At 38.3% G+C, this 274,488-nt stretch overlaps 6 protein-coding genes and 1 long non-coding RNA gene across 9 annotated transcripts; 5 read left to right on the top strand and 2 right to left on the bottom strand.

The window, feature by feature from the left end:
• Positions 1-3,984: 3,984 nt before the first annotated feature.
• On the top strand, positions 3,985-146,419 carry cacna1ia (calcium voltage-gated channel subunit alpha1 Ia). Its single transcript, XM_073813941.1, has 35 exons — positions 3,985-4,091; positions 15,082-15,215; positions 37,212-37,309; positions 40,385-40,544; positions 46,840-47,182; positions 47,263-47,355; positions 65,866-66,214; positions 66,557-66,927; positions 68,876-69,027; positions 69,204-69,389; positions 73,745-73,862; positions 76,965-77,120; positions 77,719-77,806; positions 79,072-79,232; positions 80,149-80,616; positions 81,085-81,185; positions 83,996-84,119; positions 84,478-84,546; positions 88,129-88,307; positions 88,432-88,558; positions 88,868-88,993; positions 89,341-89,430; positions 91,192-91,384; positions 91,947-92,098; positions 92,319-92,428; positions 96,592-96,725; positions 99,880-99,950; positions 103,078-103,156; positions 103,299-103,420; positions 106,447-106,836; positions 134,696-134,842; positions 135,476-135,613; positions 141,912-142,086; positions 142,209-142,444; positions 143,713-146,419. Exons 1-35 carry the CDS (start codon positions 4,002-4,004, stop codon positions 144,343-144,345), a joined length of 6,363 nt encoding a protein of 2,120 aa, XP_073670042.1. The 5' UTR covers positions 3,985-4,001; the 3' UTR covers positions 144,346-146,419.
• Positions 115,368-116,958, bottom strand: LOC135769340 (uncharacterized). Its single transcript, XR_010542424.2, has 3 exons — positions 116,735-116,958; positions 116,386-116,447; positions 115,368-116,226 (listed from the first exon to the last, which is right to left on the bottom strand). It is a non-coding gene; the product is annotated as an uncharacterized lncRNA (long non-coding RNA).
• A 35,293-nt stretch (positions 146,420-181,712) lies between the features above and the next one.
• grap2a (GRB2 related adaptor protein 2a) lies at positions 181,713-193,119 on the top strand. Of its 3 annotated transcripts, none has more exons than XM_065278654.2 (9): positions 181,713-181,984; positions 187,303-187,380; positions 187,762-187,884; positions 188,192-188,283; positions 188,432-188,551; positions 191,469-191,652; positions 191,895-191,999; positions 192,172-192,270; positions 192,390-193,119. In XM_065278654.2, the coding sequence occupies exons 3-9, from the start codon at positions 187,807-187,809 to the stop codon at positions 192,564-192,566; spliced, it is 855 nt and encodes a 284-aa protein (XP_065134726.1). In that variant the 5' UTR covers positions 181,713-181,984; positions 187,303-187,380; positions 187,762-187,806; the 3' UTR covers positions 192,567-193,119. The 3 variants fall into 3 exon arrangements, with proteins under 3 accessions (XP_065134726.1, XP_065134730.1, XP_065134722.1); XM_065278658.1 differs by lacking the exon at positions 181,713-181,984 and adding an exon at positions 184,605-184,736; XM_065278650.2 differs by lacking the exon at positions 181,713-181,984 and adding an exon at positions 184,819-185,002.
• Positions 193,120-193,281: 162 nt separating this feature from the next.
• Positions 193,282-200,966, top strand: fam83fa (family with sequence similarity 83 member Fa). Its single transcript, XM_065278613.2, has 5 exons — positions 193,282-193,874; positions 198,089-198,256; positions 199,022-199,143; positions 199,258-200,075; positions 200,161-200,966. Exons 1-5 carry the CDS (start codon positions 193,413-193,415, stop codon positions 200,208-200,210), a joined length of 1,620 nt encoding a protein of 539 aa, XP_065134685.1. The 5' UTR covers positions 193,282-193,412; the 3' UTR covers positions 200,211-200,966.
• Positions 200,967-203,441: 2,475 nt separating this feature from the next.
• On the bottom strand, positions 203,442-214,328 carry cyth4a (cytohesin 4a). Its single transcript, XM_065273826.2, has 14 exons — positions 214,226-214,328; positions 213,767-213,827; positions 213,167-213,249; positions 212,877-212,941; positions 212,018-212,084; positions 211,416-211,534; positions 211,249-211,329; positions 211,033-211,145; positions 205,326-205,474; positions 205,126-205,237; positions 204,916-204,992; positions 204,755-204,826; positions 204,266-204,420; positions 203,442-203,997 (listed from the first exon to the last, which is right to left on the bottom strand). The coding sequence occupies exons 1-14, from the start codon at positions 214,229-214,231 to the stop codon at positions 203,913-203,915; spliced, it is 1,245 nt and encodes a 414-aa protein (XP_065129898.2). The 5' UTR covers positions 214,232-214,328; the 3' UTR covers positions 203,442-203,912.
• A 754-nt stretch (positions 214,329-215,082) lies between these two features.
• On the top strand, positions 215,083-228,551 carry rac2 (Rac family small GTPase 2). Its single transcript, XM_065278669.2, has 7 exons — positions 215,083-215,274; positions 221,201-221,272; positions 221,357-221,474; positions 221,551-221,613; positions 226,926-227,085; positions 227,662-227,808; positions 228,083-228,551. Exons 1-6 carry the CDS (start codon positions 215,240-215,242, stop codon positions 227,790-227,792), a joined length of 579 nt encoding a protein of 192 aa, XP_065134741.1. The 5' UTR covers positions 215,083-215,239; the 3' UTR covers positions 227,793-227,808; positions 228,083-228,551.
• Positions 228,552-238,105: 9,554 nt separating this feature from the next.
• sstr3 (somatostatin receptor 3) lies at positions 238,106-263,704 on the top strand. The gene is made up of 2 exons (XM_065278620.2): positions 238,106-238,476; positions 260,364-263,704. The coding sequence occupies exon 2, from the start codon at positions 260,379-260,381 to the stop codon at positions 261,840-261,842; it is 1,464 nt and encodes a 487-aa protein (XP_065134692.1). The 5' UTR covers positions 238,106-238,476; positions 260,364-260,378; the 3' UTR covers positions 261,843-263,704.
• Positions 263,705-274,488: the final 10,784 nt, after the last annotated feature.

The raw sequence follows: 274,488 nt of genomic DNA on the forward strand, positions 1-274,488 counted from the left end.
TTTCGGATATTTTATAAAATGTTTTAGATCTTTCAGTTGATTAAATGTGATGTTACGGGGTCCACCCATATAGTTCACGACCTTCAAGTCCAAAAAAAGTGCGTCCATCCTTCACAAATTAAATCCAAACGGCTCCAGGATGATAAACAAAGGTCTTCTGAGGGTAATCCGCGCGGTGTTGTTGTAGAAATATCCATATTTAAAACTTTATTAACGTAAATAAATACCTTCCGGTAGCGCCGCCATCTTAGACTCCTCTGTATTCAGGAGAGAGTATTAGTGTAGTGTATGCACTTTTCTTAGTGACGTATGACAAATTCGGAGGGCGGGGGCACAGAGCAGCAGCAGAGTAGCCTCCATAGGCTGCGTAAGCTCTCATCCTGAATGCGGACGCGATTAAGATGGCGGCGCTACCGGAAGGTATTTATTTACGTTAATAAAGTTTTAAATATGGATATTTCTACGACAACACCGCGCGGATTACCCTCAAAAGACCTTTGTTTATCATCCTGGAGCCGTTTGGATTTAATTTGTGAAGGATGGACGCACTTTTTTTGGACTTGAAGGTCGTGGATTATGGGTGGACCCCGTAACATTACATTTAATCAACTGAAAGATCTAAAATATTTTATAAAATATCCGAAAATGTGTTTGTCTGAAAAACGATGGACATATGCAACTCGGACAGCTTGGGGGTGAGTAAATCATGGGTTTAATATCATTTTTGGCCGAACTATCCCTTTAAGTCATCCTTGTCATGAAATGTAATGAGTAATTATTATCTTTGTGTCACATTTCTGATATTAAAAGTAAATGTTTTATTGTTACTGAATAAGATTTTTAATCTTGCTTGTAATATTTTGACAAACTGCATTGGTAATCTAATTGTATTTTTTTTTAAGTACTACTGTACACCATTGGTGAATTCTGGCTGTAGTGATATAAGCCGAAAAATGGTTTTCAGATGTTTACAGTTTCACTTTGTTATATGTAAAGATTGGAGGCATTTTTAATACACAATGAAGGGTAAGCTAATTGATATTGATTTTATTCGGCATTGTGGTAATCCCAAAATAATTAAATTCAGTCAGATATTTTGATATTTTGGTGTTTGGATTACTGTAGGTTATTGATTATATGTTATTATTTAATTTGTAATGCTCTTTCTCTCTCTTTCTATCAGTTCCTTGTTTCGTTGCTGTGGTTCTGATGGCATACATGTTGGCAGTACCAGTGGGTCCTGTGGTTTAAGTGCTGTGCTGTATGTTTGATGTGATGTGGGATTCGGGGTCTATTCGTGAGTCTATGTAATTGCTTGTTAATACTCTGCTTATAACCGTCCCCTGTGAGGTTGACCCAGCCTTTTTTTATGATTTTTTTAATACAGCATAATGCATGATCATTAAGTCATTTTGTATACCTGCCACAGGTGCACCTGTATTTCAGTATAAAATGGCCACATGTCTGAATCACATGACAGATCGATGCAACAACAAAGTATAAGCTACATTTTCATGTTTTAGCGGCACAAGTGTGAGCACAGTGACATTAACTGTGTGTCGTGATACATTTTTAATTATATCAACGTTTAGTTACAACGTTATTGTATCAAACTTGTCGATATTACACAGCAGATCATATGTGTGAATCTGCTCTAAAACAATAGGTACATTTACATGCAACGAAACAATCTGTTTGTAATTTTATTGATGCCTCCATCGTATTGTAAACAACTCAATCAATATGATTGGGGTCGATCGGATGCAAATTTTTATTGTATTAAAGGGGGTGGTGTTCTCTGATTTGTGATCTGAGATAAGGACGCACATGCGCAGAACTTTTGTGTTCAAGTTCATGTCTTACAATTACCTTATATTTACGAATCACACGATTCTTGTCACAGAAACATGCAATATCAAGGCAATGGCACCACGCATTATTAAGCTAATGGACACACACGCTGTACATCATGCAGTGTTCATGTGTACTCTCATTACAAAATACTACATACTACAAAAGCTTCATGCCTTTTGAAAATTGTGTTTTCATTGCCTATATCTGAAAAACTTCTCAAGAAGAACTTTTTCCAACTCAACTTTGTACATTACCCAGAGATAAAGCGTGAACTCAACAAGAGATGATGTGCACTTGTTGACGTTGCCAGGTCCTCTGCTTTTTTCGAGTTTACATTTGGGCTACTGTTTAAACTGTCTCCACGGGTTGGTTTTTTGTGGGTTAAATTATTTAGTTTTTTAGTTCTTGGTATTTGAGTACGGCTGGGTATCGATTCAGATTTTCCAGATCGATTCAATTTCGATTCACAAGCTGTCAAATCGATTCGATTTCGATTCTCGATTCAATTTTCGATTCCGGTTCTTGGGGCAGTTTTTATACTTGATTCTCGATTCAACTCAATAAAATTTTGATTAAATACAAATACTATACTACTAAAAAAGAACAGTGAACAGCAGGTTTCAAGTGGGTAATTAATTATTAAAATCGATGAAGCACCTGAAACCGGCATTTTAAGCATTGAATGAATGAATGACAGGCTTGCCTCTTGCTCCTTGGTAACCTTGCGCAAAGCAAAAAATAGGGTGACATCTAGTGAAGAAGACTAGTAATTCGATTAACGTTAATCTTTCGTTCAATGTTTGCAGAAATAAATATGAAAGAAAAAAACCGATTCTGCTCTTTGAGAATCGATTCTGAATCGACCACATTTTAAAAAACGATTAATCGAAAAATCAATTTTTTTGCCCAGCCCTATATTTGAGCTGTGAATAGTCATTGGAATGTTTTTGTGCTAGTTTTGAAAGTCAATTGGCATGGTTTTGATACGCAAGCTGGCAACCCTGGCTCCGCGCTCGTGCTCAGTTCGTATTGTACATGTAAATTAAAAATTTTAATCAGATTGCAATGTTTAGTATGCCTGTAAACTGTATTGTCGTAAACTTTCCACCAGTAATAGTGAGCAATTTGCTGCATGATGCGGGTGTTTGCATTGTCCACTCTAATGATACCTGTAAAAGCAGGGCTATTGCACACACACACAAGTTCAAAGTGTGGCCAATGCAGTGGCTAATGATTTAGTCTGATAGCAGATGTAAAATTAAATGTGTGTTTTGCATTGAAAGTTTGGATAAAACCAATTTTGGCCAATACAGTTCAAAAGAAATTTGCCATGAAACAGGAAAAACAAGATAAGCGTTGAAGATGAGATGCAAGATGGAAGGAGAAAGTTTCGAAAATAAGAGCAGACGGTATGTGCACACAGAAAAATTGGCCGCTAAAAGGTTGACCAAGCTGGAGGAAAAGAGAGAGTTGAGTAAATTGAAAAAGAAATGGCCCATAAAGGTGAAGAGATGAGGCTTGTCGAGATTTAGTGGAGAGGCTTGAAGATTTCACTTCAGCTAACAGACTTGAAGAGGTTGCGGTAAAAAAACTGAATGTTTGGGATTTGCTGGTTTTAATGGACTTCTAAGCTTGGTTTGGTCTGATTCATTTAATGTTTATCAATTGAAGGTCACAAATGCCTATTTAATTGAAACTGTCTGAGATGCATTTAAATTTCTTTTCATTTCACTTCGTTTTTTTACCTGTTATCCATTATGCTATTGCACATACTTTGTGATAGCAATGAATTAACCACAAACCCTGTTAAATTTTATGTGAACCCCATCCAGGCATAAAAATTCTGCTTGTTGAGAAGAGCTTTACTTTTACTTTTCCAAGCGATTATACTGGCGATTTTTACATTGCAGATGAGAAAAATCCCATTGACTGTGAAAGAGTGCCAGGAGGCCAATTATACAACATAAACAAATGAAAACAACCCAGAACTAGCTAGCAGTCATCTAGCATTGTGGCGACATGGGAAAGAACCTATAACAGTTGCTGAATAAAATGTCAAAGTTTTGTGTTTTATTGTACTGTGACTGCAATGTTGAAAAATTGACCTTAACTCTACCGTCCTCACGTGGTTTGAGCGCATCAGTATCATGGTAATCCTGCTGAACTGCGTCACTCTTGGGATGTACCAGCCCTGCGAGAACATCGACTGCACTTCAGAGCGCTGTCAGATTCTACAGGTCAGTGTGGACACACAAACACACAATATAGCTCTAATCCAAAACCTATGTAAGTAGATAGGTAGATCTTAGAAAAGCATCTTAAGCATACAGTACATAAATGTATGAACATTAGAAAAGTCTGCATTGCCAGAAAAGCTGTGTGGCCCACAATTTCCAAATTCATCCGATTGTGATGTATTTTTGAATTGTTTTTGAATTCTTTTCTAAGTGTGCATTACTGTTTTTTATTTAAGAAATATATACAATTAATTAAGAGACCCATTGTGCTTTGAGGGTACAGCTTTATGACTTAAAAGGCAATAATACACCCTGTTTTATAATAATAGTTATTGAACAACATTATTGTATAACGTCATATCTTTAACTTTAATTGCACTTGCCTTACACAATGTATATATTGCCAGTACATATTGTAATTTACCTTGCAAAATGTACTGTACACTCACAAAAATGGTGCTAAATAGCACTAAAAGTTCGTAATCATAGGGGAACCATTTTAGTGCTATATAGCACCTATAAATCACCTATGTTTCCACATTTAGTCCTTGAATTTGAGGGTATTGGACCTGAAAAGTCCTTGAAAGGTCCTTGAATTTGAAGTTAACTAAGGTGTGGGAACCCTGCATTATGGATACTATGCACTTCTTTCCTTATGCAGTGTTTCATATTGATCTGCAAACTTTGTACTCTACATATGTGACCCTGGATAACAAAACCATTTCAAACCATTCCTTTTTTTTTGACATACATAACATAATATACACATACGTAGATATCTGAAAGTTAAATAAATAAGCTAACCATTGACGTATGGTTTGTCAGGATAACTGTAGGACACCATTTAAAAATCTGGGGCCTCATTTATAAAACTGTGCGTAGGATCCTTACTATAAGTCTACGTACGCACAAAAGCCAAAAATGGCATACGCCAAAAAATATTACGACTTTTAAAACAAAGCAATGTTCCCTTTATAAATCACAGATAACCTGCAAGTGTGCATACTTGAATCCTCATATCCCACCCTGCAAGCCCATTTTCCCTTTAAGTTTGTTTTTTTATAGATCACAACCTTTGCGTGGGAACTGGCGCTTTATAAATGAGGCCCCTGGAATCTGAGGGTGCAAAAAATTCTAATTGAATTTAAAGTTGTCTAAATAAAGTCCTTAGCAATTGCATCAACTCACAAAAAATGAAGATATTTTGTACATTTCATACAGTAACAGGGCTCAATGCAAAAAAACAATACTGGCCCAGTCGGGCTAGTGGTTCAGGTTTTCACTTGCCCTGCCCAAATTTTCCATGGCCCCACTAAAAAAAGATTTCAGTGTCTGTCACATTTCAAAATAATAATTCCAAAGTCAACTATAATTGTAAACATGTACAACAGATATGTTCCAATGAAAAATGTTCCCGACTTGTCTGCTTTACCTGTAAACTGACTTCAGACTGTGCAAAACATTGCATTGTTTCTTTCGTCGTGTTTTACCCAAGTAAATGTCTGCTTCCAAGATGTTAAATAATTATGTTTTTGTCCGGCGCCCCACCATCTCACTGTCACTTTGCTCTACCAGCTGACGTATAACACATGTTGATGTTCACAACAATCAATAAGGTGAAATCCTATGACATTGCTGAGAAGTAAACGTTTACAGCGCTTAAAATGTGTTGCAATGATAGCATTGTATAAGCATACATACTGACATACGCCACAGGCAGAAAATATATTTTAGTGACTGAGGGTGAAGCACTGGCCCGATCGGGCACACAATACTGTTTACTGGCCCAAACGTCTCTTACGCTGACCCCGGGTCACCCTGTCCTGCTGTGTATGGTAGTGCATGTGACCAATGAAACTTGAATCTTAAGATACCTATGATTTTGCTGTAAAGAATTACCTATATAGACAGTCTGCCCGGATTTGAAACAGATCTGTCTTATTCTCCTCTCAGATATCTGAATTAACCTGATTCCAAAAAATAGCCCAGAACATGATGTTTCTTAAAATGCTAATTTGTCATGTGGTGAAAATTGAAGGTAGAGCTACTGATTCCCAGCCAGTTTTCTGACAGCACACAGGCGTCCTCTTTTCTCTCTCTCTCTCTCTCTCTCTCTCTCTCTCTCTCTCTCTCTCTCTCTCTCTCTCTCTCTCTCTCTCTCTCTCTCTCTCTCTCTCTCTCTCTCTCTCTCCTTTTATTAATTTCACCCCTCTGGTCTCTCTGTGGGTAATGAGCCTCTAACTCTGTGAGAGGTTGACGAAGCGGACAAAACTCGAGGGGATTGTGTTGACAGAGGAATGGCCTTTAAATGTTCATGTCTTCTTTTGAGAGCATTTGGGACTTTTTCATGTGTCCTCTAAACTGTCTGTCCCAGGGGCCTTGCTGCGTTCATTAGCTTGCCTGTATGTGACGGCTGGGTCCAATAAATCTGCGTAGAGAGAAACCTCACGAAAAACGTACAAAATTGTACCTGTTTCAGTTCACCAAACAAACCAATTTTTTTTTGCTGGATTGATGCTCTGATATCATGTATAGTATCATGTATCAGTATTGCTTTCCCTTCTTCCACAGACTTTTTATAATCCTCGTAAATGTATCCAATCATGTGTTCATAAATAAAACAAGACTCTTGTGGGCTGCCCAAAGCCACAACACATCAATATGAGATGAAATTGAACATCTGTATGCTGCTGAATGCTGTTTAACATTATCATCAGGGATGATTGTAGTTTGGTTATTTCGATGCAAACGATCGGTAGCAGTGTGTGACATCCACCGATAGCGCTGTTTATTTGCATACTGTTTATATCAATACAAGCTCACTTGCCATATGTTCCTCTGCCCACATTTCTGCATAACCTTAAATAGTGGACACTCCAACCGAAAGGTGCAGCAATATATACCACTTCAAATGAGTCTGTGTAGGTTTATGTTACGGTGCATTGTTTGAGCATCTGATTGGCTAAAGAAATGATCGGATCTGGTTCATCCAAGAATATGTTCTGAACTCAGTTTGTGAAAACTTAAGGTTGAAGTGTAGTTAAGTTTCTAATCGTATGCGAGTGTCTGCGTACAGTATGCGCAACGCAAGTTTTTTTTTAATGTACACGTAAAAACAAACTATTCTCCGGGCTTTACAGTTCTCTTAAATGATATTTCACTTTCTGTTGGCAGTAATAGCGCCCAATGTTAATTGCACCAGTTCGGCATGATAACAACATAGAAAGAACGTGTGTTTGTGCTAAAAATAATAACCAAGCTATTTATTAGCTACACTGTTTAGTGAATATATCCCTCTGTATCCTATAAATAAACCAAGCCCCGAAACAAATTAATCAGATGTATTGTTAAACATTGTTGTCATCATGATAGTAGCTTAGGGGTTTTAACTTAGAGTTTGTGTTCACAATAATAAGGGTGCAAAGAGAGAACGATTTAGATGATTTAAAAGCTTATAGCTTAAGTTTTACAAGGATGGAATAATATAGGCAAAGCACTACGTTATCTTACAGGCTTTAGTCCAGGAGATGAGAAGTTATCAAGATTTTCTCCTAATGACTGGGCTCTCTGCCAAATGAAAAAGGGTTTTATTGCAATTCCCAATTTGTTTTTGAAATGCATAGCCCAATTAAGAGATAATGCTGACTGTGGGCTGAGCTCATATCTCAGGCTTACCTGTGTGAATGTGCCATATAGCATGTTAAGAGTGGGCCAGAAACAGATTTACCTTAGAGGCTAAGCGGAGATATGATAGACAATGGTCTTATATTGTATTGTGTTTTTTTAACAGCATCTAGCAGTGAGGGAGCAAATTGCAACCAACCTCAATTTCGAAACGCAATGAGAAGCTACGGTAGCTGCCAAAGGACAAACATGTAGTCGTCTAATGAAACCTGCTCTGTAGAACAGTTTCTCAGTTTAACATTGCACCCTTAAGAACTTTTGCAGTACAATGATTATACTTTTATTACATTTCTTTCTTGATTTGTTCCCCCCACAGTCCAATAACATGCAGGTTAGTTCCCAGCTTGTGTATGTAGTCGATTGCTTGAGTACTCGAACGTGTCGTCAACAATCATTCAAGAAAACGATGATCGGGTGGGTTTTTTTTGTGTGGTTATGATGGCTTTTGTAGGTAAGGTTAGTGTTAGGCCCTGTCCCAAATGGCCACTTGATATAGACTTTCGGTCTTGTGGTCTTAAATTGTGTGCACTCGCTTAATGTACGGGTCCGTAGGGTGTCCCATCTGTCACTTTTACACTCTGAAGTGTGCTCATCAGCGACTGCTTTGCACCCTTGATACGGTCTTATGCAGCAGGCTTCGTTCACTTTACCAACCCAGAAGTCCTTGCAAAAGACAATCAAACCAATTAGACGACAGAAGGGAGTTCACCCTGATGGGCAACTTCTCTTCCTATTTCCGGTGTGACGCTCAAGTCTGTCCCAAAATACGACTCCGGTACGCCATCTTGGACTCGTGTCAAGGGTCTCTAAGGTCTGCACTACATTACTTTGAGGAGGTCCACAAGTCTGGAGTGTGCCATTCGAGACAAGGCCTTACAAGCGCCTGACTAAGTGCGTGTTTGACGTTGTGTTGAGCTGCGCAGACTGGTGTATGACATCAGTTCTATGCATAATTCAAAAGCAAACAGATAAGTCAGATAGTCCTACGTGCATCCGCGCATGGCAACCCCGCCGATCCACGCAACACTGTGAAGCAGAACACACCTCACATCACTGTCACTGAGGCACTATGAGTTAAAATGATGCCGTGATTTTTGGATTAACTTTGGTAAAATGAAAATACAGTCAGTCAGGTGCCAAATGTACAGCGCCGTCACAAGTTCAATGGGTTATCATCTCATAATTAAATACAATAGAGCCATATGAACATAACATCTTGACTGAGAACAGGTGAGAGGAAGACATGACACAACTAATGGCTAAAATGATAGCAAAAGACTTCAAGCTGCTTAATGTTATGAAGCTTGTGCTTTGACTGGATGTGTTTAAAAGTGCGCTGTTATGGTGCACATCCACAATGGGAGTTATCATCTTAGTTTAAGTCTTGCATTTTGTGCAGATAGATGCACGTTGTATAATAAATGTATGTTTTATCAAGGCTTAATATTATGAAGAGTGCATCATATAGAAAGCGCATCAGTTTGTGTTTATTAATCCTTTAGTTTCACATCATCACGCAGTTATTCCTGTTAGAGGTTTCTGTTAAAAAACATTTAATTAATTAATAATCGAATGTGTGTTCATTTTTCTGTCATTGTTTTTCAAAATTAAGTATTTTTTGAGTGTTTTTAATAAAAATATTTTCATTTTCACAATGACACGTACGCCCCACCCTCTTGATTGCCCCACCCCCAGTTAATCGAGTACTCGTTTCCTATGGATTAATCGAAATAAAAAAATTAAAGACATGCATGCACATCCCTAATAGATGCTGGATTGGCGTAAATAAATAAATAAATAAATACATGATTTGTCTACAAAACCCAAAAAAATGTGGGCTGGAATGAGAGCCTGTCTCTTTCCTACTTGCTGTGTGTACAGCCCCGTGTAGAGAGCCATATGTCAGGTATGGTGTGTGGAAGAAGGTAACATCAGAGAAAGCGTTCTCTTGGATCCAATTTTTTGTACCCTTTGGTCCCACGGGGAGCTTAAACCAGTGCAGCTTCACTTGCCGACACCGAGCAGTTTCAAATTTTTGACGGGCAGCCGTCCAAACTGGCGACACACATGTACACGAGCTCTGCTTGACGGTGGTGTGAAACAAAACCTGTATTAACAATAGTTGCCAATTGCAGACATGGAAAGTGACTAAGACTTATGGGCAGTTCGTAGCACAGTGTAACACACATATTTGTGTGTCGAAAAATACACCACTCACATCTTTATAATTATCCCCCCAGGGTAGAACAAAAAAAGTACAGAAATGCAAAAAAAAAACAACATAAGAGAAGGGATAAAGTGATGAGGGCGATTACAGTCCGTGTCTTACTGGTCCATGTAATCAATCACTCAAACCCCAGCTATCGGTGCCGTAAGGAGGGGGGCTGTGACAGCTGAAATCACACTTCTGAAGAACTTAAAAAAGCTAATTAACAACCCTTTTAAAATCAAGGTGTACTATATTTTCAATTGTTTCTAAAAGAAACCCTTTCTTCTCATCATATGGTCTAATGTAGATTTGAGTCAGATGTTGTCAGCCTCCCAAAATCCAACATGGGTTGCCCAGGGTCAGATAAGTGAGAGACCATTAAGACACAACACAGAATCTACCACTGGGCTGTGGGTTCACTGTATTGAAATAAAACCATTATTCACTTTCACAAGGATTTGTATGGGAGCTTTAATATCACAGCTATCAGACTCCTATAGTTTGAGTTCTGGACTCCTCTGAGGAACTCACTAGCTCTTATTGGCAGTCAGATATTGTGTACCGGTATTAGAAAAGTGAGACCATGCCACACATTGCTAAGTATTTCTGTCTCTTTGCTCTACGTGAGCAAATATAATTGCTAAAGGTTCCTCTGTCGGAGGTTGAAGGAGAGCAGAGGTCCCTAATTAAAGAAGCAAACAGCAGATTTGGTCCCAAGACAACTATACTGCACCTGGCCTGCTAATCCTTTCTTTAAATTTCATATAAGTTGAAAGTACACAGTTGTCATTTAATGCTGCATATGTTCTAACTTCTTTGGGATCTATGCTGGACAAAACACTTGCTTTAGGAGAAACTGTGACTTTTAGCAATTTGATGATTGTAGCTGCTAAATAGAAATGTTACCCCTAAAATATACAAAACGTAACCTCTTAAACAGTGTAAGATTGATTGTGCTGACCTATGCTTGGAATATAATTTAGAAAGTTCCTCTAGGACTTTTAATTGACTACTGCTATAGAGTTGCTGCAGAATTTTAGTGGATAGCATTGCCTAGAGATCTACATTATATAGCCAGACATTTGTCCTAGACATCTAACCCAGATTGCAAATTAACTCTGGATTGGAATATAAGTGTAAATGCAATCTGACCCAACAAACAGGCTATCTTATTGCTTAATTAACCATGAACACACCTAATAGCTCTTTGGTGACGATTGTGAACACATCAGCGCCATTCAAAAAACCAAAGCGTGCCTTTTTCTTTTAAAATGTCATCTTACTGCTCTTCTGATCAATAGGTATGGTAAGAATTTTGATTCCTGCTCAAAATAATGAAGTAATATAACAGGCGTTACAAAAAGCCACAATAATCCCGCAAAGCTGCTATCTGTCCACCCTGACGGACAACCTTGTGTTGAATTCTTGAAAATAATCAGATGCACTCTGACCAATAAAATGAGGTTTTTATTCGCAAATGACTTGTGTTAACAAAGTTTGGTCTGTTTGGGAATATTGCCTTGTGAATGTAAACCAAACCAATATGAAATTGCAACATTGTAGCCATTTAACCCCCAGTTTTGGAACAAAACAATCAATCTGCAGGTTGGAAAACACCCTTAGGGGTCAATCACACCAAACGCCTTTTTTGATCACTTTAAAAAAGAGCAGTACCGCCACTGATTTATATAAATGACTGGATTGCACATGACGTCACAATTGTAAAGCCACCGCACGCCATGTTGGTATGCCCAAACATTCTATTAAATCAATGGACGTTATCAGATTTTAATGATAAAACATCACTTTACTACTCTTCGTTTTTATATCTGAAGTTACCCAACGCAAATGTTTTTTTAAACAGTTATTATACATTCATCTTCATTACAGTATCAGATCAGCGGACAGACCGCACCATATAGCATTAATGACAAACGTGCTCATTCTAAAATCTAAATAAATAATCATGCTTTGTACCGTATGTGCATGCAATAATTTGCTGGTTTTGTAACTATGTTATCTAAACTTACAAGTTACCTAAACCAGAGAAATAACCCTGACCGTGTGGCTGAATGTCAAAAAATTACTTTATTTATATCCACCGATACCACTTTTTTGGAATACGAGTACTTGCATTTCAGTACTTGCCGATACCGAGTACTTAATAAAAAAACATGATTTAAATTTACAGTTAACAGCTTTAGTCATATAATTTAACAAAAAAACAAAGGACTAGTTTTCCAGTTTGTTGTAAACTCTGCCTCTTTAGACAACACAAGAGTCATTAACCCCTTACACGCTGCTCAAACATAGACATTTCTCAGACCGTGGTATCGATTCCAGGTATCGGGGGACTTTTAACGAGTACGAGTACTTTAAAAAATGAGGTATTGAGGCCGATACCCGATACCAGTATCGGTATCGGTGCATCCCTAATTTATACCCATGTCATTAACAGAATGCAGCAGACACGCTCACCTCAACGTTTTTTTATAAATCCATTATCCTGCCCGATTAAAACATAAACATTGCATATCTTAAAAATTAATCTTGTGTGACTGATACGCTGTAAAGCAGGTGAATTAAAGGGATAGTTCGGTCAAAAATGATATTAAACCCATGATTTACTCACCACCAAGCTGTCCGAGTTGCATATGTCCATAGTTTTACAGACAAACACGGATATTTTAGAAAATGTTTTAGATCTTTCAGTTGATTTAATGTAATGTTACGGGGTCCACGACCTTCAAGTCCAAAAAAAGTGCGTCCATCCTTCAAAAATTAAATCCAAACGGCTCCAGGATGATAAACAAAGGTCTTCTGAGGGTAATCCGCGCGGTGTTGTTGTAGAAATATCCATATTTAAAACTTTATTAACGAAAATAAATACCTTCCGGTAGCGCCGCCATCTTAATCGCGTCCGCATTCAGGATGAGAGCTTACGCAGCCTACGAAGGCTACTCTGCTGCTGCTCTGTGCCCCTGCCCTCCAAATTTGTCATACGTCACTAAGAAAAGTGCGTACACTACGCTAATACTCTCTCCTGAATACAGAGGAGTCTAAGATGGCGGCGCTACCGGAAGATATTTATTTCCGTTAATAAAGTTTTACATATGGATATTTCTACAACAACACCGCGCGGATTACCCTCAGAAGACCTTTGTTTGTCAACCTGGAGCCGTTTGGATTTAATTTGTGAAGGATGGATGCACTTTTTTTGGACTTGAAGGTTGTGGACCCCGTAACATTACATTTAATCAACTGAAAGATCTAAAACATTTTCTAAAATATCAGAAAATGTGTTTGTCTGAAAAACGATGGACATATGCAACTCGGACAGCTTGGGGGTGAGTAAATCATGGGTTTAATATCATTTTTGGCTGAACTATTCCTTTAAGATCATGATTTTGAATAAAAGTCAATGACACCCTCTGCCAGTTGTGTATACCAAGGTAGCCGCTCATACTCTGCGCTGGTTTCACCTCACGCTATTACGTTAAGCATTCTATGTGCAATACAGTCATTTATATAGATCAGTGAGTACCGCGCAGCTTTTTATATTGCTAGGCAACCACAGAGGCAGCTGTTCTGTCAATCAAATATTGAAGTGTGAGCGGTCTTTTGCTGTTAACTGTCATATTAGCAGAAACTTTAAAAAGTGCTCTGACCTTGATCGAGTGGTGCAGTCCGGTTGTTTCATGCTATTTTAAACATCCGTCACCACATTGAAAAGCTCGCCTCTCCCCTCATTTGATTGGTCAATGAAAAACGTTTCCGCTTTGAGCACTCCTTCAAAAAGGAGTGGTGCAGCAGGCGGCAAAATCGCAAGCCGCTTGGCGCTCTTTGACCATAGCAAATCATTAAAAAAAGCCGCCTGCAACTGCCATAAACGTGTTTGGTGTGATCGGTCCCTTAGACTATATTATGCTTTATAAATTAGTCCCAATTATCTTTTCATTTGCTCACAAAGAAAATCCCATGAAATACCTTATAAAATAAAAATTGTAGTTTTGTATTTAATTTTAATTAGATTTAAGGCTATTTATATTGAGTGTAATTCTAAACAGTGATAATTCCATTCCATTTTAGCACTACATGTATATTTATATTTTCCAAAAATATTGGTGACTCATCCTACACTACAGACTATTGTCCAATCAAATACTACAGTATGTTTAATTAGAATGTCCCTTCCACTAATACAACTAACCAGTGGCGACCGGTGACTTCTTTTTTCGAGGGCGCTCGATGCAAAGTTTGTCACAACATGTATGTAGCCCGTCATGTGTGTGGTTTCTTTTTTCAAAGTATGTGTTCTGCGCTTTGAGAGATCGTGTGTGCATCACGTGTCTTGTCAAAATAAGTGCCTGCTGCAAATGTGCTAAAGGGTTTATGATAAAAGAGACGCTCGCGTTTGATTACTCACATAATCTCATGCATAATCAAAGTTTACTGTTAAGGGAGTGTCTTGCGTGTATTTTGTGAACGTGAGCTCTCTTTTGTCATAAACGGTTTTGACGCGTGTGCAGCAGGCACTTATTTTGACAAAACACGTGATGCGTATGGTTCCCATGACGCAAAACATAAGCAAAACACATGACACTCCGAATACATATTCGAATTAGTGCCCCTCAGATGAGCGGTCACAAGCCGCCACTGCAACTAACTACTAAGAAACTATTCAATTAAATTAATAAACTGACACTACCTGTGAATTCTAGGCTAAAGTCTTTTAATGTAATTACAAGATTTATCTAAGTTTGATTTCAACCATTAATTTCACAAAATGATTTAAATCTTAGACATGATCCTACTGTACTCAGTCAATATTACAGATATCTAGGTTATATTTTCACAGAACCGTCTTTATATTTTATGTAGAAAACAGTAAATCACAAAAAAATGACTTTAGCTGAATTTTCACACACTGGGTCCCAAATGCCCTTCAGTAAGTCCCACCCAAGGAAACTGTTTTAAAAGTAAATACATCAACTTGGGTAAAGTTGTCAGGGGATTTTGTGGGTCTTATTAAGGCTGCTCTAAAGTGTTTCTTTCTAATTTAATCTTCTTTCTTTCTCATTTTTCTTTCTCTCTCAGGCCTTCGATGCATTTATCTATATTTTCTTTGCATTGGAGATGGTTGTGAAGATGGTGGCTCTGGGGATCTTTGGCCGTCGCTGTTACCTTGGCGATACTTGGAACAGATTGGACTTTTTTATCGTCATGGCAGGGTAAGGGCTGTTTACTTTTAACCTTTCCAGATACACAGCCATTCTGGCTTTAGGTTGAACGCGGACCAGAGTGAGCTTTTTCCCAGAGGACACATGTGCACTGTGTGACCTGTAGTAATGGACGTTCCATTGCTGTTTTGAAAACTGTGAAATTGGACTGAACTTTTATGAAGTAGACCTCTAAAGCAGTTATGCTTCATATTTACCTCCACCATGCTGTCTGTAGTTGAAATCCTAAGTGTGTTGTGAGTGAAAGTATCTCGCCTTTTCATAGGATGCTGTTTTACGGACAGGTGTTAGTGCTGGAAATTAACAGAAAATTGTGAAATGTGATAATAATAGTTTGTCAAACTGAGCAATATGCATGTGAGAGCAGATCGCTCATTTTTTATGGAAGTTATATTGACATTGATCTCAAAGCAGACAAGCATAAGATCAACATTACAAACCTGCTAAAGGAAAATAAAACATTTTAATTGCTTACACGCACATACTTTCCACACCAACAAACACTCATCAAAAGTAAAGCAGCTGAACAAATTGAAACAGAAGTGTTTGATACGGCCTGTTAATACTTTATTATATGCTACATTAATTGGCTTTGCTTTCTTGTTACAGTATTTCTTCCTCTTTATTAACCTGTTCATACCTTATTGTCTACCTGTGCATGCAAATTTGGTCACCTGCTCAGGTGGTGCTCCGTAGTACAGGGTTAAACTGTTGAACATCTTCATGCAGGGTTCATCTCAGGATTTGGTGAGGGTTACATCAGACTCATTAAAACTTGATTGGCGATAATGTGACCATGTGTGATGACAGACATGTGTGATGCTGTAAGCTCGGTCCACGTCTGCCCTCCTAGTACGAAAACAGATTTGTGCTATTTACACTGTTTATCAATGTGGTAGATTCTGAAATGTATTTGATGATAATTTAAATATAATGAAGCATAATGGATGTTTGATGGGACAGTCAAAGGACACATACTATAGTTTTCCCCTGCTTCACTATAACTAAACTCAAGACAAATTACAAAATAGCTTTAATGTAGATTAACTGGGTTCTACATGAATAAAAAGTGTACATGTAGGCCTCGAGGGAAGGGATTGCAGATAGCAGCTGTGATTTTATCTTATGAGCCTTCTGAATAAAAATAGATATGCATGTGTTATAATTTAAGGATTTTTAACAAAGTGTTTATCAGACTTTTAGTAGCATGCATTTGTTTGCAGATGCATGCTACTTAACATTGCAGATGTTTATTTGAGTGCAAAGGGAACCAACAAAGGGACTCCAGCAGTGCAACACTACTGCAGTGAAAGTGTGCTTCATGAATAAATTGTGCAGTGCAATGCAGCCTATTGTATAATGCAAGGTGGATGTTCGTTTGAGTACGTTTTAGCAGTATGTTTGTATTGTATGGTAAGAAGCACAGCATTGCAGAAAATGTACAGTGCCCTCCCTTAAGTATTGGCAACAATAAAGACAGCTTCTTTTTGTAGCTGTGGAGTCAAGAAATGTCTAAATGTTAAAATGTGAAAATGAGACAAAAGTAGAGAATATCACATTTTATTTTTCATCTATTTTAACATACACAATTCACCCACAAAAAAGGCAGACTTCTCTCAGGCGGACCCCAGGCTGTGAGAGTGGGCCAGGCCACCTCCAGCATCATCACTCTGAGTACAGGAGCACCACAGGGATGCGTGTTAAGTCGTCTGCTTTACTCTCTTTACACATAATGACTGTGTGTCCTCTCATAGCTCCACTTCTGTTGTCAAGTTCGACCACGACACAGCGGTGTTGGGCCTTATCTCCAAAAACAACGAGGAGAAATTGAAAAAAAGTTAGGGATTCTTTTCCTAAAAGTCAGCAAAATCAAGAAACTTGTGATAGACTTCAGGAGAAGGCAACTCGAGATTGGACTTGAGACACCGGTAGAGAGAGAGTAAGCAGCTTCAGGTACCTTGGAGACACATTTCTAAGGTTGAAAAACCTGAGACAGCTGTGGAAATTCAGGATCTTACTAGCGAAGCTGGAAACTTTCTATATCAGTGATATAGAAAGTGTTTTGACTCTCATCGTGGTATCTCACCATGGTATGGGAACTGTTCAGCCCAGGACCGCAAAGCCCTGCAGAGAGTGGTGGGCTTAGGTGAGCGCATCTCTGGGTTTTCTCTTCTTTCTCTGCAGGATATCTACATCAGGCAGTGCAAAGTCAGGGCAGACAAGATTATTAAGGACTTTACTCACCATGTGAATGCACTTTTCTGCAATCTGGCAAACGCTTCTGCAGTCTGATGGCCTAAACAGAAAGGCTCAGGAAGAGCTTCTTCCCTCAGGCCATCTGACTCTGTAATAAGGACACAGCCTTCACTTTAAGGACTCTGCTGGTGTAATGTTATTCACTGGTTCAATTCACCTGCACTTTACTGTTTGTTTTGCATTATATGTATAACACATTTCCAGTAACTTAAGTTAACTTACAGTCCTACCTCAGTCTCTGTTCTCTTAATTCAATTAAATTTTTTAAATTAATAAAAAAAAGTCTTTAATTTAATTTCTGATTCTCTTTTATATTTTAAACTTTTAACAAAATGTTTAGTTGCACAGTTTGCAAAGTATGTCAGATCTACATTTAACTGTCTGACATGTGTTAAGGGATGAACAGTGTCCTTACGCATTAGTTGTTCACACATGAAAAACAGATAATGGGCTCTATCTTGCACCCAGCGCAATTGACTTTGTCAGTGACGCATGTATCATTCGTATTTTGCACCGGCGCACAGCGGGTTTTTCCCTCCACAGACGCACGTCGGCAAACTAGGGAATGAACTTGCTCTCCCTGGGCGGTTCAGCGCAAAAAAAGAGGCGTGTTCCGGCACAAACCATCCCTGATGCTATTTTGCAGTTTCAAAAAACAATTGCGCCACGTTGCGCGTTGTTCATTATGCTATTTTAAGAGCGCATGCTTGACCATAATGTAAAGCGTGCACAACGCGCATACACTTTGCATCTAATCTACACAGATGCAACAGTTATTTTTGCAAATCATAAATTGTTACACTTAAAAATATTAATACACAAATAAGGGGAATCATTGTGGTGAGCATTGTGGTGATAGTTTTTATTTATTGTGTGGTTGCGTTAAAAAATTCTCATGCAAATAAAGATTAAAATATTTTCATAAGTTGTCATAAACGGCTGTATTACGTTTATTTTATGTAAATAATAATTAAAATGTTTTCATAAGAAACCTTAATGTATATTAACTTGATTTGTAAGAGTACTTTGGGGTTGGACCTTGCTTGCGTTTCTTGTGTCCGATTTCAAAGCCCCCAAACCCTTTCAGCGGTGAGGGTGGACGCAGCGATGTCCTCTGCTGGCGTCTGTGTAGAGGCAGATCCACCTCCGGTTACACGGCGTGCCCGATTTATGCTGACAAGCTTGGGATTCCCCCGTCTTCTGACATCATTGTAGCGCTTGGCGCAATGACGGGGATGCCAGCTGATGAGACTGTGGCTATTTCCTCTCACGCCTGTTTAACCTACGCTGATTTGGGCCGGTTTCTTCCATCACCATACAAAACAACTTCTCTGTCTTTGACTGCTCTTACAAGAATGTCGGTCTCCTCGGCTGTAAACCGTTCCTGGCGTACGCCTGGTAAATCCGTCATAATAATAGCAACCCGCCATGGAACTTGCACCCTTGCGTTTAAAGGGAATGTTGGATAGCGGTCTGATTGGCTTATTTGACGTTACGCCCAAACCACACCTATGAATAATGAACCTACTTCAGACCAACCCCTTATTGATTTGCGCCCGGCGCAAGAGTTATTTCTCACGCCGGGAAAATAGCAACAGCGCCCAAGATCCGCCCACAAACTCACTTGTGTGTTGCGCTTCGCACTTGCGTTTCAGATCGTTAAAATAGGGCCCAATGTGTGTTGCAGTATCAGTTTGCTACCGACGTATTGTAAGTCTCGCATTTGGTGACAACACATAGCCTATATGTCAGGATGAAAGATTGTTGTTCTTTATTGGTAAACATGCATTTGTTAAAATATAATCAAATGTTAATAAAATGTGACATTCTGTACTTTTGCCTTATATTCATCTTACCAATGTCTTGTCTCCACAACAAACAGAGCAAGTTTGCACTGCACTGTCTAGTGGGCTAAACTGTTATCGTAGTATTGATCACAGAGTTTTAAGTGTTGCTGTGATGTGTTTAGGAATAATGTACAGATACAAAGGCTTTTGCTTTATCCTACGGGGCTTTATTTTCCTATAATAACTGTCTGGCTGTACATTATTATGCTTATTACAAGGCTGATTAGAAAGCAAATAAATACACACACATTAAATATTGATTCGAGTTGAAATGACTGTATTATCTGGTGAATTACCTTGACGCTTTCACCAAGAAAAACAGTCAATTACAGGGTAGAAAACAATTGACCTGACAACAACGTGAACACAGCCACAATATTACAAAATTAATCAGAATCATGAATTCTAGAGAACTCTGCAATATGCAATCACAACCTTGTTTATCTGGCACTGAAACAACAAGGATCCCAATTAGAGTAACAACATTCAGGTCAATTTACACCATATAACAACATCATTTATATTATATGGAAATATAGTGATTAACAATAGCAATTAGGTTTGATTTTATTTTATTGTTAAACAATAAACAGTTAATTCTCCCGGCTGAGTGTTTTTAGTGATGAATTGTGCCATGTGTTTCTATCTGAATGTAAGAGATGTTTTCATGCCGCCTCTTGGCTAATCGTGTTGTGTTAAGGTCTTTGGGGCTATCTTCAACTACACACCCAGATTACATCTCTCTCTCTCTCTCTCTCTCTCTCTCTCTCTCTCTCTCTCTCTCTCTCTCTCTCTCTCTCTCTCTCTCTCTCTCTCTCTCTCGCTCATATTCAGAGTTTTGTTATTGGTTATAGGTATTCAGCTGAAAAAAGAGTAAAATGTCAACTTTTAAATTTTACAGTTTTTTTCGATTGCTAAACGCCAGTGGGCACAACTGGAGTCACATGTGCAAAACTCTAACTACAGTCTGCACAGCAGCAGTTCATGTGGACCAAACTCTAGTTCGTTTTTCATTGCTTGAACACAGTTTTCAAAACTTTACACACTTATTCCATGACTTTAATCACAACCTGCACAACACTGTGGATTTACAGCACTTTGTTCAAATGCTAACACACTGCTGTCAAAACTGTGAATCACACATTCAAAACACAATTGATTTCAGCATTGTGCCTTTCAAACACTGCTGATTGCAATTTCATATAAATATAAATTCCAATTTCATATATATATGTCATTTATATATAATATTACCTTTCATGTACTTTAAGTTTCTACCTTTTTTCTCATTACTGTAATTCCGTAAATTACTACAGACAACTGAAGCAAACTGCTAATTTTCATTTACCCTAAAAAATTATGATGTTCTAAAAAAAATATTGTGATAAATCAATAAATAAATCATTCTTTAAAGAAAACATTACTTGGTGTGACATCACTGAAATTGTTAAAACTGTAAAGATATAAAGTTAGTATTTTGTGTATTGGTGTTTGATGTTAGTGTTTTTCCTCTCAGTGTGTTGTGAGTGACAGTGTGTGTTATCTCAGTGAGGGTTGTGTTTAGTGTTTGGCTGCACGGAGCTGTTTTGAGCCATATGTTAAGAGTTGTGCTCAGGTGACTTTTGGTAGTGCAGACTGTAGTTAGAGTTTTGCACATGTAGCTCCAGTTGTGCCCACTGTCGTTTAGCAATCGAAAAAAACTGTATTGTTGGTGTCGCAAAAATGGCAATATATATTAACAGAAAGAAGGAAATTGAGGGGACTGGAAGTAATGGAGTTGTTTTTGTTTTTAAAAATATGTTAAAAGCAAGAGTATGGGTTGATTTTAAATTCTATAAAATGATGAATGATTTGATGTCCTTTTCATCACAGTGGTGCTATGATGATGCAATTTGTTCAGTTGTTGATGATTCTTTATTTTTTCGCATGTATTGCTTTAATGATTATTAATATGATGTGAACTGTTGGGGTTGTTATAACTTTTGGATTTCTATGTGAGTGTATAAGGATTGTATAATAAAATATTGTTAAAATTCAAAATTCTCTCTCTCTCTCTCTCTCTCTCTCTCTCTCTCTCTCTCTCTCTCTCTCTCTCTCTCTCTCTCTCTCTCTCTCTCCCCCTCACACACATAATCTTAAAGTTTTTAGTCTCAAGCTCAGACTGCCTTCCTGCCTTTTTAGTTGCTATCTCTCTCTCTTCCGTCCCCACACCCACACACGAGTCATCATTTTTGCAGTCTCATTTCACAAGATGCACACAACGACACACACAGAGAGTCACCCGCACATTAACACTGTAGAAGACTGCCGCTGCATGAAAGTGAGGGAGATGAAGGGAGAGCACGAGAAAGAGGATGCAGAGAAGCAGAGAACAATTAGAGAGAGGCTGCCTGTCGGCAGGTAGCTAATTACTCTCAGACACACAGTCTGATTGATGTGTGCTAAAACAGCTCTCTCTCTCTCTCTCTCTCTCTCTCTCTCTCTCTCTCTCTCTCTCTCTCTCTCTCTCTCTCTCTCTCTCTCTCTCTCTCTCTATTTCTATTTATCTATCTATCTCTCTCTTTCTGTGACACACTCATTCTCTTATTCTATTCATTTCTGTTCTAGATTTGCCTGTGTTTGTCTCTCTGCACAATAGCTCATATGCTGTGACTTTTTATGTTTCTCATGTATTCTTGGCTCTCTTTTTGTTTTTCCTTTTTACACTGGCACACTGCATTGCTGTTTGGCACAGCCTGGTTGATTTGTAATTCAATTATATTGTTGAAAATATAGTACACTCACCTGGGGGGTCTGAGATAAAGCAACGACTTACAGTCATGACTATACAGTACTATCTTTCTGTCTTTCATACATGGACTTAATTTGCATGCACCATTTATTGGTTTTAAATGCAGGGGTACGATAACACATTTGTCTTGTTAGATGTTTTTTGTCTTTGCAGCTCTGTACCTGTAGTTTGTGTGTGTTCACATTTACATTTGTATGACTGTGTGGTTTGATGGTGTGTTTGTTTACAGCACTTTATGTGTAGCTATAGACTACTTTCGTGTTTGCAAACAGATATTACTTTTTTGTGGGCGGAGCCTAACTGGTTGCAGAAAGTGACAACTCCGCTGTAGCTGTGAGAAGTGTTTTTAGCATTAAACCGTGATTTTTATGGATCTGGTGTTTTGTCGAATTCCCCTATGTTTCCCTTTAGTGCAATGTTTCTTATAGCGTTTTAATCACGTTACGTTTATTTTTTTAAATAAATAAAAAGTTTAAATGGCTTGGCTACTGATATGCATGTATGTAATGTATATGTATTGTTCTTTTTTGGTAAATCAATTATTTTTACAGTCTGAATCGCTAAAGTACATAAAAAGCATTAGTATCAATTATTATATATAATAACGTTTATTAAATATTTAATAATTTCTTCCTTAAATTTATACCTTTGTGTTTGTTTTAAAACTATTATAAAAGTATTATGTTTACACTTAAAAAGGCCTGTTTCTTTATTAGTAACACTTTACATCATGTGTGTGTGTGTGTGTGTGTGTGTGTGTGTGTGTGTGTGTGTGTGCGTGCGTGCGTGCGTGCGTGCGTGCGTGCGTGCGTGCGTGCGTGCGTGCGTGCGTGCGTGCGTGCGTGCGTGCGTGCGTGCGTGCGTGCGTGCGTGCGTGCGTGCGTGTGTGTGCTATATTTATATATTTATTAAGTATGTAAACATAATAATTTTAGAACAAACAGGAAGAAGACATAAGCTAAGATATAAGGAAATAAAAAGAAATAATAGAGAACGAAAAAGAAGTATGAAATATTTCAGAGAAATTGTGATATTATTGCTTTTTCAGTATAAAAAACATTTATTCTGAATAAATTTTAAATGTAAAGTGATAAAAACGCTATAAGAAACACATAGAGGGAACAGACTTCGACAGAACACCGGACATCTTCTCTACTTAATTTCTATTCTAATTATTTAATAGATTTCCAGATGATTACATTGCTCCAGTCTGTCCGTTTAAAGGCTTATTGCAAACATAAAAACCTACGTTTATCTTCAAATGGTGTCTTCGACGATGGTATTCTATAAAAATGAAAGCCGTCTTTTTTGGCATTAGTATTCTGACACTCAACAGCACAACAGGACATTTTCTAGTGAGTTATCTTGCTTGTTTCACTCGCGCGCAGCTTGCAGTGACGTAACTGTGACGTCTACTCCAAAATGGTCTATATGAAGACAACATTTTCAAAAACACCAAAGCTCAAAATTCATCTCAGGACTAGACAGAGCAGACATTCCCATTTACAAAGACTGTAAATCCGCTTGAAGATTGAGAAAGTTATGATATTTTTAATATTAGAAATCAGAGGAAAAAGTTATATATGGATGTTAATGGAAATTGTGTGAAGAAAATGCTGCTTATTTACATGTTTTTGCTTGTAACTTTCTCATTTCATCAGATATTTGCATGACATTTTAACAGAAGGTAGATTTTTGTTAGCTCTTTCAAAATTAAATCATGAACATTTACTGTTTTAGTCAGAATGGGCATCAGACTTTAGTTGGAATGGGCATCAGACTAGTGGTAACCATGGTTTTTAAAACCTTCTGACAGGACGTTCACTGTAGTCTATTTACCAGAAACATAATATGCAAATTTCCACAATTTATTTAAATACAATCTCCTCCATAGATTTAGATTACCATGTTTCAGTACCAAGAAAAAGATATATATTTTGATCCACCTACCTTTCATTATTGTCCAGAGTTTAGTGGATGCACACCGACCAGTTGACCAAATTTTTAAACAGTTGCTGTGAACTAAAAACACCTAAGCGCTGAAAGCTCAAAATATCAAACGCTTCCGGTGGTCGGAATTACATTTAAATTTAGCTGACGCTTTTATCCATAATACAATTGCTATATGTCAGAGGTCGCATGCCTCTTGAGCAACTGTCACAGTGGACTCGAACCCGGGTCTCTCACACCAAAGGCGAGTGTCTTATCCACTGCGCCATCACCATCCCACACTTGACGTATGTATTGTCGTATTTAGTGAAAACATACTACAACCATGCCACGAGAATTTGGATATTGCATTAGACGTAGTGTAAAAGTCCCGTGCAGGCTTAAACAAATTTTATGCCTAAGAATTTGATGCTCGTGCCCGCGATGTCAGAATTGCTAGTAGCTACAGTAGTTTGCTTGTGTATGTCCTCTTATCTCACTGGGCTAAGGATATACAGTACTATATATAAAATCATGATGTCTTTATGGGTCGAGCCACGTGATTTTATACCCCTACTTGAGCATGCACTTATGGCTCAAAGGAATATTTCTTGCCAAAAGTCACGAGTCAAAAATGTTAATTGTTCGACAACTTTGATGCATCTGATTGTCAGTACTGTATGTGACCCTGTTTATGAAATACAGTCTCATAATCTAATGATGAGATTAAGAGCAAAATTTCACTCACTGATTTCATTTTATTTCAATCTTTGACATGGTCATACACAATATTAAAGATTTTAAGGTTATATTTTCACAGAATGTTCTTTAGATTATGTAATATGATTTTTTGTAGAAAACAGTAGCTTTTTCACAGACTGGGTCACATATGGCAATTTTCTATTGAATAATACCCCACGGTTTGGTTTGGATCAGGTCGGGTCAGCTTACTTTTGGGGGCTTTTCCACTAGGTGCAGTACATAGTACGCAATACTTTTTTAGTACCACCTCGGTTGAGGTTCCAAGCGACCCGAGCTGATACCAAACCGTGACATGAAAACACTGTAGATCCCCTTTGGCAACTGAATGGGGCGTGTTCAGTCGCGTGACAAAGTTGAGAAATGTTTAACTTATGAGCAAATTATGAGCAACTTTTGGGAGCGACTACCAATGAGAACGAAGCAGTGGATTTCACATCATCTGTCTCTCGTCAGTTACTGCAGTGGACGTTACTCGTTTTTTTATGACAACCAGATATAGAAATGCTTCTTTTAAAGAGACAAGTGACACACAATGACAATGTCGCTTATAATGTGAATGTTCCTTGAGACAGAGGTAGTGATAAACGTGATGTGTAAACATCTATTTGTGGTGGCCAATTTTTATTTTGTTGGCGGACTGAGAAATAACGTTAAATGAATGTATGGGGATGTATTCCAACAACGCTCTCACTAGTATGATGTCACAGCAGTAGGCAGCACAAATATAACAACACGCCTATAACCCATCCCACTCCGAAGTGTTACTAAACTTGATGGAAAAGCTAACCAGGCCAAAATGAGATGAGCTGAACCCACCTGACCCAAACCAAACCGTGGGGTACTATGGAATGGAAAAGCGCCAATATCTCCTGTGCTATGGTCTCCAACTGACAGAATAATGTTACAAATAACTGTAGCAAATGTAAAGGACAGGTCACATAATCATTAATTATTTTGGAAGCTAAGTTGAAAGACCCCATTTGTGTAAATTGTGTTAATGTCAGTGTGTTTGGCAAGCGCTCTCTCCAGCTCTTCCAGGTGATCTTCTTATATGACATTTCAATCGCTGCTTTGACATTTTTACTGATTCTGCACCACAAAAAAAGAAAAAAGCACTGCTGATATTTTTGGATGTGGTCAGTTTGACTTCTGCCAGAATGTTTGCCTTGAGTGTAAGTGTGTGTTTGTGTACGTCCACATTTTCAACCAGTTTTTTTTATTGTAATCAGGAACAATGAAGAACTCAAAGTTCTACCATGTTGTCCGATTATACACCTGTATCATTGGCTTCACCCTGAAACAAAATAACTCATCAGACAGTGTTCTTCACTTAGCTCTCCAATCCCCTCTCTGATCCTCTATTCTAATCAGCTTTTTTTGCATTAATGAATAATGTATGTATGCTAATGAGCGAGCCAGCTGCTGTATGTGATTAGCAGGTGTTTATTCAGTGATGGACAGCGTGCTGCAGGCTCAGCCTCCCTCGGCAGGCCCAGGCGTGAATAAGTAAAGATGTTGTGGAAATTCCAAATGAAAGAGGAAAGGAAATATTTTTCTACAGAGCAGATTGAGATTGAATAAGCAGGGACGAAAGAGGAAGTATGGAATGGGTTGATGCAGTCACAGGCTGTGTGTCAAACCAAAGGCAGGTGCCGAGTCAGCCAGTGAATTTACAGCGCATGATGGGAGGCCTAGTACACGGGAAAGAGAGTTTTGTGCTTCCAGCGCACCATAACATCACATCTAATGATCATTCACAAAGTCAGTTTAACTTTGCTAATAGCATATATTTAATTGACGTCATTGCTTATTTCAGGAATGTAAATTGCTGTGTTGTTGCATGGTTTTGTAAAATACAAACAAACTTAAAAAATGTCCAGACTGGTTTTGTCCATATTTTACCCAGCCATGGGTTATTTTTTAAGGGCTGGGGAAAACTTTTGGCCGTACGTCTGCGCAGCTTCCAAAAGTATACTTAATGCGGTTAAAGTGCGGATGGCCGAGTTTGGCACATGCGCAATACAAATGTTTCGTTATACCCCTCCTGACCATCAGAGGGCAGCCCCCTAATAAATCTAACACAAAAGCATTGCTTTATGCAGGTTTGCTTTGAATAGTCCAACAGAAAAAAAGCGAGTGTACAAATAATGTCTTTTGCAACGTGCAAATGTATATATAGGCAGACAGTGAAACCACAGCTTGAGGTTGAGCAAATGTTACATTCATGTTCTGGTGCATTTACATACAAAAATACATGCATTGTCTGCAATCTTCTTTGATAATTGTACTTTACTGTGTGTATTGCCAAACAATTATTTACTTGCTCATGCGCTGTTGTACGCGTACTGTCTGTGCGGCCTCAAATTTTGGGCAGTATGCGGATGGTGCGCGGATGACCACCGACCCTCCTGATGATGAAAATGCGGACGGCACGCGTACATGGACGGCCCTAGTATACCTTCAGCTTTAGAGTAGGGCTGTGACGATTAATCGTGCAAATGCCCTATTTCTCAATGAATGAATTAAGGTGAAATGCGCAATTTTTGCCATCAGAAGACGTACTGTATGTGCACCGCTGCATTTTTGAAACCCCCACTTACATTGTATGCGTAGGTCCCATATGCGCCAACAGGAGAATGTAGGATGTAGCCCAGGAGATGCATTGCATTTTGTCGCAGTGCACATGTGTCGAACATCTGTGTACAAGTACGAGTCAAATAAACTACACTTTGCAAGGCTGTATTCTAAACACTTAAAAACAGACTGTACTCTGGGCTTTAGCAGCTAGGATGCGGCATATTGTCCTACCTGGCACTTTAGGTTTTAGACACACAGAGGGAATATAAAGTGAATGAATAGGATAAAAGAAGAATGAAGAGTTTGTGAGTTTGAGGGAGAGAATAGAGGAGGAATCAGAATAAAAGAAGCAGAGAGAGAAGGGAGAGCCAGACAGTGAAGAGTTCATATCAAACTTTGGAGATTTCCTAAAGCCATGCTGGTCTGCAGCATTTCAATAATTCATGATAGACAAAAAGGTAAGCTGAGAAAAAGAGAAAAAAAGAAATATATAAAATAAATAAATAGTTTTTACATTAGTGGGAGAAGTATATTTCAACTTGGTATCTTAACATAGACCTGGCCGTGTCTGAAATATTAAGATGTTGCCTTCCAGTATAGGGATTTAGGAAGCCTATTATTCATCCTTTCGACAAAGATACCTCCATTTGGCCCATTTTTGAAAGTAACATAAATGCATTCCTCTGTAATTCATCAGTTAATGTTAATTAAAAAAAAACAGCTGCTCAGTTGTGCTAGTAATATAATTTGAGTAGTAGGGCTGTGACAATGGCAGTATTTTACCACCATAATGGTAATGCACCAATTCACGGCGGTGGTTATATAATGTGTGTGCGTGCATGTACGCATTGATGCATATAGGCTTATATATAATGCATACATATATTTTAAAATTTAAAAATGTAAACGAGTATCATATGTTTCTTAACAAACATGCTTGTTCATATAGGCGCAGATTTCTTTTTCTGCCGGTGGGTGCTTGAGTAACCAAGAGAGATCTCTTGCCTCATTGTTCTGCCCCCAAACCAGTGGGCCATCTGATATCAGTTGTCTCACCTTGCATAGTGCATTAACTCTGCTAGCCATTTGTGTTCACACAAACTTAAAGAGATATCTCGCTGGCCCTAAACAGCCCTAAATTTGGGTTTGACAAAAGAAAAGTAGCTGTGGATCAGACCTGCACATTATTGAGGAGGAATTTTAGCCCATTTTTCCTGGCAGACCTGTTTTAGCTCCATCATGTCCTTTGGTCGTCTCATGTGTATGGCCCTCTTCAAGTCAATCCATAGCTTCTCTATTGGGTTAAGGTCTGGGCTCTGACTTGGCCACTCCAAAAGGGCAGATTCTGTTGTGGATTTGCTCTGGTGTTTTGGGTCGTTGCCCTGTTGCATCACCCACCTTCTACACAGTTTCAGCTGACGTACAGACATTCTCACATTATCCTGAAGAATTGTCTTGGGAATTTTCCCATCAATCACTGCAAGCTGGCCAGGCCCTGATGCAGCAAAGAGGGCCCAAATCATGATGTTTCCTCCACTATACTTTACAGTTGGGATTATGTTTTCATAATGATATGCCATGACATTTCTACGCCAGATGTAGCGCTGTGTGTTTTTTCGAAATAGTTCAATCGTAGTTTTATCAGCCCACAAAACATTTTGCCAATACCCCTGTGGAGTGTCAATGTGTGCTAACTTCAGTTGTGCAGCAATGTTTTTTTTAGCAAGCAGTGGCTTTCTTCGTGGTGTCCTGGCGTGGATACCCTGCTTGTTCAGTGTTTTATCTATGGTAGACTCATGAACAGAGATGTTAGCAAGTTCCAATGATGCCTTTAAAGCTTTGGCTGTCATTCAGGGTTTCTTTACTTCATTGATGAGTCTTCGTTGTGTTCTTGGTGTCATTTTGACTGGGTGCCCACTTCTTGATAGAGTTTTAACAGTCCCAAAGCCTCTCCATTTGTAGCTTGTTTGGGAACAGTAGACTGGTGAATTTCTAAAGTCTTAGAAAAATCTTTGTAACCCTTTCCAGCTTAGCAACAATCTCTGAAAGCTCTTTTTGGCGAGGCATGGCTCACATTCTTCTTGTGCAGAGCTCCAAACGTTTGAGGGTTTTTTATCAGTCAAAGTAGCTGTAGTCCACAGCTCCAAACATATTATCTTAACCATATTCCAGGTGTGCTGAAACCTGACTCCAATTAGCTTTTTGAGGTCTTTAACTCAAGGATTTACATACTTTTTCCACAAGCACCATAGGTTTTTGTGTTATTATTTTTAGACACATTGGGCCCTATTTTAATGTTCTGAAACGCAAGTGCGAAGCGCAAGTGAGTTTGTGGGCGGATCTTGGGCACTGTTGCTATTTTCCCGGCGTGAGAAATAACTCTTGCGCCGGGCGCAAATCAATAAGGAGTTGGTCTGAAGTAGGTTCATTATTCATAGGTGTGGTTTGGGCGTAACATCAAATAAACCAATCAGAACGCTATCCAACATTCCCTTTAAACGCAAGGGCGCAAGTTCCATTGCGGGTTGCTATTATTATGACGGATTTACCAGGCGCACGCCAGGAGTGGTTCACAGCCAAGGAGACCCAAGTTCTTGTAAGAGCAGTCAAAGACAGAGAAGTTGTTTTGTATAGGAGAAACCCGCCCAAATCAGCGTCGGTTAAACAGGCGTGAGAGGAAATAGCCACAGTCTCATCAGCTGGCATCCCCATCGTTGCGCCAAGCGCTACAATGATGTCAGGAGACGGGGGAATCCCAAGCTTGCCAGCATAAATCGGGCACGCCGTGTAACGGGAGGTGGATCTGCCTCAGGACCTGACGCCAGCAGAGGACATCGCTGCGTCCACCCTCACCGCTGAAAGGGTTTGGGGGCTTTGAAATCGGACCCAAGAAACGCAAGCAGTCCAACCCCAAAGTGCACTTACAAATCCAGTTCACATACATTAAGGTTTCCTATGAAAACATTTTAATTATTATTTACATAAAATAAACATAATACAGCCACACAACAAACTTATGAAAATATTTTAATTGTTATTTGCATGAGAATTTTTTAACGCAGCCACACAATAAATAAAAACTATCACCACAATGCTCACCACTATGATTTCCCTTATCTCGTGTATTAATATTTTTAAGTGTAACAATTTATGATTTGAAAAAATAACTGTTGCATCTGTGTAGATTAGAAAAGCAAAGTGTGCGCGCGTTGTGCACGCTATACATTATGGTCAAGCATGCACCCTTAAAATAGCATAATGAACAACGTCCAACGCGCCACTGACTTTAAACTTTTTTTTCTGGTCAGTGGTGCAATTGTTTTTTGAAACTGGAAAATAGCATCAGGGATGGTTTGCGCCGCAACACGCCTCCTTTTTTGCGCTGAACCGCCCAGGGAGCACAAGTTAATTCCCTAGTTTGCCGACGTGCGTCTGTGGAGGGAAAAACCCGCTGTGCGCCAGTGCAAAATATGAATGATACATGCGTCACTGACAAATTTAATTGCGCTGGGTGCAAGATAGGGCCCATTATGTTTGTCAATACCCTTGACTTAGATGAAGATTAGATCACATTTTATGACAAATTTATTCAGAAACTAAGCAATTCTTAAAGGTTAACATACTTTTTCTTGCCATTGTATGTATAGATTTGGTACCAATATGTACATTTGAGGTACTAATGTGCACTTTTTGGTACCAATATGTACTTCTGTGGCACTAATATGAACTCTTTATGTGCAAAGATGTACTTTTTGAAATTGTACAGCCCCAATGACAGCTAGGGACAATTTTTTGACAATTTTTTCCAACAGTGTAGAGATGTTATAGCACCTTTCTTGCCACAATAGTGTATTTACTTTTAGCTTCTATTGTTTGTTATGTTTTTTTTTTATGAGAAAATGTCTGCTTGATATTGTAAGGATGGTTATTATGAAGCAAAAAATTCCTAATCCTCTTTCTGTCCTAGTATTTATAACTGTTATTATCGTAGTATATCTGTCAGCGCAAGCTTGAACCACACTTGTGTTTGAGCCACATAAGCAGTCACAATGGTCTCTGTGTATGTGTGTGTAGTAGCTTCTCACTGCTTTGCCAGTGCTGACACTTCTGTCACTCAGGCAGTAATTGACATAATGGGATTGTCAAGAGCAACAACTGATCTGGAGTCACTCATTCGTATGTGGTAGTACTATGAAGGAATACAGCAAATGTCCTGGTTTTCTCTCGTACACACTTTTTTTCTGGCCTGTTTCCAATTGCTAAGTCTGTTCCCCTCAGCCAAGTTATTTGGACAAATCCTTGCCAAAGGGTTGACAAATTTCCCATAGGCTCCTTTTACAACTTTTGTTAACATCTAGTCTCACTGGTCCAGTTATACTGATTGGTTACTTTTCCAATCAAGGCACAGCATGTCCGCACCTGCCCACTGAAGTGCAGCGCTTGAAACCAGATATTTTCTCCCTGGTATATTTTAATTAGCTCATTGTTTCTACTTGTTGGTGTACTGTATGCTGTAAGTAAAAAGGGAACAAAAACTACCCGTCAGGATTTCAACCGTCCAATCAAATGCAAGCGTAGATTGGATGCAAGCACCTCTTGAACTGTCCAATCACATAACTGCCTCTTCTATTTAATTCAGCCTCCCTGCTGTGTACTTTATGAGCCTTTCAGGAGAGAGTATGGATGAAAACGTTGTTTCTCTTTTTCTACAAGATAAGCAGGCCTACAAGAAATTGGTTATATATCAGCTGCACCTTTTATGTTTATTTATTAATTTGATTATTTCAGGTACCAGTAAAATTGTCATAGCTTTACATATTTTGGATTAATAAATATTTACCATACTGTAGGATTTCTGCTGTTTTTTATTCTGTGTTCGGTCTTTGATCCTACAAATCAACTTGTTAAACATGTCGGTGTACTGTATGTTGTGTTTTGGATACTGGTGCCCAGTATAAGATGCTGGAATCATATGAAGGAACTCGTGGGTTAAGCTAGTTAAGTAGTTTTGTCAGCATTTTTTCTGGTTAACAACATAATGAGCACCTTAGTACCTCAACTGTATTTTTGCCCTAGGCCCACTTTATACATCTCACAAAAATGGATAGTTAATTTCCTTTTGCTCCACTGATATATTTTTTTTACTTTTAGAATATTTCCTTTATTTTATTTTTGCGGGGGTTCTTAAATGTTTTTGCCAGCCAAACCACTTTGATCAAAATGATTTACTTGAAGTACCCCCTGACATTTTAATGCAATATTTAAATCAATTAATAGCACATTTGCATAGTTAAACTTCAAAACATATTTTTTTATACTCCAAAAAAAAAACGGTGCTATATAGCACCAAAAGTGGTTCTTTGCTCGTAATCATAGAAGAACCGTTTTTAGTGCCATATAGCACCTGTGAAGCACCTGTGTAGAACCACATAGTGCCATGTAGAACCATATTTGGTGCTATAGTGGTGCTATATGGCCCCCATATGGTTCTACACAGGTGCTTCACCGGTGCTATATGGCACTAAAAACGGTTCTTCTATGATTACGAGCAAAGAACCACTTTTGGTGCTATATAGCACCGTTTGTTTTTAGAGTGAAGTAGTATTTATTTAGTAATATTTTACCTAGTTATTGTTGCTATTAACTGTTACTAGTTATTTTATGTAGTAATATTTTATTCGTACATAAAACATAATCAGTTCATTCTCAGAGCTTGCAAAAACGCTATCCCGACGTCCCGGGGCTATTGTGAATTCCTGTCGGGCAACCAAAATGTATCTCCACCCTGCCCGTCGTGCTAATATAGGGAGGAAAATCTAAAATATATTTAAATGTTTTTGCATTCTCTCAGATTTGGTTAGATAATTATATTGTATGTAATTCGGACATTGAAATTGGGTTTGAATGTGCTCTCTCGTTTACGTTCACTTTCCTCTACTTTCACTTTCTGATCGTATTTTTCTGATAAATAATCCAGTCTATGACTGGAAAACCATTATATGATTCAAACTGTGTATTGTAATCCATTGAATCACTTTTAAATGGTGATTAGATCCAAGTGTGGAAATAGGCAGGAACAGTTTGCTTGCATCAATATTCTACATTAAAAATAATTTATTTTTTATATTCATTTCAGGCTACCAAAAATTGAAGAGTACCTGCCCGAACGGCTAACAGGGATTTTGAAATTTTGCAAGCCCTGATTTTGCATGAGCTCCTCAGTTTTCTGATATAGTGTAAAACCAGATTAAACCAATAGAATATATATATTTTGTGTAAGTAAGTGTTTTATTTAGATTTTTTATTTCAAAATTATTTATTTACACAAACTCCATTTTGGGAATCCCTGATTTATTGTACAGAATTATACTTGTTACTGTCACCAATACATCAAGATAAATTCCTTGTACCTGTAAACTCGCAGTACTTGGCAAGAAAGGAGATTCGGATTCTGATGGGCTTCCTGGCACACCATCTTGACCAGCACACTAACCGTTTTGGAACGACGTGAAAATTTATGCTCATCTAAGCAGTTTCTTTTAACAATGCAGTCTTTTAAAAGGTTTAATTGTATCTATGTGGGAAGGTTTTTTGGCAGTATAGCGACTCTGGAGAGCTGTGTAGTATTTCTCGCCGTGTGGTTGTGCAGACATGTTGAAACAGTGTGACTCCCTGTGCTGCGGCTCTAAGATTTTGTCATTATATTCTCAGTGATCGTTGACTCATGTGTTTCATTCTGTGACTCAGCTCTCAGCTCGGATGCATCACCATTGAAAAACACCTCGCGGAGCCGGGGGTCAAAAACAGGCTGTCCAGATTGGTGTCATCATGGGAAATCTGTCTGCTTACGGATGGCCCTGCATGGGTGGGAATAAATCGTGTTTGTGCTTGTATATTTATGTGTTTATCTGCTGTTTGTGGTGTCTAGATGTGTTCTTGATGATGAACCACGGAGATTAAAGCGGCGATCAGCAGTAGATAATGTCTTTTTCTGTCTGGGGAAAGAAACCTTCTGGCCTCTATTTTTAAAAGCGTTCAAGCATGCGGCCCCTCGGGGCGTTTTGACGCCGATAGCAATTGGTAACAGTCGCAAAGAGAGCGGCTCTCAGAGTCTAGAGAGGCAAAACTTCACCACTTCAGTTTCTGACATACAGTAGCACAGACGGTCAGACGATGAGCAACGCTGTGCTTCAGGCTGCATTGGACCACTGATCTCTCCATAGGGGTATGTGCGTGTGTGTGAGGGGCAGAGTGTTAAATCGAGGTGTCGTCTGTGGTATATACACTGTAAAAAATTTCACTGTTAAATTACAGTAATATACTGGCAGCTAGATTTGCCAGCATATAGTTGTAATTTTACAGATTACCTACTGTAATTTACAACAACAGTTTTTTACTGTACAAATATTACGAGACAGTACTGTAAAAAAAGGGAGCTGCACAGTATAATACTGTCAGATGTTTGGATGCATTATACTGTTATTTTAGGGTTCCTGCTGTTATTTATACTGTAGAATGTGATTTTCTAGCATTGTTAAAATGTAATTTTAAAATAAACACTTAAAATTGCTTGCAAAAAAATTCTCAAACAAAGGATGATGATAAAACACTGTTTTTATTAAATATAACAAAATTCAGTGCATTCTTAAATGTCAGTTTCTGCCTCACTAATGAGACTGGGCTGAATAAAACATAATGCTGTGATGTCACATAAATATCACAACACTGCAGAATACAATGTGAAAGCCCCACTCAAAGTCCATGAAGTTTTTGATGAGGGTGGTCACATGGGGATTAACAGTTGCTGCGTTTTTCTGGACAAGCTTTCCTGTCTTCTCGGACACCTTCACCTGCCTGGCTTTTGTTCACCTCTTAGGGTTCACACCAATTAAGCATCTACAAAGTACAATGAGAAAAGTAAAGATTAATTGCAATGAAGACAGATAAAACCAACTGCATTCACAGTATAAATATTCTAGGTTGTTGCCATTCTGGCATTAATGAGAGAGAAATACTTTATTCAAAAACATGTAGCATGATATCAAATTTGGCCTAAACCCATGTCTATATCTTAAACTTCAACTCACTATTTAAAAGACCTAATGCAATCAAAGTCAATTTACAAAAAAGAAAGAGACACTAATTTAACGCAATGTGACATTCTTGAACAGCTAGTAGAGGATTTACCTTTGAACAAACTCCAGTGTCCTCGCAGCTTCATCTTGCCTTCACAGATGATGATGTTTTCACTGCTGATCATCCAACCTCCAAATGTTACTTCATCACCAGCAACTGATGCAGACAACAATTATAGTTAATGTCCCAAAAAACTATCAGATATTATACTGCTACAAATCCATTACTTAGAAAAGCTCATGATATTAATTACAGAAAGAGATTTTTTAGACAGACTGAAAGACTTTTCTATAGGCCTACTGTTGTATTGTTCTATACTCCACACTTTCCCAGCAGTATCAGCCTTGGACTAGCCATTTTCAATATTTTACTATGTTCTTACCTCAACTTAGACGAATTAATACAGCCCTATCTTTTTTCAAAGCATGCACTTCATCTTTGTACAGTGCCTCGTGAATGTAGCGTTTAGCCTAGCCCCATTCATTCCAATGGCTCCAAACAAAAGTATTATTTTGTGCCAAACTTACTTGTGTAACTACTCATGTAACAGTCTTTAAATAGGGAAAACATGCAAGTGTTTGGTGGCTTCTAAATTCATCCCTGTTTGGAGCCATAGGAATGAATGGGGCTAGGCTAAATGCTAACACATTCACGAGGCACTGTACAAAGATTAAAAGTGCACACATTGAAAAAAGATACAAACAAATGGTGAAACAGAGCCCAATCCCTCATGTAGATTTAAAAAAAATATCAATAGATAATCGCACATCAGTCAGACATTTGATTAGATTGCAAATTAACATTAGCATCTTTATTTGTATTTAACCTATATAGCTAGTTGCCAATTCGTTTAACAATCTGCCCTAAATATGTCAAAATCAAATAAATCGTTTTTAGAAATATTTCAAAAATAAGCAAATATATATAACATTTTGTCAGTTATTTTACTTAGAAACACAGACTCTGTTCAGTTTGTGCTTACCTTGATATACAGGCGAGGAGTAAAAAACAAGACAATTCGTCGTCCGTCTCAGTGCTGGTAGGGTCACAATCGGAGTGAAAATGGATAGATAGTCTTTAATTCTGCTTCCTTCTCGTATAATAAAATGCAGAAAAACAGTGTAGTTAAATCAGTTTTACTCATGGTTGAAGATGAGCTCGTCACATGTCTGACATGCCTGACCAAACCAAAAAATACTGTATTATCCCGTAAGACTGAACAGGAGCTTGCTGTTATTATTTTGTTTGTCATATTAATGTTTATTTACAGTATTCAACTGTATTTATGAGAAACGGTAAATTACTGTCCAAAATTCCCCGTTTTTTTACAGCAATTTTTTACAGTGTAGGGTTGGATTGTGTGAAACTGCTTCAACGCCTACAAGGTAAATAGATGTGATCCTGGACTGGAGATGAAAGCTTATACTGCAGCAAAGCCAAATTCCTATGAATTACCAATGAGGCATGGGACATAAAAACACAAAGCATGGAATAGGAGATCTGATGGCATACAAACAGTTTAGTACATGCTAACACGTTTGGTTAAACAAAGCTGCAAAAACACTGTATGCAATCCTTATGTATGGTTATGATGACACAATGTGAGACATTAACCTATCAATGTTAACATAGTTTAGTGATGTAAACCCTTTTGTCTACATGTGACTGATTTTCTTTGTTTTTTCCTAGGATGGTTGAATACTCCCTTGATCTCCAGAACATCAACTTCTCGGCCATCAGAACAGTGCGAGTACTCAGACCCCTGAAAGCCATCAACAGAGTACCCAGTAAGTACACACTCCTCCATTAACTGTGATCACCGACTGCGGACCTTAGGAGAAAAAACATGCCCGAATTCGGCGCGTGTGGGATTTTTCTGTATTAGTGCCAAGCACTGAAAACACACTCATCTGTCAGCTCCAAACCCTGGCCTATCAAATCCACAGCAGCGTGTGCGGTGTGGCTTTGCGTTTGGCATGCAGATCGTCCAGAACAAAAGAGCTGGAATGAAGCAAATAACAGTTTGAGAGCCATTACTTCTGCCACTGCCATTAGCAGAGCCAGATTAATTTCCTCTGTAATTGGGGAAAAGGCAGTTTGAGCAAATGCTATAAGTCTCGTGTTGGTGGCCCTCCAAACATTGTAGCCTTTCTTTCAGATTCTATAGGAAGCCCAGAATTGATCAATATTTCAGTGCCAGTGGCCGTGATGTAACCCATTAAATATGAATGTTAACTGAAATAGCTTGCGTTTGATACGCCGCTTGAAGATTTGATGAAAAGATCGGACTTATCCTAGGGGAGTGTTTTAGTATTTGTTATGGAAAGTTTAAGAAAGTGTTTGTTAAATGTAAGTCTTTGCGTGTCATCTACAGTACAGGCCTATACAGTACAGTATATATTTTTTCCAAATATATAAAGCATTCATACATATTTTGGAAACATAAACACACACAGCGCGTACACTGTCATCCATACACTGTAGTGGCCAAAGGTGATGTCTATTTTTTCTTTTTATATATATTTTATTAAAGATGCATTAAACATTTATGATGCATGTTACATATGTGTTTTCAAGTTTAAACTAAAATATAGCTTTGAGAAGAATTTAAGAAAGATAAAAAAAATTACACATAGCAAATGTGGAAAGTTTATGTAAACATAAATAGCCTAGGACAATGACTACAATGCACCACCACAAAGAGGATTAACAAATATTAACTCTTTCACCACCAGAGTTTTTTAAAGAAGTTGCCAGCCAGCGCCACCATTTTTTATGTTTTTCACAAAAGTTTCATGGCTTCCAGAAAATGTTCTTATTTAAAGGAACAGTATGTAGGATTGTGGCCAAAACTGGTATTGCAATCACAAAACTTGTGGCTAAAACTGGTACTGCAATCACACAACTGGTGGCCAATACACAAAATGACAACATAAACATCAGTTGAGGGCTGCAACTCCACTTTTTAAATGACAATATCCTGGATTTGAACCACTGTTGTCAGTGATATAAGTATTTGAAATGAAAATTATTTCTTAATGTCTAGTGACATATCAGGGCCATTTTATGAGTAATTGATATACATTTATTACATACTGTTCCTTTAAATATATAAACATACAATATATCAAATGAAATAACAAACCCTCTGCTTTCAAAAAAAAATACATAAATTGTTTAATCCTACCTTTATGTGTTCTCTTTTTATAACCTCTTCAATATGGGTAGGTTTCTTCAAAAAAAAAAAACAGTGAAAAAAAGCTGAGATAATTGCGTTTTTGACTTAGAGATCAGATTTAGGTTTTATAAGTTGGGTAAGAGTACCACCTGGTGGATAGTAGCAGAAACATGGATTGCCGGAAAAACTCTTCATTGGCAGGGGGAAGCTTTTTTCCTTAATTGATGAGTTAACTCTTCAATAGCGGGGAAAGAGTTAATAGAGGATAAAGTTCTGGTGAGTGTATGCTTTATTACCTGCTTTTTTCTATGCATAATTGTGTATTTGAATAATACCCAGATTCCCTGATATGCCAAATTATTTTGTCTAAAAATAGATTGAAAGTTTACTGTTTTGTCCATTGTGTATGTCTCTCCAAACTTTCCAAAATAAGATTTTTATGGCCATGGTGCCCTTGTCAAGCTCAAAATAATAAAAAAGACTATAAATGGTCCCATATAATACTACTGTGATTTACTAAACTAACAGGTTTCAAAAAGTATGATGCATTTTGTCATTTTGGGGAGCATGAAAGTATGAATAATTGTCAACTTTTGAGGGGTGTTGTACCAGAAAGCATTTGAATTATCAACTATAATGGTTACTATTAACACCTATTCCCTGTGATAGTCAGTGTGTCTCACAATTTTTCTCTTCTTCTCTATTCCCCTCATCTCCTACTCAGTTACAAGAATGCAATTGTTTCTCAATGGGCAGCCCAAGACAGAAATTTTAGTTTTTGTGGTCCAGATATTCAGAAGTTAACAAAACATTTTTAACTCTGTTCATGGTCATTGCTTGTATGTTAGAAACACAAACGCACCCTGTTCTGTGTGTTGATGTCTTCCATTTGTGTTGTGTTAGCTTCCTGTTGTGTTTCCTATAACCACACACACACAGTACTGTAATCATACACCGCTGTTCTCCAATCAGAGTGGACACACACCCTTCATTCAATCCCAGCAGTGCTTCACAAACATGCACGAACACTCGCTCGCTCACACGCATGCATTTGCATTCCCACTGATGCAGAAGTAAATACACAAATTAGGTTTTTGACAAGCTGGCTCGTGGTGGTCTGTCATAGTGACTCAAGTCTTTCCCTCAGCACCAGCATAAATGGATATGGGCTACATGCAAATAAAAGATCAGTGAGGGAAAAATTACTTGGATGGTCTAAAAATACACCTGAGACTGGTAATGCATGTAGATTCTGTAATGTGACAGTTTTAAAGTAATACAGAATACTCAGTGGGAATTAAAATATGATTGGTACAACAACCAAGCAACAAAAATAAAATACATAAAATGTTGGGGGAAAAGGTGGGACGGTTATTTTAATAACTGAAAGATTATGAAAACATCAGTTTATTTACATTAATGCTTTAGGCAGACAATTTTATCCAAAGTGACTGTATTTAAGCTTTACATTTGATAAGAATCTGTGTTTCCAATTAATTGAATTTATGAACAAACAAAATGCTCTAGCACTTGAGCGGCAGGAACGCTCCAAAACATATAGCATAGAGTACCATTTTACATGAACATCGCCAATGAATTAAACAATAACCAGGAGCAATTATCAAGAAAGGTGATTTTGATTTCCTGTTGTCTTAAGAATAATTTTGTGTTTTTCTGTGTGCAGGTATGCGAATTCTAGTTAACCTGCTCCTGGACACTCTGCCCATGTTGGGAAACGTGCTCCTACTCTGTTTCTTTGTCTTCTTCATTTTTGGCATCATTGGAGTACAGTTGTGGGCTGGACTACTGAGGAATCGCTGTTACCCAGAGGAAAACTTCACCCTGTGAGTACAGGCGGCAGATGGGGTCAAGAGTGTAACACATAAACCTTTTAAATTGTAATTTAGTTTCAGGCTCTGATAGGTTGTGCACGGGCCACCCACGCTTTTGCATAGGCTAAAAGCACGTTTCAACTTGATCTAAAACTATAATCTGATGATTGGCTTGTTTTTCATGCACATTCTGAAAGGTTAGTTGCTTCATAACAGTCTGCAACACTTGATTTGCCAAAATTTACCTTCATTTCATTGCAAGTTGTATAATGTGTATAATTGTATGTGACATATAAACGCATATTAACTTGTTTACTGTCATCAGATTTTTGCCAAAAGATATAGGGACGGTTTCTCAGACAGGGCCCAGACTAAAATGCATGTTTGAGCTACAGTACTTGTATGTCCTTGTACCTTGTACTGACATATTTTATCATATATCAGTGCCATTGTTCGTCTCAAGATGCACACCAGCATAGTTTTTTGTCATTGAAATGCCACTGAAAATGCTCAGACTCCTCTGTTCTTGCGCCTAGACCGTGAAACATCAAGAAGCGTCTGATTGGACGACCTCAATAATCTAACCTGAGTATGGACATGTAGCATGTAGTCATTAAGTGTTAATACTAATTGTTAATAACAGAAGAGACTTATCATTTTCAGTGGCATTTCAATGATGCCTAAAAAATTTATAACAAGTTATGTTGTCTTGGTAATGTCGAGTTGTCATGACAAAAACTTATGATCTCAAACAATGTCATCTTTGCATTAAAAATGACATAATCGAGCAAATGACATTTGAAGGATTAGTCAATTTTTCTTAAAAAATATTTCAGATAATTTACTCACCACCATGTCATCCAAAATGTTGACGTCTTTCTTTGTGTAGTCGAGAAGAAATTATGTTTTTTGAGGAAAACATTCCAGGATTTTTATCATTTTAATGGACTTTAATGGACCCCAACACTTAACAGAGTTTCAAAGGACTCTAAACGATCCCAAACGAGGGATAAGGGTCTTATCTAGCGAAACGATTGTCCTTTCTGACAAGAATTTTTTTTGATAAAAAACTTCTCGTCTATCTCGCCAGCGCGATCTCACGTAATGCATCATCACGTCAAAAGGTCACAGATGACGTATGCGAAACTATGCCCCAGTGTTTACAAGTGTGGAGAAAGAGGACCGTTCCGACGTTGTTGTATGTCGAATGATAATAATTAATGTCTTTGTGTCAGTTTATTGTTTAAAATGGTCAGCAAATGTGCGTTTCGTATATTTAACATGTGACCTTTCTACGTCACTACGCAATTACGTGAGGTTGCGCTGGCTTGTCACAGGACCGGATCTAGACGAAAAGTTGTGGTTTAAAAGTGCATATTTTTTTATTTTTCTTGTCACAAATGACAATCGTTTTGCTAAATGAGACCCTTATGCCTCGTTTGGGATCGTTTAGAGTCCTTTGAAACTCCATTGAAACTGCAATTTAAAACTGTTACGTGTTGGGGTCCATTGAAGTCCGTTAAAATGAGAAAAATCCTGGAATGGTTTCCTTAAAAAAATAATTTCTTCTCGACTGAACAAAGAAAGACATCAACATTTTGGATGACATGGTGGTGAGTAAATTATCTGGATTTTTTTAAGAAAATGGACTAATCCTTAAATGACAGTTGTCATAAATGTGCATAAAATCTCCTTTGTGTTCATGACACTGACATAACATGATTATGGAGGTGTTATGTCAGTCTTATGAACACCAATGTTACCAACCTTTGTCATCCATTACTTTCCCTCAAGTTGTCCCAAGCCTGTATAAATGGATTTGTTCAGTGAACACAAGTTAAGATATTTTGAAAAATCTAATTAACCAAACAGATCTGGGGCACCATTCACTTCCACAGTATTGTTTTTCCTACTAGTATGGAAGAGAGTTATCATATCTGCTTGATTTTTTTCAAAATATCTTTCTTTGTATTCAGCAGAGCAAATAAATGTATACAGATTTGAAACAACTTGAGGATAAGTAAATGACAGATCAGGTTTACAAGGTTAAAGCGATTGAATTTAAAAGATGGATCTTGTGTATATTTCAGTGTATCGGATCCCAGTCATTTAATCATCAAATTGGACTTTTACTGTATTTCAAACGTCCTCTCTTCTCAGAAAAGGGGTTCCGGTGCCACATTGGTGCCACATGTGATCAATAAACAAATTACGCATTCAACTCCATGTAATGCATCCTGGAGAAAATTTGCCTTTCTCTGTTTTACTCCGCTCTAGTTTTAAAGATTAAATGTGAACTAGCCATTCCTCCAGTCATCCTCTCACTCGCATCACTCCTCTGCATCCTTTCTGCGTAATCTCGTCTTGTTTTTACTATCTACCTGCCACTAAAAATGCAAATGTGCTTCTATCCAGTCGTTGGCTCCAGTTGATTAAAACTCAGATTGGCGTACATATTCATGAGTGGGTGTCTGCCTGAGGTTACCGTGCCAACCGTGGTCTGCCTGCCTCTCATTGCTGTGTGATTGGATTTGAAAGCACTCACGGTGCATGGCGGTGTGTGAAACAGCCGTGTGTCTGTTTTATGTGTGTGTGATAAAGAAGCAAGTTATGACTGTGTCCCGAGGTTTGATTGTCATATATTGTCTCGTGGCTGTATATTTGCAGACTGGCACTACTGTCAGAGAATAATGAAGTGTGTTTTGAAAGGAGAGTCTGTCTCTGGAGAAAGCATTTGATGTTATGCATTGATATTGGCTTTGACCTCTATATTTAAAGTAATAATACATTTTTTATTTTGTTTGTTTCTTTTTGACCCCAACACAAAAAGCATGGCGTATTTCAATAAATACACTCAGTTCAGAGATCAATTCAGACTGATGGGCAAAATACACTTTATTAGTTTAATGTACATGTATGCATTTGACAGACATTTTTATCCAAAATGACTTACAGTACAGTGCAATATGTGTGATCCCTGGGTATCAAACCTATTACCTTTAGTGCTGTGAAATGCAATTACAAAAAAACTAACAGTTTCTCAATGGGTCTGCAGTTTGTATTAGTGTTTTGTTTGGCAGAAATGATGATGACATAGATTTAGATATAAAAATTCAGTCATGGTGACCACCACATGCAGTTTTGGGAGTAGGTTAGACCCAGAACTATATAAAACTGTGCTGGGTTGCACTATAAATAAAGTCACACTACAATTCCCACATTGCCCTTTTTATATCGCGCATTCCTTAACACCTACCCACCTACGGTGACCCCACAAACAGCTTGTCCATCATTGGTCTATTATCTCCATGTGTAAGAGCGCTCTTATTGGCAGTAGAATGGCATTTTGTGCAGCAGCGGGTGTGAGCAGTGTGCCCTGCTGGGCTGTGCATCTTAGTGTGTTGCCATGCTGTGCCCAAGCCTTGGCAGGGCACAAACATCATTCACACTCCAGTACGCCTTACAGAGCCCTGACAGACTTACTGATTCTCTCTCTATTTTCTTCTCCCCCCAACCCTCCCAGTGGTTGCGGTACTGCTGAGATCTTTCGGAAAGGCAGTGCCGTGTGGTCCGGTCTGACTGTCATGTTGAAAATGAGGTTTGACGTTTATGGCAGAGATCTCAGCGTGTGCAGTACAGTCCCCATGGGGGATTTCATACATCTCTATGATGGTTTGATGCATTGGCTCGATTTACCATATAGCACAATGGCTTTGATTAGTTTTGCACATTGAAATGTGCACACATGTGTCCTTGTGTATAACCATGCACGAGTGAGGCTTCTGGCGCAGTCCAATTGTCTGACGCTTGTTACAGGTAGCACGGATTTGTTTGAATTTTGGGTCGCTGGGTGTGTTAAAGGGCACAGGAGAAACGTCCTCCAAGACAGCAGAAGCATTTTTAGACTTTATCGAATCGTGAGGTTGCAGAGAAGTCCTCCATCCAAATGGGGAGAATTACACCCTGGGGATGATGGACCAATCCTTTCTTGGCTTCCAATTCTTCCGACATGGCTGTCTTGGGAGATTTCTGCGTGGGTTTTCTGTGTGCGTGCATTTAGATTAACTGTCTAGACCGCAAAGCAGAGGGGACATTGATTGGTCAGTGCGACTATGGCTCGCACGCTCGTGTGTGTGTGTGGGGTGAAAAATATACGGCTGCACATAAATTGTAAAAGTAGGTAGGTAGGTGGTATGTGACAAATGGGTTCATGTTTGTGAACACATGGATGCGTGTGGTTATGTGTCGGAGAAACAGGATAGGCGGAAGAAGGGAGAGAAGAAAATAGAGGGTAAATAGTCATTGTGACCCTGTTATATGTATGAGAGGATGAGTGGCTAATGGAAACGGCTATTTCTGGGCAGTAAAACACTATGATTAAGAGGCAGGATGCCCTCAATGGGTCACTCCCAGAAAAATGGGCTCCGTATACCAATTTACACACACATTGCTCAATTTGTCGGTTTTAGATGCCTCTCCAGTCTACCTAGAGATGCTTCAGCTGTCGTACACAGACAAACAGTAAAGGATTTTTGTCTTCGGATTGTATGACTGGAAACTTTCCAACATTATCATTGTCTTAATGTTCTGGATGTTCCAGTTTTCCTTTCCAAAAATGGATCCATATGTTGCCATGGTTGCAAATAAGATGAGAGATATAGGTAGAGCAGAAATGGCATACTTGTAGAGAAGGGGAGCAATTGTTTTTCCATGGTGACTTCAACTGGATGTCCATCTATGGGGCCCGAATAGAAACATAAAAGATAAGGTCTTTATATTTCACTTTAAACAATATAGTGACAACAAATCACACATAAATTTACTAGTTACTAGTGAATTACTAGTGAATTGAATATCAGTCAAAATGTTTTATGCAGTATTGAAGAGTGCAGTCGTGAGAGTGAGCATTTGTTAATGGGATGGAGGATTTGTGTACTAATTTTGTGAGTTTGTTTATCCTGATAATTTTTGTCGTGTTTTGTGAAGTCGGGTGAAACTCCAGTCAATGCAACTCTGTTGTCTGATGTTCTTTTTAAATCAGTGTGATTGTTAAGCTTTGTGTGTGTGTTTGTATATTTAAAAAGGTATTTGTAAACAACAATATTTTTGTTTTATTACTAGTAAATATTGCATTCTTAAAACATGGTAAAATGGAGAAATTGTGACGCAGTGTGCGCTGTGTTGCGCTATGAAATCCATTTATTTCAATGGCATGTGCCACGCGAGGACGTTTTGTGGTTGTGTCAATCAAAGCGCGAGTTCCAAGGTCAAAGTTCAAAATAGTTTCACTTTTGCACTGCGCTCTGTGACAATTACGGGGCAACGGGGATTCAAACAAGCGCAAAATGGACAAAAAGCTTGTAAATTACTGTTTGTGTCAGAATTCTGTATAATACAAGTTTACGCTTCTATAGAGACATCAGAAGAAAAGCTGTGTCAAAACACATATCAATTCAAGTTGGCATGTCAGGTGTGTTTTAAGTCAGGTAGCTTGTTGTAGGTAGGCAGCTTAAAGGTGATAGAGAATGAAAAAAAACATTTTTACCTTGTCCTAGTTAAATAACGGTAGTCTACCCGCATTCACGAACATACGAAAAGTGCTAGACATTCTGAACATCTCTGTTTCATAGAAATCCCTCCTTTAGAAATGCCCGCCAGAAAATGTCCCAATCTGAACAACGGATACATATTACGTAAAATGCATCTCACTCCTCCCACTCTCAAAGGCAGCCAATCAGCGTCAAGTGCTTGCATTTCACAATGAGGTTGCCAGTTAAGCCCAAAGAGATGCCAAATAGGTGCAAAACCACGCGTTTAAAATCCCCCACCCTAATATAGCTTTCTGAGAGAGGTTTTTAGGAAGCTTTTAAAGCATTATAGACCAAAATTTTGTTGTCTATATTTAACATCACAGAATGGATAAATACTCTGTTTAATCATTCTATGTCACCTTAAAGTAACGTGAAATGGAGACAGGCAACAGCAGCGTCTGTATTCCTCTTCCACTACGTAATCCAATTAAAAATACTGTAGTAATTTATAGTAATCCCGCTGAAAGTTTAAAAAACTCTGCCTACTTTGGTCTGGCCAGCATACTGCAAATCGCTTGGCTGCGCTGAACCAAGTTCTGTGTGAAAGCCCCATAAGACATGATCATTATTTTTACAAAATAGCCATTCTGTTACACTTTCTGTTTAATGGAATGTTCAATGATTTAGACATTTTGTTATGATAAATAACTGATATTAGGATTTGTCCAATCCTAAACACACAATCTAACACAAAATGCTTGACTATTCTCCTCCAGCAAATCTGGCCTTACCCTTCCCACCCCATATTATCAGCCTGAGGAGGATGATGAGCGACCCTTCATCTGCTCGCTGGCTCAAGATAATGGCATCATGTCTTGCGGTGACGTGCCTGCTCGGCGAGAGGGCGGTCGGGAATGCTGTCTGGATAAAGAGGACGCGCTGCACCGTCAAGCCCTGGGCCTCAGCGCAGAGCCGCTGGTCAATGGCAGTGCCTCTGCCATGGGTCTCTGTGTCAACTGGAATCAGTATTACACCCGCTGTCACACCGGGCACACCAATCCTCATAAAGGTGCAATTAACTTCGACAACATCGGTTATGCCTGGATTGTCATTTTTCAGGTATGCTGTGGAATCACGAGGCATTTGTATAAACACCTTTTCATGAATCTGAATGTGGTCTGATGTGGTTGTTTCTGCAGGTCATCACTCTGGAGGGCTGGGTAGAGATCATGTACTACGTCATGGATGCTCATTCTTTCTACAACTTCATCTACTTTATATTCCTCATCATCGTAAGTCTTTGTGTGTGTTTACAGACATCGTAGCTGAATGCAACTTCTAAATTTTTTGAGCTCTGTTTGACTCTCTCTCTGATGTTCATCTTTTTTAATCTTTTGTCAAATTTTCAGGCAAGGTTTGTCATGTTTTTCTAGTTGTGTATTGAGTGTTTATAGTCTATGTTTTATACGTCATGAAGACATGAAGTTTTGTGACCTTTAACAGGGCCAGAGGGTAAACTGAGTGTTTGGTCTCTCTTGTAAGAACACAAAGGTCATCTCTCTCCCCAGGACACAAAAATGTATCTTTACAGATCAAAACACTAAACTTTCAAGCATACAGCCTAAGAATTATTTATTTTGTCTTTTCTGAAAAATAAAAAAACAGGGTGAAATGGAGATTTACACGCATGTAGTGTTTGGAGTGCCATCTGTAAGCTCAAACATAATGCAATTGATTTAATGAAGGACACGAAACAGGAAATAGATTATCATTTTGATTAGTTTCACCATATGGTACACTGCAACCAAAAGTCATGGCTGTGATTTTCAATATATTCAGATATTTTTGATATCTTTGATAATTTAGTTAAAGGGACACTTCACTTTTTTTGAAAATATGCTAATTTTTTTCCAGCTCCCCTAGAGTTAAACATTTGATTCTTACCGTTTTGGAATCCATTCAGCTAATCTCTGGGTCTGGCGGTACCTCTTTTAGCATAGCTTAGCATAATCCATAGAATCTGATTAGACCATTAGCATCGCACTCAAAAATGACCAAAGAGTTTTGATATTTTTCCTATTAAAAACTGGACTCTGCCGTAACATGGCTGAAGGAGGCGCAATGATATTACGCAGCAGCTGAAAATAGTCCCCTTACGATCTTTCAATAGCAGGGGACTATTTTTGGGCACTACGTAATATCATTGCGCCTCCTGCAGTCATGTTACGGCAGCAAAGTCCTTGATTATTACGGCAGTTTGAGAGTATAGTTCCTAGACATATCTGCCTAGAAAATCACAACTTTAAATTTTCCGTTGGTCTTAGTACACGATGTTACTACAGAAGAGTCAAATTTTAAATAGGAAAAATATAACATATATTTTTTAATGCACAATGCTAAATGGTCTAATCAGATTCAATGGATTATGCTAAGCTATACTAAAAGTGGTACCGCCAGACCCGGAGATCAGCTGAATGGATTCCAAAATGGTAAGAATCAAATGTTTAACTCCACAGGAGCTGGAAAATGAGCATCTTTTCAAAAACAGTGATAGGTTTCCATTTAATTTGCTTAGTCCAGTCCAATTAATTCACACCTTCCACAGACTTGACTACAATTTTACAAACATTTTACACTTCAAAGAAGTATCACTACTATGTTGAAAGCGGTTGTATATTCGGCCTGAGTGCAGCTGGATGTTAAAATTGTAGCTTGGTTGAAACTAGATTAACTTTGCAAGCGTTTCCTGCATATGCATGTGTTTTATAAAGCTTTTATTGACAGTCCAGACTGTACTGAATGTGTATTAGTCTTGTTGATACCCTGAACCTTTAAAGATGCAAATATTAGCTTATTTAATAGAAGACGGGCCGCGGAGATCAATTAGGCAATGAACAACATAGTGGAGAATCAATAGGAGGACAGTATGATGTAGATTTATCTTTGTGACGTGAAGTCTAGTGTTGCTGTGATGAAGACGGTCCCTGCTCTGTTATTTGACTGGTAAGAACAGCAGTGAACGAGACAGGCCTGCCGTGAGATGTGCTTTGGATAATATTTCATTCCGAGATTAAAGAAGAGAGGGAGCGGAGGAAAATGCCCTGAGGATAAGTCGGAAAAGGATCTAAGGCCAAACGACAGCAGGAGACTGAGGGAATGAAAGAGGAACTGAACAGATTTAGGATTGGAGATGCTGAGGTTTGATAGAGGAGATGCCTGCTGATTTTTGTTGTAGTCGGTTTTGGTTTTCTTCACCTTTTCAGCAATTGAGCGTTTGTTACACATCACACAGATACCTGGCGGTTCTCCTTGAGTCACCGAAAGCCGTTTTAGACAAACCAATAGCAAATATAGGAAGTAGTGTGTGTTTATGTGGTTGTGTGATGCTAATCCTGTGTAGGTCATTGGAGTGAAAGCATTTGCATTTAATTAGAGCCCTTCATACTTGCAGACCCCTGCTGTCATCTCAGCAGTCTCACACAATTCCTGACTGAGACCCTGCCACCCAGACACACACCCCACTAGGCTGTCATGAGATCTTTCCCAGCATGCACCAGTACACATCTTGTACAGTGGCTGCTGATTTATTCACTGGTGGAATGTGACACTAAGGTTGGGGATGAAATATCCACAGCTTCATTTTACATTCTTGTCCTGATTCGTCTGTCTTTATGAAACTTATTAAAGGTCTTGTGAGGGTATCCACAGTTTACTATGATAATCATATGATAATTCATCACTGTAAACTTCTGGCATATGGCTGATGAAATAAAAATGAGATAAGGAGTTTTTTTTACTTTAACTGTGGGTCCGTTTACATGACAGTGATGTACTAAAAACAGAAGTTTTCTTTTGAGTTTTTGGAGACTATGAAATGCTATATTACAGTATACATGTCAGGCCAGTAGTTGGCAATGTAATACGATGTCTGAACACGTAATTCACTTGTGTGACATCACTGTTTTCATGAATTCATGTTTCTTTGTAGTTTACATGGAGACAATAATGTTAATGACCCTAAAATGCCATTGTTGTGTAAATAAACAAAATATTTTACATTTTTAGTTAAAAATTGAACTGTTTAAATGGCCCCTGATAGTAAAAGTTTGTTACTTTGTGTTTCTTAAATGTGACCCCGTCTGTAAAAAACCCATCTAAAGTTTTTTTTTGTGATTAACTGTTTTCTACTGTACATATTGTAAAGACTTTTCAATAACACTTTACTTGAAGAGGTGTTCATAAGACTGACATGACATCTTCATAAACATGACATGACACGTTTCATGAACTTGAAGGAGATTTAATGCAGGTATATGACAACTCATTAAGGGTCATTCGCTCAATAATGTCATTTTTAATGCAAAAGATGACATTGTTTGAGATGTCTTTGTTATGACAACTTGCCATTAACAAGACAACATAACTTTTCATAAATCTGTCATAAACATGACATAGCAGATAAATGATCAAACTTAAGAAACTACCTTGTGTCTGACCACTTTGATACAAATTTTTAACTTGTCATTAAAATGTCATTAAGTGTTAATACACTGTCAAGTAGTTTTATAACGGCGTCATTAATATTTTTCTTGACCTCAACTACAGTATTACAAATTAAATGTTTTCATTAAAATGTCATTAAGTGTTAATACTCTGTCAAATAGTTTTAGAACAACATCATGAATATTCTTCAGTTCATTTTTTTTTTTGTTTCCACCAGGTGTTAGAGAAATAAAACCAATCATCCAATAATACTAATTCAAATTGATAAAATTATGTTTTGTTGCATTTGGAGACAGATTCACCTAAAATTAAATGAAAACAGTACAATGGTGGGTTAAGCCATGCAGCGTTTGGTCCATATCACTGCAAAAACGTTAATTTAATGTTAATTCATTTAAATGAATTACATTATTTAGTTTTTTCTTCTACGTCAGAAAATTTCAGAACCCTTTGTCTGAGGACGAACAAGTTCCCTTTCAGTCGGTCACTACGACGTCACGTCGTGACCGACGAATTGGGAACTCGCTTAGAGAGACCAATCTGCTTCGAATACTACTAAAACGCCAATGAACTTGGCATTGAGATATTTGCATAATGCTGGCGCCGCCCCGCCAGGTGCGTATATAAGCAGCAGGTGCAAATAGGGAAATTAGCTTTTTATCGCTTCGAAAGCCGGCAGTATCTGCTACTGAGAAGCTACTTTACTCTGTTGGGATTCGATTGCTGAAGTTGGTTGGACTAGCAGTACCACAGCGGACGCTTCGCTTAATTCCACGACTCTTCATCTGTTTGTTGTTTTGAGTTTAGTGTGTGCGTTGCCTTTCCCTGTGCGCATCATCAACTGAGCATCTGAGTGAATTTCCCTAAAAGAGTGATACGAGAGAGCTTTGTGCCTTGTTAAAGGCAGCCACTCTCTCGTATATCCGGACATCAGCGTCCTTTTCAGGATGGCTTTTCGTCCGTGCGATCTTGGGTGCGGCAAATACATGGGTCCGAAGGACGGTCACGAGCGTTGTCTTTCGTGCTTGGGCATCGAGCACGCAGAGGCAGCGTTCGCTGGGGGTAAATGTTCTCACTGCGAGATCATGTCCCTTGTGGATTTGCGGAGACGGTTGTCTTTCCTCCGGGAAAAGCGCAACCCTCATCATGCGAGTGCTGAACGCCGCCACGGTGCGGCTGTGAAGCTCTCTAAGGACGACCTCCGCATCACTGTGCTAAGCCGGTCGGGGGATTCGTCCTCCAGCTCTCAGCCTCCTCATCCACAGCCGGTTGATGTGCCGATGGAGACTTCAGCGTCGTGTTCTACGATGACTCTAGAATCCATCGTGCCGCCCTCCGGGTCCACCGACGCCGCAGCATCCGAGGGTGGGCCTCCTCCCCCTGACGTGGACCCCGACGCCCTTCCTCCCTCTGGTCGGGTTGGGACGCCGGAGTTCGATCCAGAGATGGTGGCCGTGCTCGCTCGAGCGGCGGAGACCGTCGGGTTAGAGTGGGTTCCCCCCCTCTCAGCCCGAGCCGTCCCGCCTGGATGATTGGTTCTTTGGAGCTGCCCGGGTTCCACCGGTGCCTTTCCGGTGCCCTCTCCACCGGTGCCTTTCTTCCCCGAGGTGCACGAGGAGCTGACTAGAACCTGGAAGTCGCCGTTTTCTACGAGATTACGGCCGTTTCAGCCCTCCCCCCTCACCTCCCTCACCAGCGGAGCCGCTAAGGGTTATACGGGGATCCCTCCTGTGGAGCGCGCGGTCGCGATGCAGCTGTGTCCGGCTAACGCTCCCTCTTGGAAGGACCGCCCAACCCTCCCCTCTCGTGCCTGCAGACAGTCCTCCGGTTTAACGGGCGCTGCCCACCAGGCATGTGGAGAGGCGGCTTCAGCCCTGCACGCTATGGCGTTGCTGCAGGTTCACCAAGCGAAGGCCTTGAGGGATCTGCACGAGGGAGGACACGACTCGCCTGTCCTTTCGGAGCTCCGGGCTGCCACTGATCTGGCTCTTCGCGCTACGAAGGTGACAGCGCAGGCAATTGGTCGTGCCATGTCCACGATGGTGGTCCAGGAACGCCACTTATGGCTATGTCTGGCGGACATGTCGGATGCGGAGAAGAACAAGTTCTTGGACGCTCCAGTGTCCCAGGCTGGCCTCTTCGGTGAGTCGGTGGAGTCTTTTGCCCAGCAGTTCTCCGCCGCCCAGAAGCAGACAGAGGCGATCGCTCAGATCATGCCCCGGCGCAAGCGACCTGCATCTCGCCCTCCAGCGCCGGCGGCCCCGTCTGCTCCTCGCCGAGGGCGCCCTGCGGCGGCTGCCTCCACCCCCCACTAGAACATCTTCCAGGCCACGGAGGGGGAACAGCCGTCGGCAGCCCGCCCCGCCCGCCCCACCCGCTTCCCGTGGTAAACGGAAATCGAAGCGGCCCTGAGACGGGCGCCCTGGATTTGGATGGGATCACTCTACGGGAGACGGTGATGGCATCGCTCCCTCCACCGGTAGAGGTCCGGGTGGAGAATCTTTGGTTTCGTTTTGTTTCTGTTCCGCCGGCTTCTCAGCCGGCACCCACAAAACCACAAAAAGAGTGCATTCCTATTCCTTCTCCAGGTCTCCAGAGGATCGAGAGAGATGTGAGCGGGCATTCACATGCTCTTCCTCCCTCTCCTCTATCGCCAGCGGGTGTCCTGAGGAGTCCCAGCTCTCCGCTGAGGAGACGGGACCACCAGCACCCTCAGCGGGCTCAGGTCAGTCTCACACACACACATACTGTAGATACTTATGCTGTCACAGCAGACGTACCGGCAGTTCCGCCTGTCCCGCCTCGCCGCCCCACCGCGGGTACACCGGTAGTGCCGTTAATTCCTCTCGTACGGTCCCTGGGGGCTTGGCTTCAGCTTCCCAACCCGTCTCGTTGGGTTTTACGCACTGTCCGCCTCGGTTATGAAATACAATTCAACCGGCACACACCCAAATTCTCGGGCATTCGTTTCACCACGGTGAAAGCGTCCGATGCACATGTACTGCGTGCAGAGGTCGGAGTCCTGCTGGCGAAGGACGCGATCGAACCGGTCCCTCCAACCGAGATGAGGGCGGGTTTCTACAGCCCGTATTTCATAGTACCCAAAAAAGGCGGTGGGTTGCGACCGATCTTGGATTTGCGCGTTCTGAACAAATCTCTGCAGAGGAGGTCTTTCAGGATGATAACACCGAAGCAAATATTCAATTCAATTCGCCCCCAAGATTGGTTTGCGGCAATAGACCTGAAAGACGCGTACTTCCATGTGTCCATTCTCCCTCGTCACAGACCGTTTCTCTGGTTTGCATTCGAGGGTCGGGCATACCAGTACAAAGTTTTACCGTTCGGGCTATCCCTCTCTCCCCGTGTGTTCACGAAAGTAATAGAGGCGGCGTTAAAACCCCTCCGAGAGAGCGGCGTTCGCATATTGGCTTACCTCGACGATTGGCTTATAATAGCGCATTCTCGACGGACGCTTTGCGAACACAGAGACTTAACGCTTCGGCATCTCGCCCGTTTGGGTCTTCGGGTCAACTGGGAAAAGAGCAAACTCTGCCCCACGCAGAGGATCTCTTTTCTCGGTATGGAACTGGACTCGATCGATTTATCGGCGCGTTTAACAGAAGAGCGCGTCCAGTCAATTCTGACTTGCCTCGGTTCATTTCGAGGGAAGAATGCGGTCCCGCTGAAACAATTTCAGAAGCTCCTGGGGCATATGGCAGCAGCAGCGGCCGTGACACCGCTCGGACTGCTCCATATGAGACCGCTTCAGCGTTGGCTTCACGATCGAGTCCCGAGGAGAGCGTGGCACGCCGGCATCCATCGTGTAGCTATTACACCTGCGTGTCGCCTAACATTCCCCCCGTGGTCGGACCCCGCGTTTCTCCGGTCCGGTGTGTCCATGAGACAAATCTCCCGGCATGCTGTTGTACACACAGACGCGTCCGACACGGGCTGGGGTGCCACGTACGACGAGCTTACAGCTTCAGGGGTGTGGACAGCACCCCAGTTGCACTGGCATATCAATTGCCGAGAGTTGTGGGCAGTATATCTGGGACTTGTACGCTTCGCTACGGAGCTGCGAGGGAAGGATGTACTAGTACGCACCGACAACACTGCGACCGTTGCGTATATCAACCTTCAAGGCGGTTTGCGCTCCCGTCACCTGTCGCATCTCGCTCGTCATCTCCTCCTTTGGAGTCAGAAGCATCTGAGGTCCCTTCGTGCCATTCACATTCCGGGCTCGCTCAATACAGCGGCGGACGCGCTTTCTCGAGCTGCGCGCCCCGGCGAATGGCGACTCCACCCCCAGACGGTCCAGCTAATTTGGAAGAAGTTCGGTCGTGCGCAGATAGACCTGTTTGCGTCGCCGGACGATACCCACTGTCGCCTATTTTATTCACTAACCGAGGGCAGCCTCGGCGTGGACGCATTGGCACACAGCTGGCCTCGGGGGATGCGCAAATACGCATTCCCCCCAGTGAGCTTAATCGCACAGACACTGTGCAAAGTCAGGCAGGACGAGGAGAGCCTTTTACTGATCGCCCCGTATTGGACGAGCAGGAATTGGTTTCCAGAGCTAATGCTCCTCGCGACAGCCCCTCCCTGGCGGATTCCCCTGAGGAAGGACCTTCTTTCTCAAGGAGGGGGCACATTATGGCACCCGCGCCCCGACCTGTGGGATCTCCATGTGTGGTCGTTGAGCGCGCAAGGTTTAGGTGATTTACCACAAACGGTATCTAACACAATCGACGCGGCTCGAGCTCCGTCCACAAGACGGGCTTACGCGTTTAAATGGAACCTTTTCGTCACCTGGTGCTCTTCGCAACGCGAAGACCCCAGAGAATGCTCTGTTAACATCGTGCTTCTATATCTTCAACATAGGTTAGACGGTAGGCTGTCACCCTCCACCATTAAAGTTGATATCGCTGCTATTTCTGCTCATCACTCACTTATCAACGGCAGAACAGTTGGCCAGCATGATTTGGTTATTAGATTTTTAAGAGGCGCTCGTAGGCTAAACCCCTCGCGCCCTCCTTCTATTCCTCCCTGGGACCTGTCCATGGTGCTGAAAGCCCTTCAGGCCCCCCCGTTCGAGCCTTAGCATTCTGCGAGTGTGAAGCTTTTATCAATGAAAGCTCTGACCCCGCTAGCATTGGCCTCAGTAAAGAGAGTAGGGGATTTACATGCATTCTCTGTTGACGACTCGTGCCTTCAGTTTGGTCCTGCCGCCTCGAGTGTAACATTGAGGCCCAGACCAGGCTACGTGCCCAAAGTTCCCACCACTCCTTTCAGAGACCAGGTGGTGAGCTTGCAAGCGCTGCCTCCGGAGGACGCAGACCCAACCATGGCTTTGTTGTGCCCCGTACGCGCACTGCGACTCTACGTGGATCGCACGCAAAGCCTCAGGACCTCAGACCAGCTCTTTGTTTGTTATGGTGGCCAGCAGAAAGGGAAAGCTGTCACTAAGCAGAGGATGTCTCATTGGATAGTTGATACTATCATCACCCTGGCTTATAATCTTCAGGGTATTCCTTGCCCCTTTAATTTGAGAGCGCACTCCACACGGAGTGTTGCCTCATCTTGGACTCTAGCTCGTGGTTCCTCGCTAACAGACATCTGTAGAGCTGCTGGTTGGGCGACACATAATACGTTCATTAGATTTTACAGTGTTCGTATTGAGCCTGTATCCTCTCGTGTTCTTTCCTCACCAGGGAGGACATGGAGAACAGACTCGCAGGTCGGCTTGCAGCCTCCAACTGATGCTTCATAACTGTGTCAGTATGGAAGGCCTTCAGAACAAAAATGCGTAATGGTTTGAATTGTTCTTCCTCCGCTGCCTTGGCAGCCTTTGTTGCGGAGCATTGGCTGTCAGCCTTCACTAGCTGTATCCTCGCGAACCTACGTGTTGGCTCGGGCTCCACATTGTGTCCCATCGGGTTCCTTTGTGAGTATTTTTCCGTGGGGTTAATCCTACCAGCCCACGTTTCCCTTAGCAGAGCACTCCTTTGCTTACACAGCCACGGCTGTCTTTATTTCTTATCGTCCACCATTAGCCCTTAAGAGGGGCGGTGGCTTCCGCAGCGTTCCTATCCCGCTCAGGTAGGGCGCTTCCCAGTCGCTGGCACTTCTGTGGGTTAAAGGAACATCTAGTGCCCGGCCTTTCTGCCCTATCTTATTTCTCCAATTTCCCCGAGGGGATTTTGGAGGATTTTCTGCAGACACTGGAAGAGGTCAGCCCCTAGTGGCGTTTTGGTAGGGATTCCCAATTCGTCGGTCACGACGTGACGTCGTAGTGACCGACTGAAAGGGAACGTCTCGGTTACGGATGTAACCCTCGTTCCCTGAAGGAGGGAACGGAGACGTCACGTCCCGTCGCCACAGGTGCTGCCACCTGCTGTTACGGCCGGTCACACTTTCCGGCTTTCTCAGCGAAAAAGAAGCTAATTTCCCTATTTGCACCTGCTGCTTATATACGCACCTGGCGGGGCGGCGCCAGCATTATGCAAATATCTCAATGCCAAGTTCATTGGCGTTTTAGTAGTATTCGAAGCAGATTGGTCTCTCTAAGCGAGTTCCCAATTCGTCGGTCACGACGTGACGTCTCCGTTCCCTCCTTCAGGGAACGAGGGTTACATCCGTAACCGAGACGTTCTATTAGCATAGACTGTAAAAAAAGATGGACGACGCCTGTCGCTCTCTTCCATTGGTGAAAAGTGAAGCCTCCAGTGTCCCGATATGGCGCTGACATCTTGGGTCTTGAGTCTGCGCAATAGCGATTTTGGGACCAGTCATGCGCAGTAGTGAGCAGGAAGGGAAGCCGCGAAGTCAAAACCCCGCCCTCGCTCTCGTAGAATGCGCATATCACACGATATCACAGCTGTCAATCATGACGTGACACCACTGTTTTTATATCATTAAAGAACTAACTAAACACAAACCTGTTTTAAAAACAAACATTTGAATTTACATCAGCGTGATAAGAACTACAGTAAATGACAGAAACCAGCTTCAGAAAAAAGATAATTGAAGTGTAATTAATTTTTTTTGTTGGTCTCAAGTCCCATTGAATAACATGGGGAGGCGGGGTTTATGACCTTTACTGGGACCAGTCACTGGGGGGGGGGGCGATCGAGACGTTTTGGCTTCACTTTTCAGGGCTTGTGCGGCACGCTTGTCTATTAGTTGTCAGTTTTTTATGTATTGGGCCGGCGTCAAGGGGGGGTCATTTGCGGGCCGTGCCCCCTACAGTTTTTTATTAATTTAATATATATCAAGAATATTTAAAATAAATTAAACATTGAATGTTTCATGACTTTTAATGTAATCAAATGAGAAAAATAAAGTTGATATGTTTTTTTATTAAAATAGACCAGTTTCTCTGATTCCTTTTATTGCGGCGTCTCATGCGTCTTTGCGTCTTTAGCATATTAATGTGACTTTATACTAACAACGTGTTTTTTCGCGGCATTTTATGGACCTTGTAAAATATGGATATTAGAAAATTTAGAGCGAACCAGCACCGCCTGCTCCATCTGACTTCAGGCAAACACAGATTGGCTCAAACTCTGAGATTAGAGGTCGAGGTGGAATTTTCAAATCTACAGGACACTGTTTTAAGAAAGTTTAATGTTCGCACACGCCGCCTTCAGCTTTTTTTAAAGGTAAGTTAGCGTTGTTTTAATTTACGTAAGCCTAAATGTGTAAAAGTGTGGCTATAGAACGTTAACAGCATTGCGAAGTGATTATGGTAATACTGATTAGTTTATGATCTTCTGCACTTTATATGGAAAATGAGCTGACAGTCTGTACCAGTTGTATGAGTGTGTGCTTCTTGCACTGTATTTGTTGTTTTAATGCCTTGTTTTTGCAAGTTATTGTTGCTAATTGCGTGCCCCCATTGGAAGCCGCATGCCCCCCTGTTGGTTATGGTCTGGCACATACATAAAGCTAAATATATATTTTTTGACGTGTCTGTTTATTAACAATTAGTATTAACACTTAATGACTACATGCTACATGTCCATACTCAGGCTAGATCATTGAGGTCATCCAATCAGATGCTTCTCGATGTTCCATGGCCTAGGCGTAAGAACGGAGGAGACCAAGCGTTTTCAGCGCCTAAATCATGATGCCTAAAAAAATCAGTTTAAATTTAAAAATGTCAGTCTTATGAACACTTGTGAAAATACAACCTTCAGTTCAGTTCAGCAAATTTATTTCAAGCATACAATGCAAAATGTACAATATGTACAACACAACAACAATTAAAAACAAAAAACAAAAAACAAAACAAAAACAAAACAAAACAAAACAAAAAAACTACTGATAAGTCAAGATTCATTGCATGCTTGAAAAGGAGTGGGCTGAAGTTTAGCACTTATTAATTCCCACCCCTCCTTCAAACTCTTGATACCTTACATTTCCTTACACAACTTATAAGTTACATTTCTTACACAACACAAACCCGTAATCTTCATGCATTTATACAATATGTTAGCAACAGGCATTCGGGCTTAACCAACTCATATTCCTATTTCATATTTTTATAACATTCAAAAATCATTTCTTTAAATCTTTTCCTAAATTGTTTTATATTTAGACATTTCTTAAGCTTCTCATTTAGGTTATTCCACAGTTTTACCCCTTGTATGGAAACACAAAAACTTTTCTTCCTACTATGTACCATTGGTAATATGAAATTTAATTTTCCTCTCAACACATACCCTCCTTCTCTCCAAGTAAATAATTTCTGTACGTTTTGAGGTAAATCATTACACTTTGCCCTAAAAAGAATTTGCACAGTCTGTAACTGCACCAAATCTTTAAATTTTAATAATTTAGACTCCATAAAAAATATATTAGTATGTTCCCTATAACCCGCCCCATGAATGATCCGTAAAACTCTCTTCTGTAAAATAACAAGTGGCTGAAGTGTTGCTATATAATTATTTCCCCATATTTCCACACCATAAATAAAGTATGGCAAAACTAATGAACAATAAAGCATACGTAAAGACTTCTTATTTAAAAATGGTCTTGCTCTACCAATTATTGCTATACTCCTTGAAACCTTACTCCTAACATAACTAATATGTGGTTTCCAGTTCACTTTATTGTCAATAATAACTCCTAAAAATTTTATTTCATTGACCTTTTCAATGACCACTCCATTCATCTTGATTTCAATTTGCAAATAATTTCGACCATTTCCGAACATCATTAGTTTAGTTTTCTTTAAGTTTAGCGATAATTTGTTTGTATCAAACCATAATTTAATCTTCTCTAATTCCTTATTTGTCTCCTGCACTAGCAACTGTAGATCATTTCCTGAACAAAAAATATTAGTATCATCAGCAAACAGCACTAATTTCAATACTTCTGACACTTGACATAAATCATTAATGTAAATAAGAAACAATTTTGGGCCTAACACCGCCCCCTGTGGAACTCCACAAGAAATTTCCAAGCATTCAGAACAATAATCTCCCAACTTCACAAACTGCTTTCGCTGAGTCAAATAACTTCTTATCCAATTTAATACCTTTCCTCTTATCCCATATCTCTCTAATTTTCTCAACAAAATTTCATGATTGATGGTATCAAACGCCTTCTGTAAATCAACAAATATTCCAATAGTATGCATTTTGTTGTCTACCGAACTTGATATTTCTTCTATAAAATCTAACAATGCCAGTGATGTTGCCCTTTTTGCTCTAAATCCATACTGACATTCATTAAATATACTATGTTTTTCCAAAAAGTTGTCAAGACGAGTGATAAAAAGTTTTTCCAGAATTTTTGAAAATTGTGGAAGCAGAGAAACCGGTCTATAATTTGTAAATTGATGTTTATCTCCTGATTTATAAAGTGGAATGACCTTAGCTATTTTCATTTGATTAGGAAATTTACCAGATTGAAATGATAAATTATAAATATAGGTAAGAGGTTTTGAAATGGCATCAATAACATTTTTCACCACTACCATATCAACATTATTACAATCATTTGAGGTTTTGTTCTTACATTTTGAAACGATTTGAATTATTTCACTTTCCTCCACCGGCGAAAGGAACATGGAATTTACATTTCTTTCAATAGAACAATAACCATATTGATTACTTCTGGGGTCAGGAACATTCTCTGCCAACTCTTTCCCAATATTGACAAAAAATGTATTGAATGTATTTGCCACCTCTATCATATTATAATTGTCTTTGTCTCCTATATTAAAATATTTAGGATAACTTAACTGGCCAGAAGATTTTTTTATTACTTTATTCAATATTTTCCACATTTCCCTCACATCAGATTTCTTAGTTTCTATTAATTTATTGTAGTAATCTTTCTTAGTTTTCCTCAAGATATTAGTTAATTTATTTTTGTATTTCTTGTACTTATTTTCCGCCTCTTTGGTTCTTTGTTTAAAAAACTCCTTATAAAGCAAGTTCTTCTTTTTGATTGCATTTTTCAATCCCTTCGTGATCCAGGGATAACCTTTTTTATTCGACATTGTACACATTTCCTTCAATGGACAATTTTTGTTATATAGTTGTTTAAATATTCTCATAAACTCATCATAAGCATCATGTACATTACTCTTGTCATATATACCATCCCAATTTTGTTCAAATAAATCGTTCTTAAAAACATTCAAGGACTCTTCTGATCTTAATCTTTTGAATTTACTTAGTGGTTTCTGATGAGGCTTACAATCACTCTCAAACACTGTAAATACGGGCAAATGATCACTGATGTCACTTATTAATATTCCACTTATTGCATCATTAAAGATTTCATTTGTTAGAATATTATCGATTAGTGTAGCGCTATGGGTCGTTATCCTCGTAGGTCTAGTGATTTTGTGAACCTTTATATCATTAATATTGACAAAGGTCATATCAAAGATTGAAATGAATGTGAAACTTATGATTGAAAAAAAATGTTGATTTTGTAACATAATCTTGTAACATTATGAGACTTTCACCTGCATTTCACAGACAGGGTCACAAATAGTCTGATAGGAATAAGTCAGTATGATATCTTGAATCCTTAGACCATTTCCTTTAACAGAAGCACCATCTAGAATCTAACAAACGTGGTATTTTCTTCTGGAGTCAATCAAATGCTTAGCTTTAGTTATGTAGTTGGCAGTCTTTTGTGGTTTTGACGCATTATGCCCATTCTCTCAAGACCCTTTCTGGCACTCCCTCACAGCTGGAAACAACAGCCTTCAAATCCTGTGTCACCAGCAGTGTTTAAGAGCATAAGACGTGCCTTTTCACTGTATGTGTGTCCCTAGGCACTTTTACTTACTTTCTTGACGCTCTGCTCTGCCTGTAACCTGGCAACCACGCAGCCAGTCAACGCTACCCTGTAGAGAGCGGGCCATAGTCTGCCGACAGACCCTACGCCCCACTGATGCACCTCTATTCACTTGTATTCACTTCTATTGAACGTCTGAGCAATTAATTCAGGCTCGGCTTTTCTGCGCCCAGTTTTTCCTCTTCATGCGTTCACTGATGGATCTCTTTGAATGAACCGAGGGAACAGAAATAATTAGATTAAATACATTGTCTGTGGCAACACAGGCAACAAATATGAATAAACTTTGTTGCATATTTGCCTTCCTGCTTTTTTTACACAGAGGAATATGATTCATGAACTGGCACCATGGGAGGATGGCTACTTCATTGGTTTTTCACAGTCGGCTTGTTGCATTATTGATGTATTTAGCAACATGTTATGTTGGCATAATTTAGAAGAAGGTACAAATTTAGGCAAAGTGAGGATTTGTTCTTACTTCTTTTACAAACTGATGGCAAAATAATGAAATGTCAGACTCTGCCTACTGTTCTTTTTTTGGACAGGCAGTCTTAAGGTCACCATGCGGTCAGGCCCCTTCATTATAAGAATAGCATTAAATGAGAGTATAAATCATCAGCTGTCATTTCTTATATAACTGTAACAGAGATTTAAAATATTAATTCTTTCATTCTTTCCATTTTCTTGATTTTATTGGGTAATTTATATCCTCATAACATTACTGGCAGTAAGTCACTGTCAATGTTAAGCTGTTATTTGTACAGGTCTGTTAGCCTGGGAAAACCCAGACAACTTCTGGCAAATTTAGATTTACTCTGCAAGTAGTCTGGCAAAGAGGCCGTTCAAGCCTATTTCTAATGCAGAGAAATCGCGGCACCAATCAGAAACATTGGGGCGGTCTTTACACGATGACGACCGTGCAGCACCAATGTTAAAGCAGATTTTGTACACAGATGGATGCCGCTGTCAAACATCACTCGTTCGAATCAGCTATCGCGTCTGTTTTAAGAAATTTAAACTTTTCCTTTTCATTAAAACCCGAGCAAAGAACAACACTCGAAGCCTTCATATCTAAAAAAAAGATGTTATCGCTGTCTTATCGACTGGATTGAGCAAAAGTCTGATATACCAGCTTGCAACTTTGGTGGCCGCTGTGAAACATCAATCGTTCGAATCAGCTATCGCGTCTTTTTTAAGCAATTTAAACTTTTCCTTCTCGTTTAAACCTGAGCAAAGAACAACACTCGAAGCCTTCATATCTAAAAGAAGATGTTATCGCTATCTTACCGACTGGATTCAGCAAAAGTCGGATATACCAGCTTGAAACTTTGGTGGCTAAATGAATGGGTCTAGCGAGAGCGGCGAGCCCTCTGGTAGTGGTGCATACATCATCCCCTTCATCGGTCTGATTGGTTTTAGGTCAGCCTGATCTCACAAAATATGAGAAATAGTCACGCATTATTTTGCTCAGTTTTGCGTGACATTGTCACGTATTTCCACCATATTACGTGCCCCTGCCACGACTTTCTTTTCCATGACAGTTTCACGTATTGTTTACTCAACTGTTTTTCCTATTTTTAAACAATTGACGCTTTGGTTGTTTTTAACTAATGTGTTGTTTTTAACACATTCGTTCTAAAGGGGATCGCATACCGGATGCACAGATCAGCGCGTACCGTTCTAAAAAAATCTAACTATGAGTTATTTTCTATGAGTATATGCACACCGGCGCCACCAGGTTTGACTCAGGAAGTTGCTCAAATCCCTGTCGCGCCACACAGCGCCACTCACATAGTTTAACATTACATAGCATCATATTTATCCCAAATCATTAACAATTAACATTGGCTGCTAACGTATATTTAGCATTTTGAAGTAGACGCTATCTGACGAAGCTCGCGCTATTTAATGTGCACTTCCGGTTTACGATACCACCGAGTTGTCCTAGACTGAGCTGCTCAGCCAGTGTGCGACCCCCTTAAGAGTGTACCTCAACTTAGACAAATTAGTGCATACCTATCTTTTTTCAATGCGTGCACAAGATATATTTTTAAAATTTTGTACAGCGCGTCATGAATGTGTTATCATTTAGCCTAGCCGCATTCATTCCTTAGAATCCAAACAGGGATGAATTTAGAAGCCACCAAACACTTCCATGTTTTCTCTATTTAATGGCTGTTACATGAGTAGTTACACGAGTAAGTATGGTGGCACAAAATAAAACTTGGTGATTTTTTAAGCGGATAAAAAATGAGAACTATATTGTATGGCGGAAGACCACTTAGTTTGACCTCGGCACCCAGTAACATCATGCATCATACTTACTTGTGTAACTACTCATGTAACAGTCTTAAAATAGGAAAAACATGGAAGTGTTTGGTGGCTTCTAAATTCATCCCTGTTTGGATCCTAAGGAATGAATGGGGCTAGGCTAAATGCTAACACATTCACGACGCGCTGTACAAAGATTAAGTGCATGCATTGAAAAAAGACAGGTATGTATTAATTAATCTAAGTTGAGGTAAGAACATAGTAAACTTTTAAAAACGGTTTTGTTATACTTTAAATGACCAAACATAACCAAAATCAAATACAAAATATAGAAGCTCTCTCTTTCTATTAGTATGCATGTATGTATAAAACAATTCAGCAGAGCTTATAGGATGAGACAGGACCGCAGGGAAAGAAAGTGTATCCATGCATAAATCAGTGTTAAATCCAGGTGAGCATAGCAGGTCCAGCTGTTTATTAGAAGTCCAGTCCTACATCAGAGTCTAAAATCAGGCGAACAGATGTGGAGGCAGGACACACACCTGTACAGCTTCCCTACACACATGCAACACTCCAGTGCTTCCAGTGCAACACTCCACATCCTCTATCCGCTCATCCACCCTCTCTGATCCCTACTTCAGATGTGGCTTTATTTTCATTAAGACCTAACAACCGAGGCCCACTCATGTGTATGTAGGTTGCACGGTTTTGTGCGTTGACAAATGGCACGCATGTGAAGGGCGGATGATATAAGAGCAGCCTTTCTGTTCTAATGAGACTTGAACTGGCACGCTCTCAATCTTTAAAATGATTGGATCCCGATTCTAATCCGTTTCGCATTGGCAGAGGTATCTAGCCGTTCCCTGTGAAGACTAGGAGATATTTGGAGGTTTTGCTCTTATAAAAGAGCCTGATAATTATAGCATATGGAAGCCAGAGAGGTACAGGCACATATACATGACAAAACAGGCTCTTGTTTGGGCGTCTACTGACTTCTTCAAACACAGGGTCCGTTTATAGCAGCTCATCTAGACAGCTACGTTTGTTGATGGTGCCAAACACTGTACAGAGCGCATTAGAAAGCACAAAGGGTTGTGATATCATAGTCACAGTATTGGGTAAAATCTGTAATAATCTGTGGGGTGGGAACAGAATGTAATGTAATGGCAGGGAAATGTATGTTAAGCTCTCTCTCTCTTTTTCTCTCTGGCGTGTTCACAGAGGAAGCTTGTGGCACTTTTGCACACTACATCTCTACATAAAAACCTGCTCATTCACCAAGCGTATGCAATCTAGTTTAACCAAGCGCTAAATGTGCTGAAGTAGCACTGTGCCGTGATTGTTTAAATGAATCCATTATCATTCTGTTCGGCGCAAACACGCCACCTTTCTATGTAAATTAGGCTCACAAAACACCAAGACCATTTGCCTGGCACAATTAACGCTGCACTATTATTGCCGTTAAATGGATTTTATTTTAAAATAGACATTTGTGTACATTTTTATGAGATCGTGGCAGTAGTAATCGATCAAATGATGGAGATGGGCATAATAATCATTCGCTTTCGGGTGCTTATGTGCCGTTACTTCATTTGTGTAATTTAATTAGTGAACAAAGCCGTAAAACAACAACACAGACGTTTTCGAACAAATTACGCTGTCGATGGTAACAATTCACTCTCATTATTTTCTCCTTCCTTTTCTAGATTGGATCTTTCTTCATGATTAATCTGTGCCTGGTCGTCATTGCCACACAGTTTTCAGAGACCAAGCAACGGGAACATCAGCTAATGCAGGAGCAACGCGCTCGCTACCTGTCCTCTAGCACGCTGGCGTCACTCGCCGAGCCCGGCGATTGCTACGAAGAGCTTTTCCAGCTGGTCTGCCACATCCTGCGCAAGGCCCGACGCCGCTCAGCCGCCCTTTACTACATGTTACGTGGCAAAGCCCCTCCCCCTGGAGGTGGGAGGGGGCGTGGCAGGGGAGGAAAAGGCTCGACAGGTGGAGGTGCTAATGTTAATGGAAGAGAAAGACACCACTGCCACTTAGCTCACGGTGAGTTTGAAGAGCGAAAGTAAAATAAGTAATATGTAAGTTATATCATAGAGCAGGTTGCAATAGAACCATGATGAGCAAATTCATCCAAATGTTTGCTTTAATCGCCCTTTGGCATTTCGATCCTTGGCACTGACATGGCAGTTGACCAAGAAGCTGACTGGCAAACATCTGTGAAAACCCAATTAAAGTCATTTTTTGTCAATATAAAGTCAATATAACCTTTATATCTTTATTTTTGACTGAGTAAGGTGTGAAATGAAGGTGAAATCAAATCGCATAAACGTTCATGCTTAAAACTGAAATGGTTGTATTTTTAAATTTTTGAAATCTGTCTTGTAGTGGCTCACTGTATTCACGAAAGTAAGTTGGACCGCGGCTCCCATACCCTAGAGAACGCCATCTCCCTCTCTGTCACTCCGAACCCAGGGGAATGCCCACATTGTGCCGCAGCCCTGTCAATCAAAGAGGGGACGGGGTCGATGGATCACTCAGCCAATGGGGAGGAAGAGGAGAGCGACAGGGATGAGAGAGAGGAAGAGACAGAGGAAATGCAAAAGAGGAAAAGCACCTGTTTCGCAAAATGCACGGAGCTCTGGAAAGAAATGACGGTGAAGCTATGGGGTATTGTGGAGAGCAAGTACTTCAACAGAGGAATCATGATCGCCATTCTTATCAATACTATCAGCATGGGCATCGAGCACCACAACCAGGTAATTTCAGCCACTGAACAGTCGGTTCAGATAATGAACCCACTCTAAAGACTTGTTCAACCTCATCATGTCAGATATTACTGTAATAGGTCTTTCTGCCACGCTGATATAGTCTTTGTAGGGCCTGCCATTCAAACTAATGAGAGCATGTGGAAAGGCCTTTGGAGTCTTGTTCATTTTTGCCATGAAAGTGCACTTAATTATCTTCTGAAGATTTAGATATCTCATATAGCTACTACTACACTTGCACACTGCCTTTTCTCTCTTTCTCTCTCTCTCTTCCCGTGCTCACTCTACCTTTCTCATCCACCCCCTCATGTCTTCGCTGCCTTGCCTGCAGCGAGGCCTGCCTTCTCTGTGGACGCTAAAAATAACAACAAGCACAGAGAGTCACCATTGGCTTTCATTACACAGCATTTTTAACTCCCTTAGCATTCAGACTGCGAGACATCTTGTAAATGCGGCCCACACAAGCGCACAGAGACCCTGTAAACACATACGTACATATAAACAGCATATGTGCGACTAGTCCTTATGGCTTTTCTCACGGGAAATAAGGTGGAGTTGGTTCTGATCGGCCTGATGTGGTTTTTGTAATGACTGTTATGAGATCATACTGCATAAATCACAATCAGTATGTTAAAGGGGACATTTCACAAGACTTTTTTATAATGTATAATAAATCTTTGGTGTTCCCAGAGTACATATGTGAAGTTTTAGCTAAAAATACCATATAGATAATTTATTATAGCATGTTAAAATTGCCACTTTGTAGGTGTGAATAAAAATGTGCCGTTTTTGGGCGTGTTCTTTTAAATGCAAATGAGCTGATCTATGTACTAAATGGCAGTGACGTGGTTGGATAGTGCAGATTAAGGGGCAGTATTGTCCCCTTCTGACATCACAAGGGGAGCCAAATTTCAATGACCTATTTTTTCACATGCTTGCAGAGAATGGTTTACCACAACTAAGTTACTGGGTTGTCCTTTTTCACATGTTCTAGGTTGATATAAGCACTGGGGACCCAATTATAGCACTTAAACATAGAAAAAGTCAGATTTTCATGATATGCCGATAGTGCCGTTTCAGGTGCATTCACTGCTTAAATCACATTGTTACATACTGTATTACAATATTTAATTTAGATTTCAAAAGTTTTCATGTGTTGACTAGGTTGTACCTTCAGTTGCAAGCTTAGATTTCAGAGCATTTTGATTGGCTGAACAATAGCGAAAACAAACAGGTGAGATAAAGAATTAAGAGCAGTTGACAGCGTAGCCGGGAAAAAACTGAAGAGAAAATGAGAAAAGCTATGGGTGTTTTCTTCCCAGATTGTTTTGCGATTATTACTCCCGATTGCTGTGTCAATATTCAATTTCTCTAAATGGCATCTCCCTGGAGCTGCCAGCAGTTTGGTTTTCATTCGCCCTTCAGTTGTGTTTTCTCGGTCTTAACGCGTCAATGGAAAGATATCGATCGGAAGAACGGCAGGGGGGTTGGATAGTCTGCAAGGGAACAAAGGGCACAATGAAGGAAGTGTTCTCGAGTCAGATCTCTCTTCTCTGGAATTCTGCTTATTCGCTCTTGCTATCAGTGCAGAGTGTTATCAGTTCAGATAAGATGTTGGATTTACGTGATGTCAGATAACATCAAAGCTTGGACATGAGCGGCTTCAAATTCTGATCAGGGTGCTCGGTTGATTTCTTTCTTGAGCTGTGTGGATCATGCCCCTGCTTACAGAGAGGATTCAGATGCCTGGATCAACAGTGGTGGAGTGAGGCTGTACGGTCCTTGTAAAGTGTGCAAGTGATAGCTGCCACATCAACAAGATCAGGAATTGAAGTAGCCTTTGCCATTATTCTTAATGAATTGTCCCTTATAGCAATGTACTGTATTTAACAGATATTTCCCAAGTCTCTTTACCTTCTCTCCCTTTCTCTTTGTACAGCCAGATGAGCTGACTAATGTCCTGGAGATTTGTAACATAGTATTTACCAGCATGTTTACCCTGGAGATGATCCTGAAGCTCACTGCATTTGGCTGTTTTGCATATTTGAGAAACCCCTATAACATCTTTGATGGCATCATTGTGATCATCAGGTCAGTGCATTCAAATCTAGGATGTAAAATGTTTCAACATTAGTTGTATACTTCTTTTTATATATTGGATCTTATAAATAATTATTGAATCAACACAATATGAGTTTTGTAATTGTACCAACAGGTCTGAAATGTATTTAAAGTGCTAATGTACACTTCTCTTTATGTATGTCTAGTGTTTGTGAGATCATCGGTCAGTCTGATGGAGGTCTGTCTGTCCTGAGGACGTTCAGACTGCTGAGAGTCATAAAGCTAGTGCGGTTTATGCCAGCTCTACGCAGACAGCTAGTGGTCCTCATGAAGACTATGGACAATGTGGCCACCTTCTGCATGTTACTAATGTTATTCATCTTTATATTCAGGTAGGTTTGTGTACTGAATGTTATACTGGTAAATTAGTTTGACTTTTTTTATAATAAATTCTGTGTGGTTTAAAAGTACTTTATTGCGGAAATCTAAGTTCAACTTACACTGTAAAAAATAAATAGTTGGCTCAATGAATAATTTTTTAGTAACTAGTTCCACAGAAATTTTACGTTCACTCAATTTCTGACTCCAAAGTGTTACCTGGATTGATGTTTTTTAGTTGGCCCAAACTTGACTCAAATATAAAAAATTATGTTTGCTCAACTAGCTTTATAGTTCACTCAACTAAAATGTTTTAATCAGTTGAATCTTTAAAAACTTACAGTAAAGACTCTGTCAATTAAAATTTAAGTATTTAATCAATGTTTTATGTGTTACTTCAATTAATAGTTATTATTTGGAAATTTTTAATAAACTTTTTACAATTATTTATCAAATAATTTATGCTGGTGTTGTTAACAAATAATTAACTTCATTCACATAAAAACAAAAGCTTTATTCACTTATCATACAGACTAAACATACAGAATTATATCTTCTCTAAATAGAAGGCATAAAACAGTCCAAAAGCACTCCAAAGTCACTCAGAACATCTGAAGGGCCATTTAACTTTTTTCGCCATGCATCCCTCCTGTCTGCCTCTCTCCACATCATCTCTGGTTTGATAAACAGAGGAATATAAATACACAAACACATACATAGATGTTTAATATAATAAAGCTTGACGGTGAAAAACTTTATACCCTAAAATTGCCAAATTTCCCTCAGACATCACACGTAATTGAATTAAACACTATTGGGCGGTTTTCTCGGACAGGACTTATCACTGACTAAAATACTGACATCTCTTAACATATGAGTGCTATTGTTTTGTCTCAAAATGCACGCCAGTATTGTATTTTATAAGGTTTGTTTGTAAAAATGTCCCAATTATAATTAAGACGGAGTAATAAACCCTGTCCGGTAATCTTAACTAAAATAGCTCCACATTTATTTACAAACACTTAACTGACGTGAACTTGAGGAAATGGCTGATGACTTGTGTCATGTGAATCAGAAAGTGATTCAGGCTGTTAGGTGCGGATTGATCTCAGATGAAATGACCTGTGTTCCAGATCCTTCCGAGTTAAGACATTTTAAATTAAAAACTCACGCACATACTGTACATACACACACGCGCGCGAGCAGGTCGCGCGGATGCGCGCGCGCACACGGGTACACGCACGGGTATATTTAGAAGTTTTATTTAAGATTTATGATATTGGGACTATTTCTCCACCCGCTCCTTCAGCTCTGAAGTTCAAATTCGCATGCAGTCCGGTTATAACAAATGTAAAAGATATGAAACATCACTCAACAGCGATATCTTAAGTGCAATCCTAAAATATGATTTAAAACATAACCCTTTCATTGTTAAGTATGAGAAATTAAAATGAATTAAATCAGTTTAAACGCCACAGAGATATCAGAGCCAGCAGTCGATTTCTGATGCGCTTGCGAGGCTGCGCTGGGCGGGGTGTGAGCGCTTAAGCGCCGGTGATTTTCTGGAGCTCATATGGAGCTAATCTCCGTCCGAAAGTGTCGGAGCACACTTTTAAATAGACGCTACACTCTAAAAAAACAAACGGTGCTATATAGCACCAAAACAATTGCTTTGGATCGTAACGATAGAAGAACCATTTTAGTGCCATATAGCACCAGTGAAGCACCAGTGAAGCACCAGTGTAGAACCATATAGGGGCCATATAGCACCACATATGGTTCTACATAGCACTATATGGTTCTACACAGGTGCTTCACTGGTGCTTCGCTGGTTCTTCACCGGTGCTATATGGCACTAAAAATGGTTCTTCTATCGTTACGATCCAAAGCAACTGTTTTGGTGCTATATAGCACCGTTTGTTTTTTAGAGTGTATTAACCGACCGCATATTTAAACTTTAAGCACATACATTCACGCCTGAACAACTCTTACAATTACATTTTGTGACCAAATAACAGTAATATTAGGAGCATTTTGTTGTCAGGAAACAAAGCTGTCATAAGTCCACATATTTACCTGATATGTCTTAATTAGTTCAGTCAACATTAGCCATTCTGAATGTTGACTGGATTTGAAAATAACCATTCATTTAATGTTTTAAACACAGATTTATCTAGACTTAAAATAATATGTCTTCTCAACTAGCTCAAACAAAAAAAATGGTTAAACTTATATATTTTTGCCCGTCCAACATTTCATTAATTGGATTTTTTACAGTGTAGGTTAACTAAAACTGAAATTTTAATTTATAATTTTTTTTGCCAGTTTTGCACAGTTTTTCCCTGTTTTTCTTAAGATGTTTCCTGTCAAGTCCTAAAGCATTTTTGCTTTATTTTCTACTTTAATTCTATATTTAAAGGTGCAGTGTGTAGATTTTAGCAGCATTTAGTGGTGACGTTAGGTATTGCACCCCTCCCTTTGAAGCACATAGAGAAGCTACAGTAGCCGTCACAGGACAAACATGTCACTGTTTGAGACAACATAGTGATGCACTTTGTGGAGCAGCTTGTCTGTTTAGGGCTACTGTAGAAACAAAATGGTGGCTTTCATGTAAGGGGACCTGCGGCTTATGTAGATAAAAACGGCTCATTCTAAGGTAATAAAAACAATACAGTTCATTTTGTCAGGTCTTTAAAGACCACTGAAAACATAGTTATCTATTTTGTATTGCATTGCTGTTAAAATATCCTTCTAAAATGTACACACTGCACCTTTAACCAAGCGCCAATATTTTCAGCAAAAAATGTAAGGTTTATACCTACAACCAGAAATAAAGTATTAACTTTTTACATGTTATTTTATTCTTTCACTGTAAGAGTTTGAAACGAATTACTGAAATAAGCTTACCAACTAAGCAGCCTTTGTAACAAAAATTGAATTCACTGATGCTATTAAACATTTATGTCTTAAGGCTCATAGGTGTATTGTAAAATGAATTTAACGACACAATCCTCAGTAAACTTAATGACCAAATATAAAGCGCATTAAAATATCACAATGTTCTTTAATTTTATATTGTCCTCACAAAAAGCACCTAGGGTTTTTTAATTCACACACCTGAACACCCCACTCCCCCAGCAACTGGATCACGCTGGGCTCCGCATGACTGAGCGACTCCCCTGTGCGGGGGGCTAAGAGCACATCTACGCTTCGGCTACAAGTGTCAGGCCCATAAGGATCACTGTGAGATTGATGGAGAGCAGTACAATAACACTCGGGCCCCTGGTGCCCACTGACTCGCTCTCTTCCACCTGCAGCGTTGCAATTCTAGCAGAGTGCTGTAAGACAGATCGAGGCTACGGGAGAATTGAGTGCATAAACCAATCCCGATGATCCGTCTTTCCCACTCACGTTCAGCTTTCAGCATCTTCCCCCACCTCAAGCATCTCAATTTATAACCCCTCATCTGAAAACAATGTCCTGATTTATGTCTCTCAAATGGATGGAGTTGTCCTCGGTACAGGCCGCAGGCTTTCGCAAGGTATAGTTGGATGAAATTGAGAGAATTAATCAGCTGTGCGGGCTGAAAGCTATAGCTGCGCCGATTATTAATCCTTCGATCGGCTTTGTCAACTCTCTGATGCATAAAAGTGTTTCCCGGACCTTTTTTAATGGTACCTTGGAGTGGAGCCCAAGCGGTCCTTCATCAGCACCAAACCAGAATATTTATTAATTTTAACTCGTATTATGAATGTAATTTATCACAGTTATAAATTCTAGTAAATGGGCATTATTGAGATCCACTTGTATACAGTTAATACGGTACATGAAAACAGATTTGCCCGATAGTTTTCTGTCACACTAAAGCTGCCTGAAGAATTTACCTTAAATAAACTTGAAAACAGAGTGAATGATGACTTTTTTGAAATACTAATTAATTTTCCGCTTCATATTTACTGTTTTATAGGTTTAGCAAAACAAAGCAGCTTTTTGGGTGAACCTGTGCAAAGACACACACCTTTATTTGAGAAACATTTACTTACACAGATGTGTTTTTAGAAATAATTTCCTTATATCTGTCATCTTTCACTGGGTGGTTTGTACGTAATATCACCGCTGTCTCATCTGTCTCTCTTGTGGAGTATTGCATTCTGAGTTCTGTGATCTGTGATTGGTCACATCCCTGGCAGCTGTCCTTACATAAGACCGATAACATTTTTATAGGCTTATCTCCGGCGTACTCATTCGTCTTTGCGTTTCACGTTCTATTGAGGTTGACTGCAAACATACGGTATCAGAATAGCTGAATGTGATCGTAACACTCATGGTTTTCTGTTATTTTTTGCTCTCTCTCTCTCTCATTCTGCAGTATTCTTGGAATGCACATCTTTGGCTGTAAGTTTAGCCTGAAGACAGAAGCTGGGGACACGGTACCCGATAGAAAAAATTTCGACTCTTTGCTTTGGGCCATTGTCACGGTGTTTCAGGTGGGTACAATCTCAAAACTCATCTTATTTTTGAAAGTGTTGCTTCGGGTAACAGGGGAAATGGGGTGACTGGGAGCCTTGTGAAAACATTTAATCACATACAACTTTTCTCCGAGGAGTTTAACTGTTTGGACTGTTATCCTAATGGATGTGGAAAAACTGAGAAGAGTTCCAAAACTTTTCTACCTTCTTTCGGTGCAGATCCAAAGTCCCTTTAGGGAAGCCTTCACACTTGGCGGACATGTTTGCAGTGCCTCGGAGCAGTGATTTCAGCCACACAAGACCACATCCAATCTGTGAACACTAATATCTGACTTTACACAGACTTTAAATCACTGGCTGAGGTCACAACTTAACAACAGATAGATTTTCACCAACAATTAAACTTGACATTATATAATGTAAATGCTAAACATGTTATAAATGTTAAAAAAATCCATATCACCCCAGCTACTGTGTATGTTCAAAGACGGGAAAGTACTTCACAAGACTCTGTAAAAAGCCCCTCCTCCAGAGAATCATCAGTCATTGATCATTGTCTCTTTTTATTGAAGGGCGGAGCTTTCATTACTATATTGAGTGGCCATATTGAGTCTTTTCCTCATTCATACAGTAGTAACAGAACTGTGGCATCTTGTTGATATCTACCATTTGTGACAGGTCCAAGTTCTACTGGTGCTAGTTTGAAAAATGCATCCGAACGAGCACTTGTGGCTTGGATTATTTCTGAGATGTTACTGGAGAAATGAAGAAGGACTTTTGTGAGATAGAGAATGGCAGACAGTGACTGAGTGTGTGTGATTTCCTGCATATACTGAAGAAATCTATAACATTATCGTAGTATTATTTCAGTAGTTCCTGTGACATATTAATTCAAGACAGTAAAACATTCCCACTGTTTGTGATGCTAAATCAACCATGTCATCTTGAAACTTCTTGTGTCAATCAGATTTGAGCATCTGAACTAACTCCATGTGTACTAAGAGCACAGATGAAAAAGTCGCTAACAGGATCTCTGTCAAAAAATAGATAATGACATTAACCAAATGCTCTCAGCACGCATTTTACGTTTATCAAATACTTTCGCTCTAAATCCGCTTAATCCCAGCCTCAAGCCATTAGGAAAACCATTTTGTTGGCAGAATCCATTAATTTTTCAGCAAAGTCCTCTAAGTGCACGGTAGAAGAATTGAATGAACAGTGGCACACATATGTCAAGTTGCAAAAGTTTTTTTTTTACCTGGTTAAAGTAGGTTTACTGAATATATTAGCATATTGACACAATTTCTGAGCCTTTTCCCTTTATTCAAAAAGGACAGTGAAAAGTGAGTCTTATTTAGTGGAGATTTTTGCATGTATGTAGAGGGTTTTGCCACGAAAGACAAAAGAGTAATAGACAAAGAATCAAATTTGTTAAATACCATATATGTAATATAATTTACTCCAGTTACAGTCATATAATGCATATAAGCATATACAGTGCACACTCTCAGCTTTACTTAGAGGGTATTTACATCCAAATTGGATGAAAGATTTAGGAATTACAGCCTCTGTATTTAGCTCCTCATTTTTAAAGGGGTCAAAAGTAATGGGACAGTTGACTTTAAAGCTGTTTTATGGACAGGTATTGGCTATTTGTTTTAATAATTTCCTCATAAATGAAGGATGTTAAATGTCTGGAGTTAATTTTAAGTGTGACATTTGCATTTGGGAGCTGTGGCTGTGAAACCACATCATGGGGTTCAGGGAGATCTCCATTTATGTGATAAAGACCATATTTAGGTTTCAAAAACAAAACAAATCCGTCAGAGAGATAGCAGGAAAATTAAGAGATTGGCCAGATCAACAATTTGGACTAAAAAATAACACCCTGGTGAGCTCAGCAACATAAAAATCCTGAATGTCTATTTAGGATAACAGTGGTGGATGATCGCATTATCCTCTCCATGATAAAGAAAAACCCCTTTACAATTTCCAGATAAATGAAGAGCACTCTACAGGAGGTAAATATGTCATTGTCAATCAAAACAATAAAGAGAAGATATTACAAGGAGAAATACAGAGGGTTTACCACAGGATATAAAAACCTCAAGAATAGGAAGGGGAGATTAGACTCCTAAAAAGTCAGACAAGCTCTAATAAAAGAGGTCTGGTTTTGTTGTGTTATTGAAACTTAAATATGGTCTGTATTACTTGAATGGAGATCAATTGTGGAAAACAGCTAAAATAACACAAAATGTGCCTCTGTCCAAATATTTATGGACCTAATGTAACTTGCGTAATGTCCTTAAAGGCGGGGTCCATGATCTCTGAAAGTTAATGTTGATATCTGAAATCACCTAAACAAACACGCCCCTACCCCAATAGAATCTGGACCTTCTTTTGATAGACCCGCCCCACATATATGCATCCCAGGCAACGATTTCGGTTAGTAGACATGCCCCTTACCCCTGATTGGCTACAATTGTGCTTTGGCCCGACCACCTTCTTCAAATCATTTTTCAAAAACCATGCACCGCGCCTTTAAACCTTTGACCTCACATCACGAAAGTGCCAAGCAGCTCCAACCGCCAGTCACAACAACAAAACAAACTGAGAATTAAAAATGGATATTGAAGATGAGGGAAAATTAAGGTTGGGAATTTACATCATTAAAAAGAGAAAAAAAGGTCAAACTGCTAAATCTAATGTAGAATTATTTAAAGTTCTTTTATAAAAATGAATTCAAAATCTGCTTTGTAAATGTTGAAAATGTGTATCATTATCCTATCTTGTTATTAACATATATGAACATGTTGGTTTCTATGGTTCAGAAGTCTATGTTGTTGCCAGTTTACATGGCGATGTTATCTAACTTCCTAGTTTTCACTTACATTACAATGTCTAGTATGTCTATTTAATGGTCGCGGGCGGGTTGTTAAAATAGATACAGTGGTGCGGGGTGGGCTGGAGCGGGCCAAATAATTTTATAAATGCGGGACCTGGAGGTTGGAAAAAAACCCTACCCACGCATCACTAATATCAAGCCAAAAATTATTTTTTGTCTAGCACCTTTATTTTTTAAAGTAGGCATTAAATGATCTTCCATGTGTTTGTGTGCAGATCTTAACTCAGGAGGATTGGAACATGGTTCTCTATAATGGCATGGCCTCTACTTCCCCCCTGGCAGCCCTGTATTTTGTCGCCCTCATGACCTTTGGGAACTATGTTCTCTTCAATCTGCTTGTGGCCATCTTAGTGGAAGGATTTCAGGCTGAGGTAAAATGCACAAAACATTTTACCACATAACAGGGGCAATAACATTTGGGTTTATTTGCCGAATTAAAATTCACACACAGAGTTCATTTAAATAAGCCTCTGTAATGCTGTTCATACAGGGGTCAATGTTTTCCCAGTGTTTAGCAATAAAATGGCAGAAAGAACATGCAGAGGCTTTGATAGCTTACAGTGCCTTTTATAACAGACTCTCAAGAGACTTTTGTTAAGGTTTTGCTGTTCTTTGGGGGTGGATTTATTTTCAGTGCATGGCATCTAAATAGGGCTTTACCGGCAGGTAGGTAGACTACAAGAGTAGGTTATCTCTCCAGAGACGTGCAGAAGTGGGCCTTCAGGTTATAGTCTATATCTGAGACACAGAGTGCTACATGAGGGTGAGTAGGGAACTAGAACAGGCACGGATGACTTTCAGAGGGAGGGCAGAGAGATTGACATGTCTATTAAAAAATGCTCATGGCTGTTTAGTCATTTCACAAAAGCATTTGTGTTGCAAACTCTGTTGTCTCCTTACTGTTTCACCCTTTCTGTCAATCTTGTTTTGTGTGTCTTGTTGACCTTGTTTTTTTTGTGTCTGGGCCAGGGCGATGCTAATCGTTCCTACTCGGATGATGACAGATCCTCCTGTAACTTAGAAGAATCAGAGAAGAAAGATTCACTTCAGCTCTCAGGTACAGAGCTGCACACGTGACCCTGTCGTAAAAGTAGTCAGGAACATTCATTTCAATCTTTGACATGGTCTAACTCAGTCAGTATTAAAGGGGACTTTTTTAAGATGTAACATCACTCTTAAGTGTTCTCAGAGTATGTATGTGAAGTTTTAGCTCAAAATACCATATAGATAATTTATAATAACATGTTAAAATTGCCCCTTTGTAGGTGTGAGCAACAATGAGCAGTTTTTAGGTGTGTCCTTTTAAATGCAAATGAGCTGATCTCTGCACTAAATGGCAGTGCCATGGTTGGATAGTGCAGATTAAGGGGCAGTATTTTCCCCTTCTGACATCACAAGGGGAGCCAAATTTCAATTACCTATTTTTTCACATGTTTGCAGAGAATGGTTTACCCAAACAAAGTTTTTCACGTTTTCGAAGCACCGGGGACCCATTTATAGCACTTAAACATGAAAGATGTCAGATTTTCATGATATGTCCCCTTTAAAGATATCAAGGTTATATTTTCACTAAATATTCTTAACATTATATAGGATGATTTTATGTAGAAAGTAAATCACGATGACTTTAGCTGGGTTTTCTTTTACTTTCTTTTATAACAAATTTTCTTTTATACAGTAACTGGGTCACAAATATCAACAGGTTAAAATAAATATATGCTTACATGATGGTATTCCAGAAATCTTACAAAACTATCAATGTGCTCAATTTATATTAATTTATTCGTTATCCTACAAGCCTATACAAATATCACCAATACAGTAAAACAACTGGAAATGTTACATTTTTGTCATTTTAATATTTAGGGTATATTTTATAATATATTTTTTGGTCATTTGGCAATAATTGGCTTATTTTTTACATTTTATAAAATCACTTTAAAACTGACGAGACCTGAGACTTTATAACATGAGATGTGAGGATATAATGTGATGTATAATTCATGTACACACTGAAACCTTCAGTTGCTCCCCACAGACAGAAGACAGACTTACAGTACATGATCCCATCAGTGTCTCCTGGCACGAGAAGATGCTTTAGATGCACCAGAAATCGCAGCAGCTTGAAACTTTAATAGGCTTGGCTGCAAATACTTGTTTTTAATTCACCACAACAAACGCAAAACAAGTTGTTTTCTCTCATTGTGCCTCGCGATAAGCCAACTGGTCTTTCTCAGAGCTTAAATGTTTTGTGCCGCATCAGTGACTTAAGGAGAGTGAAAGTGTGTATTTGTGATCTAATCAGTTTCGACTTGTGTGCAGATCCAAAGATTTCAACGTTGACCCCTAATGGGCATCTGGACTTGTCCCCTGCGCTCAACGCCAGAGGCCTGTACCCATCAGAAAGGCTGAGCTTTGCCCTGGGTTCTCGCAAGAGCAGCGTAAGCTCTCTGGGCAGGGCAAGCCTGGAACAGACGACTCTGGTAAGCCGTTTTACCTGCCAAAGTCAACCTGCCATTTATTAGAGACTTTTCAAGAGGGCACGTATCATGCTATCCTAGCAATTCAAACAGCCTTTATAAAAACACAAAGAACACAATAATTATCTATCAGCTCTGCATGTATTAGCATTTAGTGAGCCATTAATAAGACACTTACTCAGCACTTAGAGTCTCACAACTGCTCGTCTAGCCTGTGCTGTATTTGCATACATGCGGAGGGTCGTTGAGCAGGCACTTGAAAAGCTGAGAGCAACTCATAAGCTTGATAATTATTTTTACAATGGTTTAAATAATAACAGCCCTCGCGAGGAGGTTGGTTTTTTACAAGTGTTTTCGATGGTTAAGAGGAAATAGACTGCTGATAGTGTGGTTTATTTGCACACACTGTCTGTGTTGTTTTAGTGACCGATTAATTTAAGGAATTACGCAGATTAGGCAACGGTGCAGACACCCTATAATGCTAAAACCATTGTGAAAGATGGAGTTCCCCATTTTGGTGGTAGGAGATGAAGCAAGCTGTTTCGATCTGGCTTATGCCATGGTCACACTACTTTCACCATGCAGAATCTCTGCGTATACATGCTTGCAGCGTTATTGTTGCTTTAGTTGTTGTTGAGCAGTGGGATTGTGCAAAACTGTTATTTCTCTCCACCTAAAAAGGTCACAGGTGATGTATTGATCATCTATTGGTCAGATATCTTCAGTTGATACCAATTTGCAGGGTCAGAGTTCTCCACAGTTCACCACAGACAAGCTTGCATTTCCAGTCTGCCACATTTGCATGCTTATGAATAAAAATCATTGAAATAAAAAAAAGAGATTTTTTTATGAAAACTGGTTGATTCCATTTGGTGAAGAGGCATGACTGTTTGGTAAAAGTTGCATCTGTGCCCATCAGTGCCCCGGACGAGCCTCTCTGTACCACAACTGGGGGCGGCCCGCTCAACAAGGTGTGTGGAGTCGCAGGTCAAGTTGGAACAGCTTGGGCCGATCCTCTAGATACCTGGGGATGGGCGGAGGCGGAAGTTTAAGGGTCCGCAGCCCCCACTCCCACCCTGCCGAGCAAGAGTCCCTGCTCTCTCCCCCTCCACCCCCCCTGCATCCGCCTCTCCTCTCCAGACACTTTGTACCGTGCAGAGAACGGCGGGCCCTCTCTCTGGAGCTTCCAGAGCTGCTGCAGGTTCCCGGACCTGCCTTGCCTCCCCTGCATCCCCGTCAGCGTAAGAAGAGCATCTCCGGTGGGGTAGGAGAGCACCAGGACTGTAATGGGAAGACACCTTCAGTCCAACCTCAGATCATTAATGAAGTCTACCCTCAGGTCAACACACGCAAGGAGAGGGAGGATCTGGATGATGAGCTGGACTATGTGAGTTTCATCTGGATTGTGAATAAAGTATATTTGAGTAAATGCTCTCATCATTGTTATTTCATGGAAAACAAAGGAAAACTTCTAGATTTGGGAAAAAATAAGAGCAGGTCTTCTTTAAGCAAAGCCAAGTTTCCGTACTATGAGCCAATAAACAAATTAATGAAAATGGCCCATTTAATATCTGCTGACCAGGAACAGAACAGATGGCAGTATGTTTTCTTTTTAATGTACAGCCAGACTCTTGTTTTCTAAGCAATTAAGAGTAACACAATGCCAGGACCAATGGGACTTGAATTATTGGAAAGATCTGTTTTATAACCGCTTCAACCATCAAACTCATTTCCAAAAATGTACTCCCATCCTTATTACTGCAGAATTCCTCCCCGCCCTCATTTTGCGAGCACATTGTCGCAGTGCCACTATTGTAAGCTCAAATGCTAAATGATATTTTATTTTTGTCTGCAGAGTTTATGTTTCCGGCTCCAGAAGATGATAGAGGTGTACAGACCAGACTGGTGTGAGACCAGGGAGGATTGGTCCGTCTTCCTCTTTTCTCCGCAAAACAAGTCAGTCCTTGAATGTTTTCAGTACATTACAGTCATTAGCATTCCCTGTATGGGCTGTGGGATATTTTGTCCTGTTCACCTTGTTCACACACAATTTATTAAAGAGGCTGTCAATTGAATCACTGAAAAATTTCGGCAAATGAAAAATGGAATGGACGTTACAAAAAGTTGCTTTAGAGGTCAATCTATTGTTTGTTTTTTTCCATCTCATTTAACATAAGGCTTGCCCACACTAAATAGCAAAGTGTTTTGCGAACATGTTTTCAGTCTGTCCAAGTTAGACCAAGGGTCATTCACGCAGGACGCTTTCTTGTGGTTCAGCTATTTTTAATCGTATGCAGATTGACGTTTTTGGCACTGCTTTTTAGCTTGTCAAGCGACAAGTGGTGCGTTTTCAAGACAGTGTGTCATTGTAGTTTAACCTTGAAGAACTTGTCCTGATGCATTTTCTCATGTTCTGCCTAGCATTGTGAAACGCTAGTTTGGTGAGATGCATTACCATTACTGACAGATAGGGTGGCACTGACTCTGACATTTCTTATTATAACATTTATGTAGGATACAAAGAGCACATGTGCGTACCCGCACAGTCAAATGCACAGCCTTGGAAAGTATACTTAATTTGACTCGTATGTGTGAAATAAGTGTTCGATGCATGCACGTTGTGTTTGCGTCGTGCATAATGCTGGGTTCCCACGGGTACTTGAATTCCTTGAAAGTTTGTGAATCTGGGGAAAAAATTAAAAGCCCTTGGAAAATATACATACATAGATACAGGTATTAAAAGTTCTTGGATCTATTTTATGCAAGAAGTTTTCTGGAAAATCCATATTATTCCCTGGGTAGTGTAGGATACTATCATAAAAATTCTAGACTTTTTAAGCACACGTGCTAAAGTGTTTGCTTTAAATGCTTTTATCTTTTGTATGTAAATGTTGATTCATACCAAAATGCTTTTTGCATAGTTGTGTTTGACACATGAAAACGTCTCGGGTTACGTATGTAACCGTTTTTCCCTGAGAAGGGAACGCGTCTCCCTTGTTATACTTCCTGCATCCCTGTAACACTGTCTTTGGCAATATTTCAGATAGCGATATACTTCCTGGCTCCCGCACAGTGTTGGGTAAGTTACTCAAAAAAAGTAATTAATTACTAGTTACTAATTACATCTTCAATCATGTAATTAGATTACTTTACAAATTACCCTCTTCAAAAAGTATTTAATTACTTATTACTAATTACTTTCTAAATCCTATTAGTACATGATACAAGGATAGGCTTGAAATGGCTCGCAGAAATAATAAATGAAAGTATATCAGTTATTCTGGGCCCCCATTTAGGGTCCAATTTTCTCTATTAACTAACTATTAACTACTTTTGCTTCAATATACTCCAACTACTGCTTATTAATACTAAAGTAGTTGTTAATTTTAAGTATTGGTAGAGATGGGGAGGGTTAAGGATATAGAATAAGGTTTTGCAGAATCAGGCATTAATATGTGCTATTAAGTATTAATAAACAGCCAACATCTCATTAATATGAATCAACCAGTTAATAGTGAGAATTGTAAACTAAAACCATGTTAAATCCACTATTGTATTTTAGCATACATAATTGTTTTACAGTCCATACACAGTATTAAGTTACATCAGAAGTAACTGTAATTAGATTACAATAAAAATAAGAGTAATCCCTTACTTTACTTTTTCAAGGGAAAAGTAATTAAATTACAGTAACTAATTACTTAGTAACTAGTTACACCCAACACTGCTCCCGCATCACCCTGTCTTTGTTGTAAAGCCTCACCATTGGTAGAATTTGATATACACATTCAGACGCACTTACCTATGGAGGCGTCCCCAAATTGTCACTGCAGTGACGCAGCTTAAGTTCCCTCGAAAGGGAACTTTAACAATGTATCTTAAAAGGTAACACGATGTAACCTTGCTCTCACTTGAAATGTGTCCCCACATTTAGTCCTTGAATTTGAGGGTATTGAACCTGAAAAGTCCTTAAAAGGTCCTTGAATTTGAAGTTAACTAAGGTGTGGGGACCCTGATACTGTACATTGACCCTTGTCAACGTTTATGTTTAAAAAGCGAAGTATACCCAGGCCTAAGCAAAACCTGAGAGTGCAGTTAAAAATGTCTTTGACAGCACTTTACCTCAGTACAACACACAAGACAGACCAGTAGTTATGCCTCAGTTTGCATGACATAGTGGCACTGATTCCTATCTCAATGCAACAGTGAGGTAAAGATACCAACAGTGAAGTTAAGATACCAACACACTTCGTGTCTTATCCTGATGGTAACCCAGCCAGCAGTTATTCTGCCTGATCAATAGCACCGATGGGCTGCCAGCTCTTTAGAAAGTGGCTTGATTAGGATATTGATCTGTGTCAGTGAGATAGGAACGGATTATTCCCACACTCTGTGTGTGTTGGTCTGGTTTTTCCAATGGCTTAGTGCTTAAGTTTGAGCTGCAAAAAATGTGAGGTTTCCGGTTACCATTTTATTTTACTCTTTTTTTTATGTGCGTATAAATGTGGGGCAGCTGTGGCCTAAAGGTTAGGGAGTTGTAACCCAAAGGTTGCCTGTTCAGCTGTCAGGTCTGCCAGGTTGCGACTCAGGTGCCCTTGAGCAAGGCACGTTTCCTGCCAAATGCTCTCTGAGTGCTGCTGTTATAGCTGCCCACTGCTCCGGGTGTGTGTGTGTGTGTTTACAACTTGCAGTGCATGTGTTCACTACTCTCTGGGATGGGTTAAATGCAGAGATCACATTTTGAGTATCTCTTTGTATATCTTCAGGTTTAGGTTGATGTGTCAGTCCATCATAGCTCATAAGCTGTTTGACTATGTGGTCCTGGCCTTCATCTTCTCAAACTGCATCACTGTGGCTTTGGAGAGACCCAAGATACTTCAGGGTAGTCTGGTAAGTCAAAAATTAATTTTTATTGATTATTTGGCTTACTGTGTACATACAGCACATATAGAGAACATTTAGGTTTTTCAAAATGTGTAAAATGTTACAGACCCAACCCAATTTTAAACATCTTCTTTTTAAAGCTGCATAAATGTATTAGTTTAAGCGTTAAAAATATAGTTTTGTTAATATAAACACATTCAACATTTTCATTTTTGAAAAAAAAAACAAGTTACGGATTTTCTATTGCCCATTTGACCTTCATTGATTTTTGTTTTGTTGGTAAGAAGATATTAACTGACAGCATTCCAAATATACACTGTTCTTTAATCTTACCCTGTCTCCCTTTTTCCTCCATCTTCTGTAGGAGAGGCTTTTCCTCACCGTGTCCAATTACATTTTCACAGCCATATTTGTGGGAGAAATGACACTCAAGGTAAATATTTACATACACTGTAAGTCACGTTTTGCTGATTTAATGACTATCATGTAGAGATTGCTGTTACACTGTATTTTCTGCGGTCCATACAGTACAGTACTGTATGAGCTATGGTGAGGAATCGTCAGAAAATGAACATTATTTTGACAACAGATGCAGATAGATTCAGTATAAATATAAAGTAATGTTTTCTCATGATGGTTTAAGTTTTACAATCTAATTATGACATAAAATACAGTAGGGTGCCAACGTCTGAGATCCATTAGTAAAAAAAGCGTCTGCCCTTTTCTAATTTAAAACACATTTTGCATTACAAATTATATTTTCTGCATAATATTATTAGTGATTTGAGTGTAAAGGTTGATCCTGATGATCCCAAAATGTTCCAAAGAGCGAAAATTTAAAGGAAATCTGACATTTTGAACAATGTCACCAATTTGCTTATTTGATTCATGAAACTGATATGTGGTGTAGAGCTGAAGATGTCCTTTTGTAACTTAGTTTTCAGTTTTTGTTTTCATTCCATTTAGTCTAAAACTTTTTGAATATTTTATCCATAAGAAAAATGTCTCTGAGTTTTGGACCCCACTGCTTCTGTAAGGAATATTATATAACACATCATTATATCACATGAAAAAGTGATATAAAAGAAACGAAGTATTATGATTCCAAGCAAAATCATGCGCACACATTTATCCTTTGATGATGATATTGTTTAAAGACTGTGGCTGTTAGAATGAATAATAATCTAAACCTCTTCCAGAAGATTTTGTGTGTGTGTGTGTGTGTGTGTCTATTTCTGATCCGTCTCTTATTACATCATTTCCCTCTTGCACTTTCATTTTACTTTCTCGTCCGAATCTCTTGAGGGTGCGGGATTGGGTTTGCCGGCTCTCTCATGACGAGCAATTAGACAATGATATTAATTAGATCCGGTTTCAGACGCAGACAGTCTTACAGCCAGGCCCATCTTTTCAGCTGTGAGCACTTGGCACGTGTGGGTCATAAATTATGTAACCTAATAAATCATTAACCAATGGAAAGTACGCATGATGGACCTGTCACAAGCACCACTACGTGCCCATTTATTCAAACTTCTGTATGTAAGCTGGTCTGAGTGGATGTGTATGCGCGTTTTTGTAAAATCTTCAGGATCTTTTAATAAACAAGTATAACAGACTTTCCGGAATATGCTTTGATCATGCAGTTTATGGGCATTTTCATCATAAAATGAATATTATGGCAATGCCATAAAAAATTGCATGATGCCTAAAAGGGTGAAAATAATGTTAAGTTTAGCATTTTCTCTTTGAGTGATTGACAGTCAGCTTACATGAGGGAGTCATTTTGAATTTGTGATATTTTGCTGATTACTTTAAATTAGATGCAGTATACCACAAAACCTCATAGCATTAAACATTATTTTTTAAAGGATTTAGTTTTAGTTTAAGATGAAGTTCTGGTGTCATTATGCATAAAATGACTTAAATGGATATTACAAAACACATGCAACATTTCAAAAAAAAAAAAATAGCATATTGTGCAAAGCATATTTTTGACTCTGGACCTTTTTAAAAGCACCGGTGGGATGCGGTGGGAGTCACAAGTCAAACTATGATTCTACCTTCCTCTTGCTGACCAGAAAGTCAACAATTACAGTTCGTCCTTAGGGAGTGAGATTCTGCACCTGCGGCAGAAATATGCCTGCCGGTATGACATCGCCTGAGGGACAAAGACAGATTCTTCTGTCCCCGACCCACCTACACTCCACTAATAGGAGCTCTGCAAGCAGATCTGCTCTCACTCCAAAATCATCCCTTTAAATTGCTAGTGTGTTAGAGTCACATTACTGTGCCGCCTTGCTGTGCATCACTGATCTATTATTGGATTTTTTAGCAATATTGTAAAGAAACTGTCAGGCTGATACATTCCAAATTGATCCCAAGAAAGAGCAGACGCAGATAAGAGATCTTATTTCTTAATCATACATCATTCTTTCTTTCTATCTCCGATTTCCTCTTCTCTGTTTTTGTGCTTACTTTTTGACCCCAACTGGTGCTGACATACTGCGTTTTTGTGTGTACATAACTATATTTTGGGGACAAATTTATACCCAAAAGTGAGCAGAACCTGACAAACCTAAGTAGACCTCCCTTTGGGGACCTCCTCGTTTGCAGCCCAGTGTTTATAATTGCAGATGTTTCTTTAAGGGTATAATGTAGGTAATAAAAAACTAGGGCTGTCAAAAGATTATTCACGATTAATCACTTACAAAATAAAAGTTTGTGTTTGCATAATATATGTGTGTGCACTGTTTGTAATTATTTTGTATATATAAATAAACACACATGGATACAATTTCAGAAACATTTCAATGTATAATTGATATTATATAAACATATATATATATATACACAATTTTTTTTCTTAAATGTATATATGTGTGTGTGTATTCATATATACATAATAATCACACACAACACACACAAATATATTATGCAAACACAAACTTTTATTTTGTATGCGATTAATCGTGATTAATCGTTTGACAGCCCTATAAAAACATTTTTTTAATAAAACTAAAGATGTCAAAGGAAAGTCTCTGCCAAGATGCAAAATCAGATGTGTGTGTGTGTGTGTGCCTGCGCGCGCGCGCACGCCTGTGTGTCTGTTTCTTTTATGTCTTGTTAGTGTCACAAGAATCTGCTTCAGAGGGCTAAGATTTGAGTCACCTTGAAGCATCATTGTATTTTGTATTCTTTACTCTTACACTTTATTTTTTATTTTATTACTTTTTTATCTCTTGTTTTAAAAGTCTCCTCACAGCCATTCGTTTTTCTAATCTAAAAAATGCTTTATGTGATAAACATCTAAAGGTAAAACTTTACTCGACTGGGTTTTAGGGTCATATCAGGTAGAAATAGGTCATTAGGGCAAATATCCTTGTGCACAATTTTTTTTATTAAGTCAGCTAAAGGAACTTGACTTTACAGCATAAATCCCAGACCTGATCCTTACCAAAGCCTTTGGGGTGAATGTTGATAGCTAGCCAATCACCAAACATCAATGTCTGATCTCACGATGCTCCTCTGTCAGAATGGGAACACATCCCTGCCGCCGTGTTTCAAGATCATGTGGTATTTCAGGTCATGTATTCATCATTTTAGGGATGACGTCGCATCCGCATCATACAGAATGCACAGCAGTGTCTGAATTCACTGACGTACACCCACATGCTGTGTTCACTACAGTGAACGATTCCAGCAAAACACAGAAGCAAGACACCGTGATAGACGTGAGCAATAGCTAGATTTTGAGTTTCCATCCTCTCTTTCCACAACCACAGCTACTCCAAGTCTCTTAGTGTGGCGCTGACACTTTAAGTCATTACTATGGCAAACATAGATCACCGTCTAAATCTCATTTCATAGCTCTATAAGGTCCTTCCTATATAATTTGATCGCTCTCCTTCAGGTGTATGAAGTTGTATTGAGAACAGTTCATCTAATCTACTCTGAGTTTGCAACTACTGACTATATTCTGGTGCTTTCTATATCTCTGTTTCTCTACAAACTATAGGTGGTGTCCATGGGTTTGTATATTGGTGAGCAGGCGTACTTGCGTAGCAGCTGGAACATTTTGGACGGTTTTCTGGTGTTCGTTTCTTTGATTGACATCGTTGTGTCTATGGCGGGCGGGGCAAAGATCCTGGGCGTGCTCAGGGTTCTGAGGCTTCTGCGCACGCTGCGCCCCCTCAGGTACACATCAGCAGTTGTAAGCGTGCATGTGGCGTCTTTCAGCACATGCTGGCTTTTCCCGCATCGAGCTCTTTTTGGATTTTGGTGCAGCGAAGAATGCTAAACGCATCTTTCCTTCCGACAGGGTTATCAGTCGAGCTCCTGGCCTCAAGCTGGTTGTGGAGACTTTGATCACTTCTCTGAAGCCTATAGGAAACATAGTTCTCATCTGCTGTGCCTTTTTCATCATTTTTGGCATCCTAGGAGTCCAGGTAAAGCCTTTGTGCCTCAGCATTTATTTTCTCAAGTTATTTTCGGGGGGGGGGCAGTATCAGAACCCGACCATCTTTCTTTCTGCTCCTGTTTCTTTTTTATGTTGTGACCCTTATTAGATCTTCTGTTTTTGGTGCTACCTCTCACTTTATATAAAGAAATGCTTTCTTATTCTCTCCTGGTTTTGTTTCATAACACTCTTATTCTTCCGAATATCCCACAGTGCTCTGACAGTTTTATTAAAGTGATGCTTGAGATGTGTGCCGCTGAGTGACATGAAGTGTGTGTCGTGTCTTTTGCCTGAGCAGCTTTTCAAAGGCAAGTTCTACCACTGCTTAGGCCTGGATGTCAAAAACATCACCAACAAGTCTGACTGCCTTTCGGCCAATTACAAGTGGGTCCATCACAAGTACAACTTTGACAACTTGGGGCAGGTGAGTTTGTTCTCCAACCGGGCCGTCATTTTACATGAGATCCATGAAATATATACAGAATTACTCAATTTGTTTGAATGTGTTTGAAACACTATTATTTGCATTTGGATTTTTGTGAATTTTTGACTTTTATATAACAAATATACCTCTCTTGCTCCTCCACTGGTAGAGTTTGGTGCTAACCTTGTGAAGGTCATGCGTTTGAAACCCCGGAAAAGAATATAATGATAAAATGTATTGCTTGAATGCACTGGATAAGAGCGTGTCCCAAATGCATAAATGTTATATTACCCGTCATAAATATTTGCATCACGTGTGGATGTGTGTGTGTGTGTGTGTTTCTACAGGCTTTGATGTCCCTGTTTGTCTTGGCGTCCAAGGACGGTTGGGTCAATATCATGTATCACGGTCTAGATGCAGTAGGAGTTGACCAGCAGGTATTGTCTCCCTCATTTAACATGTCTGCTATTTTTGCCATCCTTACATCCATCATGTGATAGCTGCAATAGTACAGTATAAACCATGGCTATATTGCAGTTTGCATACTTCTACTAAGGGATTGCAGATAAAATTATGTAATACTACTCCCCTATAGGTACTACAGATTAACATACACAGAAACAGCTTGTGTTATGGATGCTTTAAAAGACTTACTATAAGCAACGAACGAAAGATGTATAATTACAGTAATTGGTCTTACTTTATAATAAATGTCTTAATTAAAGGGGACAGAGAATGAAAAACCATTTTTACCTTGTCTTTGTTGAATAATGGTAGTCTACCCACATTCACAAACATACAAAAAGTGTTAAAGATGCTAAACATCTCAGTCTCATAGAAATTCCTCTTTTAGAAATGTCAGCCAGAAAACGTCCCAATCTGAAAAACTGATGCTTATGACATCACAGGCATCTAACTGCCCCTCCACTTTAAAATAATTGGCTAAATGTTTTGAGTGGCAGCAAAGTCAGCCAATCAGTAATGAGATTGCAAGTTAAGCCAGTAGGGGGAGCCAAATAGGTGCAAAACCACTTGTTTAAAATCCCCCACCCTAATAGAGCTATCTGAGAGAGGTTTTTAGGAAGCTTCTAAGGCATTACAGACCCAAACAAAAACATTTTTGTCTACATGTCACATCACAGAACAAGGATAAATACTCCGTTCAATCATTCTATGTCACCTTTAAAAAATTTACACATTGTACTTATTGTGTAAACTTACTGTGTTCAAGGAAGACTTAGGGTTGGGGGTGGGTATAGGGTTACGAATCGAGTCAAAGTATAATACATGCAAATACTTTAAATATAAGTTATTTATTATTTGCATTGTGGTTCATATTTTTAATTGTAGCACTTTGAGATTCTCTGGAATGAAAAGCGCTTTATAAATAAAATCTATTATTAATATAATATTATTATTAAGTAATAATTATCAACACATATAGTTACAATACATAATTTTTTAATGTAAAGTACAAGACAGCTACAGTATATAAAGTGGGGCCAATTTATTTTCTTTATTACCTTTTTTCTTAGTTTTTAAAGGTCTTTGAAAAAAAATAAACTCTCTTTGTTTTCTTTTGTCATTAAACTGAAATGAAAAGCTTTATGGAAAAAGCACTAAACAGTGAATATTTAATCCTTAACACAAATAATCAGCCTCATGAATGCTAATAGACTTTTGGCTTCAAAGCTGAAAAGCAATAACTTTTAAGAGGCTTGGTTCGAAAGAGCGGCAAGCTTGCATCCGTAAGCAGCCGACACATACTGATTAAGCGTAGGCCTTCAGCCAGACCTCATCCCATAGGAAGAACCCACCGTTTCCAGGGAGTCAGGGATGAAAATTGTGGATTTAATGGCATGTGTAATTTCCTTTCCGCATCATCTCTGTCACACGGCTGGATCTACTGTACTGTATGTGTGGAAGCAGATGGAAATGTCCTGCGTACCGTGTGCTTTCTCATCCCTTGATTTACAATGAGCTAATTTAGACAAGGCGTCTTTGTTTCACATCACTCCGCTGCTTAGCAACCATGCAAAAGCTGCAGCGAAGTTCACTTTACCATAATTTGACCAATTTCCTTCAAGCTTATGAGTGACTGTGTGTTGATTTTTAAACAGGGCTGGGTTGATTTGTGTGGAATTACATTTAAGGCCGGTCTCCCTTCTGACAATTTCTTGTGTTGTTTCATTTATCAGCCCACAATCAATAACAACCCGTGGATGCTGCTGTACTTCATCTCCTTCCTCCTCATCGTCAGTTTCTTCGTGCTGAATATGTTTGTGGGCGTGGTGGTGGAGAACTTCCACAAGTGCAGACAGCACCAGGAGGTGGAGGAGGCCAAGAGGAGGGAGGAGAAGAGACTAAGGCGCATGGAGAAGAAAAGAAGGAGTAAGGATGGGGAAAGAGATGAAATAATGAGATGCAAAATTGTAGAGGTCTCGACAGTGTTTAGATACCAATTTTCTATAACATTATGTAGACCAGATCTTATTATTTATTCAGAAAAGGCTTCTACTCTCCAGGGCAGTACTGTGTTCTTTGTGCAGGGACTAGATTTAAGCTAATGCTGTTACAGTACATTTATTGGGATTTGTCCTTGTATATATATATAAATAAACAAGTAGAGGGAGGGAGGGAGGAAGAGAGGGAGGGAAGGAATGCAGTGACACCTAATAATAAGAGATGATTTGATTTGCACATGATTTGCTAAACAAACACTTTAATTCTCCAGGCATGTTGTAATAGTGTTAGCCAGATGGAGCGGCCGCACAGGTGTTCTGTGATCAGTGGTTCATTTAAACATTGGGTTATGTGCCCTGTAAACTAAAACATTTATGACAATTTGTTCTGTATTCATCATGTGTGACATTGCATACACCAGCCTACATATGGTGAAAAGATGGGTGGGCAATTTGCTTTAAAAATCCGACATTCTACTTATTTCTCTCAGAGGCCCAGAAGTTGCCCTACTATGCCAGTTACAGTCATGTGCGGTTGATGATCCACACCCTCTGCACCAGTCACTACCTGGATATCTTCATTACCTTCATCATCTGTGTGAACGTTGTGACTATGTCACTAGAGCACTACAGCCAGCCTCATGTAAGTCATCCTACCGCCGGACACGTTACACACCAAAGCAATTGCCACTGAATTGACTTTACCCGAAAATTGATAGAATAAATGATATTATTGTATTACTAATGTCTGAGTGGCTGGTATGACTGATTTTATGCACCGGAGGCAGAAGTCTTTTAATCTTTTTTGTTCTTTTCCTCTGTTTCTCTGGCTTCCTCTTTGGCTGTGTCTTTCCTTCCCCCAGTCTCTGGAGATTGCGCTCAAATACTGTAATTATTTCTTCACCAGCACCTTTGTGCTGGAGGCTGTCCTAAAGCTCATCGCGTTCGGCTTCCGACGTTTCTTCAAAGACAGGTATTTACGTCATTTCCCTCCCATCCCCTCTGATACTCTAATCACGTCTTGTCCCCACTCCTTACCTCTCCATATGTGTCCTTTCTTCACCTCATGTCTCTGCTCCTCTCTGCCTGCCTGCCTGTCTTGTCTCCTCATGTTTTAGCTTCTCTTTTCAACTCTCCTCTCTTTATGTCTCTGATTCTCTTTACAAGTTTTTGCCCCTGTCCTCACGTCTCTGCTGCTCCCCACATGTCTCTTTTCTCATGTTTCTACTCATCTCTGCCTGTCTCCTCTTCCCATGTCTGTGGTCCTGTCCTCATGTCTTCTCTCCTCATGATTTTTCTTCCCTCCTCATATCTCTGCTAGTCTACCCATGTCTCTGCTCCTCTTTACAATTTGCTCTTCTCCCCTTATGTATGTGCATCTCTCCTTATGTCTGTGCTCCTCTTCTCATGTTTCCTTTCTTCATGTCTCTGCTTCTCTCCTTATGTCTTTGATTCTCCCTAAATATCTTCACTCCTATCCTCACGTCTCCTTTCTACAATTTTCTCTTCTCCTCATGTCTGTGCTCCTCTCCTTATGTTTCCTCTTTTTATGTCTTCTTATATCTCTTCATGCCTCTGCTTCTCTCCTCATGTCTGTGGTCCTCTCCTCATGTTTCTTTGCTTCATGTCTCTGCTTCTCTCCCCATGTCTCATTTTCTTATGTTTCTGCTCATCGCTAAAGTTTGCTCTTGTCATATCTCTGCTCGTCTCCTCATGTCTCTGCTCCTCTCTACAATTTTCTCTTCTCCTCATGTCTGTGCTGCTCTTCTCATGTCTGTGGTCCTCTCCTGATGCCTGTGGTCCTCTCCTCATGTTTCCTCTATTCATGTCTTTGTTTGGTCTCCTCAAATCTCCTCTCCTCATGTCTCAGCTCCTCTTCCCATGTCTCCTCTACTCATGTCTCTGCTTCTCCCCTTTTGTCCCTGATTCTCTCTACATATCTTTGCTCCTTTCCTCATGTCTATGCTTCACTCCCCATGTCTCCTTTTCTCATGTTTCCGCTCATTTCTAAAGTTTGCTCTTGTCATATCTCTGCTCATCTCCTCATATCTCTGCTCCTCTCTAAATTTTGCTCTTGTCATATCTCTGCTCGTCTCCTCATGTCTCTCCTCCTCTCTACAATTTTCTCTTCTCCTCATGTCTGTGCTGCTCTCCTCATGTTTCCTCTTTTTATGTCTTCTCATATCTCTTCATGCTTCTGCTTCTCTCCTCATGTTTGTGGTCCTCTCCTGATGCCTGTGGTCCTCTCCTCATGTTTCCTCTATTCATGTCTTTGTTCGGTCTCCTCATATCTCCTCTCCTCATGTCTCAGCTCCTCTTCCCATGTCTCCTCTACTTATGTCTCTGCTTCTCCCCTTTTTTCCCTGATTCTCTCTACATATCTTTGCTCCTCTCCTCATGTCTGTGCTTCACTCCCCATGTCTCCTTTTCTCATCTTTATGCTCCTCTCTGCCTGACTCCTCTGCTCATGTCTCTCGTGCTCTCCTAATGTCCCCTCTCCTCATGCCTCTTCTCTCCCAATATCTCTGCTTGTCTCCTCATGTCTCTTCTCCACTGTACAATTTGCTCTTCTCCTCATGTCTGTACCTCACTCCTCGTGATTGTTCTCCTTTCCTCATGTTTCCTCTTTTCATGTCTCCTCATATCTCCTCATGCCTTTGCTTCTCTTCTCATATCTCTGCTCATCTCCTCATGTCTGTGCCTCCCTCCTCATGTCTGTGTTCCTCTCCTCCCTTCCTTTCCTCCCTTTATGTCTCTGTTCGTCTCCTCATATATCCTCTCTTCAAGTCTCCCATTTTTAATTCTCCATATGCCTCTGCCTCTTTCCTTATGTCTGTGGTCCTCTCCTCATGTTTCCTCTATTCATGTCTTTGTTTGGTCTCCTCATGTCTTCTCTCCTCATGTCTTAGCATTATGTGTCCTTTACTCATGTCTCTGCTCCTCCTCTTTTGTCTCTGATTCTCTCTACATATCTTTGCTCTTCTCCTCATGTCTGTGCTCCACTCCTCATGTCTGTGCTCCACTCCTCATGTCTGTGCTCCACTCCTCATGTCTGTGCTCCACTCCTCATGTCTGTGCTCCACTCCTCATGTCGATGCTCCTCTCGTCATGTTTCCTCTTTTCATGTCTCCTCACATCTCCTCATGTATCTGCCTCTCTCCTCATGTCTCTGCTCCTCTCTACAATTTTCTCTTCTCCTCATGTCTGTGCTGCTCTCCTCATGTTTCCTCTTGTTATGTCTTCTCATATCTCTTCATGCCTCTGCTTCTTTCCTCATGTTTGTGGTCCTCTCCTGATGCCTGTGGTCCTCTCCTCATGTTTCCTCTAATTATGTCTTTGTTGGTCTCCTCATATCTCCTCTCCTCATGTCTCAGCTCCTCTTCCCATGTCTCCTCTACTCATGTCTCTGCTTCTCTCCTTTTGTCCCTGATTCTCTCTACATATCTTTTCTTCTCTCCTCATGTCCATGCTTCACTCCCCATGTCTACTTTTCTCATGTTTATGCTCCACTCTGCCTGACTCCTCTGCTCATGTCTCTCGTCCTCTCCTAATGTCTCCTCTCCACTGTACAGTTTGCTCTTCTCCTCATGTCTGTGCCTCACTCCTCATGTCTGTTCTCCTCTCCTCACGTTTCCTCTTTTCATGTCTCTTCATATCTCCTCATGTCTTTGCTTCTTTTCTCATATCTCTGCTCATCTCTTCCTGTCTGTGCCTCCCTCGTCATGTATGTGTTCCTCTCCTCATGTTTCATCCCTTTATGTCTCTGTTCGTCTCCTCATATATCCTCTCTTAAAGTCTCCCATTTTTAATTCTCCTCTCCATAGGCCTCTGCCTCTTTCCTTATGTCTGTGGTCCTCTCCTCATGTTTCCTCTATTCATGTCTTTGTTTGGTCTCCTCATATCTTCTCTCCTCATGTCTTAGCATATTTTTTCTCCTCATGTCCCTGCTCCTCTTCTGTTTCTACTCCTCTTTGCATGTTTCCTTTTGCACTTATCATGACATTTCTCCTATCCTCCTGTTTCAGCTCATCTTCTCATGTTTCCTCTCCAATCCTTGCTTCTCCTCTCTGCTCCTTTCCACAATGTTTACCCTTTCTCTCCTCTCTTTTCCTCACACCTCCTCTTCTTTGTGTCTCCCCCATTTCCTTTCATGTCTCTTTTCCCTCTCTTTTTCATTTCCTCTCATTTCTTTATGTTGTTTTTGTTTTTGCTCTTAAAATTGATTGAATCATTCCTAACCGAATCCCATTTACAGTGTTTTCCTCAGTCACTAGAAGGTACATTATTGACAAAAATGTTGGTTCTTCTCTTGCATTTATGTCTGCAGATAGAAACGAAATTAGCCCTGTGTGGTGTTAATAGACTAGAATACACCTGACTGCAGTGGGAGTGAGAGAGGGGAAGAGACAACAGGGTTATTTGTCTCGGGGGTTTAATGAAATCTCTCTCCTGTGTCTGTTTCCCTAATAGAACCCCTGCTTATCATTAGCCAGACTACTGGAGCAGTTTCTCCAGGCTGTCATAAACGAATACTGGCACGTAACAATGCTCATCGAGCAAGCACTGATTCAAGCCTGGTCACAGATGTCCTGCTGCTTTTTAACTTTATGAGAATATTCACCATTGACCCATTTAAAAAGGAAAAATAAGCTGGCTTGCATTGCACTTTGTCTTTTTATTCACGTGTATTCAGGTCTGACACCAGAAAGCTTTCAACAGCCATTATTTATTATTGGAGCTCTCTGTGCCTCTTAACTAGGTCACAATTACGAGCGCCGTAGCAGAGGTATGTGTCCAGACAGGTGTGGTGTCGTAAGCGCCAGCACTGTAGATGTGGACCGCTGTGATTTGTGCTGCCGTGTAAAACGAGTCGTTCCTTGTCCTGCATTAGCAAATGAGGTCACCTGTGCTGGACTTGGTCCTTAATTCATCTTAATTGGGTGTTACTAAGTGGGCCTTAGCAACAATCCAGGTCCCAAGCCACCTGTTTGGCCAGCCTAAGCTTCAAATGTTAATATGTTTTGAACCACTTCTCTGGATAAATACATCAGTGTAGTGAAATTAAACTAAAGGAAAGGAGTGCATAAAAGTCGATTTTTGCATAACCAATCAAATATGTCCCTTGTGTGCGTGCAGGTGGAATCAGCTGGATCTGGCTATAGTTCTCCTGTCAGTCATGGGCATCACGCTGGAGGAGATTGAGATCAGTGCTGCTCTTCCCATCAACCCCACCATTATACGCATCATGAGGGTCCTACGCATCGCCCGTGGTTAGTCACACAACACACAACACGTCATAGGCATTGCTAGACTCTGTTTAAGAGGCTTTGGTCCCCTGTCTTTCATCTTAGCTCCCCTAAAGATCTGTGATTAAGCTGTCAGCCCACTTGAAAATCTGTGATTATGATAACAGAGGGTACAGTAGGCTATCTGAGGTTAGTCTAAAATCTGGCCCTTACCAGTTGGATGCGTCATACATCCAACAGCAGTTGATAAGTGATGTTGACTGATTCATATGTACTGTATTATTTAGGTTTTGTAAAGGTGTCTCTCAGAAAAGTCAAATTTAATATGCATCTGTTACTGATACACAGTTGTGCTCAAAATGATTCATACCCAGGTAAACATTTTAATTATGGTGATTTTTATCTGGTAAATGGGAAACGTCTGACTGGAAATGACATAAAGTGGGCAAAGACTGTAAGACATTTTGTTTGTGATATTAATGAAAACTATTAGCTGTTGTTTCTTCTTTGACAAAATGTCCCATGCCCAAAATTACTCCTACACCAGATCTTATCGCACAATTCTTGGTAAAAGCAATGTGCAGTGCTTCCCAATTCTTGAGGACCCCGTCCCAAAAAGTTTTAGATATCTCCTTCATTTCTCCTGATTCAACTTATCAGTCTCCTTCCAAAATGGTAAACATGTCTTCATAACAAGCTGATGAGTTAAATCAGGTGGGTTAAATAAGGAGACATCTAAAACTTTTTGGGAGGGGGGTCCTCGAGGACCAGGATTGGGAAGCACTGTTCTAGGGCATTCTAATCAACTATAAATTCAGAACAGCTAATACACCTGTTTGCTAGTTAGTTTCTGGTCAATTGCAAGTTATGGATAAAATCAAGGAGCTTATAGCGTGGACCTTTGGTTGTGCATGGATGCTCCCAACAAGGGGAAAGGCTACAAAATTATTTCCAAACATTTTCAAGTACTGGTGGCCAATGTGCAATGCATTATTAAAAAGTTCCAGGAGTTTTACACCATAAAAATTTAAAATGACATGCTAGGAAGCCTATAGTGACCCCTCCACTGGCAAGACTGGTAGTGTGGGAGGCTTAGAAGAATCCAAGCGTCACAATCAAAGCCATCTTGAATAATTTAAATGATGCTGGTAACAACATTTCAAGCCAGACACTTCAGAGGACACTGCACAAGGCTGGCCTCCATGGACACCAAAAGTTTGTCTAGACTTTGCAAAAGCTCCCCTGGACAAGGAAGAAGACTTTTGTCATCAATTATATGGTCTGAAGGGACAAAATTGAGTGGTTTGGACATAGGGATGTTGCTTTGGTTTGGAGAAAAAATGGGAAACATTCAACGCCAAGAACACCATCCTCATGGTCAAGCATGGTGGTGGGAACATGATGCTTTGCGGTTGTTGTTCAGCCAATGGGTCAGGCAACCTTGTAAAAGTAGACCTTCCAACAAGATAATGGTCCAAAGCACAAAATGTAAATAAACAAAAATAGCTAATATTTTTCATTAATATCTCTACCACAATGTCTCACAGTCTTGGCCCACTTTTTGTGTCATTTTCAGCCAGAAGATGCCTATTTGTCATAAAAAATACATCATAATTGAACATTTGGCACAACTGTACATCTACTCTACTGATGCAATGTTGGTTGTTATAAGAAAGATTCAAAATCAGGAACACTCAAATCTCAAAGTCTTCTAAAATGAAACATGGCTCATGTTCACATGCATGTAAGACTAAAATCCTACAATCGCCTTGCAACACATTATTCTTGTGAAATTTCTGAAACATACCTAATGGTCAGTGGCGGCTCGTGACTCCTCATCTGAGGGGCGCTAATTTAAAATAAGTGTTCCTATCATGTGTGTGGTTCCCTTTTCCAAAATATGTGTCCTGCGTGTCGAGAGATCCTGTGTGCATCACGTGTTTTGTCAAAATAAGTGCCTGCTGCCCATGCGTCAAAACAGTTTATGATAAAAGAGACTTAAGACACTCCCTTAACATTAAACTTTGATTACGCATGAGATAATGGGAGTATCTGGCAAATGCGAGTGTCTCTTTTATTATAAACCCTTTAGACGCGTCTGCAGCAGGCACTTATTTTGGCAGGACACGTGATGCACACACGATCTCTCTAGTGTCTTGCATGTACTTTGTGAATGTGAAAGTCTCTTTTATCATAAACGGTTTTGACGCATGTGCAGCAGGCACTTATTTTGACAAACACGTGATCTAACGTAAAAAAAACACATATTGAAAACACGAAAGACACACATGACACTTTGAACACATATTTTGAATTTGCAACCCTCGGAAGAGCAGTCACGAGCCGCCGCTGGTCATTACTCTTTCATTTTTGTTTAGCTTTATATGACTAACTGAGTAGAGAGGAAATAGTTGGAGGGATGGAGAATCGGACCGCAAGCCAGATTCAAGTGTGTGCTGCCTTCATAAACGCCACAGCTTAATGCGTCTTGCATGTGCACTAGGGCAGGCTTCCAACGTCTGCATTCTGCTCATCTAAACCTCATCACTACAATCCCCCCCATTTCCGCTCTCAGAGCGCTGTTTACCTACTTTAAAGCAACCAGCCTGAAATCACTCTGTAAACACAAACCAGCTTTCTTTATATACAGAATATTGTTACAAAACATCTCACTGCTTATCTCCACAAATTCCTCTCATTCTCTCCTCACCATTTCACACTATTAGCTGATCAGTGGCCCATGTGTTAGGCTTACAATAGCTGAAGAGATTTACGGTATGTGTGCCACATTACCCAGTATGAGCCTTAGAAATGACATCACCAGGTGCTGTGTTATTTAGATTGATGTGTTTTCTAGAATTTAATCTGGTGTTCAATCACACTTTGTCAGTGTGCCATCACTTCTTGTAGCCTGCTTCCTATGGACAGTAGGTAACAATGTGAAGGTTTAATTTTAGTCCTGACCTTTACTATCTTTCCTCATTAGCCGTTAACACTGGAATTACACCAGGGACGGGTTGGGGTCTTGCACGCTACTGTCAGTTAATGGACTTTTTCTCCTTCTGAAATTATCAACCGTTCATAGACAAGCACACTCTGATTGGTCTCGTTTAACACCCTGTAACTCACTCTTACTCATCTCCCTCTCCCTCTCTCTCTTTCTATCTTCCTCTGTCAGTGTTAAAGCTGTTGAAGATGGCCACAGGAATGAGAGCCCTGCTGGATACGGTAGTTCAAGCGCTGCCACAGGTAATAATACATCAACAAACCTCAACATCTGTTGAACCGTGGCATTGTCACCCCACATCTCCTTTTAGTCACGTTTTGGCTATGCTCAAAGAGACGAGGAAGGGGAAGTCATCCAAGCAGACTTTGCAACAGGAACAGGCTGCTCATCGGCCCATGAAAATTGGTGATTCAGAGAAGCCACAAACTCGCTTTTGAAGGGCAGATAAGAACATAACACGAATTCGAACACTCACTTTCATACACACACACACATCTTGTTCATATTATTAAATATTCAATATAGCACAAGTTTCTCAAGGTGCTTTACAGAGTGAAATAAAACAATCCTACAAAAAAAACCTTTAAGAAAGGACACATTAGCATATACAACTAAAAACTATATAGATAACTATATAGGGTTAAATGTTAGACAAGTCAAACAAAAGCACAAAAGAAGATTTGTTTCCATTTTTGGGGGCATAATAGGCAATTGTACCATCGCCTATACAACTCCTGTAGCTTAATTTGCATTTGCAGTACAATGGTTGTGGGCTTGATCCCAGGAAACACACTATTAATACAAGATATGGCTTTAATGCACTGTACTGTAAGTCGCTTTGGATCGAAGCATCTGCACAATCCATAACAGATAAGTTAAATAAAAAGTTTCCAAATTTCTCTCATATTCACATATACCTACACAGGTATGTCAGTCACAAAGTACAGCGTAGTTGTAGGTTGTCACCGAATTGTACAGTACAGTAAGTGCCTTCGGAGAAAAGTGCTGGCTAGACATCTCAAGGGTGGAGTTAAGAGTTACTCCTCTGTGGATATTGATCCCTTGTTCATTACTGCCGGGCCCAATGGCTTATCCCCATGGCATCAGTGAAGTAATTAACACTGCAGCTGATTAAAGAGTCACTCAGGCACACCAGCTCACCACACACAATTCCCATAGATGGACCACACGTGCATTACATTCTCCCGAAAGCTCCTTTTAGGTTTTTTATATTATATGGGGATTGATACCCAAGAAACATGTTTTAACCAATGCCATGTTTTACAGAGATTTATGTATTTGGCAGATGCTTTTATACAAAGGGGCTTACATTTTCATCATGTGTGTTCCCTGGAAATGAAACCCACAGCAGTTGCACTGCTAACACAATTCCCTACCAACTGAGCTACAGGTATACAACTGAGACACAGTCCCATACCGCAATACAGCAACCGTGATACAGAAATTTGGAATTAGATGAAACAGTATTATGGTACATTTGTAACTACCAATGCAGCATGTTACAGCCAGGTGGTGTATTTTTTATGAGTTGTAAGCATCATCAGAACATAAAAAATAGCAAGGTGCTCACCTTGAGAGCGATGCACCATAAAATGACATTTTTGTAGATATTTTACATGCATCCAAGTTGTGTTACAGTAGTTCATAATCTTTCTAATGTTCATAATGTATCTACCCTTTCTGGTAGATCGGTGCTGCCAATTTACCAGTAAGAGAGATTGTAAGATTATCAGTAATTTACTGGTAAGCGTTACGTGTGAATGGAGAACAAGGATTAGCGGCATTACCGACATCAGAATGAGACAGCTTCCGAACAATACTAACGTTTTGATACAGACTACAGGTTTACCCCTGCACTTTTTTTAACGTCTGAATTTCTTCACCAAAACAGCTTACCATATATTTGCTGAATTGTCCATGTCCTTAGCACATCCTCTGTGAAGCCTAATGTTGTAACACAATACTGGTGTTTAAGACGCAGGTTCCCCAGTTCAGTTCCGTTTGAAGTCGTCTAATGCAGTGTTGTTTGGTCACGACCCGTCATTGTTTACAAATACAACACTGAGTGTGCAGCGCGGCAGTTTAGAGGTAACTTCCGCTTTCTCACGAAGTTTAACAGTATTTTTGGTATTGGTGTGCGAGTGATACCTTACTGGTAAAAAGACGGAACGGGACCGTCACTGTGTGTGTGAACAACACAACATTTTTGTATTTACTGGTAAATTAATTCTGGTAAATTCATGGTAATTTACTGAAATTACCGTGTGAAAGAGGCTAATGTGCCTACGACTGGTGCTACAGAGTTGTTTTTGTCCTGTTCTTAAAAGATAGGCTATTATTTAGCATTAAATGGTAATAAAGCTCAGCTGTTGTTTTATCATACCCACAGGCACGGCCTATAAAACAACACGACCGGCAGCATCGCCTAACTGTACAAATTAAGTTAATGCGATCGAAGCTGATTGTTTTATTCACCATTTTACACATTCAGAGCTCTTTCACACTGTTTGCATAATTACTGGCACTTTGGCTTCGCTGTTGTGCGTTATTGTTAAGCTCCCTCAGTTTTATCCTAGCTCTTGCAACATCTGTCTGGTTGTAAATGCAGCCTACACTCATATGCACGTTGGCAGCTTTGAACCTTTCGAGCGTTCACACTCCGTGTGGTTTGGCTGCATTAGGACACAGGTCATTTCATCCCATCAAGAAGGTTAATTCTGTTCCCAGAGCAGCGCCTCTGACATGACCGCTACTTTTATCAATCATTTATGCACTTTCTGTAAAATCACAAATTTGTTCTGCTTCAGTTAGCTAAAGGGAAACAGGTGTAACAGTGGCCAATATGACTGCAAAACCACACACACTGCAAGAGCAAAGACAACAAAAGATGTACATTGCATTGTATTTTGTCTTTTTGGTTAATGTTATGTCTGTTCCAGACGCTTATCCCATCTGTGCTGAGCCCCAGGGTAACATTTCTTCTTTGGAAAATAAGGAATTTCTACTTTGAGAGTTTAGAGAGTTCAGATTAGAACTACTTTGTATAGATTCTTAAATAAAAGCTCAGTTTTGTTTGCTTATCTTTTGCATCTGTGCATTTTGGTAAACGCTTTGACATGAAAAGCATCCAGGCCATGCATTTTATCAGTATGTGTGTTCCCTGAGAATTAAACCCATGAATGCTAATGCAATGCTACATCAGCTACACTTTTAGTAACTCTTTGTCCTTACCTAGGTCAGGCGCTTTGGTTAAAGCCTGTGCTAAATGATTTAATGTAATACTTGCTTCCTCTATATTGTGCCTTTTATGTTTGTGTGAATCAAGTATCTTGATTTTTTTCATTTCAGGTGGGGAATCTTGGCCTGCTCTTCATGCTTCTGTTCTTTATTTATGCCGCTCTTGGGGTGGAGTTGTTTGGAGAGCTGGGTAAATACATTAGACTGTTCCTTGTGTCTTCAAGTTTTGATATTATAACATTAAGGCTAAACCTATCAGAAAATGACATACAACAGTTCTGAAGCACTTGATAGTATGCAGCAATCTGAATGGCTCTGTCTGTTTCCGTCAGTGTGTAATGAGGATTACCCGTGTGAAGGCATGAGTCGTCACGCTACCTTTGAGAACTTCGGCATGGCGTTCCTCACTCTCTTCCAGGTTTCCACTGGTGATAACTGGAACGGTATAATGAAGGTACAGTACAGTATCTGCAATTTGAACGATTACAAAGTCATGCAAGAGATATGAGAATATACAGTTTTTATCTTATCTTCACACAACGGATGTTGAATTTAATACACAACACACTGATAACAGAATTTAGAAACAAACCAAAAAACAATTTAAAGGTTTGTAAACGCATGATTTTTTAATGCAGTGCAATGTTAACTGTTTTGAAGTTTTGTTAAAGTTTTTGATTCCACATGATAAATGAACCGTAGTGGCCAAAAGTGATGTCTGGTTGGGAAATTTGCACAATATTTGCTTTTATTGCCCCAAACATATATGGCGGTTTCCCGGACAGGGTTAAGGTTAATCTAGGACTAGGCCTTATTAATAATATTAGGACTTTTAAGAAGTTTTTACAAACATACCCTATAAAAAACACCACAGGTGTGCATCTTAAGACAAAACAATGTCAACGAAATATGTTAAAGTTAAACAGTAGAAGGTGTGTTTAAATAAAAGCATCTCAAACATGCATTTTAGACTGGGACTAGGATAAGCCCTGTCCGGGAAACTGCCCCATAGGGTGTATGGTACAAAATAGACAAAATAAGGCAGTGGTTCTCAAACTTTTTCTGCGTGCGGCCCCCCTTGTATACGGTCCATTCCTTCGCGGCCCCCCCAAAGAAAATTTATGACAAAAACAGTTCTAAAATGTAACATTTTAATAAAACAAAACATATTAAATTATACAAAGCAGTGATGTTGGTTAGTAGGCTTATTTTTCTTTTTGGTTTAATTACACAAAATGTATGATAAATTAATGTATTTTATAAAATGTCATAAAACTGGGGCCCCCCTGGGGGCTCCGGACCCCAGTTTGAGAACCACTAAAATAAGGTATTTAAGGTGTTTATTGAAAAAAAACAAAGTTTTAAAAAAGACAAACAGTATATTATAAACTTATAAACTTTGCATGTGTTAAGGTCTCGTTAATTTTTTAGTTTAGCTTTGGTTTTCACTCCAAACACACCAAAGCAACATTTATACAAAATGTTTAATACCGTATTTTCTGGAATATAAGTCAAACTTTTTTCATAGGTTGGCGGGTCCTGGAATTTATAGTCAAGTGCGACTTTTACATCAAAATTATTTCATATGAACCAAGAGAAACCATTACCGTCTACAGCCGTGATAGTCTGCTCTGCTCCTATATTTATGTAATTCAGTGGATTCAGTGATGCGGAATGACTTCGGGACCTTTTTGAACTTAATTTGGCTTGTCGTGTTAGTTTATCCTATTCAGCCTTCCAGGTATGTTCTGTATGCTATTGTGTATCGTGTAAATAACTGTTCATGTTACTTTAACATGTACGGACACCTATTTATCCTGCTGTTCTGTGCTATTGTTTAGTTGAATAATTTGCCTTTCCAGGCTAAATGTCTGTTATTCAACTTGGATTTTGTGAAATCTTTTTCTAAATAAACGCGACGTATAGTCCAGTGCAACTTATATATGTTTTTTCCTCTTCAAAACGCATTTTTGACTAATGCGACTTATACTCTGGAGCGATTTATAGTCCAGAAAATACGGTACATTATTCATAAATTATGAACTTCTGTTTATGTGTGTGTACATAACATATTCAACATTATATTGCTTGATTAAGACTTTTCTCACCATTTTTTTGTAATTTCCTTATTCTTTATTTTTCTTTACACAGTATTTGATCACATCTGTCATTTCTCGTTTTGTTTTTCTCATCCTCTGTAATACAAATCAATAAGAATAAGTCTATAAACAGTGTTTTTTTATCAGCCTGTGTGAAGAGAATCTTTCCTACCTAGTTTCACATTCTCTCCCCAGCCAGGCTTTTATATGACAGCAAATGATTGATAAATGACCCGCTCAGCGTATTCAGCACAGTGGTAATGCGCACCTGAGGAAATGAGGACGTATTGGTGCGATATAGATGCAGAACGCCCCTCCACCCCACACACCAGGGAGGGTGTTTTTGATGAAGGGTGACAAGCTCCCCCATTAGGTACACACAAGGAAGTTTATGGGTGATGGAAGCATGCAGCGCATTCCTGGCAGCTAAAGCACCATAATCAGAGCTCTAAATTACAACATGAGCTCCTGCGTACCTGCAGTGAGCCACCAAGCTCTCCAGCCTGGGCCGTACACATGAGTGGCACTGAAAATTACAGGGAGAGTTCGCACCCATCTGCCACTCAGCCATTGCATCTTTGGATGTAGGATATACAGAGAGAGAGTTGATATTACATCAGAATAATTTAGAACGAAAGTGGCATACTGGGATTTGTTCCTATTGTTTGAAACAGCAGCACGCATGCTAATTAACCTGCATATGATATAAGGAGAAGAGAGGGTTGTCAGCTGTCACACTAAGTACAGTTTACCAGCTAGATCTAGGCCCGTAGCAAATGTTTTTGTTTTAATGATGTAATTTTGCAATCTTGTGTAATGTTTTAAAATTTCATGTCAAGTGATCAGTATTCATCTACTGGAGTTGCAGCAGTAATATGTTAACATGCCAGAGGAGAACTTGCCAGAGGAGTCCTACTCATATCTTAAAGGCACCACTTTTGTTTGTATTTGCCTTATGTCTGTGTGTTTCTGTACAGCTTCCTTGCAATGTATATCTTCTTTGCAATGTACAGTAAAACACAGACGAGCAGTGTGACGCAAACCCATCAAATTTAGTGGACTGGAACCAACAGTATAGATTCAATAGTAAATTGCGTTGTTCCAGTGCTGTATTCTGATTGGCCACTGGCTGTGCATAACATTTTCTTAAAGCATAGCTGTGACCTTTTTGCATGGCCATAGATAAATGTTTTACCTACCTGCGTAACTTTATTATACGGTAACAGTTGTGCACTTGAGGATTTGCCATATTGCGAATACAGTCCTTGCTGGTCTTTTCACTTCACTATGCACCCTTCAGCCATGCCTTTATTTTTCAATATAGCACAGGTTCTCATGCCTTATTAATGAAATATTATGACTTTCTATCTTTCTCCTGTAGGACACTCTTCGTGAATGCCCGCCAGGCGAATACACCTGTAATCCCAGCCTGCAATTCATCTCGCCGCTGTACTTTGTGAGCTTTGTGCTGACAGCCCAGTTTGTTCTCATCAATGTGGTCGTGGCAGTGCTGATGAAACACCTGGACGACTCGAACAAAGAAGCCCAGGAAGAGGCTGAGATGGATGCGGAGATTGAACTGGAGCTGGCCCAGGGAACGCTCTGCTGCATCGGAGGAGTGGGAGGAGGTGGAGGAGGCGGAGGGGTGGAGAGGACTGGAGGGGGGATTCAGGCAGCTGGCCCAAGCTCTGCTATTCAACCTCACTCCCCAAATACACTCCCGGGGACCTGTGAGCCCAACAGTGCCAGGAAACTCTACTCCCCGGCCCAGGTAGGACACTGACGCTGACGGATTGAATGATAAACAGATTGTTGATGGAGGAAATTGCATGGATAGATTGATGGGTGGTTAATGTTGAATAAGTATTGGATTGAATTTACGGTTTGTTTGAAAGGATGAATGGATGGGTGGTCACACTGATAATAGATGGATGGAAAGATGGATTAACAGTGATTAACTCATTTTTAATGGAAGAAAAGATAGATTGAAAGGATTTAGTGGACAGAGGACTTATGGATGGATGTTCACATTGATGTCAAGGAGACAGAAGAGATTATTGATTGAATGATAGATGGATAACTGGAGAGATTGTTGATGGAGGGATGGATTAAGATATGGTTTGCTTAGACAGATGGTCACTTTAATAATATATATATGGATTGATGATTAAAGGATGAATGGATGATTGATGTTGATGGAGAAATTAATTATTGATTAAATACTTTGGTTGAATGGATGAATGAGTAGATATCAACTGGATAGTGAAAGCAAGCGTCCATAGTGTTTATGTTAACAATCATTTCGTATCTTTATGCTTAGGAAAATGTTAGTGGCCTTTGCTCGTGAAGTTGGGGTATGATTTGGATCTGCTAAAAAGGGCAGAAGAAGCATAATGAGGGGAAAGAGAAGGCGCATAGCGAGACATTCTCATTACAAAGCCTCGGGACTCGCCTCAGCTTGGGTACCGTCGCTACGGCAACACGTTTATGTCAGTCTGCGACGCCCCGAGCCATGTAAACACTGAACTATAATTAATCACTATTTTTTTATAAAATTCAGGATCAAATTATTAACTAGTGAATTAGATCCATCGATACAAATCAGAAGACTCTTGCATGCCCACAGAACCAAACTGTTAAACACCAAACTGCTAAAAATTGAGTAGTGATATTATGGTGCGGTGGTGTAGACACTTACACAAACGCAGTGATGACTCACCATCAGGCAGCTTTTGTGGAGCTATTATTGTCTTTACCTGTCCATTTTTAGCTTCTGCAGCAAATTATGTAACTGCTGAGAGAAGAGGAAAAGCGAGTAGGATGACAGAGAGAGAGAGAGAGAGAGGAATGGAGTGCTACTGTAATTAAAGGTTGGAATTCATTGCCGTGTTAAGCACATGGGTTCGGTAGTGAAGCTACATGTGTCTGTCTATGTATCTTATTGCAGGTGTTTGCAGTTTTTACATGCTTTTGCATTCAGGTATACAGCCCTGAACATTAGTCATGCTAGTTTTCCAGAATGGACCTTTATCCACCACATTTGTTATGGGGGTTATGTATTTGCTTATCTAAACATGTGATGCTATAACAGTGTTTGATAAGCACAGATGCAAAACCTTGCATCTGACATGTTTTATTAAGCATTTATTACCAGGTCCTTTTGTTCAGGTTCAGCAATGGCAATGAAAAGGTTATTAGGCAGGCAAAAATGCCACTTTAGTCATTTGATTGGTATGTAACAAATTACATTTTGCTGCAAAACCCTCTAAGTGCATGCAAGCTTTTGCAAAAGCATCAACTTCTAAAAAAGTCTCCAGTCAGCTCCTGTGCTTTCTTAATAAAGGTAAAAGGCTCCAAAATTTGGACAAAATCCTAAGTATATTTGGTAAACCTCCTTTAACCGGGTAAAAAACTTGAATCTTCATGAAGTTCTTTTACTGTGGACTTAAAGGACTTTGCTTAAAAATCATTGTAGTGTTTAAAGGATTCTGCCTACAAACCGGTATTTCAGAATGACCTAAAGGCCAGGATTAAGCGAATTTGAAGAAAAAGTATTTGATGAGTGTATTGTATAATATGTGCCGCATTTGGTTAATATCATTATCTCATTTTTAATGGAGGTGGTGTTTAGTGACTTTTTAATCTGAGCTCTTCACTGGTTATACAGTACAGTACAATAGCTATTATTTCAGTAGTCATAAATCACTCTCAAAAGCCTTGTTGTTATTTGTAATAGTAATAGCATGAAGTGTATTTCATGGGAAAAATAACAGTATATAGGTTACAACGTTAGAGAGAATAAATGTTGACAGAATTTGGGGCTTTTGGGCAAACAATTCCTACACTTTGTAAAAAGGTTCAGACAGTTAAAAAAAACATTTCACACTTATTTCTCTGCAGTCTAGTTTAAAATCTAGCATTGTCCAAAAACTTTTTCAAAAGCTGTTGTTTATCTTCAGTGAAACTTTGTTTGTCTTTAAATTTAACCCCAGTAGATTTTACCCCACCCTATTGAAAATACCAGCTAAACCAGCCTAATCACAAAACAGAGGCATTGTCTTTTATTACAGTATATGCAATTACATTTTTCACAGTCATTTTTGTACATGCAAAATACCTTACCTTGCTATGCTAATTTATTGTGTTTGGATTTATTTAATCTATTTATATAAATTGAATCCCTAGTATAACCAATAATACACCTCATTACATTGATAGTTTAAGCTTTAACCAGAGTGTAACAAATGAGGGCCTGTGACCCTAATATGTCTCGGGAGTATATTTGCAGTATATTAGCACATAAAAGCACTGTAAAAATTGAAAAGTTGTGTATATATATATATATATATATATATATATATATATATATATATATATATATATATATATATATATATATATATATATATATATATATATATATATACAGTCTTGTTCAAAATAATAGCAGTACAATGTGACTAACCAGAATAATCAAGGTTTTTAGTATATTTTTTATTGCTACGTGGCAAACAAGTTACCAGTAGGTTCAGTAGATTCTCAGAAAACAAACAAGACCCAGCATTCATGATATGCACGCTCTTAAGGCTGTGCAATTGGGCAATTAGTTGAAAGGGGTGTGTTCAAAAAAATAGCAGTGTCTACCTTTGACTGTACAAACTCAAAACTATTTTGTACAAACATTTTTTTTTCTGAGATTTAGCAATCCTGTGAATCACTAAACTAATATTTAGTTGTATGACCACAGTTTTTTAAAACTGCTTGACATCTGTGTGGCATGGAGTCAACCAACTTATGGCACCTCTCAGCTGTTATTCCACTCCATGATTCTTTAACAACATTCCACAATTCATTCACATTTCTTGGTTTTGCTTCAGAAACAGCATTTTTGATATCACCCCACAAGTTCTCAATTGGATTAAGGTCTGGAGATTGGGCTGGCCACTCCATAACATTATTTTTGTTGGTTTGGAACCAAGACTTTGCCCGTTTACTAGTGTGTTTTGGGTCATTGTCTTGTTGAAACAACCATTTCAAGGGCATGTCCTCTTCAGCATAGGGCAACATGACCTCTTCAAGTATTTTAACATATGCAAACTGATCCATGATCCCTGGTATGCGATAAATAGGCCCAACACCATAGTAGGAAAAACATGCCCATATCATGATGCTTGCACCTCCATGCTTCACTGTGTACTGTGGCTTGAATTCAGAGTTTGGGGGTCGTCTCACAAACTGCCTGTGGCTCTTTGACCCAAAAAGAACAATTTTACTCTCATCAGTCCACAAAATGTTCCTCCATTTCTCTTTAGGCCAGTTGATGTGTTCTTTGGCAAATTGTAACCTCTTCTGCACATGCCTTTTTTTACCAGAGGGACTTTGCGGGGGATTCTTGAAAATAGATTAGCTTCACACAGACGTCTTCTAACTGTCACAGTACTTACAGGTAACTCCAGACTGTCTTTGATCATCCTGGAGGTGATCATTGGCTGAGCCTTTGCCATTCTGGTTATTCTTCTATCCATTTTGATGGTTGTCTTCCGTTTTCTTCCACGTCTCTCTGGTTTTGCTCTCCATTTTAAAGGCGCTCTAAGCGAATAATGTGCGACGTCACTTCCTGTTGATGTTTGAACTGTTTTCAAACAGACAGAGCGTAGCTAACTCCTCCCCCTCCCCCTCCCTTCCGTGCTTTCATGAACGCGCCCAACCCCCACCCCCAAATCCTTCTTGCCGTTTATTGGCTGGAATACTTTGTTTTGTTTTGTGCTGGCTAGGTTTGGCCATTTGTTGATATTGCCGTTTGTGAAGCCTGGGCTATCTACAGAGATCGCGTTTTTTTACAGTTTGATCAGCGGACAGGCAGCAAGCAGATAGTGAGGAGATGTTTCCGGTATGTAACAAAAAATGTTTTATGGTCTAAAACGCTTCAATTCGCTTAGAGCACCTTTAAGGCATTGGAGATCATTTTAGCTGAACAGCCTATCATTTTTTGCATCTCTTTATAGGTTTTCCCCTCTCCAATCAACTTTTTAATCAAAGTACGCTGTTCTTCTGAACAATGTCTTGAACGACCCATTTTCCTCAGCTTTCAAATGCATGTTCAACAAGTATTGGCTTCATCCTTAAATAGGGGCCACCTGATTCACACCTGTTTCTTCACAAAATTGATGACCTCAATGATTGAATGCCACACGGCTATTTTTTGGAACACACCCCTTTCAACTAATTGCCCAATTGCACAGCCTTAAGAGCGTGCATATCATTAATGCTGGGTCTCATTTGTATTCTGAGAATCTACTGAACCTACTGGTAACTTGTTTGCCACGTAGCAATTGATTATTCTGGTTAGTCACATTGTACTGCTATTATTTTGAACAATACTGTATATATATATATATATATATATATATATATATATATATATATATATATATATATATATATATATTTTTTTTTTTTTTTTTTTATGTGGTTCTTGTATATTTTTTTCAGTGAGCAGGGATGGGAATCTGTTAGATGATCAGCCTTTTTTACCCCTCATTTAATTTCTTTAAGTAATTGCTTTAACCTCCTAAGACCTGGTGTGTCCACATACGTGGACATCACATTTTTGTTGTTTGCACCATAATACTTAATTCTGTGCAACTGGAACCTGTTGTACACAAGCGTGGGCAATTACACTGCTTCAAAAATATTGGGTTTATATATTTATTGGTTCTTCCTAACCCCAAATAGCTGGAAGAAATCTGAAAAATAAAGACAAACCAAAGCTGCAGGTCTTAGGAGGTTAAGTATTAAGATTTTGTAGGCATTTATTGTGGTAGTATTTAACGTTGCTTTATTTATTTTGCACTTTCATCTCTGGCTAAGTAATACCTGCTTCCCTGTGCTTTGGCTATTCAAACATATCGTTCTTTGTTATGATTTGTGAGAGAGATTAAGATCATGGGTTCAACCACAGTTCAGTGTGTATTTATTAAAGGACATATTTTAAATGCAGTCTAAAGTCACCTCCCACTTCAAACATGTCTTGTGAATTGTGCCTTGCACACTGACACACTGACTGCAGCATTTCTGCCGAACAGCTCTTCTCATTCTCAAAGCACTTTAGCGTCTGCTCACGCTGTGTGCCATGGTCAAGAAAAGTAAGGTGATTTTCTGAGTCACATGGCACTGTCAAGTACTGTATGCGTATCGTGACTATTTACCGTATTTATAAAAGAAAGGAGTAAGAGAACTTGTTTATCTTGTTGTGAAGTGATTTTTCTTTATACCTTTCGTTACTGAAAATAATAACATGTTTTCTAATAACTAGGGATGCACTGATATGGAAATTTTGGCCGATACCGATAACCTATAACTCTTTGTATTTGGGGGGCGATAACCAATATACAACCCCAAAACAGAAAAAGTTGGGACACAGTAGAAATTGTGAGTAAAAAAGGAATGGACTAATTTACAAATCTCATAAACTTATATTTTATTCACAGTAGAATATAGATAACATATCAAATGTTGAAAGTAAGACATTTTGAAAAGTCATGCCAAATATTGGCTCATTTTGGATTTCATGAGAGCTACACATTCCAAAAAAAGTTGGGACAGGTAGCAATAAGAGGCCAGAAAATTTAAATGTACATATAAGGAACAGTTGAAAGACCAATTTGCAACTTATTAGGTCAATTGGCAACATGATTGGGTATAAAAAGAGCCTCTCAGATTGGCAGTGTCTCTCAGAGGTCAAGATGGGCAGAGAATCACCAATTCTCCCAATGCTGCGGCGAAAAATAGTTTTCTGAGTTTCTCAGAGAAAAATTGCAATGAGATTGAAGTTATCATCATCTACAGTGCATAATATCATCCAAAGATTCAGAGAATCTGGAACAATCTCTGTGCGTAAGGGTCAAGACCGGAAAACCATACCGGATGCCTGTGATCTTCGGGCTCTTAGATGCCACTGCATCACATACAGGAATGCTACTGTAATGGAAATCACAACATGGGCTCTGGAATACTTCCAGAATACATTGTCAGTGAACACAATCCACCGTGTCATTCGCTGTTGCCAGCTAAAACTCTGTAGGTCAAAAAAGAAGCCATATCTAAACATGATCCAGAAGCACAGGCGTTTTCCCTGGGCAAGGCTCATTTAAAATGGACTTTGGCAAAGTGGAAAACTGTTCTGTGGTCCAACGAATCAAAATTTGAAGTTCTTTTTGAAAAACTGGGATGCCATTTCATCAGGACTAAAGAGGACAATGACAACCCAAGTTGTTATTAGCGCTCATTTCAGAAACCTGCATCTCTGATGGTTTGGGGTTGCATGAGTGCGTGTGGCATGGGCAGCTTACACATCTGGAAAGGCACCATCAATGCTGAAAGGTTTATCCAAGTTCTAGATACATATGATCCCATTCAGACGTCGTCTCTTTCAGGGAAGACCTTGCATTTTCCAACATGACAAATGCCAGACCACATACTGCATCAATTACAACATCAAGACTGCTTAGAAGAAGAATCTGAGTACTGAAATGGCCAGCCTGCAGTCCAGATCTGTCACCCACAGAAAACATTTGGTGCATCACAAAGAGGAAGATGCGACAAAGAAGACCTTAGACAGTTGAGCAACTAGAAGCCTGTTTTAGACAAGAATGGGACAACGTTCCTATTCCTAAACATTGGTCCTCCTCCAGCTGTTCCTTGTATGTACATTTAACTTTTATGGCTTCTTATTGCTACCTGTCCCAACTTTTTTTGGAATGTGTAACTCTCATCAAATCATAAATGAGCCAATATTTGGCATGACATTTCAAAATATCTCACTTTCAACATTTGATATGTTATCTATATACTACTGTGAATAAAATATATGTTTATGAGATTTGTAAATTATTCCATTCCTTTTTTACTCACAATTTCTACTGTGTCCCAACTTTTTCTGTTTTGGGGTTGTATATAGGCCGATAAATATTCATATTAATTTCACAATGAAAAACTCCCAGACCGCGGACATCTTGTCTTTGCGCTAGACTAGCATACTCTTCTTAAGCCCACAACACGTGTCATCTTCGTGCTATGTCACAGAAAGCACCAATCAAAACTCCACTTGGCCAGCAATGAGCAAGTGAAGTGGTTCAACAAACCGAAATAATCCATCATTTATCGGCTTTCATTTATCGGTCTAATTTTGCTATCAGACCGATAACCGATAATATTAAAAATAAGCAGTTATCGGCCGATAACGATATGTCGGCCGATATTTCGTGCATCCCTACTAATAACAGATATTTAACCAAAACTAATTAATAATAAATACTGTATGTGACCAAGTTTTTGATTTACTGTTTACTACATAAAATCATCCTACATAGTGTAAAGACCATTCTGTGAAAAAATAACCTTGATATCTTTAATACATGAAATGTGAATAACGCACATTGCTCTGTTGTGTATTATTATAAAAGTTTATTTCAATACAATACATCATCCATAAACATTATTTGTGAGTCATGTCGTATTGATTCTATTTTATGCCTTTAATACACAACAATAACGATCCTGTTAAAACTGTTTTGCCTCAGAAGACATACTGGAGTCATCTGTATTACTTTAATGATGGATGCTTGTGCAATATGATTTTGGACAAAAACTAAGGTTTTTGTGCATGGTTGCTGAATGAGACCCGGTGTGTGTAAACATGCTGGTCTGTGTAAAAACAGTGTGTACTGATTAGATACTGCACGCTCCCCGAAGGCACATCATTATTGCTCATGATCAGCATTGTGCAAACCACAGCTGAAGCCAGCAGAGGAAAAACAGACAGAGAGAATGAGAAAGACAGGACCACAGAGAGATGCTCGCCATGTCTTTCATCAATTTTTTTGCAAAAGTGCAAAGCTGGCAAAGAAATGCTGCTTTTCCGCAGGTTCACACCTGTTTGCACCCTGTGCGGAGTAATCTGCCGCTGGGAAGCTGACAGAATGCTCATTAAAAAGCACACAAATGCTATGTTTGTATTCAACCTTGCGTGCACGCTTCAGGATTATGGAGAGCCAGGTAAATTCCGCCTGTGATTTTAAGAGCTCTAAAGTACCGTTTGCTGTGATGCTGATGAGCTCTGTGCCTCCCGTTTGCCAAAAATCATTAAATCTCCATCCATGCCAATTATGCAACACTTTCCTGCTCCATGTGCCTGCTACGGTTTATAAGCCACGCTGGTGCTGGTAAAACCATATCACCTACATACGACTTGTGCTTGGGGCCAGGTTGAAAATGATTGTTCTTCCACTGCAGGCTGCACTGTTAACGATTTCCCTGTATTTTTACAGTACGGTACTGGCAGCACGGTTGCCAGTAAGTTACTGTATTTTGGGTTTACAGTACTGTACTGTAATACCATTTTACAGTACACAAACTAGTACTGTATAGTTACAAAGCAGTACTGTACTGTAATTTTACAATATTTTATTACAGTAGTCTATTTTTACAGTAATTTACTGTAATGTCTATATTGACCCATAAATACTATTTATTACTTATTACAGTTAATACAATAATATTATATAAAATAGATAGAGATTTAGGTTTAAATCTATAGTTATTAATATGGTAAAAATGCTATCCTTGACATGACATAATGAATTAAAAGGCAATCCAAGCAATGTTTGTATCAAAATTTTATTTAAAAAAACATTTAATTGAAACAAAACATTTAAAACAAGATTTTAAACAATAATAAACATATAATCAAGTAACATAAAATAAAATCAACAAGTATAAACAAGTTTGGAGACCCCTGCTGTAACATATTTAACTCTGGCAAATAGAACACTGTTCCATAGTTTGAAGTTTTCAGTTTAAAGTCCATCATCGACTAAAAGGTAACATTTCACTGTGGTAAAAAGAACACTGGCCCATAGTTTTAAATATTCTACTTGAATTTCATTTAACACTAAAAATAAATGCATTAAACTGGCAGACAGACCACAGTGGCCTTTACTTTGAAGTCGTCCATTCGAACTCAATCAGGGACTGCATGAAGCTGTTCACATGGGGGTTAATGGCCACAGCTTTTCTCTGCACCAAGTTCCTTGTCTTTTTGCTTGCTCCTTGTCTGGATGTGCATTTTTTCCCATCTTTGGAATTAATTCTATCCAGAAACCTGTTAGAAATATCATAAACATTAAGTCAACAAATATAAGATAGAAAAAGATTCTTAAAAAATTTAACTCAGCCTTGAATTTACCCCTATTCTGAAACCTTTTGCTCTTATTCTACTGTTCCACACCTAATTACATTAAAATACAGAAGATTCACTTACCTCGGAACAAACTCTTTCCTCAATGGACAGCATCCACATGGATCATGTCATGATTGAATGTCCTGAACAGAAAGTAAAATTGTTACTGATTTGGACACAACTTTTTATTCTGAAAACAAAATCTTTTGTCAATAAAGTCCAGGGACACCTCTGCTAAATAAATACAATTATTAAATTAAATTTCTTATAACCAAAGTCTGAATATTTCTGTTTGTATATTTCTACATGGCAAACTAAGACAATTGTGTACATGTTGTGTATGGTCGTGTTACAGTGTTGTGTGTGGGAATTGTGAATGAGTGTATACATGGGTATTTAAAGAAACTGTAGTGGTAAAGTGCAAACTTACCGAACATAATGTGCTTGGTGTGTGTCTGGTGTCACCCATTGTGCCTCCACATCTGCCTTAACTCCTGAAAAGTGCAATGACACTCATGTAAACTACAAATAAAAAGTGATCAGCACATTCCTGTGTACTTTTACATGTGACGTGAAAGCATTTAATATTGCAGTCGAAAAAATACATGACTTGTAACTGTACATCATGTACTTGCCTGGTGCCTTTAAAGATGATCCATCTAACCCAATCCAGCTTACAAGCAATGGTAAGACTGTAAAAAAGACAAATGTTACAAAATCTGTTAGCCATAGAAATAAGTAGACATTGTGAAGGAAATGGTAAAAGAAAATTTAGTAACACTTTACTATAAGAGTTTATTCCTTAACATTTGGTAATGCCTTAGCTAATATGAACTAACAATGAACAATATATTTTACAACATTAATAATATTTGATAATGTTCATTGTGCAGAGACAAAGTGATTGATTTAAAAATGTATTAAGTGTTTAAATCTAATATCATGCTATGCTAACAAATAAAACATTACTGTAAGTGTTAAGTCAGTTGTAAAACAAATATATATATATATATATTAGTTGTTATATTATATATTATATATAAATATCTAAATAAGTCTTTTTTAAATTATTATTCTATAACATCTTGTCTACAGAAAATCTCTGAAAATGTCTCGTTTAGTGCAGAAAATAGCGATTTATAGTGACAAGGTAAAAAGACTGTCCCTTTAATGTTTTACCCGGACGGCTGCGGTGTAACACGCTATTTCACGCAAAGTTTTTTAACAAGTTAGTAGCTAGCTGCTCACTTTAAAGATAAACATGATCGCCTAAATCTGAGCAATCCTGGTGATGCCAGTTTCCTACACGATGTTATAATGGACTATTTTTACATCAAGAGATGAAGGATCAGATGACAGAGACGAGAAGACAAAGGTACGTAAATGCGGAGCCCATTCTCTTTTCGTGCATTGATTTGATGTGTTTTGGAAACTTATATATACAGCGTGTAATGCATCTGAAGTGGTGGAAACAATATGCCATAAAAATGTATTGGACAACTTACTGGGCGTGTAAAACGCTTAAGAGAAGATATTCTCTGCTTTTGCTGATATAAGTTACCGTAATATAATAACAACAACAATAAGCGCGGCAATCCCTTTCGTTCATCCGATATTAAGATGAGCCCAGGTCTGAATGATATTTGGTCGAAGTTAAAGCTGCGATGAGTTCGATGCATGTATCCAGTTAAATATGAGGTTTCTTGTTTTCACTTCTGTGGAGGAGTTCGGTACTACAGTATGCTGTGTACGGCGTGTCAAGTCCTGTCTGTTTACAACCACAGCCTTACCAAACAGTCGAACTTCATACTTTTCTCTGACGCTAACTGAACGGATGAAACGCCGTCAACGACCGTTATGCTGGGACCGCAAGACCGCGCTGGCGGGTTGTCTTTGTCCATTTCGTTAAAAATAGTTTCATTGTCACCACACTTTCAACACAATATAAACTCACCAAACCGTCATAATTTAGTTAAAACAACCCTATATTCATTTAAAAAGGTGTAAAGCGAGTTAAAGCAGCGGTAGACATCTGTGTGTAACGTTTACGTTAGCTTACTTTCTGAGGGAGATTGAAACTTTGTTGGCGACCGTTTTTCTCTCTCATTGCACGTTTAAAACAATATTGTGACAAACTATTGACAACATTCTTAAACTAAAAATTAAGTTTTCATGAAACAGAAATATTTCAAACTTACCGAACTGACAGAAATCAATCGTCCTCCTTCAGCTGCAGCCAAGAGTTGTGCTCTCCCTCTGTCTGTGTGATTTGACGTTGGCGCACTTTCACTGATTATTGCAAGTACACCTGGCACATTACAGCAATGGCTACAGCAAGGTTACATCAAGACCAAAATATACTGTAAAATTTTCCCGCTCAAACAAATTTACCCAGAATGCATTATGAACTGCAGTACTGTACTGTAATGTACACATACAGTATAGTACTGTGGATTTTTACAGTACAGTGCTGCTAAATCTACAGCGACATCTAACAGTGTGACCACAACCAGACCCGAGCAGCCCATTATCTCGGTGGGTCATGGTTGGAACCATAAAGTGGTTACATAAGGCCCTTCACCATATCTTTAACTAGAGGTGTGTGTTTGATCTCTTAACACTATACATTGCTTGATGCTAATCTTTAATGGTTAATACCAGCCTGTGACTGCGAATCAGGCTACAGATCTCTATTACAATTCTACTCTCATAAGTGTTGCTGAGGTGGATGTTGGGACTTTGCCACAGGGTTTGGATTGTATCCTACATACAGTAATGCTTGCTCTGATCAATTTTTATGTAGCTCTAATTAGCGTAAAAAAAGCATTTTGACTCGTAATGAACCGACATTGACGCAAAATGTAAAATAAGCTGTGGGAATAAATGCTTGCTATTAGAAACAGTGCATGTGATTGTGTAAGATTGATCCATCACTTGACTGCTGCCAGTGTTGCCCTGCAGAATAAATTAAATACCGAGCTCTCATAGAAAGGCGGCTGTCAGATCTTTATTTTGATAGTTTGATCTAAACATTGAGTGACGTGCCATTTACGAGGTACGGTAAAGAAGACTTTTTTGAGTTTTTGAGTGACGTGTGTAGCGCCCTTAAGATTTTATTCAATCAAAACTTTTGATGCGTTTCTTGTATTTGTTTGTTTATAGAAATTTATTGTTGGAAATACATGTCGTCCACAAAGAATTTTGCAAAAAATATTGGTATAATAAGATTAAACCCTCCTATTAGTAAAAGAAAATGTAAAAATTTTTATGTTATAGATTTTCTTCTCACAAACATTCAGATATTAAAATAAAAAACACATAGCACAAATAATAATACTACTAATAACAATTACAAGCTACGATAGCAGATACCGGCAACCGACCCAGTTTTCCGGTTTGGTCACATGACGTTCGACGTACCGTACATGGCTGCTGAAGGTGGCGACGGAAGTCCCGCCTTCCAGATAAAAAACCAATTATCAGTCGATAAAGATGAATAATTCTCCGGGGCAGGGGCTCTATACAAAGTCATACAAAGTGCTTGCCAACATGTGTGCTTGTGCAGTAGCTGAAACAACCTTGAAAAAGGGTGCTTATCACAATTTAAGCTTAAAGGGATAGTTCGGCCAAAAATGATATTAAACCCATGATTTACTCACCCCCAAGCTGTCCGAGTTGCATAAGTCCATCGTTTTTCAGACAAACACATTTTCGGATATTTTAGAAAATGTTTTAGATCTTTCAGTTGATTAAATGTAATGTTACGGGGTCCACCCATAGTCCACGACCTTCAAGTCCGAAAAAAGTGCGTCCATCCTTCACAAATTAAATCCAAACGGCTCCAGGATGATAAACAAAGGTCTTCTGAGGGTAATCCGCGTGGTGTTGTTGTAGAAATATCCATATTTAAAACTTTATTAACGAAAATAAATACCTATCGGTAGCGCCGCCATCTTAGACTCCTCTGTATTCAGGAGAGAGTATTAGCATAGTGTACGCACTTTTCTTAGTGACGTATGACAAATTCGGAGTGCGGGGGCACAGAGCAGCAGCAGAGTAGCCTCCGTAGGCTGCGTAAGCTCTCATCCTGAATGCGGACGCGACTAAGATGGTGGCGCTACCGGAAGTTATTTTATGTCCATAAGAAAGATGCCATGTATGGAAATTGCTAAATTGAGGTGTATCTATTAGACAAGAAACCCTGATTTGTGCAGCAAGGGCATAATATAGGATGAAAGGAAAAGTTATATACAAAATTAATGTTGGTTATTAAAATTACTGTGTTTTGGAATTGGTAAAAGGTTTTAAAAAAAAAGTGATCAAAATATTCTGCACACACTAAAATGGGACTCGTGGCTCTGCCGCAAGACTGCGACTTCATTGTAACATTTATCAGGTCCCAGTGTTATCATATGGTGTTCAGAATGGTTAGTTTAAACATTGTGCACTTCCTGGCTAACACTATTATTTTTAAAACCTGCAAAGTCTTTTACAGCGCTTACATTTTTGTAATGTCACGTGTCAGCTCTTATACTTTTCTACTTTAGCATTATATGGAGTTGGTAGTCAAGGTTTCACAAAGATTTGTGATCCTATGTAGTGGGCTGGTCAGGGCCAAAATGCCAGGGCCAATTTTTTGTCCCAGTCCGGCCCTGGATGTGAGTAAATCATGGGTTTAATATAATTTTTGGCCGAACTATCCCTTTATGAACCAAACATTATGGTACAGTTGATGTCAGGTTTAATTGTTGGCCAGAAATGTATTGTTTATTTGTGATTTTAGAGATACCTGTCTTTCATCATTTAAGTATACTGTATAGGACTGTAGTCTTGCATGTCTGAAATAACTGCCCAGAGACGTTGGAGTCATGGAAAAAAAAGGCATGACTTCCCTAAAGGGACTTTGGCTTAGTATGTGTGGAGTTTGTGTGAATTGTCTTAAAGTGTGTGTATGGGAGGGTGTGTATGATTGTGGATTATGTATTAAATATGTGTTTGTATGAGTGTATGAATTTTTGAAAGATTGTGTATAAAAGTGTGTGGTGGATTGGAGTTATGATGCGGTCACACTAGACCAGGGGTTTTCAAACTGGGGTCAGGCAACCCCCAGGGGTCCCGCAAAGGTTCTAAGGGGTCCCCAGAAAATTTCAAGAGTTAACAGACAAAGCAAAAGTTGTGAAAGTTCAATGGGTGGCAAAATATTTAAGTTTGTAAACAAAAAAGTCTTTAAATCATCAAATGTACCTTATCAACAAAATATGGATATACACTCTTAAAACGGTTTTGTTAGTTCACTAAACACATCTCTGTGTTATTTTTGGAACAACACATTTTGTGTTGTTTTAACATATCTTGTGTTGTCCCTTTTATTTATTTGAACACAAAATCAACACATAATGTGTTAAATAGCATAACACAAAACAATGTGTAAAAATGAGTGTACTGTATATTTTAGATCAGGGGACCCTCGCTAAATGTTTATAATATGTGGGGGTCCCCGCCATCAAAGTTTGAAAACCCCTGCACTAGACTTTCAACATGCAAAACACACACTGTTCACTCCTATACACACAGATGGTCTTTAACTCCACTGATGTAAAACTCAACAAGCTCTGTCATTAAAATCTTAAAAACATAAAGTATATATACACAAACCAAGTTGAAAACTTTTTGCAGTGTTTCCCAACAGGGGGTCGGGCCCACACGGAGGCCTCAGCAGATTTCCAAGGGGGCCTCAAGATGACATAAAATGATAAAAAATTGGACAAAACAAGCATTAAAATAAGCTAAAACAAGCAGAGGGCCTTGAAGTAAAAAAGGTTGCCACTGTCTTGCAGCGTAGACCCCAACTTGAAGGGGACAAAGAACCCAGTTGCCCCCCAATCAATAATCCTGCACTTACAGGCACACACAGTGAGCTAGTCGTAATAATGCAGTGAAGTAGTTATAGCGGTACGGCATTCGTCAAACTTTTATGACCCCCTCCCCCACCCGGTGACAGTTGCTGTCTGACAGGTCGTTTTTATGACCCTTTGACAGGGGGGCGGGACCATCAATCAAAATCTGTACAAGTTGTCAACTTTAGACAGAAAGTATTTAATGGTTTTATTGCCGGCCATTTAGAGTGATTGTTTTTCCTGAGTGTGTTTTATGTCAAGCGTATGGTGTCATGTTTAATGACGGCTCGTGTTTCGACATTTGCTGTTTATTGACATTTGATGTCAGATCTCAACCATCCTCCCACCTTTGCTCGCCCCGTGCGCTTCTCAATACTGACTTTCACACCGCGGGTGTGTTGTTGAATCTAAAGGTTTGCAACAGCATAAGTTTATTTAAAGGCAATCACTAATCATATATATATATATATATTAGATGTACCTGGCTACGCTTAAAGCCGATGTTTTCTATCGAGCTATAGTTTCTGATCAGACACAAAGTCTGAACTAAATAAAATTTTAAACGGTTCACGAAGTCCGGGAATCTTTTCATGACCTGGTCTACAGTTTCACGCGTATTAAAGATCCGTCGGTGTCTGACAAAGCGTCGGGTGATTGTTCATATCTGTCATTTAAAATAAAGTTAATAAATGTAATTCTGTCCACTATGGCAAAATAGGAATTTATTTTAGATTTAGGGGAATCTTTAACCATGTCTCTGATTAAAACTTTTGATTGTAACATCACAAGTTATTTAATTAAATATTCCGTATACGGGTATAGTTTAAGAAATGACCTGAGCCATTACCTTCGGAGCCGTCAATACTACAATCTTTAGACGATAGTCTAAACTAAATAAATTTTTTAAATGGTTCAGGAATTCCGTGAATCTTTTCATAACCTGCACTATAGTTTCACGCTTATTAAAGATCCGGCGGTGCCTGACAAAGTGCCGGGTGAGCGTTCATATCTGCCATTTTAAAATAATGTTAATAAATGTAATTCTGTCCACTATGGCAAAATAGGCTTTTATTTTAGATTTAGGGGAATCTTTAACCAAGTCTCTGATTAAGACATGTGTATACGTGCACAGATGGTGACAGAGAAACTTATATATGACGTTAATAAACTTTTAAATGTTTTTAAGAAGTATTCACCCCATTTTGGGGTTTTATTTTTAATTAAAGGCTTCTTAAAACATGTGTGAATATGTGTATATTATACAAAGAGTCTTATATTGTCTGCTCTGACAAAAATAAAGTATTTTTTAGATTTAGGGGAATTGACTGCGTGTGTCTTATAAATACAACTTGATAATACGTTTGTTTTGTAAAGAGACTTCTTTAAAGTCACGCAAGAATAAAATATTTTAGTTGTAACTGGTTAAACTTAAATCTGTTATTATCTATTTAACTATAAGCTGTATTTTTCTGATAAGACACAAAGTTTTTGATGATGAACTTATGACCGTGTGTGATAGATATTTCACAGCAGGGTCGGTTTGTAATCTAGGTAGAGTCTTTTAAAACTCTAATGGTAAAATGTAATATGGACACTCTGTCAAAAATAAAGCATTTGTTTGTAACAAATTATTTAATGAAATATTCAGCAGTGGTATAGCGATGAACAGTGCCAAAACCACCGGGGACCCCAATAACACATTCTTTAGACTAAAGGTTATTTATTTTAAACTATATAAAAGTTTAATCTTTTCAGACATAGTATTCTGATCACACCATTAGATAGCGCTCCGGCGTTTACAAACATACGCGGATGAATGTTCATATCCACCGTTAAGAAACTTTTAAACGATTAAAAACACTTTCATATCATCTTCTGGGTTTTGTTTTAAATTAATGATATCTTAAAACCAACTGGGAATATGTGTTTATTACACAATAAAATGTAATTATGGCCGCTCCGGTATAATAGGGGTTTTATTTTAGATTTGGGACTTTCTTTAACCAAGTCTCTGATTAAAACATGTGAATGCGTGCACCAAAGTTGTCAGATAACGTAGACTGATGCGCACATATATCTGGTGTTAAGAGCCTTTTAAACGTTTTAAGACATTTCACACCCTATTTTGAGTTTAATTCATTAATGTCATCTAATATCGAAGTGTGTACATGTCTATTTACGATAAATGTAACACGGTACGTATTGTCAAAATAAAAGGTTTCTTGAACATGTTATTCCAGTGTGTGGTTCTTGTCTTGCGAGTGTTCGACATATTTAGTGATGTGGAAAAAGTTTGTTGTTTGGACGAACAGTTTCAGTCTCTCTCTCTCTCTCTCTCTCTCTCTCTCTCTCTCTCTCTCTCTCTCTCTCTTTCTCTCTCTCTCTCTCTCTCTCTCTCTCTATCACCAGTCCGCTATCAACCAGCAGACAACCCCCCAGATGTCTGGACAGAGGGAGTGTTGGTAAAATAAAAGAAACTCAGCCCCCATTGACAAAAAGTAATAGGTTTATATTAGATTTCAGGCTTCATTACTCAGATACAGATTAAAGCATGTTATTTCTTATTCGTAATTTAAAGAAACTTAGAAGTTTTAAGACATTTCATCACACATCCTATGATGACATAAACCCTTGTGTTAGCCCTTAGAGGACAACAAAACGGGTGCAAATATTATTTATCAACGTTTGATGTTGTTATAAACCAGGTTGTCACATACGTGACAACAATCATTGCTTTAAAGACAAAACATTTAACAAATTTGACATTTTGTTAAACATGGTTGTGTGCGTCCACAAACACAACATCAGTTAGGACATGGTTCTACATAATATTAAAATCACGGGCTTACGTTAAATAGGTAAACCTTAATTTTTACTAAATAAAATAAAAATAAACTATTTTAACATATTATCTGATATTAGGTTAGGTTTAAGATGAATTAGTGTCTATAGCTTTACGAATTACATCGTAAAACCCCCAGCGGATATGGTGTGTGCGTGTGCGCGCGTGCAATGGCTGTTATCACGTGGTGCGGACCGAACGACCAACGCTGCGGGGGTTGTGAAGCGAAGAATGAGTTCAGATGAGAAGTTTTTCCTTCTGAACACAGAACCTTTACCAAAAACGTAACCCCGGATTAACACATCACAGAACAATTTGAACAACCGTGTCGGATTCGTACACACCAGAGGTCTGTTTTATGTTTTGCAGAAACTGTGGAAGCTTTTGATGCTGCCAAGGTGTCCGAATTCGCAAACAAACTATCAAACGCAACGCGGCGGAAACATGGGGACACGATCCTTTTGTTGCTGAGAAAGCGATTGAACTCAGAAACAAACAAGCAAGCAAAGTTGTCTACGAAACTACAGATTCTTGAAAAAGATGGCACAAAGATCATTCGAACGACTACGCAATGGCCAGATGGGGTATGTGTACGGGACCGACCTTTTTAAAGATATGCTTAAAAAGAACTACAAGCGTGAGATGTCCAATCTACTATGTACTGTGATATACAAAGAGGCCAATGTGTGCATGCCTCCAAACTATTGCGAATCTAACGCCGGTCGTGTAACCAGACTCAAGGAAACAGATGTTGTGAAAAGTATAGATGACACGCTGAATAGCATGGTGCAGACGGTGGTACAGGCCCAAGAGGAACCCAGTGTGATTATTAGAAAGGCCCTAGAGATATTTTATGAATGTGACGAGGCCTAGTTCTACATCATCAATATCATACTTATGTCGGCCTTTGTAATTGATGTATGCATTGATATGCTTGTAAAGAAACGAGAAATTAATGTGTGGGAAATCATAGAAAATGCCGTAGATTTCATGTTTGAAAAGGGTCTTGGATCATGCATGCACTATCTATGGTATCTAGATAATATCATAACGGTTAATGATGACTAAAAAACCAATCGTGTGAGCCAGTGGCATATCTTACGCAAGTTTTTACAGTTGTTTTTTAGTTTTACCAAAAGTTTTAATCTGATTTTATTTTTTACTCAACATTATGATTGATAATCCATGTCCGTCAACAAATGTATACTTTAACAAAAACTACGTTCTAGTAGTTTCAATGTATGGTAACTGTTGTTTTTTCATCATTGATTTTGTATACTGCTTATGTTTTTGTATGTTTTGCTGTACCGGTTTCATAAAAACAAAATATACAAGGATTTTTTGGTCTTAATGTCTGTTGCTACCATAAGATACAAACATTAGAACATTTAGACATCTTGTTCAGACAACGTTTGACATTGCTCATTCTTCATATGTTATTGCAACACCACACAGAGAAACGTGAAAGATTAATAGAAAATTACATGTGACTACATCACATGTCTTTCAGAGGCGTAAAATAAAAGTCACCATTGTTAGTATGGGATGCTAAAACAGCACAGGCACAAGCTGATCCTAATTTTGATACCTGACGTCTGTCACATAGTCAAAGCTCATATACTTCATGTCTCTACGAATCCTGACAGAGTTTTAGTTTCATATACACAACACATCAAATGTAAACCACGGTAAACTAAAGACATTTGACAGCAAAGATCTCTAATTTTCTGACAACCCCCAAAAAGATGATGGGGTCATCATCAAACATCACTCACTTTTTAGGTAGCGAAAGGTTTTTGTTTATTTTAGTTTAACTCAACACTGAAATTTTAGTTAAGCACACAGAAATGCACAGATTTTACGTTTTAAGTATACATGTGTACATCACATTGCGATTTCAGTCTCAACTAGATCGATGATCTATCAATATTAGCTACAAATGTTGTTAGTATGCTTGCTCTGATTTCACAAAACATCCATATACATTCAAAACCTAGGGGTTCAACGCCTTAAAGTCATCAATTTTATTTCGTACACATCAACCACACCAAAATTTTTAGAATGTGCAAACTGTTTTACTTCGTTTTAAACATGTTTGTGCGGTTTCGGTCTAGATTTTATAGAAAACTTCAGAACATGACACCGTTTTAACATTTACAAAATGAAACATTTTACTTTTAAATGGCTCCCATGAGTATGTGTTGCTGTGACAAATACTTTTGATTGTTTGGAAATTATATGAATGCAGAGAAACAACGCAAAAGTTTTGAACTTTAACATAATTTTATATGGGTCCTGATTTTAAAAACAGTAAGATGTAATGTTTCTTACACACAGATCTAAACACATCACAAGTCTGAATGTTTAATAGTATGCAAAGGTTTGATGGCGTATTTTAAACATAAGCTGTTTATCTTAATCTTTAAACAAATGTGTATGACAAAAGTTGTTCTGCCTGAAATGACACTAAGGATCGATGCCGAAATGTTAAATCTAAGTATTTGCAAAACAACCTTGACCACCATATAGATGTTTTCAATCTAATGGTACCGGTTTTAAATGTGACCAAACTATTTCAAACATTACCAAGTTGTAGTTGGTTGCGATTTAATTTACAAGGTTTTAACACACATTACTGTTTAGTCACGGTGTGTTTCATCGCATTGCTGCTGCATACAACAGACTCTCTAGTTTATGGTAAAAGGCTTACTAAATAAAAAACCTAAGCACTCTGTATTATGTTGCCACTGATGATTTTACAAGTTTACAGTTTCAAACATTTTTGCTATCTTAGCTGTGAAAGATTTAGTAAATAAATCTAAAACATAAACAGTGTTGAAGCATTCCCTTAATCTTCTAGCAACGATTTTCAAGAGATTACCAACATGTATGATGTACTAACTGTCAAGGGGTCTGTGATATTATTTTTTGAAGTAATTAGCTATTTAATGGCTACTGCACAATAACTTAAGCGATAAAGAGGTTGCCAAATGTTACATAACCTATAGAAACGAAACAAGATCAATTACAAAGTCACTGGCATAAGGTTTACACTTAAACAAATCACGCAGATGTTTAAAGTGAAGTTGTTACGCCCAGAGAGGGGTGTCCCTAACTCCAGGACTCCTATCTCCGCCTATCCGTTACAGTCATTAAAACGGCACCAGTATGATTCATTCAAACACATTCGCTTAACAAGTTTCAAGAAACTATGGACTCCTACTGCTACACCGACACATTTGCGCTACCCACCCCAGAGCAATATGAAGATGCGAGAACCTACAGTTGGACCTGTGCACTCAATAAGTCCTCCACAGTATCTGATGGCGGACCATCAACCTACAACAACACCACCCTTTGTACGGCTCAAGTAATGTCTGATGATGTTCCAATGGACCTGTGTCCCCAAGAAGGATCCGACAATGCCTGTATCGATTCCACAGACTGTTTGGTTTCAAGATCATGAAACAGGCTTCGTGATACATCTGTTACAAACTTGATGACAAAAAGCTAATGGTATTCTGTAGTATCTTTAGAGACTATTACTGTGTGTTTGTGTTGTTTACAATATCAAATAATGATCAAATTGCTGTTTGTGAAATTATTGAACCGATGGATGATCACATTCTTGTGAAAAACGTTGTGATATTTCTACACTACAATGATAACATATGATGTATTTCTTTTACTTGATGAGAAATAAAAAAACATGTACCACTTTAAACATCTGCGTGATTTGTTTAAGTGTAAACCTTATGCCAGTGACTTTGTAATTGATCTTGTTTCGTTTCTATAGGTTATGTAACATTTGGCAACCTCTTTATCGCTTAAGTTATTGTGCAGTAGCCATTAAATAGCTAATTACTTCAAAAAATAATATCACAGACCCCTTGACAGTTAGTACATCATACATGTTGGTAATCTCTTGAAAATCGTTGCTAGAAGATTAAGGGAATGCTTCAACACTGTTTATGTTTTAGATTTATTTACTAAATCTTTCACAGCTAAGATAGCAAAAATGTTTGAAACTGTAAACTTGTAAAATCATCAGTGGCAACATAATACAGAGTGCTTAGGTTTTTTATTTAGTAAGCCTTTTACCATAAACTAGAGAGTCTGTTGTATGCAGCAGCAATGCGATGAAACACACCGTGACTAAACAGTAATGTGTGTTAAAACCTTGTAAATTAAATCGCAACCAACTACAACTTGGTAATGTTTGAAATAGTTTGGTCACATTTAAAACCGGTACCATTAGATTGAAAACATCTATATGGTGGTCAAGGTTGTTTTGCAAATACTTAGATTTAACATTTCGGCATCGATCCTTAGTGTCATTTCAGGCAGAACAACTTTTGTCATACACATTTGTTTAAAGATTAAGATAAACAGCTTATGTTTAAAATACGCCATCAAACCTTTGCATACTATTAAACATTCAGACTTGTGATGTGTTTAGATCTGTGTGTAAGAAACATTACATCTTACTGTTTTTAAAATCAGGACCCATATAAAATTATGTTAAAGTTCAAAACTTTTGCGTTGTTTCTCTGCATTCATATAATTTCCAAACAATCAAAAGTATTTGTCACAGCAACACATACTCATGGGAGCCATTTAAAAGTAAAATGTTTCATTTTGTAAATGTTAAAACGGTGTCATGTTCTGAAGTTTTCTATAAAATCTAGACCGAAACCGCACAAACATGTTTAAAACGAAGTAAAACAGTTTGCACATTCTAAAAATTTTGGTGTGGTTGATGTGTACGAAATAAAATTGATGACTTTAAGGCGTTGAACCCCTAGGTTTTGAATGTATATGGATGTTTTGTGAAATCAGAGCAAGCATACTAACAACATTTGTAGCTAATATTGATAGATCATCGATCTAGTTGAGACTGAAATCGCAATGTGATGTACACATGTATACTTAAAACGTAAAATCTGTGCATTTCTGTGTGCTTAACTAAAATTTCAGTGTTGAGTTAAACTAAAATAAACAAAAACCTTTCGCTACCTAAAAAGTGAGTGATGTTTGATGATGACCCCATCATCTTTTTGGGGGTTGTCAGAAAATTAGAGATCTTTGCTGTCAAATGTCTTTAGTTTACCGTGGTTTACATTTGATGTGTTGTGTATATGAAACTAAAACTCTGTCAGGATTCGTAGAGACATGAAGTATATGAGCTTTGACTATGTGACAGACGTCAGGTATCAAAATTAGGATCAGCTTGTGCCTGTGCTGTTTTAGCATCCCATACTAACAATGGTGACTTTTATTTTACGCCTCTGAAAGACATGTGATGTAGTCACATGTAATTTTCTATTAATCTTTCACGTTTCTCTGTGTGGTGTTGCAATAACATATGAAGAATGAGCAATGTCAAACGTTGTCTGAACAAGATGTCTAAATGTTCTAATGTTTGTATCTTATGGTAGCAACAGACATTAAGACCAAAAAATCCTTGTATATTTTGTTTTTATGAAACCGGTACAGCAAAACATACAAAAACATAAGCAGTATACAAAATCAATGATGAAAAAACAACAGTTACCATACATTGAAACTACTAGAACGTAGTTTTTGTTAAAGTATACATTTGTTGACGGACATGGATTATCAATCATAATGTTGAGTAAAAAATAAAATCAGATTAAAACTTTTGGTAAAACTAAAAAACAACTGTAAAAACTTGCGTAAGATATGCCACTGGCTCACACGATTGGTTTTTTAGTCATCATTAACCGTTATGATATTATCTAGATACCATAGATAGTGCATGCATGATCCAAGACCCTTTTCAAACATGAAATCTACGGCATTTTCTATGATTTCCCACACATTAATTTCTCGTTTCTTTACAAGCATATCAATGCATACATCAATTACAAAGGCCGACATAAGTATGATATTGATGATGTAGAACTAGGCCTCGTCACATTCATAAAATATCTCTAGGGCCTTTCTAATAATCACACTGGGTTCCTCTTGGGCCTGTACCACCGTCTGCACCATGCTATTCAGCGTGTCATCTATACTTTTCACAACATCTGTTTCCTTGAGTCTGGTTACACGACCGGCGTTAGATTCGCAATAGTTTGGAGGCATGCACACATTGGCCTCTTTGTATATCACAGTACATAGTAGATTGGACATCTCACGCTTGTAGTTCTTTTTAAGCATATCTTTAAAAAGGTCGGTCCCGTACACATACCCCATCTGGCCATTGCGTAGTCGTTCGAATGATCTTTGTGCCATCTTTTTCAAGAATCTGTAGTTTCGTAGACAACTTTGCTTGCTTGTTTGTTTCTGAGTTCAATCGCTTTCTCAGCAACAAAAGGATCGTGTCCCCATGTTTCCGCCGCGTTGCGTTTGATAGTTTGTTTGCGAATTCGGACACCTTGGCAGCATCAAAAGCTTCCACAGTTTCTGCAAAACATAAAACAGACCTCTGGTGTGTACGAATCCGACACGGTTGTTCAAATTGTTCTGTGATGTGTTAATCCGGGGTTACGTTTTTGGTAAAGGTTCTGTGTTCAGAAGGAAAAACTTCTCATCTGAACTCATTCTTCGCTTCACAACCCCCGCAGCGTTGGTCGTTCGGTCCGCACCACGTGATAACAGCCATTGCACGCGCGCACACGCACACACCATATCCGCTGGGGGTTTTACGATGTAATTCGTAAAGCTATAGACACTAATTCATCTTAAACCTAACCTAATATCAGATAATATGTTAAAATAGTTTATTTTTATTTTATTTAGTAAAAATTAAGGTTTACCTATTTAACGTAAGCCCGTGATTTTAATATTATGTAGAACCATGTCCTAACTGATGTTGTGTTTGTGGACGCACACAACCATGTTTAACAAAATGTCAAATTTGTTAAATGTTTTGTCTTTAAAGCAATGATTGTTGTCACGTATGTGACAACCTGGTTTATAACAACATCAAACGTTGATAAATAATATTTGCACCCGTTTTGTTGTCCTCTAAGGGCTAACACAAGGGTTTATGTCATCATAGGATGTGTGATGAAATGTCTTAAAACTTCTAAGTTTCTTTAAATTACGAATAAGAAATAACATGCTTTAATCTGTATCTGAGTAATGAAGCCTGAAATCTAATATAAACCTATTACTTTTTGTCAATGGGGGCTGAGTTTCTTTTATTTTACCAACACTCCCTCTGTCCAGACATCTGGGGGGTTGTCTGCTGGTTGATAGCGGACTGGTGATAGAGAGAGAGAGAGAGAGAGAGAGAGAGAAAGAGAGAGAGAGAGAGAGAGAGAGAGAGAGAGAGAGAGAGAGAGAGAGACTGAAACTGTTCGTCCAAACAACAAACTTTTTCCACATCACTAAATATGTCGAACACTCGCAAGACAAGAACCACACACTGGAATAACATGTTCAAGAAACCTTTTATTTTGACAATACGTACCGTGTTACATTTATCGTAAATAGACATGTACACACTTCGATAGATGACATTAATGAATTAAACTCAAAATAGGGTGTGAAATGTCTTAAAACGTTTAAAAGGCTCTTAACACCAGATATATGTGCGCATCAGTCTACGTTATCTGACAACTTTGGTGCACGCATTCACATGTTTTAATCAGAGACTTGGTTAAAGAAAGTCCCAAATCTAAAATAAAACCCCTATTATACCGGAGCGGCCATAATTACATTTTATTGTGTAATAAACACATATTCCCAGTTGGTTTTAAGATATCATTAATTTAAAACAAAACCCAGAAGATGATATGAAAGTGTTTTTAATCGTATTTTTTAATCGTAAATTTAATAAATTAAGTTTCTTAACGGTGGATATGAACATTCATCCGCGTATGTTTGTAAACGCCGGAGCGCTATCTAATGGTGTGATCAGAATACTATGTCTGAAAAGATTAAACTTTTATATAGTTTAAAATAAATAACCTTTAGTCTAAAGAATGTGTTATTGGGGTCCCCGGTGGTTTTGGCACTGTTCATCGCTATACCACTGCTGAATATTTCATTAAATAATTTGTTACAAACAAATGCTTTATTTTTGACAGAGTGTCCATATTACATTTTACCATTAGAGTTTTAAAAGACTCTACCTAGATTACAAACCGACCCTGCTGTGAAATATCTATCACACACGGTCATAAGTTCATCATCAAAAACTTTGTGTCTTATCAGAAAAATACAGCTTATAGTTAAATAGATAATAACAGATTTAAGTTTAACCAGTTACAACTAAAATATTTTATTCTTGCGTGACTTTAAAGAAGTCTCTTTACAAAACAAACGTATTATCAAGTTGTATTTATAAGACACACGCAGTCAATTCCCCTAAATCTAAAAAATACTTTATTTTTGTCAGAGCAGACAATATAAGACTCTTTGTATAATATACACATATTCACACATGTTTTAAGAAGCCTTTAATTAAAAATAAAACCCCAAAATGGGGTGAATACTTCTTAAAAACATTTAAAAGTTTATTAACGTCATATATAAGTTTCTCTGTCACCATCTGTGCACGTATACACATGTCTTAATCAGAGACTTGGTTAAAGATTCCCCTAAATCTAAAATAAAAGCCTATTTTGCCATAGTGGACAGAATTACATTTATTAACATTATTTTAAAATGGCAGATATGAACGCTCACCCGGCACTTTGTCAGGCACCGCCGGATCTTTAATACGCGTGAAACTATAGTGCAGGTTATGAAAAGATTCACGGAATTCCTGAACCGTTTAAAAATTTATTTAGTTTAGACTATCGTCTAAAGATTGTAGTATTGACGGCTCCGAAGGTAATGGCTCAGGTCATTTCTTAAACTATACCCGTATACGGAATATTTAATTAAATAACTTGTGATGTTACAATCAAAAGTTTTAATCAGAGACATGGTTAAAGATTCCCCTAAATCTAAAATAAATTCCTATTTTGCCATAGTGGACAGAATTACATTTATTAACTTTATTTTAAATGACAGATATGAACAATCACCCGACGCTTTGTCAGACACCGACGGATCTTTAATACGCGTGAAACTGTAGACCAGGTCATGAAAAGATTCCCGGACTTCGTGAACCGTTTAAAATTTTATTTAGTTCAGACTTTGTGTCTGATCAGAAACTATAGCTCGATAGAAAACATCGGCTTTAAGCGTAGCCAGGTACATCTAATATATATATATATATATGATTAGTGATTGCCTTTAAATAAACTTATGCTGTTGCAAACCTTTAGATTCAACAACACACCCGCGGTGTGAAAGTCAGTATTGAGAAGCGCACGGGGCGAGCAAAGGTGGGAGGATGGTTGAGATCTGACATCAAATGTCAATAAACAGCAAATGTCGAAACACGAGCCGTCATTAAACATGACACCATACGCTTGACATAAAACACACTCAGGAAAAACAATCACTCTAAATGGCCGGCAATAAAACCATTAAATACTTTCTGTCTAAAGTTGACAACTTGTACAGATTTTGATTGATGGTCCCGCCCCCCTGTCAAAGGGTCATAAAAACGACCTGTCAGACAGCAACTGTCACCGGGTGGGGGAGGGGGTCATAAAAGTTTGACGAATGCCGTACCGCTATAACTACTCAGTGATATTAAATCTGCTAATGTGTGTTTGTATCCCAGGAAAACCTGTGGCTGGACAGTGTCTCTTTGCTCATCAAAGACTCATTTGAAGGAGAGATGCTGATGATTGACAACCTCTCAGGCTCAGTCTTCCATCATTATTCCTCCCCACCCATCTGCAAAGACTGCAGGACTCACCCACAAGAGGTACCGCCTCAGAATGAAACAGTGAATGAGTGTCACAGTATATAGCATACTTTAGATAATTGGTCTTGAATGAATATGATAAGAAATGTTTGAGTTCATATTAAAATTATGATTCCAGATTAGGAGAAACCATTCTTAGTTGGCTGTCCATGTGCTGTGTAGGGAAAACCAACAATATGAAAGATACCACATTTACAGTATGATGTTTCTTTTTAATAGGCAATTTTGGAAAAACAATTTTATTATATTATGCTACTATATCATATCACTAAACGCAAAGAAATTGATGTACACATGCAATCTCCAGATAGTTGTATTCATCTCGGTGACGGACAGGGACAGGGTAGTTCAGTGAAGGAGTAATTCAAGCAGTAACCTCCACGCCTGTCATTCTTTCATTGTGCCCGACTGTCAGCTTATCAGTCTGTTTTCCTCTCCCCTGTCTCTCCTTTTCATCCATCTATGATTCTCGTGTGTCTATTTCACTCTTTCTGTTTGCCTTTAACATCCCTCCGCTTGAATTACCCACATTCAACTCCAATTCGTGTCTTGACACTTAAAGCCATTAAACAGGCAGACAGTGAAAGAAAAGAATGCAAATATTGAGGAAGATTTTTCTCTCGTGAACCACAGCAGATCCACATGGCTGAACTGGAGCAGGCATCTTTACGGTCAGAGCAGCTCTCAGATAAGTCATCTTCACCAGCGCTACCCGATGACCTCAGTCTGGATGAACAGAGCGTCTACCAGATGGCTACTAAGGATGGCAAGGTGAACTCTCCCCCCAATAAAGTCGACTGTGTAATTTCTGAATGCTTTTTAATTGGTTAAACTGAAATCGAGTAAATCACTTGATCAAAGTCAATCCCTTGAAAGGTCATGTAAGTTCTTTAAATGACATCCTTATGGTAAAGGTCATATTGTAAGGAATGCTCAGGAATACTGGGATCCATTATGCGGTGTTTATTTAAAACAAACCAATCAAGCGAACAAATCAAAACGTGAGGCAGAAGAGTAGTCAGGTATACAGGCAGGCAGATCAAAACACAGATAGACAGTCCAATCCAGGCAAACTAAGCAAAGGGGCAAATCCAAAAAACAGATAGGCAGACAAAAGGTCACAACGATAGGCAGTCAGAAATCACAATCAGAATAACGCTCGGTACGCAGGTAAACTGGCAATACTTCGCGCTAGCCTGAGGCTAGCTTGAAACTTAAATAGGGACAAACAGGAAACAGTCAGAGAAGCAGAGAGCGGCGCCACGTCAGTACTCCGGCGAGGGCTCCCTCTGGCGGCGTGGCTGTATGGACGTTACAGAATCCCCCCCTCTAGGAGCGCCTCCTGGCGCTCTACGGGGCCTTCCTCTAGGGCGTGGTGCAGGACGGTCAGGTCTGGCTCGATGGAACTCCTCGATGAGGTTGGGATCCAGAATGTCGTCCGAGGCTACCCAGGACCTTTCCTCAGGGCCATAGCCCTCCCAATCGACCAGATACTGGAGACAACCCCCGCGCCGCCTCGAGTCCAACAACTCCCTCACGGCGTATGCCGGTTCCCCGGCAACGTCGAGAGGGGGAGGTGGCTCAGGAGGCTCGGCGTTGGGGTCGTACTCAGCATGGTAAGGTTTTAGCAGGGAAACATGAAAAGAGGGAGAAATACGATAATTAACAGGCAGCTCTAACTGGTAAGTAACATCATTGATTTGTCTTATTATTCGGAAAGGTCCTACGTACCTCGGACTTAGTTTCTTAGACGGGAGCTGGAGTTTCAGATCCCGGGTGGAGAGCCAGACCCTCTGACCAGGCTGGTACGGGGGATGAGGACGTCTGTGACGGTTGGCATGGAATTCTTGGTTGCGGATCGCCCTCTGGAGTCTAACATGAGCGCTTTCCCAAACTTCTCCACTCCTCCTCATCCAGTCGTCAACGGCTGGAACATCCGAAGGCTCTCCTGACCAAGGGAACATGGGGGGTTGATAGCCGAGTACGCACTGGAAGGGGGTGAGATTGGTGGAGGAGTGTCTCAATGAGTTCTGTGCATACTCGGCCCAGGGAAGGAATTCTGACCAGCGGTGTTGTTCTCGGGTACAATAGGACCTTAGGTAGCGTCCAATCTCTTGATTTAACCTTTCAACTTGGCCATTAGACTGGGGATGATAACCAGATGTTAAGCTTACATTTATGTCCAGATTATTACAAAATGCTTTCCAAACCTGTGAGGTGAACTGGGTCCCACGGTCAGAGACGATGTCTTCGGGTATTCCATAGTTCCTGAACACATGGTGAAACATAGCTTCGGCGGTCTCCATGGCAGTGGGTAAGCCTTTGAGGGGTATAAGGCGGCAGGATTTAGAAAATCTATCAATAATGACTAGGATGGCTGTATAATTATTAGAACGTGGCAGATCAGTGATGAAGTCAATGCTGAGATGGGACCAGGGGCGTTGAGGTATGGGTAAGGGTTTAAGAAGACCGGAGGGCAAATCTTTAGGAGTTTTGGATTGAGCACACACTCTACAGGATTTTACAAATTGGGCTACATCATGATTCAGGGTGGGCCACCAGAAGGATGTTTGGACTAAAGCTGTGGTGCGGGTAATACCTGGGTGTCCTGAGCTGAGTGAGGTGTGTACCCATTGCATAATTCGGGGCCGCAGTGTTAGGGGAACGTAAGTTCTCTCAGGTGGGCATTCAGGTGGAACAGGGTCATTCAAGTGTTCTTGGGTGATTTCTTGCATGATGTCCCACGCTATAGGAGCAATGATAAGAGAAGGTGGTATGATAGGGACAGGTGAACGGTCAACAGGAGTGGGTTCATGGTATCTGGACAGAGCATCAGCTTTACCATTCTTGTGTCCGGGTCTGTAGGTGATTGAAAAATTGAAACGGGTAAAGAAAAGTGACCATCTTGCCTGGCGTGCATTCAATCTCTGAGCTCCCTTCACGTACTCGAGGTTTTTATGATCCGTCAGAATGACAATATGATGCTTCGCACCCTCAAGCCAATGCCTCCATTCCTCCAGGGCTGCCTTTATCGAAAGAAGTTCCTTGTTGCCTATATCGTAGTTTCTCTCTGCCTGGGTGAGTTTTCTGGAATAGTAAGCACAAGGGTATACCTTATTTTCTGGACCGTGACGTTGTGACAGAACAGCTCCTACTCCAGTATCCGACGCGTCGACCTCCACGATGAACTGTTTTTCAGGGTCAGGATGTTTCAGGATCGGGGCGGTGGTGAAACAGGTTTTTAGTTTCTGAAAGGCTTGCTCAGCTTGTGAGTTCCACAGAAGTTTTTTGGGTTTACCTCTCAGTAGGGATGTCAGGGGAGCTGCTACAGTACTGTAGTTGCGGATGAATCGACGGTAGAAGTTTGCAAATCCAAGGAAACGCTGCAAATCCTTAACAGTGCGGGGTGGAGGCCATTCGGTGACTGCCTTGACTTTGGTGGTGTCCATCTCAACACCCTGGGAACTAATATTATAGCCCAGGAAGTTAGTTTTCATGACATGAAACTCACATTTTTCTGCTTTGACGTATAACTTGTTCTGGAGGAGACGAGACAGGACTTCTTTAACATGGCAGACATGGTCTTCCATATTATTGGAATAAATTAAGATATCGTCAATGTAAGCAATAACATACTGGTTCAGGAGGTCCCGGAACACTTCATTGATGAATGACTGGAAGACGGCGGGAGAGTTAGATAGACCATACGGCATCACGAGGTATTCATAGTGCCCTCTAGTGGTGTGGAATGCAGTCTTCCATTCATCACCTTCACGGATACGAACCAGATTGTAGGCACTACGTAAGTCCAGTTTGGTATAGATTTTTGCTTCCCTCAATTGTTCTAGGGCAGAAGGTACAAGAGGTAAAGGGTAGGGAAATTTTACAGTGATATTGTTCAAACCTCTATAGTCGATGCAAGGTCTCAGGCCACCATCCTTCTTCTCTACGAAAAAGAAGCCAGCTGCAGCAGGGGATGTGGAGATCCGAATAAAGCCGTTTTGTAGTGCTTCAGTGATGTAGTCCTCCATGGCTCGGGTTTCAGGTTGAGACAGGGGATAAACTTTACATTTGGGAGGCATAGCATTAGGTAGAAGTTCAATAGCACAATCCCAAGGTCTATGTGGTGGTAATTCGGTTGCTTTGACTTTGCTAAACACTTCTGCATATTCAGAGTAGACATCAGGAATCATAACATTCTTACCAGTAGGGCTTTCAACATTGGTAGACAGACAGGGTTTGTGCTTCATATGGTTAATGCAGGTTTTCATACAACGAGATGACCATTGTAGAATCTCTCCTGTTCTCCAGTTTATCTTAGGATCGTGTGCGACTAGCCAGGGGTGTCCCAATATGATGTCATAACGAGGTGAAGAGATCACATACAAGGTAATAGTTTCAAGATGAAGTAGACCAACTTGAAGAGTGAGGGGAACAGTCTGGTGAGTAATACCTTTGCCGATGGGTACGTTGTTGACGGCAGAAATGCTTAATGGAGGTTGGCATGGGATGACAGGAATGAGAAATTTATTGACAACATCTTCATTAATGAAGTTTAGTGCAGAGCCAGAGTCAATTAATGCTGTGAATGACATGGTTATATTATCGTGGATGATTGTTACTGGTTGTAAACACATATCATAACAAGAAGGGAGGTTAAAGAATTGGTTTACCGTGTTGGTGTTGCGAGGTTTCTTGGATGGGCAGTTATCGATACGATGTCCAGGTTTCCCACAATAGAAACATAAGTTGTGCTCACGACGTCGTTGTCGTTCTGCCATGGTCAAAGGAGCGAACCCCATCTGCATTGGTTCTACAATGTCGTCATTATTTACAGCGGTATGGAACACTTTACTGGTGGCATATACAGGCCTAGTGGACGTTCTCAGTTTCGTTCTAGCAGGCACATTTCTCATCAGGTTATCAATGTGCACAGACAAAGTCACAAATTCAGAGAATGAGAGGTTCTCACCTTTACATGCCAGTTCTGCTTGAAGATCAACGTCCAGACTGTTCTGAAAAATATCCTTTAGCGATTTATCATTCCAACCGCTTTGTGCTGCAAGCGTGCGAAATTCAATGGCATACTCTGCGACAGGACGATGGTTCTGGGACATATTAATGATCTGCGATGAAGCACTTCTTCCCTCCGCTGGATATTCAAACACTTCTTTAATTTGCTGTACAAAATAGGAGTAAGATGTGCGGATACGAGGATCGGTGTCCCAAACAGCGGAGGCCCACTCGACCGCTTTGCCAGTCAACAAAGAGAAAACTTTAGAACACATCGCATTATCAGATAACTTATCACTCACATGATCTTGAAAATAAATATCCAGCTGACGAAGGAAGCCTCTCACGTGTTCCGCTGTACCATCAAACTTATCAGGTTCCGAAACGCTCATTCGTTTCACAGAGGTAGATGGTAATGCTTGAATATAGCCAGTGAGGTGTTCGTTGACGGCTTGAAGCCGTGTAAGCTGTTCCTGGTAGCCCTGCAGAAGCGTGCTTTGTTGTTTGTAAGCAGCCATTAGATTGGTAACTTCCGCTGGATCGATGGTAGGCGAAGTATTCTGTAAGGAATGCTCAGGAATACTGGGATCCATTATGCGGTGTTTATTTAAAACAAACCAATCAAGCGAACAAATCAAAACGTGAGGCAGAAGAGTAGTCAGGTATACAGGCAGGCAGATCAAAACACAGATAGACAGTCCAATCCAGGCAAACTAAGCAAAGGGGCAAATCCAAAAAACAGATAGGCAGACAAAAGGTCACAACGATAGGCAGTCAGAAATCACAATCAGAATAACGCTCGGTACGCAGGTAAACTGGCAATACTTCGCGCTAGCCTGAGGCTAGCTTGAAACTTAAATAGGGACAAACAGGAAACAGTCAGAGAAGCAGAGAGCGGCGCCACGTCAGTACTCCGGCGAGGGCTCCCTCTGGCGGCGTGGCTGTATGGACGTTACACATATATGGTTTAAGATAAACCCTGATAAACCCTTAAAATTTACACTGCTTTGAATTTTCATAACAACTTTCCTATCTTATTTTATAAGCACATAAAAACTTTGTTTTTAGTCTGACTTTGTGAGAAAAGGCCTGAAGGTGGTTGTCGAAATGGAAAACTTATACATTTTTCTTGCTGTCTATGATCACATATACTCAATCACAAATGAAAAACCTGCCCCTGGAAGTGTTTACATTGGATCCTCTGATCTTCCTCTATCTGCTCTGTCGTAATCTTTTAAATCTCAGACAATGAGGCTTTAATGAACTCTGAACAGTGAGAATGACCACAGACTTACACTAATTAGAAGAAATCAAATAACTATGCAAGCAGTTAGACTACATCCCGCAGTCTCATGGGACATGTACGTCTTCAGAAAGAGGGGATGTAGCTTTGCTTCTCAACCAGCCGAATATTTCTGAAGTCTTCAAACATCTCTGGCTATTTAAAATATGGCACTCAGTTGATCTAACACAGTCTCACCCCATGTCGTCAATATTTGACGACACTTGACCATGCGTCAATATGTTGACGCGGAGGGTATACCTTTCGCGTCATTTTTTGACGAACTGGGGACTTCAATACTATTACGTCCGTTGCATTCTCTTTCCTATTTTCTTACCATTTTCGCGTCGGTTTAGGGTTAGATTACGCAAAATTAAACATTCTACGCGAAATTAAACAGTTGTCACCTGGCGTTGGGGTTAGAGTTAGGTACGCGAAATGAAACAGTTGTCACCTGGCGTTGGGGTTAGAGTTAGGTTTGGGTAGGGATGTCATTATGTAAATCTAACCCTAAACCGACGCGGAAATGGTAAGAAAATAGGAAAGAGAATGCAACGAACGTAATAGTATTGAAGTCCCCAGTTCGTCAAAAAATGACGCGAAAGGTATACCCTTCGCGTCAACATATGACGAATGGTCAAGTGTCGTCAAATATTGACGACATGTGGTGAGACTGGGTTGGTTGATCCTAATCATCCCTTAATCTCTTTACTGTAGCTTCGAATAAGTTTCCATGTGATCCTGAAAATGTTAGCATCTTATTTCTCTACTCAGGAAAGGAGCTGTGATGAATGTCTGACCTCAGAAGAACCAGGAGGGAAAGATCACAGCAGGTTGCAAAGACCCTGTCGAGTTTACAGCTCCGGGGCCGAGGAAGGGGCGGCGGGACCCGGCACTGGTTTTCAAAGTCCTCATCAATGTCACAACACGCCTGCTCGTCACAGCATCGGTACTGTGGCCCTTTCACAGCACTGCTGGCACTGTGCTGGAGGAAAATTAGTGACTTATTCAGTGAAATGTAGACTTACTTCATCATAGGCTGTAATGTTGTTTACTTGTCTTACTGTGAAGGTGGAGTACCCTGTAGCAGTAGTAATCAAGAGTCCACCGATGTCTCTGGAGGTTCGAGTGGCTCCAACACTCCCATTCATCTCCCCGCTGAATTCTTCCACCCGGCAGCCGCGGCCCTCCCTGCTCCCCCCAGGGGCCGACTGGGACACAAACCAAGAGGGCTTCGGCTGACTTCACCGGCCTCGTGGGCTTCTCTGCGCTCTCCTGGAGCCAATACCAGACTGCTTACCACACAAGTATGAGCTCATGCTGATATACAGCGCATGCATTTGTTTAGCCCCCTTTATGATGTGATGCAATACAGATTAAATATACAGAAATAATTTTAGATAAAAGCATTTGTGTATAAAAGTAAACACATGCATGGTTGTATGAATATTTTGGTAATGTTTTACTTGAAGGGGTGTTTATAAGACTGACATGACACATTCATAATCATGACATGACACGTGCTATGAACATGAAGGAAATTTTATGCATGTTTATGACAACTGTCATTCATTTAATTATGTCATTTTTAATGCAAAGATTACATTGTTTGAGATGTCTTTGTTATGACAACTTGACATTACGAAGACAACAACTGACCGCTTTTTACCCGTGATACAAATTGAATTTATCATTAAAATGTCATTAAGTGATAATACTCTGTCATATAGTTTTATAACAGCCTCATGAATATTTTTCTTGACCTCAACTACAGTGGTACAAATATAATTAGTTATTAAAATGTCAATAAGTAGTAATACTCTGTCAAATAGTTGTATAACAACATCATGAATATTCTTCAGTTCATAATGTTTTTTTTAAGTTTCAACCATGTGTTTAACAAATAAAATCAATCATTTAATAATAGTTAATAATAATAATAATTTAAATTGATAAAATTATATTTTATTGCATTTGGAGACCAATTTACCTAAAATTAATTGAAAACAGTACAATACTTAGTTAACCCATGCAGAGTTGGGTCCATAGCGCACATTGTGCACATACACAAAGTTAAGTATAATCTTTAGACATGTCTGTTGCATTTTGTTAAGATATTTAAAATTATTTGACAGTGTATTAACACTTTAATGTAATGTTAACCCATAAAGCTAGGTAGTTTCTCAAGTTTGATAATTCTTTTGTTATGTCATGTTTATGACAGATTTATGACAAGTTATGATGTATTGGTTTATGTAAAGTTGTCATAACAAAGACATCTCAAACAATGTCATCTTTGCATTAAAAATGACATAATTGAACAAATGACACTTAATGACAGTTGTCATAAATTTGCATAAAATCTCCTTCATGTTCATGACACGCATGATTATGAAGGTGTCATGTCAGTCTTATGAACACCCCTTCAAGTAAAATGTTACCAATATTTTTTACTGTTTAGAATACATTTTGCAAACAATTGTCCTTAAATTTTAAAAATGACCAAAAATTACATTCTTGATTTAGCCAAACGCTAATAATTTCCTGCTAAATGTCTTCCTCTCTCTCCCTTTAGTATCCATCTCACAGTGACTCCTCTTTGGCTACGGGCAGCTCAGAAGGCAGCCTACCCACCACCATGGAAGAAGCGCTTAGTTTCATTGTGTCCGCCCCTCAAAATCCAGAGCTCCCTTTGCCCCTGATAGACACGCTCCTTGACGAGGGCACTAGCCTCTCCACAGAGACCCTCAGACCCAGCCCACCAGCTGGCCAAAACCTCCACACCACCAGGGGGCACCAGCGTAGCAAGAGCAACTGCGGAGTCAACACAAGTGCAGGAAGCACAAGGCAAGGCTCCATCGATCCCTCTGATGAGGATTTTGGGATGGTACGGTGCAGCTCTAACCAGACTTGTGACAGCCAGCAACTCTCTGAGACCCCGAGTAGCCTTTCTCTCACGTCGTTGCTTCTGCCGAGCTCTCTAGTGCCGACGTCTGCGAAAAAGTGCAACAGCACCGGCAGTTTGGACCTTGCATCCCAAGAAACGGAAGGAAAGCATGTTTTTGCAAAAGAGCCGCAGGGTAATCTCACCAGCCCCTGGAAAGAGAGGAAGGAAGGGGGAAGAGAGAGGCAGTCTGAAGCAACGCAGGGCAAGGACGGGGAAAGTACAAGCCAAATAACAATCGTAGGCTCTAGTAAAAATAGATGAAACTCTACCTAGTGTTAGTTTTTTCTGAGGCCAACTAACCTGTCTCTGTTTTTTCAGAGAGTGGTATGACTTGTGGCTCTCCATCAAAAAAAAATCTCTCTATCTCCCTGTTTTCATTTGTGACCTGTTACCATTTTGTATTTGCTTGGACTGGTTTCAGTAAGCGTCCGACAGGGCTGTAGAGTCACCGGGTGGAGGGATTTGAGAGAAGCGGATCAATCCTTCAGTGCATGACTAGACACAGAAGGGATTGTGCACGCAGCTGTCTGTACAACCTGAGCGATCATTTCAGGGAGACAATAAGCAGTACAGGCAAAGCATGCCATATGCAGGATCGTGTGAGGAATTGGGTTGGTTAAAAAGATAAATCAAATGAATATAAACATATAGAGAGAGAGAGAGAGAGAGAAAGAGAGCAACCAGAGATGAATAGAGTAAGGAAGTTTTCTTCTGGATTTAGGATTAAATTTGGTGATAATATTTACAACGATTTAAGGACATTACACATTTTTTGCAGTTTATGCATTTATTTGTCAGTTTGTTTTTATGTAGTTGAGGTGAGAGAAAGGCCTTCCACCTTAAGGATATGTCTGTCGCATGCTGTGTGTCTTGCCTGTCTGTCCTAGTATTTATTTATTATTTATTTATTATTATTATTATTTATTTATTTATTGTTTTTATTATTATTATTAGTTATATATTTAATTAAAAGGGCAAATGTAGAAATGTTCTACCTTTTGCATTGGGAGGTAAGGAAAATATCGACAAAAGAACAACGAACAGTCCACTGCATGATGGAGTCTCTCCAACCGAACAAATACGAAACAACACCAAGATGTCAATTCTGGACAAAAGCAGCAAGGTTTTTACTCAGATATTTTTTATGAATATGCTCTGGATTAAAAAAACAGGTGACATACGTCAGTTTGTCACTTTGTCCTCTCCACAACCCCGAAACATTTCTCTATGTGACTTTATTCCCTGCAAGTGGCTTCCATTTTTATAATTGTGGTTAAGTGGAGGGGACTTTTTGTATGCTTGAGTGCAAAGGACCAAAGGATTAAACAAAAAAAAAAGAGAGAAAAAAACATGGATGTTGGACTGCGGATTACTATTAACTCTTGGATATTTGAAGGTTGAAAACAGCCAGACAAAGGATGGTGAACAGGCCATGGGATCTAAACGCTTGGAGCTTCTACTGTATGTTGTCCCTTGGATGGCATGTCAGATGAGTACAACTTAAGACTTAGTGATATTTCATTTGGATAAAACAGTAATTAGGTTAATTGGATTTGCAACAGAATCAATGATTTATATGTGAATTTTCTTTAGCATGGTTACTGGATTTCAATAGGGCACCTCTTACTTATTATTCCTCCTCTCATTTGATCTTTACTCCATGTAGCTCCAGTAGATTTAATTGGTCACTGTATTCATGTGCAAATGGAGAATTTTTTGAAACCATTAGTATGACACTACAAATACCCATTGTTGAACCTGTTTAGTACCCCTGTTTTATTTTTTTTTTCTTGCATTTTACACAATCCAGGTGAATTTCAAAATGAGGCTTGACCTGTTGATGAACTTCATGTCATTTGATTGGTTGTGATTGTCTATACATGATTTCTGTACATTACATTAGTTGTGTTGTGGTTAAATCAGGAGCAAGTGCAGGATTGTCGTAAGCTTGCCTGTTCCGTTCATGGTGTTGCCGCTGTATTAAATGTTTTTCAGCAGAACACGATAACAAAGGGCTTACTCACTTTTCGAGGTGTTCTTGGATCAATTTTGCTATTAGTGTGCATGACTTCAAAGGTTAGTCTGACACTACAGCAATAAAAAGTAGCTATGTGTGCCCCAAATATACATAATGATGTCAAAGTGATTCTTTTTTATATTTCTAGTATATAACCTTCGTAATTAGATGCACCGTGACCTAAACAGTCAGTTTTATCGCTTGCTTTTTTGTCGCACCCGGACAGGGGACGGTGTCATACTGTACCTGCATGATGTGAGGGCTGATGAAATCGCATTATAAATGTCCAATCATTTGAAATAAACTGGCTGTAAATGATTCAGATGAGCAAATTAAGTTATTTCGAACTCAGGGCCTTGGAAAATACCACTACTAACTGCTCTGTTGCCAAGTCCAGAAGGACTGTGTGTTTAATTTTAACATTGATTTATTTTGAGATTATGACAGATCAGTATCGGTGGCCAGTTTTACATTACACTCTCAGGAAATGTACAAACGCTGTCATTGGCATGGTAGCTACCCTTTAAAAACATCCCAATATGTACCATTTAAGTAGAGATATGCAGGGTTCCCAGTTCCCACATGTCCTTATAATCCTTGAAAGTTTGTGAATCTGGAGGGAAAATTCAAGGCCCTGGGAAGTTTTTGAAAATGTATAGATACAGGTCATTGAAATTGTTTGAATCTATTTTATTCAAGAAGTTTAAATCCCTGTGTAGTGTAGGATAATATCATAAAAATTCTACACTTTTTAAGCACACATGCTAAACTGTTCGCTTTAAATGCTTATATCTTCTGTATGCGAATGTTGATTCATACCAAAACGCTTTTTTGCATAGTTGTGATTGGCACATGAAAACGTCTCGGGTTACGTATGTAACTGTTGTTCCCTGAGAAGGGAATGAGACGCTGCGTCTCCCCTGCCATACTTCCTGCGTCCCTGTAACGCCGTCTTTGGCAATATTTCAGATAGCGATATACTTCCTGGCTCCCTCGTCACCATGTCTTTGTCGTTAAGCCTCACCATTGGTTGAATTTGATATACACATTCAGACGCACTTACCTCTGGAGGCGTCCCCAAAGTGTCACTGTTAGTCCTTGAATTTGAGGGTTTTGTACCTGGAAAGTCCTTGAAAGGCCCTTGAATTTTAAGTTAACTAAGGTGTGGGAACCCTGTATGTATACATTTGGTACCAATATGTCTTTTAGGTACTAATATGCACCCTTTAGGTACAAAGGTGTGCTTTCTGAAAGGGTACCATTCATGTGACAGCGTTTGTGCGTTTTTCTGAGAGTTTAGGAATGTGCTTAGCTATTGGTGACGGTGTAACTTGTTACTGTATGTAGCTTAATATGGATGCACTTAAGAATGGATTTATTTGTTAAGCGTCATTTCATATTCATGAAATGTTTATGTGCGTTGATCTTCATTAACAGTATAGAGTGATGGGTGAGGTTTTATACAAAATTTGATGTGTTTGGTCAACGGGCTGAACATATGTAGATCCTTTTATATATTGAATTGCATGTGTGCTATGATGACCAATGCCAATGATACTGTACATGCATTTTAAAGGTGTCCAAAGCTCCCATAGCTTTGATTATTTTTCCCACCCCTAAGATCTTCCATTAGAAGTTGAATCTGTATTGAAGTAAACCCACATTTCCCCGCAACCATGTTTTATTGATAAAACTACTTTACCCATGAGACAGCTGCGGTCACAGTTTGAGCTGGAACAGTTGACTGAATTTCTCCATAGGCACCAGTCAAAGCACTGCAGTAGCTTAGATCAGTTTCTTTTTTGTTGCATAATACCCCATGGGTTGGGTCGGGTTAGCAAACTTTTGGGTAAGGTGAGCTGACCTGACCCGTGGGGTACCTAGCAACGCCATTATATGCCAGAAGAGAGATTTACAATTCTTGGATTTGCCGCTTTCCCCATGTAGCATGGTCCTTGTGAAAATTTAAAGACGATAGGTTCTGACAGTAAGCCTGCTTGGGAATGACCTTGTGGTGGGTCAGAAAGCTCTGAAGTGTTGTTTCTCCACCTAAACATCTCTGCCCTCCAGCTAACTGTCCTTTAAATGTCAGCCGCTCCGAATCACATCTGCACACTTACAGGGCCATGGTGTCACCAGCCTAGGGATCTTCAGAAACGTGCTGTTTACGGATCATATCTGAATCTTTAATGTTAACATTTGAAAAAAAAATGTTTTGCACCCAAATGGTGAGGTGCATACAGATGGCATTTCTGTAACTGCAGTTTTTGTTTCTTTTGGAAAGTTATGGAGGTCGTATCCTTTTTATTTGACTCAAATAAGCTCCGGATCGTCCTTATCTAATCATTACAGCACTGGGTGAGAGTCTGTGAGATGTATGGAGAACCTCTGACACCATGGCTGCATCGTTTTTTATCTCGAGGTTGAGTAATTACCCCGTCTGCCTGGAATAAAGCAAGCGCTAATCGCTAAGAAAAGTCATACGGGTAAAATAAAAATGATCCTCCTACTTAAAGACCAAAAAATTATTTTAAATAATGACCAGGGCACCCCTGAGAGGACAATGAGAGATATACACATATGGTGTACCGTATAGCCTTTCATGTGTCTCTATTGTCTGTACACTTCTGTATTTGAAGGAAAAAAGAAATGGTACGATTGATTTGTGGGTGTTGTATTTTTGGACCAAATTGCAGCTTGGTGTACTCAAGTGCAGCCCTGAGTAGGTGTGTTTGAGGTCTCTCTCTCTCTCTCTCTCTCTCTCATTTGGTTTGTTTGGCAGTTACTAAATCAAGGCACTAGCACTCCGTCATCAGTAAGCACATCAATTCACACACCTAAAATATGATGTTCTGCTCACACACACACATACCAGTTTCGTCAATGTGACACAAAACAAATCGCTCTTGACATGCCGCTCAAGCTCCATTACTGCAGCTTCAGCGCATTTATTGAAGATAAGAAAAAGATGAGATAAAAGACAAAACAAAAACACGACCCATAAACAGAGGACCGAATGTAATCTTCTATGCCTGTCAATCTTCCCCAGTTGATGCATTGTTGATACAAACCTGCGCTGATGTGAGTAATGTAAGCCTGACCTTACAGACAGCATCGCAGACGATAGCAAAAAAATCTAAATGAAAAAAAATATTAAAACATTCTAAATAACAATCAAAATTAAAAGGCATGTCATGTTGCTTTTATCAAAATAAAAACAGGTGTCCAGTTAACAGGTGTCCTCTGCTGTGTTTTGGCAGAAATGTATTGCATGTCAGTGGTGAAAGCTGGCCACCATTAGCTGCCAAAAAATATTACAATGTAATAGACATTTTAAAAAAGGCTAAATAGGAAAAATGTGACCCTGTCTTTGAAATCCAAGTTAAATTCTCAGTCTAATTATGAGATTTGAAGCATCAAAGTTTTATTTTAATCATTGATTTCAATCTTTGACATGACCTTACTCAGTCAGTAGGCCTATTAAACATATCAAGTTTATATTTTCACAGAATGGTCTTTACATTATGTAGTTTTCACAGGCAGGGTCACAAATACTTTTTGACTATGTTATTTTAATAATTTTGATAAGGATTGGGCCTGTGCAGTTAATAGTAATATCAAAATAATTTTATATATGCCAAGCAATTGCTATATATATTCATTTGGTGTAAGAGTCTGATCCCTGAAACAAAGCCAGTTGACATCCACTGTCATCTGTGTTTGTAGATCACCCAGCTTTGGCCTTGATGTCCATTCCATAGACAGCTGTGTGTTAGGATTTTAAAGCAACACTATGTAGTTTCCATGTAAAAATTACTTACAGCTCCCCCATGTGGTTGAAAAGCGCAACAGTGCCTGGTATCAGACACTCTTCTGCAGGCAGGGGGAGGGGCGGGGCTGTGTTTCCTACCCTCCACCACCACTTTCAGAGTGTGCTTGTAGCAGCTAGGAGGTTGCTCAGGTTGCAGCAACAGTAAAAATTTGTCCAGTTAAAAGTTGTTCTATCACTGAAATAATTTTAGAGACATTATTTAAAGGTAGAAAAACTACATAGTGTTGCTTTAATTGAGATAAGATAGGCTGATAGTCTTGTCATGCACATATTGCTTCACAAGTGCTTTGAGTCAGGTGTTATTAAGAGATGAGGTCTGAATTTGGAGCTTGTTTTGTTTTATTCCCACCGGGGGTACAAGGACTGAATGAGTCAGATAGAGATCTGTTTCCCTGTGGACCATCTTTTCATCGCTATGCAGGTTTTTTGGATATAACATAATTATGCTTGTGTTAAATTAACCTTGCCAGGCCCGAATGACAATTTTCTGTTAAAAAGCTTTGTATGCATGGTAGTGTTCATCAATATTCATGTTTTGCAAAGCTTGTTAATGCAAGTTCAATTTCAGTTAATCAAATTCACACTTTGACTCGCATCTGTTACGTGTATGTTTAATGACCTCCTTTTGCTAATGAATATGGATCCATTTTTTCTTACCTTAAAACAAACTGTTACGATTTTTACCTCATCAGACTTGTAGAAACCTTCAGCAATGTGAAATGAGACAGCAGGAGTTTTAGGTCCCAGAACCCTACTTGGCAACAAAAGAGATGATCTTTCTTAGGCGTGAAACATTACAAGTTATTGTTTGTAATGACGGGATCATAATTTTTGTTTGGATGAGACAACGCTGTGGCTGTCTAGGCTTGTCAGTGATCACTGCAGCTGCATCATAAAGTGTCAAATCTAGTTATTAGGTTTGCACAGACTCACCTTGCCTTTGATTGAATTACGGCAGCATAGTAAGAATCTAAACTAGAGAAGCACTACAAAATGCACCATTTATTGTTCGGTTGGATGAACTGAACAACTGAAATAAATATTTAAACGTCCAGAGCTTTCAGATCATAGTGTTTGCTAGTTTTGTTTTAAAGCTCACATAACACACACGTTAACAGAATAGTATTACATCCTTCGTATATTCAAAGCGTCTTTAGTTTTATCAGATTTATAAAAGACAGATCAGCTCTACCAATTGTTTCAGATTAAACCTCAGCTCCTGGGGGCACGAGCAAGCAACACAAACAAAATTTAATCCCACTATCTCTAAATAACTTATTATTTAACAGTGCCTCCAGAAAAACGCGATTATGCGATCGCATGATTCAACGCATAATTAGCCAAAGTCTGCATATTTATGCGGGGCCACATTTTTTCAAATACGCCGCACTTTCGCAGCATAAATTGCAGATGTCTGTGCACAAAATATGCGGGGCTTGCATGACTTCATAATCCCCGCATTTTGGTAGCAAAAATCACATATATCATAGCAGAAAGTTGAAAAATGTTACATTTACTTCACACAAGCGCAGCCATGTCCCCTGTTGCCATGGGAACGTTATGAAGTGACGTGATTATGTGACGTGACCATCATTCAAAAGCTGCAAACAGTTTTTGCAAGTTCCCCCAGTTTTTGCTAGTTCCCGCAATTTCATCGCATAAAATTGCATAAATATCCCACATATCCCATCGCATTTTTTAAGAAAACGTGCCGCAAGATCAAGGATTTTTACCCGCAACAATTCTGGAAGGACTGATTTACTACATGTTCATATTATTTACATTATATGCACTTGCACGCCAATTGTCAACAAATCACAGACATTTGATTCTGTTTTACTTACCGCCTGCAACTCATGAACTTGGTTGGGACCGCCCCATTTCAACAAAATAAATTAATTAGAATAAATAAACTATATCCATTGTTTCTATAATGCCAGGTTCATTGGGAAGCTGAACAAGCTTAAATTTACCTCACAAACAACAACACACTTCTTTGGTGACGTTGATTTCCTAACAGCTCTTGGTTGTTGTGTGCCTGCCTATTCTGGTTAAAGTGCCCATATAAGGACTTCCACTGTACTTCCTGCACTGAAATTACCCATTAAAGAAATAAAGCAAGATTGTTATGTATGAATCTTCATGTTCGGAAAAAAAATTGAGAAACTAATACGAACCGTGGCGAAGTGCATTCGGTATGTCACACATCCACCTGGTTTTTTGACACTTTGGATATGTTTAGCATAAGGAATCCAACTGTAAAATGATGTTAATAAGTCAGAATGAATGAACTAGCTTGCAAATGAGGTAGTTAAATACAAATACTGTTACAGTGGCAAATGAAACGCCATCTGAAAACACTAACCAGATAAAAATTCTCTCTCAGGGCTGCTGTGTAAAGCCGAGGACAATAATCTGAAATCAGAGCCTTTTCTTTCCAGAAAACACCATTGTAAAAGTAGTTTCAAGCAATAGACGATGCTTGATGCAACAATTTATGTCAGCTTATTTGTAGAGAATAGTGTTTTCAACCAAAACAAGAAATAACCTCAAAAACATATTTCAGAAAAACAAGCACACTAGCATTTATTTCTAAGCTTTAATGTTTTCATTAGTTCATTGATGTCTGCTTAGTTGCTGCACAGGAGCTCAGTGCAAGAACAAATCATAATGTTTATTTCAAGCATGTCAAATCTGTTTGTCTGTTTATGCTACACTGACAATAATTAAGCGAGTAGCGTGTGTACCCCGAAGACAGTTAGTTTTCATCTCTTCATGCACTTGATTATTTACAGGTATAATTCATACATTTCAAAGACTTGAGTCATTACTCACTGTCACTGTGACAAGCGTCTTTTTGTTTCTATTTAATTTGAATTTTTGCAAATGGGTTAAGCATATTGGCTATCCTGATTTCCAGGGCAAGACCGTCGTTGCACTTGGCACATTCTGTTAAAATGTTGCAGTAAATATTATTAATTGTGCTGTATGGAAGTACCACACACAAAAATGCATTATACATACAGGGCTTTCAGTAAATTTGCTGAGCTGCAAATTCTTACGCTTGGTCACTCATGGTTTTTTAGTTGTCTGTGCCAAAGCCTCACAGAGCAGCCGCTCATATTGGCTTGTGTTTATATGGTCGTCTTTCCTTACTGTTTGCTAAATGCCTCCCTAATGTTGTGACATAAAACATCAATATCGTCACGCGAGATTGCATTCATGATTATGTTTGATGTGAGTTCGGGGGTCGTTCATTCGTCTGCTTGAATGTTATTTGCAGCTTTAAAGCTGCATGTGGATCACAATTAAATCCTTTGCTTTTTTCCTTGATGTTATGTAGTGTCGCAGATTAACTCAATGACAATCTCATCTGTTTCCATTAGCAAGTCAAGTATTCATATACTGCATATAAGAGATTCTACCAACACTGTTTTGCCTGGGCTGACATTAATGCAAACAAAAAATCGCTAGCAGTTTATTCCCAATGTGTCATGTAATAATGATTCTGGCCTATTGTGAGAGAAAGAAAAGAGACGCAATGATAGAATTTGTCTGTTTTCATAAACTGATGCACAGCTACTGAGCTGTCACAACAAAATGCTCTCACCCGCTCTCTCTCGTGGAAATGTTTAGCAGCGCGTGGCTGTGTTGTGCGCATTTCGAGTTGACTCTGACTGCTGGTTCACCCTAGGCAAGGGCCCTCGGGAGTCTATTACATATTTATCATGACAATTAGGAAGTCTGCGAGCCAAGGGCCTTTCAATTTAAAATGGCCGCGTGCATTGCTGCAGTCTCTGTACTGCGTGAGCCACATATTTTCAAAGCTGCTTATCTCCAGTGTTGCTTTTGTTGCATGCTTCGTGAATGCACGAGAGATACTCGAACCCTCCATTACAGCTACAAGCTCAGTGTTCTGTACGTCTTCAACAAGAGCTCAGCCACTCCTTTTCACTGTACAACTCTGCTTTTGTTGAAAATTTCTGCTCACGGGGCGCATGAGAGAGGGTATTTGGTCTGAAAAGCAGTGATAAGGGAGCACACATGCAGAATGCAAGCACACAAACATCAGACATCTACAAACCAAGGATGAAAATAGCTCTTGTTTGTCTGGGTGACATATGCTGTATAGCCCCAGGTTACAGGATGCCAGTGTAAAGCCAGCACCTTCTGCACAGGATGTTATTGTAGTATTACTAAATGATACAACGTGCACTTAGCCATTCATGAAGAGCATAAGAAATTACAGTTGAAAAATAAAATCTATTCGCTAACGTTTATATTGTGGACGTGTACACTGCTCGCTTTTGTTTGTAAAAAAATATATATCAACCAGGGGCGTCATGCACCAATTTTTTAAAGGGGGCACAGTGTGCACAGCTCACAGAAATTTGTGCATACACAGACATCAAACAAAATATTATAGAGCTTTCAGTCTTTTTCATGGCACTTACATTTCTAACAATCTAAACATCCCTGCTTTCATGCAAAAACCTCCAAAATAAACGCGTTGACTAACTTTTATATCAAATACTATGTAATTGGAATAATGTTCAGTTCAGTTCATCTTTATTTATTTCCCGAAGGCAATTTGGTTGCAGCAAACAGGCATACACATAAAACACTGTCACACATACATACACAAGAAATGACATATTGGTATCATATTGACATCTGAAACAGAATGTTTTGTTTATTTAAGTTTTAATAAATGACTTGTTTAATTGTGTCATTAATGCATTTTGCACAACAACTGCATTATCCTATAAAATTAATGTAATTTTAAATCCATAAAGTATATAAACAACGAAAATGAGATAAGATATACCCATGTGATCTACAAAAATGTATAGACAAAATTATTAGAGGAATGCATTATTGCATCTTATACCTTGGGTCTGTTGAAAGCTGTATTCTGATTGGCTGAGAAATGTTCCGTGGGTATGCATTAATTTCTGATAACTGCACACCTAACTTGTCAAATGTCTTAAAAATAGGCACCAGAGCAATGTTTGTTGTAACCGTGGTATAAGAGGAATAATTGACTCCTCTTCGCGTCGTCCCGCATTGCCGTGGGGGTGTGCATCATTTTCTTCTAATTCAATGGCCCGTCGTCAATTATTCCTTACAAATTTTACTTCATATGTGAGCATGTGTGATTCTGCGCCCTTGTGAACTCTGGCGAACTTGGGCGTTGCACCAAGATGAATCTAGAAATCTACTAAAATAATGTCGAGACGGTCACATTTTAAACCATACAGGAGGTTAACTGCACATTAAAGTACTGGGGATTGGAAATGTTGTGAGTGTTTCTTACACGTTTTAATTCCTCAGATAGCAAAATGCAGCAGCACAGATACAGCACAGAATTGATAATATTGTGCATATTAAACAGATTAAAGGTCAAATAACAGATTAATGGACGCTTCTTTGATTTTGAGGTTGCATGCAAAATCCATTTGGCTCAAAAAAATAACCCACAGTTTGAATGGGCATGACGCCTCTGATATCAGCATTTTTATGTTGCTGTAACTTAGAAAAGGTCTTTACAAAGTGATTGAATACATAAAAAAGTGCACAACCTGGCAGGCCCCTAAAATATCTGAGCCAGTATTGTAAGGGTCCTAGTCACTTTCTACAGTAGCATTAGGTTATGTACCAACGGTCCATGCATGACTAAATGGGTAGTTACATGAGCATCTTGTATTAGCACTCTGATGTCTGCTTACTTTGATGTTTGGGAAGATAGACAGAAAGGATGGATGGATAGCGAGAAAGATAAGTGAGAGAGGTAATAGAGGAAGGAGAAAAATATGAGAGAGCAAGATGAAAGCGATTCTGACTTTTAAGGTTTCTGTTTGCATGTTTTTTATGTAGCATAATCTATAATGTGAATCATGATGTGTGGAAATATTGAGAAGTGTGAAACAGATTCTTTAAGTATATGGACACAAACTCAACCATTCAGTCCCATCTAAGGTGCAATTGAATATCAATGTTATTGTCTACTGTCTATTGCACCTGCACATAGCCTAGGCCTGAACCCCATTATAAACCTTTAGGATTTGATTTGAACGCCGTGTCCCATTAACCAACTTCCCTGATTGACCTCAGTGATGCTCTGAATGAGAGTAAATCCCCACAGCAATGTTCAGACATCTAGTGGAATTGCAAGCTATTACAGCAAGAAAAGGAGGATTTGCTATTTACTGTAGTAACACAAATAGTTTTTAAATGTGTGTGGTGTGTGGTTTGTTTGGTCATGTGGTATAGTTGAGTTGCATCAGATTAGAGATCAAGATGGAGATGATTATTACTTTTTAACTGTAAGAAGCACAGGCTTTATATTTCACATTCATTAACAGTTGTTAAAACAATCTCACGTATATCACGAGTCCAACGCTTACAAAAAATGTGCTCAAGGTGTTTTTCAAAATGTTTTAGTGTGAATTTTGTGTGAATTCCATGTAAATTCAAATGTGAAATGATTTGGATTACATTTCCCTTTGGAAAACGCCACCATATGAACATCACAACACTATATGTTACACCATATGTCTTAACATTAACATAGAAATCCAAGTGTTTTCTCTGTAAGAGAATGCAATGATTGATTCATTAGATATATCAATTAGAAGTCGAGGTAATATAGATAGATTACATGGGTCATGAGACCGCAAATGTCATACTTTCTTGTCATACTTTCATACCCGGGTAGCACACAGACCATTAGCTGCCTCATAGTGTTTACACAGCAGCCAATGGAGTGAGAAATCAAATGAAAGTTTGAATGTGTGAGCTGTTTTATTAAAGAGACACAGAAAGGGGGGAGATTGACTGTTTGGAGCCAAACAGACACCTTACAGTCAAAAAAACAGTATTTCAAGTGTATTATGGGTTTGTGGAATAGATTTTTTTGACGTATGTAACGTTTTGAAAATTGAGAGCACAGAAAACAACTAAAGAGATGTAGATTTGTGCATGACCATGCATCGTGTGGTTATGATATTTAAGGGTGCTTTTATCTCACAAACCACAAGTAGGAGGTACTTCCTATGAGTAAGCCCGTTCAGGAGAGCTGTCACTCAAAATCATCGGGGGCGTGGCATTTCTCACCGCCTCTTCTCTGGCTTTCTGCTGCAGTTTCACTGATTTTATCATGTTTGAGAGGCTGTTTATATCAGAGACTTTATGAATATACAGTATATATACAGTATAAATATATATATTGATATGTAAACATAACACTTTATTTTTGCTTTCTTTGTACTATATTGTCCAAATGAATCAATTGCTTTATTTTGTTGATTCTGTTCATATTAAAACCAAACAAAAAGTTGTGCAATAATGAACAATGGGGGAAAATACAAGTTGTAAATTAGTGTATATATTCAGCCTGGTGGCAATAAAGAGGTGACTTCCAAAACGTTTGGAATGATTTGACGGAGAACAGAGACTGAGGCGTCCTGTCCTCTTTCACCTTTGTACATGTACCACCGGTCCTGCTTAAGATTTCATTGTAAAATGTATTGTATGAAATAAAATTTAAGATATTGAGACTTTACGAAAAAACGTTGCCATGTATTGTTAGTTTATTTATTTATCACTGGGAATTGTTTATGAAAATTGTTTTATGTTGTGAAGGGTTTGTGCATCAGTAACTGTGAATTTGATGCTTTATTCAGCTTTAGTGATGTTGATGAAGGAAATTGTCCATTCATTGAGACCTCTTTTTAATATAACCTCATGGCCACATCAATACACAGTGACCTATGCAGTGCTTACATGGGAAATAGAGCCAGCAGTTTGTGTGTGTGGGGTGGGGGGTGTTTTGTAGGTGTTTTGTATAAGATGCCATCATTTTGAATAATTTTCTTGCAACAGATGTTTGCTTGTATACATGCCAGTTCATTCACTCAGTTATTTGCCCAAAGCAACACTATTCAACATCCATCTTACCGATCAGACTATAAATTGTGTGTTAGCAGTAAAATAACATCTTGGGCTTTAAGACATACACAGTTTACAATGTCTTTCAACAGTTTTATTGGTCAGTGCTATTGAGTCTTCTTTTCTCTTTGGATAAGACTGCAAATCTTTACAAGTTGAAAATAATTACATGTTTGTGCCTAGAAGCCTGGTTTTGGTCTTAATGGCTTTGAAAGAAAAGTAATGATCAATAATCTTCTGAAGGGTGAGTTGGTCTACGTGTGGTGTTTTATTTTGTGACCTTTAGCTGAATTGCTGTCACTATGTATATACTAGGGCTGTCAAAATTAATGCAAATTCATTTTAACGCCACTAATTTTATTAGTGAACGCAATGTGCAATTTCTATTTGACCCTTGGTCCAGTCCATAGTTGAATTAATTGATGCAGCCTTAGACAGTAAATGTGACCCATGCTGTCTAAATGAGTCAGAGGTTTTCATAAAAATAAGAACATTAAGCTCTCATCTAGCGAATCCAATGCTCTTAATGGTTGTTGAACAACTAAAATGATCTTTATTAGTAGGTTCTCTGAGAGGTGTACCGTCCTAAATGCTTAACTAACACACAAAGGAAGCATGTCATTGGTTTCGATTTTAATACATTCAGGAATTAGAAAATAGAGTGCATGACTTGCTTGATGTTAAAATAATAAGAGAGATAAAGTTTGGGACTTGATTAATGTTAAAAAGAGTGACAAGGCTCAAAAACAATCTTCCTCACCCTGACTGACAGATCTGAACAACCTGATCTCACAAATTTCCGTGGCATAGTCACGGAAGGTTTTGCCAATTTTTCTGTGGCATTCTCACAAATCTCTGCGTTTTTCCCTGTCCCTGCCACGGACTTTCTTCGCCGTTGCATTCTCACGGATTGGTTACTCAACTGTTTTGTCCTTTTTTTTTACCATTGTCGCTTCGGTTTAGGGTTAGATTTACATAAAATTACATCCCTACACAAACCAAACTCTAACCCCAACGCCAGGCGACAATTGTTTAAAGTTTAGAAAATAAAAGTGAATACATCAGAAAAAATAGTATAAACCAATACTTAATGTGACATACTAACGCATTTTTGTCGTAATTTTGGATTTTTTTCTCAAAATTAACCTCAAACAGCTCTGTCATTCTTTTGTCAGTTTCCAACAAATCATGCATTGTTTTGGATGTCAAAATATAAATAACTCATGAAAATTTGCTCATTCCAACTCAATTTGCCAGCACGGATCACAAATGATGCAGCATCAAACAGAAATTGGGAAAGAAATTGGTCTTCTGAAAGGAAAATTCATATACAAAACTATGGCTGATGGTTCTGTTGAAACTGTAAATGGGCTGGTGTAAACATACATTTGCATAAAGCATCTAAATAACACTCATGTTGATTAGAGTATTAAAAACTTGAATAGTGTTAAATTAGGGTACATTTAGAACAGATAAAAATGTGATCAATTTGCGATTAATTGCAAGTTAATTTATGATTATCATGAGATTAATCTAGATTAAATATTGTAATTGATTGACTGCCTTAATATATACGCATTTGAAGGGTTCACACATATGAAGACACCAGCACACACAAATGCTTCAATACAATATATGAAATATTTACAGGTGAAAATAAATATTAACTTAAGTCTTTCATTTCCCATGGAAACACAGAACTTTCAGAGTACAAACTTTATTAGCAGTAAGTCACCAGGAGCTTTTTAATAAATGTAAATTAAATCTGCTTTTATGGAGAAATAAACAAGCATAAAGTATATCTGCTTGTTTAAAATGTCATCTCTTTCGTGTAATAGCCGAATATACAAATTTAGGATCGAAGCAGGAAACCAAATAAACACGAACATTAATTCACGCAGGGGCGAAAATCTCATCTAAATGTTGGGGGGGACAATAAACATAAAATTTTTCAAGAACAATTTTTGAAGGGGACACCAATAATACAGGCAAAATTGTACTTGCAAGGAAATGGGTACAGATAGAAAACGTTTCTCTTTCTCTATGAACGGACGCAAATTTAATTTTAATACATATGAATGCAGAGGTGAAAAGAGTAATACAATTTTCTACTTAAGTAATAGTAAAGTTACTTTAATAATATTTTACTTAAGTAAAAGTAAAGTTACTGGTCTAAAAATCTACTCAAGTAAAAAGTCATTTTAATTTTAAGAGTTACTTTTTTACAGCGGGGAGAGGTTTCTAGTATAGTTCACAAAGGAAGGATATATACATCTCAAACTATGTTTTTAATTGTAAACATCTCTACAATTAAAGTGCAATAACAAATGTTAATAAAATAAAAAGCTTTTTATAACTAAGAAACATTTATGGAATTATTTAATGATTTTTACAGGTGAGTTATGCACTTTTGAAGCAAAAATAATATGAGGTCAGCAGCTAGTAAATACAATCATTATATGAAGGTTGTAATTGATGTATTGCTGGTAACATACATTGTTATTAAACTATATACATAAATGAACATATAATGAGATGAGTGCCATGGCTATACACTATACATCCTTTACACGTTTATTAGCTCCCAGACCTGTGTACCTGATGTCTTTCAATCTATCTCTCTCGCGCTCTCTCTCTCTCTGCAATGTCTAATGATCTGCGCATTCTCGAGGACGTTCTCAAGTTGTTTGACTTGACGCGAAGCTGCTAGACCTCGGAAGATAATGCGCATGTATTAAAAATGCATCGTGCAAATTAGCGGTTAAACACGGTCGGCAATTCTCAAACTCCGTACTCAAGAGCATGAACCCTACCTGAATGAAACAATCGCTTTGCGTCAATGGCCAGGGGTTTCTTTCGTAAGAATTGAATTGAGGGTCTGCATTAGCCTGCGCCTGTCTCGTCCCTCTCCATGGTTCTTTTTGCGCGTTCCCCCGCCCATCAATCAATCATCCGACCGTGGCGCGTCTTTATCACCTTACTTTTTTATTTATTTTTACTCAGTAACGGATATGATTTAACATGTAGCGAAGTAACCAACAATACTTTAAACATACTTAAGTAAAAGTAAAGTACAGATTTTAAAAACTACTCAAAGTAAAAGTACACAAAAAACTCAGTTACAGCAAGGTGAGTAAATGTAATTTGTTACTTTCAGCTCTGCCTCACCTCTGCATGAATGCATAAAAATGTTTTCTTGATCGTTTATCTGCTTCTGTTCTCAGAAAACGAAATATGTTCATGTTTATATGTCAAAATAGTCCAGTTTTAAAACATATGAGGATAAACTGATAAGTGATGGGAAACGTTGTATTGTATATAGCTTATTAACGCGTCGGCTCCGTACACTTCTCTACCACCGGAATGTGTGGTGGTGAGGTAAAAGGGGCGTGGGCAGTGGACCAAACCACTGTGAGGCAAGGGAGGGGGAATCCAAATATTTAAAACGTTTTTTTGTTGTTGCTCCGTTTGCATTTGTATTGTTTCACTTCTTACACAACTAGTTTAAGTATTATAAATCATTAAATTATTTTCAATACACATATTCTAATGATAATTTAGGGGGGACAACCCTCAGATAGGGGGGGTCCTGTCCCCCCCGACCCCCCCGGGATTTCCGCCCATGAATTCACGTAATCTACCCGCAGCATGTTTGTATCTCTGTCTCGCTTTAACATCTTATGATCGGCTCATTAGCGCTAAATGCTTTTAAAGATACGGTATCATGGACATTTATGTGCCCATAAAAGCTGCATAATTTAAAGTTTCGTCTAGACTAGAATAAACATTAGCATTAATGTCTTTTTTTTGCTTTAAAGACATTGTGTACTTAAAGAGTTATGCAAGCCTGATTATTTATGTTATCCCATTATAATTTGTTTCTAAAAAGCATCTGGCGACTTCAGTGGAAAAAAAGGAAATATCACCTTTTGTACAAAGAAGTTGAAATGGACAAAAAAGTTTACATTTTATTAGCAAAATAGAAACAGTGCAGATTCCTATATTTACTATGTTATGTCAAAACGTTTGTATGTTTACATATTCTCATTTCTCAGTGCACATCTTGCTCCCTATCACTGTAAAAAAAAATGTTTGCACTTATATTTTAAAACAACTAGAATTTACAAGTTATTTCAACTATCTTGACAAGTGATGAGTTGCTGTAACTTAATAAATCATGTTGAATTTGCTTTAGTTATGTCAACTTTATTTTATAAGTTACAGCAACTCATCAGTCCGAGAATGCCAAGACTCAAACTCGGGTTGCCGAAAGTGCGTATGTGCTACTCATCGGACACTGCCCACTACACCAGCTGCTTCAACAGTAATGACATCTTCAAGATGGTAGCCGGACCATTACAAGAAAAGCTACAGCATATTAACAGAATTTACCAAACGCTAAGCTATTACTCCTGGGCTTAAATCCATAACCACTAAAGCCCTAAAGAATGAATGCTTTGACACTGTGCAGCATTATTCCATTTTGCCCCAAACAGCAACATCTGATCCCTTTGTGGAGTAAAACACACCTGCAGCCAGATCATCAGTCACTCTATGTGCATCAGATTTTCCAGCTGGAACAAGTTGCTTTTTTAATTATTTAATCTTAGATCTTCACTTGCATGCTTCACTCTACATGCACCATTAATTTTCTAACTTGTATTTCCCCCAAGCTCTCATCATCTGCTTTGCTCTGGCTTACAAGACTTTGCCCCTAAGGTATATGTGTTGATTGGAGGATTTCTAGTATGTTAAAATGCAGTTGGTGTGGAACAGCGAGATAAGGCAGACCTGCAGCCAAGTGCACATGAGTATCATTACAGCTGGGTGTTTAGAGCCAAAACACACTGCCAAAACATCACTTATCTATATCTAAAAAAAAAGCTTATATCTATTTTTTCTAAACATAAAGTATACAGAAATATTGTGAAAGAAAATAGTTTTGTTTCAAGCTTTAATATCACTACTTTTTGTTAAATATACTGTGCAAAAGTCCTACGGTTACATTCACATGGGGCAAAACCGTTAACGCTTGACAGAACGCTTGTCTGAAGCCAACAGCCAATCACAGTGGCTGCAACACCAGTCTTGCATAAACGTAATTGGCTGACTCGCACGGTTATTTGCATAAGGTGATCTGATTGGCTGACGCATGCGTTTGCGCTTGAAAAGTTGAGAAACTCATGTCGTGAGCAATGGCAGTGATGCAACGTTGATGGATCCACAAATCAGTTTGGATATGATGACGTCACCCCTTAAAAGTAAGTGAGAAGGGTTAATGCTTTTGCCCTGTGTGAATGTACCGTTAGCCCACCATACAACCACTACATCTAGCGGCAGCAGTGGCTCAGTGGTTCATATAGGTTGTCTACAAACCGGAAGGTTGGTGGTTGACCATTTGTTGAGCAAGACACCTAACCCCAACTGTAAAGCGCTTTGGATGGCCATTGGTCTATGAAAGCGCTATATAAATGCAGTCCATTTACTAGATTTGTTGTTTTTACAATAGTAAAGTGAGCTTATTTTTATTTATGAGCATAGAATTATTTATCAGTCTCTCAGAATAAAAAATTAAAAGTTAATATGTCAAATATTTAGTGTGGCATCTCCTTATACTTAGCAGGAACCTGCATGCTCTCTTTAACCTAAATAAAACCCTTATTATTCATTCTAATTTAATTACTTCTAGTCTTTAGAGAGGTCTAATGAGAGAGGTCTAATGGCAAGAGAGGTCACTCTACATACTGCATACTTGAAGAAACCATTTTGTTCTGAAAATTGTTCTGTTTTTTACATAAACAACAAAGCTGGTGGTGGTTTAACACTTTTGTACAATATTGTAGGCTTACAACAAAAAATACCATTTGAATTATTCATGAAATAAATCACGAAATTTGGAACTTGACAATGAAGCCCTGCAATTTAAATTCTCATTTAATTTCCATAAAAAAAATACTCTTCCACTCATAATAAGTCTTATTTATATTCTCTCTTTTAATGACAACATCATTCCAATATTTGACACTGATACAAATAAAAAGGGCACAAGCCTACAGAAAGATTTTATTGTTATGTATCATTAAACACTGGCCTCTAGAATGATGTTGATCAGCATTTTATGGTTCATAGCAAAGGTTTTCTCAACTTATAACTTAAACTTATATTTTACACTTTGTCAATTGATAAGATCGTATAAACTTTGCATACTGTACACACCACACCCCGCCGCCATACCAAATTCCCAATTTAACCTGTGACTCCACAGGAATAGTTCTCTTGTATCAGGTTATCTCCTCACTAGCACTACGTTCAGAAAATGAACGTGGAAAAAAATTAAATCACTTTTAAAAAGGCAGGATTTTTCTACCACCTGGTAAAAGACAGCCTGCTGCTCTACTCCTCACTGGAATTTATGTGAGAGGCTGAGCTCTAGACACAATGCTCAATTATTTAATGATGCATACCGTGGAGAGCAGGTATGCATGTTACAAGCTCAAATATACTGAGGCTGTCCAGAAACTAATGCTAAGACCACCTAGGGGGATTTGGTATCTGCTTTAACAACAGTGCGCACTTAATTTGGCTTGAATTCCACACATGCAAAACCTGATGATTATATGTAGAGCTCAAATGCAAATCCCTTTAAGTTTGTCTGACATATTTTCTTTCTTATCAGACTCTTAATAAATTCTGGCAACAAACTGGTATATATGAATGACATGATGCCAGGATTAAGCGGATTTAAAGTGAAAGTATTCGATGAACGTATAATAGGTGCAGAAACTTATCTTATTTTTGACAGAGGTGGCGTTTAGAGGTTTCTGCATCTGAGTGATACAAGAATGTTTCAAACATAGACTGTAAAAAATGGTGTCCGTGATGCCACCCATAGGTTTGTGAAGAGCTTTTCTGAAGCCAGTAGTTGGTGGGGCTTGACGTCACCATCTTGCCATTGTGTCACAACATATCACTTGCGGATAACCGAAAATGTGTAAAGAGGCGGGACGTGGGTGAAGCTGAAGTGGCTAGTTGCTGAAACCACGCCTGCCTAGCTCGACTCTATTGACCGGAGTGCCAGTGGCCACGCCCTTAATTATGCAGAACTTTAAGGCTTAATATAATTTAAACGGATTAGTTACACAATTTATCCCCTCACAGTTGTCATGAAGGGCAAAATTGGCCAGGCTGTAAACATATTATTTCTGCTGTAAAGTTGGGCATTTTACCATGGGGATCTATGGGAATTGACTCGTCTCTAGTGGCCAGTCGATTAAGTTTTATTAAGTAACTTCCATGTTGGTTTCACGGTATGATCAGAAGGTTGCCCCTTGGTCCAAAGAGCATCTTGTGTGCTTGTTTAATGGACACAATGAAATCTGACATTTCGTTCACAGGTGTCAATTTTGCTTGCGCTGGATTAGTGACCTGCAGTATAAGAAGTGCAAGAACTTAAATATTTAATGTTTTCTTGTTTCTCTCTATTCTGTTTAGTTTCATGTTAAAGTTTACATAATACACACTGTTTCTGTATATCTCATGTTAATCTTGAGTACCTATAGAGTAGTATTACATCCTTAATATATCCAAAGAGTTTTATCAGATTTTTAAAAGAGAGATCAGCATGAACCGAGTCTTTCCGAATAAACCCGGCCCTCTCGAGGCATACCGCGGGCGGAGTGAGTCACAACACAAAACATTATCCCACTATCTCTGGATAACTTATGATTCACTACATGTTCGTGTTGTTTACATTTTACGCACTTACGTGTCGATTGCCAGCAAAACACAAACATTTGATGCAGTTTAACTTACCATCTGTGACTCATGACCCGGTTGGGACCGCCTCATTTCAACAAAATCCAGCATTAAACAAACCCACACGCACAACTGCGCTGCTATCCTGGATAAACAAACTATATATTGTTTCCATAGTTTTTTGAGAAGATGCACAAGCTTAAATTTAGCTCACAAACAAAAACACAATTCTTTGGAGACATTGATTTTTTATCAGCTCTTGGTTGGTGTGTGTGTGTGCGCTATTCTGATTAAAGTGCACATATAAGGACTTCCAATGTACTTCTTGAAATAGCCCATAAAAGAAATAAAGCAAGATACTCTGTCATATGTCCAATTGTTTTGACACTTTGCCTATGTTTAGCATGATAACTGGATGGTTGTTCATCGCTTTTCCTGTAGCTCAAGTATTGTGTTTGCAATGCAGAGGTCATGGGTTTAACTCATGGGAACACACATATTAATAGCATATAGCTTCACGTTGCAAGAAATGCAGAAATGTAAATGTAAAGAGATATTAGTTTTGATTAATTTGCTGATGATCATAGCTATGGCCATTTATAAAGATTCTATGGACTGTTGGATAATAGGAATGAAACAAAGAATAGAGGAGTAACCTATATCACACAAGAGTCTGACTCCATTAGTCTTCCTGGCATGTCAATTATCAAAGGTCACGGATAGGACTTCTGCCCTCAGTGACAGTTAATGCTCTGACCCCAGGTCAGATCTGAAAGATTTGTGATGAGCTGTACACCCACAGCCCTCAGTCAATCATTACCTTATTCCCTCTGTCTGTTCTCTTTTTTCCATCTCTTTGTTTCCTTATGTTGTGACTGCATGCAGTGATGTATTTAGCTGTCTACCTGTGCAGCCTGAACTTTGACACTTTCACGGGCAGCATCATTGATCAGTTCGAGTGTATGGCGGTCATATACTGAGAGTCAGTGATCCATTGACACTCTAGACTGACAATACTGATTACACTTCTCTGAATAAGTTTCCCATTTGGAAACAGTTAACCTCAAGGGTGATTTATAGTTCTGGGTCGGACCTACGCCGTATACGTTGTAGGCTACGCGTCAGTTTTCATTTATACTTCTGGGTGGATGTTCCATTACACATACAGATCAATAGTAGGCAATGTCCATGGGTATTGTTGCTGAGTATTGTTGCCCTGTCTATCCCTTTTTGACCACAGTGTAACCATCTATTTCCAGCAGGATAATGCACCATGTCACAAAGCTCAAATCATCTCAAACTGGTTTCTTTTGTTTTAATTTAGCAGCTTGCTTTATTTAGATTTTTACTTTATTGCACTTAAGATAGATAAACAAAAACAATGCATTAAACCAAACATTGTCTGCATTTTTTCAAACTGGTTTCTGAAACATGACAATGAGTTCACTGTGCTAGAATGGCCTCCACAGTCACCGGATTGTAATCCAATATAGGGCACTTTTGAGATGTGGATGGAACAGGAGATTTGCATCATAGATGTGCAGCAGACAAATCTGCACTAACTGCGTGCCGTCACCATGGACCATACAATCTAAGGAATGTTTCCAACACCTTGAATCTCTGCCAATGAAGAATTAAGGCAGTTCTGAAGGCAAAAGGTGATCCCAGCTGGTACTTGCAAGGTGTATCTATTTTTTGAGTGGTTTTGTGTTCATACAGTGGAAGTCAATGTTGCTTGTTTACAAATATTCTTTGAAATCCTCTCTTGTGTTTTGCAGAAGAAAGAAAGTCACACAGGTTTGTAATGACTTGGGTGAGCAAATGATAAAAGAATTTTCAATTGGGGTGAATGATTGAAATCAGAAAGGTAAAATTGCAATTGTACTCTACACGTCCCAACACCCTTGTAGGGAGTGATATGTCTGTGAGTCTGTATCAAAATATCTTGCATTTCAGGACAAAAATATAGTTGTACAGACTAGAGACTGAGTCCTTTGGTTTCAAATACAGTCGAGTCTGAGTCAAGACCGAGTCTTTGAGGAAGCAAATCTGAGTCGAGACAGAGTCCTTTAGGAGTCGAGACCAAGACCATAAAAACATGTCAGTTTTCATATTCATGATTTAATATCACCCCAGTTAATAATCAACAGTTAAGCCCACAGACTAAGCTTGATTGGGAAATGTTTAGAGAAGCAGTCTTAATGTCTTAATATGGATTATGTTTTATCATTAAAAAATTTGATTCCACATGCATCTTCTTCTGTCTATTTTTCTAGAGATAAATAAACTGCTCTGATGCCATTATCTTTGCATTGCACCATGGGATGTCATTTTCAAATTATGCCGTCAACATTGCATTTTACTATTATTGTTATGTGTTGTGTGGTTTTTATATGAACGTAAAAAAATTCTTTGGTCTCGAGGACTCGGTCTGAAATTACGAGTCCTTCTCCTCTCACTGTGGTCTGAGACAGAGTCAAGACCGAGTCTTTGAAGGAACAAGTCTGAGACAAGTCCGAGAAAGCAGAAATCGGTCTCGAGACCGGACTCAAGCACTATATCACTATTAATAGGTTATATGTTTGTAGAATATAAATATTATAGCAAAATCTGTTACATGTAGCATAAAAAAAACACTGTTGCCAAAACTAAATCTATTACAACACTCTTCAGTCTCCTTTATCATCTGCTGTATGTGGCATTTTGAGAATAATCAGTTTGTATATTTTCAGCCTCTCTCTTTCTGCCAGTAGCTCTCTGTGGTGTCTGTCAGTATTAAAATTAATGGCTGAGTTTAAGATACTGATTCAGTCGGAGAGTATTAGACTCCCTTACTACCTCCCTGTCAACTCCTGCTTCTAATCCACTGATCTGATGAGCATCTTATGTACATTATTATTATAGCCGCACAGGTTTTGTATCTTTCTCTCTTGCTCTCTCTCTCTCTCTCTCTCTCTCTCTCTCTCTCTCTATCTCTCTCTCTCTCTCTCTCTCTTTCCCTCACACATTACTTCCACATGTCTGACAGTATTGTGTGTGACCTTGCAGTCATGAGACAGTGGCCTGAAGCTCAATCAACACACACACACACCACAAAAAGACGGGGCTACAACCTCACCTCACGCTCCACCATCTTCCTATTACAGCTCTCGCACGCACACCTTACTTTCCCTCCTCCACTGCTCTTTTTGTGCAACAAAATCGGCCGCTCCTGTACTACTGTGCTTCTCTCTTCTTCTCCTCCTCCTCTCTCCTATTGAAGTTTGAGTGGGTCTTTTTATAGGGATCTGTTTAAACATAGCAAGGTTTAGAATAGTAACACGATTTCGTATAACAGTCAGGGGCTATAGGGATGTGCATCTCCATAACTGAATCCGATGTCATTCAATGCAGCATGATGCAATGAAAAAATATGATTAATATGGTACAAATAGTTTCCACACATTGGATTTGTACATGATTGTCGGAACCATTATAAGACCACTTAAGACTAATGATATACCACTAGAGGAATGCCCTAATAAATTAAACTCCGTTCCGCATTTTAGCTACAGCCTTAACTTGCTGCTTCCTCAAATCTATTCCACTCATTTAGAGTCCATATCATTTAAAGAGCACCAATTGTCTGATTCACGATTGAACATTTCCTTTGGTGTGTCAGAGATGCTCACAAGTCTCTGAGCTCGAGTCCGAGTCAAGTCTGAAGTCTTTGAGCTTGAGTCCAAGTCAAGTCTCAAGTAAGCAAAGCTTTTATGCAACAAAAGCAATGTTTTAAAGGCACTAGAATACAAGAAAATGGGGTAACACTTTATTTTACGACCCGCAAAGTACCGCGTAATTAAACCGAATTTACAGCGTACCTATTTGTAACAACAGAGTACCTCTACAGTACGTACTTGTAGTTATAAGGGAATAATATTTTAAGTTTGGGGTAATAAGGGGGTAAGAATATATGGAAAATTATTCTCTAAGTATTTCATAACTACAGGGTACATATTGTAATATTACGTGGTATGTATGACTTACGTCTATGGGTAATATGGTCTATGTGTAATATGTTTTTTTTTTCATATTTGCTACTTACCTGATGAAGTGTTTTGTATAGCCTACAGTTGATGTCTACAAGCCACATCGGCAAATAAAATATAACACACAATAAAAATAATAGCAACTTGTACCTCTTTGATCTGTATATGTATACAGGAGTTACCAGGTAACTCACATATTTACGGGCTGTAAACTAAAGTGGGGCTTATTCCCCGATTGTTCTGTGTATGTACCAGGTAACTCTCATATTTGCGGGCTGTAAACTAAAGTGGTGCTTTGTTCACCTCTTGTTATAGGGTAAATACCATAAACATACAGAATATTGTTATTTTTATTTTAAAACAACTTATTTCAAAACATCTTTAAAACACTATAATTAAGCCAACACTTAATGTTTATTATCACATAACTTTTATTTAAAATAAAAAGTCATGACAATTTTTCATTGTTTTTGCGGCTTGGCTTCCTCTGTTGGTGTTCTTGTCCACTCGGATGATGAGTTGATGTCGTCTCACAAATGCTGTTCTGCATTACATATAAAAAACATAAATGAAAGCCTTCAGTAAATGTTTCTTCACTGTGCCTTGACAGAAACAGAGTTTTCTAAGCCAGTTACGTTTATAAATTTTAGGCTTACTTATGTGCTAGCTAACCGGCTACCGTTAGCTAGCAACTTTCTTGAAAAACATTGTTTGAAATGCGTGAGTCATGTATTAACAAAACCAGTCACCTTATCCAGCATGCGGATCCTGCTAACATCACTCGCAGCCGTACTCCACAGTGTAGAACGTTTTTAAAACCTCTTAAAGAAATTTCACCTCAGGATCGCGTTCCAGCAAACCTCCTGCAAACAGCCGCGTGCTCTACACCTGCGCACTAACCTACGCATGTAGTCGTCTTTTGCTTTAGCGGGAGCTGATATCTGCTGTTGTTTCATTCTGGTTTGCCATTTCATAAATTATATTTGGCTAAAATACTTGTGTTTACAGTAAATAAATTGCAAAGCACCACTTCAAATATGTCCGCAAATGTAGGAGTTTCCTGGTAAATAGGGAATAAGTTGCTATTTGTATTGTACTTACCTTAAAAAAAAGATAACCACATTAAATCAGCTGGACTTTTGTTATTAAAAGCAAGTAATATAGGCTACTAAAATAAAAGTGATATGCTGTTATATTTATTTGCCGATGTGGCTCGTAGACATTGACTGTATACAACATTCAGTAGTCAATATGAAAAATTCACACTAAAAAATAAATAAAACATAATTTCCCCATAGACTTGACTAAGTCATACATACCACGTAATATTACAATAGGTACCCTGTTGTTATAAAATACTTAGAGTATAAATAATTTATAATTCTTCATATTCTTACCCCCTTATTACCCCAAACTTAAAATATTATTCCCTTATACCTACAGGTTACCTACCCTGTTGTTACAAATAGGTACGCTGTAAATTCGGTTTAATTACGCGGTACTTTGCGGGTCGTAAAATAAAGTGTTACCGAAAATGGCATCTATTACCAATAAATGATTTGGATCTACACACATTTTTTGCTTTCGATGCCCATGGATTTGTAATTACTTTTTAATTACTTTAATTAATTTTACTCTGCTATGTTATGCTCAACGTGACATTCATGACACGCTTTGGTTTCCCTAGTGTTGTGATACGCAAGCAGGTGATAAGTCAGCAGGACGTAGCAACAGTTTAGAGAGGAGGAAGCAATGTTAAAATATTGGTCCCTTTCTAAATAGTAAAAGTATAGGGCATCTACTAATAATTATATTATATTATAATTATAAATTAATCTGTTTTTATGCTGCAAAATATTTTAGAAACGATGAAAATGCTAGTTTGAATCTGATGCACAATTTTTAAACCGATGCATCACATCATTACCTTTTTATGCCGATGCACCAAGCGAATTAATCTTCCCATACCTTATTTAGGTGGTATTTGAAGTTGGGACATTTTCATTCCAGAGAGGATTTGATTGGACACAAATCTTTGTAGTGCAGTCATTAGTGTTTTAGTTCTATCGTCCCCAATATTAAAGGAACAGTATGTAAGAAATTTATATCAATTAATCATAAAATGGCCCTGATATGTCACTAGACATTACGAAATCATTTTCATTTCAAATACTTATATCACTGACAACAGTGGTCTGGTCAGGATATTGTCATTTAAAAAGTGGAGTTGCAGCCCTCAACTGATGTTTATGTTGTAATTTTGTGTATTGGCCACCAGCTGTGTGATTGTTTCAGCCACAAGTTTTGTGATTGCAATACCAGTTTTGGCCACAATCCTACATACTGTTCCTTTAAAGACAAAATTTAGCCAAAAAGGTTGTTTTGGTTAATGTTTAAGAGTGCACCAGACAATATATAGATTTTTATTTTTTCAGGGAAATAGCAGGCATGGCTTGTTTTTTCCACTATAAAATGACTGAATATAGAAAAGTAGGCGCTTCGTTCAGAAATGAAACTCGCTGCAAACTGATAGTTGAAGGGGGCGGGGTTAATAGATGCTCCACATAAGCAATCAAACTGATGTCATCAAAAAAGAAGGACGTACATTTTTAGATTTTGATTTAAGTTTATGAAAGTTTATCAGTTTTTCTTTTTAAGTAATGATTGACACGGATATTTTTTTATCATGAACACCTCAATATTCCATTAAAAATAATTATTAGATATTGATTTCATGAAGACTTTAAAACTAATACACACTGACTAAAAATCTTAAACTTTGGTGTTTTTAAAGGATTACGTTACAGATGAAAGTAAGACTACATGACCCAGAAAACAAACAAAGCATTTCTCTCCTACACAGAGGTTGTGTTGTTTCCAACCTGTTGCCTCCGATTGTGTCACAAAGATTACTCTGGCGACCATAAAAAGAGCTTCAGCAGGTGTGTGGATAGAGAAAAGAAATATACTGCCTTTAATATCCTTCAGTTCAGGAAACAATGCTGGATTACCATAAGCATTAGGTCTACACTAAGCTTCTGTGCACTAAAGTGCCATGCTGTTTTTCGCTGTGCAGTCATTTCCAGCCCCACTGCGGATATTGTTAGACGAAACAATAACATACCAGAATGTGTTTTGCATTACGTGCTGGTCTGCAAGCTTTATTGTAAAACCAAAACCTGCAGTGTATTTTTCTTCTAAAGAAGCATCATAAAAATGAAATGCCATAAAGTGATGCACAGAGATACGCTAAAAAATGTGCCTTTAAGCTTTGCACGGCCATTTCTCATGCTGGAATATTGAGGTTTTTATTCACGGTTCCACAGAGGTACCAAAGCCAGCGCTGGTATCGCAGGTGATTGTGACCCTGGTGCAGACACACACAAGCGGCGGTCAGACACAGAAGCGAAAGATCTTATCTTCTCAAACCCAGGGGGTCTTGTTAGAGGCTAGCTGTGGTGACACAGCAGACCGTGTTACTGTAAAAGTCATCAGTCACTGCGCTGTGTGGGTGCTGGAGAAAATATGTCGCTACATGCAGAAGCCATTTCCCCAAGTCATATTCCAAATGATCATTTGTGCCTCTTTTCGTATTTCCTGATGCTTTTCTTTTCCATTTCCAATTTTATTTTTGTGTGCGCGTGCATGCATGCGCGTGATAAGTGGTGAGCAGTCTGCAATCATCATTATGATGATCAAAATAATTAGTATCTTCAGTAATGCAGTGTGAGCGGGTGCAGTGAGTCAGAAGATAAACCTTCTGTTTGGACTGAGCTGGAGGCAATTTAACATTACACATATCTGAACAACTCATGCTTTTGAAATTGCTCAGCTTTGCACTTTTGACCAGCTTGTTGTGTATGTGAATTAAACTACTTAGGATCAGATAAGATGTATGGTACTGTATGAATTGTTTTGCAAAAATAGCTGCTTTTTGTGGGACCAACATGGCCACCTTTGCAAAATCTGCAGCTAGGTGCAATAGTTTTTGGTGTTATTATTAGTGACTAAGCAAACAGTAACTACAGGATGATGATGTGTTTGCTTATTAGTTCAGTTGTCTGCATAAATTGTGTAAATGAGTCATGCAAGATTTCTAATTGTAATATATTAACTTTCAACGGACATCCAACCAAATCAATGTTTATGTGCGCCGAAAGGAAAAATTATGTGTGTGTGTGTGTCCAAAGCATTTACTGGAGTAGATGCCATTTTCTTGTGCCTTTTAATTAAATGGATAGATCACCCAAATATAAAAATTTTGTCATCATTTACTCACTCTCATGTTGTTACAAACCTGTATGAATTTCTTTGTTCTGATGAAGACGAAGGAAGCTATATTGTGAGGAATGTTTATAACCAAACTGATCATGAGCCCCATTCACTTCCATAGTAGGATAAAAGAATACAATGGAAGTGAATGGGGCTTGTGAACAATGAAATTTAAATTTAAATGAGAAGCATATCAAACTGCAATAACTTCCATGCTAAAGTTAATGACGGCCGATGTGGCAAAGTTTTATTTCACCATGTAAATTTTTTAACCATATGATATTCTGCTTGCTAGTACAGTGAGCATTTATTTAGACATAAATTTGTGTAATGCAAGATGTTTCATGAATAATTTCTGTCTGTTTTCTAGGAAGAGAAGGACTGTTTGTTTAAATGTGTATAGCTGCTAGTGAATTTTGCATGCATATGGCCTACATATCGATATAGAAGCTAGCACACATGAACTAAAAGCCACAAAAAGCCAGCATATGATATGTTAACATTGTATAGACTCATTGTACACTATAATTTATGGAAGAAAAATAATGACAAAAGTTTTTGAATTAAAATAGCCTGTTGAATTGTACTACCTGAAAAAAATGCATTGTATTAACCGTACTTGAATTTTAATGCATTGTATTTTTATGTTTTTGAATTAAAACAGCCTGTTGAATTGTACTACCTGAAAAAAATGCATTGTATTAACCATGCTTGAATTTTAATGCATTGTATTTTTAGGTTTTGCATTTTTAAGGGCTGAAATTCAGCATGCGTGTATATTTTCTGTATTAAATATTCAATAGTCCACATTCACCTTTTAGATTTCACTTTAAAATATTCGGTCTGTTTAAAAATACAACGTAAAATATTCAGCAGGCAATTTTCAGTCCATTTAAATTCGCGTCCAAAAATTCAAGTCCAAAAATTCAGTCGTACAGATTTCAACATTTAACATCCGGGAACCGCAGGAAAAGCAGTAGAGTATCGAGTATAAACTCATCTGCTGTTAATCGATCTGACCAGCAGGTGGTGCACGTGTTCGCCAAGACTTTGTACATGCAAAATTATTTATCCACTGCAGCAGTGATGAATGTTGGCTTTTATGTTCAGTTTTAGTAAAACAACTGTAATACACTCATACAGAGAGTGTGTTGTTTGGTTATGTTATTGACAGGATACTAAACGGGTTTTAAATGCCATATAAATTAAATAGGGCCTTTCTGCCTGCTATTGGCTTCGTTTCTCAAAAGCTAAGTTGATTGTAGATTTTATTGGTGGCAATCTACCTTCTTCTTATGCCTACGAGAAACGAACACGGTTTTCTAATTCGTCACCTCAGTTTATAAACCATACTCAGATTATTAAACTGTTCAATTTACAAATCGTGCGCGCGGATTAATAAACCATACGCACAATTAAACAATCAGTGCTCTCATTTGCAATCCGTATCCACAAATTCATAAACAATTAATAAACAGTGCACACGCTTTCGCAATGGTTTTGAAAACTGAGTCCACTAATCCAGAGGTCCCCAACCACCGGGTCGTGGACAAGTTGCCACCGGTCACAAGAACATCCTGAAAAAAATGTGTATAATAGCTACGTTATAGTTTAATCAGGTGTTTTGTCCTTTACGAGCCAACTTCAAATAACATATCAATCCACTTCAATACAGGGTCGCGCTCCCTCTTTTTCTTTCTCTCTCTCTCTCTCTCTCTCTCTCTCTCTCTCTCTCTCTCTCTCTCTCTCTCTCTCTCTCTCTACCAGCGCATTGGCGATCATATTGCTGTCATTAGAGTTCAAGCATACAGTACTTCTAAAACACAATCGATCAAAGAATTGCAAAGGTATGACTTAATGAATAAATAAAGACGTTCATTTGATATCGCAAATGAAACTAATTGCAGGCTTTTGAAAAACTTAAAAATTACCCTTAAACTCTTAATTAATTATACTTAAACTCTTTTACTGCCGTAATAATATTTTAACAGATACACTTTTAATGTAGGTTTGAGAGGAACCTAAACAGTCATGTGTCAAACATCAAAAAGCATAAACGCGAGTCCCGTGCCTCCGCGCCCAACCGCAATTTTTCTGGCATCTCTCCTCCTCATCTTCTCCTTCACTGCACATTGTTTTCCTTCTGTTCTGTTACTTGAACTTGGGGCTCGAGCCAGACCAAGATTCGAGCTGCCTTCAAGAACAGCAAGTTCATTTACCGTTATTTATTAAGACTAAATGGGCAGGCAAACTCGTGAAAAAATGAAAGTAAAGAACAGTGGCGGATGCAGAACGGGACATATGGGTGGGCATGGATTAAGTCCGGGTGGGGCTGAATCTATGGGTGGCACTTTTGAATAAGAAACTAGCCTATAACAAGTCTATAAAATTTGTCAAAACTTCAGGAATCACAAGCGTATTGGTGAGAACACTAATTTAAACAGCATACACACACACCCGAACTGCACATCACATTTTTGACATTATTGATATACTTTAAATTGTAATGCAACATGACATTAATTAAGCCTTTTTTGTAAAAAAAAAAATATTGGACTGTCATAGCCTACAAAAAAAGAACCTGCACACAGTGACAAGAAATATAAATGAACAAAAAAAAAACTAATACTTTTTAAAATAGCATATTAAAACTGTTTAAATAAATTAAGCTACTAAATGCTTAAAATGGAGCTTCTAACATCATATTCTCTTCATGCAAATCACTAAAAATATATTTTCGTTCTCACATATTTAATTTAACTTACTAAATTGCTAGAATAATGTTAGACTCTGAAGTTAAACGAAATGACATATACTTTTTGATGAGCATAAGAGCAAGCGGGTAACCTACTCGTGAAGAGCGGAGCCGATGAGCGCGCATATCAGACGTGAACACGAAAGGAGTAATGGGTTGATGGGCGCGGAGGCACGGGACTCGCGTTTATGCCTTTTGATGTTTGACACATGACTGTTTAGGTTCCTCTCAAACCTACATTAAAAGTAAAAATATTATTACTGCAGTAAAAGAGTTTAAGTATAATTAATTAAGAGTTTAAGGGTAATTTTTAAGTTTTTCAAAAGACTGCAATTAGTTTCATTTGCGATATCAAATGAACGTCTTCATTTATTCATTAAGTCATACCTTTGCAATTCTTTGATCGATTGTGTTTTAGAAGTACTGTATGCTTGAACTCTAATGACAGCAATGTGATCGCCGATGCGCTGGTAGAGAGAGAGAGAGAGAGAGAGAGAGAAAGAAAAAGAGGGAGCGCGACCCTGTATAGAAGTGGATTGATATGTTATTTGAAGTTGGCTCGTAAAGGACAAAACACCTGATTAAACTATAACGTAGCTATTATACATTTTTTCAGGATGTTCTTGCGACCGGTGGCAACTTGTCCACGACCCGGTGGTTGGGGACCTCTGGGTTAGTGGACTCAGTTTGCAAAACCATTGCGAAAGCGTGTGCACTGTTTATTAATTGTTTATGAATTTGTGGATACGGATTGCAAATGAGAGCACTGATTGTTTAATTGTGCGTATGGTTTATTAATCCGCGCGCACGATTTGTAAATTGAACAGTTTAATAATCTGAGTATGGTTTATAAACTGAGGTGACGAATTAGAAAACCGTGTTCGTTTCTCGTAGGCATAAGAAGAAGGTAGATTGCCACCAATAAAATCTACAATCAACTTAGCTTTTGAGAAACGAAGCCAATAGCAGGCAGAAAGGCCCTATTTAATTTATATGGCATTTAAAACCCGTTTAGTATCCTGTCAATAACATAACCAAACAACACACTCTCTGTATGAGTGTATTACAGTTGTTTTACTAAAACTGAACATAAAAGCCAACTTTCATCACTGCTGCAGTGGATAAATCATCTTACATGTACAAAGTCTTGGCGAACACGTCCACCACCTGCTGGTCAGATCGATTAACAGCAGATGAGTTTATTCTCGATACTCTACTGCTTTTCCTGCGGTTCCCGGATGTTAAATGTGGAAATCTGTACGACTGAATTTTTGGACTTGAATTTTTGGACGCGAATTTAAATGGACTGAAAATTGCCTGCTGAATATTTTACGTTGTATTTTTAAACAGACCGAATATTTTAAAGTGAAATCTAAAAGGTGAATGTGGACTATTGAATATTTAATACAGAAAATATACACGCATGCTGAATTTCAGCGCTTAAAAATGCAAAACCTAAAAATACAATGCATTAAAATTCAAGCATGGTTAATACAATGCATTTTTTTTCAGGTAGTACAATTCAACAGGCTGTTTTAATTCAAAAACATAAAAATACAATGCATTAAAATTCAAGCATGGTTAATACAATGCATTTTTTTCAGGTAGTACAATTCAACAGGCTATTTTAATTCAAAAACTTTTGTCATTATTTTTCTTCCATAATAATTAATCTGACAGCGCATTGTCATGGACTCTCGTTTAAAGGTCAATAACAGATAATGAGATTTAAGATTAGAAGTGTTTCAGCTCGGTTATTCATCTGTTAAGTGCAACGTGCTTTTTTTTGGTTTTATTCAATGGTTTTTACAATGCAGATTATAAGAGGTCAGGTTTAAAGCGTTGCCATGGAGAGAGAAGTGAGTAATTTCACGTCTCCTCTGGTTTAGCTCACCTGCTTGCCTCCGCTCTGCTGAAGTCAAATAGATTGTGAATCACATTACCAGTGATTTAACCAGAAATGCAGAGCGGAGAGAACTCGCTCTCTGGACTCTCCATCCACTTCCAGAAAGAGAGGCGGAGACTAGGAATGCAAGGACAGCTCGAATCATCCAAGTGTCAGGGAATGATGCTTGGAGAGAATGAAAATAGAAGCATATGCTGGACAGAGTAACAATAAATATGAATTAATGGAGGATGGAAGGAGATGAGTGACTGCTGGGAGTCAGTAAAAAGACATTGTTGTTTCAGCATGAGGGACACAACCCATGAAGGGCCCATCTGCTCAATAAGAGAGAGGAAGAAAACGCTAAATGCTTTTATTTGCGGTTCATTGTGTGCCTGTGATCATTTAAAAAGCACTTTCTTCAAATATTTAGTTACACTGGCTAGGTCTTCGATTATTGATGGTTTTTGTAGCATACATGTTTTGCCCAATTCTTAATCTTAAAGGTTTTATGTATTTATATGCATGCACGTGGTCAAGACACATAGGGAAAGAGGAAGAGAGCAAGCGTAGAAATCTGTGCTTTTACATTCCAGATGTAGTAGTTCTGCTAAAAGCTAAACACTGCCACCTGTTGTTGGTATAGAGTATGACTTTTTATTCTTCACAGGCATGAGGACAAATACAGAACTGCAGAAATTTGCCGTTATCAGACCCTCCTAAAATAAATCTGATTTATATATAAATGTCATCTCTCAAATAATGCAATGCTTGATATCCCATTCCTGTACTGTACCTCAATTGGTAGAACATTGCATTGGCAAAGCAAAATTTTGTGGGTTCGATTACTAAAGACCACACAAGCTGATAAAAAAAAAATGTATTCCTTGATATATACATTGCATGTTCTGTAAGTCGCTCTGGATAAAAACATCTACCAAATGCATGAGTGTATTAAGCCAGATCTTCTGTATCTGACCTCAGATCTAAACAAGCCGCACAAAGACAGTTTCTATTTTTGCAGAGTGTCGATCTGTTGATCAATTCTCATGGGCAGATAGAAAATTCCAGCAGGAGCTCTTACCTCTCCATGGAGACAGACTCATGCTTTGGGTCAGAGAGGTGGACGGAGATGAGCTGAGTCTTATTGATGTCATGTGACTGCCATGCATGGCCAGCCCTACATTAAATCACCCAGCATGATTCCCACCTCCTCTAGTTGATGTAAAACATGGAAATGGGAGATTTGCTTTCAGAAGATGTGCTTTAGGTAATCTATATTTATGTAACACAGCTTTCAGCTATTGTTCAGCTGTGTTAGGTGAGTTACTGGGATTTTCACGCACAACCATTTCTAGGGTTTACAAAGAATGGTGTGAAAAGGTAAAAACATCCAGTATGCGGCAGTCCTGTGTGTGTAAATGCCTTGTTGATGCTAGAGGTCAGAGGAGAATGGGCCGACTGATTCAAGTTGATAGAAGAGCAATTTTGACTGAAATAACCACTCGTTACAACCGAGGTATGCAGCAAAGCATTTGTGAAGCCACAACATGCACAACGTTGAGGCGGAGGTGCTACAACTACCAAGGATACTCATCTCCACTACAAATAGGAAAAAGAGGCTACAATTTGCACAAGCTCGCCAAAATTGGACATTTGAAGACTGGAAAAATGTTGCCTGGTCTGATGAGTCTCGATTTCTGTTGAGACATTCAGATGGTAGAGTCAGAATTTGGCGTAAACAGAATGAGAACATGGATCCATCATGCTTTGTTACTACTGTGCAGGCTGCTGGTGGTGGTGTAATGGTGTTGGGGATGTTTTCTTGGCACACTTTAGGCCCCTTAGTACCAATTGGGCGTCGTTTAAATGCCACAACCTACCTGAGCATTGTTTTTGACCATGTCCATCCTTTTATGACCACCATGTACCCATCCTTTGATGGCTACTTCCAGCAGGATAATGCACCATGTCACAAAGCTCGAATCATTTCAAATTGGTTTCTTGAACATGACAATGAGTTCACTGTACTAAAATGGCCCCCAAAGTCACCAGATCTCGATGTGCGATGTGGTGGAACAGGAGCTTTGTGCCCTGGATGTGCATCCCACAAATCTCCATCAACTGCAAGATGCTATCCTATCAATATGGGCCAACATTTCTAAAGAATTCTTTTGGCACCTTGTTGAATCAATGCCACGTAGAATTAAGGCAGTTCTGAAGGCAAAAGGGGGTCCAACACCGTGTTAGTATGGTGTTCCTAATAATCCTTTATGTGAGTGTAAGTCTCAGGTGTGTCCAGAATGTGTCTGTGTAGTCACATCTGAAAATACCCCAGAGATCATTTATTATAGCATGTCCAAAATGCCCTTATTTGGGTGGCATGTATTGCTTTATTGGTTCATCAAGTGATGATAAATCTACCTAATCCTGTTATTTACTGTAGCCTCTGCTAACAGTCCACTGCGTGTGTGAGCATGTGGCCCAGCTGGACGAGAGCCAGTCTTTAAAGAGCAGGAAAGACCCAGGGAGCTACCTTAAACACAGTCTGTACATTGACCTGTGGGTTGGAGGCTATTAATTACACCTAAGTGAGGGACCCTACGTGTGCCAGTCTGAGTGTGGGCTGGTCAGGTCAGTACAAAGACACAGAACTGATTACACGCAATATGAGGTGGCAATCTGCCAGCGCAGCTATAACTATTAACATATCCTTCTGGCCACCTCTTTCTTTCTCTTTCGTTGTCTTAATCTCTTTCTCCTCTCTATTTCAATAGGCTATCTCTTTTGTCAAGACCAGGCAATCACATGTTATAATAAATAACCCATAATGCATTCTCTGTAATCAAGGATGTAAAAAAATAACATGCAGGGGGTTAACATACAGTATCCTATCACAGCTCTGCTCGTTGGTACTTTTGGAAATGTATTGTTTCCTAATCTTTGTAAGTCACTTTGGACAAAAGCATCTGCTAAATGCCTAAATGTAAATATTTAGCAAATGCTGGCAAAATTACTGACTAGAATGTCAAACATTTTTCCATGCCATCAGCAAATCTTTTTCAATCACTAATAATTGGTCATGAGCTTTTTATGTTTCACTTTCTCTCTCTTTGGTCACCATCTGCTGCATGCAGGGTACTCACCTCCTCTCCTCACTGGCACAGAGAATTGGTCCGAGCAGTCGCTATGGTAACAAAACTCCATCGTCAGCAATAAAGTTTACACAGAAAGCGCACACGTGAGTGATTGTGTCACAGCAAGTGCCTCAGCTGGATGTAATACATGGAGTGTGACTCTGGAGATTATGTTTCCACACGCTGAGAAGAAAAAGAAGAAGTGTCATTAGACAGTTACTAAAGAACAAAGAACGCCAACAGGAGAATAAAGACATCAGTTGAAAAGGGTACGAAGACATACTTTACTTTTTCTTTTCTCAGAAGTTCTCGGTTTGCTACAATCTGTTGCATGCTTCTGCAAACACCACCAGGAAATGACTCAATAGGTTTTGTGTGTGAAATGTATGCTTAAACTGAGTGTGTTATACTGAAAGGATTTTAAAAGAGACATGAGAAGAAAAAGTATAGAAATAAAAATAAATTCTGAAATCTGTCAAATGTTATACTGCAGTAATTCAATTAAACTTCCCCTTCACTTTTCAGAACATTTTCAGTTTCTCAAGGTTTGTGTTTTCATAAATGAATAGCATGTCAGATAAGACTTTGAATATGCAAATTTTTTATTTTTAAACATTTAGTTCTCATTACTAAATTGACAAGTAAATAATGTTAATAATTTTTTTTTATTATAATAAGGTTTATAATATGTGTGATCATATATAATTATGTCTCAGTCTCTTTATTAGAATATACAACCAGAAAATACAGAAAATGTTTATGTAGTATTAAAAACAGTATAAAGTATAAGCTGAAGTGTCAAGTATTTAGGGTAAACCCCCCTTCCACTTGAGCAATAGCAGGCAGCTGCAGGATCTCTTAAACCTAAATTAAATTAAATCTTTATTTCTAATTCTAACCGAATGACTTCAGGACTTCAGTCTCCTCAAAAAAGCTCAAGATGTGTTTAGTGCCAAGAGAGGTCACACTAAATACTGACTGATGCAGATTTAGTTCTGTAATTTTGTGTACATATTTCCTGTATTTTCTGTTGTATCTTAAAAAAGAGTGAAAAATAAATACGGATGGACATTAAAACTTTGCTAAAACAACAAGCAAAGCAGGTGATATGATGTGCCACAACATTTTTAAATGTTTACCCTTTTATGTATTTGTAAAATCTTACCAAAACCTTTAATATGGTGTTGATGTGATTTCTAGTTCATTTACTGTAAGATGTAAGCTCGTGTCTGGCGGTTCATGCTGAAGAAGGAAGTCGGCTGCTGTTGCAGATGCTGACAGATAAATTGGGCAGAGGTTTAAATATACTAAGGAGTTAATAAGATAACATCTCAATTAGCTATAAATGAACTACTTCTCGAGCTTTCGATTATGCTGCTGACTGCACTATACAAGTTTCACAAAACATTCATTTCAGAGTTTGATTTTTAACCTTGAACATTTGACTGGAATGCAAAAAATTATGAAAACTGGAAAAGCATTTTTATTTTAGCAAAAGTCTCTTTAAACAGTCCTTTATGGTTTGATTTGCTGTGTTGCATTCATGTTACATGTTAAAAATCTAAAAATGCATATAGTATCTACTAATTTTGTTCTTAATATAAATTGAAAGGCAAGCTAATGACACAAACCTCTATAGCAATAAATTGCAATTCTGTGACTTAATTCTTTAAACAGCAAACCCATGGGGCTAAATCATCTATTTCTATGCCGATACTAGTTTTATTAGTGAGAGTGACATGATTGTCAATTATTTATAGCCTACTTGAAATGTTACTTCTGCATTTAATCCATCCCAATGAGTAGTGAACACACCTGGAGCAATGACAGCTATCCCAGCAGCGCCCGGGGAGCAATTGGGGGAAAGGTGCCTTGCTAAAAGGCATCTAATTAGTGGCAAAACCTCAGTCTCGAGACAGACTCAAACCGCCGATTTTTGGGTTACAACAAGTGCCACTCTCTAAACATTAGGCCATGACTGCCTTAGACCCTCCCCCAAAAAAGTTTGTTAGTTCTTGTATTAGAAACACATCTGGAGCTGATAAATTTTAGGCAACATTCAAACCTACAAACTTGAGCATTCACATTATTTCCCTTGTTTCGTTATTTTCCTCTTTCCATATTACAACACACATGCATGCACGCACAGCACACACACTATAAGTACTAAGATAATAAAGCCACAGTCTAACATGTTTTGTAACAGGCAATTTCCTGCATTAAGTCTGCAATATTATTCCAACCTTGCACATTAATAATAACAACATCTACATAATTCTAGCAAGTACTGTGATAGTTACCATAAAACTTTGTTAATAAGCCAATGAAGTTTTCTTTTGATGCATTAATAATATTTAGAATTTTTATCTTTCGGACATAAAGCCAAGCCTGCATCTCAGATTCGAGCAACTGGCATTGTTTATATCCTGTACTGGGCAGTAATTATATAAAATATCAGGATACAGCAGCGGAATCCCTCAGTTCTGCAATCTGACCTGTCTAAGGTCATGTTCTGTGTTCTGTCAGCAAACAAATTCATATAATTGACAGATAAGGAAGGACATTTATAAGAAAAAGTGGGTTAGAAATTTCAGATCCGTAATGAATATAGTCAAATATTTTTTCCTTTTCTTTTTTTCTACTCTGCCTCAGTTTTTACAGTTTGTGAATAGTTTAACATACGAATAAACAGGTGTAAATTTTAGTCCTGTTGGGGCTGTTGTTTGTGGGTTTGTCTTGGCCTGATTCCTGCAGGTGGTTGAGTTTTGAGAGAGAGAGAGAGAGAGAGAGAGAGAGAGAGAGAGAGAGAGAGAGAGAGAGAGAGAGAGAGAGAGAGAGAGAGAAACCACACTTTCCAGCAAGTTCGTCTCAGCATTGTTTCCTGTCGCATGCTTTGCCACTTTAGCAGAGCTGTAAAAGTTGTGTGTTCCTTATAAGTGCAAACGTTACTCATAACTTGGCAGATACGAGCGGCTGCTGTTTTAACACTTCATCATCAAAATGACATCTATGAAATATACTGTAAGGCTAAGTCATTTTAAAAATATGTTTTGAATATATTTTCACGATACAATTTCAAAAGGATTGTTACAACTGTAGGCTAATATATTTCATTGCGTTGATTGTAAATGGGCGGAATGAAAGGTTCCGCTCGTTCACGTGAGTGGCGTCAGGACGCGAGACCGCGCGTGCAGGTAGAAGCTGTGTAGCGGATGGTTCGCAAAGCGCAATAACGGTTCTACTGCAGGAGCTCCGTATTTTGTTGGTTGCCGCACAGCTAAACAGCGGTAAAGTAATTTACATTTCTTTAAGTTTTATAGCACTACAACAGTCTGCAAGTTGCCAGTACCAGAAATAAATGTGTGATGTTGTTTGACTGTACAACAGTATAGACTACCAGCGATTGTGCGCGCGCCGTGAGAAACAGGCTACACATATGACCGGTTCAGTTCTGGACTTATTTGAGTTTATGTATAGCCTTTGTTTGGTTAATTTTTTAATATAGATGCTTATATTTAAATGTTTAAAATTAGTTTTGTACACAAAAATTTTTTTTAAGCAAATATATGTTTGGGTTAGACCCCATAAAACAGGTGATCCACCAAAATAACAAGTGTCCATTGAAAGTATGAAGCTCGTGAAGTTGAGAGGATACTCGCAGTGTGCAGAACTGTAATCTAAGTACTAAAGGAGACTTCTTGAAAAGGTTCAAATATACCTTAGTTTTTATTTATTTTATACAAGAAGCATTTGCTTTGTTAACATTTTACATTTCTGTCACTCCATAATTCCTATACTTTATTTGATGACTATTAATTTCCTAAAACACATGATAGGTGTGTCAGAACTGTTTGTTGACTGTGTATTAAAGAGTGATAGTAAGTTCGTAGCCCTTATTTTAAGAAATCTATTAATAAATGAACTTACTGTGCTGTTTTTTCTATTGAAGACTTGTACATTTGGTTTCATTTGGTTGACATTGTGCAGTGTTCAGTTACTGTTTGCTGAAGCAAAGCTTACATTAATCTATATTTTCAAGATGAAGAAACACTGGTTCTTCAAGTGCTGTAGCACACATGAACACATACTCTATTAAAGAAATGTTCATTCAAGCAACTTCCCCTTGACACAACAGCCAAGCGGGGGGTTTCTGTGGTCTATTTTAATGCTGCTGTTTAATAGCAAAAAAATTCCTTGTAATGACACATTTATTTAACAGTGTTTTTTGACGAATGATGTGCAGTTTGGAGAAGCACGATACATGTACAGTATGATAGCAAGGACAGATTCCCATTTGAAGTCTGACAGTTTGACTTCACATTTAAGCACCAACATAACATGAAGAGGGTTGTTTGTTTACCTATTTATAAAGTTTGCACTTTGAAATTACTTTAACACTTTCTGCACAAGAAGATTAAGTGTAACTTGATTTAAAAATATGAAAATATGCTTTCTTTTATCTTTATCCTTTCGTCCATCTGCATCACATCTTTTCTCCCTTTTTTATTAAGTAAATCCAAAATTCCAAATTAAGTTTTGTAATCCAAAGCTATTTTATATAACAGACAATTTCAAACTAGCACATTTGATGACTGGACCAAAGACCAAATATTCAATGAATAGGATTATATGATGAACATTTTTTTTAAAGATGATTCATGGTGATTCATTAGGTCATCAATATTGCACATTATTTTATACATCTGGCTCATCATGGCTGCTTAAAAATACTTCCAAAACTGTGAGACAAAATCACATGTGGTGACAAAGTACTTCCCTGAAACGTTTCACGAAGCAATAACGTATCTTATGTTCCCATATCTTCTATAGTCAGTAAAGCATTGTGTTAGCAGTCAAGGGCTTGATTCTCAATGAACACTGTGGGTGATAATGGTATAATTATTAAGGACATTATTAACTTGTTAATCAATAAGAACAAAGCTGGACAGAAACAATTACACCAAAAATACCATTATAAAGTGCAAACGTTACTTTTCTCGGCTGTGTGTGTAACCCCTTAAAACGACTAGGTCAACAAAGGGTCGAAAACACCGGACTGTAAATGCATTAATGTACGTGCCCTTTAGTGATCTCTGGTTTCTGAAAGTCTCTGGTCTCTTGAGTTTGATCTTACCAGTTACCAAAGTCCAGTTCAAATGGAATCAAAAATCACTTTTATGCGTTATTAAGTGTGTGATTCAGTCTGAATAAAAACATCCCCTTAAGAATAAACTCCTATGCACATATTTCAAAGGTGAAGAGGGAGTTTTGTTTACAATGTTCATTTAAAAAAAACTACATTGTCGTACATTGTACGTTGTTTAATATTTGCATATATATTCTTGCCTTGGGTAAAGCTGTGATCACAACCACACCCAATATAGCCTGTCGGTACATTTTCACTAGAACTATGTGTGTCACTTGTGCAGGAACAAAACAAAGCATGAGTGTAATGATACCAACACAATCTCACAACAGTTTATTACAAAACATCATGACTAAAGTGTTGTGCCTGTCGTGCCGTCAGCTTTCAAATTCATTGTCAAGAAATAAATTAGTTTGACATCTACTTTTGTCTCATCTTTAGGTGGAGCTGTAACCATGGCCTCTTGAAACCAGTTAAGGCGGTTTATTAATATCCTCGGGTCAAAGAGAGCCTCTTATAGTAAGACCACCAATTAATTCCTAATTATATGTCAGTGCAATATTAAGCTTGCTGTTTATGTCTTTTTCTTTTCTCCCAACCTTTAAAATGATCCGATTTTTAACATACACGAGGTCGTAGGGGAATTTTTTTGCTTTTTCTTGCTCTGTTTTACAAAGACACACATGTGCACGACATAGAAGAAAAATACGCAGCTAACCACAGCTTCATAGCTGATGTTTGCTGAGCAAAAGCTTCAGCATGTGTTTGACCTCTCTGGTCTCTCGTTGGCCTGAGGTTAACACATTTACCCTTTTTGATTCACTTTATTGCTGCTTTTAGCACCTCGGTTTCCTCAAACATTAAGCATATCTCTTTCAATTGTATCTGTTGTCTGTGTAGTAGCACGCTATTCCTCTCATCCCCTCAACCTCTCAGTATTTCATTATGGAGGCCAGGGGAAAATACGACTTTAATGGAACGGCGGAAGATGAGCTCAGCTTTCGAAAAGGAGACATTTTGAAGGTGAGTGATTGAGGACCCAAACTGGTAGCTTATACAGGTGTCTCATGTAATGTTATACCTAAATAAATGACATTTTACTAGAGTCTCATGCACCTTCGGATGAAAATGGATGTAGTGTCATAAAAGGGCTAAACAGTGAAAATGTGTTTGACCTTATGATACAGCAAAAGTATGTGATACATTACAGAAAGAGAAAGAAATGCTTGTTGGTTGACAAATAGGGCTAAAGTTGAACTGTGCTCAAAATAACAGTTTTTTATGTAAAAAAATGGAGAAATCTTAATGTGTATTTTTCATTTCTGCACAGATCCTTGGATCTCAGGATGACTGGTTTAAGGCAGAGTTGCATGGTCACGAGGGCTTCATACCTAAAAACTATGTTGACAGACAAACACCAAGGTGAAAGCATGATTGTGATGTTTTCTTGCTTTTTCCTAATAACCTGTGTGTACTTTAATAGTTTATGTAGTGGTATATTTTAAGTACATAAATAGAAAGAGTGAAAGATCTGCATAGCACGTTTTTTCTTCTTTCATTTCCTCTGCAGCTGGTTTAAAGAGAACGCCAGCCGTAGTTCGGCGGAGGACATGCTCATGCCCCAAGAGGTTGGAGCTTTTCTGATCCGCGGCAGTCAGAGTTCTCCTGGAGACTTCTCCATCTCGGTCAGGTAAAACAGCGAGACTGAAATTAAAAAGTGTTGGGACCTAAGAGAATCATCTATAAGCATATTTGTAGGAATGTGTGCATATAAGTAGTCAAGTACTTGTTCTGGATTAGTTGATTAGTTAAACACATTGAATTGATTTACTTGTGCATTTGTCTGTTGTAGTCATTAAAGGGACATGCAACTTTTTATGAAGATATGCTCATTTTCCAGCTCCACTAGAGTTAAACGTTTGATTTTTACCATTTTGGAATCCTTTCAGCTGATCTCTGGGTCTGGCTGTACCACTTTTATCATATCTTGGCATAGTCCATTGAATCTGATTAGACCATTAGCATCTTGCCTAAAAAATAACCAGAGTTTCGGACCTTACGGCAGCAAAGTCTCCATTATTACGCCAGAATGAGAGTATAGTTCGCAGCCATATCTGCCTAGAAAATTGCAACTTTTCATTTTCTGTCAGTCTTAGTACACGATGTAACTACAGAAGAGTCAAGTTTTAAATAGGAAAAATATTCGCGATGCTAATTGTCTCATCAGATATGGATTGTGCTAAGCTATGCTAAAAGTGCTAGCGCCAGTCCCGGAGATCAGCTGAATGGATTCCAAAACAGTAAAAATCTGGAAAGCTGGAAAATTAACATTCTTTTTTTTAAGTGGAGTGTCCCTTTAATAAAATGCATTCCCCAATGAAATGAAAGAAATGCATGCCTGGAACCTCATCTAAATCTTACCGTAATACTGTAAATGCATGCATTCGCACTGTGTTTGTTTACTTTATATTTTATCCCAAAAAATTCCCATAAGCCCAAGACTAAAAGATCTTCATATACCCCTGAGAGCTTTGTACCTGAGCCATTTCTGCCCACATACTGAGCTTATGGAAACACTCCATCAATAATGCATCAATAACATCCATCTTATTACAGCAGTCAGACAGTCCATTTGTTTCACCCAAACTCATAAATCACCTATGGCTTCACACTGACTGCATTGTGTAAGATGGGGGGAGAGGGAGGGAGAATAAACAACAGCTCCCTCCAGCGCATAAATAGGGGTTTGCTTCTCTTTGATGCTGTAAATACTTGCCCATTCAGTTTTTGGATTTGTAATGCTGGCTACGCACAATTTTTTTTTTTACATTTTATAAGATTTTCACAATGTGATAGACCACAAACATGAGGATAAATAATCCTAAATTTAACCGTTTTGCTCCTATAGTGTGTGGTGTGCCATGATGTGTCAAAGACAGCACACCACACACAAACAGATTTTCAACCAGAGTCTCTGAACACAGGAAATCTCGTGAGACTTCAGAATAAGCATGCATGGCAGACGATATGCAGGAAGAAATTTCAATGTTTGGAATGATTTTCACAAAAAAAAAACTCAAGGAAAAAAGAAAAGGGTTTGGGTGAAGTCGTGGAGTCGTGGAGTCAGCGGGAACATGGTCCATCTCTGCTGTCCACATCAACTTCTCTTTGTGCTGCGCCATCACTGCTTCCATTTTCCATTATCTCGTTTTCTGATTGGATATTGTTTTGTTTCACGTGATAATCTTAAGAGCATGCACGCGTTTGTCCTTGGGGTTCCCCCAAGGATTTCTGATCGTAAATTATTTAACTTGTTTAATATTTACGATTCGCGATCGGGGCGGCTCCAATGTTCTTCCGATCAGGTTCGGACACTCTTAACACACCTCACACCACTGAAAAATCTGATAAAATAATCTGTAGAACCATCAAGAAAATTGGGACATAGCTAGGATTGCCGGAAGGGTGGAAATCGAGCCAAAATCAGCCCGATTATCTTTTGGTGTGTACCCAGCATAAGAATCTAACGCTTAAACACTTTCAAACCAAAGTAGTTAACCTTGCTTACTAGAGTTTAGTTCACGTCCACTCCAACACGCCTTCTTGTAATTATAATGTAACCTTGAATAGCCTGATTAGCTGGATTAGCTGCTTTAAAACATATAGCTACTATGTATTTGTTAGAAGACAGAATGACATTTATTAACCACATTTATTATTCTGATTTGAAAAAGCAACTTCTTTCACTTTCATTAAGGCTTGTGCCTGAAAAACATTTTTGTTGCTGGTTCAAGCCAGGTTGCTGCAGGGGGACTGTTTTTAACACTTTAACTCAATTGTATTTATCTGTTACTTTTCCCAATGCACCCTTTTTCAAAGCAGCATTGAAAAGCAGACCTTAGTTCAATATCTTAAATTCCACTGGAGCATTTCTATTTATAGCTTGAGGAAAGTTGATATATTTGTCTGTAAAACAAGCTAAAGGCGACTATGATACACTCTAAAACAATGCTGGGTTATTTTCAAACCAGCGTTAAGTCAAAAAGGGACGAACGCATGCCCTTGGGTTGTAATTTAACCTGTGCTGGTTTGTTTTAACCCTTGTTGGGACACATATAACATTTTCTGGGTTAATCTAAACCCAATGGCTGGGCTCGTCCCTTTTTGACCCAATGCTTGGTTAATAATAACCCAGCATTTTTTAAAAAGGGGACATATCATAAAAATCTGACTTTTTCCATGTTTAAGTGCTATAATTGGGTTCCCAGTGCTTGTGCTTCTATCAACATAGAATAGTGAAAACGACCCAGTAACTTTGATTTGTCTCTCCTTGTGATGTCAGAAGGGGATAATACTGCCCTTTAATCTGCACTATGCAACTCATTGAACTCACTCAGCTCATTTGCATTTTAAAGGACACGCCCAAAATGGCACATTTTTGCTCCCACCTACGAAGTTGCAATTTTAACATGCTATAAGATTTATTTGGCCTCTTTTAAAAAAGTCCTGTGAAATTTCCCCTTTAAATGTAAAAAATGTGTAAAAAATGTAGTATGTTTTATACAGTGTATTGTACAATTATGTCTTATTTCTTAATCCCAACACAGACACGAGCATGACGTACAACATTTTAAAGTTATGAAGGATAATAAGGGCCACTATTACCTATGGACAGAGAGATTTACCTCCCTAAACAAGCTGGTGGATTTCTACAAGACCACCTCGATATCCAAGCAGAAAGAGATCTTCCTCAGGGACGGGAGTGGAGAGGAACCAAGAGCACCTCCCCCTGTAAATATGCTATGGATTTAAATCAATGAATACAACTTGGTTTACTATTGATATTCCATAGTGTTACTGTTAGCAGAGCTAAAGTCTTTATTATTCAAGAGAACGATGATGCAAGAGTAAATTTTAATTTAGATTTTATTGAATTTCCGTGTGCAGATTCTGTAAAATATGCTTTAGAAATAACTCTGAGAGTCTGTGTAGAGCAGATTAATCATGATGTGGACCTGAATTCTTATTTTTAGTTGAGGAGTCTGCCAGAAGCTCGACCTCCCCCAGGTGGTGGTTACGGTGGTCCACAATCTTCATCACAATATCGCAACACAGCAGATCAGAGTTACAACCAAAAGGTATCTGTTTCCACACGGCAATAAACAAACTTTACCTCAGTGCATATTATTTACTATTAAAAATCCTTTCAGTTTAAGTAGCCTACACTCATCTTTACAGTTGTTCCCATATTCTTGGGATAATTTAAAGTTAATCTATACATAATTTTAAGCCAACATGCATCTTTTTCAGGGTAAGAAGGGAAGTGTTGAGGAGAGATCTAACACTGTGCCTCACACAGGGAGGAGCAGTCCAGCTCCTCGACGAAGCTCTGATAGCTTGCCTGTTCCGGTACAACACTCAAACTTCTCACAAACACGCATACAGTGCTCTCATTATAATATGTGACAGTTTTTCGTGTAAATTGATACCTCTCACACTACTCTATGATGCCTGTTTTTGTGTCTCAGAGGTCAGCCATGCAAGTCAAAGCTGTGTATGACTTCGCAGCAGAGGAAGATGACGAATTAGGCTTCAGTGCTGGTGAGATCATTGAAGTTCTGGACCGTTCCGATGCATCGTGGTGGAAAGGACGCCTGCGGGGCAGAATCGGACTGTTCCCTGCCAATTACATCGAGCAGATCTGATACATTCCCATTTCTCAGAGGTGTGGAAGCACCATACCAATAGATAAAACATCAGTCACATCATTCTGTCTCTAAATGCCTGTCTATGAACATATGGACTAACGTATGGACTGGTTGATATTTTCAAGAATGCAGTTGGTTGGCTGTAGCACTGTTTAAGTGAACTGAGAAAAAGACATTCATCAAGCTCTTTGTTAATATGAACAGTGCACAACCATGTTTAAATTTTACAAACAAGGTACGAAGAAATGACTATTACCCTTTAATGTCAAATTTTCCAAAAGACCATTGCCTTTATATGATTTATACATTTTCCTGATACAGTAACCTCTTTATCTCCTTTACCATCCCAAGAAGTTCATTTTCCTCTTCGGTAGGACACTAACAATAAAAACCTTAATAATGTTCTATGCTAAGTAAGATTTTTTTTAGTTCAACTAAAAATCTGAAATTTGTTAAAATAAGACAGCAGGCAGAAAAGGCTTTGTATGATAATTGTTTTGTTATACAGGACAGATATGACTTGAATAAACATTCCCTTATTGTTTTTAAACATCGGTATTCTTAAACATTTTTTGGGGGGTGCTTTTATTTTTTATTTGCTTGGATGTCTTGTGATGTGGAAACAACCTGATGTCGTCAGTCAATGAAACTACCAGTGACGGTTTTATGCGACTTAATTTATTTGAAGACAAACAAGTGTGGTTAGGTAGGCATATATAAGAGCCGACGCCCCGCCCACCGTTCCACCGAAACTCCACCTACACGACGTTTAGTCTCGCGCTGACGCACGACCATCAGACAGGTAAAGGTGAGCTGATCGTTTCCTGCTCGAGCATCGCTGCCATGGCTGAGTCACAGTTAACATGCATGGACGATGAACACGTTAACGTGAAGATACCGGAATCTAAACCGGAGTTTTATTACAGCGAGGAGCAGCGGGCCGCGCTCGAGCAGCTTATGAAAAACGGCGACGGCGCCTTTAAGATGCGACTAAAAGAGGATAACGTTAAGGACTTTCTGTCCGCCAGAGAAATCAAATGGATGCGGGACACCTTACAGGAATATGACAGTGACTCTGATACCTGTTGCTCACAGTCGGTCCATGATACGAGTGAAGACTCAGGTGTGCATTCTACCTACTGGCCGACCATGTCTGATACCGAGATCCCTCCGCTGGACATCGGTTGGCATGGTAACGACTATTACAAAGGGGTGACCCGGGTATCGGTTTACACCCACCCACCCAAATCGAAGAGCCCGCATATTAAAGAGGTGGTGCGCAGACTTATTCAGGAATCTACAAAGGTAAGCGTCTGTGTAGTGCTGAATGATGCTAATAAAATAAAACTGTTTCCTGTTTATTTTTAAATGGAGTGACATGTTGGTTCTGTGGATGTGTAAAACAAATATTGTTCCTGTAAAGTTCATATTTATCATTCAAACCATGGAGGAGTAGAGCGAGACATGGCTTTATGTTTCTTGTGTTTGAATACACATGATATCATCCATGATAGGCTGTAATAAAGTGTAATTGTCAGTCATGTGACTGCATGTAAAAAATTCCCTGCCAGGAAGGCTATACACTTAAAAACTGCTGAGTTGTTTTCAACCCATGATTGGGTAAAGTAGAGACAAACCCAACCCAATCTATGTCCATATGTTAAAACAACCTAGCATGTGTTATTTAAACCAACGGTCCATATTTTATGCAAACGTGGCTTAAAACAACCTAGTATTTTTAGTGTATTATCTTCTTAGTTTAACATCATAAATGGACATCTCTTCCACCGTGTTTAAATAAAGTATAAACGAAAGTGTATTTCTGTACATAAGGATTTCCTGGGAATTAACCAGGCCTGGGGACTTACTGTATTTCTCAATAACTTTAAATGTTTGTCCATTGATCTTTAGTCCTACTAAACAGCATGCAACAAAGAAACTGAAACTCAGAAAACAACCTCAGCTCAGAATGACTTGGAACTACTCAGAAAAAAATAAAAATTGAACATTGTGAAAGAAAATTAACAGTTATTTAAAAAACGAAACGAAAACTGTGCAGATATAAAGCTACATTAATGCATACATTAATAGAAATCTGACTATTAATTCTCTCAGTGATGGATTGTTTTCAGGAAATAAAAAGAAAAACATGCCAGTAAGCGATAAAGATAATCAAGTCTTCGAAGAAAAAAATGGAGGTGAAGTGTCAAATATCAAATTACAATTACTTTGTTTGACAAAGGTGACGCAAACAAGTGAAGCCTTGGAGTTTTACTGTAAGTGCCCCATCCTGTTGCCCTGTCAGTTACACCGCTAGAAGCCCCAAGTTACTCTCTGCTACAAACATGTGCACAAGTGATGTCACTTCCTTAAAAGTCTTTAAATACTAATAATGGCGAACTTGTGAATCATAAAGGGTAATGATTTTCGGAAGCCGAAGAGCTGGCGTCTTACTACATTCCACTTCACCATTTACAAAGCTGCTACTGTCCTGTCACACGTGCCATGTAAATCTGTCAACAACATTAAGTCAGTATTTGTTACTTGTCATGTCTCTCAAAATTATTTCCTATTCTTCACATTTGAAGTATTATGGTACTGTTGTTAGCATATTTGTCAGAGTATATAACTAAAGTCATACCCAGTCAATGTTACCATATTAACATAATTAACACTGGATTTGCATACTATGTCATGATCATCTGAAGGCTGTAAACTTCCCCTCTTCTTAAACAGCATAAAGTTGATTTCAGTTCCTTGTTTCTTGAAAATGGAAAGTTTGCTGACAGTCAAACAGGTTTGGCTTGGTGTAAAGCATTTTTTAAATTCTGAAATATCCTTCTTATGTCTACATAAAAAACCTCAAATTGATATATGCTAACAATAACAATATATGCTAAATGTTGTGTGGTTACACACTCTTAAGAAATAAAAGTGCTAAAAATGGTTCTTTTGCCGTAGAAGAGGAAAAATTTTCCTCTTTCATGTCTTTATGAAGTTCCCTTTATCCACTACAAAGAACATTATGTGCATCTTAAAGCTTTTGTGGATGTTAAGAGATCCTTATAAAACCACAAACTGCCTGACAAAGAACCTTTTTGTAACGTTTTTTATTCAATGTGTGCTTTAGTGTTAAATCTTGTTGGAAGGGATTCATTTTCTTTAATCATTTCCTTCTGTTTTTATCTAGAACTAGACATCTTAAGTATGTTGTGAGTCAGTAAAGAGGAAGGCGAGAGAGGGGTTTGAGACCTACAGGAAAATAACTGTGCTTTACAAAGTCTCTAAATTTGAACCAGTTTTTCCAGATTAAGATGAGCTTTTTTGTTTTAATGAATCATTATTGTATTTAACATATTTAACACATCCAACTTTCTAAAGTGGATTTTGATTTAATTCACATGTTGACTGAATTTAAAATGTCGCCATGACCTAAAATCCACCATCAATGTAAAACTGTTTGATTTTTATATGGTTTCTAAATCAACGTTTATGCAAATTGATCTCTTTATTTACATGGTTTTGAATATTTTGTGTTTCGACTCATATTTTCTCATGCACATAGAGAAACTTAACACTTGATGCATGAAACAACCAGACAACAACACGAGCAGAAAACTGGTACAAAACTGTATAGTACAAAAACTACATTTTCTGTCGCTGGTTTGGTATCCTAAGGTAGCTTCCCTTAAAAAAAATTAACTATGGTTTTACTACAGTTAAAACCAAAAAACCATGGTTACTGTAGTAAAACCATAGTAACTACAAAATAACCATGGTTTTGACAATCATGGTTTTCAAAAACCATAGTTACACCATAGTTAGTGTTATAAAACCATGGTTTTGCTGATAGTAATCAATACACCAAAAAACCATGGTTACTACACTTTTACCACAATAAAATCATGGTTAATTTTCGTAAGGGTTTACAAGTATACTAAACATAATACAATGTTGTACCTTTTGGGGCATATTACTGTACCTTAAAGGAATATTCCATTTTCTTAAAAGAAAAATCCAGATAATTTACTCACCACAATGTCATCCAAAATGTTGATGTCTTTGTTCAGTCGAGAAGAAATTATGTTTTTTGAGGAAAACATTGCAGGATTTTTCTCATTTTAATGGACTTTAATAGACACCAACAATTAACACTTAACTCAACACTTAACAGTTTTTTTCAACGGAGTTTCAAAAGACTATAAACGATCCCAAACGAGGCATAAGGGTCTTATCTAGCAAAACGATTGTCATTTTTGACAATAAAAATAACAAATAAACACTTTTAAAGCACAACTTCTCGTCTAAATCCGGTCCAGCGCGACCTAACGTAAATGCGTAGTGACATAGGGAGGTCACGTGTTACATATATTAAACGCACATTTGCGGACCACTGTAAACAATAAACTGACACAAAGACATTAATTAGTATCAGTTGACATACAACAACGTAGGAACGGTCCTCATTCTCAACACTTGTAAACACTGGGGCGGTGTTTCGCGTTCGTCCTCTGTGACCTCTTGACGTGATGACGTATTGCGTGGGGTCACGTTGGCGCATCACGACCGGATTTAAACGAGAAGTTGTGCTTTAAAAGTGTATATTTGTTATTTATATTGTCAAAAATGACAATCGTTTTGCTAGATAAGACCCTTATGCCTCGTTTGGGATCATTTAGAGTCCTTTGAAACTCTGTTAAGTGTTGAGTTAAGTGTTAAGTGTTGGTGTCTATTAAAGTCCATTAAAATGATACAAATCCTGGAATGTTTTCCTCAAAAAACATAATTTCTTCTCGACTGAACAAAGAAAGACATCAACATTTTGGATGACATGGTGGTGAGTCAATTTTCTGGATTTTCTTTTAAGAAAATGGATTATTCCTTTAAGGATCTATCGTGTACCTTTTAAAGGAACAGTTTTGTACCTTTTTCTGATAGTAAAGTTACTAAATGTATAAAGCAAAAACAAAGCAACAACGTAAATAATTCTAGCAAACATTGCACCCACATGAATTATTTATGCCCTAGTGTATACTCAAAAAGGGCAACTGGAAAGATAAAAAAAACTATTTATTTCAGTGAAGTCCTATTGAAACTAAAAGCATACATCAAACCAGCTCCCAAGCTACTGTATGTTCACTTTAGACAAAGTACACATCAAACATTTGCATGTCTTTGTGTTTTTAAAAGCTGTAAATTACTAAAATTTCAGAATAGCAAATAAACCAATTCTACAAACTACTATAATCGAATGATTAAATTTTTTATTTTTTTATTTAACAAAACTTGTTTTATTTTTTTCATACCCAAGTACTTTAATGTCAGGTTCGTTTTGTTGATTCACTGTGAATCAACTTGTCTAACCTTTCTCCTGTCCACCTGTATAATATCGCACATGTTCATTCAAGCTGAGACCGGCAAAAAGACTAGTCATCAAGAATGCTTTATCTCCATTATATCTCATTAAAGGCAGATCTGTTATATTCACTAACTAATGAATGGTTTCACTTGGCTTTCAGTTGCTGGCCGTGGTCATGGATCTGTTTACAGACTTGTTGATCCTGCAGGATCTCTTTGATGCTGCAAGTAAGCGAGGGGTTGCTGTGTACTTGCTGCTGGAGGAACACGGCTTGCCGCACTTCCTGGACATGAGCAGCAGGTTGCAAATTTCTGCACATCAGCTAAGGGTAAGAAATTTTTCAGCCCTCCTTTATTATTATGTTTCAGAAGAATGTTGGTGCATTTGAGAAAGCAAGGCTAATATAAAAAAAATGAAGATCGAGATGAAAATGCATAATTTTTTTTCATAAGATAATGTCACGTGACTTTCATGCATAGCTGCACACGTTACCACTATGTCAGCTGACATATAAGGAAGGTGTTTGAACTTGTAAGTCTGGATGTTCGTCTGTTGCCACAGGGTTCAACTGACTTCCTGGTCTTCTATATGCACAGACATGACTGGCCCGCATAGCATTGATACAATGCCAACAAGTATATCTATTATCTATGTGATTGCTTTTAATATGGGACACTGAGGGTTTTCTTCCAACACTGTACACTGAGCAACAGAGTTAGATAATTCAGTATTGTTATATCCTGAAAGAAGATATCCAGATTTCAACAAAACTTTGAAGAAGCCGGCAACTTGATCTTATTTAGGAGAGCTGCGGAGAGCTCTCATCTCTCACGCTTCTGCTATTCCCTCAGTCATGCCAGCTTGAGCTGTGCCTTTGTACCTGCACTTTTCTTCTCTTTAGAGTCTTCCCTGCACAAATGAAATCGCCACGCCTCTGTGTACAAGGATTTCCATTAACCTCACACTGACGATTTCGCCTTGGATGTTTGCCTGAGTCAGGCGTGTTGCACTGATATGTCTTTTGTTGAATCTAGATCACTTTGTCGCCATTTTAGAGTGCATGTGTTGTTTAACGCATTTTTCTCTGTTTCAGAACCTGCGGGTGCGCACAGTAAAGGGCACAGGGTTTGCCCTATCCTTTGGTCGTCTTCCAGGTTCGCTCTGCTCCAAGTATATGTTGGTCGATGGAGAGAAAGTGATGTTTGGATCTTACAGGTTGGTATGCAGGTCAAAAGTCCACTTTTTAGCAAACTAACAACTGTTGACACTTCATATAGTTTGATTATCACTACATCATTACATTTTCTTAACCCTTTCCCATCTACACAGCTTTACGTGGAGCTCCTCCAGAATGAACCGTAACACAATCACTGTAATGTCAGGACAAGTGGTGGACTTCTTTGACAATGACTTCAGAGAACTGTACGCCGTGTCCGATAAAGTGGATTTATATCGTGAGTTTCACATCGTCAAGCCACCCCTACCCGCTACTGTGCTGAAAACGCAGATAGAACCCAAAAGACTTCCAGTGACCACATCTCGTTTCCAGGTTTCTCTGGAGGATACCAAAAAGACTGACCTAAAGGTTCCTGCACATAAATACCACAATCCTAAGTACTCTTTGGTTGTCGGCAACAGTCTAGGTATAACTGGTTCACTGCAAGATCTTTCTATCTTGAGGGACCATGACGACCACACCACTGCCGACAGTATAAATTCCCAGTCCCCAGATGAGACAGTGGACGGTAAGGGCGATGGGAAAAAACTCTCTTCATTTGGTTCTAAAAAACAGCGCAGTTCCTTTAGAAATTTCTTGAAAGGCCGGGCAAACAACCCGAGTCCAGATACAATCTCTAAAACGGCCAATCAAAGCATAGATCCAAAAGAGATCAGTTATAACAAGGTCACTAAGATAACCAACACTTCCAGTGACGCATCTTGGTTGGTCAATCAGATCAGAGAAGATGCATCGAAACACATTAATCCCACATCTATTCATAAGATCTCAGAGACTGACAGCACGGGAGAACTTGAGGACACCTTTGAGGTAATAACAAGTCCAACGGATGTGAAGTTTAAAAGCAAAAAGAGCAAAATGGGTCCGAGAAGTTCTTCTCTTCAGGTTATTCCTACATGCGGCGATGATGGTACGTATCCTAAACTACAACGTTTATGTTTTTGCCGTGCTGTGGTTGGATTATGGAGTGTTTGACATCTTTTGTTTGTTTTCAGGCCTGAGAGGGCGGAGGCGTACCCAAAAGAAAGCTTGTATTCAGTCCTGACAAGTCATTATGAGGATTTAACATGAACGTGTGCTTGCAAATCAAGACTTTAGATAATAGGACACATCAACAAGAATATTAACAATTTATGCAGAAACATTCATGAGGGAATTTCCCACATTATGTTCACTTCCAACAATGGTCCAAACAGGATAGGACAAGGTGTGGATAGTGATTATGCATAAAATATATCATGCTGTATTACAGGAATTTCATACAGGAAAATGTGAGGTTGTTGTTATAATAGCCTGATACCGCTGTGATAAATTAATGACTGAAACATAGGTCATGTGACCTCCTGCCTTAGTGATAGACTGTATAGGTGGACAGTAAGTGTTTGATGTTTGAGCATGTATGTAGGCTATTCACTTTTTGAATATCACAAAAATTTCCTCTGTAGATGCACATGATCGCTGCTCTACTTATTCACTCAATCAGAAAAAGGAGGAAAAAGGTGCACCGCAAAGTTGACAGATAAGCAACTAAGTGAAACATGAAAGTGTTTGATCAGTTACTGTGAAGCTTGTTAGTTTGCTGAAAATGCAACCTGGATGTTTTTGGGCTGTGTGTCAGCAGTGGATGATTAATTCATGTTATTTCAAAAACAAATGCTGATACACTTTGTACAATTTCTTAAAAAAAAACAAAAACAATGTGATTCCCCTGTGGCACTGAAATAATAGATGTTAAGCATCTAGTGTGAATGCCAATAAATGAAAGGCCGTATGGTCTTGAATAAACTTTTATTTCCCTTTACGTTTTATCTTTTGATGAGCCGTGATCTTGCGAAACATCAGCTTGTGAGAAATGACAATGAACCTCATTTGCAAATGCGCATTTATTTAAATTTAGATGTGAAGTGCCTAACAGCTACTATTATACAAATTATCAGGTTCATTAATGTTGTAGACGCACGAAGAAAAACATCAGCAAACATGAGTCGTGTCTGTGTACGGAGAGTGGTATCCGTCATACTCAGTTCAGTCAGTGACATCAGAGATAAGTCAACAGCTCTGTTTGGCTAACGCAGGTGCGACATTTGCTCTCCCTTGTTTGTCAAGAGTGTCCTTATTTCTGTAGCTAACGCATATGTGAAACCATTACACGTATGGGTACATCTTGCAAGTTCGCAAAACAATTTCCTGTGAGAAATTTTCATTTACCATTTTTGTTACTGTACATATTCAAACCTGGCATGAAAAAGAAATGAGGGATTGATACATTACACATATAAATAGTACCGGTTAATATCCCTTACGAAAATTAAAGGACACCTAGTTCATGTTATTTTGTGTATTTCACGCGTGGTTTATGGTTCAAAAACATATTATTTTCCACATACCGTACATTTTGGTAGCTCCTGATATTCCTGTCTTTCTGAAATGCATTGATTTAGTACAAAGCTCATTGATTTGAAAAGCGCTGTGTCTCTGATTGGCCAGCTAATCTGTACGTTGTGATTGGCCTGAATACCTCTGACTCCAGCTGGAAATGTGACGCTCCTTACCGTGTTTAAAAGATTCCCTTACAATGCAATGCTAACAGGAGTTAACTTGCAGTCCAAAGCGGGAAGAATTATGATAATGTCGGTCTTGTCCAAGTCAACAGGCCCAGAAAGTAAACTTTTCCCTACAATATGTGTGTTTGTTGTAGTCCAAGAAAAGAGATTTATGTTGGAGACGATAACTCACATTATTGCTTACATTGGGGTTTACTTTGGTTCCTTTTGCATATCATTAACATGTACTTATACACACTTACACACCAAAGGAAATGTAAAATCGTGAATCAGAAGTGCTCTTTAACCATGTATTTTTTTTGTGGTAAAAGTGTAGTAACCATGTTTTTTCTGTGTGTATTGATTACTATTAGGAAAACCATGAGTTTACCACAGTAACCGTGGTTAAACAATGTTTTTTGAAAACCATGGGTTTCAAAATCATGGTTATTTTGTGGTAACCATGGTCTCACTACACTGTGTTGTTTTTTAACTGTAGTAAAGCCGTGGTTAATTTTCCTAAGGGATGACTTGCAGTTTAGGGTTTTAAATTGTTCACCCAAAAATGAAAAGTCTGTCATTTACCCACTCTGATGTTGTTAAAAACTTGTATAAATTTCTTTGTTCTGATGAACACAAAGGAAGAAGATATTTTGAGGAATGTTTGTAACCAAACCGATTATGAGCTCCATTGACTTCCACAGTAGGAAAATGAATACTATGGAAGTCAATGGAGCCTCTGATCAGTTTGGTTACAAAAATTCCTCAAAATATCTTCCTTTGTATTTATCAGAACAAATAAATTTATTTTAGTGGGACAGAAAACAGAATAAAGCATTTGAAGATTAAAATTGCATGGAGAAGATATGAACGAAAGATTACAAATGCACAAGAGGAAAGTTGGCTTCTGCAGTGCAGTATAAGCCTTAGCTTTGCCAAGAAAACGAATGTACAATCAATGCAAAGGTTTGTGGCATTATAAAGATTAATCAACACCACCCTCTGCTGGTAAAATGTGTGTATTACATGTTTCAAATGAGTCTTGTTTAGCGCATGAGTAGAATTATAGATGCCTCTTGCCCCAAAATTAATTACAAATCTTAATAACAGGGAACTGTATGAACTTATTTGATTATATTAATAATGTTCATGATTTTATTAATAATGACAATAAAGAGCACTGACCAAAAGCTTAAAATGATTTAATGGTGAATATATTAAATAAATGAGTAACACTTTACAATAAGGTTGTAATTGTTAACTTTAGCAAATGCACTCGCTAAGATAAAGTAAAAAATAAGCTATATTTTTCATCATTTATTAATCTTTGTTATTCCTAATACAGTTATTCATGTTAGTTCATTGTGAATTAACCAATGTTACAGGTACAACTGTATCACTAAAATGTATTAGTAGGCTAAATGCTGAAATTAACATGAACTAATATTAATAAACGCTGTAGAAGTATTGTTCATTGTTAGTTTATAGCTAATACATAAAATTGTGTTAACAATTATAACCTTTTAAGTTACAAATAAATATTTAAATGAAACATTTAGTACAAATACAGACAATTGCAAGTGGTGGTATTAAGGTTTCTTAAAAATTTACCAGATCGGCAAAAACTATAATTAATACTTTATACCTAAATGTATATGTTTGATATAGTTTAAACCTAGAACTACGGAATCCATAAATGTGGATTAGTCAGATAAAAAAAGTAGGAATAAATGTAATTTGTAGAGTAACATTTTTAATTAACAGCTGCTTATAGAAACAAAATTGAAACTTTACATTTTGACCCCAAAACACTATACAAACTATTTTACACACAAAGTGCCAAGTTATAATTTTTACAATATATTTGTTTATACAATATTTTACAAATGAGAGAGAGAGACACCTTATTCCTTTCAAGGGTCACTTACAGATGATTTTTATGGTAACATTTCTTGTAGGTTTGAAAATAAATATGAAAATAGTTTCACACAGAACTTCCGACCACAACAACACCGCTCTTAGCAAGAACTACAGCTGCAAATGTAGCAGCAGTTGTGATGCATGGAGAGAGTGATGAAAAATAGCACCCCGGGGAACTTCATTCGTCATCTCTTGCAGTTCTCCAAACAGTTCAGACGGCCTCTGTTGATGTTCCAATATGTGTTCAGATCAGATCTGTTCAGTTCAATCTGTATACAAATGCTTCAGTCATGGTGTTCAGTCTGGCTGATGATCTTCTTCTTGCGTGCAGAAACCAGGTCATAAAAAGGGTCCTTAGTGATGCAGGCTCTAAAAAATAGAGGGGAAACAGATTGAGATATTCTCAGTTCCTCTGTGAATGTCAAGGTATATTAGTGGCTACTGGCTACCTCAACAAATATTTATAATTCATGTCTGATGAAATTGTGTGTGCGTAGTTCCTCTTTCCCACAATACTCATTGTTTTATTCAAGGTCTTATACAGGCATGCAGTAGCATCATAACCGAATCTCTTCAAACTTAACCAAACTGCCATGCTGTTTTGTATGATGTTTTTAATGGAAGAGCTGTCGGGTACCTGATGTCCTGAATCCACTCGGCACGTTCCTCGGCGGATGCTGCACTTAGCTTGTAGGACTGGTGTTTGCCCATCACGACTCTCCCATCTGTTTCAGTTTTGCACGCCTTTATTGTTTCCCCTTTACGATGAGGGCTAAACAACTCTAAACAGAACTACACACACATACACGTTTCATAAGATGAAATGCAAACATCAGTTTTCAAAAGGTTACGTTCCAAACGAAAAGCTGAGCAAGTTTTCTGTCGAACATTTAAATGTCACTCGTTTGATGAAACGCTGACTCAAAAAGAAATAGAAATCAGGATCTGGACATAGAGAGATTCTCGATCTTGACTGAGCTCACAGAAATACAGTTATAAGTCATAGCCGCCCAATATAACCACAAAGTAGCCTACAGCAGCAGGTAGAGGAACACACTATTTGTTGAATCATTGATCATCTTTGATAAATCCATCCTGTAGAATGAAAAGATTGTGTAATACACACCTGCTTGTTTGCATCTTCCACGTCTCTAACACATAAGTTCTCCAATGGAATGATTCCCTTTGGTTCTTTGTCCTGAGAAGGTAAAAGTGGGTCATTCTTGACTAAATGGTTATTTAATCCAAAATGAAAATTTAAAAACTCATTTTGTCTTATGTACTTACAGTGGTGTACTGGAAATAGTACAGACAGCTATCTGTCAAAATGAACCATCTCCTTTTCCAAGTCTTAATTCTTCCACCTAAAGAATATCCAGAATGAATACTAACATCTAAGTCTACATAGCATACGGGTTCATAGCATATCTGAAATGTATCCTAAAGAGTCTATCATAAAGTAATAGTTTTATTATTAAGTTGAGTGAAGTAACACACCCTCTTTAAGAAGCCATCCCTCTCGGTCAGGATTGAAGAAGGTGTGAGTGAGGTCATTACCATCATCTTCTGGGATTTTGAAGGGTTCGTTCTTAATGCTCTCATAAAGTTTCTAAATGTTTCAGTAAAGAGAAATAATCGGATTATTAGATGTGATTGTTTGGCTGTGTTTTGGTGTAACCCTGTGTGACTTCGCTCACCTCCAGCAGTTCATCGGGAAGATTTCCTCCGTTGTTGATTCCTCTGTTCATGTTGATGAAGCGTTCTAGTGTAGTCTTTTCCTTTACATTGGGGTTGTGCAAGCTTGTGTTGAGCATAATGATAGCAAAGGAGAGGATGTAACAGGTGTCTGTAATACACAAAAACATAGATGTGGTAAACTGCAGTATCAGAAAGACCATAACTATAAAATTCATTTTAAACATTTAGTTTATACAAATGGTTAATTGTTCTCAAGGCTCTAAAGATTTTTTGTATAGTCTTCTCATGAGAGGACTGGGATGGCGGATTGATGTACATTCTAAAAAAGGGTGTGTTTGTTTTTTATAATTTTTTGTGTGCTATTTAACACATCATCTGTTATTTTGTGTTATTTTGTGTTAAAAAAGCGACAACACACATTGTGTTAAAAGTAACACAGCATGTGTTAGTCCAGTAAAAACAACAACGCATTTACTCAGTTTTTCACACATCTGTTTTTAAAGTGCATAACTGCAAATAGCAGTTACATATCATTACAGCTTCAAAAAAACATTGGTATAAATAATAAATGTTTTCTTCTGGTTTAAATATAATCAGAAAAACATTAATTTCTCCTTCTCCTTTTAAACCCATCATATTAACCAGTAATGTTCTGCTATGCAAGAAGTTTTTTCTGTGTAAAGTTTCAAGATGAAAGGTGTGTAAGAGTGCTATATTTTACATTTATTACACGGCTTGCTTGAATCTGATTGGCCAGTCGCAAAATTTGCAGGTTTGTTAATCCCAAATAACAACCGCTCAAGACTAACACGCGGTAACCAGTGTGATGCAAATAATTTTGACAGGTACAGTTTAATAGTACATAACAATAAAATACAAATATGTCTTTTAATAACAAAAATGACATTATATTTACAAATGATTCAACCAAATAGTGTTTGTGAAATTTGAACGTTTTATCTTTAAAGAGCACCTATTGTCCGATTCACGTTTTTAATTTTTCTTTAGTGTGGAAGTGTATTAGTACATGTTAACGATATGAAAAAGGTACAAACCCCAAAGTAAACGATGACGCGAGTTATCGTCTCCAACGTAAATCTCTTTTTTTGGACTACAACAAACACACAGCTTGTAGGCAACAGTTTACTTCCTGGGATAAGTAATGTAGTAAAGATCGACATTATAATAAATCCTCCCGCTTTAGACTCACAGCCTGTAAATGAACTCCTGTTAGCATTGCATTGTGAGCGAATCTTTTAAACATGGTAAGGAGCGTCACATTTCCGGCTGACGTCAGTGGTATTCAGGCCAATCACAACGTACAGATTAGCTGGCCAATCAGTGCCACAGTGTTTTTCAAATCCGTGCGTTTCAGGAAGAGAGTGAAATCTGCAAATGTACGGAATGTGGAAAAGTTCGCGGAGTGCCTAACCCCCTTAGCTGTTATAAAATGCACTGGAACCCAACGCTTCGAGGGGTTTATTGCGTTTATAAAACGGTTACTTCATATGCATAACGTTAGCGGGATTTTTTCAAATAAAACACAAATAAGTTGTAATTATATTAGTACAAATATTACTCTTCCGCCAAACAAAGTAGTTCCTCAGAATCAAGTATGACTGAAACAGAGCGCAGTTCCCAACCAACAGAGATGCAGCAAAGACACAATGAAAATATGATTTAAGACTGTGGTGTTTATTTTATAAATCAACATTCATTTAATTTATACATTAACATTTATATTGTGCAACTGTTGAAGTGATGATCAAATATGCTTGAAAGCATGCTGAACTCTTTCCCCGTCAGCGTTTTTTTGTAAGAGATCAGATTCAGAGCCTGATGAAAACACGCTGTTTTCAGTGTTGAGTGAATGTGTCAGTGTTTAAATTGGGTAAGATCGCCACCCAGTGGATAATAGCGGACGTATGAACTTGAGTTATAAACTCCTCAGACAACGTTTTCTCTTTATCGACGAGATGACTCAACAATATTTATTGAAATTCATCTGTATATCGCCATTAATTGTGCAATTGTAGACAAATTAAAGGGGCCATGACATGAAAATCTGACTTTTTCCATGTTTAAGTGCTATGATCAGGCCCGGATTAAGAGGACTTTGGGCCCTGGGGCTATAGCAAACACCAAAGGCCCCCCTTCATCTGATTGCCAAGCCAGTCTTCTACCGCAATAGCCTACATATTTTTTGTTATTATTAATCAATGTATTTAATTAATGTTTTTCTTTATCATTATTTATTATTATTATTTTTGCACACTAAAGAGTTCAGGCTATTTAACACCGTAACCCTCAACTGCACAGATTTTGGGAACATTTTATTGATAAAACATTTGTACTCTATGTAGTGCATTTACTCCAGATATGAACTCAAAAACATAAAGGTTGCCAAAAATCAGCAAAAACATTACTCCTACTTCAGTCATACTTCCTCAATAAGTACTTAACCATGAATAATTTAGGGATAGTTCAAAAACATCACCCTCATGTTGATAGCATGAGGGTTATTAATAGCCTACATTTACACTGCATTTAGAATTACATAAATGCTATGATTGTTATTTTAGAAGAGTTTAAGCTGATATACAAAGTGATTTTGGCTACACTACCTCTCAAGCATTGCAGAGCTTTAGGCTACTGATGCTCTTCTCATCTTGTTGTGTTTATGAGCGTGAAATGCAAGTGATAGTTGGATTGTAGATCGCGTATGGCGAAGACAATTCGGCGCAAATTCAAAAATATGAGAGAATACACTGTTACACAGAACTACAGAACACGCGCGCATAACGCACCGCACCATAGGGAAGGAGAGAGCTCGCACACAGAAAACCGTGTGTGGGAAAACACTACTAACCTTTCGTTAAGTCATGATACAGTCTGTCAGCCGTCTTCTCTGTCAGTAACATTTGTTGACGTTTACGTGAAAATACAAGTACATTGAAAAATGACATGAAAACACCGCCAACTTTTAATTCTTTCAATCAGTGTCATGTGAGAGATGCACTGTCGAGGTGCCGCACACAGCATGAGACAGAGAGCGCGTGCGCACGAGAGAGGCGCCGCTGAGCCCTAGGAATAGTGAATGAAGCCGTTTTAAATATTAAAATAAAAATGTAAATGGTAATCATGAAAAATCTATTCGTGGTGCCCAGTGTTGATTCTGTGGCGGCGCGCTACAAATAATGTATGGGAAACACTGCGATTATCATCCAAATAGTGCTTAACTCATTAACTTCAGCTGCTTGCTTACCCTTTTCGACATATAAAACATGCGGATCGGGGACGAGGCAGGGAGGTGAAGCTTGTTTTTCCTTTTTTTGTGAACCACTATCACTTTTTTCATCATTTTTGAACTCCAGCGAGATGGGTCTGTCTACAAGAGAGGGGCGTAACTATTGCTCCAGCGAGCGTTTTATAGCGCTACAATGTTCATGAAACCATAACGAAAAGAGGCGTTTCCCAACGTCTTGGCGCAAATTGTAGAGTTAATTTGATTGGGCGGTGAATTATATAATTCAAGTCACATTTTCCAATAACGTCTTGTTATTTTATTATACACAAATCAACCACCTATGATTTGACAATCTCATTTCCTCCAGCCAATCACGGGCCCCCTAATCCCGCGGGCCCTGGGGCTTCAGCCCCACCTAGCCCTTATGTTAATCCGGCCCTGGCTATGATTGGGTCCCTAGTGATGCTATCAACCTATACAATTTGAAAAAGATCAACCCAGTAACTTAGTTTTGGTAAACCATTCTCTACAAGCACATGAAAAAATAGGTCGTTGAAATTTGGCTCTCCTTATGATGTCATAAGGAGCTCTTATTATAATAATCCAACCACAGCACTGCCATTTAGTGCAGAGAGAAAATAATTCACAGAACAATTGAGTTTCAATTTCAACAAACCACCATCATTGTGATCAGTGTTTGCACTTGATCTGCACATGTGCATTTTAGAGGACACACCCAAAACGCCACATTTTTGCACACACCTACAAAGTGGCAATTTTAACATGCTATAATAAATTATTTATATGGTATTTTGAGCTAAAACTTCACACATGTGCTCTGGGGACACCAAAGATGTATTTGACATCTTAAAAAAGTCCTGTGACATGGGCCCTTTAAAAATATGATTTAAGACTGTGGTGTTTATTTTCATAAATCAATACACAGTAACAGTGGCGCAGTGATACTTATGTAATGTGGTCTGAACCGTGAGGTTACCGGTGTATTTTATCACGGCTTAGGACGCGTTTCAACCAATCAGAATGAAGAACCAGAACTGCCCATTTTATAATGTGTTTTTTACCATAAACCATGCGAACACATTATATACCAAATACACAAAATAACATAATTTTTTTGCAATGAAATAGGTGCACTTTAAACCGAAAGAAAAGGATTTGGTCACGGAAGGTCTGCATTTGTTGAAAATAAGAAAATCAATATTTAATCTTCTTTACCTTACTTATGAGGTAAATAGGAATGTAATAAGCTGGACAATGTACAGGCATGTTGTTATCGCGAAATAGTAAAAGTGTCATTTTTGTCAAGTATGGAACGCATAGTTGTAATGTGGCCTCTGCAATCAACCCATCCCAGTGAGTAGTGAACACTGTTTCACATCAGGTCCTGATCAGGGCTTATTTCTTCATTAACAACTGACTGCCTATACATTATCCCTTACATATTAAATCCTAAAAAAATGTAAAAAGTGAACAAAACTAACACAAAATAAATCTGAGGAAGCTATGAAGTGGTACTGTAGGCATGCAAATCAGTATTGCGTCAGCTCATGTTGTCATCAGCTTCACCATTAAAACTCATATTGGTCAACCACTAGTTCTGCTGCAGAGACACATTTTTAGAAACAGTGTAATGAGAAAAGTCTGAATATTTTAGTCGTTTAATGCATTGTCGTTTTAATATGTCATGTAAAAATGAAAACCATCCATAATGCGGTTTCCACTGAGTTCCAGAAAACATCTTCATCCACACAATAAATGACCAAAAAACGCATGAAACTTGACCTTTCAGGCACGCTGGGTATGCATGTACAAGTGTAAAAGAGCTGATTGCTCTAATAGCTTGCCTCTTTCACATATAGATAGCTGCAATGTTATAGAAAAGTTTAAATGCACAACGGCTGTTAACCTTTTCAACCCTTTGTATTAAAAAAGACATTGCATTTGGCATTTCACAAGACTTTTTTAAGATGTCAAATAAGTCTTTGGTGTCCCCAGAGTATGTACGTGAAGTTTTAGCGCAAACTACCATAAAGATCATTTATTATGAGATGTTAAAATTGCCAATCTGTAGGCGTGAGAAAAAAATTTGCTGTTTTGGGTGTGTCCTTTTAAATGCAAATGAGCTGATCTCTGCACTAAATTGCAGTGCCGTGGTTGGAGAGTGCAGATTAAGGGACGGTATTATCCCCTTCTGACATCACAGGGGGAGCCAAATTTCAATTACCTATTTTTCACAGGCTTGCAGAGAATGGTTTACCAAAACTAAGTTACTGGGTTGGTCTTTTACTAGTTGATAGAAGCACTGGGGACCTGATTATAGCACTTAAACATGGAAAAGTCAGATTTTAATGATATGTCCCCTAAAAAAAACTAACTAAAAACTAAAAAAAACAAAAATACACTAATTTAAACATAACCTAAATGTGGTAATAAATTACCTGTGGACTGAAAAACCCCAGGATTACAGGTACAGTAGCGCAAAGCAAAAGCTTCCATCATACGGTCAATCTTCTGAGCCTCACCAGGCAGTCGAAAACTCCACAGAAACTGCCTGTGTCCACACAAAATGAGAAGCAACAATTGGATAAACAATCGAACACACTGACGGTGAGTCGGTGGAAATGAAACAGGAACAGATGACCTTTTTCTCTCACCTCAAAGCTTGAACCAAATTAAGGTTTGAGAACTCATGAAGGTCAACGAAAGCTTGCAGAATCTGAAGGTGGATGTCCTCCCTGTGAACAGAAGAAATATTTGTTTCGTATATCAGGGTTCAGACTATAATGCTACGCTTATTGTCCATAAAATATCATCATCGTACCATTCCCCTAGAAAGTTGCCAATAGCTGTTTTATGGAGGCCTTCCTCTTTGTATAGGAACTCTGACACAGCCTCTGGATTCCATTCCAATAGGTTGTTATCTACTAGGTACTGAATACCCTAGAAATAAACACACAATTTACGTCAATGTAAAAACAGCTGTTTTACCACAGACCATTGGCACCATTGCAAACCAAATGTTCATTCAGAAACAGCTAATGATAGTTCTGTAGAAGAGATCATTAGTAGTTGATAAGAAAATACAGATCTAGGAAAGATTCTTCAGAGGGTTTTCTAAAAAAAAAAGAAGTGAGGTACAGATTGAGGCTTTATTTGATACATTGTGAAATATACTTGAAACTGGACTGGTGAAGCAATAATTCTTTTCAAATACACTGACCACGTAGATTGAAGTACTTGGAAAATACTATGTGGCTTCAGCACGCTTGTTCTGCTGAAACACAGGATGTGGTTCTATCTTCATTCTCTGTCTCTCTCCGCCCCCTCTTCCTCTAACCTACTTTAGCTAAATCTTCCTCAAGCTGTCTTTCAACTTGTTGAAACACTGGTTTAAGGTGAAACATTGCATTCAGCATACTGTACCTTCTTTGGGTCCATGTTAAATTTCTTTTTTCCACATTGGATTCTCTTGTTCTTCATGACATTTTTACTGTGGGGGAAATAACTGCTTATAAATGTGTTTGAAAGAGTAACATCCATGTGACACAAATGAAACAGAGTCAAAATAGTTATGACAATGTGATATACTGTAGCTAAATACTGGTGTTGGTGCACAAAGTGTTTTATGGTTGATGTATATAACCTGTCATATTTTCTGTGGCTAGAGCTAGCAGTGTCAAATCTAGGGCTGAACCTTTTCTCGTAAAATGAAAACCAAGAAACAGGAAACAGATACAAGCCTATGTGCATTGTCAATGTTTCAGAAACGTGCAAAAAAACATATGTGCCGACCTTTAACTGCATTAAATTCAGTCAACATGCTGCAGCAACAATGTCTTGCATGCACACACGGCAGCAAAAACCTGAAAAGACTTCTGAAGTGTTTATGAGTTCAATTTCATATAGTTTTGTGTAGGACATGCGCATTATATTATGCCTTTGACACTGAGGCCCTAATCTGTGAAAGTATAGGTGACACTTCAGCCACAGTAGCATTCTTTAGGAAATGCTTGTTTTATTCTTTGTATTGGTTTTGGTTATGGTCTTACAGACATACTGGTGCTAATGGGTTCTGGAATGAATAAGTATATAATTTAATCACAGAAAGCCCACTGCACTTTCTTTTTAGTCACTGCAACTTTCACTTTTCTGTTTTTTTAACCTTAAATGACTAAGATCTGCCAACCAACGTGTTACATTTACGTAGGGATTTGAAAATGGTAGTGATCCTTTTTCGTGTTACCATGGTAACCTAGTGGCAAGTAATAGCGATGGTACTCACTTCTCATCATCAGCTTCCATCGTTTGAATTTCTGTCATCATGTTTTCGATCTCCAGCCTGAGTTTCTGCCAGCAATAGGGAACAACTATAGTTTCAATATAATGAAGATGATGACGAAACATGCAGACACTGCATAATTCACACAAACTTAAAGTAAAGTCACAAACTTCCCAAGTAGTTTTGCATGACATTGTGGTCACAATTCTGTTTATTTTTTTTATTTTTTTGCCTTAGCAAACCTTTATTAAGAATAAGATAAATATGTTTAATCGTATTGTAAAAGCATATACCTGAATATCATCTAGAATCACATGCTTTTGGTCATTGACTTCAATCTGACTCTTGGTACTTGGAGTGAAAGTAGCTGAAGGTGCTGAAGATGAGACATAACAAAAATGTATAAACGGTATAAGCAACAATCTTATATCACATCCCTGATGCCATGAAGACAATGAACTGCACAGAGAGAGCAATAAAGTGCACAGACAGCCTAAATTTCTCAAATCCAGCTACTGTAAATATAGGCTATTCCTGTTATTTCTGTTTTGGAGAACTGGTCCAGATAGAATTTAGCTTTGTCTGTTACTGATTTGACTTTTACTGTACAAACACTGCCACTTCTATTGAAATTACACTAAAGATTTGCAAAAATTATTTAAAGTAAGTTAAGTGAATTGGTATGTGATTGTTAAATTTGATTTCTTCATATAATTTCCAGTCATTAAAATCATTTACATTTCCTGTTCATGTCTTCAGTTTAATGAATGTTGAAATGCTAAATAGATGTTATCACACAGGCCAACTACAGATGCACATTTTGCTTGAAATATATATTTTCGCAACTGAGCTCAGAGACACAACTGTAACAATATCACAACAATAAAACATACCTTTTCCCCAGAGGAAACTGTCCTTTCTTTGGGACCCCATGTTGTCTGTATTAGAAGGGTACTGGAATTAAACAGACAGATCAGGGGCAGCTTATTACAAATTAATGGTAAGCGTGGACTTGAAGGTCCATGATAAACTGTGTCATTATATTACATATTGAAAATTAACAGCGATATATTTGATGTCATATGCAGCTTTTCAGCATACACAGTTGTTCCAATACATACGTCATAACAAATAAAAATCTTCATAATATATAAAAAAAGGAAAATCATAAAAAGAATGATATGAACTAAAAGTAAATATTATATTCCTGCAACTGATAAGAAAAGTTAAAAGTTGCAAAGGCAGCCTAAAGGAAAGCCTGTAAAAAAGTATTATTTAAAGAAAAAAAATACAAAGTAACAATGGAGGCAACATGTCTTGCTAAACCTAAGGAAAATTGTGAAAACGCTTACCTTCATAAGTGTACATTAGTAAGCAAGTAAGGTCCTCGCTTTCAGACAGAATGAATGTCAATGTGAAATGCGCTTTAATTCATGGAGAAGCGGCGCTGAGTTGTGCGCGAGATGAGTGACGTCACACTTCACAGGCATGAATGACAGCTCTAAAAATGAATCCTTATCTGTTTTAAAGCATCTTCATACCGATTTACATTTACATTGCTCACTAGGCAGACGCTTTAATCCAAAGCGATTTACAAATGAGAGAGCAATCCTTTATGAAAAATCAACCATGTTTTTCTGTAATCGTGACTTTTTAGGGTATTGATTACCATCGGCAAGAAAGATAGTTTTGTAGCAAAACCATGGTTATGTTGTGGTAACCATGGTTCACCTTTAACCATGTCATTGTTGGGGGGATTAACAAATGAGAGAGTTCCAAATAAGAGAGTAAAAAAGCGTTAGCAGACGTAATGTAGCTTAATACGACTGATGTGTGTAACAGTTTGATGGTAAACTACTAAATAATTTAGATCCTCCTGATCCTTCAGGTGTTGTCATGCGGCACTGTGAAGACTGATCGGCCTATGACGTAAAATACCGCGAGAGCGATTCAATAGCTGTGCTTTCGAAACGCTCTCGCGGTGGTTTTACGTCATACTGTAGACCTATCGGTCTGCGCAGCGCGGAATGAACTCCATCATGCCATGCACTAAACTTCCTGAACTCGTTTATATTTGAATGTTACACAACACCACCCTCATGTGTTCAGTATTGTGAATGGCATCAATAGGAATCGCATGGATGCCACTAAAAGTTAAATACTTCCTCATCGTCACATACGCGTTAAAACTGTCACAACCACATATGAGCGTGTGCGCAAAGTGAGTGAGCGAGTGAGAGAGAGAGATAGAGAGAGAGATACTGGCAGACTGAAAAAGCAAATTTGTTTCCTGTATTACAACTTAGTTCCTTAACAGTTGTTTTACAGGGCGACAGCCGGTAAAGCTTTCTCAAAACTCTCGTAAAATGCAAGCGATCAAATGTGTTGTTGTCGGAGATGGGTGAGTAGCGAAATACATTTCTTAAACATTTTTTAGCAGATATAACTGTTTGTCATAATTTTATGTTAAGGTTAGGCTATTGTTTGTTTACGGTGGGTTGTTTGTTTTTGTTGTTTAGCTTTTTTAAATGTATCGTCTGATAGTTTACTAACGTTAGTTGTATCTACTTAGGCTGGTTAGTTTTAGTTTCCTCCTTTTTAATGTTAATGTCACGTGAGACTTTTTACATGAGTTCATAGCCTGAGGTACAGGTTGAACTAATATGAACTGCCTCTTTTATTTCCTATATTGGGTTTAAAGAAGTTATTGGTAATAGTCTGTTTTTAATTTCTTAACACTGGCTTTAAACGGGTTTAGTAATTGAACCATCATTCCATTTGTGTTTGGCAAAAAAAAAAAAAAAAAAACATGACAGGGATGTGCATCATTTGACTGACAGACATATTGTGGGTTGCACAGTTATGTAGAGGCTTTCTCTTCACATGCAAGGTACACAACAGAACACAGGAAGTTTAGTGCATGGCAACTGATTTTCATCGAGAAAGGAAAAAGCAGTCGCACATGGCTCATGTTTCTTTGCAGGAAGTTTTTACACTGCAAGCTTTTTTTATGACTGACAATAGAATGATGAGAATGTTACATTATCACATCTCTCAAACAATGTAACCCATCATTATGCTGTAAACACATTTCTTTTTAGAAAACCAAATATTATTTCCGTAAAGCATTCTTCATATCGAAGCAAAGAATACAGATAGATTTTTATCCGATTCTTGGCCTGCAGTTGATACACTTTGCAATTCAAACTTGGCTAAATACATCAAGTTGGCGTTGTTTATTTTCTTCCTAATCTTTAAGGCCTGTGTAACTATGTACACTGATAAACAGTTTTGGGGCATCTCTAGACCATATGCTAATTTTCAAGCAGTGATGATTCAAGATGGAGGATAAGATGACTTTCATGTTGAAACATGTGAGTCTGAAACACTTCAATGTCAAAGACTGTTTTTAGAAAGTGGGAGGGGGGTTTTCAAAGGAGTACATGTATGTGTATATAGATAGATAGATAGACAGATAGATAGACAGATAAATAGACCGATAGATAGATATCTTATATCAAGTGCTTTATATAATGCTGTGACACACAGACTAAACGAAAGCAATGCTGAAGCACATAAATTATACACTTTTAAAAATGCTGGGTTATTTCCAACCCAGCGTTAGGTCAAAAAGGGAAGAACCCAGCGATTGGGTTAAATTAATGAGGAAATTGTTTATATTTGACTCAACAATGTTTTAAAACAACCCAGCACAGGTTAAATTTCAACCCAACGTGTTCTTTCCTTATTGATCTATTGCTGCGTGTAGTAGGATCAGAATCAGAGTGATACAGTACCATATTGCTACAGTTGTTAGGTGTGTAGGCTTAAAGTGATAATGTATAACTGTTGAAATAATACATAGGTAAGTTTTAATTCATGATTACGTATACTTCGGTAATATCTAATGTAGCAATTAAGAGACAGCAGTGTAGAATAGGGGAGGATGGTTGCTGTTTCTTTGAGGATATCCTGTTTAAACCCTGTGCACAGTTCTCCATTTTGAAGCTCTTAACTTCCTCTAGTACAATTCTGATGCTGCAACTTAGCTGCTTAGGTTCCTCATAGTTGTGAGGTCAACATAAGAAACACATTTTTTTTAGCTTAATGGATTGAGAATGCATTTGTATGTCCGTTTATGTGTGCATGACCACTATAACATTCTAATTTCTTTGTTTTATATGGTGCTTTGACTTTTTTATCGATTGTGGTTGATTTTTTTCAGATTTGCTTTGTCTTCCGGGTGGACATTTTCTACCCTACTGGCACTTTCGTGTTTCATTTTCTGTGTTGACTGTCTCATGCTCTCTGGCAGCTAGCAGCCCCTCTAAAGTGGAAGTGATGGCTTAGTTTCACTGGTGGCTTGATACTGTATGATCAGCCCAGATGTGTAACATAAAGTAGTACATACATTGTCTTAAAATTGACCGCATCACAGGGGACATTCGATGTAACTAAAAAATAAAGTTTAAGCTACCCATGGAGCATTTTCAAAGACACACTTCAAAAAGAGGCTTGCTGTCGATCTTTCAGGCAGACGCGCCCTACTTCCTGTCATCCTGTCACACAATGCCAGGCCCCATACTGAGCCCTCTTTCGCTCTTTTCTCCCTGCATTTATCTTTCTCTCTGTATCTGATTTACAAACACAACTTCAAAGAGCTTCAGAGAGCACCCCTTAACAGTCATCTCCCACTGTTTTCTTATTAAGATTTTAGTGCACTGCCTCAAGTGAGTACTGAAATTTGTGGATACAATTTATTTGAGTATTCTTGGTTATATAAGGCATTTCTTATTTCTCTAGCAGCTTCAGTGACCGAGTTTGGTTACTGTAATTTGGTTACTTTCAGTATTTACTCTTTGGAAAAAAATGCATTACAGTAATTTACACAGAAGTTTCTTTGACTCTTTATAAATGAAGGGAACTGTACTCTTTCCCAATAAAGTTTTTTTTTAGTTTTAGTTTAGCTATGCCTTAGTTATAATGCACAACTGTGAGCCTCTAACCAGAGCCCAGCCCTTGAGTCAAGTACACACAGGTCTGTAGGACTTTCAAGTGGTGTGTGTTTGTTGATGTGTGTGCTCGTGTATTTTTTAGTGACTTCATGAATGTGAATGCATATTATAAGGGGCAACAGAAACAACAGGGGTGCGAGGAGGAAACCTAGTTATGATGTGACTGAACGTGCGTTGCCTGGGGTATGTGATTTTGGCCTTGCTCTTAAGTACTGGAGCAGCAGCGTGATGCAAGAGAATTGTAGCCACAGGCTCCTGAATCCCAGCATTCCACATTTTCATAGCCTGCATGCTGCAGCATGCAATCCACTGGAATCCAACATTCCTACAGTACGCTCCACTTTCAGCCTGTTCATATGTGTTTGCTAAGTGACATCTTTTCGTATTACATGTCATCCCTTCATTTTTAATTTTAAACTTCCCACGTTTTTATCAGGCTCTTTTGTGTTTATGTTTAGTCATTTTAGTTTAATGGCAATAATAAGGTTAATGATGATAAGGTTATTAGTCAGTGATTGAAATGCCTTATTCTTACAAACAGTGTTGCCAGGTTTGTGGTTTTCCCGCACAATTGGGCTATTTTGAAAATACAGTTGCAGGAAACATTTCGGAGCCACAGGTTGCGTTTTAGTTTTATAATGTGCCGTGGCTTTTTTTCCTCATGTGAACTAATCCCATAAAGAATACCTGTCAACCCAAGGACCGCTGCATTTTGCTCTTATTTTCAAGTCAGAAACAAGAAATGACCTTACGTGAGGAGTTACATTTATACTGAGAGGATATTTACAGACCACACTGTAAAAAAATTCAGTAGAAATTACAATGTTATTGCAGCTGGGTTGCCGGTAATTTACCGTAGATTTACATTTATGTTATTTACTGGCAATAAATTTTAAATATTAACAAGTCTTTATCTTTACAGAATAAAACTATACAATAACAGCCTCATGCAAAGCATTCTGGGAACCAGAAATCATCATCAACCTTTTTCAGTTTTTTGCTTCAGATTTTGTTTCCCAGAATGTTTTGCTTGATTCTGTTTTTTTAGTTTTACTCTGTAAAGACAAAGACTTGTAAATGTTTAATGTTCATTTAACTTTGAACAAAATGTTGCCAGTAAAAAACATCAATTTAAATCTACGGTAAGTTACCGGCAAACCAGCTGCAATTTCTACGGAATTTTTTTACAGTGCATGTAAACCCATTTTTGTATGATCTTTAGTTAAATAAAAAAAAAATTAAATACAGAGATAGTATGTTACAAGGGCAGTGTTCATATACTGTCTCAAAATGTTCTTAAGATAATCTTAAAAAGTACTAAAGTAGAATTCTTTTGTTTAGAGAACAGAATAGTACATAAAAAATAGACCACTCTTAAGTGCATTAAGACAATTTTTCATCTGGAAAGTACATTAAAAGCAATAGTAAGAGTTTATTTTATAGCCTTTTGTTGTAATCCCGCAGATTTCAAAATGTAAAAATTGTGCTCGTTTTCATTCCTTTTGGGCGGGTTTTAAGTTGTCATTGGACTGGAAATTTTTCTTGGACCTGGCAACCCTGCTTAAAAATGTCACTTTAGTCAGTATTTACAAATTTAACTGTCTTCCACCGCAAAACCCTTTAAAGGCAGGGTGCATGATCTCAGAATGCCAGTGTTGACATTTGAAATCACCTAAACAAACACGCCCCTACCCTAATAGAATCTGGACCTTCTTTTGATAGACCCGCCCCACACATACACAACTAGGGATGGGCATTCGATTAAATTTTTTTAGTCGATCGTCGGGAGAATTAACGATCGACTATCGATTAATCATTAATATTTTTATCATAAAAAATAGTTATTTAACTTTTATAATTCAAAAATGTTGAATACAAAAATACAGTGCGTTTTCCTCCATGAGACCTTTATTAAAAGATCAACTTGTGGCAAACAGTTAAACTACATTTAGTTAGACAAACGAAAGATATATGCGCTTGAATATGCGGAGCTCTAAAGCAGCGGAACCTGCAGCTGCGAGCCGCATTCTTAAACAGAGACTTCATTTGTTTCAAAAAATCATGACCTCTTCATGATTATTTTTTTTAAATCAAAATGGAAGGTCACAGATAACGGAGTATGGTGTCAAATATTGCACCCTGGTGGTAAAATGTTGAATTTCTGCCACACAGTGAAATTCATTTAACTGCTTCAAGACACATGCTATGCTAGGCAATGCAACCTGCATTAGATAAAAAAAAGTATTCGATTAATCAATAACAAATTAACGTCATCGACTAAATTCTTAACGATCAATTATCGATCGTCGATTAATCATGCCCATCCCTATACACAACCCAAGCAACAATGTCGGTTAGTAGGCACACCCCTTACTGCTGATTGGCTTCAAGTGTGTTTTGGTAGTTTGCCCAACTTCCTTTTTCAAAGTGTTTTTCAAAAATCATGCACCCCGCCTTTAAGTGCATGCTCTTCTTTTTCAAAAACTTCCACAATGGCAAGACAAAGTTTGCAAACTGTTGAAAAATCTGTAAAAACACTGTTGCAACATCACTAAGAATGCAACTAGAAACATTGAAAATGATGAAAGTCAGAACTCAAAAGGTAAAAATGAAGAAACTGAACCAAAAATTACGGAGTAGCTTGTATTCAGGTCCAGGTACTGACAAGGGACGCAAGTTTGAATGTCTTCTATGCACTTGAGGACTTTGCTAGAAAAATCTTTTAATGGATTCTGCCAACAGAGCGATATTTCTGAATGGCCTGAGGCCGTGGCAGATTTAAAGCGAAAGTAATTGACAAACAACATATAATACCTCCCGAGAGCATACAGTTTATATTGTTATCTAATTTTATAGTTTAGCGGCTTATGAGCTCTTTATATTATTCTTCATATTATTTTATTATTAGCTCTTCATATTATTTTCCCCTAAGAGATCTCTAATAATATCCTCATGATGCTTTTGTACAAAAAGACATGAAAACTGAATACATGTTCAGTTGACACAATTCAAAGACAATTGTTAGGACAAAAGTGGATAGAGAATGGCTTTCCCTCCTTTCATGTATAAAATTACTCTGTGGTCGGGTTTTAAACAGTACGATTGAGAGTACAATTCCTTGTTTTTGAAAAAAAAAACATGCAAACGCCACTAGAATGTTCTTTGTATTTGAAAACAAAATGGGTGGATTTACAATGAGAGTACAGTACACCAGTTTTCCTCTTGTTAGATTGTTACACAACCCTTTGAAGTCATTTTAGCTGAATGTATTTTATTTAATGACATTTATGTTTTTTTGTTTGCATATTTCAGAGCTGTGGGAAAGACCTGTCTTCTCATCAGCTACACTACTAATGCATTCCCTGGGGAGTACATTCCCACAGTGTGAGTACTAGTGCATAAATGGGAAAGTGATTGTTTTTTAATGTTGTTCATGCACCTGACACTCACGAGCTTACTTTCCCTTAGGTTTGATAACTACTCGGCAAATGTAATGGTGGACAGCAAACCAGTGAACCTGGGACTCTGGGATACAGCTGGACAGGAAGACTATGACAGATTGCGGCCACTGTCTTACCCACAGACGGTACGCTGTCACATGCACACAAGTTTCTGGAAAAACATGAGCACAAGTAAAGATCTTTTGATGTTGTGTTTTGTAGGATGTGTTTCTCATCTGTTTCTCCCTGGTGAGCCCAGCATCTTTTGAAAACGTCAGAGCCAAGGTGAGTCCGCATGCTTGGTTTAGTGTAGATATTTATGGAATTCGAATGGAATCACACAAACATTTAGTGAAAGGTCCGACTAATTTGCATGTGTTGTCACCAAACACTTGCTCTTCATTGCACTAGACACTAGATGCCACTATGCATTAATCCTTGATCATGCCTTTCACAGAAGCAAAAGTTAAAATTTACAAAAGAAAACTGCTCATAAAGAGAACACGATGATAGCATCAGTCAATATAAAATGCTTTGGCCTTGCTAGCATTCAGACACTCACAAACTGAGTTCCATCGCTGGCATTCAGTCATTTTAAAAGAGAAAGTAATCGCATCCAGCCAAGTCAACTGCTTCATTCCATACATTCATTTAAACTAGAATCTATTTAGAAAGTTATTTATGTACCTCACACCCACAAAACCCCCTAAGGGAGTATACAGCACTAAAGATGCTAGCAGCTTTGGTGACCTTGGCCTGTTCTCCATTAAGTGCAAGTGTATGCTGTAGATGCCAGAAAGATACACCACTTAGTGTCCTGGTACAATTACCATGTTTACACTGTTACTGTTTCACCCTGACACAAAGCATTTTAAGGGGTAATCCTAAAAGCAAAGACTGTTTTAAAAGTCAAACTGACTGTTTTCGTTGAGTATAGTGCTGTTAAAAATGAATCAATTCAATGAACTATGAAAAGATATTTGTTAAATGTGCTACTTTGTGCAAGAATACAAAATGGTGTAGAACAATTCAGGTATAGATTGATGACCTTAGATGCTTTTTACACCTGGAATTAAGATGCGTTTCGGTCGATCAGATCACAAGTGGATGACTCTAAATACAGGTGTTAACCAGGCGTTAAACGTTTTTAGCTTGTCCACTTTCGACCACATTCAAAGGTAGTCGAAATGCATTCAATCAGATTGCTTTAGTGGTGTAGACGCTCATGTGGTCAAATGTGTTCGAACAGCCACCAAAGACCGCCTACTCCATGCCTATTGTACAATGTATTGAGCACAATGTTTTTCCATTGGACATGACTTCTAGCATGAACCCACAGTGTTCAGCGCGATCTTTAGGCTTCCATTGATACAAATGAAGCAGCTGCTCTCCGCTTCTTTCAACAAATTTATTTCAACAATTGCTCTGAAATATCAGAGAAAGCTCTTGCATATACATGTACACAATGTTGTGAAACATGTTTACTAAAAACACAAGCAATCCATCTCCAAAACTTGATGCATAGCCTACGATGCAATACATTCAAGATGCATATAAAGCAGCTACCTATGCAATACAATGCGATGCATCTCATTATGGGGCTATTTACACTTGGTATTAAGATGTGTTTTCATCGATCGGATCACAAGTGGACGAGAGAGACACATTATGTTTACACCTGGTATTTAAATCTGTCTCTCTTGTCCACTTTCGACCACTTTTGTCATGAATACTGTGAGGGGGAGGTCTGTCAAGATGGTGGGCGAGTCTCTCTGCTGTCATTCAAACCTGAGCATCAGTAATTATGAGTTTATATGGACGCAAACTAATATTATGTTGGAGTCCACTGCTTGTTTAGCAAGTAATCATGCTGCACAGAGTTTTGTACGTGTGTATGTAAGAGCTTTCTCTGAGTTTTCAGCGCAATTGATGAAATAGGATCGCGCAACTTTCACACGCTTTCAAAACGAAACTACGGAGATCCTCCGCTTTGGTTTTATCAATGAAAGGCTAAAAATAGCGCTGTTCACCGTATGTTCACGCCAGAAGTAAAAAAAAAAACGTATAACTTGTGTTTAATACCTCAGATTAGATAAATGGGCGGAGAGAAGGCGGTCGCGTGTGGCTGTTCGAACACATTCAACCACATATGCGTTCCGCAACTCCAAAGCGATCCGATCGAAAGTGGTTTCGACTACCTCTGGATGTGGTTGAAAGTGGCTGAAAGTGAACGAGCTCAAAACGTTTTGAACACCGTTTACACCTGGCATTAACGTTGTCTACTTGTGATCCGACCGATGAAAACGCATGTTAATGCCAAGTGTAAACAGCCTCTATGAAGCACTGCGGTCCAATTCTGATTCGGTTCAACGCGATGTCATTCATTTAAGTATGATGCAATGAAATAATATGATGCTATGCAATTTAATATGGTACAGATTTCTGATTAATGCAATTATCTAATCAACCAATCACGTGGCAGTTGCGTCAATGCATTTAGGGGTGTGGTCCTGGTCAAGACAATCACTTGAACTCCAGGAGATGTCAGAATGGGAAAGAAAGGTGATTTAAGCAATTTTGAGCGTGACATGGTTGTTGGTGCCAAACGGGTCTGAGTATTTCACAATCTGCTCAGTTACTGGGATTTTCACGCACAACCATTTCTAGGGTTTACAAAGAATGGTATGAAAAGGGAAAATCTGCCTTGTTGATGCTAGAGGTCAGAGAGCATGGGCTGACTGATTCAAGCTGATAGAAAGCGTACAGTGGATACAATGGAAACAAATTAATCAAGGTTAACAAAATACAAGTGGAGACAATTAAGGCAAAGCTACAATGACAGAAGTACAGCAGAATTAAAAACTGACTACAACAGGAACATGATCATTATACAAAATGCAGGTTTACGAAATAAAAGACAGAGTGAAGTACAAAACCACAAAGACACATGGCAGGGGTGTGATCTTGGTTAGTTTTTACGATCTACAGCCACTGCTTAAATTCTAACAATAAATGTTAGAAAGTCTGCAAGAATGTTAAAAAAAAAGAAAAATTGAAATCAAATATAATATTTAGTTTCTACAGAGAAGATGTCCCTGACTTGTGCAAGAAAATAGGCACCATTCACTCTGAAAAGACTGTTGAGAATCAGGGTCTGTCTTTACGTCAAAGTACTGATAATAATGCAAAGGTAGAGCAGCTGTGATACGATTGGTTCACAACCTTGGTTTCAGTGGAAACAAAGTTCGCCTTGGTTGTCAGGGAACTCATTTTTATTCCTCAGATAAACCGTGTTGTCAACTGTAAGTCTAGCTATGTAAATAAATGAAATATTTATAATATATAATACTATGGATAATACTAAGATAAGCTGGGTAATATAAAGTTGCATTATTAAGAGCACAAGACAAAGAGAACAGACAAAAACAAAAAGAGATTCAAAATGATACAAGGAATTTTAAGACTTAGCCTACACAGGTTTTTTTTATTAATAATAAAGATGAGAAACAAAGGCGGAAAATGAAATAAAAGTTCCCTTTCTCCACATTGTTGTTTTTATGCTAGACCTTATCAAGGCTCATGCAGCACATTTAAGAGATGGAATGAAAAGCAAATTGTTTTTGATATCAACAATTCCAAAAACCTTTGAGGCTTAATCCATGCCAATTTACAATATCCACTCTCAATCAAAGACCTTCAGAAGCTTTTTCTACCCTCCCGGTCTTTTTCTTCATTATTTGTACAGTATATTTCCAAGTAGTAACCATGGTAACCCCATGCAAATGTAGCCTTGATAGATTGTGTGAGGTTGAAGAGACAAATTAAAATCTATTTAAAGATAGATTGGGGGAAAGGGGGTGCAGGAGGGCTGTGGGAAGTCACATGGCCCTTGCGAACAACATCTACGCTCTAGAAGCAATCACCTGTCATGAAGAAGTTAAGTGCACAGAGATCATTTCTCATTACCGGAGCGGGTTGATAGTATGCGAAAATGGGCTGCTGCGATAATGGTTTGCTTTGACTGCAATAAAAAGTGATGCTCAGAAATCTGCATTGCGCCCCACCCACATGCCTATCAGAAAGGCTCATAAATGCCACTGGAGACATGCTGATCTCTTATGAAGGCCACCATTTTGTGTCTGTCAGCTCTTTTGAAGTCTCTTATTAATAAGCTTGATGAGGGAAATCGAAAATGTCTTTCGTTTCATACAAAAGGACGATCCCAGATCTGATTTACTGAAGGTAAGCTACTGAAAATAGCTCAGTAGATCAGACGTGGGATCATCAAGGAACAGATGAATAATAAGTACTCATTTTAGAACCTGAGTCACAGGCTGCCTTTGTCTTGTGGAGATATTAGTTTGTTTCTCTTTTTCTTTAATGATCTTCTGTGTAGCTCATGGTAAACATTGTTGCTAATTTCGTCAACATATGACGGGATGATTAGCTCAGTGTTGGCTATATTAAAGTTTGTACGTCTTAGGATGGCGAGGCTTAGAAATGCTTTCGTGGTATAGCTGTGCCAATATACCACTGAAGGTCTGCTCTAATGTGAATCCAATGACTGCTTTGTATATGAAAACAATGGCGTTTTTGAGTGTCAGATTAAAGAACACATTCAGAGGCCAAACCTTGAAGTGTCCTTGTAGTGTATGCCGCAAGTTTTCATAAAGCATCTCTATGTGATTGTCTGGGCAATAAGCACTTTAGAAACCATTTTCTGCAGCATTTTTCAGATTGTCTACACACATTCTGAGATACCTTTGACTTTGTAAACACTTTAACAATTCAGTCACTGCTTTTCTGAAAAAAAATCATGCTAATTTAAAGGCCTTGGCACATCCGAAGCGACGGACATTTAGCTCCAAAGCGTGAACATGTACAGCATTTACGCATTCTGCCAATTACAGTGAGTTTCACACTCAAGCCTGGTTTTGTGAACATAGGCATAATGTGAAGAACGTGAATGAGCAAAATTGCCAAAATGCATCTATAATAAACACTGAGTGAACATCAATATTATTTGCAGGAGATAAAAGTAAAAAACAAATGTGTCTTAAGCATGCAGAGATGTTCTCAATAAATATGCACTCTCTTGAGATTATATACGTTCTAAAATAAACAAGATTATGCACAGTCTGTGTTGTCAGTTTTATGCAAAAAATGGCTATAACTTGGTGCACTGTCAGAAAAAAAATATCCCCAGATGCCACCCTTTCAAAAAGTACACCTTTACACCTAAAGAGGACATATTAGTACCCCAGAGGTACATATTGGTATCAAAGAGTGCATATTAGCACCACAGAGGTATTGTATACATATCTTTATATAAATGGTACATATTAGGACCTTTTAAAGGGCACTGCCTGATTGACAGCTTGGGACCATTTTCTGACATTTCTGAGTGTGCTAAAGTAAATGTATGCATGGGAATGTTAGGACACAACATTGTTAGGAAGGCAGGACACTACAGTGGATATAAAATAAGAACTGTGCGTTTATACTTGCAATGCAATTGCTGTCTAATAGAAAACCTTTAAAACAGGTTTGTATGAACCACTATAACCTTTCTTGGTTGTCTGCTTTGCTCCCTCTAGTGGTACCCAGAGGTGAGGCACCACTGCCCTTCTACTCCAATTATTCTGGTTGGCACCAAGCTCGATCTGAGGGACGAGAAGGAAACCATTGAAAAGCTAAAGGAGAAAAAGCTGGCACCAATCACTTACCCACAGGGTCTTGCATTGGCCAAAGAAATAGGTGAGATGGTGTAACATATATATTTATATACTTGAGGCATCAGCAACAAAAATAACCCCAGTCTTAAATAGTTCGCAAAAAGATTAAACTGCAGATATAGAGTAGAACGAGTTATCATTAGTGAAATAATGCTTGGGAAACAAGACATACAACACTGTTTACTGTGCCGTTTCTTTGTAGTATATAATTACCAGGTAGTCTCTGAATACACAAAATCCAATGCAGTACATATCAGGCTACGGTCTTAGATGCAAATGCAAAAGGTTCCCAGTGTAATTTATACCAGCATTTGGGAGAACACATGGGCTGGTCCTCCTACATGCTCAGATTTGACAGATTTGTGCACACCTAATACACCCAGACATCTGGTAGCAAGTATCCCACTCACAGTGTCTGTGTTAATGTAGCGCCGCTTCAGTGTGCCTGACAACGATGCATATAAATATATCCTCTGTTGATATATAATGAAAATGAAAACTCACTACGTTAGTTTTGAAAGTAGAAGCTAATTTATGCTTGTTTTCTCAAATTTTCCTTTCTAAAGAATAAAAATGGGATGTGTTTGTCTGAAAACAGATTCAGTAAAATACCTGGAGTGTTCTGCTCTTACTCAGAGAGGTTTGAAGACAGTGTTTGATGAAGCCATACGTGCTGTGCTCTGCCCACAACCCACCAAGGTCAAGAAGAAGGGATGTCTGCTGCTCTAAGTATACACGGTACATGGTGCGTGAGTTTGTGTGTGTGATGTTTCAAAGTTTTTTTCTCCTGAGACTGGCAAAGTTAGAGAAAGTGCACGCATAAAATTTCAGATGCCCCCACAATTACAGAGAACAGCTTTTGTAGTTTTGCTACTTTGCAATTGTCGCGACTTACAGGCGCGTTTCAGGTGGAAGTTAAAGACGATAATTTCGATTCATGTCCCCTTTTTTTATAAAGAGGATGTGCGGGGATGCCAAAAGTAGAACGAGCACTGACCTTTCGTTCTTTCTGCCTTCAGATTCATCACTGTAAAAGAGGTACCAAAGGAATCCAGTGGTTTTCTCCGACAACCAAACATGGGATCAAAAAGAAGTGTTGGTGGAACTTCATTAAATTGATAAAGCCTTTCTTTTCTTTGTAGCTGAATACATGCCTTGAATCCACCACGTTTATACCATTGAAATAATATTAAGTGTAAAAAGGAGAAAATATTTAATCAAATATAGTATTGTTTAATATTGTGATTGATGTAGTTTTCGATGGGAGCTGTTTGTAGTGGTCTTGTGTAAAAGATCGCATTTTTCTCTTTCCATTCTATTTTCTCAAGATATGAAATGTAATGTTCGTTGCTACACCAAAAAAGCACAAGTTCTTGTTACGCAGAGTTGAACTCGGGGAGGATATTTTAGACCTGTGAATCACATTCACATTTAATACATGCATAGTTATTTTTAAGAAATGGCAAAAAATAAAGAGTACAACCCTTACACATCTGAATGGCTGCATTATTTTAACCCAGTTATTGTGCCTGACAAACACTATATGGTTACCATTATCTGTGTTTTGCCTATCGCCAGCTAAACTACATATTTTTATTTGGATAGCTTCTCTCGTTACTTCTTACATTGCTGAAAATGTTACAGTGTCAATTTTAAGTCATCTTTTGTCAGGATGAGACATTATCTATACCCTTGCCTCTACTGTTAGCAGCGTGGACTTCATGATATAACAACATGCCAGACGTTGACTTCAATAGAACTGCGATGAGCGCACATCAAAGTGTTGCCATTTACTGCAAGTCTTGATGTGCGCCCTCCTTCATGTCTGGTTCCGCATTATCTGCGATCTTGTCATTTGTAGAGTACCGGTAGTACATTCTATAAAATGTTTTGATAGCTACTTTATCAACTGGTTTACTTCAAGTGAATTTATTTAAAGTGCCCCTATTTTCCATTAAATGACTTTACATTTCTTTTGCTGTGCAAGTGTGTGTTCATGTTAATGATCTGCAAAGTTACAAATCCTAAAGTATACGATGACGCAAGTTATCGTCTCCAACTGAAATCTCTTTTTTTGGACTACAATGAACACAAGGATAGGCAACAGTCCAGCCTGTCAGCGTGGACTCGATGCAGATTATCAAAATTCCGCCCGCTTCCAACATACAATTTGTAAGTAGCCTATGTTTTCATATTTAGTAATTATGTTTCAAACGCAAGTTAAGTAGCGCTTAATGTTTGTCATTTCTACACTCTTCAATTCAATTCAATTCAATTTTATTTATATAGCGCTTTTCGCAAAAGTCAATTGTTTCAAAGCAGCTTTACATAAATAGAAGCAGTGAAAAGCACAGAAAACGACAGATAGCACAACAGAATACATGGTAGCATGAGCAGTTAAATTTGCTGCGGCTATGACTCAATATTATAATTGCACGTATTACTAAAGCAACGTATAGAAGAGGAAGCTAGGTAAAGCCCAAAAAGGCTGCCTCCGAATGTGTTAAAATAACACATCGTGTGTCTAGTTAATATTAACACATTGTTTTATGTTAAACTATTTAACACATTATGTGTTATTTTAAGCCATTATGTGTTGTTTCGTGTTGATTTTTAGTTCATATAAATAAAAGGTACAACACAAGATATGTTAAAACAACACAAAGTGTTGTTCCAAAAATAACACAGATATGTGTTAAGTTAAGGACAACACACTACGTTCATTTTCCAGCTCCCCTAGAGTTAAACATTTGATTTTTACCACTTTGGAATCCATTCAGCCGATCTCCGGGTCTGGCGCTCCCACTTTTAGCATAGCTTAGCACAATACATTGAATCTGATTAGACCATTAGCATTGCACTAAAAAAATAACCAAAGAGTTTTGATATTGTTCCTATGATATTGTAACTTGGTAACATTCAATGGCAGGGGACTATTTTCGGCTGCTGTGTAATATCATTGCGCCTCCCGCAGCCATGTTACAGCAGCAAAGTCCTTGATAATTACGCCCTTGATAATTAATTGATAATGAGAGTATAGTTCCTAGCATATCTGCCTAGAAAATCACAACTTTTATTTTTATGTCCGTCTTAGTAGACGATGTAACTACAGAAGAGTCAAGTTTTAAATAGGAAAAATATCGAAACTCTTTGGTTATTTTTTAGCGCGATGCTAATGGTCTAATCAGATTCAATGGACTGTGCTAAGCTATGTTAAAGGTTGTAGCACCAGACCCAGAGATCGGCTGAATGGACTCAAAACCGGTAAAATTCAAATATTTAACTCTAGGGGAGCTGGAAAATTCCCTAGACACAGGATGTGTTATTTTAACACATTCGTTTTAAGAGTGCATGATCACAAATGCAAACATGGTTTTATGTTTCAGTTTTCTTACATTACCAATCTGTTACATTCTGCTTAAGCCGCACTGACAAAGTTGATCTATCAGCTCATATTGATAAGGTAGTAAAGGCGATATTATCTCCTGTTGAGAGCTGATCTTCCAAATATGGTAAGGAGCGGCACTCGTTTGAGGTATTCGGCCAATCACAACGCACTGGATAGATTTCAAATCGGAGCACAGAATGATGAGCTTTGTATAAATCGAAATGTATGGGAAAGGCGGGGCACAGAGGAGCAACCATAATGTACTGTATGGGATGTGAAATATTTTTTTTACCATAAACAAATTGTATTACACCAAATACACAAAATAACAGTCTTTTTAGCAATGTAATAAGGGCTCTTTAAGTAATTATTTTACATGAAGTAATTTTAAAAGCTCAAGCTTAGTTTGAAAAACAACCAGATATCTTTACAGTAAGATATATAAATATTTTCTTTAGCTAAAAGAACTTATAATGGGGACTGTATTCAGAAAACCTACAAAATCACTTTATTATATGTCATCTTAAAGGGACACTTCACTCATTTGCATTAAGCTTTGTATAGTTAGAACCCCAGTCATGTTTTTGAATGGTCATGCATCATTTCCTCAGTTGCCGCTGAGACAGGAGAAGTGTTGCACTTCCTTCTTTCAATGATGTAAAAATCATCATTTTGCATCATTGAAAGCAGGAAGTGCAATATCTTTGTTGAGGGGGTGAGACTACAAACACCAAATAGGCACCAAATTTAAAATGTATGTTACATTTCGACTACAAATATGACGCACTTTCAATAAAGATGAATGTTTCTACGGGTAAAATGCTCCTTTAACTACGTACTATAAATATGATCAATAATGTTTATAAAATGGTATATTACCACAGCCATAGATTTTCAGTTATAGAAACTGATTGTTTATGTTTTTAAACAGGCATAAAAATGATCCAATTAAAGTTCATTAATGCAATGGAAACACTTTGGGTGCTATAAGCAAGTGACATTGGCATGATTTTATTATAATAAAATCATTCATTTGAAAATGAATAATTAGGCACACATTCTTCTTGGGGTACTTTTTATCGTTCTGAATCTACTCAACCATGTACTCATTAAATTCCTTTTGTGTTTCAGTTAAGAAAGAAAGTCATATGGGTTTGTAACAATGACACTCACCATAACAGAAGGTTGCAGTATACGGTACTTGCCATAAATCAGAAATGATTACTTTTTCCATATGCTTCAAGGTGTTTATTTCAGTGAAGCACAGAGAAATTGCCATGACTCACAAATCATAGTGACATACAAATATAGTGATCTAAGAGGCAGTGATGGGGTCAGTGGAATGACCACCAAGAATGAAATCAGATATATAAAAAAAGGGAGAACGAGAGCGGGATAGAGAGGAACACAAACACAATCAAGTGAAGTCAAGAGAGTTCAGCTTCCACGCAGCTATCCAAGAGGCTATAAATTATGTGCCGACGTGTGTGGACGTAAACAGACTTTCAGAGGCCTGCTTGGAGGTATTGTGTGATCTTCAGAATCCTTCAGGTCACTCCGAATGCGATGAGGCTAGAGAACAATCCCACCAAACACTAGCCGAATATCAATCTGCATGATTGTTTCGAACAGAGAGGAACAAATGAGAAAGCTTCTGGGGAGAAAACTTGATGGATATGCTACATAAATTGACAAAGTCTGATGACTTCCAACTGATCTCTCTTTGTTAGCTCCCGCTCTCATTTCCAGCATTTCACTTGCACTGTAGCTGCAGTGAATGAAAGTATCGATTTTGATATAATGGCAATCTATCAACATCAAACTGTGTATGTCAGAGCTTGAATGAAGTATTGTTAAGATTTTTTTGTAACTACTTCATTGCCCAAGCTGTCCTAGAGTGGGACTATTTCATTATAAAACTAGTTTTATGCATGCAGCTTTTTATGAGCTCATATATGTAATGTAATATTTATGCTTATGTTTAAGGTAACTATCCACTCTCCCTTACAGTGCCAACATCACAATTACATCACAGCGCTAGGGCCGAAACTAAAGGAAAATTTAAGTAAACTAATAAAAACCAACACATAGTCGGCTAGGAACGCCAAGCTCATCTTGTTTTTTTGGGAGCCAACAAAATCGACAAAGAACGCTCCAATTTAAAATTGTATTAAATAGCAGCCGTCACTACGAGGAAAACATTTTAACAGCTATGTTTAAATGCATTAAACCGAGTAGACTGCACAGAAACGATCATCAAAAATGCTGGTGTTTGCAGCGCACACTTCATATTAGTTAAGGTTAAAGAAAATATTGTCTTTTGTTGGTATGAAATAGCCACCGGTTATTTATTTTTTCGAGGGCGCTCGATGCGAAGTTCGTCACAACATGTATGTAGCCCGTCATGTGTGTGGTTCCTTTTTTCAAAATATGTGTTCTGTGCATCGAATGATCCTATTTGAATCACATGTCTTGTCAAAATAAGTGCCTGCTGCAGATGCGTCTAAAGGGTTTGTGATAAAAGAGACGCGCGCGTTTGCCAGATACTCGCCTAATCTCACGGTAATCAGAGTTTACTGTTAAGGGAGTGTCTTGCGTGTATTTTGTAAAACTTGAGCGTCTCTTTTATCATAAACAGTTTTGACGCATGTGCAGCAGGCACTTATTTTGACAAAACACGTGATGCACATGGTTCGCACGATGCAACAAACACATATTTTGGGGAAAGGCCAATGCAAAAGCCAAAATGCAAAAGCCAAAAGCAAAAGCCCAGAGCTCATAAGAACCTTGACCTATATCCTCTATCCCTTAACCATGTGACTAAACCTAACTTGATACATTCAAATTGACCAATCAGAAGATCACCTTTAACCCCCAATGTACTTGACCAAAACCAACATAAAACATTCAAACTGACCAATCAGAAGACCACCTTTAACCCCCACTGTATTGGATAAACAGTTGTGACAATAGTCTTTGATCACTATCAGCATAGGGGGTTGTGACAAGTTGTGACCAAGTAATACATTCCTATATTTTTAATCTTACACAAGCAACACACGACACTCCGAACACTTATTTTGAATTAGCACCCCTCGGATGAACAGTCACGAGCTGCCACTTTTGGTATGGTTAAGTGTCTAAAGATTTTTCATGCATGCCCATCTAATCAGAAATTGTAGAAGTTGTTAACTGATTTTTCATTTAATGCTAACTTTTGTGCCCATTCAGCAAATAGTTACAAGCTAATCTAATGATTTATATGCTCTCTATTTCTCTTTACTATAAACCCTTGGTTTTTTATGTGATGGGTGTAGATGTCAGGCCACTTATAAGTGGAGGTAACCCTGTCACATTGTCCATCTGATCGTGTACAAGTCGACCAATCTCGGTCTGTCCCAAAGTTAACTTTTTCAAATATTTGCGGTCCTGGGGCCTCATTTATATTTTAGAAACAAAAACTGGGCGTAAATAAGTGTGCACTGTTTAGAACATATGTACGCACTCTGTTACTGGTTTTAAGAGTAATGAGAAACATTGAATAATTATGAACTCTTATGTATATACACATTTAGTTTAAATATTATGTTGTTGTTTTTCATTAAATAAACAATATGCCAGTGTTTACCCAAAAGACAGAATACCTGAGTACCTGACAAAATTTATTTTTGCGTGAGGGGCTTTACACTGAAAAAAATGATTCATTGAATTTAATAATTTTTTTTAAGGTAAGTGATTGCAACCACTTACCTTAAAATTGATTAAATTCAATGAATATTTTTTTTCAGTGTAGTTTGTTTGTTTGATTGCTTAAGTGATTTGAAATAGGTAACTTGTTATTGTAACAAAGCCACCAGACTCGGGTTTTCCCCTGAATCTTGTATGGGACACATGTACGCCTACTTCCATGCCACAAAAATTACCTTGGGTGTTTCCAAGAATGCCATCTAGTTGTAAAAGACTTGGGTATTACTTATTTGTGAAAAGTGATAGCCTCTATGTTTCATTACTGAACTGCCATAGATAAGAGACATTGAACTGGCATGTCTGCTGACTTATGTCTGTTGAAATCTTCACATAGCCTGGAGACTGGATGACACAATAACATAGCCTGGAGGCATGTGGATAGTGCTGATATAATGGAGACATATGAAACCCAGCAAGGCTCTTTGTTTTTAGATTATATGAACTTGCAATTCAATACTAAACAAATTTTGATGCACAAACTATTCTGTTAAACTCATTATTATCTAAGATTTGGAGACCAAGAAGGTAAGAAAAGTTTGAAACAAATGATGATGCTCTGAAACTAAATGAACAGCTTGAGGTTTTCTACCTGTGTTGACATTTACAACCCACATGCTGGCTTAATGATGCAGGAACAGAACCAGCCGGTGCACCTTAGCGATGACCTTTAGCACATCATCGGAGCGGACCCACAAACCTTGCAGGCCGGCTGCACGAAACAGCTGGACTACCTCTGAACTATCACTCGGACAAGAAAAATGACCATGTCCAGCCCCTAATGAAGCCCATTTTTTCTATGACAGAGAGGGCATGGTTAAATTGGGACAATTGTTTTAAGGACTAAACGGATGGTGGCTTCAGGTTTTGATGAGAGATCCGGTGGGTTCTGAAATGCCGTAGATGCAGCAAATAAACAAGGCACGGATCATTGAGTCATGTGCAAGTAATGAGCTATTGATTTTCTGCATCCAGTGATATAATCTTGACAGCAGAACATCAGATTGAGAGCGGGTAAAGCTCACAAAAAACAGCAGCAATCTTTTCATGCATTCTCCTGGGTAGAGCAACTTGAATGAAGACTTGAAAGGAAATCATTTAAGATCATTAAAACAGAAACAATAATATTGAAACAAATGATCCATAAAAACAAACTAGCAAATGTGTTGAGTATTAACAAAGCACCAACAAATTACTTCACACCGATCCAACAGATCCCAACACACTAACTCTAAATTCTGCTGGGCTATTTTAACCTAATGCTGCTGGGTAAATATTGGACAGAATACATGTTTGGTAATTAAATTAAACAATGCAGAGTTGTTTCAAATCATGGTTGAGTTAACAACTTAGCATAGGTTTATTTATAACCCAACATGCGTTCTGTCCAATATTTACCCAGCACTGGGTTAAAAATAACCTATAGCAGAATTGTCAGATTAGTTAAGCGATACAGTCTAGAGTTCTTCAACCACCACATGGAGGATGTTAAATGCCAATTTTACATTTATTTTAAGTTCTCCCAAGCCTTTACAGTACAAGGTGCAAAACATGGAAAATTCAAAATTGGGGGGGGGGGGCTTCAATATATAAATAAACAAAAACCCTTTGATCAGGCATAACAATTAAATCAGAGTACTCAGCAGATACTGCTCTCACTGCCAACCACCACAGACTAACCTGCCCACCTCCTTGTGTCAGAGTTTATACACATTGGGTACAACCATTTTAAAGCAAAAATTAACCTGGGGAAGTATTAAGGTCATGAACAGGTATTAAAGATCAAGTAAAAGTTATAGAAGATCAAGAAACCCCATTTTCTTCCACCCACAAATTTAAATAGCACAGCACAAAATTCATTTAAAAAATAATTGTAGAAAGAAAATATCAAACACCCCATCAAAACAGTTCCACCCCTTACCCACCATACAGTACTTGGTATCTCCCACTCCCATGATGCAACACAGGTAAAATCAAGATGGCTGCCACCATGTATGCTGATCCAGGTAGAAGTCCAAAGTTTGAGAAAAGTTTGAGAAAAGTTTAAATGTCCACTGGGTTTGTGCTCAGGTGGCCAGTCTGAAACATCACAGTCTAGTTGTAGGTGTATGTTTGGGCAAATGTGTGTGTGGATGTAATCCATCTCTCCCTTCGCTAGTACCTCAAGGTAAATAAATAGTCTTTTAAAAACAAAGTATGTGTTCATGTGTTTCTAAAGGGCTAAACAGGGGAATACAGGGAACAGAGGGCAGCTCTGTGACAATTGTGAATGATCATTCATCCAGGGCTATATTTACATGAGAATGATATAATAAAAACAATAAAATCTTTTCTTTGTGTTTTTGAAACGTTGTCAAAAGAATCCATGTTTACACAGTCAGGAAAATGACAAAAAAACTGTATTATGCATGTCAGGCCAGTAGACGGCGAAGTTACTTTGTAAAAAAAACTACATGCCATATACACTCTACAGATCAATAAATACAAACAATAAAAATGGCGAATCCGTTGAGAAACTTTGTTTAGATGGACGAGAAGTGACTCTTCATAGGAAAATTTGGTAGACTTTGTAAGAAAAGCGTTAAACTTGAGTAGCACAACACAGTCTTGTAGGCTGACATTGTTATGGTTGTAAGTACTTGGCTGCATGCAGTACGCATACACACAACACAGATGCGTTTATGTCGTTTACACAGAAACAATAACATGCATGGTTCTCAAAACTTGTACTTTGAAACCTGTCTTTAAAAGTTTCAAGAAAACACTGTTGTCATGAAACAAATAGCCAAATTGCATAAAATTTCCTTTTGTTGTTGAAAATGTAAACAGCCTTTAAATTAGAATGTCAATGATGGACTTCATGTGAGTTTGCCCTGATATGCTTTAAATTATATGACTATTAACCAAAATCCTTTTAACTTTACATTTTAAATTAATCAGTTATACCATTAACTGTTTTATGGTCCTCTTACAATCATGCTGACACCAAACCCTCTCATCCAGCTATCACAGCTTCATGTTTCTCTCCATGATCTCTTATATCTCAGTGTGCCTCATTCAAGGTTACAGTAGGCTATATGATTTGTACAGTTCTTTTAAATTTTGCGGTATTACGTAAGCAACCCGTAATTGACTCTCAAAAAACTTTGATCTCTATAAAAGATAACCATACCCTTTGATCACTCAGATCATTATTACTGGAATTCAGTAAGACTAATTGCCTGCCTAATAAACCTACACTCTAAAAATGTTGGGCTGAGGATAAATAGGGACAAACACAACTGTTGTTTTTGAATTAACTTATCCTGGGTTGTTTCAGCCATCGGTTGGGTCAAATATTTGTTCTGTTCATTTATTTCTTAACGCCATTCCAGCATCTATGGCTATATTCATGGCAAGAACTGGTTCATAAATGAGCTGATCTGTGCAGACAAGTTAACCTGTGTTTATGCAAGCTCCACACAGAAATGCTTCTTGACCAGCTGAGACTTAAACTGGGGGGCTTCACTCTTTAAGGCAACAGTGAGCCACTGTGCCACCTGGATAGTTTGGGTTTGTCTATATTTTACCCAACCATGGGTTGAAACAACCCAACATTTTTAGAGTGCAGTTTATCTGGTAATATAAAGCATTATTAAGAAACAAATGAAAAATGATAGATGTTGTGCTACTGTCTCTTAAACTCAAGCTACTTAACCAGTGAGGGTCAAACAATAAGACTGCCTGCTATGTATCTTTTCTTGGGTTTATGAGAAAAAGTACACTAGAGCCATTCTCTAAGTATAATATTGAATTAACCACCACAGTATGACAAAAGGTCATGTTATCCTTACTTTACCTGAGGGGGAAAAACATCATCACAGCAATCCATCGTGTAATGATTTTTTTGGTATGCAAACACACGGTACACGTCAGCCTGTGCCTCATAGACAAAAACACACATATAAACACAAGCTCGCGGCTACCGGAGTGATTTATATCAACGCCTACCTTTCCCTGGCGCGTGCTTGCGAAAGACCGTTACCTGGTTACCAGGGAGTGATGATGATGATGGAGCCTCGAGTAATGTAAAGGACTTCAGTCAGGAGAGTTTCTCCCGCGCGCGTTCACTGAGTAAACCCGCCACGCGCTGCTGCATCATCCCGCTGCATCTCCAGCACGCGAGATTGACTGCTTGCACAGGACAGGCGCTTTAAACCTGAATTAACTCACGAAGAGTCATTTTTTGGTTAATATTCTACAGTCTCGAGGACCACGTTGACCGGCAAATGCGGTTTTAAGGTAGGAAAGTTTGCAAGCGCAATCGTGGGCTTGTAAATGTATAGTTTATTCGTACCTCAGTTTGTAAAGCGATGTAAAACGCAGCCTTTTAATCCAGTTTAAAACTATTAGAAATAATGTTTAGTATATAGCTATTAATACAATGGATGCATATTTAGTATAAATTCATGAAAGAATATGAAGAGCTAAGTGTTGTGACACATTTTCAACAATAAACATCGTTGTTTCTCAATGTGAATGGGAGCGTTAATGACAGGGAAACCGCAGGTGCTTTTAAATTATTGTTACTTCAGCCTATTGGAGCGTAAATGTTACTTGGAAACGTCGTGGCAATGTTTACAATCTATATTTTTTGCAACCACCATGATAGTTTTCAATATGTCAGTGTCCTCATTTTCGGTCAAAACTATTAAAGGAATTAATTGATCAGTAATTTTGTGCCATGCTGTTAGAAAAACATTAATGCTGTTTGGGTTTTTATTTATTTTTTTATATTACGTGCTTTTCCAGACTACTTGGTGTATGTGGGAATTCAAGTAGATTAGCAGATTACTTTTGGGTATTTGGGAATACAAGTAGATTTGCAGTCCTACTGTTTTTGTCTGCATCGTTCTCACGTTTAGGCTAAGTTAATTATATGTTACCAAGTTTGTGAAAACCCAGCTAAATACATTTTTTTTGTGATTTACTGGTTTCTTTATAAAATGATCCTACATAATGTAAAGAAAACTCTGTGAAAATATAACCTTGGATTCTTTATTATTGACTAAGGCCATGTCAAAGATTGAAATTAAAGTCGCAATGAAATAGAAACAAAAAACTGTAATTTGTTTTGTAATATTGTGGTATTTTTTACTAATTACTTATGTGAGCTTCATTTTTTTTTTTAAATTAATGTGGCCTCATAGGGCCTTAGTTTAATGATCTATTCTAAGCACATTGTCTAAAGTGCACTTTTGTTAATTTCACAATGGGAAAAATGGTTTGTGCGCCAAGCGCACAGTCTAAAAGGGTTGTTCCTATTCTCGTAATGAGTAATGTGTGTGTTTTGGGCATAATGTGCAATAAACCAATGAGAGTCTCATCTCTCATCCCCTTTAAACCAGTTGTGTTCGCGCCATTTCGATTCCGTATTTAGGAATTTGTCTGAAAAACTAAGTGGAGGAAGAAGACCACCAGTTTGAGATTGATGTAAAACAATTCCGTTGTTTTTATTTGTATTGAAATACATTTTTTAGAAGTCGGTTTTTTTTCAGTCATGGAAGTAAAAATAACAGGCTTTTATTTGCTGTAAATGTATGTATAGGCTACATGATCAGTGTTATTCCAAAAAAAATATTTACAAATATGCAAGTAAAGGTTTGTACTCTAAAAATATTAACAAACAGGAGATAAAGAATTTACAAACGTGCGGAGAGCCGAAACGTTTCAGCACTCGGACAGTGCTGTGAGTGTTTTGAAAAGCTTTTCTTTAAAAGGTTCTCATCTCACCATATCCAGAGGTACAAAGTCATCATATACAATAAATCTAAAAAAAAACATTTAAAATAGATTTGCAATTTGCATTTGTTTAAAGCAAAACATTTAATTACTTCCTGGCTACAGGTAAAGCAGCTCTTTACGCCTTCTCACGTCTTATAATCGGTCCACATTTATGTCCAAGGTACTCAATAATTATCTTTTACATTTTAATCCTTTAATTTTTCATATTTTAAAACGTTTGTGTGCTCCTTGTCAGTGATAAGCAAACGCAATATTATTTTTGTTATTTAATGAGCGCATATACTTACACGCTCATTAAATAACAAAAATAATATTGCGCCATGTTTTGGTTGCCTCAAAATAGCAACGTGCCATCAATGCGCCTGAATACACCTTGTATACAACGTGGCGTTTCACGTGAAAATGGTAATTGTGCCAAGTTGAAACTAGCAACTAGGGCCCATAATCATCAATCAAAAATGCAAATCTCCCCACCCCCAGCTGGAAGTGATCTCTCTTTACTTCCGGTCATATGACAGGTGGGCGGGGTCCGGGCAAAGATTGCAGTGATTAGCAAATATCAGCATGACCCAACTTCAAACGGTCTAACCAGTTGTCAATCCAGCCCTACTTTTATTTAATTACAGAAGCCATTTCACTTGGATATACATCACCACAGGGAAAATAAGACAATACTTCCATTTTATGGCAACTTTAAAGTGAAATTAATAGTTGAAAACAAACTTTGATGCTCCCCATCTCATAGCTAGATTATGATTATTTGGCCTGGATTTCACAGACCTGGTCACATATAGACTAATAATGCTTCTAATTGTTTTATCTAAGCACAAGATTATTAAAAACATTTGTATATGTTCTGTATTATTAAATTGACCATTATTTGTAATATTAATGTATGTATTGTATATGCTCTAATAGAGTTAAGGTTTGTAGGTTATGACTTCAAGGAACTTGCATTCAGATGCCACTGCACTGAACAGTAACAGAAACCCTACTGTACCCACAAAAAAACAGTATGTGAGCATAGTAGGCTATGCACCTTTCTCTTGGAGAAAATTGAATTCATGATTATAAGAAGAGCTGTGATCAACCACAGAGAACCCTCCTGCCAAGAAGGCAAGCATGTTAGCCAGTAACCCAAGACACCAGGCCTGTTCAACTCTCCAGCGAGATGTGTCAGTTTTGACAGCCTACGTTGTAACTGATAAACTGACTTTTGCTAATGGAGACATTAAAATAATCTTGAACATTTTCTTCCACAGTCCCTTTCTGTGTGATCATTTTAAACCCTTAGTATTGCACATTTGCATATACTCCTTAAATAGATGGGTTGTCTTGCATAACAGTGTGTTGATAAAGATGCCAGCGGTTATGATTTACCTCCAAGCAGGTATAATTGAAACTGATATAGGAAGGGGGAGAGCGAGTTGGTGGGGGTGATAAATATGTTCGCCGCTTCATTGTCTAATTAACAGCTCCTCATGAGTCTCATTTCCCCTGAGCTGACAGCTGACTGTCTCTTTAAATCTATTCCAGATGGTGCTCACACACATCTTCATTCAGGTCTTCATTCAGATCATTAGTGCTTGAAGTTTGTTCATATGAAAACCTAGAGATTTTTCATTTTTTGCCTTGTTTTCATTAGTTTTAAACACATATGAGTATGTGTTATAATATTTACTGTGCTGTGAGACTTTGCATCAGGTCTGTGCCCTTTAACCTACATATCTATCTGCATGAGGTTTTATTTTTGTCTACAGAACAAAATTTTTGCATTGCAGACTTCAGCACTTCTGTCAGCAACCTTTCCACTTTTCTTAGTGAAAGTGTGACAGTGTGTGTGCAACAGTATGCATTGTCTCATCACATGCCTCTCTCTATCCCAACACAGCTCCAACTGTTCCACCCACATGCAGTTATATCTCCAGCACACACTCTCCCATTTATCATATAGAAAGTTAGTAATGCACAATACAGAACTGCCACCTGCTTTTCTACAAGCAGTGGTGTATTTATGTTGCATCCAGTGTCATATGCGTAGACCATGTCGAGAGCAAAATTCATGTCAATGTTGTAGTGATGATGAGATCAAATGGCTGCTACTAAGGGCTCGTTGTAGCTTACACATGACTATAAATCAGGCTTTACTCCTTTCTTTTTTCTGTTTGGGTGGGCTTTATTTATTTCTCTCTCAAACTTTACTTTATTTGTCTCTCAGTAATTCACCAATATGGCAAGCAAACGTTTTTGATACAATTTTATTGCTATGCTAGTAATTTAGATTTTCATCTGCTACATTTTAAATCATTTGCAGAGGTTTTTTATATAATTATATTCTTGTTTATAATTTAGCATTATTATCTAGTAAAAATCAGGTAGCTTGATGCAGAATATTGAAAAAGCGAAATATAAACAAAAAAAAGATAAAATATCAAAACAAAATATAGATGTATAAAAACTGAATGTGCAACCCTGCAAATGTAACCCACTTAACCCATGTTAATAAATATAAAGACTGCGAACGATAACATGCAGTGTGATTGTACTATTAAAATACTACGAACAATATATTATTGTATCATTCTACTAATTTCAAAGTAACTTCATTACTTATATGTTAGGGGCTGTTTAGAGGATGTATCTTTTGCATATCGTTAACATGTACTAATATACACTACACATTTAAAGGAAATTTAAAAAAGTGAAAGTGATAATTGGTGCTCTATACGTTTTTGTCAATTGGGTCACAAGTGGATGAGAAAGTCAAAGTCACGTTTACTTTTAATTTGTCTTTTTTGTCCACTTTCGACTGCTTCTGTTCTGTCTTGATTACTTTGAGGAGATGGTCTATGGAGACTGTGTAGTCCCTCTGCTGTCGTTTAAATACGAGTGGGAGAAATGACGGGTTTAAATTGATGCGCACTAATATTATGTCAGAGTCCGCTGCTTGTGTTGTTAGTCAGTGTTTGTATGTGATATTTCAGCGCAAAAACTTTTACATGCTCGGAAAATGAAACTAATGAAAGACGCATAGAGCAGCTGCTTTAGTTTTATCAATGAAAGCTTAAAGGTGACATAGAATGATTGAACGGGGTATGTATTCTTGTTCTGTGATGTGACATGTAGACAAAAAAAATTTTGTTTGGGTCTGTAATCCCTTAGAAGCTTCCTAAAAACCTCTCTCAGATAGCTCTATTAGGGTGGGGGATTTTAAACAATTTGTTTTGCACCAATTTGGCTCCCCCTACTGGCTTAACTTGCAATCTCATTACTGATTGACTGACTTTGCTGCCCCTCAAAAAAATTTAGCCAATTATTTTCTGGCTGACATTTCTAAAAGAGGAATTTCTATGGGACTGAGATGTTTAGCATGTCAAGCACTTTTTGTATGTTCGTGAATGCGGGTAGACTACCATTATTCAACAAAGACAAGGTAAAAATGATTTTTCATTCTCTTTCCCCTTTAACTCTTTCACCGCCAGCGTTTTTTTTAAAGTTGCCAGCCAGCGCCAGCGTTTTTCATGATTTTCACCAAAGTTTAATGCCTTCCAGAAAATTTTCTTCTTTAAATATATAAACATACAATATACAAAATGAAAGAACAGACCCTCTGCTTTCAAACAAAAAACCCCGTTTCATCCTACCTTCAGTGGTTCTTTTGTAATCAGCTTTTGAATATGGGTAGGTTTCTGCAAAAACACCACATTTTGAGCAAAAAGCAGAGATAATTATAGTGTTCACACTAGAAGTCAGAAACAATGTAAAACATTGTGCTCAGTACATCACATTATATAGGTGGAGAGTAGGCAGTCTTTAGTGACTGCTCGAACACATTCGATCACTTGCATGTTTACACCACAAAAGCAATCCTGTCGAATGTGTTTTCGACTACTAAAAAAAAGTTTGTCCGTTAAGGGCTTCTGTAAAAACATGGCGGAACAAAATGGCGACTTCCACGTAAGAGGACCCTCTGTAGATAAAAAGTCTCATTCTAAGGTAATAAAAACGTAACAGTTCATTATAAAAAGGTCTTTATACACCCCTGATAATATAGTTTTGTATATTATTTTTCATTCCTGTCAAGAGATCCTTCTAAAAATTACACACTGCACTTTTAATTCCAGGTGTAAACAGCCCCTTAGACAGCTAAAAACAGATTTAGATTTGAGGCATAAAAGGCAAATACATGATCAACAAATGCAAGCTATAGTGACACTGCAATACGACTTGATCAAGGCAAGTGACAGTTTTATCAGGTGACCCAGAATTCTCTCATAATGGCCCCAGGCCAACAGGGCCATCCTCATTGTTTGGTCCTGGTTAAACTCCACCGACAGTGGACAAAGTTCATGATTCTTATTTAATTCAGAGTGCCTGCAGTGCAGCTATTTAAAGACTTTATCATTCTTGAAAAGGTTGAAGAAACTGCACAAACAAGGTTCAGCTCTTGATCCTCAAAGAAAGCAGCAGTGCCCAGGTGAATGAATGTCATTTTATGGCTTCAAGGCGAAGCTTAGATGTAAGTGGAAATTGATCTTAGATATTTGATGTTATCACAAGAGAATTGGTAGCATTGGTACGCTGGGTGGCAAAGTAAACAAGTGGATTTGATCTGGCGATATGGGGGATTTGGGTTGGAGAGGGTTTCCTGCTGTGTTTTTTATTCAGCAGCATTTCAAGAGTGATAAGAGCATGCTGTTTTTTGGTGCTGCTGAGTGGAGACTGCAAACCTTTGAGGGATCCCAAGAATCTCAATTTAGAAACAATCTGACAGGCATAAAGATTGAATGTGCAGGCCATGAAACCTAACCCACTTATCAGTGTTGATTTCGAACCAGCTAGTGACATAACCTCTCTCAGGACCGGTAACATATTTTAAAATAATAACATTAATATAGCAGTTCTCAAGGCAGAAACCCTTTTGATCAAATCAGAACATTCCAGTCTAGCTTACAACAAGACTGAGCGTTTTTACAGCTTTGAGCAAATTAACATCTCTTTGGTTAAGACAATACATTCACAGTACAATAAAAGTACACTGCGCCAGCCAGGAAAATGCAAAATATTTTAATAGTACAGCCACAAGAATTCAACATTTTGGACATTTTTCAATATTTTAATACAATAATTTACTTGCCATATATGTAAAGTTATAGGTAAACTTTCAACCTCATTGCCATGATAATGGTAACTTTTGCATGATACATCCAGTGGTACCAGATAGAGATATGATGCAACTATCTGCAAAGAACTGATTACACTGAGCAAACTCCACCAATATAAATTACATTGTCGTTCACCCCACGAGAAAAGTAAAAAGGTCCCTCAAAAAGGTTAATTTAGACAGCTTTTCAGCTCTTTTATTAGATATGTTTGTAATGAATAATTCATATTAGTGCTTTAACAAAAATGCTAGCATAAATTTTTCTGTTTGATGTCGAGCAACTACATGCAACTCGCAACAATTACTACAATCAAAATTATACCTCACCCACAATTTTTTGATGCTTCATTTAAAACACAGAGAAAAATTGCAATGTTTGAGCTTGGGGATTAATTCTTAATAAAACATTATAATATGTACATAATAGTCAATCATTAAAAAATATCTGAAATGTTAATTTCCATAGTCGTAGTAAAAGAGGTTTTAAAGAACCATTTAAGAAATTGCATTTTTATTTAAGAACCTGCTGGATCATCAGTTATGAAGCAATTCAAGGCCCTGTGGCTGGCCAGAGTTGTGGAGGATGATGAGATAGCTCCCAGATGAAAGTCCCTTGATGCTTGTTAAATTTATGTATTTGCACAAACACAGACATTAGCTGTAAACCTGCCATGTGATCTATAATATAAATAAATTCATGCCTGTGGTGACAAACACGGTGTAGATTTACTTGCAGCTTATAACAATGCCAGGACACAGAAACACTGACTGTTTCAGCGAATCATGACTTTTAATCAGGTTAGCAGTTGAGCTAGGCATGTTATCGTCTAGTCTTTTCGAGAATGCAATCTAAGACATTCATTACAGCATTGGCTGCAGATTGAATGAAACTGGGGAGAAAAGTGCAGATTGATAAGTACCTCAAACAACTCTAAATGGAATTGCATGCCAGTCACCTGTGTCATTGACCTTGACATTTCCATCAATTTGGTAGAAACAGTGTCACCTGTCATTTAACAAGTAAACAGAGACAAATTATCCCTCTCATCATCAGAAATGTATTTCCTGTAATATGTGCTAGATACTACAAATCACTGTAGCTTACAATATTAGCTCTTGTTTCGTCAGACCTGTCATCTAATAGCTACCTCATTGAAATGCTGTAGGTGTCCCACCCTGTTGCTCAGACAAGGCAAACCTCACCAGAGAGTAGATTTACTGCTGATCTAAACAGCAAGGGCCAACAATCTGATTAGCTGATGGGGACGCAATGGAAATGGAAAGTAATATATTAAAGAGAACATATTACATGGTGATGCAACATAGACGCCGTATAGCAGATGTCTTTACAACATTCATAAGCTCTCTTTGGTATTATTCAATTCGTCTCAGTAGTTTTGTTTTTCAACTCAATCTGTTTATTTGTAACCAGGTCTGTTTCCCTTTTGCTTATTCAAATTATTTTCATGTAGCAATTGTTTTGCTGTCAAATTCATGTTAATACAAAAGGAACTCTTCTCTGTTAAAGGTCCCATATTTCAAGGCTTTTTAGGGTTATATTTTAGGTTATGATGTCCTTAAAGGGACACTTCACCCATTTGCATAAAGCTTTGTATAGTTAGAACCCGAGTCATGTTTTTGAATGGTCATGCATCATTCCCTCAGTTGCCGCTGAGACAGGCGAAATACAGATTTCCGTGTTGCACTTCCTTCTTTCAATGATGTAAAAAATCATCATTTTGCATCATTGAAAGAAGGAAGTCCAATATCTTTGTTGAGGGAGTGAGACTACAAACACCCCTTTTCTCTGTCAAATCGGCACCAAATTCTAAATGTATGTTACATTTCGACTACAAATATGACGCACTTTCAATAAAGATTAATGTTTCTACGGGTGAAATGCTCCTTTAAGAATATATATTTGCAGTTTAAGAGCAGAAAACAATCTCTATATATTTTTTACAGTTCCTCTTTCAGGAGCTGTGCTAAAAACAGGTCGTTTTGGCCTGTAATAAGTAATATTCATGAGCCTCTCTTCTGATATGCTGTTGTTTTATGGGTAAAATACGCAGTTGAAATAATGTTACCCATGGAAGTACACTAAGTGTTAGTTCCTGTACACTAAATGTTAGGTTAGTAAACCAACACCAAAACCTAAGAGATTTTAACCTTACCATGTTTAACTCAACAGGGCCGGTGTCTGTTAATAAAACAAACAACGTCTAATTTCCAACAGATATTCTATCAAAACCGGTGGCTTCCAAAGACTTTAACATTACAAAACAACACGTAAGCATCAAGTTAGCAACGCAGGACTTACGTTAGACGCAGGACGCACAGCTGAAATAGCACGTCAGACTCAAAAAGAACAGAACAAAGTTTGTCGATGATTGCAGAGGCAAATATTGCCGACGATTCTGATGGATGAGTTGTTGACACTGCGTGTGAATCACAGAGGAATTGAAGGAGCCTGATGCGCGAAGTTTCTTGATATGCTTGTTTTAATAAAAAGCTTTAGTTTTAGTAGGATTTATTGTGCATGCAAATCATATTGTAGTTGTTTAAGGAAGACCAAAGAGTTTAAAAGACAAGTTTATTTATTCTTTATACTTACACATCCGCAATTGTGCATCAGTGTCTTATTCAAGGAATCTTGGAATCTTATTCAAGTTGTAGGCTAGTCAAAAGTTGTATATGGCATTTATGATCCGCCATTGAAACTGTGACCACAAACATTAGCTTCTAACTTTTGAATAAAAAAGCCAATAAATCAGCTATGCCTTCACAAAAACAACTTTTTATTTGAATGTTTTAATGTGTTGACACAAACAACTTTATTTGAATGTTTCATTGATACATGTAGTTAGAAAATAAATGTGTTAAGTAATTTCTTGATGATGTCAGGAACCGGTGAAGCGGCTTTTTGAACCGGTTCAATGAGCCGAACTGTCCGAAAAGAGCCGGTTCACGTTAATGAATCGGACTTTGCATCACTAGTTTACAATATATTATTTCAGTTTTCTCTGGCTACATAATGTAGTTTAAAAGTATGGACTGCGTGATAAATCGCATGCGATTGTCTTGCGCACCTCGTCAGTAAAGCCGGTTCATTGATTAGTAGTAAATCACCATCAGCTGCTTTCAGAAGTGACAACCGGCAGCTGGTTCTGAAAGCAGGTGATGCCGCTTCACTACTAATCAACGGGATGCGCGTGACAATCACGTGCAAGTTGTTGTGCAGCCCTACTTAAAATGTGTTACTTACGGGTTGTGGATTTGAGGTCGGATCCAACAAAGTAAGGACTGCAACATCTTTGATCAGTAGATTCTTGGAGAAACCGGCATTGAACTGCCACACTGAAGCAGTCACTTGTTAATGTTTAGGACAGATGGCTAAAGTCAAACTAATTATTGAGGAATTTCTGAATAAATGTACATTAGCCATTGTTTTCATATATTAATGTTTGTCACAAGCCTGTGCAATGATTTAGTTTCCTGACATCCATCGATTAAACAGCATTTTCTCACATGGTGCGATACTCCTTATGCTGGGTACACACCAAAAAATAATCGGGCTGATTTTGGGCCGATTTCCCCCCTTCCAACAATCCTAGCTATGTCCCGAGTATTGCGATGGTTCTACAGATTATTTTATCAGATTGTCCCTTCGTGTGAGGTGTGTTAAGAGTGTCCGAACCTGCTCGGTAGAACGTCTGAGCCGCGCCGATCGCGAATCGTAAATATTCAACATGTTTAATATTTACGATCAGAAATCCTGATGTGTGTGGGGAATACCGAGGACAAACGCGAGCAGGCTATTGAGATTATCACGTGGAATGAAACCGTATCCAATCAGAAAGCGAGATGAGGGAAGATGAAGGAGTCATGGTGCAGCACAAAGGCTGCTTCTCAATCCTTAGGTCGCATTTCCAGGCTGCATATACATCATCAAGACTGTCTTATTTCAGAATATTAACAGTTATAAAATTGACTATAATTTCTAGTTTATCGTATATTGTTGTAATATACTTATGACTTGAGAATGTAATGCTCAGTTAACTTGAATAAACCAGGTTTCATGACATATGCAGCCTGCATATGCGACCTCCGCAGGCTACAGCCTTCGGATTGAGAAACGGCCAAAGTGAAGTTGATGTGGACAGCAGAGATGGAGGATCAACTTCTTGATTTGTGGCAACAGCACAAATATACAACGTGTCTTGTAAAAGCTATTCCAAGCACTATCATTGTCTTTCTGCATATCGTCCGCCATGCTTATTCTGAAGTCTCGCAAGATTTTGTAGGATTTCCTGTGTTCACAGTCGAGACTCTGGTTAAAAATCTGTTTGTGTGTGGTGTGCTGTCTTTGACACATAATGGCACACCACACACTATAGGAGCAAAACGGTTAAATCTAGGATTTTTTATCCTCATGTTTGTGGTCTATCACATTTTTAAAATCTTATAAGATGTAAAAAATCTTTTGGTGTGTACCCAGCATAAGGGGTTTGCTTGGCAAAAAGGGGGTGGGGCGATGGATGTGGACAGTGCTCAGGGGGGAGACTGAAGGCGGTGACTGTGTTTTGATGACATAGCAACTTTTCAGAAATACAATTGAACCGTTTTAACTCACAGCTACTTCAGGCAGGCTGTGCATTTGACTCTTAAATGACTGTTTTGAAACTTATATGGTATTTACATAGCCCCTAGACCTCAGTTATCATGAAAAAAGCCACAAAATTTCAGATTTGACAATATGGGGCATTTAATGTTTAAATGACTGTGTGTCTTAGATGTGTATAAAATATTAAAACATCTCAATGTCACATCTTTACAAGGAGTCAAAAGAGAAAACCACATTGGCTTTGTACCAAATGACGCCCTCAGCCATTGCATTCCTCCCATTGAGTTCACACGTTTTTGACGTAATGCCACATAGACTGGCATATATAATTTGCTGTAGTGCAGACTCAGCACACTAAGGACACGTAGCAGTCACAATGGGGCTGTTCATGACCCTCAGAAAGTAAACACAATTTCACTACTGGAGAAACAATGAATATACTTGTTAGAATGATCCTGACCACATTATTGATAAAGTTACTGAGAGTGCCAGCTGTTGACTTATGTGTTTTGTTAACGTCTTTACTTCCTTAAAATGTACTTTAGTGGGTAAGATATAAAGTTACCAACAATTTTGGACCTCTGTTTTTTGTTACATGCTTGGAATAATGTAATGCAGACCCATGTAAACTATTCCATTGTAAATTCCTATAGCAGTATTAGATACTTTAAACCTTTAAATATAAAAAATCCATAAATAAAATATATTTGAAGTAAACTGAAAATATCTTTAAATAACAGAAACAATAAAGTTACCTATTTAAGCTTATATTAAGTAATTATTACAGAAAGACTGTAAAGTAAAGAGCAGTAATAGAACTAGAAATATGGTATGTGACCCTGGATGACAAAAAAGTCAGCAAAAGCCAAAAATACATTGGTCAAGAAATTATAAAATTTTCTTATGCCAAAAATCATTAGGATGTTAATCTATTTTGTACATTTCCTACCATAAAAATATATATAAAAATGTATTTATCATTAGTAATATGTGTTGCTAAGGACTTCATTTGGAAAACTTTAAAGGCGATTTTCTAAATATTTTTTTATATATTATTTATTTATTCATTTATTTTGCAGCCCCAGATTTTTTTTTGTATCTCGGGTAAATATTGTCCAATTCTAACAGATCATACATCAATGTAAAGTTTATTTATTAAATTGAACATAATGACTGGTTTTGCGGTCCAGGGTCACATATTATTTGTTCAAATGTATCAACAGATAAATACCAAGCTGCTTTGACACAAATGACGGAGAAGTGCAGAGCAAAAATGGTGGATGTAGGGCTGCTACACTGCAATCAAACAATTATTTAATAATTGTGACTGTGGGTCTGTAGGGTGGTCTGTAACAGTGTGGGACTCCCAGCCTAAAAGTATAAGACACTTTCAGCACCAACACTTGAGAAACTCTGTGTCTAAGACTTAAACTGGCTTGAAAGAGAGGCTGATTCCCTTTCCCTGTAGCATCAGGTGGCAAATTGAATTATTTCACTGATGAGCAGCATGCTGTTACAGCTAGTGCATAAAGACAGTGTCCATTTGAAGATAGTCAGGCTATAAGATTGTGTTAAGTGACTCAGAACCTGAATGATATTGTTTTTCAGGGATTCTTTATTGTGGAAAGGAATGCATAATGGGCCAGACATATCTCAAGACAAACTAAACAAATAGCTTACTTGATTTAGTCTCGTTCCTTACAATTGATGTCTTTGTTGGGTCGGTGTAGTAAGGGTCTGTCAACCCTATAGAAAGATCCTCCTTAAAAAATCTTATTTGCCATCTCTCCCAAGAACAAGGTGAATCACTGAAAGGATTTATGCCCCCTATAGTGAGAGAAAACAGATTAAAATGAATGTCTGTTCAAACAATTCTGATTTATTTGACCCAAGAAGTCCACCTTTTAAAAAATGATGAGATGAAATGCAGAGAGATATTAAAGGATGTTCAAACTGATTTAAAAAACATTTAGGCATTTAGTCGTTTAGCAGACACTTTTTTAAAATATGTAGTCAATGCTCATCTGTTTGCTACATTTGTAATACATTTTTACATTGAATTAAAATTAGAGTATAAGTTAAATAACATTGTTTTCTGTATAATTTTACTGTTTTTTTTCTTCAATTATTTTTAGTCTATTAGTCATCAAATACTAGTGTTGTAGTTCTCGAGACCGGTCTCGGTCTCAAGACCACTTTTTAAAGGTCTTGGTCTCGTCTTGGAAACGACCGCATTTTGGTCTCGTCTCCGTCTCAGACAAAGAGGACTCTGAATTTTAGTTCAAGACCGGTCAAGACCAAAACTGATGGCACACTGCAAAAAATGATTTTCAAGAATAAAAGTTTTTTTGTATTTTTGTCTTGTTTTCAGTAAAAATATCAGAAAATTCTTATATTTAGATGCTTTTTCTTGATGAACAAAACAACCCAAGAAAATAAGTCTAGTTTTTAAAGCAAAAATATCAAATTTAAGTGATTTTGTGCATAAAACAAGCAAAAAATTGGGGTAAGCTAATTTTTCAAGTTTTTCTTGAATTTTGTGTTTAAGAAAAAGGTTCAAGATTTTTTGCTTAACTCATTGGCAGATTTTTTTTTTGCTTGTTTTATTCACAAAATCACTTACATTTGATATAAATTCCCATCCCAGTCTCCTGAAGATGCGTATAAATAGCACGAAGTGTAAGACTCGTGCAATACATTCGCCAAATTCCACTTTGGCGTGCAAATGATACGCCAGTCCTTCCCATTCACTTAAACGGTTTGTCGTTTTATTTATTGGTTTCTCAATTTTTTTGCTATTTTTTACCATTTTTGCTTGGGTTTAGGGTTAGAACAACTTTTTGTTATATAAAAATGACATCCTAACCCAAACCCCAACTCTAACCCCAACTCAAAGCGACCATGGTTTAAATATGGACAAAAACATGGAGAAACCTGTATATTAAATAACCTCATTAAGCAAATCTAAAATCTAACCCTAAACCCAAGCGAAAATGGTTTAAAAAACAGAAAAAAATTGAGAAACCAATAAATAAAACGACAAAAAAAGATGCACCGTTTAAGTGAATGGGAAGGACTAGCGTATCATATGCACGCCAAAGTGGAATTTGGCGTATGTGGGTGATTATCACGAAACCATTGAAACACCACGGCACTAATGATTTTAGATATAAAATGTGTAATATAGTAATATTAAAAAGCCTCAGAATTAACACAATACTGTGTTCTACCTTGCACAATGTGTGATTTCAACATAAGAATTTATAATTTGTCAATTTTATCTCATTTTCTGCTGAAATTCTCATTACCGCAATGCGTCCGGCTGTGTTTGAACATGCGTTATGCTGTAATTTAAACATATTAAAACAAAAATATTTAGAAAAAAAATAAATGGATGTTTTGCTAGACTACTTTAGATGACAGAAAAATAATTTACTGAATATTCATGTATAATAATAATGAAGAAAAATTAGGAAATTGATATGTCCATGCCTGGTGTTCTCATCCTCCGCAACACTTTTTGAGAACAGTTTAAGCACACATACAGAATTTTAATAAAGTTTGATTTTGAGTGACCAAGCAGATGGACCAGTTACTTCAAGATGGCTACCAGGTAAGATCATCTCTTTATATCTTTCCAGTTAAATTTGAAATATTCTCTTGTCAGAATGCTTACACGACATTTTGATTATCATTACCGAAACAGGTAGTTTTCTACATTTCGAAAATTGTTTGATTTACAATTTTTTATGAAAATGTTCTTTATTAAAGTCTAATTATATGCACTGAATAAAAAATGAGCAAAGCCTACGTGGCTTCTCTATTTTTAGCAAAACATACTGGGGTACCTCATCCTCCGCAACACCATTCTCATATACCGCAACCATTTAATAGCAGTTGCGGTAAAGAGAACTTCTGTTTCGGAAATGAGAATTTAAGCATATTGTTTATTACATTTAAATATCTCTTATGAATTTAAGATAAATTTAAAATGTTATAACTGTTGATATTTTGCTTTATGATGCTTCATTGTAGACAGTCAGGAAGTGAGAAAAAAGCTTTAGCAAAGGCCAGGTTGACAAAGTTCAGGGAGAAACTTAACAGCAACCCAGAATGGCTCGAGGAGTACAGAAGGAAGGAGAGAGAGAGGTTAGGTTTGGAGATATTACTAGCAGGTGTAATTAGCAAAAAACACACTACAGTGTTAGGAAATGTACATGACACACACACAACACAACGCAACAAGTCTATACTATATGATGATGTGTACATAAATTTTTTTCTCCCATGTTGTGAGACATGCTAATTTAATGTTATGCTTTCTTTCCACTTTCAGGTATCAAAAACAACCTAGCGATGGCACGCCATGCATCTAGGCGCTGCAACATCAGTTGGATCACAAGATCCACAAAGTTGGATCCCATGCTTGCCAGCATCTCAGCTACCTGCGACTGCACAACGCGCGCTGTCTGCAGCATCAGATTGCTGCCTGGGGGCGAGGGACAAAGGGAGACTAGAGGCGGCACCTCCTTTCTGCCCAGTGCGGGAGTCACAGACACCAGAGAGGATGGCCTAAAAGCGCCCGGCGCTGTGACAGAAAGCGGGTTGCTGCGCAATTCATTAGGACTGTGCGTTAACCCTTTCCGCCTCTGCTGTCTTCGCAGCATGTGGGTCGTGTTCGAGAGTGGGGGGGGGGGTGTTGTAGACGCTTATGTGAGGACGGGCCCTGGGGCGAGCAACACAAAACCAACTGAGGAGAAAAATGCTGTTTTTGAGCGGCTTCGTTCCGGACGACAGTCCCCCAGGACCCAGTTTCTTGCATCATATACTGTAGGATTTGTGCCAGGGACTCTTGTGATGCACCACCGGTTCTGGTCCATGAGACACAGGGTGGTGAGGTAGGAAGTGGCTCATAGACTTAGAGCTCTTCACCGCTTCCGAGAAATGCTCCGTGATTGTGCCCACCGTGTCACCAAACAGGCCGGATGGAGAAACAGGCGTGACTGTGCATGACCACCATGAGTGGTCTTCGTGGCCCTTAGCGTGAAATCCGTAGCCATTCTCAGATCCCTGAAGGTATTTAGATCCATGCTGCCCTCATCTAGAGCCTTAAGCACCTGCGCCTAAAAGATCTGTAGGACCGCCATAGTGTGCAATGCAGACAGAGCCTCTCTCGGCGCGGGTATGCTTTTTCGGACAGGTGTGCTGTCATGAGGCTTCACTACCCTCAAAGCTGTGCCACACCATCCAAGGGAGTGGACAAGGGGCAGAGGTGAGCAGCCACAGCGTCCTTGATGGGGGGAATACACAGGTAGCCTACCTAAGAAAAAAATGGGGGGAGGGGTAGCCCACCCTTTGGTGACTTTCCTCCGAGCATCAGCGGGGCGGCCTGAGTGAAGAAAACAAAAGTCAAGCTTGCTTCTCTGGGGTTCTTGTGGGGTGCTCCACTCAATCTCCAAGTCCTGCACAGCTTTGAAGAGAATGCGCACCAGTTCCTTGTAGAAGGATGGCTGTGTGTCTGATGCACCACGTGGAGCCTGGTCCCATTCTGCATCCAACACTGTCAGAGACATCTCATCTTCCGCCGCCGGAAACCCAAAGGAAACAGACCTGGCGGCTCCCGGTTCAGGACACAGGCTCTCGGCGACAAACTGAACCGGTTGAGCGAGGGGAGGACGACCACCAGCGGCTCTTTGCCGGCAGTGGGACACTGCAGTAAGAAACCTCCAAGGGCAATGTTGAGCCGGGTCCTGAGCACCTTCATCGGGAGATCCTCACAATAAGGGACAACCTGAGCCAACAATTGCCGCCTTTGGGTGGAGAAGCCCCAAGCAGAGCACACAGAGCTCGTGTGAATTGGGTGGGTCGATCAGACCTCCGCACCACAAGCAGATTTGCGACATCCCGGAACACAGAGAGGGCTGCTTACATTTCAACCTGAATTCAATTTTGCTGCCTATGAAGTCTGTCCTAAAGCATTTCTCGGAGCTGCCATTATGCAGCCAAAGTCATTGTCTCATAAAGCAGCGAGGGAACAAGTCAGCTGTCTAAACTTTCGGATACAGCCTCTCTCTCTCTCTCTCTCTCTCTCTAATCGAAACAGATACAGAATGGTAAAAGGTCAGAAGACCAAATCATATCCAGCAAGGAAATATTTTTCATCTTATTTACACAAATGTTTTGTGATATCCAGCTGACATTAGCTGCCCATTTCTCAATCCGATGGCTGCAGCCTTCAGAGCTCGCATTTGTAGGCAGCATATGTCATCAAGACCATCTTATTTCAGTATGTTAAATGCATAAATGGGGACTTAAATATGACACAAAGGAATATTAATATAAGCCTTCCTGTTCTCATGTTTTTTCTTTAATATTTTTTCCAAAGACTACACAATAAAACAGTTTTGAACTTGAACGCATGATGCTGTAAATATTATCAGACTTTCTACTTTAAAATTTGTTTTTAACTAAATCTCAGGCTAGTATACGTATTCTCATTACCGAAACCTATGTATCATTACCGCAACAGATGCTTATTAAATGTTAATTTCATTAATAGAAGCATAATACTTTGATTTTAAATGCATGTGCAGAATCTCCAAATTATGTTCTTTCAGGTTTGTCATGTCATTTTGAAAATGTGTCAGGTTTCTTCGAAATATAAAAAAAAAATAGTTGTAAATTGTGGAAGGTGTTGCGGTATATGAGCTAAATAAAACAAAATAAAAAAAAACGTTAAATTTAAAATAAATATTATTTCAGAATTTCAATTTACTGTGCATGACTATTAATAATCAATTTTTAAAAATGTGAAAATATATTAGCTTTTCTAACAGTGTTGATGTTTTCTGACTGTTGCGGTAATGAGATTTTTTAGGACTTATTTTTGAAATTATGTTACAAAAAGTGTTAAATGATAAGTAAAAGTTTTTAAATTAATGTTCCCATATACTTCAGACTTTGTTTCTAATGTCTGGTGGAAAAAAAAGTAAATTTAAGCAATTTTTACATTTTCATGCTTGACATTTTTACAACCAAGTTTTCGTGAGAATCACCCATGTATTGCACGAGTTTTACACTTCGTGCTATTTATACGCATCTTCAGGAGACTGTATTGAAATTCCCACATATCTGCAATGCCTTTGATTATTTTATCAACTTCTCTGATGGCACACACACACACACACACACACACACAAGAAGTGTCTAATCATATGCATATTCCACATTTTATCATAAGTGTTTTAATGCAGTGACTTGCACTGGTCTTGGTCTTGACTTGGTCTCGGCCTGTCTTGGTCTTGGTCTTGACTCAGTCTCGACCCTTTAAAGTCTTGGTCTTGTCTCGGTCTCGGCCTGTCTTGGTCTTGGTCATGACTTGGTCTCGGTTTAGGTGGTCTTGACTACAACACTATCAAATACTTGATAAACAGCATGTTTAATGGTCAAAGACACAGGGGTGCCACTTTAATTTAACCGAGCAGGAAGTGTTCACTAAAAAGTCATTTCAAGTTCATTACAAATAAATTTACTTTCAGATTTGAGTGGGCGAGTTTTAAACCCTGTAATTTGTCTGTCAATTTAAACCAGTTTGAGCCACTTAACGCCAATTAGTGAATAATATGCAATCATGATAGGATGATATTATTGCGTTCCTAATCGGCCAATCCCTGCAGATTGAGCAAAACTTTTCACTTGAGCTCTTTTATGTGAGATTGAAAAATACCATTTATACACTGGCATTGCTGCTGGACAGAGGTTTTTTTTTTTTTTTTAGAAAAAAGGCCCTGCCTTCTTCACTTTAAAAATAAAATAGAATAGAATCAGCAGAAAAACACAGCTGTGTACTCGTAATTACCAATTGAAGTGACAATGAGCCAAAGGTAGGCTACATTTTCATTATAAAGTTAAGCATTTGTCATTTTATATCTTATTCATTTAACTGCAAAAGAAACAATTAGCTTTCTAAAGCAGTTAGTTTTTTTTATGTTTAGCTATTTAATCATGAAGGTTACACGTTTGTGGGATCTTTTCTGAGACTCAAACAATCACAGGCTCTTCTCTTTCTCTTTTATCTCCTTTTATTTATTATTCTCTTTGTTTGATTTTGTAATTTTTTCAGCATTCATTGTTGCATTGACAGTGAATAGCGTAAGGTCTACTCTTTTTCATATCCTCATCTGGGCATGTTTAGGGAAGAAAGGTTGAAACTTTGAACCCTTTGGAGATTTCATATGATGAAATAGCTTATTTTATCCTGAAACATTTCAAATCGTTTTCCTCTGTTTTCAGTTTTAAAAAGATTTAATAATTTAAAGTCTAAAGAATGAAATACAGAATATTCAATGCTCATACAAGCTTACAGACATAAAATATAATAGTATATTGGAATAAAAACAATATATTTGTCAATCAGTTCTCACTGTCATCCAGTGTCTCTTATTCTGACTATAATCCTCATTATATCTCTGCCCTGATCGTATCCTGATATAGCACGTGTCTTCATGTTTTCCCATGTCCCTCTATTATCTTTGCCACATTGATCCACAATTTATCTTCCCTATTCTCTGCCTCAGGCCATAATTGCAACCAAGAAAGAGAAATGGACTAGAAATGGTGGGAGACAGGTGTGAATATTTCACAGAGACATTTAGCCTCTTCTTTTCAACAAAGAGAGATGAAACTCATAAGACAGCATCACCTGTTTTTCATAGTTTGTCATGCCTTATTCTTATGCTCACATGCACTAAATTTAAATCATAAATACCAAATTGAAGAGATAGTACACCCTAAAATAATAAACACAACGGAAGAATTTTGAGTTTTAGAGACTTCCGTAGTATTTTTTGCTCCTATTGCTGAATATCAGTCATGTGACCTTTTCTGTCATTCCAGTTGCCTGTCACCATCTTGAGTACCTACAGAGTACCAGTAGGCTACTGACAAGCATTGGCTAGCTTGCTACAATTTACGGATTTCTTATCTTTTACTGTCTATGATTTTTACGGATACGGGAAATGCTACGAAAGACAACATTTCGCACCTCGACTGTCTTGAAAAGAAACGCTACTTTAAAAAAAATATCTTGGTTAGGGTGTGATGCCTACTTGATCCCTGATGCGTTCTTCCAGCCGCTGTCCATTGCTACCGAACTACCACTACTTTTACAACACTAAGAAGGCGCGACACAACATGAAACTTTGCTCGAAGTATCACCTGGAACTCGAGCATTGAGAACATTGTTTGTGTACACAGAGTTTACTAAAAAGAAAGGTTTTGAACAACTGACTTTGGCTGTTATGGTGTCCGCTCGCAATCTTTGCCAAACATAAATAATCGATTTCCGAATGCGAATGAATGAATCTTATATGAGGCTCCTTTTTCAACTAGAAGATAAATATTTTTTTTTTACTTGCGACAAAAAAACAACGAATTATCCGTGCATTAATATGGAGCTATGCTTTAGGAGCTATCCATCTTTACTCGATACATCTTGACAGGCAAGATGGTGGAGAGCGGACGCCTAAACAACCAAAGTCAGTTGTTCAAAACCTTCTTTTTAGTAAACTCTACACAAACAATGTTCTCAATGCTTGAGGTCACGTGTAGAGACACAGGTGATACTTCGAGCAAAGTATCATGTTGTGTCGAGCCTTCTTAGTGTTTGTGTCTATAGCGCTCACAACATATTGAAGGCATATCTTAGTTCTTTTAAAACAACTTCAGGTACTAAAAATGGCGGAGACAAGTTTGAGATGTGAGTGATGTCAGCTGATATTCATGAATAGAATATAGTAGGAAATAAATATGTTCTTTGTGTTCAGTAGAACAAAGAAATGTATGTACGTTTAGAAAATGTTTTATTATTGGGTGAACTACCCCTTTAAGATTACCAAGGACGCTGCTGAATATCCTGAGAAAAAACACCAAACATCATTAAACATCTTGCAAATAGCATAGTCAGCGCTGAAGCCCCGCTGTGTCTGGTTGTTAATAAAATGTCAGTTATTAAATACAATGTGTGGGAACGTGCAAGGTTTATTCATCTGGGGAGTAAATGTACACTAACACAAGCCAAAAAAAGACAGCTCAGTGGAGCCTCATTGGCGTTCTTATCACTAGCAATTGTTTTCCATCTGACACAACCTTGGCTGTCACACCCTTTAGAATTAATTTATTTCCCTCATTTAATTACAGTGAATCAAGCCATGTTTTCATACCTCTTTGCTTTAGGATTTCATCCTTGTTGTTCTTGTTTGTTTTTCCACATTTCAAACGTGAATGTAATGCTAATCGTTTGAGCTCATTCTCATGATCCAGCAATTGCCCAAAGGAAAAAAAAACAGGACCATCCAAATCCCTGTGTCATGTAAGTGTTTTTTTACGATAAGAAGGTATATGGTTCCACCATAAACAAGTGTTCTCTGGAAATGTGTTACATTGATACTATATTGTATGTATTTAGCATCCAAGTTTGATAAAATGGTGTGAAACTGTACAATGGTGCTTTTGTCTGTAAATTATGCATTTATCACATGCCTTGTATGTGAGAATGCATTGATGGGAAATAATAATTTGTGGTTGTTCTTTGTATAGGACAATGGCCCCCAGATGAAGGCAGTGACGTCAAAAGAGATGGAGTTATCCTCAATAGACGCCTCTGCTGCACTGGGTTTATGGGGCAACAGCTCCATTCCTGATTTCCTTCTCAGTGAGAGTATTCTTAATGACACCTGCCTTTACAACACATCAAACTGCACCAATGGGACAGACACAGGGAACCGACCAGGAACAAGCATGGCTGGAATATTTATTCCTCTTATATACATAATCGTCTGCATAGTCGGTCTGGGTGGAAACTCTCTAGTCATCCACATTGTCCTGCACTACTCCAAGACTGAGTCGGTGACTAACATCTACATTTTAAATCTGGCTATAGCTGATGAGCTTTTTATGCTAGGCCTTCCGTTCCTCGCAGTTCAGAATGCCATGCACTCCTGGCCCTTCGGATCCTTCACGTGCAGACTCGTAATGACTGTCGATGGCATCAACCAGTTCACCAGCATTTTCTGCCTCACTGTAATGAGCATCGATCGCTACCTGGCTGTGGTTCACCCCATTCGATCTTCAAAGTGGAGGCGACCGCAAGTCGCCAAAGCTGTGAATGGAACGATCTGGGCGGTCTCCTTTGTGGTCGTCCTACCTGTGGTGATTTTTGCTAACGTGCAACGAGAGGGAGGAATTTGCAACATCATATGGCCGGAGCCGGCCAATGTCTGGGGAGCGGCGTTTATCATCTACACCTCCACCGTTGGCTTTTTCTTCCCCTTGCTAGTCATCTGCATGTGCTACCTGCTCATTGTAATTAAGGTCCGAAGCTCGGGAAAGAAAGTTCACGCCACCTCAACCAAACGGCGCAAGTCGGAACGAAAAGTCACGCGAATGGTGGTGATAGTCGTCGCTGTGTTTGTTTTTTGCTGGATGCCGTTTTACGCCCTCAACATCATAAACCTGGTGGAGTCGCTGCGTGACAAACCTCAAGGCCTGCATCTTTTCGTAGTTGTGCTATCGTACGCTAACAGCTGCGCCAACCCTATCGTGTACGGCTTCCTGTCTGACAACTTCAAGCGGGGTTTCCGCAAGGCTCTGTGCCGCTCCTCGCGCAGAGTGGAGAACCATGAGCCCGCGGTGCAGCAGCATCAGCAAGAAAGAAGAAGGGTGCTGATGCCCAGGGAAAGCCTTAGGAGAGGAGTGAGAGATGAAGAAGATGAAGAAGAAGAGGAGTACAGGGAGGAAATGACAGAGATGACAGAGATCTGCAGGATTACTCAGAATGGAAATGGAAGCGGACAACCAGAAAGCAGTCGTGCCCTTTTCACTGAGAGACCCTCAGCTCCGGGGGTTTCTGAGATGGCTTCCCCAGGCAGGAGAGACACTGATGGGGAAACCATTGGGAATGGTCCAGGACTTGGGCCTGCGGGAACCCTTCTGAATGGGGCCAAAAATGGGAATGTTAAAACGCTGCCAGAGGAACCAGTGGAAAAGAATAACTCATTGGAGATCAGCTACTTGTAAAATAACTAAAAGGATTTATCTTGGGTGGAAAAACAGAAAATTTGTAGGTATTTTTTTCTCCTGGCTTCTTTGAAATCTTGTTTTATTCTCAAAATCAATTTATACTTAATAAACAGACTTAATAGTATGAAAACTATTTTAGTTTTAAAGTAGATTTTACTTAATTTATAAACGCTGGCAGACCGAAGATTTGTCAGCAGCAGCATTCATATGTATCAGTACATACAATATATGTGAAGTATATGTGCCTTCTAAAATTGTTTGAGAGACTTATTCAATGAAATGAATTTACGACTGGGCACAAAAAATGAGACTTGTAGCACATTCGTTTGTGATAAGCCAGTTGAGAAGATGAACATTTTGTACATGTTACCCAGGCCAAAAATTGCCAACCACACATTTTGTTGATAATGTTTGTATGGTGGTCCAAGGTTTTCTGTAAATCTGTCTTTTTCAATACTTTTTGCCTTATTTGTAAAGGTATTGTACACTAAATGAAATGTGTTACAGTTAGATCAGAATGTACAATTTAATCAGTAGAATATAACAAGACAATTTTGTGTTCAAAAAAGTCAGCACAGCATAACATAACATCCAGATTACCACCCATTTCTAAGAGACTCACAAGAAAAAAGACTTGTACTGTTAATGCTCCTCAGTGTCACACACTGACAGTTCCTTAATGGCTCATGTTGTGCAGGGAGACCCAATTTACCACAAATAGACACACAAACAGACACATTCTAGCATTGAGCTTAATGTAAAAGACATTGAGCCTGATCCTTGACCCAGTCGGTTTATCCAGTAAGGTGGCTTCAATTATTATTATTATGATTATCCAATTATCAGTTGCACACCCAATAAACATATGCATACCCATACACAATTCTAGTGTCCCCGTACGGCACTGCAGTATGCTTATGTGACATTCAGATACCCTTTACTGAGTGTTATAAATAACATTACCATTGAGATCATGGCATGCACTAACGTATCACCTACACTCCCAAGCACCCTACGCCACCTCCTCCCACGCACAAACTCACACTTAGATGGGCTCGGAGGCGTATAGACAGCCATTACAGGCACATTATGGAGATAGAGCTACAACCATATCTAATAACTGTACTGTCCCTGCGCATTTCACAGCTTTCATTTAAAACCGATTGTTTTAATTTTTAGAAAAGAATGTGTAAAAAGCTGTGGGAAATGTTTTTTCTGCAAACTAGAAGGTGTTTATTGTGATTATGTTCAATTGTTGTGTTATATCTATGTGATATTTATTGCGCACTGTTTTTACGACATGCTCCGCAAATGCTGCCGTTTCTGTCTGTGGGCAGAGCGGCACCCATCCTGTGACCTTATGATTGGACAGCTCTAAATGAATGTCTGTGATTCACACTGGACGTTTTGACACCCACCGAGGCTCACCCACATATGATATGGATGCACAAAGAGGCAAATAGTGCTGAAGGCTGCTTGTGAACACCATGATATTATTCATTTCTTGGCACGGATTAATATAGGCCTCTTGTGCAAACAAAGCCATTTGCTCCGAGATAAAAATACAACGGTGCCCAGATGTCCTTAGTCAATATTTTATTATTTTTGCACCGTAAATGAATTTTCTTTGCGTGATCTCAAATGAACAATCTTGCTTTGAACTGCTTAAGGTGTATAAAATGTTATAAATTCTGTATTATGCTGTAATTTATGCGCAAGGTTTTGGAAGAGTTTTCAAATGGATTTATATAGCTATATGCTGGCTGCATCCTGTGTTAGTTTAAGTACGTCCTTTCATATTTTAAAAAAAATCATTGTATGTGTAGTCAGAAAATGACCAAATTCTACATTTATATATTTTACAAAGTTAAATAAATATTTTGTCTGTGTGAATGTGCTGCTTTTTATGCTTAAGTGTATGTCAATATTTTTTAAAGCAGAATTTTGTTCTGCCTGGAGGCATGCAGAAGAGAGCACTGCTGGAAACCTCAGGGAGCGCAGTCTGGGCTGCTGGATTTTTTATTTTGTTTTGGTTGGATTTGTGTGTTTTGTCAAAATAAGCCTCAATTATCACAAGGATAATCTCAATGGGACATCGTTGCTTAACACTGGAGTACAGTTAATACGCTTTCTAAAAATAATGACTTTACTGGCATTATAAAAAAGACTTTATTAGCCTTCACAATTGACCTGAACCTATAGATGTTGCTTAAAATGATACAAATAAATTCAGAATACAATTGTCAAAAAACTTGTCACTGGGGCAGTACCCTCTTGAAAAAGTCCTATTAAAGGTGGGGTGCATGATCTCTGAAAGCTAATGTTGACATTTGAAATCACCTAAACAAACACGCCCCTACCCCAATAGAATCTGGACCTTCTTTTGATTGACCCGCCCCACACATACGCAACCCAGACAACGATGTCCGTTAGTAGGCACGCCCCTTACTGCTGATTGGCTAAGTGTTTTTCAAAAAGCATGCACCCCGCCTTTAAGTACCATTATGTATGTATGTATATATTTAGTACAAATATGTACCTTTGAGATACTAATAAGCTGTAGGCGCAGCGCTGTATTTTTTTTAAATGGTACCGCACATTTTTCTGACAATGTACCATTTCTCTGTAAATCACAGTAGAACATCATGTACCCGACTGTGTACTTTTGTGTTTGTTTTGCAGGTGTATGTGTGGGTTGAATTTCCGTGGCATTCTCACGGATTGGTTACTCAACTGTTTTGTTCTATTTTCTTACCATTGTCGCTTCGGTTTAGGGTTAGATTTACCTAAAATGAAAGCCCTACCCAAACCCAACTCTAACCCCAACGCCAGGCGACAATTGTTTAAAGTTTAGAAAATATAAAAGAACTAATCAGAAAAAATAGTATAAACTAGGGATGCACCGATACCGATATTAAACACTTGTGTACAATACTATACAGTTGGTCTATTAGCTAGTTTATTTCTGCATCAAATAATTTTTACTGAACATGGATTTGATCTAATTAACATTCAACTGGCCAACATAATAAGAGAGGCACAAATTAAGCTAAAACAAATATAATAAGACAGCATGACAACATTCAAAGGTGGTTTTTGCAATTCAGCATTTATTTTATTAACAACATTAACAATTTTTTTTTTACATATAATGGATTTCTTTATGCAGCTAATTAATAAACAATCGGTATCAACCTTTTTCGTGCTATTGCCGATATGCCGATGGTTTCAAATTCATCAAAAATCGACCGATAAATATCGGTGGCCGATACATCGGTGCATCACTAGTATAAACCAATACTTAAAGTGACATATTAATGCAAACACCAAATCTAACCCTGAACCGAAGTGACAATGGTTTGAAAATAGGAAAAAGCAGTTGAGTAACCAATCCATGAATGCCACAGAAAAGAAAGTCACAGAAAAGAAGAAAAATACGGAGATCCGTGAGAATGCCACTTTGTGAGATCATGTTGGTGGGTTGGAACATGTGGTTTACCGTGACATGAAAAGTGTTCAATGACATGTTTACTATGTTATAAACATGGTTTATGGGGACACCGGAAGTGTCCATGTAAACTGAACGGCTTAAAAAACATACTAAATGGTACTTTTTTTTATAGATTAAAGACTGCCAATGGGTTTTTATGACGGTTGGGGTTAGGGGCTGGGGTAAGTTAGGGGAACAGAATATACAGTTTGTACAGTATAAAATGCATTGTGTCTATGGAATTGTACCGGTAAACTACATATGCCAACATGTGTGTGTGTGTGTGTGTTAGGCTTCCTATGCTCAACATGGTGTAGTTATTGATTGCAAAACTTGAAGAAAATTCTGTCGTCTAGGCTGAGAGGAAAGTGAGATCAATACTCCTCCACTTGTGTTAAGCTCGTTTCTTTTTTTAACTCAGTAATAAATGAATCAAGGTGTGCCAAGAAAAATCTGTAACTAGCATGACGTAAAGCTCAGCTATTTGGTGGGGGGTTCAGTGCTATTTTTAGAAATGTTTGAGGTTTTTCTGAGGTATATAAACATACCATTGTTCAGTTCTTAGGGAATATGCAAGCATTCAAATCAATTTCTGTTGTCAACACTCATTTATGGTTGTTTTTAAGATAACATAATGTTTCCAAAAACACATCTCATAAATCTATATATCCATTTTTAGTAGACTGACTCATTGGCCAATTAGAGCGAGGATGGGGTTGAAATGGAGAATGTGGGCAGTCTGGGCAGCAAGCGGAGAAGCTCTAGTCATTTCTCTTTCAATTAAAAGTGCACAAACTCTCTGAATGCCTTCTCTTTAATTTCCACTCTCAGGTAATGGTGTTCATTACTCGTGTTTTGGACACAAATGTTGCAGATCAAAACAATAAACGAAAAAAACAAAACAAGATAGAAGCTTCTAGTGGAAAGACTTAGCAGGATTACTGACCTGTTTGCAGACTGAGCATTCACATACTTCCTGAAGCTAAAGCTGATTCATGACATGAAAGATTGATCCAAACACAGATAGCGGAGGAGTGAAGAGGAAAACAGCAGGGCTTTAGGTCAAACGCTCATACTGTAAGTCAGAAGCATTATGCCTTGTGTTTTATTTTGAAGTCTTGTTTCAATTTTATTTTTTGCTTTACTGTCGTCATGTTTCCTGTTTCTTTCGTAATTGGGTCTACTTGTTTTGTCATTAGTGTATTTTTAGCCCAGTTTTGTATGCTAATGTTCAATGAAACCAAGTTTTAATTGGGTTTAAGTGCATCTCATTATGTTTCTTGTTTAATTAAACTCTGCAATAGGGTTTAAATCTCAGCGTGAGTATTTAGACTGAAGGCATATCTTAAGACCTAATTGAAAAAAAACTTTAGGGCACCAAGTGAGCTAAGATGGGTGCCCTCACAACAACAAATGTTAAATCAAAAATGATATAATGTATGTGGACATCAGATACGATTTTGGCTATTCCAGAGAAAACAAAACTTATTGCTACATAAAGAGGTTATGTAGTGGTTTAGGTTTGGGTGTTGTGTATCATGGTTGTCCACCCCCACAACGGCTCTGTCTATTTGCCCTGTAACAGGATGACATCTTTAACAGTATACTGTATGTCTCTCAGTCATTGGTCAGGGAACCATTGCAGCTTTAAATGGCCAAGGACAGCTCAAGAGCCCTGATGACTGACACGTAAAGCAACCAATTACCAAACCAACCAGTCTTAGGCATGACGCTTGAGGCTGAGACTAGATTTAGAGCTGTCACGGTATCAGACTTTTACACTTATACCGTGGAAAAAAGAACTTGAAAATATTATCACGGTATCTATCGGTTAAATTCCTCTTTATTGTTGTTTATATAGGTTTTTTTTCTCTTTTTTGACAATGTGAAGCGCTCTGAGTCTAAGTCTATGCAAAACTGACAAGTGCATCTGACATGTTTTCATGTAAATGAGCATTTGTATATGGATTCTGTGAAACAAAGTGGTACTTCTAGTGGAAAGCAAAAGTATTTAATGAATGTATAACACGTTTTGAGGGCATTTAGTTAAAGAGCTCCTATGGTCCAGTTCATGATTTTAAATTTTCTTTGGTGTGTAAGTGTGTATTAGTACATGTTAACGATATGCAAAAGGTACAAACCCCAAAGTAAACGATGACTCGAGTTATCATCTCCAACGTAAATTTCTTTTCTTGGACTATAACAAACACACGGATTGTAGGCAACAGTTTACTTCCTGGGCCTGTTGACGTGGACAAGACCGACATTATCATAATTCCTCCCCCTTCAGACTCACAGCCTGTAAGCTCCTATTAGCAACCAAATCTTTCAAACATGTTATGGAGCGTCACTTTCCAGCTGACGTCAGAGGTATTCAGGCCAATCACAACGTACAGATTAGCTGGCCAATCAGGGACACAGAGCTATTCAAATCTGTACGATTCTGGAAGAAAGTGAAATCTGGAGATACAAAAATGTATGTTAGCCTAAGTGGGAAATAATGTGTTTTTTGAACCATAAACCACCAGGATACATTGTATACCAAATACAAAAAATTATGTTCATTGATAGGTCATGTTAGCTTATCCATTAACTATTTTTTAACAAATTCAAACTTAAAGAATACTTAAAAAATACAAACTGTAAAGTGTTACTGATATTCATGGCTTTGGATATCATGGTTATATATATAACCACTAAAACCACTAATGCATGGTTCTGAATATGCTCTGTGTGTGGAACCATATGAGGAACCATATGAGGGTGATATAGCACCACTAGAGCACCAGATATGGTTCTATATACCATAATATGGTTCTACACAGGTGCTACAGACGGTTTCATCGGACACACGTGTGCTGATGCGATACACGTCTGGATCCGAACTTTACTTCCGGTTTTCGTTTTTTTAATGGTCTGATAAGTTGCTAAACTGATCTCTTGAACAAATGCCTCGTCGAAAATAACAAATGTTTTGGTTTCCTAGGTAATCTATGTGTTGTTTTTTTGCTTGTTATATAAATAAACTACGTTTAAAGAACTTTGTTTTTATTTATTCTTAGCGGAGTTTACCGGAAGTTACGTGCGGACCACATCAGCCGCTTGTTTATGTTGTTACTGCTGAAACCGTCTATACTGTAGGTGCTATATGGCACTTAAAATGGTTCCCTTATGATTACGAACCAACTTTTAGTGCTATTTAGCACCGTTTGTTTTTAGAGTAATAGTCAAAATGCCAGACTATAGAAATACACAGCCCTTAGAAATACAGCACAGATAGTCGAGTTCTGTTCAATTGTTCTAGGTGTGCCACTGCAAAACACTCCAGGAAAGAGGAAAGAGTGCCTTTACTGAAGAAAGAAAAGGCACTGCTTAATGGACGTCTTTAATAAAAAGCAGCTGTTGGTTATTTCATTCCCTAAATATTGGAGTCTCGCCAGCAACTCAATTAGTCTTTCAATCTTGTGTAAATTCTTTATGCAAATGCAGGTGTATGTAATACACTCAAAGTGTCAATCTTAGCTGTTTACACGTTTCCCACAAATGGATAATGGTGGCAAACATGCTGAAATTGTATCATTTGAATTCATGTTTGCAGGTGTATTCTTTGTAAGTTAAATTGCACAGCAATAATGTCCCCTTTCTGCCCAAAATATCTTTATTAGTAATGATTCTTTCACAGGTTCTGTGGAAACAGGTGCGGTGTGCAGGCGTCTAGCTAATGGAGAAATTATGTTTACCCCTGACTTTAAATATCATTCTCATTACATAGCAATACATTTTTAATGCGATTTTTAATCCGTAACGTGTCAGGGATCGTAATAACAGGCTTTGCTGCTGCCATTTTACCAATGTACAGCATACCGCTGTGAGTGCCACTGAGCGACCAGGGGATGACCTGGAAATGAACGACAGGCCAAGATGTAAAACAGCTCATCTGCCCTAATTGCAATCTTTCAAGAGTGCTGTGAGATGCTTCACCAAAAGAGCCAAATTAAATGTCACCACCCCTAATTTGATGCTTCTCGCATACTGAGCGAACACTCAAGGTATGTTGTCTCACAGCAGCTATTTGCAGAGCACAGCGAATACCTTTTGCCAGAGTAACGGGGAGAGATTGATTTGTCTTTCTTTAGAACTGCAGAGGCCAGTGGGTTTCATTAAGAGACAGCTATTGTATCACAGAGCAGTGGAGTGCTGAGAAATACATCTGAGGGGCTATGTTACTGTATGTTCTGCATATTCTTAAACATTCAGCCTTTATGTATGTGTTCATTGCTATTCAAATGTAATTTCATGTTATCATTTATAATTAAAACACCATGATAAAAAATATTTCAAATTGTTTCCAAATTCACATCAAACACTCCCATCATCTGCCATAAGTCGGATAAATTGATAATCTTAACCGCAAAATGGCACCATTGTTTGAGTCAGTGTTGTTGTGTTCGGTCTGGTCCTGCTAGTGCTTCTGTTGATGCAGAAATTGTAGATTCCAATACATTTCAATTACAAAATTGCAGTCTCATTGCGCTTCAAATATTAGTTTTTCTTCAAAATATAATTTTATACACATGCGTAGAAGGAGAGAGAAAACCAAACTCTAAATCACATACACTTTGCAACAAGACAATTTCATTCTGGCCTGGTCTCAAAGGATATGAGTCACGTTGCTAAGAGACCAAAACCCTGGCAGCTTAAGACAAGGAGACAGAAAGAAAGTTATATGTGGTGATTCAAGAAAGAAAAGCAGGTAAGTGGGTGGATGGATTCGATGGTTGGTTTCGATTAGTGTAAATACGAAACAACAAAAAAGAAAAAGTTTTGTTGACTTCAATGCTGTTTATACACCAAACTGAGAGTGACTCACATGTTGACTAGTTTTACCTTGAAAAGTATTAATTTGTATTTAAGCAAAAACATAAATAAATTGTTATTTTTATTAAACCTTGGCAGCATTGCTGTCGAACTTATACAACACAGTATTTAGTCATTCAGCGCTACCATATTTACTAGCTTTCACACTACATTCAACATTTTAAAGTCAGAGTTTAATAAAAGATAATAATGCAATGTATATATATAAATCATTCAGTCAAATAGCTTTTAGATCAGTAGTTCTCAAACTTTTTCAGCGTGCGGCCCTCCCTTGTACGGTGCATTCCTTGGCGCCCCCCCCCCAAAAAAAAAAGTATGACAATTTTGTTCTTAAACATAACATTTTAATTAGACAAAACATATTAAAGTATACAAGTAGTGCTGTTGGTTAGTAGCCTTATTTTTTAGGTTTAATTACACAGAATTCATGATAAATTAATGTATTTTATAAAATGTCATAAAACTGGGGCCTCCCTGGCACGTGGCACCATCTCGCGGCCCCAAGTTTGAGAACCACTGCTCTAGCTTTCTCTCTCACGCACGGACCAGATACGATTACATTTAATTTGGGGTTTGTAATTGTTTGTGTGGCTGTTATTAGTTGACCTTTCTTCAGTAGGAACCTTCATTACTCTTAATAACTTGATGCTTGTGGGCTGATTGGCTTTTCACACTTATTATCTCACTACAACCAACCGATGACCTGATCGGTCAAAGCCCTTATCTCTCTCCTCACCAGACGTCAGCTTTGATTTATTTCTTTAAAATGGGACAATTCCACATGCCAAAATATTGCGGTTTGTCTATTATGGTCTTAGTATAGAATGTGGCATGTTTATTTAGAACAGATATGGACAAAATTTAAATATGCAGACATGCATGCCGACAAAATTCGAGGTTAATATCACCCAACCGTTAGGTTTGTCCATATTTAACCCAGCCATGAGTTAAAACACGGGATTTTTAAAGTGTAACCATTTAGAATGATATTCTGAGCTTTAAAATTGTAGTTTTATCATGCACTCTTTATCATCATCTTCTTACTATAAATGTATAGTCTTTCTCATTTGAAGGTCATTACATTATGTTTTATTACTAAGTAAAGATCTGAGGTACAATTACTTTACATTTTCCTCTGAAATAAATGCATGTTTTTTAGCATTAATTTAAAATACTGTGTTTAGCTAATTTAATAGTTTTATGTTTAAAATCTTTCCATTGTAAGGTCTTGTAATACATGTATTTTTAAATCTACTGTATGCTGTTGCCATGCTGATAAAATTGCTATTACGATGCTACTCACAGCCAGCCAATTAAGAAAGATTGGTTCTCTGAACTGTACAATATCTGTTATGGTTAACTCTTTCACCGCCAGCGTTTTTAAAAAAAGTTGCCAGCCAGCGCCAGCGTTTTTCATGATTTTCACCAAAGTTTAATGCCTTCCAGAAAATGTTCTTCTTTAAATATATAAACATACAATATACCAAATGAAAGAACAGACCCTCTGCTTTCAAACAAAAAAAACCGTTTCATCCTACCTTTAGTGGTTCTTTTGCAATCAGCTTTTGAATATGGGTAGGTTTTTGCAAAAACACCATATTTTGAGCAAAAAGCAGATATAATTCAATTTTTGTGACGGACTTTTCATAGAGATCCGATTCAGAGCGATCTTTAAAACAGACACGGACATGCAGCAGCTTGCCATAGAGCAATACTTCCGGTTTTAAAAAGTTGCGGAAGGGCGCCACCTGGTGGATAATAGCGGTATTGCGGAAAGACGGAAAATCTCGTCATTGGCGGGGAAGCGTTTTCTCTTAATTGACGAGATATCTCGTCAATGGCGGGGAAAGAGTTAAAATGACAATAAATTGCTTACAGTATATCTCTAAATTCACATAGTTTCAATAAACAAACAGGTGCGATAAGCAAGTATTTTAACAGATTCCAGAAAACTTTCTAACATGAAAGGACTTTCATGCCCACTCGCTCACAGTATGAAGGTAACACTCACAAATGTGTTATTTGCTGCAGGGTATAATGAAAAGCTTTGCTTGTGTGCCTGAAGACCAGACATATCAATTTACGTTTGATCCATTTCAAACATATAACTAAAATAGAGTGCATGGTGATTTGGTCCAAAGAGCAATTTCTTTTATTCATACTCAAATACAGGGACCCAAGGCATCAAATGAACTTAAAGGTTTATCTAATGAGGTCAACTAGAGTGTAAATATGCCTCATTTCCATTTGATGTATATGATGTGAGAGCATTCACTCAAAAGAAGCTCTTCAAAATGTGCACATTGGGGTGCTGGCATCAGGGATGTCAACGGTCAGTCTGGGTTAATGAGAAAAGCAATTGAGTTTGTGAGGGCCCTGAGCCAACTAAACGCAGTGGAGAACCCGCATTTACATGAAAGCAAGCAAATTCTCTGTTCATGATCAAAAAGCTTAAAAAAGCTTTTAAGCGTTATCAAATCAGTTTGAATCTAATGATGCTTTATATCTCCATTAGGTATTCTCTTGTATTTCAGTGGAACAAATCTTTCTTAACTGTATGACATTGAATTACGATGGAAGGTCTCTGCAAGGACTCAATTAAATATGTCAAATATGAGGAAAGCCCTTATCAGTGACTTTGACATGATTAATTATTTTTTCTCTCTTTCTTTCTTTCACTAAATTGCAGTGCTGTGGTTGGATAGTGCAGATTAAGGGGCGGTATTGAGCCAAATTTCAATGACATATTTTTTCACGTGCTTGCAGAAAATTAAGTTATTGAGTTGATCTTTTTCACATTTTCTAGGTTGATGCACTGGGAACCCAATTATAGCATTTAAACATGGAAAAGTCTGATTTTCCTGCCATGGCCCCTTTAAACAGATATGTTTATGAATGTTTTGTTTTAAGAAGAAATTGTGTGTTATGCATAACTAATTGATTGTAAAAATGTAGGCTATTTTAGGTATGGAAGTAGCATATTTTAGGTTTTGTGTTTGGGCTGAAGTCATTGGGAAAGTTTTGATTTGACATTTGGTTGTTTTGTTACACAGACCAGGCAAACCTGCAGCTGAGCTCTCTGCACCGCTCTGCTCTCCTCATCTTGGATCACAGATCTTCCACATGAATAAATGCATGAGGGTCTTGAGACCACTATGGAGCACAGCACGGTCTAAGTTCTGAATTTTGGAATGCTTAACTCTGCCCTGGGGTTGCAGCGATTTATCATCATATGATAAGTAAGAGCTATTTACCATAGGAGAAATTATCCAAGATTCAGAGTGCTGAAAGTCAAGATATATTTCATTAGACATTTAAACATCTTACATTTCTGGGGGCTCATAAATTACTGGAGGCATTAAACAATGCTTGAGTTTTAATTTCCAAACCTCTTTATCGAAATTAAATAAAGGAAGCTGTCTTTGGATGTGATTTTTTTTCCCAAATCCTGTCGTAAGGTCACGGTTTATGTGAAACGCACACTTGCAGAACATTTGAAACAATAAACTGACACAAATATATGAATAAGTATTATTCCACATACAACAACGTCGGTCCTCCTTCTCCACACTTAAACACCTTTCAGTGTGACCTTGTGAGCCACGTCACACGGCTAGTGCAAGAAGAGAAGTTGTGGTTTAAAAGTACCTTTTTGCGAAAAAAAAATGCGATCGTTTTGCTAAATAAGACCCTTATGCCTCAGGTGGGATTGTTTAGAGCCCCTTGAAGCTGCATTAAAACTGTAAACTGTTGAGGTACACTAAACTCCACTTTCACGAGTTCGCATTAACATGTAATCGATAGGGAATGAGATAAAGCATATTTGGCATGCTGTCCGAGGAGAGGGCTCCGAGCTCGGGATTTTAGCCCGAACCCAGAGTACTCCCCCCTCTTTAACTGTGATATATTAATTTGGATGAGAGTGAGGTGATGGGGTGGAGGAGGGATGCTGCAAAAAATCTGTCACGGGACAGAGGTGAGGGACTGCCATTGGCACCTCTTTGCACTGATTGGTTGGATGACCATGCTCCTCCTGAACTTAGTTAAATAAACTTCATATATGGAGAAAATATTGAATATGGAATATTCTTTTAACCCTTAATCCGTTTGAAAGAAAAATAAATTTTTAAAAGAGCAACAAAAGACCTAGTAGTAAACACCTACATTTATTAACATGTCATTTTAATTATTGCCATGGATCTCATTAACTTATAATTTATTATTTAAGTATGTATATTGAATTATATTTCGTGAAATGTGTATATCAGCTTGCAT

This window comes from Paramisgurnus dabryanus, chromosome 3 (assembly GCF_030506205.2).
Source record: "Paramisgurnus dabryanus chromosome 3, PD_genome_1.1, whole genome shotgun sequence".
Classification (NCBI taxonomy): Eukaryota; Metazoa; Chordata; class Actinopteri; order Cypriniformes; family Cobitidae; genus Paramisgurnus; species Paramisgurnus dabryanus.

Coding starts and splice junctions, on each gene's coding strand:
- rac2 (XM_065278669.2), top strand. CDS start 215,240: ATGCAAGCGATCAAATGTGTTGTTGTCGGAGATGG. Junction 221,475..221,550: donor CACTGTCTTACCCACAGACG/GTACGCTGTCAC, acceptor TGTGTTTTGTAG/GATGTGTTTCTCATCTGTTT. Junction 227,086..227,661: donor TGCATTGGCCAAAGAAATAG/GTGAGATGGTGT, acceptor GTCTGAAAACAG/ATTCAGTAAAATACCTGGAG.
- grap2a (XM_065278654.2), top strand. CDS start 187,807: ATGGAGGCCAGGGGAAAATACGACTTTAATGGAACGGCGGAAGATGAG. Junction 187,885..188,191: donor GAAAAGGAGACATTTTGAAG/GTGAGTGATTGA, acceptor ATTTCTGCACAG/ATCCTTGGATCTCAGGATGA. Junction 188,284..188,431: donor GTTGACAGACAAACACCAAG/GTGAAAGCATGA, acceptor TTTCCTCTGCAG/CTGGTTTAAAGAGAACGCCA.
- cacna1ia (XM_073813941.1), top strand. CDS start 4,002: ATGGTAATCCTGCTGAACTGCGTCACTCTTGGGATGTACCAGCCCTGC. Junction 77,807..79,071: donor AGATTCACTTCAGCTCTCAG/GTACAGAGCTGC, acceptor ACTTGTGTGCAG/ATCCAAAGATTTCAACGTTG. Junction 79,233..80,148: donor GCCTGGAACAGACGACTCTG/GTAAGCCGTTTT, acceptor TGTGCCCATCAG/TGCCCCGGACGAGCCTCTCT.
- cyth4a (XM_065273826.2), bottom strand. Junction 211,535..212,017: donor TTAACATGGACCCAAAGAAG/GTACAGTATGCT, acceptor GTTTATTTCTAG/GGTATTCAGTACCTAGTAGA. Junction 204,421..204,754: donor TGGAAGATGCAAACAAGCAG/GTGTGTATTACA, acceptor ATGTGTGTGTAG/TTCTGTTTAGAGTTGTTTAG.
- sstr3 (XM_065278620.2), top strand. CDS start 260,379: ATGAAGGCAGTGACGTCAAAAGAGATGGAGTTATCCTCAATAGACGCC.
- fam83fa (XM_065278613.2), top strand. CDS start 193,413: ATGGCTGAGTCACAGTTAACATGCATGGACGATGAACACGTTAACGTG. Junction 193,875..198,088: donor TTATTCAGGAATCTACAAAG/GTAAGCGTCTGT, acceptor CTTGGCTTTCAG/TTGCTGGCCGTGGTCATGGA. Junction 199,144..199,257: donor GTGATGTTTGGATCTTACAG/GTTGGTATGCAG, acceptor CCATCTACACAG/CTTTACGTGGAGCTCCTCCA.